We start from the raw sequence: 259,321 nt of genomic DNA, 5'->3' as shown, positions 1-259,321 counted from the left end.
AGCCTAACTCAGTCTATGCCAGAGTTCCTTTTAAAATCTGCTGCATGTAATACTTCAAGTGTTGATTTTGACCAATAAAACACCTTGATGGCTCGGTCCTAGCAACTTCAGAGATGGTCTCTTTCCTTGTGATACCAGAGCAATTGCTCGAATTCCTCTCTAATGTAATTGGGAAGGCACTGGGAGTTCTTAGGAAAGGATCTTTGACTCTGGAAATTGCTTCCTGCTGCTGCTGCAACTTGGCTCACCAGAGCCTGCAATTGGTCATTTTCAGATGCTGCAAGAACTCATCTGTTTGTTTTCCTCAGACTTTTCCTGGGGCGGAGGAAAGGAGGCTATTTTTCTACAGGTGGGTAGATTTAGGGAGGTCTATTTTATTTTAAGATATTTGGGTCAAGGCCTTGTTTAGAATTTTATTTTGTTAGTGTGATGCAGCTAGTGCTTGTGATAGGTGCAACTACTAAATGTGAATAAATAGAATGAATGTGAACTGCTGCTGTTATATTGTGGGGTGAAATTACCTCATTTTGCAGAGAGTTTTTAAGATGCGACTTTCGGGGCACGTCTAATCAAAACAAAGTTTTTGGGGAATAAGCACTATTCACACGTATGGTGTTTACTTTGAACTGAATGTACTGATTGTGTATTTGAACTGTCATGACAGAAGTTTGATGTCCCCATTCAAAGCAGACCATAGTGTAGTGGTAACTTTTCAAGAACATTTTGCTACTTCATTTCTATAAAGAAAAGGATATTTTCTGTATTTCCTTTTAATTAAATAAAAAGAATTTTGCTAACATGCCACTTCTTAGGCCACAAGGCTGAAGTGGAGGGTTTTTTCTTTACTGATTGTTGCTTGTTCAACTTAAACCGGAGGAGAAAGAACTATCCTTAAGTGCCTTCTGGTCAAAGGTAAGTAATAACAGTAAATAGAATAATACCTAGCTCTTACGATAATACTTTTTATCAGTAGATCTCAAGGCCCTTTATGAAGAAGGGTCAGTATCATTATCCCCATTTTACAGATAGGGAAAGTGAGGCACAAAGGGGAAGTGACTTGCCTAAGATCATCCAGAAGGCAGTAGCAGAACCAGGACTAGAACCTGGGTCTCCTTAATCTCAGTCCAGTTGTCTATTCACTAGGGAGTACTGCTCAAATATAATATAATTATAAAAATATAATCAATCTGCACTCCAGGGATCTTGCTTTTTAGAGTTCAGAGTACAAAATAACTGCAGTTCTGAGCTGTTAAACTTCCTTCCTGCCAGGCTGCATCCTCAACTCTTATGTCCTTTTCGCCAGCTGAGGCATGACGAGAATCACCAATTCAGTGCTACCTCTTTTCATTATTTCCAATGCAGACTGGTTTTCTTTGCAGGATTGGGAAGTCTATCACGTTTTTTATCATCAGTTACTTTGGAAGATTAATTTTATTATTGTTTTCTACATAAGTTTATACATATTCTTGACAGGGCTTTGAGAAAGCCTTACATCCAGGTTAGGCCATGTGATGTTTGGCCCGGGGAGGCAGGATACTTCCCTCTCCAAATTGGACCTTTTTCTTCCTTTGCGAATCTTAAATAAACCAGTGTCTGTTTCTTGCAGTTTTCCCTTTCTCCCAGCAGGTGCTCAGGTACCATGGTGAGGGGGGATATATATAAACCTAGATTGATATAAATGGGAAGGCAACAGGTACTCTCCTCAAAGCTAGGTCTCCCCAGGCTTCCTAAACACTTCACACATCCACTCTCCGTTCCAGAGCAGCAGGACTTCATGTCTGAAGCAAGGGTCCTTTATGCTCCCGCTGATCAGTAAATTAGCACATAAGCACTTCATGTAGGATTCCATCACATTTTTGTAGGAAGATAAATCCTTCTCTGTGGACCTTGGGCTGCGGAACACTTTGCAACATGTATTGATATGCTGTCCTGTCTCTTTAAAAGGCTTCCTGTTCTGCAGGAAGAGCAACTCTGGAACTTGGTTATTCAGTAGAATTCACCCTGCAGGGCAGGAGAGATTTTAAAGGGCCAGCTGTACTGTGTACAATTCTGGATCTTTGTAGGTTGTCTCTGGGGGAGGAGGAATCAATGATGCAGCATCTGGGTATGTTCTAAATATAACTTTTATTTATACCAGCATCCTAGTCCTAGCAGGTGAGTGGGGACAAAGAGCATGCAAGCAATCTCTTCTCTCAGGAATACCAGCTCAGTTCCAAGAGAGCAATATTGCTAGAAGAATTGACTATACATAAAGGCAGAGAGCAAAAACTGCTGCTCACACAGCTCCCTCTACCTGGAACCTTGCATAACCCAGACTAACTGTACAGCCAATACCAAATATTTGCTCACACACTAAGTAAGAGAACTTGAAAGACTGTAATAGTGCCACCTGATGACACCTCCCATAACCATAGGAAACCTGCAGTCCTTGATGATTCTCACTGTCCCTAGAAGATTACTTGATTTTAGTAAAGCTTTTGACGTAGTCCCACATGACATCCTTGTAAGAAAAACTAGAAAAATGTGGTTTAGATGAAATTACTATAATGTGGATGCACAACTGGTTGAAAGAGTGTGGTCAAAGAGTAGTTATCAATAGTTTGTTCTCAAACTGGGAAGGTTTATCTAGTGGGGTCCCGTGGAGGTCAGTCCTGGGTCCATTACTAATCAATATTTTAATTAATGACTTGAATAATGGAGTGGAGAGTGTGCTTATAAAATTTGCAGATGACACCAAGCTGGAGGGGGTTGCAAGCACTTTGGAGGGGACAACATTAGAAGTCAACAGGACCATGGCAATTTGGAGAATTGGTCTGAATTCAACATGATGAAACTCAGTGGAGCCAAGTGCAAGGTACTACACTTAGGAAGGAAAAAGCAAATGCACAGCTACAAAATGGGGAATAACTGGCTAGACAATAGTATTACTGAAAAGGATCTGGGAGTTATAGTGAATCACAAATTGAACGTGAGTCAAAAATGTGATGCAGCTGCAAAAAAGGCTAATATCATTCTCGGGTGTATTAATAGGAGATATTGGAGATAATTGTCCTGCTATATTCGGCACTGGTGGGGACTCACTTGAGTACAGTGTCTGCTTCTGGGCTCCACACTTTAGGAAAGATGAGGACAAATTAGAGAGAGTCCAGAGGAGAGCAACAAAAATGTTGAAAGGTTTAGAAAACCTGATGGAGGAGGAAAGGTTACAAAAACTGGGCATGTTTAGTCTTGAGAAAAGAAGATACAGGGGGGACCTGATAAGTCTCAAATATGTTACGGGCTATTATAAAGAGGACGGTGATCAATTGTTTTCCATGTCCACTGAAGGTAAGGCAAGAAGTAATGGGCTTAATCTGCAGCAAGAGAGATTTAGGTTAGAGAGTAGGAAAACCTTTCTAACTGAAAGGGTAGTTTAACTCTGGAACAGGCTTCCAAGGGAGGTTGTGGAATCCACATCATTGGAGGTTTTTAAAAAAACAAGTTGGACAAACACCTGTCAGGGATGGTCTAGGTTTACCTTCTTGAAGTCATTTGCTGCTCTCCATTTCTATGATTCTGTAGAGGCCAATACACTGCAGTGTATGTATATTACAAACAGCTAGTTTGGGCATAAGGGTCCTGATTTTCCTTTCCTTAGGTATATCTCCATATTTAATATATCTCATAGAGTTGGAAGGGACCTTGAAAGCTCATAGAGTCCAGTCCTCTGCCTTTGCTAGCAGGACCAAATACTGATTTTTGCCCCAGATCCCTAAGTGGCCCCCTCAAGGATTGAACTCACAACCCTGGGTTTAGCAGGCCAATGCCCAAACCACTGAGCTATCCCTCCCCCCTCATATTGCTCCCAGGAATTTGAGGAAGGGATGTTCTAAAACACTGCTGTTCAATGTTAGATACTGGCAGCATTCCAATAGCACTCATGCTGCCCTAGGAAGTAGAAATTGCAGTACTAGATCTGTACCCTGGTAAATACCATAGGCAGAACTCTGTTTACTCTATGATCCTAAAGCTGCAGAACTTGCTGTGGAATCTCATTGTGACAGTTTGGATATCAGCATTGTTAACTATCTCCCCTCACTCATTCTGGAGACTAATTCAGCTAATGTGCTTATTGCATGATTGCCCATTCCTCGATGGAAACAGAAGACCTCAGAAAAAGCAGCACTGGTTGGCATTCATAAGGTAGGGGAACTTTCACCCCATATTAATATTCTCACTCATGCATATAGGAAACCATACAGAGGTACAAAATAGGAAAATCCCAATTTTTTTTTAACTGTCTGGGAAGGGCTTTGAGCTAGCAACACTACCTCTTTCCCTTTCTGTATGCACTTGCCTTCTTTACAGCAGGGGAAGATAAACAGGTTTGGTAGAGCTAGGGACCAAGGTAGGGAATCAGACTGCAGGAACCAGGGGATGGAAAGCCATTTTATTTGGGTACTCATTTGCTGATGGGCCCTTAATCTGTCACTATTGGTCCTTGCTAATTAGAGCAAAGCTGTTGGTATGGGCTCCTTTGTTGCGTGTTTGTTTCATCAAACCCACAGCAACAACTGTTTTAATATGTTGTGTTTATTTTTTTTGATTAACTGTTTCAGACTATTTCTGTGTGTATGTATATGTATTACACATATACAAGAATAAGTTAAAGGAACACTAAGGTTGTAAAGATAAGCACTCAAGAGTTAAGAAATGACCAAATTAAGGTTGCCCATGAAATCTTAATTTGGCCCCCTTATAGGTGTGCATTATAATAGTCATTAATTACATGATCTCATTCCATTTTTTTCTCACATGACCCCTGCCTCATTCAGAGCACTGGATGGATGGTGCTCATTTAATGAGCTGCTATTCAATATTTTCTTTTCTCATTATTCAACGAGTGACATCAGATCTTATTTACTGCACAGTGTTCAAACCCTGTTCTGAAGACAGAATGAATTTCCTCATGGGCTTTTTTTATGGTGGTTGTCACTGCAGTATCGGAGTGCTTCACAAACATTATTTGATTTATCTTCACAACACCTCTGTCAGATGAAGGCAACTGTTATCCTCATTTTACAGGTGGGGAGCTGAGGCACAGAGATTAAAGTAAAAAGTGTCCACTAAATTGGGTGCCTCATCTGAGATGCCTAGGGACCTGGTCTTTTAGAGAACTTAGCACTATATATGTTCAACGCACAGCCCCCATTGACTGACTACAGTTGCAGCTGTGAGTGTTCAGCACTTCTGCAAATCAAACCCCTGGGTTTCCAGTCAGGCACTCAGGATAGGAGAAACACAATTTGTGACCACCTGTGCATAGTTTGGTTGAAGTGATTTGCCCAGCATCAAAATTCTGTGACTGAAGCAGAAATAGAATCCAATGATCTAAGCCAGCATTGAACTGAGGGACTGGGTGGACCCCACGTCTCTTGGTCAGCGCATGGTGCTACCCACCTTGCATGTCCCCTGTCTCCAGGAGGTGAGGGCAGCCTTGCCTCCTGATTCTCTTGCTTTCTTTGAGCAGGTCCTGTGGGTGATTGCTCCCTGCCCACCCCTCTAGAGCTCCCCATTGGGCTCCTGCCCTACCATCCTCTCTGGCCACCCTAAACAGGCCACCTGTGCCAGCTGCCCAACATCCAGCTGGTCTGCCTCTGAACTGTGCCCAGAGAACATCTGTATGTGATCTTGCTTCATACCATCCCCTTCCTTGCCCTTGTTGTTAGAGGGCTTTCCCTTCACCCTCTCCCCTGGTTCTTGTCATGCAGACAGAAAGCAGAAGACCAGAAGTCTGAAGTGCACACAATTCAATGTTTATTGAGGTTAGTTCCAAGCAAACATATCCATAGCTCTACGGACCGGCAGAATCTGTTTTCCAGTGTTCCGTTCCCAGCTCTGATGCCACAGAGCCTTTATTCCATGTCACCCTTCCCCATTCCCACCCCCCATTCCCAATTCCCCATTCCCTATTTCCCCCCTCCTCCTCCTCCTTAGCAGGCCCAAATATATCTTCAGTGCACGCCCCTAGTCACACCCCTTACAACTTATGGTCATGTTCCATTTGGGAGGGTCATGAGTTGGGGTCTTCGTCCCACCCTTTTGTATCCCATGGGAGGGGTAAGGAGTGAGGTTGTGCTCTGGTCAAGGCCAGGCCTTTCTTCGGCTTTTAGTGTTTCTTATGCCTCCCCCGCAACCTCCCTTGCCCCTCCTAACTGGTTACTTGGCCTTATCTTGACATAAGGAGTTGAGGCAGTCTTCAAGTGCGTGCTCATATCTTACATTCCCACCATGCCCAGTAACACTTTAACTGCTCTTATCTATTTCCATTATACTAACAAACCCATCTGGTTTAGGCAAAAGCAACATTTACAGTGCCTGTCTTTGTTTTTAGTAAGAATCCCTTTGTTCACACACATTAGTATAAGATATGAGTATCAAAAAATCAAACCCAAAATTCTATCCCAGGCTAACAAACAGGCTTATATGCTAACACTTGTGTCCCATCCTGACACCATGTGGTGGGACCTGCTACCACCTGAGGAAGGTAAGGGACTCTGGTGGGCCAGTCTATTCTGGTCCCAGGGCCCACCGGAGATATTAGTTGGCAGTTCCTCCATGTGGCCATGAGCACGGGCATGTACTTGGTGCAGTTCATGAACTCCCCTAACACCTGTCCCTTTTGTGGAGAGAGGGAAATGCTAGCATACATATATGTAGGATGTGTCAGGTTGAAGCCCCTCTTCCGGCTCCTTCAGAACCTCTTACTGAGGTTCTAGTTGCACTTTTCCCTGCACCTCCTGATTGATGCACGTTCAATCCGTGGCCTCACAAATTGTGGGACCTCCTCGATAACCTCTTCCTGGCACTGGCTAAGATGGCTGTCCATCACACCAGGAGGAGGAAGCATGGTTCAATCAAGTTTCCTGGCAGAGTTCCTCTGGGCAGTGTCCACTGACTTCTAAGACATCTTTGAGGGGCAGTGGGTGCTGTCCAGGGTCCTCTGATTTTTAACCTTTGACCTCACTCCTGTTCCTGTTTTTTCATTTGTTGTCCCACGTTCTCACTTGTGGTCTGGGCTTAGTGGTTCCTCCCCCTTAGCTAAGGGGGCAAGCCTTTAGTTTTGGATGGCCTTAGACCTGCCTGTCTCAGATCAGCAAATAGTACACATGGTCCTACTTCTGCAACAAACAAGGCAGGGGTCCTGCGGGAAGTAGCATCCTTTATTGCAGGGGTTCTCAGCCTTTTTCTTTTGGAGGCCCCCCAACATGCTATAAAACTTCTAGAGACCGCCTGTGCCATGACAACTGTTTTTCTGCATATAAAAGCCAGGGCCAGCATTAGGGGTTAGCAAGCAGGGCAATTGCCTGAGGCCTCACGCCACAGGCGGACATGTGAAGCTAAGTTGCTCAGGCTTCGGCTTCAGCTCCAGGAGGTGGGGTTTCGACTTTCTGCCATGGGCCCCAGCAAGTCTAATGCTGGCCCTGTTTGGCAGACCCCCTAAAACCTGCTCATGATCCCCGCCCCCAGTGGGACCTGGATCCCTGGTTGAGAACCACTGCTTTAATGTACAAACTTGTTTTTTTCTCAGAGCACTATCTAGCCTGTGCACTGATGAGGCAAACGTTTGTAGAAAAAAATAGTATGTGATCATGTAGTTAAAGAATGTGCATAATGCATATGCACAAGGGGTGTGAATTAAGGTAGCACAGTCTGGACATTTTCTAACTTCTGAGTGATTGGCTTTGCAATTGGAATGTTATTTCAGTGTAGATTTTTGTGTGTAATTTCCTAGGTTTTAAAACCAATTAAACTGCAAAACGTGCAGATTGTCCTCAACATGGGTCATCAGCATGGTTGAAATCTTCACATCCACTGCACAGCTCTCTGCCACTGATCAAACCAAGTAACTGATAGCAATAGTAGATTGCCATCCTCTGCGTGTAGCCCAGCATTAGAGGGGGATGAGACACACACTTTGCCAGTGGGTTTCACAGATGCTTGCTGACAGCAGAGGAATGGTGAAAGTCAGGAATTTTGGGTTCTAGTCCAAGTTCTGTGGGGAATGTATCTAATGGTCATAGACCTTTTGCCCCATCCATTCCAGCCTGTATCTGTCACTTTCCATGCCCAGTGTCAGCTCATCCTAATCTCACATAGACGATCTCAGTCTCCTACCCCAAGCCCCTCATCTCAGTCTTCCTTGACCAGCCAGTCCCAATATCCCCTTCAGGGCTCCCTATTGGAGTCCAGGTCTTCTCTCCACCCTGGCTCTTCATCCCAGATTCCCTCCCTGGGTTTCTTGTCCAGCCAGCCGCCTCCTCCCTCCCTAGGCTTCTCATCTAATCCATCTTCCATCCCCACTCTTCTTGTTCTGGTCTCACTTGTGGATTCCTCATCTGACTTCAATCTCTCCCACCCCTACTCCAAGTTCCAGTCTCTCTTCTAGGCCCCTTGATGCCCCGTGAAGTAAACTTTTGCATTATTCCCAGCAAAAGGAAACAATTTAGCATACATTTTGATATCACAATTCCTGGTTGAAGGAGAGCTAAAACACTTGTCTGTGCTTAAATGATCTCTGTTAACAAAACTTGACTTGTGCTGCTGTAGTTGGTAGAGGTGAGCCTCAGTCACAAAATTCAGCTCTGGAAGTGGGTCCAAAATTGGGGGATTCCTGTCTGGTATTCTGATTTGGGTCCATTTCCCCCCCCTTTGAGTTTGTAAATCTGCATCTACTAATTTTCCCAAGCATTATCCTACTTCCTTTTGCTAGATTTGTGTGGAAAAATCTCTCTTGTAATCCATCAATGCCTCACTGACAGGTATACCATCCTTCTTTAAATAACAGGAAATTACAACTTGTTGCAAGGGTGTTACTTTGGAATATAGCCTTCTGAGTTTTGGGAGGCGGTGATATGTTATGATGAAAGAAAAATGCTCCTCTTCGCATCTAACCTGCAACACTTGCTCGTGTAGATGAAAGCAGAGTGCCAGTAATGTCTGATGTGCTGAACTGTGATGGTTTTATCCTACGTACAAATGGGCACTATGTGGAAACCACATGAACTTCTTACTTATGATCAGCAGGTATAAAATGTGTAGGGCAAGTGTATCAACCCCGTGTGCCATGCGGTATTCTCCCTTATGATTCTGCCATGCTCACAGAATTTACTATAGGTGGTTTTAGTCCTAGTGTAAGGATCAGTTCTTAAAGTATCAAAAGTTGTACACAAGGTCTGCTTAGAACAGTGGGAAACAATGGGGAACAAAACCAGTGTCCTGCCCCTTCTCTAGCATTTTCAGTACAATGATCTCAAAGTCCTTTACAGTCATAAATAAACTTTTCCTCAAAACACCCCTAAGAAGTAAATAGGTATTAGTGTTCTCATTTTACTGATGGTTTAACTGTGAGTGCAGCTTATTGTACCACACAGCTGACCGGAACTGCCTCTTCCCGCCTGTCATGTTTCTGACTCACTTGGCCCCTGTCTCCAGTAGCTGGGGTGGTAGTGGGCCACCCCCCACTCAGGCCCTGCTGCTGAGGACAGGGACTGAGCGAGCCGGAGCCCCCTGTCTCCTTCCAGCGTGCTGCTCCGCCCTTGTCTCTAGCAGCCAAGCTCGGGCAGGGAATGGGCCACTGCTGCCTCCCAGCCAAGTGCTCTCAGGCAGAAGCAGCTCTGTCCCTCTCTCGACTTGGCTGCCAGGGAGAGCGGTGAACGTGGCAGCGGGGAGGCGCAGGGAGAGAAGGACAGAGCCCCTCTCTCTCTTCCTGCCTCCAGCAGGCCAATCTGGGAGGGCACTTGATCCTCCATACCACCCCTACGCATTGCCTCTGTTGTACCAAATGTGATACTTTGACTGTTACTGTGTCTGCTGTAATTCTTGTCGGGTTGCCTCATCATAGGTTTCTGTTATGAGCTTTGAGGACAGGGCCTGTCTTTTTATCATGTTGTATGTACAGCACCTAGCATAATGAGGCCCTGACCTATGATTGGTGCCTGTAGGCACTGCTGCATCACAAAAAACATGATACTAATAATTCATTAACTGACTTGCCTGAAGTTACACAGTGAGTCTCTGGCATAGCTGGGAATGGGCCAGGTCTCTAGACTGCCTACCCCGGGCCTTATATTCGAAAGCATCCTTATTCCAGAGCAATAAGGCCCACTTCTCATACTTTTGTTTTCCTTTTTTAATGTGCAATCCGAAAACTTTATGGCTAACAAAGTTTGGAAGAAAAATCCTAAACACCCATTCATTGTGCTTGAAATATTGTAATGAGTCTGTGTGGGCAATTGCATCTAACTTCTAACATAATTTGGGGAGTCAGTATGAATGATCATATTCAAACTCCTCCTGGACACTCAGCTGTTGATGAATGTGCTGAATGTCATTCACGCTGCATTTTTTCCTGCATGTAACTGGTGATGTCACATTTGACCTCAGACAATTAGAATCTAATCTCTAGTGGAAATTCCAGTAGGCACCATTAGAATCCATCAACTGGTCTCTGGCTTCAGTTAGAGGAACAGGAACCCCAGGTACCAGTAGCCCAAAAAAATGCAGTGTAGCGTTTCAGAATCTAGTTGACTAGCTAGAGTCACTATTATACCTGTAGGTGCCATCACAATGCAAATACACCCCTACCTTGATCTAACGCTGTCCTCGGGAGTCAAAAAATCTTACCGCATTATAGGTGAAACCGTGTTATATCGAGCTTGCTTTGATACGCCAGAGTGCGCAGCCTCCCCCCCCACCGCCCTCCAAGCACTGCTTTACCGCGTTATATCAGAATTCGTGTTATATTGAGGTAGAGGTGTAATGAGGTCTCTTTCAGGGATTGTGGACCCATTGTTTTAGGCATTGTATCAAAAAGAGGTCTCTGTCCCAAGAGCTTAGGCTTTAAGTATATGACAAGATGTCAATGCGTGGATGCTACAGATAGGGGAGCACAAGGTAATAATGAGATGATTATGATTAGTGTAAACCAGCAGTCACCAATTCCCTAGTAGAAACCAGCTGAAGATTTTCAAGGGACCCTAGTCTGTTAAAGCTGAAAGTTGTGCCTTAAATAACTACAAAGATACTTTTTCATAGATTTCCAATAGGACTTCGTATTTGTTCTGTGACGTCAATTTCAGGGTCTTTTGGGGATTCTTTTTGCAGGACAGGCACTTCCATTACTTTCATATACATTTTCAAAATGAGTGTGTTGTAATACATATTCCTCTTTTTTTGAAGCCTTTATGGCCTGCTGTGTAAACAATGAGCCTTTAAATACTGAATCTCTAGAGTGAGTGTTTTTATACACCAGCAAAGCTCTGTTTGCATATGGGAGAGGAGAATGTCTGTTTAGATTCTTTTCAGTGTCTCAGGCAAAATAAATTTTTGTAACTTCCATGAATTGATTTATTTTTAAAGCATAGAAAAAGAATGAGGAAATTAATGTAAAAATACATGTCAATAACATTGTGATGACAATAACACTCACATCAGGAAATTCATAGCTAAAGTTAATTCCCCTCCCATTCTTACCTACTGCTTATTATTTCTGTAGAAAAATGTGTTGGGTGCTTCATAGAGAGACAAGATGTGGCCCCATCCCCTGGGATGAACTCTGAAACAAAAGGTGGAGAAGGGGTGGAGGGAAGATAAGTGATCCAACAGTAAAAGATCATGGGATGAGCAGATACTCACATCTTGTGAGTTCCTTCTTTACATTTCTTAACTTTGTATATCTTATCTATTGCCCTCCTATCTGAGAACTTCCCAGTCTTTATTGTATTTGTCCTCACAACACCCTTGTGAGGAGAAAAATATTATTATCCACATTTTACAGACGGAGAATTTACTTGCCCCAGGTCACATATGAAGTCTGTGGTAGAACAAGAGGCCAGGTTTCCCATCTTGTAGACTAATGCCCTAACCACTGGACCATCGTTTCTCTGACACATATAGCTATTATTAAGTCTGTGTACATATAACTGTTTGAAGGAGCAAATTCAGTCTAAAGAGCAAGAGTGGGGGAATGAATGTAAGCAACTGAAAACTAAGAGAAAAAGGCATTTGAAGGGAGAGTATGAAGTTGTATGGCACAGTGTATTAAGGAATTATGCTTCTGGTGTAATAATGGTCAGATACCCAGGAGTGCTGGAAGATGCTATTAGTTGGCCCCTGACATGCTATTGGTCAGGGTTATATGGCAGGCATCGATATTCTGGGTCCTGTTACATCCGGCTGGATGTCTGAGGTTCCTTAATTCAATACCTGCTCCCCTGGACTAGGGAACTTTGTGGACATTTGATGTAACTATTTCTTCAGCGCTAAGAGGCTAAGAAACATGCAGCGAAGCACTCAGCGAAATGTGCAGGGATTTTTTTTTAAATGGGCACTAGCCATTTAGGAATATACAAATGAAGTTCCTGTGCTCTGACGTCTTCAAAATGTCTGAAGTCACTGTCTCAGGTAATTAGTTTTAAAAGGAGGATTTGAAATAACATTAAAGAAATATGGGAGCAGTGCTGTGTGCATGCTTTCAAGGAAAGGATATTAGAGTAACAGCTACATTGAGGAGAGAACAGAACCAGCTAATGAACTCAGAGCAGCCCAGTGGTTTTAAACACCTTTCATTCTCTGTTACATTTACCTCAGGCTTGGGAGGTGCCTGGACCCAGTCTCTCATGTTCCGTGCTGTGCTGCTTAGCTGGATGTCAACCCGAAAGTTGCCACTTCTGGCTGCTGTGCTATTTAAGAAGAAAGATACTGAGTTCTCTGACAGGCAGGTAATGTAAACACATCATTAGCAATTCTTTTGCTATATGATTTTGCAACTAATGAATGAAGAAACTGTAAAACTACAGGCCTGAGCATAGTGCTTATTGGTTTGCTGGTTCCACTGATGTCAGTAAAAGGTTTAACATTAGTAAGTCCTGCATTTTCCAGTGTATGTTTGCAGGGTCAGGTCCCAACTCTGACCCTTTCAGCATATAGAGTGAGGCCTAGTCTACATCTAAAACTTGGGTTGACCTTGCTACATTGCTCAATGGTGTGAAAAATTCACACCCTGGAGAGATGTAGTTAAGATGACCTAAACCCCGACGTAGATACCACTAGGTTGATGAAGGAATTCTTCCATCGACTTAGCTACAGCCTCTCAAGGGGGTGGATTTACTACAGCGATGGAAAACCCCTCCTGTTATCAGTGGAATAAAAAAATGTGTACTTCATTTCTTGTTTTATATCTCTGAGTCTATGCAATAATTTGTGTTATTTATTAGCAAATAAATGTTTTGAAGTGCTTTTTCTAAAATGAGTGCATGGCAGCTCAGCACTCCTGGATAGCATATAAAGAACATTTTCATAGAATGTTTCTATGAGACATCACAAAGTCTTCAATCTCAGGTTATATAGCAATATTCTGACCACTTAACTACTCCCTGTCCCTTTGCTGGGACTTTCTCATGGTTCATAGTCCTCAAGTCAATGGAGACAACTGACATCTTAAGATGAGTAAGCAAATCCAGGGCCGTCCAGAGGATTCAGGGGGCCTGGGGTCATCGGCAGCGGGTACCGGAGCGGAAGGACCCCCCGCAGCAGATCATCGGGGCACTTCGGCGGCGGGTCCCAGAGTGGAAGGACCCCCCGCTGCGGGTCAACGGGACACTTCGGTGGTGGGTCCCGGGGCAGAAGGACCCCCCACCGCCGAATTGCCCCTGAAGACCCGGAGCGGAAGAAGCTCTGGGGTCCCGGGGCCCCTGGAGCGAGTGAAGGACCCCATTCCAGGATCCCCGAAAAACTCTCATGGAGGCCCCTGTGGGGTCCGGGGCCTGGGGCAAATTGCCCCACTTGCCGCCCCCCCCGGGCGGCCCTGAGCAAATCTGAGGTATAAAGGCAGATGATTGAAGTAGGTAAAGAAAGGTAGGCCAATTCTACTCTGCTTAGCCTGATGAGCTTCCACTTCCTCAGTCTGAAGTGGTTCTTAGTTTTCATAGGCTAAGCAACCCATGGGCTGGCTGTTCCCCTGTTTTTGTTTGATATTAGCAGTTTTCTTAAGGTGGATTGTGGCTGAGTTTAACATTCAAGTTAATTGTCTTTTCAGCATGAGAAGCACCCGTACTACAATCTCACAGTGAAAGTCCTCAGAGCTAGAAACATTCATGGCACAGACCTGTGTAAGTCCTTGACCAAAATCATACAAACTAATGTTGTTCTTCTGTGAACAGAACGCTTCAGTTTCCATAGCACTTGTCTGGCCTCTGTCACGAACACTAAATTAACTTTTACAAGTTTTTAGTCTTAATTTTTTTTAACTGAGGCTGAGAAAATAGAGAAGCAGCCATGGTAGTTTCCGGCTACATTAGTAACATGGAGGAACTGTTTAATTTCTGGTAAATTAAAAATGACAACATTGGTAGGGCAAAAAACGTTGCTCTTCATTTTTCTCTCTTAAACTGGTGTAAATGAGGAATAACTCCAGCAAAGTAAACAGAGTCACACTAGTGTAAAAATTAGGGTGAGTGCAAAGTGAATCTGGCCCTTTTTACTTTTAAACCTTCAATACTGTATTCATCTTCTCCTGACCATTTTAAAAAATAAACTAAACAAAATTACGTGACAGTGTTCAGTTGCTTTAGTCAACTCCCTTTGAAAACATTGCTTTTATTTTCAAATTAAAGTTATTCTTAACTAGAGTTTGTCTTTAGCCTGATTTTCAAATGTGGTTGCATTTATAAAAATGAACACATTTGCTGCACCTGAAAAACCATTTGTGCATATAAACAGCCATTTATGTGTGCAAATTAGGTAACTGGGTACCTGACTACCCGGTTGCATGTTTACTGAATCTCCATGCACAAATGGCTGTTTATATGCATGTATGTGCACACACACAGGTTTCTGCAGACAGAAAAGGTTTCAGTTAATGAGCAATCTGATAGCACGGATTACTTATTGACCAAAGATAATGGTCAAGCTGTGCCTTTCTCTTCTAGGTCACATGGCCTCATGCATTTATGTGACACCAATTGCCAGACTTCATCTATGCTGCCTACAGGCCTGGGTCTGGTCAGTCTATGCAGCAGACAAGGATCACATCAACACAACAGTGACCATTCCCTTTCTTATTTGGTGGTCAAACCTGGATGGAATGAGAGTTGGCATCCTCTTCATCACTCCCGCCCCTAGTACCACCATCATAAAAGATGGATCCCTTATGGGTTGGGATGCTCACCTGAACAACCACACCGTACCAGGTATTTGGATACTCCAGGATGCCAGACTGCACATCAGTCTACTGGTACTGAGGGCAGACTGTGTGGCATGCAGACTTCTCTCCAGCTCATTTATTCTCTCCATGTCCAAGTAATATTGGGCAACATCACCGTGGTCTTTTACATAAATGACCAGGACAGAGCAAAATCTCTTCCCCTTTGCCTAGAAGCAGCCAGACTTTGGAATGGGTGCACCAGAAACCACATCATTATCCAATCCACATACCTTCCAAGGGTTCAGTACTCTTTAGCAGACAACCTGAACAGACACTTCTCTGCAGACTGTGATGGGGAGATACACAGCTCTATCCTGAATGAGAGATTCATTCAGTGGGAAACACCTTAATGGGATCTCTTCGTGTCCCAAACAAACAGGAAGCTTCCCTTATAGTGCTCCAGAGGAGCTACGGATCATGGCTCCCAGGGCAATGCTCTTCTGTTGTCATGGATGGACAAATTCCGATATGCTTTTCTGCCTGTTCTCCCATTACCACAGGTCTTGAGAAAGATCCACCATGAAAGGGCCAGAGCCATTCTCCTCACACCCACTGGCCCAGACAGTTTTGGTTCCCAGAACTCCTGAGAATGTCAGTTCATCCTCCTCTCATGATCTGCTCTTTCCTGGATCTTCTTACTCAGGAAGGGGGCATAATCAGACACCCCAATCCAGACCCACTCCACCTCATGGCCTGGTGTTTGGATGGGCATCAGAACTAGAGCATCTTTGCTTGGCAGCCATCCAAGATATTCTTATTCAAAGTAGGAAAGACTCAACTAGGACCTGCTACCTAGCTAAATGGAGATGCTTCTCTCTACCTGGGCACAGCATAGGCAGCCTTCTCCAAGTTCTGAGATATCCCAGTTGTGTTAGTTTACCTGCTGTTTTTAAATATCTCTGAACTTTCCATTAGCTCACTGCAGGTCCATTTTGGAGGGGTCAGTGCTTGCCTTCTTCCAGTAAAAAGAGGTTCCATCTTTACTCACCTTACAATAGTGAGATTCATGAAAGGCCTAGTTCAAACTTTTCCGACAGTCATCAAACCTGCATCTCAATGGGACTCCATCTTGTCCTATCAGCACACCCCAGGCTGCCATTTGAACCCTTGACAACATGCTTCGTGTCTCACCTATCCATGAAAGTTGTATTTTTAGTTGCTATTACCTCAGCCAGAAGGGTGAGCGAGATGGGAGCCTCCTGGCAGACCCAACATATGTTATTTTTCACACACAAAAGGTCTCCCTTCTGCTCCATCCTAAATTCCTTCCCAAAGTTATTTCTGAATTCCATGTCACCCAAATTATCCACGTACCCATTTTCTTCCTGAAACCCTGTGTCTCTGTGGAGGAGAGGAGACTTCATTCCTTTGATGTCAGACATGCCTGGTCATTCTACCTGCAAATAGAAATCGCCTAGGCTATTTCTTTCCGTAGAAGAAAGGTCACAAGGACAAAGTATATCCTGTCAAAGAATCTCTAAATGGATTTCTGGGTGCATCATAGTGTGCTACCAATTAGCACTTGTCCCTCTGCCTGATGGGATAAGGGCACACTCCATGAAAGCACAAGCTGTGTCTACCGCATCCCTGGAGGAAGAACTGATAGTGGATATATGCAGAGTAGCTACCCGGAGCTCCATTCACACGTTCACAAAACATTGCACGCTAGTTCAGGCCTCTGCTGGCAGTACAGTAGTGGGAGCTGCAGTACTTCAAGCATCTTTGCAGCTGGCATCCTCGCACTCTCCTCCAGGATGAACACTGCTTGCCATGTGTGGAATACATATAGGGACCAGCACTTGAAGAAGAAATGGAGTTACTTACATGTAACTGAATGTTCTTGGATGTGTGGTCTGTATGTGTATTCTAGTACTTGTCCTCCATCCCCTCTGCTGCTGTCTTCATGGTATGAAGAGGCACTGGAGAGGCCTGCATCAACTTTTATGCCCTCAGTCTGGAGCATGAGGTGAGCTCCTGTGCATGTGCAGGCCAGTGGACACTGCTTGTTAGAATTTCTGGACCCATGTGGAATACAAGTAGAGCCACAGGTCTCAAAGAACTTCCAGTTACAGGTAAGTAACTCAATTTTTGGTGCTTTGGCTGCTTTTTGCATCTTAAGTGGAATTGACTCCATAGGAACATGTTTGTTTGGACAGCCATTTTGAATGTTAGGTTGTTGATATTCAGTAGCCCGAACTAAAGACCGAAAAGAAAGTGGATAATGAGACATGATGGGTTTTGAACACAGGTGCTGACTTTTCAAAGTGCCAGGGGATGCTCAACCCCCCCCAGTTCCACCCCAGGCCCTGCCCCCACTTTACCTCTTCCCCCCCCAAGACCCCATCCCACCCCTCCTCTTCCCGCCCCCGCTCCACTCCCACCCCACCTCTTCCTGCCCAATTCCACCCTCTCCCTAAGTGTGCCACGTCCTCACCCCCCTTCCCTTCCCTTCCCTTCCCTCCTCCCCCCAGCCTCCTGCACGCCACGAAACAGCTGTTTGCAGCGGGCGGGAGGCGCATGGAAGGAGCGGGGAGGCGCTGATCCATGTGACCTGCCACTGGGCGGGAAGCACTGAGGGTGGGGTGGGGGGGAGATGATGGAGGGCTGCCAGTGGGTGCTCAGCACCCACCATTTTTTCCCAGTGGGTGCTCCAGCCATGGAGTCAGTGTCTATGGTTGCGAAGAAAGCTATGAGTAGGGCCCTACCAGTTCATGCCCATGAAAAACACATCACGGATCATGAAATCTGGTCTCCCTTCTATGAAATCTGCTCTTTTGTGTGCTTTTACCCTATACTATACAGATTTCACAGGGGAGACCAGCATTTCTCAAATTGGGGTCCTGACCCAAAAGGGAGCTGTGGGGGGTGGTGGTGGTGGTGTCACAAGGTTATTTTAGGGGGCTTGTGGGGTTGCCACCCTGATTCTGAGCTGCTTTCCGATCTGGGTGGCTGGAGAGCAGCAGCTGTTAGCTGGGCACTCAGCTGTGAAGGCAGCGCCCTGCCAGTAGCAGCGCAGAAGTAAGGGTGCAATACCAAACCATGTCACCCTTTAATTCTGTGTTTCTGCCTTCAGAGCTGGGCAGCCAGAGAGTGGCAGCTGCTGACTGAGGGCCCAGCTCTGCAGGCAGCAGCACATAAATAAGGGTGGCAATATCATACCATGTCATCCTTACTTCTGTGCTGCTGCTGCTGCTGCTGCTGGTGATTTTGCCTTCAGAGCTGGGCCCCTGGCCAGCAGCCGCCGCTCTCCAGCTGTCCAGCTCTGAAGGCAGCGCCACTGCCCACAGCAGCACAGAAGTAAGAGTAGCAGTACTGCAACCCTCCCTACAATAACTTTGCAACCCCCCCACAACTCCTTTCTGAGTCAGGACCCCAACAATTACAAAAGTGAAATTTCAGATTTAAATAGCTGAAATAATAAAATTTATGATTTTTAAAATCCTGTGACTGTGAAATTGACCAAAATGTACTGTGAATTTGGTAGGGCCCTAGCTTCAGGGTTCATGGTTTCAGGGTTTTCCTGATGCCAATCTTCTGTCCTCCCTTTCAGTGTCTAAGGCAGACTGCTATGTGGCATTGGATCTTCCAACTGCATCTCCAGTCACATCTCGAACACAGGTTGTTTATAATTCCAGTAATCCAGAGTGGAATGAAACCTTTGAATACAGGATCCACAGTTCTGTGAAGGTGAGGTGGGTTTCTTTGACATGGAGCTGGCTAGATTATTCTACGCCATCTGCAGTGGAAGGGTCTTAGCATTCAAAAAACAAAGGGTCATTATTATAGAGGTACAAATACTGAAATAAAATGTAGGGATTCAAGATCTGCCTCTATCAAGCTCTTCACTTCACTGAGAAGGTGTATTTCTGACGACAAACGTACAAGGTAAATTTCAGTGAAGCCTTCTTTTAAATAAACAAGGGTCTGGAAAAATAGTGGTGCAGGGAAAAGTAGGTGCTGTGCCTTTTAAGGACTCTTGAGATGGTGGCAGCATAGATGAAGAAATTATGCTTTTTGCAGTTTTCTCAAAGGAAAGTGTTTGCAAGTTGAATAATATTGTTTATATAGAACTGTACGTCTGAAAGTGCTGTGTGAACTAATCCTCACAAGATTTCAGTGTGGTTGGGTAAGCAAATTCCTGTTGGATACATGAGAAAACTGAGGCCCAAAAGCATTGTGGCTTTTCTCCAAACCACACTGGAAGTCTGTGACAAAGCCAGGATTAAAAATCAGGTTTCCAATCCAAAGCTCAAATCATTAGACATCACTTCCTCCTTAATAAAGAACCATAAGACATAATTGGAGATGGGGTATCAAATTCAGCATCCCCATACAGGAGTTTAAGGAACAGAGGCAAGGTGGGAATGCTTTACCTCACCAGGATGTCATGTGGGATTGGCTGATTGAGCTGTAACCTGGTTTGCCTTGTGGAAAGGCTTTGGGTCCTGGGCTGGTTTGTAAGAGTTTTATGACAGGTGTTGTAGAGAGGTATATTAAATCAGTCTCTGCTAACAACATAACCTTCTGTGAAAAGAAGTCAACAGACTATACCAAAAGTTAATCAATTTCCTATTGATAGCCAAGTAGCAACAGCATAGTAATATCTGTAAAACTTTTCTCTGTAGGAAGCCACTCTGCAGGAAGCCTGAAATGCTGCTTGTTGTTTTTTCAAACTTGCTAGGGCAGCAGCCATTAGAATTATGCTGAAAAACTTATGTACCCCCGAGCCTTCCTAAATAATATCGCTTACTTAAGACACAACGTATCATTTGATTACTGAATTGCATGGCATTCAAAACCGTTCACAAAGCAAAGGAGGCCAAGACCTCTGAGAAAAGTTTTCATACCCAACTGCAGGGGATGCTGCCTTATATTTGTTGATAGCTAACTGGTTCTTGTCTAATGTGTTTGTCTAACTGTCTGACGTTCTCTCCCTGACCAATAAGCTTATTGTGTCCTACCCAGAGTATTACTGTTGGCTATTAGCAGGAATGTACTGCAGCATTTAAATGCTTGTCTAGCTTAGAGTTTGTTCTCACAACTTAATATATTGAGTGGAACTAAATGGGGTCTCTGCGGATTATGCTTGTGATTCTACCATCACATGGCTATGCTAGTTGCTTGCCTTCTTTTCAAGTCTGCTCCCCTTCTCTAATTTTCCTCTTGTTCTGCCTCTTCCTCCTGCTTTGTTCCTTCACTCCTTCCAGACTCCAAGTCTGTTACTGGGGAGAATATGATGTGTATTTGACTGCCCCAGTCCCTATTGCCACTCTTTACGTCACATAGATGCCTGCTGTGTCTATCGATTACCTCACCTCTTCAGGTGTCATATGTTCACTGAGGGTGTTATGCATACTGACCCTAGGTGCATTGGCTGTCCCACCTTCTCTAGTTTGGGGCACATGCCAGCAGAAGTCGCATCCATGTGGAGGTTTGTCACAAAACACAAACTTAGTAGAGGAAATGTTTTAGTTGCTTGAAAATAAAAGGATAGAAAACTTCAAGTCACCAGGGCCTGATGAAATGCATCCTAGAATACTCAAGGATCTGACTGAGGAGATATCTGAGCAATTAGTGATTATCTTTGAAAAGTCATGGAAGACGCGAGAGATTCCAGAAGACAGGAAAAGGGCAAATATAGTGCCAATCTATAAAAAGGGAAATAAGGACAACCCGGGGAATTACAGACCAGTCAGCTTAACTTCTGTACCTGGAAAGATAATGGAGCAAATAATTAAGCAATCAATTTGCAAACATCTAGAAGATAATAAGGTGATAAGTAACAGTCAGCATGGATTTGTCAAGAACAAATCGTGTCAAACCAACCTGATGGCTTTCTTTGACAAGGTAGTGGATGGGGTGGGGGGAAGGGGAGAGGAAGCGGTAGACGTGGTATATCTTGACTTTAGTAAAGCTTTCGATACTGTCTCGCATGACCTTCTCATAAACAAACTAGGGAAATGCAACCTAGATGGAGCTACTATAAGATGGGTGCAAAACTGGTTGGAAAACCATTCCCAGAGAGTGGTTCACAGTGATGCTGGAAGGGCATAATGAGTGGGGTCCCACAAGGATCAGTTCTGGGGCCAGTTCTGTTCAATTTCTTCATCAATGATTTAGATAATGGCATAGAGAGTACACTTATAAAGTTTGCGGATGATACCAAGCTGGGAGGGGTTGCAAGTGCTTTGGAGGATAGGATTAAAATTCAAAATGATCTGGACAAACTGGAGAAATGGTCTGAAGTAAATAGGATGAAATTCAATAAGGACAAATGCAAAGTACTCCACTTAGGAAGGAACAATCAGTTGCACACATACAAAATGGGAAATGACTGCCTAGGAAGGAGTACTGCGGAAAGGGATCTGGGGGTCATAGTGGATCACAAACTAAATCTGAGTCAACAGTGTAACGTTGTTGCAAAAAAAGCAAACATCATTCTGGGATGTATTAGCAGGAGTGTTGTAAGCAAGACACAAGAAGTAATTCTTCCACTCTACTCCGCGCTGATTAGGCCTCAGCTGGAGTATTGTGTACAGTTCTGGGCGCCACGTTTCAGGAAAGATGTGGACAAATTGGAGAAAGTCCAGAGAAGAGCAACAAAAATGATTAAAGATCTAGAAAACATGACCTATGAGGGAAGATTGAAAAAACTGTTTGTTTAGTCTGGAAAAGAAAAGACTGAGTGGGGACACAACAGTTTTTAAGTACATAAAAGGTTGTTACAAGGAGGAGGGAGAAAAAATATTGTTCTTAACCTCTGAGGATAGGAAGCAATGGGCTAAAATTGCAGCAAGGGAGGTTTAGGTTGGACATTAGGAAAAACTTTCTAACTGTCAGGGTGGTTAAGCACTGGAATAAATTGCCTAGGGAGGTTGTGGAATCTCCATCATTGTAGATTTTTTAGAGCAGGCTAGACAAACACTTGTAAGGAATTGTCTAGAGATAATACTTAGTCCTGCCATGAGTGCAGGGGACTGGACTAAATGACCTCTCGAGGTCCCTTCCAGTCCTATGATTCTATGATAAGACAAAGGACAGAATAACAAATGAATTGAGAATATCTCTTTATTCCACATTAGGCTATGATAGATTTTATTATTTGACTGTGGAAGATGTTTAGATAAGATTTCTCACTTCTCCCATTGCAGAATATCCTGGAGTTCACCTTCTATGACAAAGGCATTGTGCTGAGGAGTCATGCTGCCTCCATTCATTTTGATGTGGGGAATATTACCCCCGGGCAGACTTTGAACCACACATTTGTGCTAAATCCCCAGGTGAGATTTTTCTATCCAGTAGGGAAAAGACTAGTGCAGGTAGGATGTGTAATTGATATGTGATGAAGAGGCTGGTAGTTGTTCCAGGATTACTTCCCACATTAGGTATGTAGCAAGAGTTGATTTATTAAGTATTCCTTTCCAAAATGGAGGATAATGTGGCTAACGAGTCTCAACCTGATCACATTTCAGAGATAACACTGAATAATCATGTTCTGCTTTTTATCCAGTATTCCTTGGAAGAACTAGCTCTTAAAGCTTCTACCATAGCCCCATGTTCAAACTCCCCTGTTTGGCTTCTAGGACTCACAATATGACACAAACCCTTAGAAATTATTGGTGATGTTTGATATTGAGTCATTGGTGAAAATTCCTAAGGAAAATATTCAGATTTAAAGTCCATATTGCCTCCACATCCCTTCTCACATTTCTTCATGAAATAGAAGGCAATTGACAAAGTAGGATGTATTGGAGATTTCTTGGGGTGTTTTTAAAAAAAATCTCTATACTGTCCTTTTTGGGAAACATCAGTTTATGCCTTGTAGGCTGTCAGTGCTTCAGAGGAGGTAGTGGGCACAGAAGGTGGCTGTATCAGCTGATATCTAAACTAGAGACTGGTGAACTGATTAACAATGGAGTTGTGCAAAACTCTGCAGTCTTGTTTTGCAGGGGTTCATGTAAATTTTCTTTCAGTTTTGCTCTGTGAGGGATCAGACTCCTTGAGTTCCAGGTTAGAATGAAACTCACCTGAAAACAGTGAATTCTTTGTGGTTTCTATATGAATTCATACATTGGTCCAGGCAGGTTTTACAAACCCAACTTGAGGTTTGGATTTGTAATCAGTGCTCAATTTGGTGGAAGAAGAATGGTGGTACTCTCCCAACCTCCATTCACAATCAACTCTGTGCCCACTTGAGAGACCAGTCTGTTCTTCCCGAGCGAGGAATTGCGGGGGGAATTCAGGGAGACGGAATGCAATTATTCAAGCAGAATTTTCCTAGGAGGGAGAAACAAACACATCTACTCTTGTAAAAACATGCACTTTAAGCGGAACAACCACCACTACTCAACTATACTGGATCCTTACTGACCCAGAGGGATATATGACTTCATTGTCAGCACCACATCCTGCAATATATAGATTTTTCTTAGAGGTCTTCCATCTAAGCACTGATTAGACTTGGATCATATTTTAGCTGGGGAGATCTGAGGTGGCAGGAGTGCAGGCTGTAGAGGGAAGTCAAGGCATGAATATTGGCACAGAAGGCCCATGGTTGGAAATGGCCATTAAGAGTACATATGTGCTCATTATCTTGATGAAGCTGGGTATAATTTTACTTTTTGGAAAAGGTGCTCTAATGGCAGCCGTTTAACACAGAAAGGGGAAGGAGAATGGAGAGAATAAAAATTTAGACTAAATGAGAGGCTACATGTCTTTGTATCAGAAACAGATCAGCTCAGATATCTGTAATGGCCCAGTGTAAAAGATATCTTTGTGAGAAGTTACAGAAGAACGGCCAAACTGGGTCATGCCAATGGTCCATCTAGCCCAGTATCCTGCCTTCCTACAGTGACCAGTGACAGATGCTTCAGACGGAGTGAACAGAACAGGGCAATATATCAAGTGATCCATCCTTGTCATCTAGTCCCAGCTTCAGCCAGGGGAGGTTAAAAACCCAGAGCATGGGGTTGTGTCCTTGACCATCTTGGCTAGTAGCCACTGATTAACTTATCCCCCATTAACTTATCTAATTCTTTTTTGAACCCAGATAAACTTTTGGCCTTCACAACATCTCCTGGCAATGAGTTCCACAGGTTCACTGTGCGTTGCGTGAAGTACTACTTTTGTTTATTCTAAACCTGCTGCCTATTAATTTCATTGGGTGACCCGTAGTTCTTTTGTTATGTGAAGGGGTAAATAACACTTCCTTATTCACTTTCTCCACACCATTCATGATTTTATAGACCTCTATTATATCGCCCCTAATTTGTCTCTTTTCCAAGCTGAACAGTTTGTCTTTTTACTATCTCCTCATACTGTTAATAATTTTTGTTGTCCTTCTCTGTACTTTTTCCAATTCTAATATATCTTCCTTGAGTTGAGGCGACCAGAACTGGATGCAGTATTTCAGGTGTGGGTATATCATGGATTTATATAGCGGAATTATGATATTTTGTCTTATTATTTATCCTTTTCCTAATAGTCCCTAACATTGTTAGCTTTTTTTGACTGCTGTTGCACATTGAGCAGTTTCAGAGAACTATCCACAATCTTTCTTGAGTAGTGACAGCTAATTGACCCCATCATTTTGTATGTATAGTTGAGATTATGCTTTCCAATGTACGTTACTTTATTTTTGTCAACATTGATTTTCATCTGCTCTTTTGTTGCCCAGTTACCCAGTTTTGTGAGATCTCTTTGTAAGTCTTTGCAGTCAGCTTTGGACTTAACTATCTTGAGCAATTTTGTATTGTCTGCAGACTTTGCCATCTCCGTGTTTTACCCCTTTTTCCAGATCATTGATGAATATGTTGAATAGCAGTAGAACTGGCCCCAGTACAGCTCCTTGGGGGACCCAGCTATTTACCTCTCTCCACTGTGAAAACTGACCATTTATTCCTACGCTTTGTTTCCTGTCTTTTAACCAGTTACTGATCCATGGGAGGACCTTCTCTCTTATCACATGACTCCTTACTTTGCTTAAGAGCCTTTGGTGAGGGACCTTGTCAAAGGCTTTCTCAAAGTCCATGTATACTATATCCACTGGATCGCCTTTGTCCATATGTTTGTTGACCCTCTCAATGAATTGTGCTAAATTGGTGATTTCCCTTTACAAAAGTTGTGTTGGCTCTTCCTCAACATATTATCTTCATCTTTCTGTCTAATAATTTTATTCTTTACTATAGTTTCAACCAATTGGCCTGGTACTGAAGTTAAGCTTACTGGCCTATAATTACAAGGGTTACCTCTGAAGCTTTTTTAAAAAATCGGTGTTAAATTAGCTATCCTCCAGTCATTTGATACAGAGGCTGATTTAAGCAATAGGTTACATACCACAGTTAGTAGATCTGTAGTTTCATATTTGAATTCCTTCAGAACTCTTGGTTGAATATCATCTGATCCTAGTGACTTATTACCATTTATCAATTTGTTTCAAAATCTTCTCTATTGACACCTCAATCTGGAAGAGTTCCTCAGATTTATCACCTAAAAAGAATGGCTCAGGTGTGGGAATCTCCATCACATCCTGGGAAATGAAGACTGGTGCAAGAATTCATTTGTCTTCTCTGCAACAGCCTTGTCTTCCTTGTCTCCTTTAGCACCTCAATCATCTAATGGCCTGTAGCCCAGTGGGCCAGCTTACCTGTATTATATTCATTTATTGTGCTTAGTAGTAATACAAGGAACCTACAGGCTTTTATCCTGTAAGATTTGGCTTTAGTAGATAGTGTGAGGCTTGAGGCCTATAACCTTTGGTATAGATAAGCTTAAGTAACTCATAAGTTATAGGGAACTGAAAGTAGCATGCAAGAGGGGGAATTTTGTCCAGAATACTGACATAAGCCATCCACTGACCCCAGCACAGGACATAGCTGACACCAGCATCCGGAAAGTTCCGGACAGGACCTCTGACCGCAAAGCTGCCATGACAGCAAATTGATGTGTATACTAATAGGGTAACATCATACATATACTAACCTATAGAAAATGGACACCTTAGGGGAAGGAAATACAAATAAGGACCTCTATTGAATATGTATTGGTCATGGCAGTATCAGCATAAGCTACTATAAAAGTAACATCCCAGGGGCAGCAGAATGGTTGGAGAAATGTAGACCTTGGGAGGGGCCAGAATGATGGCCACCGGGGAAGATGAGGATGATGACGGTGATGAGAAAAATAATGGTTAAGTATGAAAGATAAGGGTGTAAGTATGGACGTCCAAATGTACTTTCTGTATTATCTCTATCTGCTTTGTTAAGTTTGTGTGTGTATAATTTTTGCTAAATTATTAATAAATCATATATTTTTGTATATAAAGAATTCCTATCATGTGAGTGTTGCACCTGTGCACATCGGGGTTCCCAAATTATATGATGATTTTATAATAATCTTACTGGGTCTGATCTTGGGACAAGAACCTATTGATCCTTAAGTTACATTTATATTTACCCAACTTTGGGTCAGGCTACAGGCCCCACCGATTTTTTGGCAGACTTCCTGCTTCTAATGTATTTCATTTTTTTTTCACAGTTAGTTTTTGTGTGTCATACTAGTCGCTCTTTAAATTCTTTTTTGGCTTTCCTAATTATACTTTTACACTTGATTTGCCAGAGTTTATGCACCTTTCTATTTTTCTCAGTAGGATTTGACTTCCAATTTTTAAAGGATGCCTTTTTGTCTCTAACTATCTCTTTTACTCTGTTGTTTAGCTATGGTGGCATTTTTTTGATCCTCTTACTGTTTGTTTTTTATTTGGGGTATACATTTAGTTTAAACCTCTATTATGGTCTTTTTTAAAAGCTTCCATGCAGTTTGCAGGCATTTCCCTCTTGTGACTGTTCCTTTTAATGTTCATAGCTTCCTTATTTTTGTATAGTTCCCCCTTTTTTAAATTAAATGCTACTGTGGGGGTTTTCTTTGGTATTCTTCCCCCCCCCCCTCCCCTGGTCTCCATCCTGGTCAGGCGGTTGATAGTATATTCCAATTGCTATACTTTTATTATTCAAGCATGGAATTTCTATCCATAGACATTCTATGGATAGAAGTTATCATGGAAGGGGAAAAAAGGACTGGGGTGGGTCTGGAGCTATGAAATGTGCTCTCCAATATTTAGCTGACCCATTGTGTGTCTGGTTTCTTTCAAGGAAAAGGAGGGGAAAGAAGAGTTGGATGTGGAATTTTCTCTGGAAGAAAGGTGAGGTACCCACCAGGTGCTGCTAACTGTACATCTAGTTTTGAATTAACCCTTTACAATCCACTGTAGTACTTCTCAGTGCACACATTATGTGAGGGGATGCGATTATATGTGTCAACAAAGCTGCTGCTTCCTCAGTTTGAAGGGGTTGTTGAAGCGCTGCTCCGAGGAAGTCACAATCTTGGTATCCTAGATGTGTCTAGGGCAGGTTAATGCAGCTGGATATTTCACAGTGTATATTCCAGTGTTTCGTTGCGGTATGTCTGGGATGACTGGTATCCCGTTCAAATCCTTCCTTCTTGGGTTCTGGCTATCCTGTGACAAGGTGGGAGAATCCAAAGCAGCTGTATAAAACCAAGATGCTATTTCTCCTCTGACAGTGGAAAACTTTTGTCTGACATAAAGGAAGCATTTGCTTCAGTGTCAGGTTATAGATTATAAAAAGCCTATCACAGTTTAGGCCCCAAATGCAGAGAGTTGAGAAAGGTAGGTAAGGAACCCAAACTCATTCATATTATCCCTTCATTTCCACAGCACAGCTCCCCACACTGAGGCCATCACCAATGGAGTTCTAGTGGTGAGTAGAAGATGTGATTTTACTTACCATGCTGGAGGACTGTTATTTGGTGTGGGTTGTGCTGTTGGCAGTGCACTGCTTCCACACTCCCCTTTCATTCTCTCAAATCAGAGAGACTCTCTCTTTGGCTGCGAATGTAGTGATGTCTCCCACTTCCCCACAGTGTGTCAGCTGGGTATGTACCTGGGACTTTAAGTACCACAGAAGAGACCTCAACCTCATGAGCTAGAGAATAACTCCATTAGTTATAGAATAGTTAAAGAATAACTCCATTACTGGTTGCAGTAGTAGGCTGTTATACTCTAGTGGACCTACCAGTAAAGAATGACATGACCCACTTTTTCCAGATGTTACACTGTCACCTGCAAGCATTACTTGAAATTGCTGTGTCTGGCAGAGGGGTGATCATTTTCATTGCAGAGTGTTTGCTGTGGGGCAGATTTTGAAAAGCGGTGTTTCTGGAGAATGTGTGTGTGGTGGCGGGAGTATTTTGGACCTCTCCCAGTGCTGAGGTACACATTGCTTTCCATAGAAGATGATAGTGGTACATCTGTCTCTTTACATCACTGCATTCCCATTCCTGTGCCCCTTAATAACAAATGATTTTAGGAGCCAATCTCTCCAGGCCAGTTTTATTTGGCACTGGTTTAGGTCGGAAGCAACCAGGAATAAGAAGTTGGAGGAAGGTGCTCAAGCCATAGAGTCATTCTGAGCACTGCGACGAGAGTCTTGCTGAGGAGGAATGATCTTCTGGATGCAGGAATAAATTTGTCTTGAACTGACCTTAGTTTTGTCCTTGGATTAATCATCTAGCAACTTCTCATCATAGAAACTAGCATTAGCATCCGTGAGGAAATGAACACAATTTCTTAGTCAGAGTTAAGTTCTCACAGCCCATTCTTTTCACATAGGCTCATCCCTGCCTGTGTGTTCAAGGCTCCATCAATAAAAGTGAGAAGACCAAATGGATAATACAGGGTAGGTCTTGTCAGAGACATAGCAATTTCCTGCAATAGCCTTGAAAAATCTTATTGAATTAAGTTAAGTATCTTTGGAGTCTTAAATGCAAAGGTTATGTATTATTGTGGGCCTTTGTCTGCTGATCACCTTTTCCATGAGGCCAGGATCAAAGGCCCAAGCTGTGTAAAGGAAAAACTGAGCTATTCATCGCTGTTATGAACTTGTGGTCACAGATAAACCCCTTTGTGGAGTTTGAAGGACTGACTAGTAACAGAGCTCTTTCTGGAGTTGAGGGGTGATCTCTGGCAAGTTTATTAGCATGCATATAGGTTCCTTTATTGTTTTTAATATGTTTTCTCTGTAATATTTCACCTTAAGAATAAATGTGCTTGCTTACAAAGGGCTGTGGGGTAACTTAAAACTGCTGGCAATTACATCTATTCATACCCTTTAAAGAGAAAGCTAAGTGCAGATGCTAGCCTGGCTTTCTGGGGATATCACAGTGTAGGCAGGGAACTACTGTGCAGCCTTGAAACACTCTGATCCAGAGGGAGAGAAATGTGGTCTCTGCCCAAGAGAGGACAGTTGAGGAGCTGGGAGCCTAGCATGGGTGCACTCAAGGAACTGCGAGGGGGGAATACAGGTGCAGTTGCCCTGAACTGTGATGGATATATCCTTCCTTTGACATATACATCCAATTCAGGAGTTAAGTGGCAGAGGATATGGTGAGGAACTGCACTTCCCCTTGTTATGGAGTTGTATAAAAAACATTGATATGGGCTTAACAGGACCTTTTGTTCACCTGGCTGACAAAGGGCAGATACTGACATTCCTACAAAAGGGGGATTGTGAGGATGACAGCTGGGGCAAACAAGGATAATTCTGTAGGTATTCTGTAAAATAACACTACCCCCTCACTGCCAAAATCCATCCAAACAAAATTCCCATTTTTCACTTAATGCAGTCCCTCAATGCTATCTGCAGTGCTGGGGGCACAGCTAACACACCTCCGCTGCCACCATATTTGTATTCGGTTGGATGAGCAGAACCCACCTGGAAAACAGGAAACCCATCTTAATGTTACAAGAGTTCATATGTAGGTTTGACAGCTGGAGATGATCAGCAGAGAAGCATTGCAGGCAGGGTGTTGGGGAATCAACGTGGAATCTGTTCTGGAGGATGTGAGAAGTTCTGGCATCTGGGAGGGGATTCTTGTTGAGGCATTAGTCACTTGAGAGTTGATTGCAATCTAAAGTAGTATATTAGGGATTTCCTTTTCTGTCTTTATGCTCTTAATTGTGTGGACTGAATCTTTCATTTCCTTATTCAGAGAACTGTCAAGTCAAGTTGTCTGTGCCAGGGGCCTTTGAGAATCGGTCATCCACTTTCTGCAGTGCTGATTCAGAAGAGAGAAGGAAGATCCCATTTCTCTTCCACGTAGACAGAGAAATCTGCCCAGAGATGCACTTGGAGCTGCTGCAAACGACAACTGTCCTAGAGGTGAGAAACAGCATTTGTCAGAGGCTTAATCCACTAGCCAGGCAAACCTATTCTGAAGCCAGGTCCTCGGCTCCTGAAAATGACACTTGGGTCCTGACTTCCGTTCCATTCATAATAATTACATGTACTACCCCAGTTGGACAAGTAGTGTTAGAGCCAAAGTTGACATAGCTCTTAAACCCGTTGATGAAAATAAGTTCATTATGTTAAAATAATAACTATTTATATTAATTCTTGGATGTGAGAATACACAACAAATAATTATAGGGTGGGGCTGGCAGTGCCGACTATTGTTAAGAGGGCCCAACACTTCCCATAATAAGATGCTGTTTATTTGCTTATAACTTTACCAAACTTTAAATTGGAAAATTTCAGCCAAAATGATTGAGCTGTTTCTGAGAATGTGCCTAGGGAAAAAGACATTGTTTTGCCCATGTTTAAAAAAACCCCAACAACCCACCAGGGTGACCCTTTCTTTGAGAAGCTCTAGCACCCCTGTTCCTTGGAGCAAGGACTTGAAATTTGGCAGGAGGGTGGTATTTGTGTCAGGCATATTTCTTTCACCATCCCTATGAAAATCGGCTCAAATTTGGCCAATTTAGTAGCCATTGAAAAATTGCAGTTTGTACATGGTCAGTAGAGAAATGCTGGAACTTTGTAGCTGAATTCCCTGAGAATTCCATCCACATTGGGCATGCCCTACCTTGGAGCTAAGCAGAACATCTCTGCAATTGCAGACTGTGCTGGGGCCAGACACTGGAAGTGGGAACAAGGGAGCCTGTCTCTCCTGGGCTCTCAATGGCCCTCCTGCTGACGCCTAGGGAGTGTGGAGGAGGAAGCTACCTTACTCAAATTTAGAGGGGACAAGAGCTGTACTGGGTGGGGGGTAGGCGGGGTAGTGGACTGGAACAAGGAGCCTAGGGGATGAACTGGGACTGAAGGCTGAAAGGAGGGTAACTATGAGTGGGATGGAATGGGACTGGCTGGGCAAGTAGACTGGGAGCTAGGGAGGGAAACAGATGGGACTGAGAGCCACTGGTTGGGCTTGGGAAACTGAGTTTGAATGAAGAGTTGTGGGGAGATTTGGACTAGAACAGATCTGACAAGGAGCTGGAATGGAGGAGAACTGGGACTGTCTAGGCAAAGAGATTGGCGCATGGAGCCAGAGTGTGGGGGAAGGGGAGGTGCTGACATGAGCCACATAGATTTATTAAAGGTTAAAAAGGGCATAGTCAAACTCCTATTAAAGTCAAAGGAAAGAGGACTATTGATTTCAGTGGAAATAGGATTGGGCCTTCATATACTACCATGTATCCAGTTCAAAGGACAAGTTTATTTAGTTGCTGGTCTTTGGGAATGTTTCTGTATAATGGTCCACTTGTGTGAACTGGGTAGGTCAGAATTGTTTATGTAACTTTAGCTTGTAATTTTTAACTTTTCAAAGTTAGTGATATTTTAAGGAGATATTATCGGTACATCTTTTCCTGAATTGCGTGTCTCGATCTGAACTGTGACATAATAAAGTTTTTGTTATTGGATAATTAAACCACCAGCCATTTTTACTCATCTGAACAGCATACATACGGTTTTCTATTAGTCAATAGCACATAGTTGAGTAGTATGTTTTTATAACAAGTGTACAGCACCTTGAGTGATGGAAGGATGCTTCTATAAATATATAGAAATAGTTACTTTTCTCTGTATGTAAACCAAGCATTTTAATTCCTAGGAGGGATGGAGTGAGGATCTGAAAATGCACACTGCACGCTTAGGGACGGGAACAATCCCTCTTGCAACACTTCCTCTTGGACAGGAAGTTGAAATTAGCATTCCACTAGGAAAGGTAATAGTCTCTCTTTCTATGCACAGGTTTTTTGGGGGCATGGAAATGGTGGACTAAGTTAAGCTTTGTGCTTTTAAGCTCTATGTTGTGTTTTTGTTACTGTTAGCGTTGGTTTTTTAAAGACAGAAGGATTTGGGGACATAAACTGTTTTTTACAATGTGTTTATATAGCACCCTAGTATAGCAATGCCTGGATCTGACTGGAGCTGCTATGTGCTACAATAAGAGGGAAGAGAAAGGGGTGCATGAGTCAGAGATAAGGAATGGAGGAAGGGGAATATTGAAGGAGGAGAGGCTTTTGATTGAGAATAAAGGGAGATAAGGAGAAAGTTGGTTGTTAGAGCAAATAAGGAATGTAAAGGGGATAATCAGAGGGGGACAATATTATAATGGAAGTGAAGGGTAGGAGTGAATGAGGGGGCTGATAGGGATAAGCCTACCACTATCTCTCCCTTTGTGCCTTTCATTTTCCCTTTACTAATTACCCCGTCCTCTCACACTTACCTGACCTTCGGTTTGGAATTGGGTTTGGCTCAGAAATCCTATCCACTTTGGCTTGTCTGATAGGGTGCTAGAGAGAAGACATGTGCTCTGCTAAATTTTCTGGATTCAACTGCGGAAGCCCACGGTAACTAACCCCTTATATACTGTCTGTCTCTCCTAATGAGCACTCACTCGCATGTTATTGCTGCCTCACAGTAAAGTTGGAGCGGTCATCTCTCAGATGTGGTAAATAGGAGGAAAGAGTGAAATCTTGTCTACAATTCATGGGTTAATTTAAAGCATTGAATAAAACAAGCAAAACTGTGTATAAATTCATTGAGCCCTGTTTTTTCCCCTGTTCAGTTCAGCATTTTCTCTGTCTGGTCTTGCTGGTCAAGGACCTCTTTATGGAGCTGGGAAGAAATGAGATGTCCATGTTGACTTGAGACGAGCAATCACAAGAAGTATTTTGCATGCCCATGGACTCTGGAAGAGAGAGCTGGTATTGCTCTTGCTAGCCCTGTTCCTCTCTTGAGAGGAGAAGACAGAGGCTAGTGTTGGGTGAGCACAGATCCAGCAGCTCAGCAACTAAACCTGCTTCTCCCTCTGTCTATCTGGCTGTGGCTTGTCTCATGTTTCCATTCTCTTACTCTCTCCCTCCTCCAGGCCCTTGGCTTCTTTTGCATCTACATAGGCAATCAAGTCAAGCATATTAGTTTAAATGTCTTAACCATTCAATAGCTGAGGGAAGGGCACTATGCAAATCCATGCAGGAACCAGGCAGCCCTTGCTGATGGGTGTACCCCGCAGCTTTGTTGTCTACATCTTCTCACTGGCCGCAGTGGCAAAGTGGGAAGTCACAAAGGCCCCCCTTAGAGTCATTAGCAGAATATCTTATCACTCCACATCTGAAGAGATTGAGCTTTATCCAAAGGTAGTGTGCAAGGTCAAACACAGGGGTTTGTTGGATCTGTCACAAGATATGTACTGACTATGTTTTTGTGCTTATAATCTCTATGGTTACATTGATGGGTTTTCTCATCACACAGTGTTGTGTCATCTTCAGTGAACTGTTAGGAGGAGCCTCCAGAATCTTATGTCACACGAGCTGTGATGTCCAAAAACCTCTGTTATATAAACTTTCATGTTCAACACCTTCTGCCGTGTTGACTCACATGCTGAAGACGGGATTATGTGAATGAACTAAATTAGCTCTTTTTGTTAAAATTTGTCAAAATCCATGTATTTATTGTCCTAGCCAGCATTCCAGTTACCAAAAACGGTCATGTTCTTGCTATATGTGGATTTTTATGATTCTGTAGGTATTGGTAGTTCACAAAAATGGTTTACAAAAAAGTTGAAAATCCAACCCTGAAAATCTTGAAAAAGTGATTATTATAACACACAGTAACTTCACAAACTCGCTAACACCTTAAAAACTCTCTAAGTTTTAAAAAAAATGCTAAATTTTGTAATTTTTAAATTAAAAAAAAAATTGAAATTGGAGAAAATATTAACACTTAATGTGGCCAATTAAAAGGAAAATCCTTATGCTACTTTTAACTTCTGGCAGAACCTCCATAATATGGCTTCAGGTTTGCTCCAGATAAGTATCCTTATACCATCTGATTTCAAATCCTACACGCTTATACAATGAGTGTTCAGACCAAACATCCTACACTGAAATACATTTGTATTATCTATTATTGCAGTAGTTCCCAGAGGGCCCAGCCGGGAATGCTCACCATTGTGCTGGGTTGCTGTACCAGCGTATACAAAGAGGTGTTTACAATATGGTCTGCCACTTATGCACTAGTTTACACGATAGTTAATTTCATTTCCCCAAATTGAGAGAGAATCCTTCCCCTTATCAGGCTTTGTGGTATACCGAACTGACCAAAGTTTATTTGCTCAGATCAAAGGTTATGCTAGATGTCTGCAAATGCCTTCCCAAAACAAGTGGCTTCTCTCCTAGCCAGCTTGCGTTACTTATGGTAACTTTAAAATTTTTACTAATTTATTTAATAATTCAAATTGATGTCAGATCATTAAATCTCTAAAGACTGAACTTTCTACAGTGACAGGTTCTGTGTTCAATTTGCACTTTTAGAGGAGATGTACATGTGACCCAGTGTGCCTAGGACAACCCTCACTGGAAATGCCAAGGACAGGGCAGGCTGCAAAAGGGAGAGCAGACACTCCCCATACTGGTGGTTGGTTAACACTGAAGTTAAACTTACCAACCAGTCACAAACTGTGCTTCTGATTCCCCATACTGGTTATCAAGAAGCTAAAAAAGAAATCACACAGCCCCCTTTATGTGGAAAATACAGTATTTTCCACAAACATGCATCTGATGAAGAGGGTATTAGCCCAGGAAAGCTTATGCCCAAATAAATTTGTTAGTCTCTAAGGTGGCATAAGTACTCCTCGTTGATTTTGCTGATACAGACTAACATGGCTACCACTCTGAAACCTAAAACTAAAGGTTTATTTTAAAGAAAAAAGAAAGAACAGGAAGAGACTTGTTAAACGATAAAGTGCTCAGATACACCCAGAGACTTCAAAGTCCATATATCAGGTTCTTAGTAGTATTGGTGAGATGGCTGGCTTGAAAATCCCTCTGGAACACATCCACAGCTTGGATGGGTCATTCAGTCCTTTGTTCAGAGCTTCAGTTTGTAGAAAAGTTACTCCAGAGGTAAGAAGCAGGATTGAAGACAAAAAGCAGATGATGCAGCTGCCCTTTATATTCCTATTGCTATGTGGCTTGTATTTTGTATCCCAAACACAAGCTTCACAGCCCATGGGCATGGAAAAGCCTTAAAGCCTCTGTCCATAGGTATGCCCCTACAAGTCCTGCTGACTCATGAGGTGTATTCCCTGGCTCCTTTCAGTGGATACATTGTACAAGTGATGACCCTTGATGGGCCATTGAACAGGCTAAGCAGTGCTGATGCCAATCTGTCTGGGGGTGTCACCCAGAAACAAAGCACAAGTTTGGAAACACCCTACATATCTATAACTCATAATAAAAGGTGATACAAACATATAAACAAAATTATCATACTTGGCAAATGGTAACATTTTGGCAGATACCTCACACAGCGTATCTGGTCAGATTCCTTGCAATTTTATAATATTGGTATCAACAGTATCATAGTGTCCCACATATTCTATACATTGTCACAGTACACCACTGTTCCTTTATGGTGACTTTATTGCTAGCTTTTCTTGTTTTCTTAATTACAATAAAGCTCCCTCTGACTAAAGCATATATTTGTTCTTTGTGTATGGTGAAAACATAACATGGCCTGTCTTTGAGTTGGCTTTACTTCTGGATAGATCTTGTATAATTACTTTACGATAAGCTGTGGGAATTCTTTATGGCTTATGGGTGAGACCGTCTGTAAAACTATCCTTTGGTTCAGGATTGTTCCTTCTTTTCCAGGGGCAAGGTGTGGATCTGACTGTGAAGGTTGAAGAGAGGTGCGTCAGATACCAGAAATTCCTAAAAGAACATATGATAAGCAAATACTGTTCTCATTTATAAACTATCTTGGTAACTGTTTTACCTATCTCAGTCACAGTTACGGTTCATTTTACTTGAGTGTCTCAAATGAAAAAAGGTTCCTAGTGTAGAGGGTTTTTTCTTCTGTTGTATCAGTTCACTGTAACTTTACTGTAGAATCAGTTTTCCTTGTATTTGAAACTTATTGTGTCTGTGGGCTCAGAAAAAGAACTGAAACTATAACAAACTTGGGGCTGAGTGCTGAAGAGTTGCTTACGGAAGTCAAATCTGAAAAATTTCAGAGTGGTAGCTGTGTTAGGCTGTATCAGCAAAAACAACAAGGAGTCCTTGTGGCACCTTAGAGACTAACAAATTTATTTGGGCATAAGCTTTTGTGGGCTAAAACCCACTTCATCAGATGCATTGAGTGAAAAATACTGTAAGCAGTATATATATACAGCACATGAAAAGGTGGAAGTTGCCTTACCAAGTGGGGGGTCAGTGCAAATGGGTCAATTCAATTAAGGTGGAAGTGGCCTATTCTCAACAGTTGACAAGAAAGGGTGACTAGCAAGAGAGTGAAAATTACTTTTGTAGTGCTAACGAGGGCAATGCAATCAAAGTGGATGTCACCCATTTCCAACAGTTGACAAGAAGGTGTGAGTATCAGCAGAGGGAGAATTACTTTTAGTAGTAACCCAGCCACTTCCAGTCATTATTGAGGCCTAATTTGATGGTGTCCAGTTTGCAAATTAATTCCAGTTCTGCAATTTATCATTGAAGTCTGTTTTTGAGCATGGGCAGGAGAGCTAGCACTCAGTTCCAACCTGTACAATGTATGTCATTATTGGTAGATTATATTTTTTTCAAAGTATAGCTGATTCCTGTTTAAGGCATGGTCTGGTATAAACCACACATCATGTCATTAATACACATTTAAAATATTTTCAATCTGCTGAATGTTTAGGACTTTCCTCTAATCAGATTTTATATCTGCCTTTTTCTGGGAGGTTGTTACAATTCTTTTAGACATATTAATACTTCTATCGCTCTATTGAGATGCATGGGCATTCGGCAAATATGTAAGGAGTCAGAGCCCTGTTTCAAAGAGCTTATGGTGTAAAAAGGCAAAATGGAAAGCAGGGTTGGGGAAGGGATACAGCTTAAAAGTGAATTGACTGCATAATCTTGTGAGTGGAAGAACATTAGAACTAACTTCAGTTGTTTTGCTGATGTCTTGCTTCTAACTGTTCCCTGATTTGTAATAGATTTATCTAAAGAGTGTATATTATGCGTTTTTGACTGTATAAACGTTTTTCTCCACATGTATCATCTGAGAAATTGTATAGGTGATTGAACAGATTTGTCAGGTACAATTTTTTAAATATTTTATTTTGTTTTTTAATGTTTAATTATCTGATGGAAGAGAGCAGTTTGGAAGCTTCATTTTTGTGAGGCGGTCCTGATGATGTGAGGCCTTTCAGAGGGTCTTGAAGTGTGAAGTTTGGTCTGGAATGCTGAAGTAAGAAAACTGTTCCAGAGATGGGACAAACTGTGCTTTTTTCATGGCTCTTATCACTTGGACAGCTTGGTTCTTTAAAATCAGATACTAGTAAAACATAAACAAGAATGCAACACAGGTATGAATGAAAACCAAGGAAAAATAAATGCATTTAATTTCTTCTCAGCTGGTCTTAACTGGTGAGGCAGGATACAAAATCAGAGAGGTAGTCTCAAGTGATAAGGGCTCTCTGAAAGTTCATCTCTCTCTTTTTTGCCATTCCTATTCTCCTTTGTTCTCCTCTTGCTTGTGGGAGTAGCTCTCAGGATCTTGATGTGCGCATCAGTTTTGACCTCTGTAGAGGAGAGAGAGAATTTTTGGACATGAGGAAGAAAATAGCTTCTCATGCCCTAAAGAAGACACTTGGTTTGCCAGAGGAACCCAAGAAAGACGAGGTATGAAATCCTTTTTTAGAGAACTCTGTCCTTTGTGACTAGTTTTAGGGGGAGATAACTGTACTGTCAGTGAACCTCAGCCTAATGGGAAAATAGATTGTAAGCACACAGGTTTTGAAAAAGCAGTTCAGAATACAAGACAGTCACAGTTTGGATTTACAGTAGCAGAACAGGGACAAACAACCCAGAAAAAAACAGGAGAAAGCTATTTGAGCTGCTAATAGTCTCTGTTTTCTGTCCAAAATGGCTGCTCATACTCCTGGATAAAATTACGGAGGCTAAATGAGCAGAAGATTTGGATATAGTGGGCTCAGATTTTTAATGTCAACAGAGCCCTTTCATAGGAATACTTATCTGTCTTACTACCTCCCATATTTTATTTTTGTTTATAATGAGAAAATCCATTAAATGAAACCTAAAACCAAATGACCTTGTATGTGTGTGTGTAATTTAATACATATGTATGAAATGCAGTATACTCAATTGCATGTTTTTCATAGCCTTTCATTTTTCTATTCCTGTAGATCCCTGTAGTGGCAGTAGTGGGATCAGGAGGTGGGATGAGAGCCATGACTGCTTTCTATGGCAATCTGTCAGGACTCCAGCAGCTTGACCTCTTGGATATCCTGATGTATATGTGTGGAATCTCAGGATCCACCTGGTATGTCACTGGAACTTTACCCCCATAGTCCTTTGACCTGAGAACCCAAGTCAGCATAGTCTGGGGAATGATACTCTTCTGACACAATTTACTTTTATCAACATGGATGATTCAGTGATAAGCTCATATATTTCCATAGTCTGTTATTCATCTGGTTACTTATTTAATTATCCTTCAGATTTCTAAAGTTCATCAATAGATGCCCATTCAAGCTCTGGGTGCCTCTCCCATAAATTAAAAATTACAGGATAAATATACCCAGAGGACTGCCCATAAATAAACCCACCTTGGTCCACCCCCTCTCAACAGCCTTAACTAAAGGAGAAAAAAGGTGAGATTGTAGCATGCTCAGAAGGTTAAGAAATCTGGGCTCTGGCAGACCAAGTAGGGAGAATTGAATTCCAGAATCAAGGGCCCCTCACCGGGGATGCCCTATCAGCAGCTCCCTGTTGTTTATTTTGAGGGAGCTCCAGCTTAAGTGCCCCGCTGATCTCCATTGTGGGAGTACATCACAGGGAGAGAGGGGATCTGAGTAGCCTCCCTCCCCCAAATCAGTGATAAAAAGGAGAAGCAGGAAAGTAAGGTATAATATCTTTGCCCCCCCCCCTTTTTAAGTGAGCATTTTTCTTCAATCCATGCAATATTTTCATTAACATAATTCTTATCAAAAGATTTCAGACTACTTCCAGTTTCAGTGAGTCAGATCCATCTCTCTGGGGCCTTAGTCCCTTTGCCACTGAAAGTCTTCTTTCTAAGAAATGAGGTTTTAGTGATATCAGGCTTGTAGCAGAAAAATCAAGGGACAAGCCCATGTAGCATTAAAATAAAATTGGCCTGTAGAAAGGTGTGCAAAGTATGTTTAGGTATTAAGAAAAAATAATGTGAATTAAGTTAGAGGGAAGGCACTGGAAAGGCGGTATGTTTGTGCCTAAAGTAGTCTGAGATACTGAGGTAAAGAAAAGAGGGCACATAGGAAGCCCCAGACATTAGATGACTATGGTAATCGATGCTTTAGGAAAGTTTCTTCATACTAATAATTAATTAGGTTGTTACTGAAAGTCTGAGGGTGTGCACAGAGATATGATATTAAGACTTTAAGAGAATGCAATTTTGAGGCCCAAACTGTGACCTATCATAAAATTTTTTAATAGGAAAGCAAATTCCTTGAAGATTCCAAGGTGTGCTATAGACTACAATTTAATATGTTGTTAAATAAAAACAGTGATGTTACTTTCAGTTCTGTTCAAATCACAATGTGGGGAGGGCAGCCATCTTTCTCCAGACATTTGGCATCTTGTGTAATAATTTGTTGTTTACTGAAAAACTTGGTGGACGTTTTACTAGGTGTTTGTCTAAACTCTACAAAGACCCTCACTGGTCCCACAACGATCTCCAGGATGCAATTAGCGTTGCTCGGAAACTTGTGACCAGCAGCAAAGTGGGGGCATTTTCTGCTGAACGACTGGTGTATTATTTCCAGCAGCTGGTCTTGTTGGAGAAAGAAGGACGGAAGGTCACACTCACGGATTTGTGGGGCCTTATCATAGAATATTTCTTACAACAGAAGGTAATGAGAGTCCTGGATTGTGAATGATTTGTCTTCAGAATAGGAGTTTAACAAACCTGTTTGAAGCCTCAGGCAACTTATCTCTTCAGACTTGTGGAACACTTCTTAAACTTCTCCCAGAGAGAAACAGAATTTTACAGAGAAATGAAAACTTTAAATAATATCTAACGGTGATTAAAGCCCCATGTGATTATCCTATGTTAATCATAAACCTATTCCATGCTAATGTAATAGTAATTATCCTATGATAATCATAAATACATAACATTTTGTATTTTTAAAATGCTTCACAACCATGAGCTGACTCATCTTTATAACACCTCTGAGATAGATAAGCATTACCTCTTTTTGCGGATGGCGTAGCTCTGACACAGAGAGGTTATGTTACTTGTCTAAGGCCAAATGCTGAATAAGAGACGGGTAGGATTAGAAATCCAGAATCCCTGGCTCACAGTATTTTCCTCAGTAGGTATGTGTGTCTAGTACTTTGTATTTGCTATTATGTTTTTTTATTGTCTCTCTTGATGCCTAAAGGAACCATTTATGAGTACTAAACACTGTGAGATCTAGTTTTTTCTTACGTTATTTCTGTTTCTGGATTGTGGAAATACCAAAAGATGAAATCATGAATTCGACAAATTACTCCATGAGGTTTTTAAAAAGCCTATGAAAAACTAAAGAGAATTTGCTTGAGAATTTCCTCTGAGTTGTTCACTATTCATGCTGTGTGATTGGTCAGATTAGTCACATGGTATTGCAAGGGCAAGAGGAACCTTCTATTTAAAGGCAAAACTGAATACCAAAGTGATATGACATTTCCCTGCCATATCCAGCAGGATCCATCGAAGTTGTCTGACCAGCAGTCAGCAGTCAGGTGGGGACAGAACCCTTTCCCTATCTATGCAGCTGTCAACGTGAAGCCCAATGTCAGTAGCCATGAATTTACAGGTATGAAGTGAAGTGTTTTTTCCCCCCTCTAAAATCTGTAAATTACATTTCCCCCTCAGTTTTAATTATTTTTGTCCTTGTTCCCAATCTTGTCGCAGCATAGTAATGATGGTGGGCAGCAACATAAATTCTCCTTCATACCCTCGCTACATTGAATGTACTGGGTGAAATCCTGTTCCCATTAAACTCTCAATGAGAGATTTGCCATTGACTCCATTGGGGCTAGGGTTTCACCCATTATGTATACCTAACTTTCCCTGCCTTTTAAATACGTGTAATGATGTGTTCAGTAGCACATCTTCTCTCGAATTGTACTTGGCAATCCTAATTGTAATGCCAAGACATGGTTTGTTTTTGGCTGTATCTCTCTGTGGGGATATGCACATCTTTATTTGATGTTTATTTGTTTTTTGTCTCCAACATGCTTTTAAACGCTGATATGATGGATTGAAATTTTGTTTGGCTGATTTGAAAATCCCATTACTTAATTATTCCTGTTAGTGGCACAATAATACTTCTTTACATTCATTCTTCACTCCTTTTGCCACCATTAAAAATATCAGCTTGCGATGCTGGTGAAAAGTCTTAATAGTGAATTCCCGTGAATCTCTGTTAAATAAACCTCCTGTCAATCATATTGCTCGCACGCCATACGTAAGATGTATGTAGGAGAATTTCACCTTATGGCATTCATGTATTATTCATGCATAATAGACATCTTTAGTATGGGTTAAGAAACTGAATTATTCTCTTATCCAGGGGTCGGCAACCTTTCAGAAGTGGTGTGCCGAGTCTTCATTTATTCACTCTAATTTAAGGTTTTGCGTGCCAGTAATACATTTTAATGTTTTTAGAAGGTCTCTTTCTATAAATCTACAATATTATAACTAAACTATTGTTGTATGTAAAGTAACTAAAGTTTTTAAAATGTTTAAGAAGCTTCATTTAAAATTAAATGAAAATGCAGAGCCCCCCCGGTGGCCAGGACCCAGGCAGTGTGAGTGCCACTGAAAATCAGCTCGCGTGCCACCTTCGGCACGAGTGCCATAGGTTGCCTACCCCTTCTCTTAGTCATTCTCACAGGAATGGGCTGGGGATGAAAACATTTATTCAAGTGTATTTGTGAGATAATTATCTTGGTTAACCCTTTCACAGAGTGGTGTGAGTTCACACCCTATGAGTTTGGTACCCACAAGTATGGAGCCTTTATCCGCATAGAAGACTTTGGCAGTGAATTCTTCAATGGGCTGCTACTTGGGAAACGTCTGGAGCCCAGAATTTGTTTTCTGCAGGGTAAGATCTGATGCTTCTAGAAACACTCTATTATGCTTTATAGCAACTGTAACTTGATGCACATTGATGAGAGGGTTAAGAATAATCAGATATTTAATTTTTAGTGACTTATATCAACAGCTGCACAGCTGCATAAGATGTTGTCCCTGGAGACTGTTAGGCCTTGGCTACACTTGGCAATTCACAGCGCCGCCAGCGCTGTGAGAGCTCTCTCGCAGCGCTGTAAGTACTCCACCTCTCCGAGGGAAGTAGCTTGCAGTGCTGCGAGCGAGCGTGCAGCGCTGCAGGCGCTGATTACACTGGCACTTTACAGCGCTGCACTCGCTGCGCTTGGGGGGGAGGGACGTTTTCACACCCCTGAGCGCAGCAAGTTGCATCGCAGTACAGCGCCAGTGTAGTCAAGGCCTGAGGCACCTAACCACACTCTGTGTTCTTAGCTGAACAAGACTTCTATTAAACATAATCTGTCCTATCCGAATTTTGTCCTGCATATGATGCATATCTGATGTGGTGAAATTGAGTTTGGTCATGCTGTTCAGTGCCTGAGAAGTCTGGGGGACCTAAATTAATACTTTCCTTGTCCATTTTCAGGAATATGGGCCAGTGCCTTTGCTGCCAATCTAGATGAAATCTGGGAAGAGGTCATTTCTTCAAAAGTTGGCTTTCTAGAATCTCTGAAAGATGCCATCAAAGCTATAGGTAAAGGATAGACAGAGACTGGGCTTTTCTTAGTCATATGAAAGGGCCTTGAAAATATCTCCTCCATTCAAGGAAGTAACCCCTTCTCACAACATAAAAGAAGATAATTTAGGAGGGTCTTAACAGCACTGCCTACTGGTAGCCCATTTAGTTTAGATCAGGGATCTCAAACTCAAATTACCACGAGGGCCACATGAGGACTAGTACATTGGCCTGAGGGCCACATCACTGAAACCTTTTCATACAAAGATACAAAAGCCCGCCCTCGGCCCCACCCCCACTCCACTCCTTCCATGAGACCCCACCCCTGCTCTGCCTCTTCCCACCCCCATTCCAACCCCTTCCCCAAAGTCCCCGCCCCCTCCCTGCCCATATTCCAACCCCTTCTCCAAATCCCTGCCCTGGCCCTGCCTCTTCTCCACCTCCTACCCTGAGTGTGCTGCATCCCTGCTCCTCCCCCTTCCCTCCTGGAAAGTCCTAAGTGCCACCAAACAGCTGTTTGGCAGGGCCGCGTGTTTGAGACCCCTGGTTTAGATAATGGGAACATTGTGTGGGACTGACAGAGGAGATAAGAAAGGATAATAGTTTGTAATACAAGAGATAATACTGGTTCTCCTTACCAATATAATGAAGAAAAAGAGAAAATAGGCAGCACCACAACTTTTTGAAACTTCACGACAGCATCAGATTCTGGACTTATTTACACTACAACTATTATGGAGTCAGAGGATTTGGCAATATCACAGTTGTCCCCTGAAGCACTTGCAATATGTTTGAAGTTTGTAGTTTAAATAGTACTTATCTGTGTCCACTTAGCCAGGTGAAAACCATGCACTGTCCAAAGTGGGGACATGGGTAGGCCCCACGTATACTAGAGATTTTAACTCTAGTATACAAGGTTGGAGACAACTGTCTTAATTGTTTTCTCAACATTCTATTGTAGGTGGGGGCTTAATAATACCTGTCATTTAAAAAATATTGCTTGAGGTGTTAGCTACATGAGTCCTGCTAAAGACAGTAGCAGTTGTGTTTAAAATCCCAGCTGTTGTAGGGGGAAATGTCAGTATAAAATGGCTGGTGTCTTGAACTCAGGGTAAAATGCTCAGGGAATAGTGAAATTTGAGCTTGGATGAAGAGATCTGAATTCTGGTTTGTTTGTTTCTTTTTGCAGATGAGGCTCGTGGACGCCAGACTCTGGACCCTTTACAGTTAGAAAAGCGAATGGTCATGCCAGGTGGAGCTTTCTCACATTTATTTCAAGATTTATTTAAGTCTCGCTTCTCTGCTGGGGAAAACATTAACTTCATGCGTGGACTGTACCTTCACAGGGACTACGTCAATGCCAAAGAGTTTGTGACCTGGAAAGGTGGGTAACAAGATTCTGTGTGAGAGAAACCAGGCTGTGTGTCAGAGGAATTGGGGACAGTTAGGAAGAGAAAGATGACCGGGCAGTGACAGTGCAAGTATGTGTCATCTAAGTACATACCGCTGTAAAGCTTATAAAATGGGCAAGATGCTGCTCTGAGCAAACCATTCAATTGGCAGTATAGAAGGATGGTCAAAATGCAGTTGCTGTCTTAAACAAGTTAAAACATGTTGTGTCTGCTGCCACTGGGGTTTGGGTAAACCAGATCTCCTTGAGTAAAGTCACCTACACCACCAATGGAAATGCTGTTGGCCAAATGCAGTCTTCATTTACAAACAGACAACCGCAATGACAGGGTTGTACTTGTATATGTGACAGCAGACTTGGTCTTATATAATTCAGAGCAAAAACATCTCAAATCCCTTTTGACTGTATTGGAAATTGCCATATATGAAAGTTATCTGTCCCAGAAGGAAGGAAGGGCTTGTGCTTAGGGAACTGGATCAGGAATTAGAGAGCTCTGGGTTCTGTTTTGAGCTCTGCTACTGACTCTCTGTGGGCAAGTCACTTAATCTCTCTTCCCTACCTTAAAGGGGTGTTGTGAGGACAGATTAGTTAATGCACATGAGGTGCTTGGTTCCTGTGGTGGTGTTTGCTTATCAGCTTTTCTGTGGTGCTCAGATATAGATCTTTTTTGATTTGTCTCGTTTTGCTGAGAGTCCAGGGTGGAGGTAACTTAGTTTGATTTGGTGGTGTCTGGGTGTTGGGGTGTGGGAGTACAGTTAATGTAATTCCAGGGTATTTAAACATTTCTCCTTAGGGTCCCAGATGATTTTCACCTTTTCTCTGAAATTAGATTGATGTGTTTTGTGTACTTCAGTGACCAGTATGATTTTGGGGTCTTTCAGGCACTCACCAGGATGCCTTTCCCAACCAGCTAACTCCAATGGAACACAGCCTGTACTTGATAGATGGGGTTTTCTCTATCAATTCTCCCTTTCCTTTGGTGCTTCAGCCAGAGAGAGATGTAGATGTCATCTTGTCATTCAACTACTCTTGGGAAGCTCCATTTGAGGTGAGAGACAAAAAGGAGTAGAATTAGGCAAACACATGTGCGTGCTGACCAGGACATCATGGATGAAATCAGAATGGTCAAATGCCCTATTTAGACATATCTCAATGACTGAGAGAATTATTACTGGGTATAATGCATTATATGACCTTTCGTCAAGTTTTGGGGCTTGCTGCAGAAATTACTGGGTGAAATTTTGTGGCATGTTATGCAGGAGACCAGATTAGATAATCATATTTATCCCTTCTGGCTTTAAAAATCAATGAGCCTGTAGTAATTGGTTTGAATCCAAGATCAATTTGGTAGATTTCCAACTGATGGCTGTTTAGTGATTTACCTGAAATAAATTGATGGTCTCAGTCCAGTTCCTGATGGACAAATATCAGTCTAAAAAATAACCATTTCCATATGAGATGAATCATTTTTTCTATACTTAAAAATGCCATGTTAAATGAACATTATGTATATTTAGAAATTCGACATGACACTGCACATTCCGGGCTCTGAGGGCCCTTGACATAGATTTAAAAACACAAGGAAAAGAAGTTTCAAAGCAAATTTCTCATCCCACAAACTGCCAGTGTGTGACACCAACAATCAAAATGTGTGATAAATGACCAAAATGTGGCACACCATAATATACAGATTTAAAAAATATATATAAAGCATGTTTGAAGGATGTTTTCTCGCCGTGTTACTTAAATAAACCAATTAAAAAAAAAGAAAACTGGAAAAAACTAATTCTATTGCTTGCAGTAAAAAAAAATCCTCTGCCATATGGATCATCAGCAGAGTTTGAACTCTGGATTTTCACATTCCCAGCACAAGCCTTTACTTGAGTTACAAGAATAATTGCTCTTCTCTGTATGGAGCAGCCACTACAGGGGGACGCGACACGACGCACACTTTGCCAGTGGGTTGCCCAGCTGTTGGCTAGATAGCAATAGAATATTGGAGACTGGAATCCTGGGTTCTGTCCCTGGCTTTTGGAGGGGGGCATTTTTTAGTGGTTAGAGATAACAATAGCCAAATCAGACAACTACATTGTTATAATTGATGATAACATTTATATTACAATAGTACCTGGAGGCTGAGGTTGAAGCCCCACTGTGTTAAGCACTATGTAGACATATACTCTTTTGAGCTCTTCTGTAAATCTGGCCATGAGGTCAGAATGGGAACTTCAGAGTGCTGTGCACTTGAAAAATCTCATTTTTATTTAGATGCCTAAATGGGAGCTGAGCACTTTTGAATATCTGGCACCACCTGATTTTTAGATCTCATCTAGTAAAGAAAATAACTTTACTTTTTGTCTTCTGAGTTCAGGTGCTGCATCAGGCCCAGAAGTATTGTGAAGAACGGGAAATCCCCTTTCCACACATTGTTGTGAGTGAAACAGATAAGCAGAAACCCAAGGAGTGTTATATGTTCGTGGATGATCGCAATCCTAAAGTTCCGATAGTGCTTCACTTTCCATTGGTGAACAACACATTCCAGAAATACAAGGCACCAGGTAAGGAAGTGTGTAGGTGAGGTTCAATTATACATGGTGCTGAGCATTTTTAGCCCCATAGTCATGGGTTACTTAGCACCTTACAACGTTGAACCCTAAGAACCTAAGACTTGGTCTACACTACATGCTTACTGCAGCATAACTACGTCACTCAGGGGTGTGAGAAATCCACATCCCTGGGTGATGTAGTTAAACCGACCTTAACCCCGGTGTAGACTGTGCTATGTGGGCAGAAGAGCTTCTCCCACCGACATAGCTCATAGAGGTGGGAGACCTCCATCCAGTCGGCTTACAGCATCTTCACCAGACACGCTACAGCAGCGCAGCTCCAAATTTGTAGTGTAAACCTGCCCTACAAGAAGAATCATTTGGAGCAGTAAATATATATTGGACATCGGCCACCAGAATATCCATCTTCAGTATCGCAAGAAAATATGATTAATGTGCTACTTAAAGTGATTAAATATTTATAATATTAAATGCAGAAATATAAAGGTTGGGTGTTCCTTACTCTAGCTGCCAGTCAGTGGTGGAACAGACCATCTGTTTAAAACTGTTTTAATGTATTCAAATATTCCAAAGTAGTTTTTGTCATATAGAGTATATTTGTTCAGGTGTACCGTTAGTTCAGTTTTCAGAAGCCCTCTTTACTCCATTACCAGAGATTCTGGGTTCCTCGGGGTTGGGGCTTCTGTCATAGCTTTGGCCTCATTTTTAAAATGTTGTAGTCTGAGTTTAAGCTGAAATTTTGTATTAGGATAATGGCAATGGGCTCTGTGGTATTTGGTTTTATGAACCGTAACAACATTGGCATATGGAATTGTATTGTCCAAAGGTTTGAATGCAAAGCTGAGGAGTACTGGGGATAAGGGACTCTGGATTCCCCTCTGTAGCTGAAAAAGTTCTGAATTAAAACCATTCACACTGCCTGTGAGATAGGAACCATGTATAGGGCTTGAAAATCCTATGTGGTTAAAGTGCTTCAAACATACACCTATTTTCACCTTGTCAGGAACCTTGCTTGCACCCAGTGACAGGACAAAAGAGCCTTCTGCAGAGTTGGTGGAGCCAATGATCGATCGATCTATCTATCTATCTATCTATCTATCTATCATCAACTTGTGGGCAGGTTTATGATAAACTGTGATGGTAGTACCTCCTTCTGCTCCTGCACAAACATGGAAGCATCTTGTTAAGGGGATCTGTGAAGACTGTTATTGTCTGATTTTCTGTCTGCAGGAGTCGAGCGTGTGACAGAAGATGAGAAATCCTTTGGCAACTTCCCTGTTGAAGGAGAAAAATCTCCTTACCATTCTATGAACTTCACATATCAACCCAATGAATTTGATAGGCTGCTGGAATTAAGCCGCTACAATATTATGAACAACAAGGAAGCTATTTTAAAAGCCCTTACTTTGGGCATGAAAAGAAGGGTGCTCAAGAATGCCAAAAGGAAATAAGATGCAGCCTTGTAATTAGGCTATTGACTGGTTGCAGGACACTGAATACATGAAAGCTTCAGACAGGAACACCAAAGGGCTAAGGTATCTGCAAATGACCAACACAGCTGATAACTCAACTATGTTTCGTAGCTTCTCCAAATACAGAATGTCTCAGCTAGACTTCACTTCTGGGTGAAGTGTGTGAGTGGAGCTTTAATAATAGCATTAAAATATTTTTGTATGAGCATGTCTGTATGTTCTTACTGAGCTCTTGTGTTCCTGTGCAATGTGTGAATCAATGGGATTAAGCCAGTGATGCTTTTCCATTGATAAATATGTAATGCTGGTAAACTAATCCCCAGGATGCCTATTCTTCGGGGAAAAGAGGGTTTTGCTCCATATTCAGTACTGTCAGGGTGGCATCAAGAAGTGCCTAGGGTTGATAATAAGGGTGTGTGTATTTGCACAAGAAAAGGGCATGAGCTTTCTTCAGTGCTCTGCATTGTTTAGCTTTAGAGTTTTCCTTTGAAAACATATGTTTTAGTGAGTGGTAAAAAATGTAGTTATTTCACCTGCTTTTCCTGTCTCCAGAAAGCATAATTACAGATAAGTGTTCTCAATTGGAAATGCACCAGAATCAGAAAATATCTGAGTTTGGGTAAATTCTGGATCCATACTCCACAGTTCTGGCCCCTCTTTAATCTAAATTCATTTAATCTCATCTCATTATTTTGAGATCACTAAACCTAGTAATTTGTACAAATGATTATCCCCTGAGTGTTCTGAATACAAAGGCAAACAGACAGAGTTGGTTAACAATAGCAGTCCAGAAGCAAAGTTGTGGTTAAGTTTGAAATAGCCATTCCATTCTAAGAGCAGATCTTCAGTAGCTTGCATCTTTCTCAAAAATGTTCCTTGTGGGATAAAATTTGGCATATTTGTCTTCAGGCTGAAGGTGATTGTTGTTGTTGTGGAAATCTTAAGTAAATCCGAGCTGCTTTTGTATTGTCTGAATGCAAAAAAGTTTTTAATGCTAACAGACAAAGATACCAGCTGCCATTTTTTTTTTTTTTTTTTTTTTTGCAGTTGGGTACTTGTAACTTAAAACCAGTTTTTGGTTTAAAATGTAAAAATTTGCATCTCTATTGCTTCCACTGAGAAATGTGGCTTAATAAAATATTAAAATACTTAATTAAAAGTAATTAAGTTCTAATTGATTAAAAACTATATATTTGCATACAGTGTACTTTAATTTTCCTCAATTAAATAAATATGTAAGGGATGTGGCCAGCTGAGATCCACGTGCACAAATGTGTGTGTATCAAAATAATACATAGGATTTACTTTGGTGAGGCTGGTCTTATAGGTGGTCCATGTGCACTAGTGAGTTGGTGGATAGCAGCAGTCTGCTCTAATATCACAGCAGGCGCCTCTGGGCATCAGCAATTATTGTCATTGCTTCCTAAAAGAAGTGAGAGAACAACAAATGTAACTTGGGTGTGATGTAGCCTTAGAAGTAATACAGTGACAGGGGAATGTGGTTCAGTAACATAAAGCATATTAACCATTTGAAAACCAGGGGTCCTTGCCCAGCACAAGATGACATTTGTGTCAGCCAACCAGAATGCCCAGTATCAGTGTCACTCAAACTCTTTCTTTCTCTTGTGTGACTTCCATCCTAACTTACAATACATGTATTCACTTAATTGTATTGCAATTCCCTAGTTGAACTCAGGTGGCCCTGCCTTAAAAGGATGCTGTCAACTATAATTTTATAACTATTTAAAAAAAATCCAGTTTCTAATAGGGCACCTTTTAAATAGGATGTCTAGCTTTTGCTTAAAAAATTGAATAAATTACTAAGGGTTTTCTGTTTCTTTGATATTTACAAAGGTTATTTTCAGCCAGGGAGAAATTGACTGTGCAGGAGAAACAGTGAAACTGACTGTAATACACACACCTCCCACAACACACCTTTCAAGATCCATGGGTCCTAGACATGCTTATCACAACATCTAGGGCATGTCTACACTTACCTCTGGAGCGATCGATCCAGCGGGGGTCGATTTATTGCGTCTAGCGAAGACGCGATAAATCGACCGCTGAGCACACTCCCATCAACTCCAGTACTCCACCTGAGCGAGAAGCGTAGGCAGAGTCGACGGGGGAGCATCAGCAGTCTACCTATTGCAGTGAAGACACCGCAGTAAGTAGATCTCAGTACGTCAACTTCAGCTACATTATTCACATAGCTGAAGTTGCGTAACTTAGATCAATTCCTCCCTCCCGCCCTCCCCAGTGTAGACCAGGCCTTAGTGTACCTCATCCAGTGCACTAAATGCCCCAGTAACAACTATGTGGGTGAAACCAGACAAGCACTATGCTCTCGAGTGAACTCACACAGGAAAATGATACAAGACAAAAAACATCATATAGCCTGTGGGTGACCACTTTTCACAAAGTGATCACTGTATAGCTGAGATATCAGTCCTCATCCTCAAAGGAAACCTTCACAACACTTTCAAAAGATGAGCCTAAAACACTAAAAATCGTGGTCTTAATAAAGACATTGGATTTTATGGCTTACACATTGTAACCCTCTAACTCCACTTTTTGTCTATGACTACAGGGTTGTTAACAGGCCACTTCACATTGAATGATTCCTTAGAATATGTGCTAACTACTTATGTTAAACTATCTGTTCAATCTTGTATTTAGCTGTACCTTTCCTAGACCTGAGGAAGAGCTCTGTGTAGCTTGAAAGTGTGTCTCTCTCACCACCAGAAGCTGGGTCCAATAAAAGATATTACCTCACCCACCTTGTCTCTCTAAAATCCTGGGACTGACACTGCTATAATAGCAGTGCATGTGCATACCGTGCTGTCAGACACCCACAGTACACTAAAAATCAGAGAAATATTTTCTTCACTAACTTCCTTCATTTTTTACTACCTTTTGGTGTTACCGGTAACTACTGTAGGTATACTATTTTGAGGCAGAAATATAATTAAGTTAATGGGGGTATCTAATTAAATTTATTTTCCTTCCCATTCAAATACATAACTAAGATTAAGGAAGCAAATACACTCTGTGTATTGAATTAAACAAATATTCACATAGTATTTGCGTAGAATGAAGCAGGTCTCCCATCTGATTCTAGTGAGGTAGATGATAGGTGTATCAATGTGTGAGAAGCAGTGTAACCTTATAGTACAGAGTGCGCTATACAGCGTATACAAAGCGTGGCATACCTTCTGGCTTCTTCTAACTGGCACCCCTTTATAATTCATCAGATTCCATGATACTTTACTCTGGTTTAGGACATAAGAATGTGATAAAACATAGACTAGATGCCATTCATTCCAGTAATATGCACAGTATGTCTCTTCTCTCACATTGTTGGCTATAATAGGATCTCCTTAATCTGCAGTTCATGTTCAGAGGGTGGTAACTATATTTTGTCTATAGGAGTTAAGTGACTGGAGAGAAATAGTCTTATAACCTGTATCCTTTTGGATGTTTATGAGTTAGGCACTCTCATTTAAGATAGCATGTCAGATTATTGAATTAACAAATACATTATTTAGTTTGTTCAAAACAATAATCCTAATTCTACAGAAGCAATGACACTCTCCCAGATGCATGTTACTTGCATTCGCTTTCCTGTCTTTGTGTTCCTGGGGTGATACAGCTTACCTTGCAAGTTCTGCATGTGAGGTAGGAGTATTTACTATGAAACTGTAAATACATTTCCCCTCAAAATAAGAAAAACAAATCCCTACTCTTCATTGTGTGTTCTGATGATGGAACTTAAAATTCAGAGCCCTTAAACTGTTTTGCTAGTGCACCTACGCACTGGTGAGTAAGGATCAATTGTATCCTTTGCCTCAAATATCACCTTCTTCATTTCCAGCAAAGAATCAACAGAAAACAAATCATCTCCGCTTCTGCAGAGCAAGAGAGTTCCTTCCGGATATGTAGGCCCAGATTTTCAAAAGTGACCAGAGATTTTGGGTGCTCAACTTGAGACATTTTAAAGGGCCTTGATTGATGTCAACAGGCCAGACATATTTACTAAAGTCCTTTCCTGGGTAGGGATTGTTAAGCGTGTGGCTCAAGTGTTTTCCTGAATCAGGACCAAAATGCTGAGCATGCATCCTCTGAAAATAGGGTTGCCAGGTGTCTGGTTTTTGACCGGGAAGTTTGGTCAAAAGGGGACCTGTACACTGTCCGATCAGAAGTACTGACCGGACACCTAAAGTCTGATTACTGCCTGCAGGGGTGCCAGAACCGGGGGTGGGGGTGGTGTGTGTGTGACCGCAGCAGGGCACTTGAAGAGAGCTGGGGGCAGCATGGCTGTGAGCCAGGAGGGTGCCAATCCACGCCGCTGGATTGTGTTTGGATTGCGTCCTGTTTTCCACCCTCCTCTCTGTTCCTTGGGTCTGTCCCCCATCCCCCCACTGCAGAAACAGGAGGAAAGGGCATTTCTCCCAGTCCGGCCTGGTTCAGTCAGACAGATTGACAACACCTCCCATCCTCCCCTTGATGGCTGCCTGCAAACACCACCACCAGCCTGTTCCAGGGCATGGGGACAGGGGGCACCAGGACATCAACCCACGCTAGCCCCTTCTCAGTCAGGGTGTGCTGTCTACCGGGCGCAAAGATACACGATGTGGACCTGCGGTTGAAAAGGATCCTAAAAGGAGCAGGTAAGAACCCCTTGATAATCCTTCATGTAGGAACGAATGACACGGCTAGGTTCTCGTTAGAGAGAATCAAGGGAGATTATGCTAGGCTGGGGAAGACGCTCAAGGAGATAGAGGCTCAGATTATCTTTAGTGGGATTCTGCCCGTTCCGAGGGAAGGGCAGCAAAGGGCTGATAGGATTGTGAGAATAAATAGTTGGCTAAGAGAGTGGTGCTATAAGGAGGGCTTTGGGATGTATGGCCACTGGGAGGCTTTCGGGGACAGGCACCTGTTCTCGCGGGATGGGCTTCACCTGAGTAGGGAAGGAAATAGACTTCTGGGAGGGAGGCTGGCTCATCTTATCAAAAGAGCTTTAAACTAGGAAGTTTGGGGAGAAGGTTGGGAGATGCACAGTTAATCTCCACGCCAGATTCCAGTATGGAAAAAGTGAGTAAAATGAGAGGAGACATAGCCGGGGAGATGAGATTGGACATAGGAAGGACAGGGGGGACGGACGCAAGGAGGCCCGCAACTTATAGTGCTACGAATGGGAGACAGGCTAAACGACATACATTAGGGTGTTTATACACCAATGCCAGAAGCCTAGGTAATAAAATGGAGGAATTGGAGCTCTTGGTCCAAGAGCTGAAACCAGATATCGTAGGAATAACAGAAACGTGGTGGAATGGCAGTCACGACTGGAACACAGGTATGGAGGGGTATGCGCTGTTTAGGAAAGACCGGAACAAAGGTAAAGGTGGGGGGGTGGCATTGTATGTCAATAGTGAAATAAGCTGTAAAGAAATAATAGTTGATGGATTAGATAACACAGAGTCCGTCTGGGCAATACTCACACTGGGTAATAGGACTACTAGAGCCTCTCCGGGGATAGTGCTCGGAGTGTGCTATAGACCGCCGGGATCGACCCAGGATATGGATAAGGAACTATTTAATGTGTTTAGAGAAGTAATTACTAATAGAAACTGTGTAATTATGGGGGACTTTAACTTCCCAGATATAGACTGGGGCACAAACGCTAGTAGTAATAATAGGGCTCAGATGTTCCTAGATGTGCTTGCTGATCAATTCCTTCATCAAGTGGTAGCTGAACCGACGAGGGGGGAGGCCATTTTAGATTTGATTCTGGTAAGTAGTGAGGACCTCGTTGAGGAAGTGGTAGTGGGGGACAATTTGGGCTCCAGTGATCATGAGCTAATTCGGTTTAAAATACATGGGAGGAGTAACAGAATTAAGTCAAAGACTAGGGTTTATAATTTTAAAAAGGCCAATTTTAACAAATTAAGGGGACTGGTAAGGGAAGTGGATTGGGCAAACGTATTAATGGATCTAAAGGCAGAAGAAGCCTGGGATTACTTCAAGTTAAAGATGCATGAGCTGTCGGAGGCCTGCATTCCAAAAAAGGGAAAAAGATTACAAAGCAGGAGATTTAGACCGAGCTGGATGAGCGACCGACTCAAAGGGGCGATTAGGAAAAAACAGAAAGCGTACAAAGAGTGGAAGAGGGGAGGGATTAGTAAAGAAACTTACCTTAGCGAAGTCAGAGAATGTAGAGATAGAGTGAGAAAGGCCAAAGTCCGTGTAGAGTTGGACCTAGCGAGGGGAATTAAAAGCAATAGTAAGAGGTTTTACAGCCATATAAATAGGAAGAAAGCAAAGAAAGAAGAAGTGGGACCGCTGAAGACTATTGCCGGAGAGGAGATTAAAGACAATCTAGGCATGGCGCAATATCTCAATGAATATTTTGCATCGGTGTTTAATGAGGCCAATGAAGGTATTAGGGATACTAGCACCACTACAGAGGGGCATTCAGGATGGGGGATTACCGTATCCGAGGTAGAAACAAAACTTGAATGCCTTAATGGGGCTAAGTCGGGAGGACCGGACGATCTTCATCCGAGAATATTGAAGGAATTGGCGCGGGAAATAGCAGGCCCATTAGCGATAATATTTAATGAATCTGTAAACTCGGGGGTGGTCCCGTTAGACTGGAGAATAGCTAATGTGGTTCCTATTTTCAAGAAAGGGAAAAAAAGTGATCCGGGTAACTACAGGCCTGTTAGTTTAACATCTGTAGTGTGCAAGGTGTTAGAGAAAATTCTGAAAGAGAAACTAGTTGAGGACCTGGAGGTTAGTGGCAATTGCGATAAATTACAACATGGTTTTACGAAGGGCAGATCGTGCCAAACGAATCTGATCTCCTTCTTTGAGAAAGTAACGGATTTATTAGATAAGGGAAATGCGGTGGACCTAATATACCTGGATTTCAGTAAAGCGTTTGATACTGTACCCCATGAGGAATTATTGGTTAAACTGAAAAACATGGGGATCGATATGAAAATCCAGAGGTGGATAAGGAATTGGTTAATGGGGAGAATGCAGCGGGTCGTATTAAAGGGTGAACTGTCGGGTTGGAGGGAGGTTACTAGTGGAGTGCCTCAAGGTTCGGTTTTGGGACCCATTTTATTTAATCTATTTATAACTGACCTCGGAACCGATTGCAGGAGTGGGCTGATAAAGTTTGCGGATGATACGAAGGTGGGAGGCGTTGTAAATTCGGAGGAGGATAGGGATATCCTGCAGGGAGACTTGAACGAGCTTGTGAATTGGAGTATCAGGAATAGGATGAAATTTAATAGTAAAAAGTGTAAGGTGATGCATTTGGGGATGACTAATAAAAATTTTAGTTACAAGATGGGGACGCATTGGTTAGAAGTAACGGAAGAGGAGAAGGACCTAGGGGTCCTGGTAGACCGCAGGATGACTATGAGTCGACAATGCGACGTGGCGGTGAAAAAAGCCAATGCTGTCTTGGGATGCATTAGGCGAGGTATATCTAGTAGGGATAAGGAGGTCCTGCTTCCGTTGTACAAGGCGCTGGTGAGACCTCATTTGGAGTACTGTGTGCAGTTCTGGTCTCCCATGTTTAAAAAAGATGAACTCAAACTGGAACGGGTGCAGAGAAGGGCCACTAGGATGATCAGAGGAATGGAAAACCTGTCGTATGAAAAGAGACTAGAGGAGCTTGGGTTGTTTAGTCTGACAAAGCGAAGGCTGAGGGGGGATATGATTGCTATCTTTAAATATATTAGAGGGATTAATACGAGGGAGGGAGAAGAATTATTCCAGCTTAGTACTAATGTGGATACGAGAACGAATGGATATAAACTGGCCGTGGGGAGGTTCAGGCTTGAAATTAGACGAAGGTTTCTGACCGTCAGAGGGGTGAAATATTGGAACGGCCTTCCGAGGGAAACGGTGGGGGCGACGGACCTGTCTGGTTTTAAGATTAAGTTGGATAAGTTTATGGAGGGAATGGTTTAATGGTAAAACATAGTAGTCAAGGAAAACCAAGAAATGGTAGGTAAATTGTATAATGGCTGACAGGGGTCAGGCTGGAGACTCTTGCCTATATGCTCGGGGTCTTACTGATCGCCATATTTGGGGTCGGGAAGGAATTTTCCTCCAGGGCAGATTGGCTGAGCCTCTGGAGGTTTTTCGCCTTCCTCCGCAGCATAGGGCAGGGATCTCTAGCAGGAGGGTTTCTGCCGATTGAAGTCACCTAAAACAGGATTGGGGACTTCAACAGCAGAGTCCAGGGAAGGGGTAGGGACGGTTTTATGGCCTGCAGCATGCAGGGGGTCAGACCAGATGATCATAATGGTCCCTTCTGACCTTAAAGTCTATGAGTCTATGAGTCTATGAGTCTATGAGGGCTGACTCCTACCTGCATCTCGTAGGCAGGCTCCGCTTCAGCTCCCAGCCCAGCTCTGCAGGTGGCAGGTGAGTCCTGGGGGAATGGGGGAGCGAGTGAGTAGGAGAGAGGGCGGCTGGATTGTCTGGTTTTAAGAAATTGGAAAGTTGGCAACCCTATCTGAAAATTAGGTCCTGAGTTATTTCAAGTTAGGCATCCAGACTCACTATTTACTTCTGAAAAAATGGGCTATAATTCTTTCCTCTACAGGTAAATATGCTAGTAAATTCAAGGCCATCTAGGACTTTAGCGCATAGGCACTGACTTTTGGTTTTGCTGGTGGGTGCCTTCCTGAGGCCCCCTCCTTCGCCCCTTCCCCCGAGACCCCCCCTCGCCCTATCCCTTTCCCCCACCACTCCTGCAAGAGGTAGCGACCCAGATGCCAGGGAGGGGGACTGAGCGAGGCAGTGACTCCATATGCACCCCCTCACATACCACCCCTGGCCTCTGTTTGGGTGGGGCAATGCCCCCAAACTAGAGGGGGGGGTTCTACAAAAGAACGAGCCCCCCAGGCGCCCCCACCCCTCAGCACAGAACTGCCCCAGAGGCACCGTGCGCGCTGCATGGTCACTGTCCCTGAGAGGCAGGTGTCTTTGCTTGGGCAGGGAGGGCGAGCAGGGACATCATACCCTGCAGGAGCCCAGGAGACGTCGCCAATCAGATTCCAAGTATGTAGTGAACCAAATGAGGACACACTGGCTCAAGGTGTTTGCAAGGCTGAAGTCTTCTTGGAGAAATGACCTTTACTTTGCTTTTGCTGGGCATGATTTTTAATTGTACTCAGCCAGGAAAAAATATAAGCCATTTTAACCCATAGACATCTTCTGTTTCTCTGACAGTTACCTTCTACCCACAAGCTCTCCTCTGCTGATCACAGGCCTGTTCATCTTTGACGTGCTGGAATATAGTGCATTTATTATGAAATGTGATATGGGATACCCTGTGATCCATAGAGCTAGAGAATCCTTACTGGAAATTCCAGTTGAAAGTTGTCTATTAGTTTGTACTGTTTTCAGTTGGCCTGTTAGGTTTTGAAACTGAACAACTTTACTAGTAATCTGCAGGCTACTGGTCCTCCTATTGAAACCAACAGAGACAAGTAAAAACCAATAGATGAAGGATTCTAATGGACTTTGCTGGAATTTCTATTGACGATGCCATATGCCAAGGCTTCAGCTCTGCGAGAGGAGGTGTTTGTTACACAGCAGCAGGTAGGCAGGTCTGTACCACATGGAGGCTCTGCATTAGTGGCCCCTCTTTTAAAGGAATTGCATCCTACCCATCAAAGGGGTCTTTACTTGCGGGCTATGAAGGGGCTTGGAAGAGGGACGGGGATGGATGTCTGCCTGAAGTGGTGGTTTGAAATGGTGGGGAGACTGGAATGATTGGGAACAAGAGAGGAGGGAGGAGCATCTGCGTTTAGGGAAGAGGCATTTTTGCTATGACCTATGCTTACACTTGTAGCTGAGTAACCCGGTGCCTGATTTTCCAGCATATAAGCATCATATAACTTATGAAGGCCAGTAGGAGTTGTTCATCTGTGGTGCCTGAAGAATTAGGCTCATTGCCTATGTCCCAGTCAGTCTGCTGTAAGAAAGATCCTTTCTTCTGCATCTCTTTCTAAACTGGTTGCCTTTGATTGCATTATTTCACAAAATATCAGCTAAATTCAATCTATATTGTTGAGCAGAACAGGGAGTGGCATTAGGAAGGCCAGGGCTAACCTGATAGATTTATATCCCTAAAATGGCAAGGCTCCCAAATTCCACTTACATGAGAACATAACTCATTATGGAATGATTTTTATGTTAACATTGTAAAAAGTTATTGAAATGGAAAACAACGTCTCACTTCACAAAAAAGCAAAATAAGAATTGTGCATACATTTGTATTACATTGAACTAGTTGTGAAAAGTGCTTTCCCCCCCCCTCAGCTTGGACCAGCCAGAAAATCTCATCACAAATGGCGTCCTAGTGGTAATAGTTACATTTCTGGTTGATTTCTCAGCTACTCTCATTCTCTCTAAAATGTAGTTTAAGGTGAATAAAATTTTTACCCAGAGGGAAGGTGCAAATGGCAATCACGGGAGCAGGGGGTTAAACACTCGAGTAGAAGAATAGTGGCAGGTCCCACCCCGCTTCCAGGAATATGAGTTTCCATCACAGACAGTTTTTGTGAATGGCTTTGTCCATGTCCATGTACTTTACTACATACTTTTTTGAGTAATATGTAGGACTTTGCTTATCATGTTTTTTCCAGACATATTATTTATTTTTCCAGTGATGTATATCATCATTTGCCTATGAAATATTATATGGTCTCAGCAGCTACCAGGGCATTAAGATTGTGTTAAAGATAATATGGACTAAGTTGAGGTAATTCTAGACAAGAATATGTTAGGAACACTCTTGAGTTGTTCCTAGATAAGGAATGCAATGGGATCGTGGTACTAATCGCAGAAGAGCAAAGTTTCACCAAAGGCCGTTCTCTTGGAATGGATGACTCAAAGTAATGTTCATTCTCTTTTTTTAAATCATTTGTCACAGGCCTGTCAAATTTCCTGTTTAGAAGTTTGTGTGACAAAGGGGAAGAGCATGAAGTATTTAAAAGGTAAGTACATCTGCAGGTTAATCTGATAGTAAAATCACACTTTGTCCAAAAAAAAAAGCTTCCTAAACTTTCTTTAGCATAGTTTTTGAATAGCAGTCATGGTGACACATGGTGTAAAATGTGTGTGTGTGTGTGTGTGTGTGTGTGAGTGAAATTCCTTCCACGCTGTTTCCTCACATTAACCATTACCTCTGTTCTCTTTTGGAGAATAACATCCAACACATAGTTTAATGAGAAATTAAATATTTACTGTATCTTCAGATTGGCAAGTGCCTTCACCTTCAAATAATGCCATTCTCCAGGAGATCTATGATGGAATACCTTGAATTTCCTCGTGCTGAATTCACCATCATTCTCCAAATATTGCAATTGCTTTCCTGAAATTTCACATTTTGACACACTGAAAAAAAGTCAAATTTTAACTTGCAAAAACTGTTTTCATAGCTCTTGTGAAAAATTCCCAGAAACCAGGAGGAGGAACTTTTTGTCTCTGTATGAAGATGGCAAGAAATTCCAATGTGCGAGTTGTGCCTTGTGTGACTTTTCCATCATAGCTCCAAATGGCTACTGGCTAATGAGATACTTAAGAGATCGGCTGACGAGGCTATTTCTCTTCGCTTTCCATCATGGTTTTGGGAACACTCTTCATCTTGTGTTTGCAGAGGAAGATGACCTTGAGATTAGAGTGAAAGGATCACATGAAGAGACACAAAGAACTGTTTTGGACTCTGGCTCAGTGGAATCCTTCCTTTTCCACTACCCAACACACTGGGAGCCAGAACTGAATGCCCATCTGCAGGTAACCATTTTTGCCACTTAGAAATATCCTCTTTGATTTAACACTGAACTGTAACAGAGCTGTGCTATAATTCTTTTGGTGAAAAATGATGAGTTTGGCATACATCTGTAAAATCAAACAGTTTCATGAGTTGTTTTCACTATGCAAAAAAGAAGTTTTCCCAAGTGAAAAAAATGACATTTTTCACCCGGCCACCTGCTTCCCCATCTAGCAGGAATTCTGGGAAACCTTGCTAATTGTCAAAGAAGGGAATTTTCAGGAATTTTTCTTTTTGCAATTCAGCTGTATCCCTCCCTCCTTCCCACCCCCGTCCCCATCCGTTTTCAGGGACCCTTCTCAAAGAGGTCTCTTAAGACAGAAAGTACAATCCCTCCTGCTCTTAGGGATGATGGAACTCATTCCACTGCTGTTTGTAGGAAAAGGTTTTTACTCTAGATACTTCCTGGTTCCCAAGGAAAGAGGATGGTGGAGACTGATTCTGGATCTCAGGACTTTAAACAACTTCCTCCTCTGTCAGTGGTTCAGGATGGTGACCCTGGCAGTGATCATTCCATATTTGGATCCGGGGGACTGGTTCATCTCCCTGGATCTCTGGGACACGTACCTTCATATAGCTATGCACTTTGCTCAACAACTTTTCCTATGATTTGTCATGGACAAGGAGCACTAGCAATATCTTATTCCATCCTTTGGCCTTTTGACCACCGCAAGGGTCTTTACAAAGGTCCTCTCAACCATTGCAGTGGGAATAATTATCTTCCCTTGCCTGGATGACTGGCTCCTGAAGATTGGTCCTTTCTCAAGGTGCATTCAGGAACCAACAAGGCACCACCCCTCTTTCACTGCTTGGGCCTCTGTCTCCATGTGGAGAAGTTTACACTCATACATATGGAATGAAGAGACTTCATTGGAACCTCTCCATCTTTCACCACCTTCAAAGCGTACTGCCCACAGGTTTGCTACAATGTCCAGCCTCATTTTCACACTACGGCTGAGCCCACAAACTACAGCAAGGACTTGTCTTCAACTCTTGGGCCACATGGCAGCCTGTACATTTGTAGCTCCCCTGGCAGGACTACATTTCTGATGTCTTCAAGCCTGGCTCAGGTCTGTCTACACACTCAACAAGTACAATCTTTCCAAGCAGGTGTGGATACCTCAGAGGGTCCTTGACTCCCTCAATCTTTGGAAGGATCCCCAAAAGGTCTCTGTGGGAGTTCCAGTCTCAAGTTCTCTCCCTACAAAGTTCATCATCACAGATGTTTCCCTGTTAGGCTGGGGTGCCCATTCTGAGGACTTCTCAGCCCAAGGCAAATGGACCCCCCAGGAGATGTTTCTCCATATCAACATTCTTGAACTCAAAGTAGTCTGATACACTTGCTATCACTTCCTATCCAACATTAGGGGAACTCAGTCAGAGTAATGCTGGAGAACAGGTGCTGCAATGCATTATATATATTGCCAAGGAGGAACAAGATCCCTGGCCTTCTGCGGAGAATCCATAAAACTATGGAACTGATGCATATCCCACCACAAAACGATCTCAGCCGTTTATGTACCAGGGCTACAGAGAATGCAGGTATTTCTGTCAGGACCAAGAGTGGGTGCTGAACTATGAGGTATTCAGCAAATTTGTCTTACCTGAACCTTTCTGGAGATAGATCTCTTCTTATAACCATTTAAAATGAAGTGTTGGCGCTTCTGTTTGCGGAGTCCCGGTTGCAACTCACTGGGAGATGTCCTCATTACTCATTGGTTTCACATCCTGCTATATGCTTGCTCCCCAACACCACTGCTTCTCAAGGTCCTGAACAAGTAGAAACAGGAGAGACTGGTGGTCATCCTCATAGCTCTGCAATGGCCAAGACAGGTATGGTTCCCAGATCTGGCTTTCCTGTGACTGCCTCCTGGACTGACTTTAACTGACAGTGGACTTTCTAACCCAAGAATTCAGCACCATGACTCAGCTCAATCTCTTGTCACTACATCTCAATGGCTGGCTCCTTGATGGCTCTCTGGCATAGAAAAGGATTTCTCTCCAGAGGTTCAAATGGTATTTCTCTCTAGAGGTTCAAATGGTATTACTTAGCCCTCAATGTCAAAGAGAACCACACACCTACTATTGACTTTAAAAATAACTATTGTAGAGATTTCCTTGTGTTTTAGTTTGAGAGGCATTGAGTACCCAGTGATTAAGACAAGATTGACAGCTTTGTTATTACTTTTTTTATAGGCTAGAAATGTTTTATATGTTTGTTGGTTTTTCATGATGCTGCAAAGCCCACTTGTAAGAAATGGTAGAGAATCTGTACCACACATGGTTAAGTCAAGAGACGGATTTTTGTCTAGTGTTTAGAACAGGATGCTTGGAATTAAATTTTCTGGGTTTTATTCCTGGCTCTGCCACTGATAACTCTGTAAACTTGGACTTCATCCCTGTAGAATTTCAGTTTACTCATCTATAAAATGGGAGTAACGTGTAGAATTTTCAAAAATCTCCTAAGTGACTTAGGAGCCTAATTCTCATTTTCAAAAGTGACTTTGGCATTTAGGAGCCTAAATCACATTGAATGTCAGTTTTATCCACTACCATATCTGACCGGAATGTTGTGAGGCTTTAATAATAGTTGTAAAGTGCTTTGAAATCCTCAGATGAAAGGTACCCCATAAGTCCAAAATAGTACCTCTTGCTCTAATAGCCAAGAGAGAAAGGCCTGTTGGAATCAGAAATACATGCCTAATGAAACATAAGCTAATAGCTGGCTGATGCTGACTACTGGTCTTAGCTAGCAATGTTCATTTTTGACCTGAGCAGCCTTCTGTTGGATCATGGCATACTGGGAATTGCATCTGTGTATTAAACGGGAGGTTAGAACTATCTGATGATTTGTCAAACACCATGGATTCCAATGGACCCTTGTCTTGGACAAGTATGACCATCCTATTTAAGTGTGAGAAGCTATTTTTACTCAGTCCAGCGCTTCCTTCAGGTTGCTCCATGAATGCATTTTAATGTTTCCTCCTGCTATAGGGAGTTCAACCCATATGTTCACTGCCAGCATGAGCTATATTTTAGAAGCTGTTAGATTTTCCACAAATTGGTAGTTTGAGTTACAGTCCCCTGGGAATTAAGTGACTTCAGCACATTTTTTCAAATGATGCTTTTTGTCCGAAGTCAGAATTGTCCCATATATATCCTTGTCTGCTTCCATGATCAGGTAAAATATTTCATTTTTGTGTTTCTAGAATGGTGTCAATTTCCCCCTTATTAGGTTGGATTCCTGAAATATGGTGCTTTCATTCGCTCAGAAGATTTTGGAAGTGAATTTTTCATGGGGCAACTAATGAAGATGAACCCAGAGTCCCGGATCTGTTACCTAGAAGGTGATTATCCTAAAAAAAAAAAAAAAAAAAAAAAAATCCGTCTACAGGAACCAGTATAAGATCACAAAAACCCAGATATCCATTGTCAATAATGGGATCATCAACCAGGTGGGCTGTATGTTAGTGGGTTGTTAAAGGTTAAAGGGCAAATCTTGTATGATTTGGTGCTGATATTTCCCTGATGCGTTTGGTCTTGCAGGCTTATGGAGTAACATCTTTGCTGTGAATCTGCTTGATGTTTGGAATGTCTTGAGCAGTTTAGATGAATTTTGGCAGCAACATATCCGAGACAAAATAAAGAATATTGGTAGGATTTTTTTAGTAACTGCTGCTTCATTATTGGTGAATCAACATTTCTAATAAAGGAAAAGGAATGAAAGAAAATAAATACTCACTGAAGATTATTCCAAAGCTATGGGAAAAACAGTATGTGATCATGTAGTTAAAGACCATATTATAATGCTTACACACAAGGAAGCTGAGCTAAGGTTGCCGGGCAACCTTAATTCTGGCATTTTGTAACTTTTGAGTGCTTGACTTTGCAATCTTAATAATGTTCTTTAATGTAGTATTGTGGATGTAATTACTTATATAATGCTTTTGAAGTACATGGAAGCAGCAAATGTAGTCCTTGACAAGATTCCTGTTTTCCCTTCTTCGGAGAAAAAGCATGTTCTGTCTAAGAACTCTTCCTGCCTGGGAACATCTTGGATAAATCCTACAGGGATGCTGTCTAAAATAATTATGGATATTTTAACTGATCGCCCACAACACCATCATATCCATAACTTCCTAAGAGGCCTCCAGCTGCACAAAGACTACTATGAACAGAGCCCATTTCCTACGTGGAACGGTAATCCCAACCAATCAGCAGCTTCCTTGTTCAAGCACTGGGATCCAATGAGGCAACTGAGGAAATTGCCAAGAGAAATTAAAACAGTTTTCTGCTTTGCTTTTTTTGTACTAACTTGGTTATTTTAGCAGGATCTCTGCCACCACTGCAAGTGCTTAGAACTATGTAGATAGTTTTGCTCTCTTTTTATAATCACAGTGGCCCTCTTTGTCGCTTCTGTCACACTCTTTTGAGCAATAAGAAAACAGCCTTATCTGTATTTGTGTCCTTTCCTTAAAACAATTACTTTCTACAAGACACTCCTTTCTCTGTCTCCCTTGTAGAGGCTAGAACTCTCTGCTCCCACCAAGGACACCTTTCAAATACAGATGTCTCTCCACATAGGAAATGTAACTATTGTAACACCCAAAATTTGTATAAATAGCTGCCTTCTTGTCCCTTCCCCCCAATAATTTTAAAATAATATCTTTCAGGTATGTTCTAATATGCTTTCAGTGAGCAAGTTTTGGCCTTTTGGCTGGTGCTGGAGTATGACATTTCATTAGCAAATTAAAAAATATTTGTAAAAGTACGCCAGGCGTACTTAAGATCAGATAGTCCCATAAATGTAGTACAAAGATGTGTAAAACAGGCAGGAAAGGTTAATTCTCATAATGCATTATAGAGAGCTATTGACCAATCAGCCCCAAGGGAAAATTAGACCCTCAATGTTTCTTGTGGGAATCACTTTTCATAGGATACATGATATTTTGGGAAAACCATCATGGATTTTGCACAGCTCCCCAGTTTTGTAGGGGAGGATTGGGGGAGTGGCAAGAATTCACCAAGAAAAGGATGGCTTAAGTCTCAGTTGTTTTGTTGCTGGTATACCAGTGGGGGGAACTAAAAGGTTAAAACACTGATCAAAATCCTCCTTTACTTTAAGGGATTCTTTCAGGATGGAGCATTGAGATGCCATGAGGGAGCAGCATCTCAAGGGTAATCAGATATGGACATCTGAAAGCTCCTTGTTTCTGTTATCCTTTGCTTCCACTAGAGAACAAAATCCTAGACACTGTCTCTAAATGGTGCACTAATGACTAGAAATATCTGCCTTTCAGATTGTCAGCTGGACTTATTCCCTATTCAACTGACACCATCAGAAGATGACTGTGTCTTGTTGATGCTGCCTATTTCATCAATACCAGTTGTCCACCACTCTTGAGGAAGGAGAGGAATGTGGATATCATCCTGTCATTTGAATACTCCTTGAGCACAGCATTTGAGGTTATTCAATTTGATTTATCTTTTTGCTAGACTGCCCGTTTTCAAACCTGCCATCTCTAGTGGCCACAATTATTTGGGTGCTGTCAAGATTGACAGATGCCAAATGTGCCCCTATGCTTAAATCTGCCATTTTATATCACAAGTATCCCTTGTAAAAATGAAGACTGCGATTGTCTTACAATTTTAAGTTCTGAGGGTACCCAACACCACCCCGGTGTTCTGAGTTTCCTGCATCATGATGCTCCCTCTATTCTTTCCTCTTTAGTCAGAGAAGTAATAGAAAATTAATCCTCATGGACATGTTGTGTGACATAGTTTAAGAACTTAAGGCTCAGTTTTGCCATTGTTACATATGTGGAACTGCCAGTGAAATTTTATTTCACTGGGTTTGTAATCTTTTTAGTATTGGGGTAAAAATAATCCTTTTATTACAGGAGGACAGTAAGAATACATTTGCATTTGTAACAGTGATCTGACCAAGATGGCTCACAGCCTGTTATCTAATATTGACAGACCTATAGTATCAATTATATAAACTCCCATAAAGATCAAAAACAAAATAGTGCACCAGACAGATATATAACAGACATATGTATCCACCAAAAATGCATAAATTCTATGACAGAAAAGTCAGAGATGTAAATGTTTTTAGTTTTAAATTCTTTTTGCAATCTGTTACATTTCTCGGCTGCTGGACAGTCAACAGTCCACTTACTGAAAGTAGGCTAAATTTAGAGAATGAATGAGGGTAATAAGATATTAGCTTTTAAATGATATATTGTCAAGGAGAACAGAGGTAAGTTCTGAAGGCAAGCTAGTACTTGGTGCAAGTGATGTCTTATAGATGACTAAGTACAATATCTCAGACATTTGTTATTCAGGGGGCTAGCTGAATAGGGATTCTGGTGGCAAATCATATTGCTGAATAGTTGGTGGCCAACCTCTTCAGTACTTTGATGCCAGTCTCTAAGTGAAGCCTGTTGCTGTTGGAGTGTTTGGTACTTGTCAAACTTGACTCTGTCCTTTAAACTTGCAGAGAAAATTTTGGAAAGTTGCTCCTAAGAGGAAAAATATTTGAAGTCTTCAGTAAAAAGTCACTTTCAGACCATTTGTGATTGTGATATGTGTTCCAGTTTAACAGTTAGGTGCAATATATCTTTAGGCCTGATTCCATAAACTTCATGGATGCAAGATTCTTATTGTCTGGAGCAGAGTTTTGTTTGCATAAGGAGAATAGGATAGGTCCCTATTATTGCGTTAACAATCAAGTCTGTCCATATTATTATTTTGTCAAATATCGTGTCTCAAACTGTTTTCTAATTATTTTTCTTTAACCTTTTCCTAGCTCTTCTATTATCAAGGGATTGAATACATTTACTAACATTACTCCTGAATATAGCTGGTAGAAAATGTGTCAAATAATTTGAAGAATTTCACAATATTTTTCAATTAAATTATTTAACATTTTTTTTCAATATTTCCTTAGCTTACAGAGCTGGTCCTGTGTACCTGGATTTTGTAAAGCAAAAATAAGTAAAATATTTAGGAATATATTCACTATTCACTGAGCTCTACTTCTGATAATATTTTAAAAAACCCAACATTAATGTCATCTTGGTACTTAGAATTCTCCAAGTTTGACATGATATAACTTAAGTCTGTACTTGAAATTAAAATACTATAGCAAGTAATATGAAGGCGTATGGAATTATAGACTATGGGAGTCATGTGATTTTTCATTATGTCACATAAAACACAGGGACATAATTTTTTTTTAGCTCAGGCCAGGTTTCTCAATGTCTTAGTTCTGTCAATGCCAGGAGCAGCTATTTTACCTGTTTATATATTTCTACTAACAGTCTTTACTGCTTCTTGCTTTCAAACTATGGTTGAGCTATTCTTGTTTAGAAAAATCTTCTCAGTATTTATTAACCTGATGTTTTAAAGGATATATACGTTGTTTGTTATTTATTTCTCATTATATATATATATATTCTCCTCTTGTACTTTACATGTATTCCCACCGCTGTTCCAATGCAATGTGGCATTTTTCTACACTCCAGGAAGGGCTGCCCTGGCCTTAATTTTGTTGTTTGTTCTAATGTCCACTTCTGTGCTGATGTAGTCTATGGAACAGACTGGGAAATACTGCTCAGCGCTAGGGATACCTTTCCTAAAAATTATGCTGAGTAAAGAAGATAAGAAGAATCCAAAGGAGTGCTACATGTTTGTGGATTAAGAGAATCCAAAGGCTCCCATAGTAATTCACTTCCCATTGGTGAATGATACTTTCAGGAAGTTCAAAGTACCTGGTAGATAGTTGAGTATCAACTCAAAGAGCCAATTTTATAACATTTTGGCTATGGATAGTGTACAGTGTACATCACAGTTCGCTACTGGTTGTCGCTTTATTGCTTCTGCTACACACATGCGTCAAATAAATAATTAAAAATACTTATTTTTAAAATAATTTATATCTAGAACTGCAGGGTGGATTTGATTTAAATCAAATTGATTAAAATCATGATTTAAATCACTACTCAGGAAGACTTGATTTAATCATGGATTTCTACATAAAAGTGCATTCTTGTTGGTTGTTATAACCTTAATACATATTCTTCACAACTCAGAGATAGATGTAGGTTTCATTGTTAGAAGGTACATACTGTACATTTTTAAAGTGATTTATTTTGAAAACTTTTCAGATTAGTTTTACATCTATCTCAGAAAATGAATGATTGGTTATTTCATTTACCAAAGGTAATTGAAGCAGATATTTATTAAGTCATTGGAAGGTGAATTATCTCCAATTCAACAGGTTAATCATTAATATTTGGAGTATCAGAGGGGTAGCCGTGTTAGTCTGAATCTGTAAAAAGCAACAGAGGGTCCTGCGGCACCTTTGAGACTAACAGAAGTACTGGGAGCATAAGCTTTCGTGGGTAAGAACCTCACTTCTTCAGGTTCTTACCCACGAAAGCTTATGCTCCCAGTACTTCTGTTAGTCTCAAAGGTGCCACAGGACCCTCTGTTAATATTTGGAGGATTTTCTTGCCATGCCATATTAGGAGGAGAACATCACCAGACAGACATTTAAATTGTTTTATTTAACTAAAACAACAATGTTATGTACTCTGGATTTTTTCTTCAACAGCAAATATAATATATTTTAACAAAACAAGCATATGAATTTTTTAATTTACTTAAACATTCAAGTTTTTTAAAATCAGGTTTGTTTTTGTTAAAATTGTTTTTAACTAAAATAGTTAAATGAAATATTAAAAAAAAAATTAAATCGACTATGTTGGCCAGGTCAACATGAGAAACTTAAAATATTGGCTTCTGCAGCTAACTCAGTCGTCTTCACCTTCATTTTCCTGTTTGTTCATAATCTGGAAAAGAAAAACAAGCTTTCCTGCTTTTTCAGGTCCCAAATGATTTCTCAATTTGGAATGAATTAGTCCAAAGGAAGAAAATATTCTTTCTAGACTGGCAGAAGAAGCTACTGCTGTTAAAAGTGAGATTATCACTTCAACAGACTCTGAATCCAAGTGCTTAAGTGACTTCTACCAGTTCACTGGTGTGACTTTCTTCAAAACATCATCAGCAAACATATATTTCTTGAATGGTTCACCCTTAGCTCTGAAGTTTATTATGTTGGCATTATGAAGGGATTATTGCTGGATGTCCATGTCATAGCCAACTCCTCTGCTTCAGCCGTTAATGTTTGACCCTGGTACCGAGTATTAAGACTATTTGCAGGAAAATGAGCTGGAGATAGTGCTTGTCCCATTTGTTTTTTTAATGCTTGTAATTTAACTCTGTCATTGAGTATTTCTATTTTTAAGACCTAGCCCAGTTCCTTCCAAATTTCAACAGCATCAGCAATAAAACATCTATTTCCCTGCATTTTGTTCAAGGCTACAAAAATAGGCTTTAGGGTACTCACCATGTGATCAACATTTCTCTTAAGCCCAATGTTGAGAACTTTGGCTGTGACAGTGCCATCTATTTTTTCACGATTTTGTTCACAAACTGTCATCGCATTAGGCCAGTTCTTGATATAGTGCTCAAAACAGTCCATTACTGAGTTCCATCGCACGTCTTGTGGGAGAGTTAGCTTGGTTCCTCCCACTTTTTTCAGAGCAGCTGGTGCAAAGTGGTTGTTACAGAAGTATTTTGCAATTTCAATAACATTAGCCTTTATTTCTGGAACACTGAAGTGTTTGGCTAGGAGGTGCATCAAATGAGCACTGCAACCGTATGTCATTAGCTTGGGACTCTCTTCTAAATAATTTCTTCTCATCATGCATACATTTGCAGTATTGTGTGTGACCAAGCTGCATACTAGACATTTGAATTTTTTCACAGTTTGTTATAGCTTTTACTGCTAGTTCTTGTAAGTATTCTGCTGTGTGGGCATTTCCTGATGTATCGATTGTTTCTGTAAGGAAGATATTCCCTTCTTCTGTTGTCACACAAGCACATACCACAGGATCATTGTGGACATTGCTCTACCCATCAAGACTCAGGTTAACAATTTTACCCTCTAGACCTTTTGCACACTGCTCAATTTCTCTTTCATACACTTTATCCAGCAATTTGCCTGTGACATCTGCTCTGTTGGCGTGGACTGTATCCTGGTCTTAATGACTGAACCATGTTAATGAAGTGTGGGTTCTCAATCATACAGAAAGGATAGTTTGTTGCATAAACAAAACGGGCAATTTTTTCATCAATTACCTCTTTTTGTAATCTGCTGGTTCTTATCACAAATTTATCTATGGTTGTATCTGGATGATGGAGATTTTTTCCCCCTTTTTCCTACAGGTGATATACTTTAGCTATGTGACATACATGATGTGATTGAAACACTATCATTGGCAGATAACTCTGAAACTATAGAAAATGATGGTGATCTTGAAGGTGGATAGTCTTCAGAATCCTATATATTGAGGATGGATTCTCCTAAACAGAATAAGTCAATGCAGTTATTTAATTATTATAACCATACTGCTCATTTAGTATTACTCATTGCATTCACTGACACTCAGTACTACTTTAAAGGTGAAATTGTAAAAGGAAGATCTGCCTATTTCAGCTATTTATTTTTTATCACAACTGCATCTAAACTGATAGTACCATAGAGTAACAACTATATTTTTTGCTCAAACATGAGAATTCAAGAATAGTCTAGAAGGAAGACAGGCAGTCCTTAAGAAAGAAGTATGAAATAAAAAAGTTTACCAATCTGAAGATCCTGCATGTTCAGACATGTTCCTTTCATCATCTTCAATGCAGCTTCCTCCTGAGAAAGAACACTTCTCATTATGTTGTTTTGTTTGGGCAACCAGGCCTTGCATTTTTTTGTTGCACTGTTTGCATTTTGCACGCATGCCTATCTTACCCACAGGTAGAGGAGCTTCATTAAAATATTCCCAGACTGGGTCTCTTTTATGGCCTTCTGCCATTATAGGTTTTCCCTTCTAGTGAGAGAATGGTATGGTAGATCTCAAATCAATGAAGGCTACACAGAAAGACCTCAAGACTTCTGGAATATGCTGCTCAAACAGTTTCACTTTTGTTTCTACTACCTGTCCCTCCCTTCTCACATTTATCTTCAGACTTCTTCTTCTTGTCTAGATCTATTCCGCCCCCAACAATCTTCTATTCATTGAACTTTTTGAAACTTTGCACTTTTTGAGGCAGGTAAGGGATTGATTCTGTGTACGCAAATTTGCAAGGGACAATAGGGTTGAGAAGTTATTTCTCACTTCTATATATTATTTATTTATAACATTTTTGCTGTTAATAAGCATGTTATCTCTGGAGACACAAATCCATAGTTTGAAAACTGCAAAACTAAGCATCTCTGATGGTATCCGATGGTAGCACTGGAATGGGTTACCTAGGGAGGTGGTGGAATCTTCTTCCTTAGAGGTTTTTAAGGTCAGGCTTGACAAAGCCCTGGCTGGGATGTTTTAGTTGGGATTAGGTCCTGTTTGCCGCTTTGAGCAGGGGGTTGGACTAGATGACCTCCTGAGGTCCCTTCCAACCCTGATATTCTATGATTCTATGATTCTATCTTCTAGACTGAGCACTGAGTCACATTGGGTAGATAGAAAGATTAACTTAAATAATCCATACAGAAGCCCCTGGAACCCCATAGGATTGGGTCCCTAATCCATGAACTGTTGGAACTCATTTACAAAACTTTTCTTAAACATTTTATTAATATATTGTCTCATACTATAGAATTAGAATTTAATCCCTATTCCATGATGAGATATCTTTGAGCTATAATGTACCTTAATTAAAACAATATGTAGATAGGTTTTTTCCTCAAAAATCTGATTTAAATAAAAAAAATCTGTTTGTTTTTTTAAAAAATCATTGATTTTTATCCTCCCTGAAGAACCGCAATGCAATGCAATTTTTCTGTAAAATTTAATTTTAATTAAAACTGAATATAAATAGCTAATAGCTATTTAGAACTCTGTCAAAACTCTGACACTTGGCATTGGGCCTTGTACTTTGCCCACTCAAGGTGTGGTGTTATTTGTATTTGGCAATTGCCATGAATAATTAGGATGATCTAGAACAGACATGGGCAAACTATGGTCTGCGGGCCACATCCGGCCTGTGGGACCTTCCTGCCCGGCCCCTGAGCTCCTGGCTGGGGAGCCTAGTCCCCGGCCCCTCCCCCACTGTTCCTCCTCCCCCGCAGTCACACTGCCGCGCGGGCCGTGCCCTGGCCTGCCGCTCCCACTGGGCAGCGTAGCTGGCTCTGGCCGGGTATCGCAGCTGCGAGCTCCTGCTGCTTGTAAGGGGGGGGCAAGGGAGCAGGGGGGTTCTGGGGTGCAGTCAGGGAGGAGGGGGCGGTTGGATGGGGTGGGGGTCCTGGGGGAGCAGTCAGGGGATGGGGAACAGGGAGGGTTGGGAGTGGGAGTCGCTTAGAGCCTGTTGGGGGGCCTGTCAGGGGGCGGGGATGTTGATAGGGGTCAGGAGGGCAGTCAGGGGACAGGGAGCGGGGGAGGGTTGAATAAGGGGGTGGGATCCTGGGGGGGCAGTTAGGGGCGGGGGATCCCAGGAGGTGGTCAGGGGACGAGGAGCAGAGGGCGGTTGGATAGGGGGTGGGAGTCTTGGGGGGGCTGTCAGGGGGCAAGTGTGTGGATAGGGGTCGGGGCAGTCAGGGGACAGGGAAGTTTCGAGTGCAGCCACGGCCTTAAAGGGTGGGATTGTCAAAAGCACTCAGCACTAGCCTAACTCTGCTCCCATTGAAGTCAAGTTAGGCCAATGCTGAGTGCCTACCTGGAGGGACCTGCCCAATGTCACACAAACCAGCCTTTACTGGAAATTAAGGTGACTGGCCATGAAACTGAGGAATCTATAAGGGGACTGTGTAATTGGAATGTAAACAAAGAGACATGCCGTTCAAACTGATTTAGATGAGGAATCTTCCTAGTTTATGGTTGCCAGTGTTAACTATGGGGATTCATCTTTGATTTTCTAATATTTTTGTGAATTGATTCAGCCACTTCAGAGGAATTAGTATGATGCTGCTGAAGTCTACCTAGGACCACAGGGTGGTGCTGGTGGTGTGTCTCTTCTGAGGATTGAGATGGGAAGACAGAAAGCTGTATGAAGTACCTTTCACTGACTAACAAGAGAACCCAGAAAATTAAGGTGACCTTGGACCATTCATCCAGGGAGATAGAGATCCTCCCAGAAGAACCTCAGAATTCCATGGAATGGGGACAGTCAGAAATGATGGCAGCTAGCCTTCCCCAGTCCAGGCCAAAGTTTGGGTCTAGAATCGCATTTGCGAAGGGATGAAGCTAGTATTACAGGTATTTGGAGCTGGTGGGCCAGGTGATTTTCAGATGAGAAAAATACATCATGTTCCTTTTTGAGGAGAGTAGAAAGACTGAGGTCTATATCCTTCTTATAAATTGAAAACTATTCAAGTGCCCATGCACCTCTTTCAACTGAGGTTAGTCAACAGAATATCTAAAGGTGAAATCTGTTACCGCTCTAAAGCATCCTCTGATTAGGCTAGTACTTAAAAATAAATCATTCAATGCAACTGACCTCTCCAAACTGTTACTCAGTTCCTAGCCTTCCTTCCTACAAATCCTAATTCAGAAGCTCATCATCAAGGGTCTCTCCCAACTCCACTCAGATACTGCTAATAGCCTGGAGCTCACTTAATCAGGCTTCAGGCCAGAACATGGAACAGCATTAGTGGTATAGATGGATGATCTCCTTTTTAGCCAAAGACAAGGGCCACATATCCTTTCTCTTCTGGTTGAATCTCTCTGCAGCATTTGATACAGCTGACAAGAGAATCCTGCTCTCCCACCTTACAGACATAGCAGGAGTTAGAGGGGCTTCACTGAAATAGCTTCAATTGTTCCTACCAGACCTCACCCAGGCAGTCATGATGGGCACATGCTTCTCTGCCTCTAGAATCCTCCTCTGAGGAGTCACTGAGGGATGCATCTTGTTCAACTTCTGTGTGCAGCTTCTGGAGAGATTGTAAATGAGCATGAACTTAAAATATCAGCTATATGCAAACGATATCCTGCTTTATATCATCTCCCCATCAGGCACAAACAACATCATCTTCCACATATGCAAGGACTTGGCTGAGATCAGTGACAGAGTGAAGAGCAGCTAGCTGCACTGAGGTGTGCAGTTGGGAAGTTGGAATGTTGCTGTCCAGGGAGGGTGTCTGCCTTCAGATTATTAAGACAGCCTGCATTCATGGTGTCAGCTTGAACTCCTCAGTGTTTCTGGACATCCAAATAGCCATGGCCATGAAAAACACCATCTACATATGGCATGAATAGTGTGTCCCCTCCTGTCAGATTGACTTTTCCACGGTGATCCATGCATTTATGAATACTGGTCTGTTGATCAGGGGCTGCTCCAGGCACCAGCGCACCAAGTGCGTACCTGGGGCGGCAAGCCACAGGGGGGCGGCCTACCGGTCGCCATGAGGGCGGCAGTCAGGGAGCCTTCGGCAGCAAGCTTGTGGGAGGCCGCTAGTCCCGCAGCTTTGGTGGCAATTCGGCGGTGGGTACGCCGAAGCTGCAGGACCGGCGGACCTCCTGCAGGCATGCCGCCGAATCCGCGTTACCAGCGGACCTCCCACAGGCGTGCCGTTGAAAGCTGCCTGACTGCCGTGCTTGGGGCGGCAAAATACATAGAGCCGCCCCTGCTGTTGATGTAATTAACTATGCCCAAGTATGAAACAGTCAGCTTAAAAATTGGTTCAGAACTCAGTAACTTGTTTGCTTTAACAGCACCAGCCACTGAGACCACATCATTCCATTGCTGTTCTCTCTTCACCAGTTTCCCTTGGAATACCAGGCCAAATGCAAGGTTTCAGACCTTATTTGCTTAAGTGTTCATGGAAATAGTCCAGGATACTTAAAGGGACCACATTACGTTGCATGATCATGGTCTCCTATGACAGCTGTGTTCCACTGGAACAATGGAACTGTCAGACTTAACAGAGAAACTTATGTGCAGGAGACAGATTTCTCATCCATTGGCCCATGAAGGCCCAAAGCGTATCAAGTAGAAATATTTGCTTCCGAGGGAGTTTGGATCATTGATATGGGAGGTGATAGCTGAGTGCACGCTAGTAGCTAGGGAAAGGTCTTGGAAGGGTAGGTCTAATGTATAGATTTAAAAAGAAATTTGACAGTAGGACCATTCCAGTTTCCTTCCATAGATTGTCGAAGGAGATGGGCACTGAGGGATTGTGATCCTCAAGGTTTGAGCCCATCTGATCTTCGTCTAGGGGTTAAAGAAATGAGTGTGGGTGAGAAGTGTAATGAGGCAGGAAAAAAAGAGCCTTGGATAGAACTAAGGAACAGGTTGGAGAATAGGTGGAAAGTCACAGTGGTTCCCAAACATGTTTAGTCAGAGAGTAAAAGAGGTCAGTGAGTGGGGAGAAAAGAGGTGTCAGAGATCTTGTTAATTCAGTCAGTGCCCTCCGTATTTAAAATGTCTCCAGGAAGTGCAGAGTCAAGGAATGGTTAGAAAAGGGAAAAGGAGATATTGCTCTTCTTCGGTAATCTGGATTCGTCAAATACTTAGCAACATCTGGAACCAGCTCTGGTGTCAGAGGCAGGGCTTAACCCAAGGGCTATCCCAAAATAAAAAGTGCAGGAAAATGTAATGGAGGAAACTTTCCTGCAGTGGCAGGGAAATAGGTGGGATGACATAAATGTTCTGTGCCAGTTCTGTTCCAAGTGTGAGAATATGTTCTGGCTGTGCCATGGACAGAAGGGTCATATCCCCTTTGGTCTAGGATAAATGGTTTGTCCAATGAGTCTGTTGGCATTTTTAGTACAAACAGTCTACCAGTGAAAGATCTGATGGTGACTTGAATTTCCTCTAGAGAAATATTCCTCATCCAAAGGCTAGAAAAACCAGTTTTACAAGATGCACAAGGAAATTGCACCTCAATTGTGGGTGCTCCACCCAAATTTATTCATAATAATTTAACATAGATTTGTTTTAGGGAGGTGTTGTGAAACAGGGATAAGGGGAGGTTTTGGTTCTCTTTGGGATGCAGATGCTCAGTGTCCTTTAAAAATACATTTCTAAGGAGTCCTTCAGAGGCTGCACATTCAGATTTTCACGGGCAATAAACAAATATTCATGGAAGCTGTGACCTGTCTGTGACTTGCTGCTGCGGCTCCATGGTTTCCCCTGCCACCTTGGTGGCTGGGAGCTGTGGGGCCCCCCTTCTGCCCATGGCAGCTGGAAGCTGCAGCCCCGCCCTCCCCGTCCATGGTGGCTGGGAGCTGCAGAGTGACCATATTTCCCGAAGAGAAAATGGGACACTCCCAGCTGTTCACCTGAGGCGTCCCCCTCCCCCCGTGTGAGGCTGTCACCATCGTTGGAACCCTGAGGAGTCTGTCACCTGTCGCTGGAACCTCACAGGGGGTCCCCTGTTGCTGCTCTCACTGGAACCCTGCCAGGGCCCTGCTGGCTGCCAGCTCCGGAGTCCCGCAGCCCCGGGGCTGAGGCAGAGAATGTCACAGAGATCTCTGGAAGTCACAGATTCCGTGACTTCCATGACCTCCGTGACATAAATGTAGCCTTATTTATGAACTGTGTGCACTACACAGACACTAAAAATACACCAAAAACTTTGGTAAGAATAATAGGGGTTGTCATTGGACAAAATTACCACTCCTCCCTTCCCAAGTGCTGTACTGTTGGTTGTTAGCCTCCACCCTACAGATGACTGCATTTTAGTGGTGTTGTATATAGTTTATGAAGTGATTTTCTTTGGTGCCCTCAATAAGTGAGTTAACAATAACAGTCAGCATGAGCTAGATTGTGACTGGGACTAACTACATGCCCCTGGAGGGAACTATAACTTCCTTGCATGGGCTTCCTAAGTCCTGGAGCAGGTGGGGAGGGAAGAGTGAACTAGGCAGAGTAGGGACATGAACCTGCATCGCCTACATTGTAGGCAAGCATCCTAATGACTAGGCTGTTGGATATTCTGAGGGTGGGGAGCGGGTGCTCCATTTGTCTTTGATTTTGACCAGCAATTTCATCCTGGACCTGAGAAACCTTCCCTGACAAGAGCTGTGTTGAAACTGGCACATTCCCATGCAAAATTTAGGTTTAGACAAATTGGCATTTTCTGACTGAAAAACCATTTTGTTGAAAGAAGAACAGGAGTACTTGTGGCACCTTAGAGACTAACAAATTTATTAGAGCATAAGCTTTCGTGGACTACAGCCCACTTCTTCGGATGTCTCTAAGGTGCCACAAGTACTCCTGTTCTTTTTGCGGATACAGACTAACACGGCTGCTACTCTGAAACCTGCCATTTTGTTGAAAAATTCCTGAGTAGATCTAGTTATTACACTCTGGTGCATGGAGGACATAGGGAAGCCATTGTCCCTCAGTGGGTGTCTCTCAGGTGTGGTGCTGGCAGGGACTACTTCTGGGATGAATTCTATTTATATATATTAATTCCTTTTAACTGAACCACTAAAATGAGCAAATTCTTACTGTGAAGCTGCAGGTTCTTATTGCTGTAACCCTTTTCCTTCCTTATCCTGTCCCCTCCCTTCTGTTCATCATCTCCATTAGTCACATCTAAAATTAAATTGTAAATTTCAGGGCAGGGACTTTATAGTTGTACTGTAAAGTGTCCAGTATGCTTTTCGGTGCTGTAAAATTAATTAGCCATATGTGTGTTGATATCTTTTGGGGATTACAGGTGCCGTATAACTGTACTACATTATTTATTATTATTAATTATTATTGTTTTTTGCTAGAAAGCTGTACTTGAGAGGATGGGGCCCCACTGATCTCAGTGTCCTCAGTATGGTAAATCAAGGTAGCTGCAAAATAAATATTCCCATCTTCCATTAACTCAGTAGACTTGCCTTCATAGGTTGAGGAAAGGAGGAAGAGATTGCTTAATTTTTGGAAATGGCAGAGGGGTGGGGCTCTGAGTCAGTTAATAAAACACCTGCTTGTCCACTTCTGCCAGTGTAAAGACTGTAAATCTCTATCAGGAATCACTGCCGGCTGTGCGGGACATAGTACTCAAGTGCCCTCTTTAACAGCAGACTTGTATGCAACAGGGAGCGCAATGGGATCAAATTCAAGTTCCAATCAGGTAAGGAAAAACCCACTAAAGCTCAACAAAATTGTGTGAGGTTCCAAATCAGATATTTCACATGAGAAGAAGTGGCGAGAGTTCTGCTTGAACTGTAGGGAGGATCTGGGAAGAGCAAGTCTGCTGTTCCTCAGGTATCCGCAGTTGCAAGGGCTGTCCTCCTACTGCATGTGGTTGTTGTAACTAAACTGTATGCCCAACAACATTAATAAAACAAGTGTATGCAGAATAACCTGCTCTTCAGTGCAGTGGGGAACTATCATAGTTTCCGAGGGCTTATTGAGTATCTTTAAATTTGGTTTTAATGTGGGATTGTAAATGTGAAATTATAATAAAAGCAGAAATGGAAGATTTTTTTAAATGTAACCATTTCTGCTCTCTTGATTTTTCAGGGCCTAAGCAGCATCTCAGGACAAAAAATGAGACAGGTGGGTACTAAACAGATGGAACATCATTAAATGCTGTCCAGTGCTGATTATAAGATTCAGTACAGAAAATGTTAGGAACAAAATCTGGAGGTTTGGGGCGGGGGGGAGAGTAGTGACATATTTGCTAATCACCATTCAATTTAACTTTAGGGGTGAAATACCTGTATGTATAACAGTTAGATCTATCTATGATATTTCTAATGTGTGCCTATCATTGTCATACTGCATCTAGGCACTATCTATTCTGTGTTCATTTTAAAATGTCTTGCTCTCCTCTGTGTTTTTCGGTGCAGGAACATGCATTCTTTCAGTGTCCCCAACCCTTCAGAGACAGGATTTATTTAAGCGGAGCCTCTGTCATTTATTAATTTCAATTTATTTGATTTACTTTTTGTAGTTGTAGTGCTTTGCCATAGTACTTTAAGTGCACTACGCAATACAAATTTTAAAGCATACCCTACAAGCAATGTGTCAGAAATGTGTCTATTGGTGTAAGGTGTACACATTTGTTCCCCCCTTGGAGAATTTAGAGGCTAATGATAGGACGGGGAACACTATGAGAGGAAAAACAACAAGGAGTCCTTGTGGCACCTTAGAGACTAACAAATTTATTTGGGCATAAGCTTTCGTGGGCTAGAACCCACTTCATCAGATGCATGAAGTGAAAAATACAGGAGCAGGCATAAATACATGAAAGGATGGGGGTTGCTTTACCAAGTGTGAGGTCAGTCTAGCATGATAAGTCAATTAACAGCAGGATACCAAGGGAAGAAAAATAACTTTTGAAGTGGTAAGAGAGTGGCCCATTACAGACGGTTGACAAGAAGCTGTGAGTAACAGTAGGGAGAAATTAATATTGGGGAAATTAAGTTTAGGTTTTGTAATGACCCAACCACTTCCAGTCTTTATTCAGGCCTAATCTGATGGTATCCAGTTTGCAAATTAATTCCAATTCTGAAGCTTCACGTTGGAGTCTGTTTTTGAAGTTTTTTTGTTGAAGAATTGCCACTTTGAGATCTGTTATTGAGTGACCAGAGAGATTGAAGTGTTCTCCTACTGGTTTTTGAATGTTATGATTCCTGATGTCAGATTTGTGTCCATTTATTTTTTTACATAGAGACTGTCCGGTTTGGCCAATGTACATGGCAGAGGGGCATTGCTGGCACATGATGGCATATATCACATTGGTAGATGTGCAAGTGAAAGAGAGAGAAGAAATGCTTCAAAGGAAAGAAGGCTCACAGAGGGATGGGGGTGTAGTGATTGTAGCTGGAATGTTCCTCTAAATAAATGGGGTTTCCTGAAGTTCTTAAGGGACAGATTGTGAACTCCTTACTCACACTGATAAACCCTTAGTCATGCAAGTAATTCCTTTGAAACTAATGACGCTAGCTGAGTAAGTGCCCATCACTGTGAATAAGGGCTCCACAATTCAGTCCTAAAGTGTGCTTCTACTCATAGAAGTGCCTGAGTGCTAGATTCTGGTGCTCTTAGTCATGCTGGGTAGCACCTTGCTCCAGAGTAGTTGCATTGACTTTAGTGGTGCAACTCAGGAAGTAAGGTACTAGTCAGCAAAATCTGGCCTTCAGTAAAAACAACCACTTCCTGCTCCACCTGTATGTGGATTTCTTATATAGGTTTGAGGTATTTGGGGTATTGTTTCTAGAGAAGGTTTCTTCAGGTATAAATTGTAAATTTGAAGGTAAGAGATATATATTTGGGGATTTTATCTCAGTCTTCAGAGGTTTCCAGGGAGCCTGGAGTATGGAATAGTTTTGTTGTAAGGCCTTCCGTGATGTTTAGAAATGCCTTTAAAAGTCATTGTTGAAGATTATTATTAAGAAGCAGTTCAGATTTTCACTGAGCAGACTGGAGAAGTAATTAGCATGAAGCTGCATTCTATAGTTACAGTAGGAAAAAAAGTTGGGGGCGATGGAGGGAAAGGATCTTTCCGAGGTTTATGGCAACATGTCCACTGCTAGAGAGTAGAGATAGAAGCTACTGTATAGTTTGCGTTGAGAACCATATGGGCAGGTTCTGAGTTTTTTTCACATCTTCAGAGACTGGCCACTGTTGGAGATGGGACAGTGTATAGGAGGCCAAGTGCTCTGTGGTGCTACAGAGAATCTTCTTTCTAGATGCCTGGCTGGTGGGTCTTGCTCGTGTGCTCATGGTCACATCAGTCACCCCATTTGGGGTCAGGAAGGAATTTCTCCCCAGGTCAGATTGGCTGGGTCTTTGGAGGTTGTTTGCCTTCCTCTACAGCATGGGGCAGCATGGTTCACCTGCTGGGATCTTTTGAGCATCTCTCACCTAATCAGTTCCCTGCCATTGACAGGACCTCTGCCACCTTGGTCTTTCCTGTTCTCTGCCTGTGGCACACAGTTTAGTCTCCTGAGAACTGAAATGTTCTGGTCTAACTAAAGTCTTTGTGCTTAATATTTGGGTATCTATGGTCCCTTCTGGCCTTAAACTCTATGAAACTATTCCTGTGCTCATGCAAAGCCTTGTTGCTGTCAGTGGGGCTCTGCATGGGTACCAGAGTCTGCCTGTGCAGTTCTCAGTGCAGACTCAGGGCCTAAAGCGTTATATATAAGAGACTTAATTTGAAAAAGATGGAGCCATTGTTACTGCAGACATTTTCAGGAGGCAATTCCACGTCAAAGTGGAGAACAGCAGGAACTTATCCAGCAACTAAAAAGGAGCTATAGCGTGAACCAGTAGCATGTACCAAAAGTGTCATATATCAGGGCAGAGGCTGTCTGCCTACTGAGAGAAACGGTGACCATCCAGCTCAAATCAGGGATGCAATGCCAGATCATTATTAATTATTATTATTACTACTTATTTATTATTACTTATTTTAAGTGCCATGAATGTACTTAGTACTGTTTGCAGCCAGTAACAGAAAAGCCTGCAATGGGCACTGAAAGAACGCTGACTGTAAATTTTGTTTTCTGTCTTTGTCAGAATGTGTGAGATTGTTTTTTGAATGAGTAGGGTTATTCTGATAGAGGGAGGATACAACATATTTTCTGAGTCAATTCAGTATATTACACATGACTGTTGAAATGTTCACACTGAGGTTAAAAATAATGACTTTTGAAAATATACATTTTCTTTCCTGTGTTATAAATAGCACCTCAGTTTTTTAAAATGGAAAGAATTTTGAAGTCAGATTTAGTTTGTTGTTTATATTTACTGTCTATACTTTTGACATTTTTTCCTAATTGTGAATAACAAAAATAGATCAGTCAGTTACTCTTTAGCTTCTAGTCAGTTTCCCTCTGATGCGTTTGCCACATGCTATAACAATTGGGTTACAAACATTAAAGAAAATATTTTTATTTAAAAAATATTTACATTAATTGCCATTGGTGGTGTTTTAAAAAAAATCATAGAAGCATTTCTATTGGTTTAAATTTTAGTAAAACTTATTTTTCACAAAATCTAAACTTGGGGCTCAATTTGACCTGACAGTTTACCATGAAATTGGGGTGGGAATTTGGAATTGGTGTCTGCCATAAGCGTTTAACTCTGCACACACATTCATTTGGTAATATAGAAAGGAGGAAGTTTTTTGGTTAACTGCATATATGTGGAAGAAAATTCTCACAAATTAATGTTTCATTGGTCTTCATGGAAAGAGGCTGGAGGCCTGGAGTCAATGGGGGTGAGGAGGATGGAGAAGTGCATATGAGGGAAGGAGAAGTAGAGGAAATGACAGAAGGGGCAGCTTTGGGGCAGGTGTGATCAGTGGTGGTGAGAAAGGGAGGAAGTGTGAGGAGGGTGCTGGGCAGCTGGGAGAGAAGCAGGTGTGCCAGCAAGGGGGAAAGTTTACAGTAAAGAATACGGATGCCAAATAGGGTGGGATGGTGAAATTTGAAAACTGAATGGGAGAAGCTGAAGGCAAGACAAGGCTGGAGATCAGGGATCAGGTGCCAGGAGATGAATGAGAGAAGCATGGTAGTGAGGAGAATGGGATTAGAAAGAGGTTAGACAATTACTGAGTATGGTAAATGATCCAAAAGACTAGGCAGGCAATATATCCGTTAACAATGAGAAGACAATTAAAGAAGTGAAAAAACAAAAAGGCTTCCAAGTAGTCTCAGTGAGAGATTGGTGTAGTGGAAACTATGCAGACGAGTAAAGTTGTGGAGCAAGTTACAAGGAACTGAGGATATGATGGCAGTGATAATGGTGAGGGAATATGTGAGGGCATTCCTTCTGGACATACTGCTTCTGTCAGCTGTGATAGCTCTGTGGGGACTAGTGTTAGATGTCTTTAGAAGAAGAGTTCTGTTCCTTACTGCATGGAGTGGTCACTCCAGTCATCGGTGATGGCAGTCTCAGCCAGGTCTTCTAGAGCTTGTTTCTGTGATGTTGCAGTGTGAGAGTCCCTGGAGACTATTTATAGCTCACCTCAGTAAGTGGAGATTTGGTCCTTGCCTCATGGAGAAGTGACGCTCATTGTAGTGGCAAAATCTGATGACAATATAGTAATTGTATCCTGGAATCATTTTGTGCTTTACTTCTTGGGTTTGAAGTATATGTACAAGAGTGCAGTGAGGATTTAAACCGCAGAGTTTTCTCAAAAGTGACTCTATAAAAATGGTACAGTGGGGTTCCTTTTTTATTATCTATCAAATGATCCAATCAGGAGTGCTCAGTATACAAGTAAAAAACCATGTTTATTTTAACTACCAGCCTGGGCTCTCAGTGTCAAGCAGGGTTCCATCCTCCAGGCACTTCATCACCTTGTTAATGGATCCATAGTCCAAATATTTCCTCTCATGACACCCCTACAATCCCACTGTCTTTAAATTATGACTTCTGTCTTCAAGGGACTTGCACAGGTTAACTGATTTGAACTTAGTAAACATTTCTGTTGATGATGCACAACATGGACTAGGATCCAACTCCTTTTCTCTCAGGTGGGTTGGCTGTTCAGTGCTGATAGGAATAAAAAGCAGTTAAAACCTTATTTTTGTCACTGAAGTTGGCAGATGTATACACAGGGTAGATCTGTACATAAGATGATGCCATTTTTACACAGTTACCTTTTCAGAGAAGTGCCATACTTTAAAACTTGACTCTGAGGGCAACTTTCAGTTTTGCTTTAGTACAGATGATACTTAAATCGGATCAGGTGGCTGACATAAAACATATTTATTTGATGGAAAGTTGTTGGTTGTGACCCAAAAAAATATGGTACTCATGCTGAAACGCAAAATAATTAATAATTATCCAGCTACTTAATGCACTGCACCCCGTCAAAAGAATGTGAAGCATGCAGATTAGCACTGTATTGACGCACAGTCATCTGAATCATGGCAATGATTAGGTCAGTTTCTCTTTGCGTTTTTGAACCCATCAGAATGAGAAACTCGGAGCGTGGGCCTATGCAGATCAGAGGTGAAGAAAAGTTTCACAAGAACTCTTGCAATCTGAATCCAGTGTAGTTTGCATAGCCCTGAAAAAGAGACAGGTCTTTATTCATCACTGTGTTACTCCACTTTTATGCTGGGTAACTTCATTGAATTCTGTTGAATACAGTAGCGAATCAAACTCCTTAGGGGACATTTCAAAGGGAGAGAAATAAGTATGTTACAGCAGCAAATACAAATGGAGGTGCTTTAAGTGCAGTTGACTTTGCTTGAGTTAAGGGGCATATAAAGGAAGAAAATGAAATCCTGCCTCGCAGGAAGCTCTGATGCACTTTAATGGTTATTAGCTGCTACCTACCTGACAGACAGAGCTGAGAACTGAGCCTGTGGTCTGCACTTGAAGGGCTCCAGATTTCACAGAATCAACATTTAATGTATTTTACTCTTCTATTTTAATAACATTTTAAATAAGAAGCACATATCCTAGTTCTCTCTCTCTCTCTCTCTCTCTTTTTTTAAGATCTTGAAATATAGAAGAGAGGGAAAAAAATTCTGTCATAAGTATTGTATTTGGCAGGCTATTTTACTTCGGTATTTACCTTTTTCTCTTGATATAATGAAACGTGGGAAACCTTTCTATTTTATTTTTCACATAAGACTCTCCATATTTTCATAAGTGGTGACTTATTGGGATCTGAGATCGATTTCTCCTCTTTTTTTGCATGTTATATCAGTCCATTGTCTAAGGATTCTTTTGCCACTGTTAAACTGAGTGTAAGAAACCTATTTGGCCATTGTGTATGGAATATCTGACAGAACTGAGCAGTCAGGGTACATTGACTAAATGTCATTAGGATAAAGACAATCATAATTGTAGTTGTCAGTAGGATAATATTCCAGAATTTCTGGGTTCATGGGAGACTCCAAAATATGTGGGCCTGAGCCTGGAGTCATCAGTTAGCAAAACACTCCTAGGACCTAATTGTACAACTCTTACATGAGCACTTATGCATGTGAGTAGTCCCATTGACTTCAGTAAGAATAAATGTGTAAGTAAGCATTGCACAATTAGGTTCATAGATGTTAATGGGACTTTTGCTTGAGGTATGACTGCATGAAGTATGACTGTATGATCAGGCTCTGTGTTTGTAACCTAATTTTTTAGCAATTCTGGCAGTAGTAATTATAGTGATTACACCGTGCTTCCTGTTTATGAGGTAATAAGCCATGTCCAAAATAAATACAGAGATTGAAAGCTGAGATGTTTGTAACCAATGAACTCAGAGGCTTTGGCCTCCAACTTATTAGCCTATGCTAGGGTTATTGTTGAGTTTAACAGGGAAGACCGAAAAGTTGTTGGTTATTGATAAAGAGAAGAAGGATTATCTATGGTTAGACCATTAGTCTTTGACTTTGGAGACCTGCATTCAGTTAACTGCTCCACCACAGACTTCCTATGTGTCCATGGGCAAGTCACTTAGCAACTCTGTGCCTCAGTTCCCCATTTGTAAAATATACTAGTGAGTAAATACTTCCTTAGTAACTAGTACTTCCTTACCTCAAGTAATTTAGTTGAAAAATGTGGCAAAATTATTAACCCTGTACATTTTTTGCTCAATATTATTTGACCAGCTCACCTCAACTTTCTTATCCATCAACCAATCAGTGCCAATCCTGAAGAATGATGATGACAACAGAACAAAAGCCTTGCCAAACTCCTGTGGAGATAGAAAACCATGTCATATGTCTGCCATTGACTCAAATGCAGCTTTCCATTCTATCAACGATACTACCTTCCCAGGGATGCTGAGTCACCTCATCAGATCCCACAAACTTGATGCTCCAAATCAAAGGCCTGATGGAAATCTAAAAAGTGCTGCACAGGGTTTATTAAACTCATCCATCTTCTCAGAAGCTATCTCAAGGTACAGATCTGGTTGACAGTGGAACAACCTGGACTAAAGCCACACTGAGTATCCCGGCCTTTGCTACCCAGTGCAATATTGGCATTGAATGGCTGATGGATAAGCTTGAGGAAAGAGCTAACAGTGGCATCGTGGGCTGAATGTTATTCTGCTTTGAGATCTCAAATATGCCATAGGTTAGCTCAGTTTGGTGTTTCGTTGCAGATGATGGCTGAACTAGTTAGGCAAAGAGCAGCGCGAATTGGTCTGGTTATTAAGCTGGATAAAAAGATGTCACTGGTCATTACCATCAAGCAGCCTCCAGTTCCAGATTACAACCAGTTCAGTATTAACTTGTCCAGGCATGACACTGAGCAGGTGGCAACTGTCAAATATTTGAGCAATGTCACAATCAGTGCTTGGAGGATGCTCGAAAATGTGGCCACTTGAATAGCAACAGCTGCAGCCATGTTTCAGCCCCTTTAGAGGTCTCTGTGGGGATGCCATGTCATTAAACTTGCTAATGAGCTGTGGATTTATAGAACCACATTTATGCCAACTGCAGTGTATGGCAGTGAAACATGGGCACTGAGGAAGGCTGGAGAACAATGGATTCATGTTTTTGATTCTTGTTGTTTTCATCAACTGCTCCATATCAAGTGGCAGGACAAGATTGGAAATGAGGATATTTGAAGCCTAACCCAGCAATTGCCTCCAACAGCAATGAATCAGTTTTGCTGGCTTTCTTGGCATAGATATATTATTTGAATGGAAGACCAACAAATACAGAAACATATGTACCAAGGAATGTGGCTACATGGCAAATGATCGCATGGTTGTCAAAACTTCAATGGCACCACAAGATTGCCAGTGAAGGACATAAATAGAATATACAGCCAGACACCGCCTGCAGCACTTTGCCAGAGATGGATCTGGGAGGAGCTCAATTTGCACAGAGGCCAGTCCCTTAGATATTTGACCAGCTCTGCTAGCAGAAAGTGATCTTGCCATACCCTTTTTCATTTGCAGTTGTGAAAAATGTGGTATTTTGTCAAACAAGCCTGACTTTTTAAATTGTTTTCTGGCTCTACTTATCCCTAACTATGAGTAACCTGTTTCCCTTTATTATCTCACAGATGTATATGCTTATGTGACTATTTCCTTGTACGCATTTTTTTCCGAGTATTTTCTTCCATGTTTTCCACATATGCATTAGAATAGAATCAGTATCATGTAAATCAGAACATGAATAAATAAATAGTGTCCTGAATGTTTGGTATTAGTCATACCTTGTTCAGTGTTTCCCTAAGGCATTCATGTTTGTTGATGTACTTGCAAATACTTTAACTTTTGGCATATATGATAAGCTACTTGATGTACTTTTAAATTTGGCAGTTTGAACCCTGCATTGCATAGACCACTATGTCATTTGAACCATTTTAATTTGAGTTTGCACTGTTGCTACAAAAAGACTGAAAGTGTTCTTTCTGTGGCCATAAAGGACCTTGGATACAGCAAAACAGGTGCAGTTTTGCTGCACTGGGGTATGGATGGTAGGATTTCTGGAGCCCATGTAGGGTGTCTCTGTCTCCATGGTGCCACAAAATCTTGCTCTCTGTAGATGAGTGTGCAGTGGAGTGGAGTTTGGGCAAGCTGAGGAAATGTAGAGCTAATTCTCCTGCTGGGGCAAAGGGATTGCTCTAAATTATGTACGTTTCCTAGCAACTGCTCTGCTGTCAGAGAATTGCTAGGGTGCGTTGTGCTTCAGCTCTGCCTCTTCGTGCCTTCTTCCGCATTCTGTGCGCAGGAGAGGGGTAGGTGGACTATGCTGGCTTTACATACCTATGCTATGGGTATCCCAAGCTGTGTTCATATGACAACTGTCCTCCTTCTTTGAAACATCAGAGTGGCTCAAAGAGGAGAAACTGGGGCTAGGGTCTGTTCCATTACTTATATTGTGTTAATGTCCAAAGCTAACGAGGCTGGGTCCCCATTGTGCTAGGCCCTGTACAAACAGGTAAGATTTATTTCACCGATGTAGAGAGGGTATACAATTGAAAATTTTTAGCTCTAGTAGATTTTAAAAAATTCAGTTAAATATACTGAGAAAATTATGGTAAAATATACAGATTTTATTAGCACTTATTTCGGATGACCTAAGTATCAGTATCTCGCTTATGTCTTTTCCTCTCTTGAGTAATGTGGTTATTGCAAACTGAGGCCAATAAAGCCTTTTTACCATGCCATACCATCCTATGTCTCATTCCTCTATATTAGATGCGTGTCTATTGATGAATCCACACCTTAATATGTATCTGTGTGTCTTGTTAATCATTCTTGTGCAGACAGAAGAAACTTCTATCAACTTGCTCCATGTAAAAATAATAAGAATGAGAAATCTCCGGAAGGCTGACTTGTGTGAGTATTTCTACTGTTCTTAGCTGTTTCTCATAGTTCTTGAAAGCAACGAGAGTATTTAAACGTATTATTGTCATTGGGATGCACTCAAGCACTAAGAGCTCCCATAGCACACTATTTATTATCAGAGTACAAGTACACATATGGGTGTCCAAGTATAACTAGGATTTTAAAAAGCATAAGGTACCTGACACACTACAGTCTATATGGACTCCCATACTTATCGACTGTAATGTCAGATTTCAATCCTAAATGGAGTTACCATAGTCTGTATTTATGATAGTGCTAGAAAACAGTACCATGTACTATAGGATACCCACAGAAATGTCAGACTTCAGCATCTTGGAGCTAACTGGAGGAAAAAAGAGATAATCTTAGAGTAAATAATTCTAACATACAATACTTTTCTGGGGTGAAAGGAAAGGGAATAATCTTTATTGTATATCTGTGCTAGCATTGCATTTTGTTGCTGCAAACTTGCAAGAATTATTTTTTGTGTGGTGTTAAAATAATATATTTTATTCTTGTTAGTCTTATGGATTGATATTTTGTAACAAGAAGGACAATAGATTACCCAAAATAAGTTAAAAGGATGAAATGATTCAGTGGTTTTTAGGATTAAAAAAATCTCACTATGACAGATTTTCTTTCAAATAATGATGATATCAGGCCTCAATCCCAATCAAAAAGACATGTATGAAAGAGTGAAGAACTGATTACTCAGGTTTCTAAATGAAAAGTATGTTAAACTCTAAACAATCCCAAAGAGGGGAACCTGATAATGCAAATTTTAATGCAATTTCCTTTAACATCAAAGCTCAAAAATAAACACAAAGAAAACCACACCTGAGTTCATCATATAGAACATTTTGGAGACAAGTAACAAAAAAGAGAAAGCTACATGCAGAAGATGTGGTAAAACTCAAAATGCATGGAAAATGTTCACCACCCGCAAAGTCGAATAATATAAGAGTCAGGAAAAAGAACACTATATGCCATTGTGTGGACCTTAAAAATAGGTGGAAATGATGCATAACGAAGAAGAATCAGGGAAGGGGAGATGTCCACAACAGAGGTAATTAAAGAACTGTCACTATCTGATCACAGCACTAGAGATAATAGCAAAAAAGAGCCCAAGATAGAGGAGACCTTCACAATAGAAGTGGTAACAGAGCTCTACTGATGTCTGATCACGGAAGTGCTGGAATTGGGAATGAAGTTCCATCTTCTTCACCAATACATTTTAGTGAGAAGTAGCTTACTGAAGATTGTGATCATAGATCAGTGATGGATTTAGATGCAAATTTAAGACTGATAGCCTTAAAAAGCAGGGAACTTGTAGTAAGTGGAAAGTAAAGTTAGCTCACTGAGTGGATACTAATTTGACTCTCCCAGGAAAGAATTTGGGTCCCCCTCTGAGTTTAAAAAGGTCCAGCTCACAGAAGAGCTTGCAGATGGCTGATGCTCAAGTCAGGAGGAGTGAGCTTCTTTTCCACCAGACCAGGTTTTGCATGGCCCAAGTTCCAGGCTGCAATGAGACCTATTGAAATGCCGTTGTAAATGTGACGATGCAAAAGAGAATGATCTGTGTGGTCACTTTGTTCCTGAATTTCTGAGTGATGCATCAGGTTCTTCAGAGAATCCTGAGCTACAGAATGTGGAAAAGTAGAGAAAGAAAGAGGTAAAATAAAAAAGAAAAGAAAAATGCCAGATATAAAGACTAAGGGAAGAAAAAGAGAGAGCCCCAAATCAAAGATAGGAAAAAAAAGGTAATACATTGTTAGAGAGCCTGCTGAATATGACTCAGAATAATCTTGTTGGTAGGTTAGGAGGTTCAGGTAGTTTACCATGTTCTCCCATTAACATTTATATTCAGCCTTGTTGATATATTAATATGTGTTATAAATTAAGACTATAAACAAGTATAAATAATCATGGTTTGGGAAGAATGTTTTTGGATTTGACATGTGCTATAAGGCACTCAGAGTTAATTCTGTGGGTAATTAATACACCCAGAAGTAGGGCTGACTAGCTGGGTCATTTCCTGATTATTGCTAACCTCTGCTGCAATCACATGTGACTGTGCTTCCTGCTCCTACCTGGCCCACAGTATGACACTGGTAAAGTAGTTTGCAGGGTGGTTGTAGCTGTGTTGGGCCCAGCATGTTAGAGAGACAAAGTGGGTGAGGTCTTATCTTTTATTGCAGGGGTTCTGAACCTTTTTCTTTCTGAGGCCCCCCCGACATGCTATAAAAATTCCACGGCCCAGCTGTGCCACAACTGATTTTCTGCATATAAAAGCCAGGGCCAGCATTAAGGGATAGCAAGCAGGGCAATTGCCTGGGGCCCCAAGCCACAGGGGCCACGGTGAAGTTAAGTTGCTCAAGCTTTGGCTTCAGCCCCGAGTGGCAGGGCTCAGGGACCTGGGCTTCAGCCCCATGTGGCAAGGCTTCGGCTTTCTGCCCTAGGCCCCAGCGAGTCTAATGCTGGCCCTGCTTGGCAGCTCCCCTGAAACCTGTTCGTGACCCCCAGGCGGCCCTGGACCCCTGGTTGAGAACCACTGTTTTATTGGACCAACTTCTGTTGGTAAGAGAGACAAGTTTTCAAAATTACACAGAGCTGTTTTTCAGGTCTGGAAAATGTACTGAGAATGTCGCAGCTAAATACAAGATGGAACAGATTGTTTAGCATAAATAGTTAAAACAACCACTAGACACTAAAAAGTCATGGACTTAGTAAGCCATAAATCCAGTGTCTCTGTTGCAATGATCTATAACCCACTATGACCGCAGAGGTGTTAATTGGCCACTTCACCTTGAATGGTCCCTTGAAATATGTGTTAACTACTTATGCTAAACAATCAGTTTCATCTTGTATTTAGCTGTGTACATATTTCCAGACCTGAAAGAAGAGCTCAGTGTGGGCGAAAGAGACAAGCTTTCGAGCTTACAGTTGGTCCAATAAAAGATATCGCCTTATCCTCTTGCCTTATTGGTAATGTAACTCTGTCAAACATTACTGTCAGGCACGTCTCATTCTCAGGTTTTAAAGGCACGTCATGCGGGTAGAATAATCTAAAGTCTTAGCATCTTGTAAAGAAGGGTATGTTATGTTATGTACAAAGCAACTTTACCACACACACAGCTTAGTGGTTTATGTAAATATGAATGCATGTGTATGTAGAGGTGTGTTTGCACATCATTATTTTTCTGATATAAATGTTTTAAGAAAAAAGCTAGTTAGATGTATAGAAGCTGGAAAAGGGCTGAGAGGTGTGTTTTGTGGATTGTAAAATGGTTGGGGGACCTATCTTATAGCACCTGCCTCCTACCAGACCAGGCTTTGCTCTTGTTGAGTCAGCTCACTCCCTGGGTTAATTCTGTCTGAGCTCTCTGAAGGAATCTAGAGAAGCAGTTTCCAGCAGGGTTAGCTGTTTTATTTAAGCATTCTTAACAAACAAATCAAAACCTTGTAGACGTCCCTCAAATGTCTGTGCAGGCCGAGTAGTCCCTCCCTCAATTCTCCCCCTCATGCCAGCAACTTCAGTAATCAATATTTCCTGGCTATTACCTCAGAGCCTCAGCAATGAAGGACTCCACACGCTCCCTTCTGTCCGTTTGATTTCTGGAGCAATTCCTCTCTCTAATGCATTTCTTGAGTAGCAGTCCATTGGCAGATGGCCCTGGTCCCTCAGTTTTCTGGAGGGTGTTGCAGTCCCCCTCTATTTCTTGCTGTCCTCTTTATAAAGGTCAGCTAATTAAGTTTCAGTTTTTTTTCAGGTGCAGTAGGTGGGCCTAATCAGCCAGCCAGCTGCAGGCTGCTGACCCCAGAGGAATGGTATCCCTTATACCTTCACAAGGATGTTTCTCCTTTTTTTGGGATATACTGCTTTATTGTACTATCTGTTCCTCTTTCTGGGATGCATGTCTCAGAAAGACTTGGGAAGAAATCAACTACTGTACTCTCTCTTTTCATGTCAACTAAGTTTTAAATGAGTCTGATGCACTAATTCCTTCAGTGATACTGCACATCAGGTAGACTGTTACTTATAATTTATCTCCTTTTATACAGTAAGCCAGTCCGATTGCTATGTGGAACTGTGGCTGCCAACTGCCTCAACTCAAAGGGTCCGGACCAAAACAATCAAAAACTGTAAAAATCCAGTCTGGAATGAAACCTTCTGTTACAGGATTGACAGGCGTGTTAAGGTATGATACACGAGAGCTCCCCACTCCTGTCAGGGATCTGAAGTTCCCCAAATAGGTCCTGTAGATCTAAACTGAGCCAGAATTTCTTTAGACTTCATCCTGCAATTAATACCCACTCATTTACTGGAACTCTTTGAAGGACCCTTAACGGATGTGTGCATATCTCACCTGTCCTCTGCCCATTAATTCATCTCCCCAATAACTTATTCTAACATTCCCAAGTCCTGGACAGCTTCAAGGGGCAGCCATTTTATTTTCCAATCAACCTATCTGAAAAATGCTTCTTCCTTCTTCCCCAGAAAATTACCCCCATCTGAGGTCTAGGACAGGCAAAATTCAATCCAGGGCCAGTGACTGCTTTCCTAGCCATAACATTGTTATGAATATGTAAAGTCCTATATCTTCGAATTCTGCAGGATTAAATATGAACATCCTATACCATTGGAAGGGAAAGTTTCTAAGTTTCTTACTGGGGCCCATAACTTACTTCTAGTCCTACAAGGTACCAAGATAATAGACTTAAAAACAGAGACATTTTAAAGCATGGAAATACTATTTTAGGTCATTTTTCGATGTTTTATTCTCATTCAGAACCCTATAGTTACATAGGCCCAGGATCAGACTCTAGAGAGAGATACATATGCATATACATATACATATGGCCTGAATGGAACCCCCCACCCTTACTCAGTTTATTTCTTTAAAGCAGAATAAGTGTAATATGTCCTCACCCATTCTGTCTTACTCTCTCACTTCTCCCATTCCTTCTTTTACTACTTGCCCTATGTGCATAGACTAAACAAGGAATAGCCTCAAGGATTTCCTACTAACAGGGTTCTTTGAAATTATATAATTTATAAAATCCTTTACTTCTGTTCCCAGAACGTGCTGGAGCTGAAAGTCTGTGATGAAGATAGATTCAGCAAAGATGATGAACTCTGCACAGTTATTTTTGACGTAGCTAAACTTCACGTTGGGTATAAAGGTCGTGTGAAGTTCGTGTTGAATCCCCAGGTGAGCAATGAAATCATAGTGAGAACTGAAGAAAGAGACACTTTTGTGGGTTTTCCGTCTAAATATTTTCTTGTACTGTATTTTATTGGTCCTTCCTGTGGATTGGATTGCCCCCATCCGTCTATCAATCTTTCTTAGATTGTTACAGGAAAAATCATTCTGCCATTATTATAATGAAGAGTTTGGCCAGAATTTCAACATTCTTGACCAGTGGAAGTTGACTGTGGTTTGATATGGTTGGTCAGGTTTTTTTTTTTTTTTTTTCTGGGAACAAATCTCTCCACTGACTTGCAAAGGTTGCACTTTCCAGAGAGTCTGAGCACCTGATAGCACTATTCAGAATTACTCTGTCATAACTTGTTTCCCATGAGTTAGTAGCTCTGACTTTCCAATCAGTTTGGATTGAACTAGTATAAAAACAGCTGATCATTTTTACCTAGGTAGTTCAATGTTCAAACATGAGCAACCTAAGTAGAGTAGCCAAATCCCACCTCTGGATACTCACATTGGCGCCAAGGCACCTAAATGTTGATTCACACAATCCGGGGCATGATTTCAGCATACAGATTAGGTGCTCTGTTTTGGAAGTTGGGCCCAGTATTTCAAAGAATTTTCCTAACTGATAATTTACAAAGTATATATAGCTGGGAAAAGACTACGTTGAAGAGCTGTACAACGTGCTGAACGCAGGTGATGAAATGGTGCTGGGGAAGCTTCCCGGCACTAATGAGGGAGAGCAGATGCCAGAATTCTTAGAAGAAGTAGAAAAGATTTTGATAGAAAGCTGAAAACAAAAAGGTGCCAGGAAGTGACAAAATAATTGCAGAGCTGCTGCAAGTAGGTGAGGAACACACAGTAAAGATGATGCACCAGCTATTTAACAAGATTCACAAACAAGACTGTGCTGGGAAAAGCATTCACCAAGATTTGCAGAAGAGAATGAAGAGCTATGTGGAATTGATGCTTGCAGGTGAATAGGCCGGATTTAGACTGGGACAAAGTACAATAAATCAGCTCTTTGTAATAAGACAGGTATTGGAGAAATAGAACATTCTCTGGGAACCAAACCTGTTACAACAACTTCATAAACTTCAAACTTGCATGTGTCAGAAAGGGTTATGGCAAGTCTTGGGAATGTCTGGCATCCCTGAAAAGTTGATCAAGGTGATAGAAAACGTCTACAGTGGGAGTAGTCTATTATTTTTTGGCAAGGTCCAAATTTCTTGGTCAAGATATAGTCAAGGTCCAGACTCCAGAGAAAATAATAATTAAAAAAGATAATAAGTAAATAAAAAGATTTTGGGGCCCATTCAAAAGTGTCTAGAGTCCAGATTTGGCCTGTGTTCCTCCTATTGATTACCCCTGGTCTATAGTATGTAGATGAGTGCAGTGAAAGTAGACAAGAATCTGATAGAATGATTCAAGATGGCTATAAGAGTAAGACAAGGATTCATGCTATCACCAGATTTGTTCAGCTTGATACTGGAAGCAACAATGGCTGTAGGACTGAGAGACGAAATGGGAGAAGTCATGTTATATCGGAGGACAGTGAATAATCTTAGAATCTCAGATGATATTGACCTCAAAGCATTGATCAAGGAGGATTTACAGGGAATAACTGACAAGATAGATCAGGAAAGCAGAAAATTTGGACTGAAGAGCAGCACAGAGAAGATAAATGTTATGGCACCTGGGAGACGAGGAAAAGATCAGTCAGAGACAAAGAAGTAGAACAATTGAAAAAATGTGTGTACATTGGAAGACTAATATCAAAGAATGGGAATTGTGAAGATGACATAAGAAGCAGCATCAGACTGACTGCTACTGCATTTGGAAAACTCTAAGATCTGGAAAGCTAAACACATTTCCATAAAAATGAAAATCAGCATATATGAGGCAATTGTGCCATTACTGCTGCATGGGTCAGAACACTGGAGTATGAGGAAAGACATTGACAGCAGATATGAACTGACTGGAGCTGAAGGACATACCAAGAATTTCAAGACCACAGAAAATAAAAAATGGAGTGATAAGAAAACACCAAGGGCAAAAAATAATGCTATTACAGAAAATTCAAGAAAGATGACTGCGATGGTTTGACCATGTGTCAAGAATGGACTTGGAAAGGATACCATACATGGTGATACATACCAGAGTGCAAGAACTAGACTAGAAGGTGATGTGTTGGATAGACATTGAACAATAAGGTTTAAAGATGAAGAAAGCCATGAAGCTGGTACAAGACAGAAAGTGGTGGAAAGACTTCATTTGGCCCAATCATTGCTGTTTAGCTGATGGATGGGAATCATAGAAGAAGAAGAATATAGCTAGGATGGTGGGTGTTGGCAGGAAACAGATCTGCCCAATGTCTTATTTCAAGGTAACAATGATGGCATTTGTGGTAAGGTGCTAGATATGTTAGCTAGGAGAGTTAAGAATGTCTCTTCCTCATTCAGTGATGTCCATCTCCACTGAAGTGCAGGGAGCTTTTTCAAAGTAACCTTTGCTAATTTTTTCCTGCCAATACAGTCTCCTTGTACACCTGTGGTTCCAGGTTCATACAATCAACAAAGTTACCCTTATGTGGAAGGGATATTGCATATTGACTTCATTCACTTCTTTTTGATTTTCAGGAACAGGAGGAGCTGGAGGTGGAGTTCATACTGCAGAACCTGTGAGTAAAACCTTGAATGTTATAGACTCTCTAACTGGTAGAAGAAAAACAATTTGGAAAGTAATGAATTGGCAATGGGGAATGTGTTCCATGTGCCTGCTGCCCCCTAAGGAATATCCAGACCCACCAGAATTCTTTTTTCCAAATTATTATGGATTCTTGAGTGGAATGATGAACACAACTTATTTCCATAGCTGAGTATGGTAGCTTGTCATGTAATGTAATCATCATCAAGATTAAGTTTTTGTCCCGGATATTTTTAGTGAAAGTCAGGGACAGGTCATGGGCAATAAATAAAAATTCACAGAAGCCCGTGATCTGTCCCTGACTTTCACTAAAAATATCCCTGACAAAAGAGGTAGGCGGGTTCAGCACCCACTGCTGCTAGGGCTCCCGGGTGCTCCACTGCTGTGGTGCATGGGAGCTCTGGGGTCCCCCTGCCCGCTGGGCTGGGCTGCTGAAGGGTCCCCTCGTCCCCGTGGCAGCTGGGGGTCCCCCAGCTGCTGGCTATGACTGGACAGCTGCAGGGGGTCCTCCCATGGCCCGCTACAGCTGGGCAGCTGCAGGGAGTCCCCCCCCCCCAACTACCGCTGCTGGACAGTTGCGGGGTTTCTTGGCCAGCTGCCGTGGCTCAGCAGCTGCGGGGAGTCCCCCCGTCATCTGCCGCAGCAGCGGGGAGTCATCGCCCCCCTGCAGCGGCTGGGCAGCTGCAAGGTCTGCCAGCCCCTTGCTGCCTGCCTTGGCTGGGCAACTGCGAGGTCCCCCCACCAGGGCGGGGGCTGGGAGCTGTGGGGGCAGGGCTGGCTGGGAGCTCCAGCCCAGGGCAGAAAATGTCATGGAACTCAATGAAAGTCACGGATTCCATGACATAATCGTAGCCTTAATCATGATTCATGTAAAGAAATTTCGCCTGATATGGTTATTGCCTGTTGTCTCCCCAGCTTAAATCAAGGTCTTGTTGATTGCTATTAAGAAAAGCTTATTTGTATGGGTCTGTTACTTTCTTACCAAGATCTTAAAATAATAATTTTATTTAGAAAGTGTAATCACAGGCCCAGGAAGGTGGTTGCAGCACAGTACAGTGATCCTTTAACATTTTCATTGGTTGATTTCATGACTCTGGCCTGCAGTGTGACCTCAGTGGAAAAGTTATGCCTTTTGACTTCTAAAAATGTTTGTTGAATTTTCCATACTATTTCATCACCAGACGGCAGCATGAAATTAATTTTATGCATTCATTCCAATTCACTTTGATTTAAAGGGAAGAAAATATTTTGGTGGTTTGGTTTCTGTGACTGTGATGAAAACCTTCTCTAGCCTTCTGCCTCCACTCCTTACATCACTACCTGCAGTCTGACAGGTATATACCTGTCACTAGAGAGCCCCACTTCTTAGTATCAATATCAATAGTATGGTCCAAGAACCAGATACTTTGGTTCTGACCAGCCCAAGTAGCTGCGCATGCACCTACCTACAGACTGCCTTTGCACCAACAGCTGAGCCAAGCCATGGCAGACACATTGCCCATTGCCTGTGGGCCCATAACCCAGGCCTGTGTGTGGGTGACAACTGCTTGCCCCTGGGTAGCAATGACTGAGGAGGTAAGTTATTTTTATTTAGGTGGTTGTTTTGTGCCTTTTGTGTTGATTTTTGTTGTGTATTAAACTTTGTGTTTAATCAGTACTCATGTTTCCTTTCTCTTTCATGTTTCTACTGGTAGGATCCAGAAACGGGGCGACCCTGTGAGAAGTGCTGAAGGGATGGGATCCAGGCTAGCTGGGTGGCTTGGCTTGGCCAATATTCCCTTTCTCCGTGATCTAATATAGCCTAGGCCCTGATACCAAGGGGCAGGCAAGGACTTGTGGCAGATCCTGGCAAACCAAAAGGTACTGTCAGTGTATAAAGAGGTTACGGGGACCTAGAGAGCCCAATGGGTTGTTGACTCTTGACATTCTTTCTTCCTTCTGTCTGTCTTTCAGATGTCCCAACTTGAGGAGGTGCTTCAGTCTTCTAGGAACTGCAGCAGAAGGCCCTTCAGCCCCCCTCCCAAAGGCTTTCATGTCACACATACTCCCTGCCTTGTTTGGAAATGTGAAGGAAAATATTTTTAAAAAACATGTAAAATAGAAGAAATAAATGTAAATAGATGTACAAAAAGTTGTGTAAAATGTGAATGTTAAAAGATAATAATCACGAAAGGTGAAAGCATGTTTTTTGCAATTTTTAGTAAATAAATGGTCCTTAGTTGCTTTAACTCTGCTATATTATTTCTAGACGTTTCCCCTACTGTGCTAAGAGCAGCTGATTATATTAGTTAGCTGTTTTGGGTCCAGCAGAAGGAAATCAGAGCAACAGGCACAGGGGATGGTGGCTTCTGAAGCTTTATGTATATTGTTTCTTTACATCTGAAGCAGGAAGTCAGGCATGATGGTGGGACTGGGGAAGGTTCTTGACAGAAGCTTGAAAGTGAAGGAGAGGGACAGACAAAGTAGCTTTGGGGCTCATAATTGTTTCTTTATTCCAATAAAGTGTTAGAAGTGACACTTCCTGTGATTCTTTACCATGTTCACAGGACAGTGGAATTTTCAGGAGATGAGAGGCAGGTGACATGAAAACCCAGACTTATAGCCTGATCCTGAGCTCACCCAGGTTTTACACCATTGTAACTTCATGGTCTCCAGTACATGTATTCCAGATTTATACTAGTGTCTCTGAGAACAGAATCAGGTCCACAGCGGGCTCATGAATCAAGAGGCCACTGAGCTGAGCGTGGCAGCTATTGAAAAACAGGGAGGCCAGGTCTTCCTGTGAAAAAGTTCAAAAAGTACATATTTATCTATCTAGGAATCCATCTTATCTTGTATTTGTTAAACACAACATAATTGCCTACCCCTGCCTGAAACAAGAACTGTAATGACAGTATCTCTCTAACTACAACTTTAACTACTAACACAGAAACCAAATATCAGGAGCTTTGGTGTCCATTTCCTGGAATCAGCTTTGCGTAACTGCGAATGTGTAGGGCACAGGTTGCGGCATCTCCACACACCCTCCAGAATAACGTACCATCCATCTCTGGTTTTATATGCTCATGTTCCCTATATAGCTCCATATAACAGCTAGCCTGATAAAGGAAAGAATATTGGGTAGCATATTTACATATTTAATACTTAAGGGCCAGATTCGCAACTGGTGGAAGTCATTTAAGTCAATGGAGCAACAATGTACATGAACTTGAGGATCTGACTCTAAATTATTATGATTATGTTCCATACCTCACTAATAACATGAGTTACATGGGCTGTAATGTGAGTTTGCAACTGTCATATCAAAGAATGATGCACTATATGATGTCTTGAATAGATCAGGAATTGCCTGATTTATCAGAGAGGGGGAAATTTTTATACACACCCACACAAAAATCTGGTATTATTTTGAGTTTCATTTCCATTTTGCAGTTCACCTTTAAAATGAGTGTAGAAAATTCTCCCCTCATTGTGCTAGTATGGAATCTTAGATGAATGCATCCGGTTTTCATTTATGAAGGCCTGGATTTGAACCATTCAGACAGATTTAATGATCTCAACCTCCTCACAGTTTAGGTATGGAGTATATAAGAAATCACTGCATGCTTTGACACAGTGCACAGCTTCGGCTTGGCACAGTTCCAGGGCTGGAATATCAGGGGCTTTAAAGGTTAACTTCTATTTTTCACTGTTAAAGAAGTGCATGCAAACTTGCACAATACCCATATGCTAGAACTGGCTTCTAGTACCAGGCCCGCTTCTGGGACATCTATGAGTTAATTTTTTTTTTTTTTAAGTGTGCAATATAAAAGTGGAGGGGAAAAGTTTGTGGCTGATATACTTAGAGTCATTTAAATAATTCTAAGCTTGACATTTGTATTTTTAATTTTGTTTTTTAGTCTGGACTGTCCTGAAAACATCATTACTAATGGAATACTAGTGGTAATCTTTTTATTTCCTGAGATCTTTCCTGTCCCACACAACAAGTACTGGTATTACTGCTAGCACTAGGAAAACGTGCTGTCCAGTGCTCGAACCACACACTCCTATGGAGAGACAGTCTGGAACTGGGATAGCTGTGAACTCTCTGCTACTCTAGCAGAGTGTCACCTTCTGCCAAAGACTGAAAGTGGTACAGCTGTGAGCACCCAGTGTTTCCCACCTCCTAATGGAAGTGTGAGAATTTCCCTAGCCACTACTCCTATGCTGTTCCCAAAAGTGGTTAGTGCTTAATTATTAAAAGTGATAAAACACACACAAGCAGCTTCCCTCAAGCTATTCTCTCTAAAAAGAACCTGTTATCTGAATAGCTTTCCATTCCATTATTCCCCCTCCCTTGAAGAGTACATTACTTTTTTGTTCATACTTTTAAGATGCTCCTATTTTCTCCTCCTTTATACTCCCCAACATGGAAACAATATGTCACAGTCACCATCCCCCCATCTAAGGACTAGATATGATTCCCTTTGTTGTCACTGCTTAATCAACCAGAGGAGTTGATGGAGAACAATGTGACTCACTTAAAATCCCACCTGTGTCACTCTTTGTCATTTATTTGGTCATCTCTGTTACAGTCACGTGAAGTTTCCTGTTTGGAAGTTAATGGGCAGGCAAAGAAGCTAACGCAACAATCCACAAGTGAGGTTATTGCTTCATGAACTGGCTGTTTATATGTTATGATTCAGTAGTTATAATCGAAGTTAGAAAATGAGTAATCCATTATTAAGGGCTGTTATAAAGAGGACTGTGTTCAGTTGTTCTCCCTGCTCACTGACAGTAGGACAAGAAGTAATGGGCTTAATCTGCACTTTTGAAGATTTAGATTAGATATTAGGAGCCACTTGCCAACTGTCAGGGTAGTTAAGCACTGGAGTAGGCTTCCAAGGGAGGTTGTGGAATCCCTATCATTGGAGGTTATTAAGAAAAGATTGGACACACACCTGTCAGGGATGGTCCTGCTCAGGGCTGTCCCTAGCCATTTGGGTGCCCTATGCAGCCCCACCGCAGGGGGGCTGTGTAGGGCTCCAGGCCCCCCAGGAGCTGTGGGGGGGCACTTTTGGGGGCCCCAGAGGTCCAGAGTGGCCCGGGGGATTAGCAGGGGGCTTGGAGAAGCCCGCTCTGCTTCCCTTCCCTCCCCTCGCCCCAGCCCCAGCCATGTCGCTTGGGGGAGGGGGCTTGGGGGAAGAGATCCCCCCACTCACCTGCAGCGGTGGGAAGCGGAGCAGCCTGGTCACAGCCTGCTCTATTTTGCCAGCTCCCAGCTGCGGCGCTCCGCTTCCCGCCGCCGGTGAGTGTGGGGGGCGATCCTTTCCCCGCACTCACTGGCGGTGGGAGGTGGAGCGCTGTGGCTGGGAGCTGGTGGAGTAGAGTGGGCTGGGGCCGGGTTGCTCCGCTTCCCGCCACTGCCGGTGAGTGTGGGGTCACTGGGGGAAGAGGTGGAATGGGTGCGGGGCGGGGGCGGAGCAGGGGGGGAAGGGTAAGAGGCAGGGTGGAGGGAGTTGTCCGGGGCCCCACACCCCCCTTGCGGGGAGGGGGAGGCAGCTGAGGAATAGTGCTGGTCGCCAGGGCTGGTGCTACTGCGTATGCAGCACGGAGCTGCCTAGGGCACCATGAAATTTGGGGTACAGATAGAGGGGTGGCCAGGCCAAATTTCAGTGAGTGATGTTGTGACCTGTCACATGGGGTTGTAATGCTGCTTAAATTTCACCTGCCCACTCCTCGATGCAGATTGAGGGGCAGACAGGCCAAAAGGTGTTGCGATCCGGTGTGTGGGAAGTCTGTTTCTGTACTGCGGAGTGTAGGGGAGTCTGCAGAGAACTTGACCCCTGGCAGTACTGGCTTGGCTCATGTGCTGTGTGGATTAGAAACAGGGTACTTTCTGGCTGAGGAGACCTAGGGTCTCTGTGAGAATGGGGACCCAGAACCAGGCCCCTGTCAGGGGAGGAAGGAGTGGAATTTTCCCCCCATCCCATTTCCAAGAAATATCTGAATTGGCACCACTGAATGGAAGGATCGTTTTTTGCTAACACCATTGCTGCTGCTTGTTAGTGTATGCGCAATGTGCCTCAGGTGGCATGTGACCAGGATTCATCACTGAATTTGGTCCACTGGTTGGATCATTAGCTTCCCTGGGCCGAACCGGCTACTGACAGGGAGTGCGACATGAATGCTGATCCATGTCCCCCACCATTGCTACTGAGCAGTTATCACAGAAAGACACTGATAAATCAGTCTATTTGAATTGCAAGTAGCACCTTTGGCTTTTATAAGGAGTATGACATAAAGTACAATGCATATCAGAATAGAATGGCAGTGAATAAGTGGCTCCCATATCTAGTTTGAATCATATTTATAAAAAAAAACCCCTTTTAATCTGAAATTCCATCTAATCTAAATCTTGGTTAGAGTCCTCCAATTAAAGCACTTACTCAGTGACTCACTGAATTATTTGAATCCTCATTTACCTGAATATTTGTTATGGGATTTTAGATAGATGGGATTTTTAGTATCTTTTGGGGGCAGTCTCTAGATTTACTAAGCAACCACTATTATGAGGACAATGCAAAGAACTCCTCAGTGAATGCAATGTATAAATCATGCAAAGTTTATTTCTGGGCAACTACTGTTAAGGTTCTCCTTGTTCACTCTCTTTTGTCTTTAGAGGAAGAGCTCACACTTACAGTCCAAGGATCCTATGAAGAAACCCAGAAGATTTCATTGGATGCTGACTCCAGCCTCAGGAGTAGAGATGCCATTGTGTTTCACTGTGTCAAGAATAACCAAACAAAACTGGATGTTACACTGCCAAAGAAGATGCATGACTGTGTTGTATGTTATCATTAGCCTTAATGAAAATATCGTTTGGAGTAGAATGTAAACAGCAACATCAATCTAATTCATGTGTTTTGGGGAGGGTGAGCCCTTTTCTCCTTGTGAGAAATCACCATCGTTTCCACTTTTCTTTTAATTCAGCAGACCTCAGATAAAGAAGAATCCCTGCCTCTGCCTCTAAATTCACTCCCTTTGCAAAAGAAAATAACCATAGCAACGGTGAGTGCTGCAAACCTTTTGGAATAAATATTTTAACTATGTTTAAGTTTTTACTAATGTGAGAAAGTTATTAACATCATAATTGTTGTGCAAAGTGTAGCTGATTATGTAGGTTTATAAAAATTGCTCAAAAATCATCATACTTATTAAAGTGACCAAATAGCAACAATCATTTTTTTTTGTCCTGATAACCATTTGAAACCTGCAGCCTTAAGATTTTATACTTAAATGATCTATAAGACTACAAGTCCCTCTGTCACACACATACCAGAATGCATTTATAAAAAATGGGGGTAATGCCTTTTATTGTTGGTGATAAAATGAAATTTCAGTGTACATTGTTTAATTACAATCAGGCCTTCGGTGTTGATTTTCTTCATTATATTGAAGACAATCATAATTTATTGATAATACTTCTCCCACTTTATTCTATCTAACACATGGTATTTTGTTAAACTAACAATTAATATTGCATTCTATTACTAACATCCTGCCACAATAAACCGCCAAATAGAACATGAGACTGTTCCACTTATTACTTTATCCATTGTACATTTGCATTTTTCCATTATCTGCAAATACATTTGCAGTTATTTGAGTATATACTATAATTAGACATTTCAGATATCACTAATTGGAGAGCAGGCAAAACTCACTCTAAGATTAAGAGAAAGGAAGGTTTAAAAATATGATGGTAATTTATCTACTTCCTTAATTTCCAGGACAAAACATTTGACTTGCATGTGAAGGCAAAAGACTGGTAAGATTTCTTATCTTGGTTCTTAGGCATTGTCTACGCTGGCAAATGAAAGACAAAACTTTTGTCCTTCAGAGGTGTTAAAAAAACACACAGCCCTGAAAGACAAAAGTTTTGTCGACCACAAGCGAGATGGGTTCCATTGCTTCTCATGCATCATCAAAGGAAATGTTAACTGAGATTCAACCAGTTGTATCTGCACAGGCGTCACTGAAAGCATAATGTGAAGATAATGAGGTTGCACATATGTAACTGAGGCACAATTTGGCTGACAGAACCTTTATTACTGGGTCTGATGCACAAGAAAAAAAGAACACAGCTTGACTTTCAGGTGGAATTTGTAGGGCCAGAAGTCAGGGAAAAAACTTTTTACTTGTAAACTTAGCATGTTTGATATGGAATCACTGAAATAGTAAACATGGAATCCCAGGCTGCCATTTCTGCAGTTGCTTATCGGAGAATAATTGCACTTTAAAAACCAACCAAACATAAAAGAGCACATGTTATGTGTATTATAACACACAATTGGCCAGATTCTGGAGTCCAGGTGAAGGTCTTCCAGCACAAGTTGTGGGTGTGGGCAGGGTGGAAAGGTGACCTATGTGGTCTCCCAATGCTGGTGCTGCTCTAAGCTAGGTCAGACCCCAGGTGCCAATGGCCTGAAGGAGCTTGTGGCTGCTGGGAATCACTGGGATGCAAGGCGTTTTTGGCGATCCCCCATTTCCCCTTTCCATGCCCTTTGCTCTAGACAAGGGGAAAGAGTGGCTTAGGCACTGCCAGGATGGCTCAACACCACTGGAGAATCCTCTTGTCTTGGAGAAATCTTTCTGTGGCTGGCTAAACAAAGATTCCCTCTGCATAAGCAAGTCTGGCTCAGTATGGTCATTATTTTCATAGGGCTCATAAAGCAGAGGTTAGCCTGCAATCTGAAATTTAAACACACACTGACTGATGCTTCCCTTCTCCTCAGATGAACTAATAATCTTGCAAGGTAAAACTAATATTACATGTAATATTGTAATTAGAGCTGGTTGGGAATTCTTGATGAAACCTTATTTCACTGGAAAATGTCAATTCATTGACATGGACCCTTTCTCATGAAAAGTTTCAGTTTCAGCAAACTTCTTGACTTGATTTTTTTTTAAAAAAAGGTTTGAAATTATTGAAATGTTTCATTTCAACATTTTCTTAATGAAAAATTCCAGTTTTCCAGGGTGAAATGTCTTTTTGTTTAAAAATTCAAGCTAATTATAGTACTGTTAAAAATGTTTTTTAAAGGTCAAAAATCTAAACAAAATGTTTCAGAATTATCAAAACAAAGTTCTTCAACTGAAATTTTTTGAGATTCTGACTTTTCATCCTGATTCAAGATGGGAATTTTTTTTCAAAATCTTGAATTTTTTTGCAGGATGGGAAAAGTTTTTCCTGTCTGGCTATAAATGCAATATCTCATAGAATATTATTTAGTCAGACTTGATCAGAGAAGACATAGTAAAGCATATGTCCCTGCAGCCTTGAAAAAGTTTTTCAGATCTTGACAGTATTGTAGTTTACAAAGAAAAAGGACCACATGAACGATACCCTTTCACTTTCTAGAAAGGAGGAAGAGCTGTGTGCTTAATCTTAATCCAGAAGTGAACTTTATTAGAAAGTCTGAAGAAAATAGATACAGCTGTTTGGGACTTTTTTTGGGTGTGAGGGTTTTTTTCCCTACCATTCTGAAAATATTCAGACACATTTTTACATTCAGAAAATCATTAAAATGACTTTATTTTTAAAGATTAAACTTGGTAAGTGAATGATGTGTGCTTTGCAAAAGTGGCTGGGAATGGAAAATTACAGTAGTCACCCATGAAACATCCATGCTCATGAACTATCATTTCAGCTAATATCCTGTGTAGTTTGCAACCACCAGAGGGCAATGTGACCAAAGCCTCTTGGGAAATTCTGACATTCTATCCTGTAGGAGTTTTTGAAGACAAACACACAGATATGAATCACCATTTGTGTTTTTGTCTTCTAAGTCCCAATTCTGCAAACACTTAAGCACATGCTTAATTTTACTCATGTGAGGAAGTTAGCTGAGGGCAGAATTTGACCAGGTGGTGCAGTGGTAGCTGTATCACAATTAAGGTTGTGTTGCAGAATTCAGTTTAACGGGAACACTAAACCTTTTCTTTGTAAACAACCTCATTGCAAGGGCAAAAAACAAAAGATGAAACTATAAACTCGGAGTGCTATTTGAATTTTTCATGGTGGTTTGATGAGAAATAGATTGACACAGAAGGAATTATACGATCTGAAGAGAAACCAGAGTATTACTAAGAGTTCAAAAATCACCCTTCAAATGAAAAATTGCCAAATTGTCATACTTTCCTTTGTGACCCCTTTTGCAAGAAACCTGAAGCATGCTGGGACCTATCCTTTGTCCACATTGTTGCTCCTCATGTGCCAGTAATAGAAATATCACTCTCTTTTTTACATTGCTCAGTCTATATACAGGTATGGAAATAGCCTGTCGTGTAAGTCTGATGATGGAGTTTATTGATTGTCTGTTCTATATAGGTCCTAAGTAGTAATATATGTGCATACATTTTTTGTCATTGCTGAGCTGATGGATGGGAATCAAAGACGACAAAATTTGCTGTGGTTTGTGTTTCAGGCCAAAAGACATGGACGTGCGCTTTGGGTTTGACTTGTGCACAGAGGAGCAGGACTTTCTGTGTAAAAGGAAGAAGTATGTTGCTGCTGCTGTGAAGAAGATGCTCCAGCTAAAGGATGACCTGCAGGACCATGAAGTATGTGGGACTGAATTATGGGTGTCCCCCTCCCTCCTCTTCCCAATGGTAGTGCTGCGCTCAGCTGGTGGCATTTTTCTTACAGGAGCAGTACATCTTCCGAGTAGACAGGAAGCCTTAGAAGTAAGCAATGGGTTATTTGCTTTCAAGGAGTGCAATGAGTGGCTCCAGGATTAATCAGATATATTACGCTGCATTTATTGGTAGCTTTGAACAGAGATGACACTCTAGGAGTTGTACAGCCTGCCAGTGCCTCCTCCCTTCCACACATCCCCAGGCAAAAGTTTGAGGATGTCCAGGGTACTGGGTCCCAGCCACCCACCGCCACCCCCAGCGTGGGCAGGGCAGGAGTCCTTTCCCTCCTGTTACCTCCCAAGGCCAGGTCCAGATCTCTGGACGGAGAGACTGGGAGCATAGGAATTGCCGTAGCACTATGGTGAGCGAGGTGGGGCAGAGCAGATCAGGTGATGTATGTCTTTACAGCCTCTCTACAGTCCCCTGATGTCATGAGTTACAGTTTCCTTTTGTACACTGCTCATTTGTATCAAGGAAGGGGGGATGCTTGTCAGGCAGGAGGTTTGTAGTAGACACTAGAGGAGTGTCTGCGATTGCTGAGTGGAGGTAGTTTGTATGATGGAGGCAGGATGGGAATATGTCTGTTGTAATGGGGATCTTTGGCTGACTTTATTTTTTATTTCAAAATGAAAAGTCATTTTGAACTTTTAGGCAAGTTACACTGAAAAAAAATTAATGATTTTTTTGCAAAGGTCAAAATCAAAACAAAACCAACGTTGTTGAAATTAAATGTTTTCCATTAATGCAATCTGATTTTTGGTGGGAGGGTGGGGTATGGATTTGCAAAAAATTTTGCCCTCTCAAAAATTTTTGGGAGACAGGAAAACTGCTTCCCACCCAGCTCTACTCATTTACTCTTTTCCATGACAAAAGAACAGCAGGGCACATGATGAAATTAAAAGGTAACAAATTTAAATAGGCAGATGAACATATCTTTCTACACAACATATAATGAGCCATGCAACTCACTGTCACAGGATGTTATGGAAGTAAATGGCTTAGTAAGATTAAGAAGGACATCAAGTAATGATCAGGTTGGAGTCAGGAAGCACCCCCATGACAATTCCACTTATTATAAGGTGTTTGTGCATTTTTCTGAAGCCCTGACCAGTGTCAGAAACAGAATAATGGACTAAAAAACTGTTCTAGTAGGGCAATGCCTATATTTTTATGCTGACTTCCAGATGACGCACGTTAGGAGAATTCTAATATAGTGAGTTGGTCTCCAATTGTATAATACAAACAAACAAACAAATCTGAAGCAACAGAATGTGAGCCTTCACTGTCCCATCAGTTAGGAGATAGGAATGGAAGTAGTTAACATAAATCATGTAATTGCTCACAAACTGACATAATTTTATATTGGTATTATCCATGCCTTTACCATTTCCATCTTTCATACAAATCATTTCTTATCTCTGACATTCAGTTGTTTTTCACCTGTCTTCTCCTCTGTGTGTTGAGCAGGTGCCGGTGGTGGCAATCACGACAACAGGGGGTGGGACAAGATCATTAACAGCAATGTATGGCAGCCTGTTGGGTCTTCAGAAACTGAATATCTTGGACAGTGTTTCTTACATGACTGGTTTATCGGGCACTACATGGTAAGCTAGACATGAGCAATGATTTTATTTGATCTTTCTGCATGCCACTATTATTTATTTATTAGTTATATAACACTGTTGGTTTGCGTGACACTTTACAGATAAAAAATAAGCCCACATATTTCCCCTTGTATCCACTGAGAACAAAAATACCATAAGCTAAGCGGTGGGCAGTCACACTGGCCAACTTCCTGTGCCACCTAATGGATACTGTATGTGTCTTAGATCTCAGAAGTAGAGTTCAAATCACTGTTAAGAATGTATATTTATTTAAATGTCTATTACCTGTCTGTATTATGTCAATTATACCCTAGATCCATCATACAGGATCTTGTCTTTGGAATAGGATTGGAGATAGGAAGATGAAGGGGTGGGATTTTACATCCTGGCCATGCACACTAACCATTCCCTCCTACAGTGGAGTTGGAGGTGTAATTTCCAGTTTGGGTAGACATACCCGCGCTAGCTTCAGCATGTTAAAATGACCAGCGTAGCCATGGCTGCACAGACAGCAGGATGGGCTAGCCAACATGAGAACAATCCCATCTGAAACCCCAGGTGTGTACTCAGGGCAGCTATCCCATCCCATTGCCATGCAGCCTCAGCTACACTGCTATTTTTAGCAGGCTGTCTCAATAAAAGTTAGTGCTAGTATGTCTGCCCAAGCTGGAAATTATATCTCCATCTCCAGTGTAGGCCTACCCTTCTTGTTTAATATCCTATCTCCCTTCCTCAGGACTATGGCAAACTTGTACGAAGATGCTAATTGGTCACACAAGTATCTGGAGGAAGCAATCAATAAAGCTCGGAAGCAAGTGACCAAATGCAAGATTAAGGGTTTTACTTTGGACCGTCTGAAGTACTATTACAATGAGCTGAAAGAGCGGCGCCAACAAGGACACAACACATCTTTTATAGACTTGTGGGGGCTCATGGTTGAATACATGCTACATGATGAGGTATTGAATATACCATTCTTTTCAGAAACCTGGTGAACTTCTATCACTAAGAATGAGCAGAAAATAAACACGGAAAGGAATGCCTATCCAACAACACTGTAGGGTTATTGATGCAAAGAATTTGTTAGGATCTTTTGTTGCAAATAGATACAACTGTATATTCAAATACAAAGACTGTTCTCAATTTAAAAATGTCGCAGACCTATGGGTACCATGGAACCTTAAACAAGCCAAGAAATTCCAACATGCCAGCCTTTGGCTGCCACTTTTTGTTTTTAAAAATCTGAATCCCTGGGATTCATTTTGTAATTCCAATGCCTATTTGGACATTGCATATGCTCAAACATTCATTTTTGGTTAAAAACTAAATTGACACTGTAAAATTGGCTTCAAGAAGGTGACATAAATCCTAATTACATCACAGACCACTTGTTTCGTATGTGTTTGTAATACTGTCTTATTTCTATGCTTTCAGTGTTGTTTTTAGAGCTAGTTGAATTGCAGAAAAGATTATTCCTTGAATGTATTATTGTATGGATTTCACTTGGACTCATTGAGAAATGTATTTGCCAAATGGTATTAGATCAGCTATGCAGCTAGCTGAATGTGTTTAAAAAAAAAAGTATTTGACAAATGCATTTTTTTGGGATGGAAAATGGTGAAATTTGTCAAATATATTCACCAAATATTGGCCAGGTCTTACTGTTTTATATGCATATCTAAAGAATTTTAGAACAACTAAGGAAGTAAAGCATGGATTTATTAAATCATTTGGTGCTGGAATAACTCCAAAATGTTTTAAAAACTTAAGGCAATGTCATCTTAGGATGAGTGCCATTAACAAGGTTGAAATTTTTTTGTTTAGAAATAACAGTATTTGAAAACCGACTAAAATAGGTTATTTCCTAATAATTTCTTTTTACAAGCAAAGAAGTTTAATGCATCAGATCCAGTATAATGCATACCTCAGCACTTCTATATCTGGAACATTGCAGCATAACCTGACTAAGATGATCATAACTTAGACAGCTCCAGTCCCTGCTGCACTCTAGTCACCTGTCTCTTCACATGAATTCCCCTATCTGTGCTTGTTTGAATCTACAATCAAACTGACCACATTTCTTAGTAACATGTAAGCATCAAAGAATAGCTGCTGTTACTGGGACTTTTGGCAAGTTTGGAATAGCCTAGACAAACATTTGTACACAGCCCAATGAGTTGAGAACATAAAAGAAAACCTGGCTGAAGTTCAGATGTTACATTATAAAAATTCAAATGCACATCCATTTTTTCCTATTAATTATTTTTCTTCAAAAACAGAAAGATAACCATAAACTCTCGGATCAGCGACAGGCAATAAATGAGGGCCAGAATCCGCTGCCCATTTACACGGCTATCAACCTCAAAAACAACTATAGTGCTCAAGATTTTAGAGGTAATGGTGATATTTTAGAGTATGTGATTTATATTCTAAGAAATCTTCATTCATTTTGTGTGATAAACCAGTTCCACTAACATTATAACCCTTTGTCCCTAGCCCCAAACTAACCCTTTTAAAGTTCAAAAAACTGTGGATACAGTTTTAAAAAAGAATGTTAAATGTTTTTGTTTGGTGCCTGTAGTCTTTTGAGTTCTGACTTGGACCAGAAATGAAAGTTCATTTCTAGCACAGGACATGTCAAGTTCAGAGTTTATCCTCACTACAAAAAGTACCAGAAATCTTTTGACAGAGAGATTTCTAGACACATTTTGTAGAATCAGGAAGTCCCAAGACACCTCAGATAAACCTTTGAACCTTTGGGTGCAATGCCAATCAAATATACATCTCATTTATCATTGATTTAACTATGCTTGCTTAGTATGAATAGTCAAGAGGAGAGAAAGCAAATAGAAGTACTGGGCTTCTTATCAGTGTTGGCCTGAAGGAAATAACTTTTACCTCAACTATAATGTATCTGACGATGACGTCACAGCATCACGTGTGTTGTCATGTGGCTGTATAGTTCAGATTTGTGAGGAGCATGAACAGATTTCAAACAGGAATGCACAAGTTCCCACTGAAGACTTGGTATGATGCTTGGTCCTTTTAAAAAAATATTTTTTCATCTGTCTTCCTTAAAGTATTTACAACCTTTACTGATAGTTGCTCTCCATTCAGGTCTCTCCTTGGCTATGTCTTCAAAGTTGTAACAATTTATGCTGCATAAGGTCAGTTTCTGCCTAAGGATGTCTTTGAAGTGTTTTTGTTGACCGCCCTTCCTGCATTTTCCAAGTGTCAGCTCACCACAGAGAGCATTTTTTTTGGGAGACTGTCATTGCCCATTCTGATAACATGACCTATCCCTCTAGAATTTTCCAGTGGCCATTTCTACTCATCTTGTCAAGACAAATTGTTCAGATCAACAAAGGCAGCATCAGTTCAATGTTTTGTTCAGTGCATTTTTCCTGAATCTGCCTCAAAACAAATATCAGGCCTGTGGTGCTCCAAATTCACACTGGGTCTCTGGTAGAAACTTCTGTGATACTGTTTCCACAAGCTGACTGAGAAAAATGCAAACAAAGATTTTACTATCAATAGATAGCATGGAGATATCCTGGTAGTTACCACAGTCAGATTTGTAGCCTTTATTGTTGTATAGATTAACTAGGATTGTATCTTTGAAGTCCTGAGGAATTTCCTTGGCTTCCCAGATATTCTTAATGATTTTGTATAGATAGCTGACAGTTTTGGGGCCTGCAAGTTCAAAGATTTCAGCTGGGATGCTGTCTTAACCTGGTGATTTACCTGACTTCATTTGTTCGACAGCTTTTTTCACTTCCTCGGTGATAGATGGCTGGTCAGTTTCTTCATATATGGGGTACTGAGTTGGTTCCTCTAGTACCTGTTGGTTGCCCATAGTGGGATGGTTGAGTAGCTCAGTGAAGTTCTACACTTATTTTTCAGAGATGCCTCTTGTCCTTGATTAAGGTAGATCCATCTGAACTCTTTAAAGGAGCTAGTCTGGATTTCAGTGGGCCATAAATGGTTCTAAAACAACTTTGTGGTCTTAGTACTGGCATATTGCTGTATTTCTTCTGCTTTCTTTTCCCACCAGTTATCCTGTAGAACATAAAGCTGTCTTTGATCCTTGGCTTGCAGATATTTGAATGTATCTTTCTTTGATGTTGATTCTTTGTCTATGTGCCAAGACACAAACACATCTTTTCTTTTCCTTGAGGATCTTTTTGATTTCATCATTGGTTTAATATAACCAATCCTGGTGCTATCTTTGATTTTTGCTTAGAGTTTCTTCTGAGGCTCGAAGAATGGCTGATTTGAATATATTCCACTTTTTGAATAGATTATTGGGTGATGATATAATGTTATCACATTTTTCCTCTAAGTTTTCCCTTAGTTTTTGTTGATGAAATGGATGTCTCAGCTTTGCTTGGTTCAATTTTGATTTCATCTTGTTCAGCATTGTTTCGCTGAACAGCATGTAAATTAAAAATGGCTCTGAACATCCTGTGGTCAGTTCAACAGTTTGTCCCTTGCACTGTTCTGGTGATCTTGATGACCCTGACGCCTCTTTACCTTATCATGGCATAATCAATCAGGTGACAGTGCTTTGATCTTGGATGCATCCAAGAGGTTTTATGTCTGTTGGCTTGCCTGAAGATTGTGTTGATAATAACAAACTCATGCTCAGCACACCATTGCTGTTTATTTTTCTGACTCCATTGTTCTTTATTACACCATTCCAAACTTCACTATTTTTTCCAACTCTGGCATTCTAGTGTCCCAGAAGTATGAGCTTGTCTTCAGAGGGTATAGATTTAATTATGTCATCCAAATCAGAATTGGACTGTTCCTTTGTTTGTTCTGTACTGTTCATTGTTGGAGCATAGGCACTTAGAAGACTCTTAGAGCATGATTTTCTAATGGTAAGTTGAGCTATATAAAACTATATAGATGAACAACTATAGCTGAGTACTAATGGCTTTGTTCAGTCCAAGCTCCTTCCCCTCCCAAATTGCGGTATTAATGGACCTCAGTCCATACATAGAGGGACCACCCCCTGCTGATGTATGAGGAAAATTTGCTTTCTAGGCTCATCGGTGTTGCAACCAGTATTGAATAGAAATATAGCTAGTTTAACAAAATCTGATGGTTTTAAAACTATAATTATACACAAAGAAGTTGATGCTGGAAGGTATATTCCACTTGTTTTTTTTCTAGTCATCTGATATGAGTGTCTTTCCCCCACAGTCTAGCACTGCAGTAAAAGCCTTTTTTGTTGCTCTCACTATAGAATGGTTGGAGTTCACCCCCTACGAGGTGGGATTCTGGAAATATGGAGCATTTATTCGCTCAGAAGATTTTGGAAGTGAATTTTTCATGGGAAGACTGATGAAGAAGTTCCCAGAAAGCCGGATTTGCTACATGGAAGGTGACGATTATCTAGAGCAATTGTTAAGCTAATAAGAATACAGCTGGGTGTATAACTAGGCATTGGTGAGCAAATGATCTATCACTGGTGACACTGGTGTGGAATCACCTGCCAGAAATCTATGTATGATACCACCTGTGTCACTAACAGATAATGATTTTCCATGTGAATTTAAATTGTCCTAGAGTAACTAAACCTGTTGTATGTTTGGTTTAACTGTGCTCTGAAACCAGGCAACTCACCAACATAGGGTAGCGGCTAGATTCTATATACCTTTACTTGAGTTGATTTGTCCAACACCGGCATTTGCTACCTTTTATGTCACAATTATTTGGAATTCAGCCCTTTTTAAAGCCTGACTTGAAACTGACCAGACCACAACAAATTTGAACCTGACCCAAGCTTGAGATCGTTGAGTTGTTTTCATACCCGACCTAAACCCAACTCTTGCGGTTAAGTCCTGTTGGAGTTGGGTCGGGGGTTGCAAGGGTCTCGTGTGTAATGGGGGTGGAGAAGGTGTGGGAGAGAATGGGAGGGGGCAAGTGGTGCCACTGCCTGCAGAGCCAACAGCTAGTGCACCCCTTGTAGCTGTGCCCAGGGGGAGTATGGTGGTAGTAGCTGGAGCTGCAGGGGTGCTGCACTGCAGCACAGGCTGGGTGTGTCAGTAGCTGAGCGGCAGTCAGATGGACAGAGTGGGCAGGAGGTGGCTGCTGCTCTTGCTTGCCCTATTGGCTCCTTTGTTCACACCAAGCACACATGGTCTTGTAGGGCTGGCCCTGGTCACTCAACAGGATCTCCAGATCCTCCAGCTGGTAGGTGGAGTGGTGGTTGGGGGTGGTCAGGTAGCACCAGGGAATAGTGGCTGGCGACGCTGGGCTTTGCAGTCCCTGCTGCCTCGCAATCACTGGCATCTTTTGTCCCCCTACTTCAACTTTCATGGCGCTGAGCATCTCCATGGGGGCTCAGGATCTCTCAGTGCATGTGGGCGGCACTGCATCCACTGGGGGACTTGCAAAGTTTCTGTGTCTGGAGCAGACATGGCTGCTTCCCCTTCAGCATCAGTTCCAGCTGCCCTGAGCCTGGTCCAGTTCCTGTTTCAGTCTTTCAGCGGCTGCCAGGCCTCCGGCATTGTGCCCCATCTGTGACGGCTCCACACTTTGGCTTCCCTGCCCAGGGCCCCAGCAGCACTGGGTGAGCCCACTGCTCCCCACACCACCTCCTGCGGGTGCCGCCACACAGACAATGGGGAGCCTGCACAGCCGAGCCAAGTGTGGAGCTGCCTGCAGGGCGGAAGGGCAGAGTTGTGCTTCCTGCAGCTGCTGCACAGTACCCAGGAGGGAAGGAAGAAAGGAGACACAGTGGCAGTAGGTTTGGGTTCAGGAGGCCTGGCTTGGTAATGTGAAGCAGGGTGTCTTCTCGTTACAGCATTGCCCTCTGCGGACTTAGATCTACTTGGGCCTAATTTTAAAGCCTAATCCGAACATGACCTGAGCCCGAGAGTTTTGAGTTGTTTTCATATCTGACCTGACCCACACCCGACCCTTGTTATCAGGTTTGGGTGGGGCTGCCAGGGTGTACCTTGCAGCATAGTCCAATTGCTAACTTTTAACTATAGCTTGTGAGAAAATGTTAATCAATACAAGATTTTGACCAAAAATGAAACAGAATGTTTTGACTTATTCTATTCTTTTCCACTTGGCTCTTATTGGAATCCTGATGAATATAACAACATAGCATTGAAACGTAGCCTAATAAACATCAACATAATTAAACAGAACAGTAATGTTCTGAAACAGTAGAATACAAAACAGCTTTTTAATGCAATCTTCAGAGAGCTAATAATGTTATTCAATTAAATAATAATAGCAAAGGGAAAGAGAAATTGAGATATTAAAAAAGGAACAAAATATGTATGTTTTTCTGATGAAATATGAAGAAGCTGCAAAGCTGAGATGGGAAGATAACTTGAAAACTGCTACCTTATGTAGTTAAACAATTTAACATTTTCTGAGTCTGACTTTACTTGGAACTAGTTAGCATTTAAAGTTCCTACAGCTGAAGTAGTTATAACTGTAGCTCAGATAGGCTCCAGGCTTGCAAACACTTGATTTCAATGGGAATACTCATGCAAATAAGTGTAAGCATATATGTAAGTGTTTGCAGTATTGGAACTATGCCCACAAAGGTGTCTATAAAATTTGGAAGGAAATGTTCAAGGGATAGGACAAAAGGCAGTTTTTAGTTAAAATGCTTCCAAGACTTCATCAAATTAGTTTCTATTGAATCTCTTCCACTTTACAGGCATGTGGAGTGGTATATTTTCCTTGGACGTGATGTACTTCTGGAATTTAGCCTTTGATTCAGAGGACTTCTGGTACAGATGGACTAGAGACCGAGTAAAAGACATTGGTGGGTGGTTTATCTTTTTTTATCTCATTCATCTGTTGTTTTTGTTTTTCCATACTTGGTACTCCACACTTGTCTGATGTATAAATAATACACACTCATTTTGAAGAGATTTTAAAGCCTTACTGCAAAGATAGCATGGTCAGAGGGGGAAGGGCAGGAAAGGGATTAAAGGATCTTCTATTGTTGTAAAGCAATCTCTTTGCTTGATTTAGGAGCTGCTTTACCTTGAGCAAGGGAGATGCAAAGGAAGTAGGAAAAATATTCAAGTTACCGCCTCAAAAGTTGAGGGAGCAGTGTTGTCTTCATAGAGGGCCCTTGACTCTGCATACTATTCCCTGCACCCTACACCAAATCATAGGTGTCAACTCCATGGGGACTCTGGGGCTGGAGCACCCACAGAAAAAAAAAATAGTGGGTGCTGAGCACTCACCAATGGGCCCTGCTGGTCAGCTCCTCCCACCCGCCAGTGGGCCCTGCCAATCTGTTCCTCCCCCTTCTCCCCAGCACCTCCTGAATGCGGAACAGCTGTTCAGCAGAGAGCAGGAGGTGCTGGAGAGGAAGAATGGAGCAGAGGCAGGGAGAGGTGGAGCAAGGGTGGGGCACATTCGGTGAAGGGGGTGGAACGGGGTGAGAAGAGGCAGGGTGGGGCGGGAAGAGGCGGGCGGGGGGGGGGCTTGGGGGGAGGGGGGGGGGGGGGGGGGGGGTCTAGAGCAGAGCAGGGGTTGAGCACCCCCTGAGAAATCAGAAAGTTGGCGTCTCTGCACCAAATTACAAATGGGACACCATTCTAGTTAAGTGTAAAATATTAGGTTTTAATTGTAAACTTAATGTTATATTTATGGGTAGTAGTTCATTTAATGTACTGAGTTTTTGTGGGGTTTCTTTATCATTTTGCTCCCACTCTGAGTTTTATTTGGATTCGAGGCCTTAGCTTATTACAGTTATCCTTTTTATGGGTTGGCCAGAAATTCAATTTATGAATGATTGCATAATTATTATTATTATTATTGCTGCAGAGAACTCCCCACCCCCAAATTAATCTAGACAAACTAAGAATTTTAGATTTTCCCCCCTTTCCGCAGAGGAAGATCCTGTTCTGCACATAAAGCCTCATGAGACACAGACTCGCCTGTTGACTCCTGCAGGCGCCCTTTCTACTGCTTTCCGAGATGTCTTAACAGGGCGCCCAACAATTGCAGAATTCCCCAATTTCCTAAGGGGCTTCCAGATGCACAATGAGTACCTGGAGAATGAGCATTTTTCTACATGGAAAGGCACAGTAATAAAGCATGATTTGCAGTGGTATATTTTGAGATGGTTTGGAATGCACTGAGGAGAGCTGAGTGCTATGGAGAATATGTGGATTTCATGTTTAAATTCCACATCCTCTTCCTCAAGCACTGAAGTTTGAACTAAAGTTCAGTCTGTTGGCTTGTACAGGGCTGAATGTTCATAATGAAATTGCTTTGTTGGGTCTCAGTTAATTTTTTGTTGGGTTGCATGTCACCAGGCACAGTGACTGCAAAGTTGGGGGGAGGGGCAAAATAGATAGACAAAAAGGCTGAAAACAATGTGAGGAGTCTAAGAAGGGAGTGAACAACAAGAGACTTGTTCCTCTAAGTCAAGGCGGATCTGCTGTGGTACAACAGTGTGTCAACACCCAAAGAAAGCAATGGGGTAGGGACAGAATTCTCCTTTCTTCTTTGACCCATTTATTATTATCATCAGGGAAGCAGCTCATCTATTCTTATGGTAGTTATAACAGGACATGTTTGTATTTCAGACACTGTGATAGACACTTACCCTAACAAACTAATTGAAACAGCACAGCACCCTCTATCCCTGGCAGATACTGGATTTTTTATCAATACCAGTTACCCACCACTCTTGCTACCTCAGAGGAAAGTGGATGTCATCCTGCATTTAAATTACAGTGGAGGATCACAGACATTGGTGAGAAGAGTTTTCCATTATGGCCATTTTCCTCAGAGCTTTTAGCATTTAGTAGCCAAAATCATAGGAACCGATTCTGTGGGTGCTCCAGGGCTGGAGTATCCATGAAGAAAAATTAGCTGCTGCTTAGCACACACTGGCAGCCAAGCTCCCTCCTACCCCCCACTCCCACCTGCCGATCAAGTCCTCCCCTCCCTCCCAGCGCCTCTTGCATGCTGCGGAACAGCTGTTCCGCGATATGCAGGAGGCGCTGGGAGAAGCGTGGATGGGGCGTGCTCGGGGGAGGGGGGAAGAGGTGGGAAAGAGGTGGGTTGGGGGTGGAGCGGGAGAGGGAAGAGGTGGGGTGGGGCATTGGGGCGATGGGTGGAGTGGGCCCCATCACCAACAACTGGGGCTGAGCACGTATTGAGCACCCCGGGGAAAATTAGAAGCCGGTGCCTGTGGCCAAAATTACTAACTTTCCAATAGTAGAAGTGGAAATTGATTCCAGAAGAATGAAACTTCATTTAGTTTGCACTACTAGTTCGACAATGGCACACCTCCTTGTTTCAGAAACTGTGGCCTAAATTCTCTATTTAATTGACACTATCTATGCTTCTACTTCTCTGTTTTAATTCCTAAGTCTGTCAATGGTTGATCGGATAGGGAGAAATCTATAGCCATCAGAATTAAGGACAATAAGGAGGAGTTTTTAAAGTATATTGGAAAGACAAGAAATCCTAACAACGGCATTGGTCCATTACTAGTTCGAAATGGTAGAATTGTTAATAATAATGCTGAAAAATAGCGGTGTTTGATAAATCTTTCTGTTTTGTGTATTGTACTTGAAGCAAGACTTAATTCAGGGAAGTCCTGTGGCCTGTGTTATGTAGGAGGTCAGATAATAGATTATGACAATTGCCCTTAAAATCTATGAATCTATACTATTCCAACAAATTCACGGAAGATAATTTATGAAGATATTCTCAGTGTTCCTTAGTAATTTTCTAGTAAAACTAGGAAAAGTAATTGACAGGCACACACAATAAAAAAAGTAATTATTAAGGTTGATAAAAATTTCTTATGACGAAAATATACCTACCAAAAAGTACAGTTGTGTTGAAACTGAATTTTTTGTGGGGGGAACTGTCAATTCCAAGAAAAAATAGATTTTCCTACATTAAATCTCAAATGACAAATCAACATTTTGAAATGAAACTCATTTTTTTCATTTTATTTCAACTTACACAGTTGTGTCATTTCAACTTTTTGGTTTATAAAAAACCATAAAACCCCAACATTTTATTTCAAAATGGTGACTTGAAACTCATCATCATAGTATCTGAGTGCCTTCTAGTATTGCATTAAGCAATGTGACTACACATCTGTCACATGCTGTTTGTTCTCTCATATTCTCCCCAGAGGGAGAAGTGCATGGTGTGTCTTGTTTGGTAGGTGGTGGTTGTAAATAAATGTACCTGTTGATTTGTATTCCTATTAGAGAAGGCAAGATCAAAGAAATTCCCCTTGGACTTGGAGCAGAAAGTGATGAGGCTTTTGATGGTCCTTTGTGGGGTTGTTCTTTTCACTGTCTCGGATCACCCCTGGAGAAGGTTATATCTCCTGCACAGACAAGGTTTACTCTTATTGTGGAGAGTTCCATTGTGACATAGGAGTGAAGTTGTCTAAATGAAATGAAAAATCTTTCAATTTGAAATGTTGATTTGAAACAAAAAATCTCACTTTTAATCAGTTCAAACGTTTCTGAATAGAAAACTGATTTTTTTTTTTACTAAAACATTTAAGATGAAGATTTTTTTTTGTTATTGTTCAAAATTGCTTACAGGAAAAATTTCAGTTTTCTGACTAGTTCATCACAAAATTACATGTAATTATATGGCTATTACTTCCTTTTTGATTAGATGATATGAGGTTTTCTGGCAGCTGACTCTGTGGTAGATGGGACAATTCAATACCTTTGGACTCAAATTTCTACAAGGTCTTTCATTAACTAATTTTGCATGTTACAAATTATCCTGATGAAGGATGAACTGATAGTTGGAGCACTAGCCCAGGCTTTGGAAAGTCCAGGTTCAATTCCCTGCTTCTCCACAGACTTTGTGTGACATTGGGCAGGTCACTTAGCTTTTCTGTGCTTCATCCTCTGATCTGTGAAGATGGGGATAATTGCACTTCCCTACCTCAGAGGGGTGATGTGAAGCTAAATACATTAAAGATTGTAAGGTGCTCAGATACTTTGGTGATGGGGCCCATATAAGTATTTTAGAAAGATACAAATACTCTTTGTGCTTTCCTCTCTGATGTTCCATTTCAAAATCTATTTATGGAATCCTCTTACTTTACTTTACTTTACTTTAAATTAGATTTAAATTAATACTTTAGTTTTCAGCTGCCTGTGGAATCTATACTACTGTAACTGCTTTCTCATTTTGTTTAAAGTGCTACAGGGAGCAAAATAAACTGCAACATCAGTATTCTATGATGTAGTCTTTCTCCAACCTCATGTGTTCCCATAGGAATTCCTGTGTAACCCCTTAGGTATAGAAAGGCAGTTTAACATTAGTTACTGTGTTTCAGGAAATCCTGGTCTTTGTCCCTTTTTTGAGTTCTAAAATCTTTGTTCTGTGATGATTCAGCCTCTGGACCTAATTGCGAAGTACTTCTCGGAGCAGGGAATCCCATTCCCCAGAATCGAGATGAGTGAGGAAGACAGGAAAAATCTGAAGGAGTGCTATCTGTTTGAAGATGCTGAGAGTCCAAGAGCTCCTATAGTGCTTTTTTTCCCATTAGTAAATGACACCTTCAAAAAATACAAAGCTCCTGGTAAGTTATCAGCAGACAGTAATGTTATCTCCTTGATCAGCCTGTCCTGCCCATTTCATATCTGATGACTCTCTGTTGGCTGTATCCTCCTTTCTCATTTCAATACGATCAACTTTTCCACGGACAAGAATTACCATTTTCACTGAGTCAGTGCCACTCAACCATCCATCATTAAAGGCACAGTGCTCATTTTAGCCACACAATTATTTTGATCTCACACACACGGTGTTGTCTTGCTGTGTATAAATGAAAATTAACTTAATCAAAAATGAAAATCCTTAAAATGGAGGGTCTGAGAAACACTAGAACCACTACAAGCTTCATTGACATCTACTGTTTTGGTTTTTTTTTACACACATGTAAAGGCCTGTATCACACACTTGGGTCTTGATGGGTTGAGAACTTTGCTTTCAGCATTGTTGATAAATTGTATAGTCAATTGCTTGACCACACTTCGGTATGTTATGAAATATACTCAAGAGACCAAATAACCAATGTCAGTCAGGTTTATTGCTATAACTCAATAATAATATAGTACAGGAAAAAGGTTCTATGTGATACCACTCTCAGAGAAGCCATCTTGTGCAGCAGTGTTACGTTCACCTTACGCAGAAGATGTGCTCCCAGAGTTACACCTCATGAGCCATGTTTTTATACCCTGCCGGTTTACAAGCAAAAGATACTGTGTACATCATCTGAAACGAGATTTAAACGATCAGCTTTCTACCTTGTTTTTCTGGTACTATGATGTACTTTTCTCTCTCTCTCTGTTCTGAACACCTGCATTTCAGGCACCAACAGGCATGAAAGCACTTCCTAGGTTTGTACTAGGGTAGAAGAATCATATGTCTTGTCCTCTTTTCTTTGGGACATTCCAATACAGGCCTGTAAGAGTAACTCCCTTTCTGTTGCTACAGTAAAGCACTCATCTGTCCTGATCTTGACAGCTTTCTTAATTGCTCAAGCCAAAACTTACTTCAGGGGATGCAATGGGTTATGAGATACTTAGAATAAGTGAGCAGCATTATATAAAAAACATAGGCGAATTTAGGCCATATAACTGCTATATTTGTGCTTAATGATATTTGTGCTGAACACTTACTAATACCTATTATTAATAGATGTATATATGCTATCCAGCATATATTAGTCAACGGTATCAACAATCTGCTCACTGAATGGGTCATCATTTTCCCTTCAGTATGGCTAGCCTGTATCGACTGGGTCATTGTTTCACTGATTATAATACATTTTTGAGTGGCCCCCTGTCTTTTACATTTTCTCCTGCTCTCAGTATTCCATTTTGTTTTTGCTCACTACCATTGAGGCATCTTTCTTTCTAGATTGGGGAAGCAGATATGCAGATCATGTAGGTCCCCTGTAAATGATACTCAGAGGGCTGACCTGTAGTAAGTGTTGTTACAATGGGTTCTTCCCCATCCTGACCCTATCAGCAAACTGGTTTTCATCAGTTCTGGAGAGTGGTGATGTAGAGATTGAAAAACTTGATTTTGCTAGAGATACTTGTACATCCCTATGACAATTAACTTTGCAAGCTATCTCACTAGAGAGAAATCTCCCTCCCTGGCCAATTATTGCCTTGTTAATTGATATAAGCTCCAAAATGCAGTAATGTTTCACTGGTAAAACTTGCTACATTTTTTTCTTAGGTGTGGAACGCAGCCCCACAGAGATGGAGGAGGGGAAAGTTGATGTCTCCAGTCCCCTTTCCCCATATACTACAAGGGAGCTCTCATTCAGTGAAGAGAATTTTGACAATCTGGTGAAAATGACTGACTACAATATCCTGAATAATGAAAACTTGATTGTTCAGGCCTTGCGCACAGCAGTGGAACGGAGGAAACAGCAAGCTCCCATATACTACAAGGGAGCTCTCATTCAGTGAAGAGAATTTTGACAATCTGGTGAAAACGATTGACTACAATATCCTGAATAATGAAAACTTGATTGTTCAGGCCTTGCGCACAGTAGTGGAATGGAGGAAACACCAAATAAAATAGTCACTATCCAATAGACTTAATCTCCCGGGATTCTATTTCTTGTGTCTTCTACTATGTAGAGAGACCAAAGCCTTCTGATGGCTTGCTAATGTTGTATATCTAATAGTAGCCTCATCATCATGCCTCCATGGACTCCAGTTCATCCCAGTTAAGTGAAGGTTCAAATAAACAGAGTTTGCTAAATCACGTCATGACTAAGACTTTACAGATGGTTCAATTGCAACCAAACTTCACACCATCAAGGTTAAATTTTAGATTTTCTTACCTTATCAGTTTATCCATAGATATACATTCATTTTAAGTTAAAGAAGTGCACCTTGTTGTGTTAATAAAATATACAATCCATTAAAAAGTATTTTAACATGCTCACACAAAAATACAACTTGTCTAAATCATCCTTTTAAAAAGTCAGTAATTCTGCTTTGTTTTCTGCCAGAAATGCTGCTTTGTGAATTGGAGTCTTTATAGCACATAGCTAATCCATTTTGCTGGCACTATTTCATTGTCGTGGACACACAGGAGAAGAGTCTGTTGTCATTGATCTGATTATTTGTCTCTTGTCTTTGTTATTTTCAATTGGCTCTCGCTGCTGCCCTTAGCACTTCAGTTTGATGACTCTTTGGCATTCTTAAAAAAAATCTGTAAAGTTGTCACTGTCCATAAACAATAGCACAGGGTTCAGTAATTTTTGTTACAACTCATTTTCACTGCCACACAAATTGTTAAATAACACATTATTAATGGAGTACTTCAAGGTGTATCTTTTCATAGGGTGCCATGCATAAGGCAGCATGCAGATTATTAGGAATGTGCAACTTCGATAGTGATTTTCAAGATATGTTATTTGTGTGACCAAATGTTGACTACAAATATGTGGGTCACAAGTGTTCAACTTGCCCAGCCTTCAGGTAGAAACACCTTCCTTCCCTTTCCCCAAGTGGCCTAAAATACCCCTCTCCACCAGTCTAATCTCTTTTGGAGCTGGATGGCCCTTCAACTTCTCCCTGATCTTCAGGAGGTGGTAAGTAGCCACAACCCTTGATATAAATGTTCTTCTAGGGGGCTGCCCTGGGTGGTTCCTCTCTCTCTCACCTATCTTAGAAACATTTTGTGGGTTGATAGTTGCTTGTGACGACCTTCCCACAATCCTGCAGCAGCTAGATCATGAATTATTCCTGCAGCCAGTACTAACACTAGACAACACGGCTGAGGTGCTCGTCAGGCCTTGCTGCAGCCTCTAAGGAAACCCCAGGCATTTTCTAGCTGCAGCTAACGGGCTCATACTCTTGCTACCTATTTACAACCCAGAGCCAGTGAATCAGAACTGACATTGAGAATGGGAGTGTGTTTTGCTCATGCTCAGGCAGGATGGACAGGATACTTCTAACTCATCTGGAAGACTTTTCTGGACATGGGTGGGAGCAAAAAATAAGTCTGTTCCCTCAGAGAAACAGTGTTAGGGGGGCAGTCAATCGGAACTACTTGAATATTGGATGAAGAGAAGTGGGCCACCATTTTTACCTATTATGCAGTAGCTATGGACTTGAAAGGATATGATGTAATCCTGTTTTTTTGTTGTGTTCTGCACCTTTAAACGGTGAGGGCAAGCACATGGACACAGGAGCTGCTTCAGTTTGGACCCAGGTTCCAGTAGCGGTTATGGTGGCAAACAATTGTTGTTCACGGGCAGAGGTCAGGGGGACTACCATTTACTTCCCCTGGGCAGTGAGGGTGTCCCTGCTGAGGCTGAGAGCAGTGATTCCAGATGGAGTGCATCGGAGGGTGAAGCTTTCAGGAGCCAGAACTCAAAGGAAGAGCTCTGGTGGCTGGCAGCTTACAAGGTTGGCAGGTGGAAATGAAGGTGGGAGGAATCATGATTTTTTCAGATAATTCACTGAGACAATCTTAAAGGCAAAAGGAGTCAAAAATCAAAGATGTGGAAGAGCTTGTAACATTCACCAGACCTCTTGTGGAAGTTCTAATACATTTAGAGACGCCCTCTAATAAGATAACTTTTTGCACACCAATTTAGTGTAAACAGTCCTGTCCACTAGTCCTGATGGAGTTTAGTATGTAGAATAAATCTGACATTTTTGGATTAATTTAATTTTGAATTATGAGTGGACCATCCCTCCTCCCAAAACAAAAGATAACAAAACCCCAACCAGTCCAATTTCCCATAAGTACTTAATAAATGTGGTAATTTTCTGGTTAGGAAGTTTTATAGTTGCTGCTTAAAGCATAGCCTTTTGTGTTTATATCCTCACACTACATGGTGTCAGAAGTGAGTGAATCCCTTTCTCTAAAGGAATAAAGGAAAGAAAAGAAACCCCCTCCACCCAGACTAGCAGAGTGGAGGGTGAGTGGGGAAAGTGGAAAATAATATGTAATACAAGGACTAACAACTCCTGTACTAGGATTGCCAGCAATACAAGGACTACACCTAGCAGAGAAACTGGAAAGCATTAATGGCAAAAACAAAACAACAACCAAAACCCACACACAACACCACCACCACAAGCTGTACTGGAGATGTAGCCACACCTTTTCACAGGCCTAGCAAAGCCGCCAGGAGAATACAAAATAAAACTGGTTCCATCAGTGACTCCCTTTGCTCTCATAGCCCATGCTACATCCCTATATCCTTGCTAGGGAAAGTAAAAGAAAAATGAAAGAGAATGGAAGATATGGTGATTATTTCCCAGATAGGAGAACCTACTGACTGGTGTGCAGGGATGGTTGTAATACCAATGCACCATGGCAAAATCCAAATTTGTGTGGATCTTGCACAACTTAATAAAAGCATGTACAGAGAAAGACGTGCTTCCTACAGTTGACCAGACATTAACTCAGTTACCAGAAGCCAAAATTTTCTCAAAGTTAGATGCTACAACATCTTCTGGCAAATCACTCTGGCTAAAGAATCTATATCATTAACTATGTTCATCACCCCATTTGGAAGGTACTGTTTCAATCATCTTCCATTTGGCATGTTTTCAGCACCAGAACATTTCCAAAAGAGAATCTCTCAGATCATGTCAGGTTTGCCTGGCATCCTTTGCTATGCAGATGATGTGTTGATATATGGGAGAGAGGAAAATGATTACATGCAGTTTTGACATGCGTCCAACAAGCTGGCCTCACTCTGAATGAGAAATGTGAATTTGGAAAAGAGCAGATAAAATTTGTGAGAGTGATAATTAGCAAACAGGTACTTCAGCCAGATTCAGGCAAACTGAAAGCATTACTTGCCTTACCTGAACCCAAAAATGTTTCTGGGCATGACAAATAATTTTGCGAGATTCTTACCAAGAAATCTTAAGATATTTCTTTAATGGTCACAATATGTGGCTCTGGGCTAGTCCACAACAAAACATATTTAATAAGATAAAAGAACTACAGACATCTCCATCTATTTTGGGACAATATTTGTTAAACCATTCCACAATGATAGCAGTGGACGTATTTTTACAGGGTTCAGGAGCAGTACTCACACAAAAGTAGACCTGTTGCGTTCATATCAAGAAGCCTCACAGAAACCAGGCAGCTATATTCTTGAGTGGAAAAGAGAGGTGTAGCAGTCACTTGCGCCTGTGAATGGTTCACTGCATGTCTGTCTGACTGGAATTTTAACACAGAAACAAGCCCTTAGTGGCATTACTGGATTCAAAGATTTCAACTGCGTCTGATGAAATTTCCTTGAACATTGAGCGTACTAGGGAGAGCACTCATACTAGGGAGAGCACAGTAGACATTCTATTTAGACCTCCAATAGTTCAGACATGAATGGAAGAAGCAAAGGCTTTAGAGAAAGATGTCAGTCTGTGTTTACTTTGTTGTTGCAGCAATATCAGCATGAATTGACAGCTGCCTTCAGCAAATTAGAAATGAACAACTAAAGGATGATACTTGCCAGAAACTGACTCAACTCTGCCAAAGAGGGAGGGAGTGAAGGAGTCAACTTCCAAGAGACCTATTACCATATCGACAGGACCAGAATGACATTCAAATGGGTGATGGCCTGCTTCTGAAAGGACGGCACACTCTTGGCAGTGTAAAACCACAGATTTGTTTTTCTGGAAAGGACACACATACATTATTGTAGTTAGTTACTTCTCCAGATGTATTGAATTGGCTTTACTTACACAGACTTAATCAGCACAAGTCATACAGAAACTAAATAAAATATTTGCAAGACATGGAATTTCTGTAGTTATCGTATCTGATAATGCACCTCAATTTACCTCTGAAATATTCCTAGCGTTTTCATAGGACTTTGATTTTGATCATTGTACTAGTAGACCATATTACCTACAGAGCAACGGGGAGGCGGAGAGAGCAGTGCAAACTATAAAAAGACTTCTGCAAAAATCAGTGGACCCCAATAAAGTACCCCTGTCATATCAGTTAATGCTGCTTGTGTCTAGACCATCTCCAACAGAATTCTGACAGGAAGATGACTAAGGACACTTTTATATGTGGTGCCAATACAGCTTAAACCTAAATGGCCTGATCTGAAGGAATTTTGAAAACGGGATGCTGAAATAAAAATCCTGCCACAACAAAACTTCAGTGCTCCACACAGAACAAAAGCCCCATCTGAACTGAAACCAGGGAACAAAGTTTGGCTCAAGAGCTCCCAGACATTTGGAACTGTTCAGAAGTTGGTGGAAACTCCCAGATCCTACCTAGTGGAGATTCCAAGAGGATTTCTTTGGAGGAATTGGGTTCATCTTCAATGTTTTCCAAACACAATGAAAAGAGGATCTGGGTCCTGCAGGTACTCTATCAGGAAGTGAGCCCCCTCTGTGAGGAACTCCATGCACAAACTCAAGAGAAGTGAGAACATGTGAGAACAGATTCCCCTCAAAGACTTGGTCTTTAGAATACTGTTCAAGACTATTTAAATGCAGTTGATAAAGGGACATAGTAGTGTAAATAGTGTTAAAGAATTTGAAGTTTATTTTGAATTGTTGTGTGTATATCCATTGGTGTACAATTAAGTTTTAATTTTTTAATATAAAGAAAGAGAGGTGTGGAGTGGTTAGAGAGTTCCTAGTCCTTCGCAATTACCAGAGAAGACAAAGATGTGTTGCAGCGAGGAGCTTAATAAAAATAGGAACGTCTTAGTTAGGAAGTGTTCTAGTTGCTGCTTACAGCATGTCTCTGTGTTTCTGTCCTCACACTACATACCGGACCCAGGACAGACCCCTGCAGGGCCTCCCCTAGATACACCCTTCCAATTTGACAGCGAACCATTGATAACTACTCTTTGAGATAGTCTTCCAACCTGTTTTATCCTCACCTTATAGTTATTTCACCTTGACCATATTTCCCTATTTTGGTTAAGAGAAAGTCACTCGGGACTGTGCCAAAAGCCTGACTAAAATCAAGATAGATCATGTCTGCAACTTCCTCCCTATCCATTAGCCCAGTAACCTTATCAAAGAAGGAAATTAGATAGCCACCATGGATTTGTCAAGAACAAATCATGGCAAACCTATTATTTATAACCCTATTAACCTCTAGGTGCTTACAAATTAATTGTTTAGTAATTTGTTCCAATATCTTTCCAGATCTGGAAGTGAGATTGACTGGCCTATAGTTCCCTGGTTCCTTTTTGTTCCGTTTTAGAAGTAGGTAGGTTAGTTTGCCCTTCTCCAGTCCTCTGGGACCTCACCCATAAGTTCTCAAAGATAATCACTAGCAGTTCTGAGATTACTTTAGCTAGTTCCTTTTGTACCCTAGACTAGCGTAAATTTCATCAGGTCCTGCTGACTTGCCTACATCTAACTTTATTTAAATATTCTTTAACCTGTTCTTTCTCTATTTTGGCTTGTACTCTTTCCCCCTTGTTGCTGTTAATAATTGCCTTAAGTATCTGGTCACAACTTACTTTTTTAGTGAAGACTGAAGCAAAATAGGCATTAAATACCTCAGGCTTCTTAATGCCATCAGTTATTAGCTCTCCTTTCCCCCTAAGTAGAGGACCTACATTTTTTCTTTGAATAGAACTTCTCCTTATTTCCTTTCATGTCCCTTGCCAGGTGTAACTCTTTCTGTGCTTCAGCCTCTCTGATTTTGTCCCTTCATGCTTGTTATATTCTTTTGTACTCTTCCTTAGCATTTTGTCCATGTTTCTACTTTATGTGGGATAGTTTCCTGTTATACCTTTTGTCAGAACTAAAAGGGAAGGGTAACAGCCCTCCTGTGTACAATACTATAATCCCTCCTGGCCAAAGACACCAAAATCCTTTTACCTGTAAAGGGTTAAGAAGCTCAGGTAACCTGTCTGAGACCTGATCCAAAGGACCAATAGGGGGACAAGATACTTTCAAATCTTAGTGGGGGGGAAGGCTTTTGTTTGTGCTCTTTTGTTTTGGGGGTTGTTCGCTCTTGGGACTAAGAGGGACCAGACATCAATCCATGCTCTCCAAATCTTTCTGAACAAGTCTCTCATATTTCAAACTTGTAAGTAACAGCCAGGCAAGGCGTGTTAGTTTTATCTTTGTTTTCTCAACTTGTAAATGTTCCTTTTGCTAGAGTGTTTATCTCTGTTTGCTGTACTTTGAACCTAAGGCTAGAGGGGAGTCCTCTGGGCTCTTTAACTTTGATTACCCTCTAAAGTTATTTTCCATCCTGATTTTACAGAGATGATTTTTACCTTTCTTTCTTTAATTAAAAGCCTTCTTTTTAAGAACCTGATTGATTTTTCCTTGTTTTAAGATCCAAGGGGTTTTGGATCAGTGTTCACCAGGGAATTGGTGGAGGAGTCTCTCAAGGCTACCCAGGGAAGGGAGTTAGCACATTGGGAGTGGTGGCAGCAAAAGGAGATCTAAGCTGGTAGAGAAGCTTAGAGGTTTTGATGCAGGTCCCTATATCTGTACCCTAAATTTCAGACTGGGGAAGGAACCTTGACACCTTTAATATTGTCTCCTTGAGAAGCTGCCAGCTCTTCTGAACTCCTTTATCCCATAGATTTTCTTCTCATTGGACCTTACCTACCCGTTCTCTGAGTTTGTCTGTTTTTTTTTTAAGTCCATTTCCTTTATTCTGGTGCTCTCCCTCCGTCTTTTCTTTAGGATCAAGAATTTTATCATTTTATGATTACTTTCACCCAAATTGCCTTCAGCCTTCAGATTCTCAGTGCACTCCTCCCTATTAGTCGAATCAAGTCTAAAATGGCTATCCCTTTGGTTACTTCCTGCACCTTCTGAAACAAGAAGTTGTTCCCAGTACATTATCAGAACTTATTGGGCATTTTGTGTTTTGCCATATTATTTTTCCTACAGATACCTGTGTAGTTAGAGTCCCCCATTACTACCAGGTCTTGTGTTTTGGTTATTTTTGTTTTCTCTTCCAGAAATGCCTCATTCTCCACCCCCTCCACTTTTGGTGGTCTATAGTGCCCCCCCCCCCCACCTTGACATTTCCCCCCCCCCCCCCTTTTTTAGTTTGAAAAGCACTCTGGCATCATTTATAATGAAAGGGGTTATATAAATATAAAATCTAATTAATTATTTATATGCTATGCACCCATAATTGGAAGGATAGGGCCCCTTTTGCTGTATTGTCCCTTCCCCCCAATCACTAAACCTACAAAGAAAATCTTTCCAGTTCCCACACCTAATGAGAGAAAGGAGACGGGAATTACTTAATTTTTGGAAGTCATGGAAGGGTGGGGCTCTGAGTCAGTTTATAAAGCACCTGCTCATTCACTTCTACCTGTTTAAAGAGTATAAACCTGCTTTGGGAGTCACTGTCAGCTCTGTGACCTACGCTCAAGGACCACTTTTAGCCTCTGACTTGAATGCAGCAAAGATCACAATGGGGATATCTACCAGTTCGTACCAGGTAAGAAAGAACAAAATAAGAGTATTTGAGATTCAGATGTGCAGGCAGCTTCTGCAATTCGTGCTGTTTTCAGAGTTCTGCTTTAACTACAGAAGCAGTCTATAGTAGGCAGACTTGCTATTTGTTCTCTAGCTACGGCTGTGAGAAGCCTTTGTCCTACCACACCATCTTTCATAGCAATGAAGGCACTTGGATGGGTTTTGTTTGCTCTATACCTTCAGCTTGATCAATTAATACCGTAACGCTGTGTCAAATAGGTAGTCAGATGACATGGTGATGGACACAGTATAAGAAATGATGTAATCAAAAATGACCCAATTTTTCATGCATCTGAGGTGATACACAGGGGGAACTGTGGGAAAGGTTAAAATACTTAAGGGGTTAATGAACTCCTCTAAATGTGGGGGTCCACGTGTGACCCTGCAATAATGATTTATACCAACAACTGAAACTGAAAAGATGTTTCCTTTTAAATGTTACCACTGCCCCCTCTTGCTTCCTTTCAAAATGAAGCATGCAAAGAAATCCATTGTGAAATGTAGATAGACATCAGATGAATCAGTGCACAATGCAGTGCAAAAAACTGATCTTATGCAAAAAGTACCAGGAGAACAAACTAGCTTAGGTTTTTATGTGTTTTTAGTGGGGGTGGAAGGTGGGATTGAATTTGCTCATCACCAAAAAGTTGAATAACTAATTAGTGATAGCAACATTCCCTGCTTCATAGGTGAAATGTCCTTTTGTTTCTGCTTTGAATCCCTTTCTCTAGCCTTTCTTCACTGTGAAGTTCCGCTTCTTTTTGTGTGTGTGTGGATTGGAGCATGGAACTTTTATTATTTTCTATCTTAATTCCTTTAAATGGAAATTCATTTATGGAATGCCCTACCCTCCAGCCCCCCATGCTTGTGGACATGTGCCATGTTTCTCTGATCCTTACCCAAGATAAGAGTTTTGCCCGAGTCAGCCTTATGTCTCACATTCCTGACAGGATTGTTAAGTGCCCTTCAGTTTTCCAATGATTTCCCTATGTTTCCAGAATACATATTCTTTCTGGCTCCTTCTTTGAAGGAAAAGTTGCCCAACCAAGGATACTGAGGGAGAGAATTCTAAAGATGTCAGTTTCACTTCCTGTGTTCTACAGGTCTGTGTCTTTGAGACCCACTTTTGTTGATATTCTGGGCCAGATCCTCAGAGGGTGTGAGTTGGCATAGCTTTATTGAAATCAGTGGAGTTATGGTGATTTGAATCAGCTGAGGCTCTGGTGCAGAATGTCAACAGTATTGATATTAACATTTTTTGTCCTGCTTCATTATCTCCTGTTGACTGTACAATATGCAAAATAGTCACATCATGTCAGAATGTGATGGTTTCTGTGGTGATTCTCTACTTGTGTGTAGCCCACTCGTTAGTGAGTGTTACAGTTCCTCCTTCTGTGCCAATCCACAGAGAATGAGAGTTTTTACAGCTCCTAGCATCAGAGCTTTAGATTAAAATGCTTTCAGCTTTGGAGGTCCCTGGAATTGCTGCATCTAGGTATGAATTGCCAGCCATTGCAGACTCTGAGGATATGCAATATGCTTCTTAGAAGAGGCTCAACTAAAAGAGAGGCAGCAGATTTTTCAAATAGTTGAAATTTTCATGTGGTTTTCAGTTGTAGCTCCATATAGAGTGCATTTGAAATATCACTTAAGATTTAATAAGGAAAAGACATATTGCTCATTCCTATACAGAATATGCTGCTTCTGCATGGAATTCACCAGATTAGCTGCGAATGATTACATAAAACCCCAAACAAAAGGAATGCTGTTCAGTGAGTTAGTAATAAGAGTCTGCTGAAATTTAATTTAATAAAATAATGGTGGATGCGAAATGACTTCCTTTGAATTTGCACAGATCAGTGGAACTGGTGTCTTTATTTATATATTAACTGGTATTGATAAAACAAAATACATTTATGAGCCACCATATATTTCCATGTCATTGGATCATAAGATGTTAAGTCACACCTGTCATATTGATTGGTTAATACAGTCTTCTCCCCAGCTCTTTTTATTGACTATTAGTGAGTGGAATAAGTTATAATAAATAACCTCACACCTCTAAAGTGGAGTCTCCCCTAGCTCACCCAGAATAAAAAAAGGGAAGAATCTGGGCAAATTGGAGGCTTGACCAGTGGTTCCAGGCATAGCACAGATCTACATGGCCATAAACCTGCACAGAGAAAGAAGCTGAACATGTCACAGGGAAGAATTTCATCCAGAAACTCTTTGGTGATTAGTATTGAAATATTTAAGAGGACACAATAGCTGACTCAGCTTACTCTGGAGTTTATTTCTCTCTCTCTGCGTATGTTCATTCCATGTCCTTTGTTTGTCATTGTTCAGCAGATGGAGCCCTCTCCTTGCAACTTGCTCAGTGTAAAAATTATCAGAATGAAAAATCTGCGGAAGGCCGACCTGTGTGAGTATCTCTCCAGTTCCCAGAGCTTCCTCAGAGATGTGAAAATACTGGCTGTATAACTAAGCAACATAAACACAATAGAGGTTACCAAAAAGAAAAGAGGAATCCCTATGCTGTACCTAGATCCCAGGTGTATACTTAGAGGACATTGTATATTATGCGACAAAGAGTCCTGTGGCACCTTATAGACTAACAGATGTATTGGAGCATAAGCTTTCGTGGGTGAATACTCACTTCGTCAGATGCATGCTTGTATATTATAAGAGCCTTTGTCAGTGAAATTCTAAAACCCAATTACCACATTGTACACAAGAAGCTTTGGCAGAGTGTCTTGTCCCACCGAAACCATATAGCACTGTCAGATTCAAAAGTACCTTGGAACACTCCAGAGAACCAAAGTCCAGAGTCTGCCCTTAGGATCCATGCACTGACAGGAACTTCTCTGTGTGGCTCTCCCCAGGCAGATGGTTGAAGGGTCAAGCACCCTCACAGTGCTGTCTCTCCCCGTCCCCCATTCCTCTGAAGAGCACAGAGTGGTGTCTGCAGGTCTAGAGATTCATGAGTCGAGAGGGGGGATGTTCATCTTCTCCTGTGTACTGTGAAATATAATGCAGCCAAAGGCATTATTTCCCTTTCTGTGAAGAGCTCTTTGGACTGAGGAACTCCTTTTAAGGAAGGTGGGGGTCAGAAGGAGAGGCACCAGCCCCGGGGTTCCTGGCTTTGTGGCTTCCAAGGAAACACAATGTCAGGAAGCCAAGGTAGAGCTTCACGGAATCCAAAGCCAATGCAGAGGCACAAGCAGGAGCGCCGCCAGCTTTTCTGCCGCCCTAGGCGGCGGAAGGTCCCGCCCCAAAATGCCGCCCCCCACAAAGGCGGCGGAAGGTCCCGCCGTCGAAATACTGCCACGGTCACCGCCCTGCAAATTGTAGTGCCATAGGCGACTGCCTAGGTCGCCTAATGGGTTGCGCTGGCCCTGGGCACAAGGCCTTCATGTGGATAGATATGTGCCCACAGTAGATCCCAGGGGATTGGTGGGGTGTATGGGTCAGACCTCCAATATCTTCCTCAGGGGGGCAAGTCCCAAACTTTGACAAAATAATGCAGAGGAAAATAATGAGGGGAGCCTTGCAGAGCTTTCTGGTTCTTACATAGTTGTTTCTGCCCAGAGGCATTATCTCTCTCTGAGATAACTTTAGTTTAAAGAGAATAGATGATACTATGCAGGAGGGGAAGGAAAAGAAATCTAATTCACATCTGTTCTCTTATGGGATTTTCTTACTGCAAATGTGTAGTAATAATTTTACTTACGGCTTTAATAAAAACAGCATCTTGTGCTTTACCTTGCTATTATGGAAGCTGGTACATTTCTCAAAATAGGTTAAGGCAGGTTACATGACTAAATGAAAAATGCCAAGCTTTAATTTCACATTTCTTCCAGTATTATGTGTTGTGTGTTTTCTCAAAGAGTCCAGCACTTGGTGTAAATTTGTTTGTTTATGTTCTGAGGAGACAGTTTCTGCTATCCATAATGACAATCTCCAGGACTGTTTGGTCACCTGCAGTGAAAAGGCACCAGTCTCTTTAGGAAACACACTACCTCCCGCAGTGCCCACTGGGCAGTGTGGCACTGCCCCTCCCCCAATGCAGTCTGTGCCTTCAAGGCATAATTGAGCCCTCACTTGGCTAATTGTTTTTATTCCCAGTTACTCTCATAGAAGCCCCAGAAGTATGCAAATTAGTACTTTAATGATACTCTTAAACAATACATGAAATTCATATTACAGTAGAAAGTGCTGTCAACAATGATGATCTCTCTTCTTCAGAACACAGTAGGTGGTCATTTGTCTTGTATCAGTGAATCTATTTTAAATAGAGAGGCTGAAACCAAAATGCCTTTACATGAACCAGCCCGAACTACCTTGGTTCAGATAAAATGAGCAGAATTGCAACCATCTAGAAGTTTTAGTTTCCTGATACTGGTGTTTTGTTTGGGTCCCCTGTGGGCTTCCCCACTGACAAATGATGCGAAGAAGAGCCTTCTGATTCCCCTCTCACTGTGGAAGGGGAGTGAAGTAATCAGGAACATGAAATTTTACCTAAAGATCCCTTTCCTGTTGCTGAATGTAAAGGGAGAGGACCCCTAAGTGAGTGCCAGGCCCCTTCTCCCAATGGCCCAGTGCAGGAGTCTGAATAGATGCCTTCAGAACCTCTCCCAGAGCAGAAAAGGAGGTTCCTCCCTCATCTCAATTCTGTTTGAGGAGATTGAAATGGCCTATGGGCCTGAAGAATATCTCACCCTGTCAAGCTAATTCTGGGTCCTTATCACCACACAATTCCCCTCTAATGGGCCCTGGCCACTTGCCTGAAATTGACTTTACCATATTCCTTCACCAGCTCTTTTCCTTTTCTTTCCGTAAATGTCTTCAGGGAGGGAAGCCAATGCTCTTTACCCTTTCCTCGCATTTGATTTTCTTTTTTTGTGGGAGTTGCCTACAATTGGATTACTACCCTTCCTAATTCAAGAAGATCTTTGGATAAAGGAGTAGACAGTGGAAGAGCCAGGATTAGAAGTCAGAAGTTCCAAGTTCCCAGTCCTATACTTATTCTATTAGATCATGCTGCCTGTTAAAGTCATTGCTTGAATATAAAAGGCATATTCACACTATAACAGAATGCAATCTGGAGTCTGGAACCGAAACAGTATTGGACAAAAGGTGTGTTTACCATGTTGCAGCCTTTCTACCTTACTCTGTGAAACATAGACAAGTTATTGCCTGCAAATAAATGCTGAAAGCATTTCATCAACAACACCTCTAAGCTATTATTCACACAAAGTGGCAAGATAAAATCATGAATAATGAGAAGTTGCACAAACAACATTGAAACAATGCTTGTGAAAGGAGAGCTTTGGTGGACTTGGGTACATCCTTCAATTGGTGAACACCAGGCTCCCAGAGAAAAAATTCCAAGGTGCAAAAGATCAAGAAGGAAAAGAAACAAAGTTTTGAAAACAAAGTGCATCACCCCTTCTGAGGCAGATATTAATATGCAGGAAGCTACTGCTGTAAACAAATTAGTTTGACATCCTTTGGTATCTGATTCAGGATGTTTTGAGATTAATTGAGAGCATTTTGCAAGTAGGAGTTGCAGATAATCTGTGCTTACTGATGAGTGAGTAAAAGTGACTAATCCAACAGGGTTGAAATGTGGACAGTACAAATGGTGGCACTTGTGATTCTGACTTCCATGCCCACATTCGCAGAACTCCTCACTCACCATCCCTAGTACTCAATACTACAAACATTGCCCTGAAAAAATCCTCTATTTTATTATACTATACTATACTATAGTATACTATACTATACTATTATACTATAAATACTATTAAGTATTTCTGTATTGAGCCCCAATCTTGCAACTAAAACAATGAGGATGGACCCTGTGCAGAGCCTTGTTGAAGTTCTTGGGGCTCCTACTAAATCCATGGGTTCACCTGCATGGATCAAGCTGCAGGATCAGGGCCTAAATGACTGCTGTTTAATTTCAGTAATATTTGTAATTCACTGCATCTAATTTGTATGTACTAACGGGATCTCTTATGACAAAAATACAACTGCCCTCATGAAATACATAAAAATTGGTAGAATATTATAATTGAACAAGTTTTAACTAACATGTCTGTCTTTTAAAAAAATGTTTAAACCCTTTGGGCCAAATTCAGAGGTGACAAAGGGTGGTGTAAATTACATGTTGGCAGCTGGGTGTAACTTATGCTGTGAAGAAACAAAAGGGAAGGGTGTAGCTGGATAAGTAACTTAATAGAAAGGTGTAAAATAACCCAAGCCTCACCAGTTTTCATAGAACCATAGAAAGATGGAAGACTTCATTAGATCACCAAGTCATCTGCCTACAGAACCTTTCCCTAGTGTTTTGTTTGGTCTAGTTTTGACATTCTGGAAAGATGAGCCTCCACCACTGTCCATGGGAGATTTCTCCATAGTGTCACTTTCCTAATATTGAGATTACATTTTCTTCTCTTAGTTTCATCTCATTAGTCCAAGTCAAATCCTGGTGTATGACTATAAGTAATTCTCTCTCCTATGGATACTTGTAGATAGAACATCTATCTTACTTATTGCTGAACCAACCTGTATGTTCATAGCTTTTTAAATCATTCTTCATAAATCAGTCCTTTCCCCCTTTCTCCATTTTTGTTCCTCTTCTCGGAACACCCTTCAGTTTGTTGGTATCTTTTGGGAAATGTGGTGCCCAGAAGTGAACAGACTATTCCAGAGGTCATTGCTCAAGAGCCAGACTGTTCAGTCTATTATCACCCACAGGTGGCTTTATCCACCAGAGCTTTCCAGCCTATTTTCTCCCATTGAATATCTGTATTTAAGGTTATTTTTCTGCAGGTATTTTACTCTTCATTTTTCCATAATGAAACTCATTTTGTTATTTTCAGCTCAGGTTTCTAATCTCTTTGTATCATTTATCTGTCTCAGCTCGTGTTTAGAACGCCTGCCAATATAATATCTGATTACTCCTTCTTCCAGACTATTAATGAAGATGTTAAATAAGGCCTTTCCTACCACCACTCCCTCAATATCTCACTAGCAACTCCCACCAAGTAGATACATTGCAATTATCATCACTATTTCTTTATGGTTGTTTTAGTGAGCGTTCATTCGGCATGGAAGAGATTTTGTCCAAGACAATCTGAAGTCTTTATTTAAAGACTTTTTATCTTGCATCTTCATACCCTCTCTTGCTACTCCTCCTCACCCTCCACTGTCCCATTAGTATGTAAGATACACCTATTTATACCTATTTGCATCTTTTTACCATCTGTGAATTTGGCCCATTGTGTGTGCCCTAGATACTCTCTGCTCCCACATTACAGCCATACAACTCTTTTTAGACCATGTCTGGGGCTTGGTTGCTTATAACTAGATACTAATGCAGATTATTTTAATCCTTATCAAACTCACTGACCTTCCAGACCTCACTATAAATATTGCCCAGGAAATATCACAAAAACAACACTGCTGTTATTGCCAGTGGTGTTAGTGTTCAGGAAAATCAGAGACCCGATTACTGGCAGTATAATAAACAATACATAGATATACTGGCATATTAGTACAAATCTTTTAAAAGGGGAACAAAAAAGAACCAGGGAATTATAGACTAGTCAGCCCAACTTTGACGCTGAAAAGATACTGGAACAAATTACTGAACAATCAATTTGTAAGCACCTAGATGGCAACAGGTTTATAAGGAATAGCCAGCATAGGTTTGTCAAGAACAAATCATACCAAACCAACCTAATTTTCTTCTTTGACAAAGTTACTGACCTAGTGGATGGGAGGCTGGGGGCAGCAGTAAACATGATATATCTTGATTTTAGTAAAGCTTTTGACAGAGTCCGAGATGACATTCTGATAAGCAAGCTAGGGATATATGGTTTAGAGAAATTACTATCAGGTTGGGTGCACAACTGCTTGAAAGACCATACTCAAAGAATAGTTATCAGTGGTTTGCTGTCAGTCTGGCAGGGCCTATCTGTTGGGTGCTTGTAGGAGTCTGCCCTGGGACTAGCACTATTCAATATTTTTATTAATGACTTGTATAATGGAATGGAGAGTGTGCTTATAAAATCTGTAGATGACACCAAACTGGGTGGGATTGCTACATTTTGGAGAACAGAAAGTTAGGAAGGAAAAATGAGGGGCACAGCTACAGAATGGGGAACAACTGACTAGGCCGTAGTACTTCTGGAAAGAATCCGGGATTTATAGTGGACCACAAATTGAATATGAGACAACAATATGGTGCAGTTACAAAAAAAAAAAGAAAAGCTAATATTATCCTGGAGTGTATTAAAAGGAGCGTCTTATGTAAGACATGGAAAGTACTCTAATCGGCAGTGATGATACCTTGACTGGAGTACTGTGTCCAGTTCTGGGCACCATACTTTAAGAAAGATGTGGACAAATTGGAGAAAGTCCAGAGGAGAATAATGAAAATGATAAAAAGTTTAGAAAACCTGACCTATGCGGAAAGGTTAAAAAAACGGTGCATGTTTAGTCCTGAAAAAAGAAGACCTGATAAGTCTTCAAATACGTTAAGGGCTGTTATAAAGATGACCGTGATCAGTTGTTCTCCATGTCCCCTGAAGGTAGGACAAAAAATAATGTGCTTAATTTGCAGCAAGGGAGATTTAGGTTAGATATTAGGAAAAACTTTCTAAGGGTTTCTGGAATGGGCTTCCAAGGGAGGTTGTGGAATGCCCATCATGGGAGATTTTTGAAGAACAGTCTAGACAAACACCCATAGGCGCCAACTTTTCCCAGCGTTGGTGGGTGCTCGCCTCCGGCTCCGACCTGACTCCACCCCTGTCCCAACCACTCCCACCCCTGCCCTGCCCCCATTCCAACCCCTTCCCCAAAGTCCCCGCCCCAACTCCACCCCCTCCCAAATCCCCCACCCTGTCTCTTCCCAGAGCGTGCCATGTTCCCCCTCCTCCCGCTCCCTCCCAGTGCATGCTGCCACGAAACAGCCCTTTCGTGGTGGCACACGCTGGGAGGAGAAGTGGGGATGCAGCGTGCTCAGGGGAGGAGGTGGAGCGGAGGTGAGCTGGGGCAGGGGAGATGCCGGTGGGTGCAGAGCACCCACCAATTTTTCCCCCTGGGTGCTTCAGCCCCGGAGCACCCACGGAGTCGGTGCCTATGCAAACACCTGTCATGGATGGTTTTGGTTTACTTGGTCCTGACTCAGCGCTGGGGGCTGGACTTGAGGAATTCTCCAAGTCCCTTCCAGCCCAATATTTCTATGATTCCATACTAATGGCATGCACTGGCACACATTATTGCTCCTCGAATGGTTCCCCACCATATTAGCCATAGGATTAACAATCAGCTCTTATGCACAGCACACAAAGTTGTGTAGTATAAAGACGTAGCTGTCTGTCATGCTGTTTGAATCATCCTAGGGCAGTGAACTTTGGACACTCTGGGTTTGTGCAACCACAAGTAGTAAGCACATCACTTATACAGCAAATCACTGACATTTCAATATTTCTCCATCAGCTCATTGATCACATGGGATTAGGAGCAGGAAGAGGGTGAGAGTGTGGTTATCTGGACACAATAAAATTGATCTGGTTTTAAAGCAAGTAGTTGTACAATGGCACATGATCTTGATTAGGGGCTAGGTGCACCATTTCCTTTGTGTCTGATAGTTGACTTTGGGGTGTTTAGGCACATTCACTATTTGCTTATTTATAGCATCCATGCAAATTAGCACTATGGAAGATTAAATGGAAATATATATACACGTTATAATTTCACTTGATCCATCCCATACTGTGGGAATGTCCTGCTGTCCACCATTATGTACTGGTTCATACAATGTGCAATACATTATTGCCTAAGGTCACCAATAATAATAAAAACAACGAGGAGTCCTTGTGGCATCTTAGAGGACTCCTTGTTGTTTTTGCTGATACAGACTAACACAGCTACCACTCTAAAATAATAATGATGTGTTGCCATGATTGTAACCATCACATGTCTAGACCAGCAGCTGAATCACCTCCAATTTAAAATTACAGAGTGACTGGAAATCTTTGAAGAAATATGGCCTCCAATGTTTGATTTTTTTTTCTCAATTTACATGCTGGTCAGATAAACTGTTGTAGTGTTATAAAAACATAAGATTCCAAAGTGGTATACATTGTTTCCTGTGGTGCATGCTGTGCTTGAGGTGTTATGACATTGCACAGATATCTGCTCGCAGGGATATATGGAAGCTTGGAAGCCTGGTTTCTATTCATGACTCTGCCTCGGGTTCCCCATCTGTAAAAAGGGGGTTTGTTGACCTACTATGTCAAGTGCTTTGAGATCCTTGAATGAAAGATATAAAAGTGCCAAGTACTATTATTTATCATGATTTGTTGATGAGGTATGTTTCTGTGTGATACCTATTATGGGGACATCAAACTTGGTTCCTTGCTCTGGTATCGGTATTATTGTCTTGAGCAATATGTGTCGGTGTGGCCATGGTATTTTCAGACTTGGATCATGTTGCTGTAATGATCTCTGATGGTACTGTGCAATTAAGACCCAACCCTGCTTCTATACCAAAAGATAATTAGTAACTTGTGTAATAGCCTAATAAAGTGGCCTGGATCCTATATATGGATGCTACTTTATTTTTTCTAGTATATTGCCCAACACTGATCCTAGGGCTGACACATCATACACACTTTTAGGGACTGGCTATACCATGATTAGAGCTGAGTGAATAAGTGAGTACTGAGTGATTTTTCATTTTGGTGTGTACGTGTATCTAGCATAGTAGAATACAAAAGAAAGCTATGCAGAAAATGTAATAACAGCAATTCTTGGCATTTCTATAGTGCCTTCCACCTGAGGATCTCAAAGTACCTCACAAACATGAATGAATTAAGCCTCACAACACTCCTAGGAAGTATTATGAGATATATTTTACAGATGGGAAATGAAATACAAAGAGGTTTAGTGACTTGTCTAAAGTCACCCAGAGGGACTGTGGTAGAGCTAAGAATAGAACCCAGATCTCCTGACCCTTGTCTTAATTATATGTATTTACTATTATTTATCATGAATACAAAGCTGTAGACATGCACAGTACTGTACAGTAGCCTGTAAAGACCACACAGATAACAGGACTGTGCTCCTAAATATTTTTGGGTGGGCCTGTGAATCAATATGTTGCTCTCCACAAACTCCAAGCGGGATCACTCCACTGTACACAAGCCTGGTCTGAGAATTTTGGGGAGGGTCAATGAAGTGATCCGTTGGGTCACACAGAAATGAAATGTCTCATTTTATATTAAAAAGGGGGCAAGGACAGCTTCCCCCCATCGCTTCCACGTCTCCTGCTGCAGGGTGTAAGGAGCTTAGCTACTTGTGCTGGAACCTCTGTGCTGTTTCCAATATTTAAAAAAGTTTTTCTTGGTATGGTAGTTACTAGGACCATTGGAGGAGGTGGTGGTTATGTGTGAGATTTTAAAGCACTGACATATTCATCATCACAACCTCCTCCATCCCTACGGGGAAGAGAGATAAACATTATTCTTCCCATTTTACAGATGGGGAACTGAGGCAGAGAGGTTACATGACTTGACTAAGAGTCACAGAGGGAATCAGAGCAGGGTTTAGAATGCAGGAGTCTTACGCAGAAATGTTAAACCGTAGCAATGGGTTTACACTTTCCTGTCTATCTGTATGAGGGAAAGGACAGCAAACAAAAATCAAACCACCAAACAGACCCGAGATAGCTTTGTCACTTCCAAGTTCCAAATATTGAGGAAAGGAAGAGTAAAACCATTGACTTTGTGATTCCCAAGGTCAGGGCTATCCATAGAATGTGCAGTGTAAAGGCAGAAGCAAAACCAAATGGGACAAGTCAAGACGCAGCATATCCAGATTTGGGTGTGTCCATTGTACTGTAGCTTAAATGTTTGAGTAGGTGTGTATTTCAAATGGAAAAGTTTTCCAAATAACTTCATAAACACTATATAGTGATTTGCACTGAGGACCCGTTTTCTCCATGCCACTTGCAGCAGTTTTCGCTGGCTAGTCATACATTAGTAATAGACCTTCATTTTTTAGGGTACACTTCATACAGTTTTAGGGGTGGGGCACAATGGGTGGTGTAATCCTATGATTCACATTTATCCTTTGTGTCCTATTGCCTGAAACAAAGTGCATTCACACTTGGGTATAATTTTGCCACAGGATTATTCTTATCCATATATAACTTCCCTTAGATTGTGTCAGGCATCTGCTTTAACATGCATACAGCTGCTTTTAGGAAAAGACCTGGGATGGTCATGATGGTGAAAAGGGCCAAAGTCATATTTGCAAAGTGCTGTGCAAATAAACCCAATCAAAAAATAATTTTAATTCTTTTACCAGGTAGAGAGAGAGAGACCTCATCACTCCTGAAGAAGCTAAAGTGCTCGGGAATGATCCGATATAGCAGCGTAGTGCTAGAAATCATCCCATACTGAAATCCCGGATCTGAACATACCTCAGCTATAAAGGTGCTCAGATCTGAAGCCAAATTTCATAGCTAGCCTATAATTCTATAACTGACTGAAGCAAAACCCCACACCAAATACCCCTGATTTTGGGGCAAATTCAAATCCAGATGTGAAGGTTGTGGCGTCAGCCCATTTCTAATTAAAACAACCAGACTGAAACCAACACAATGTCATGCAAAAGAGCACCCTCATTTTACTCTGCTGCTTTGACACTTAGGCACATTTTCACTCGCATAGCAAAGAGTTTTACAAATTTCATCAGCTGCACTTTTGGGCTCATATGGAAATCACATGACAAGATAAAATTGCAAACAATGAAATTACGCAAACCGTAATAAAACTTTGCTGATAAAAGTGTACTTTTGCTGACTAGGGCAGCAGGTTCCCAAGGCAAATGTTCCACAGTCAAACTGTTCAAGAACGTTCAAAATTGCAATGACTTTGGTGGGGTTTTTTGGTTGCTGTTTTTTTTGACCAGCTTAGGGCGTGGTAATTTTTCCCCCCAAAAATTCAAAACTTGGGCAAAATATGTTAACCAGGTCTATTCTGTAGTATTTTTAAAATTTTTGTAAAAAATGAAGAGCAGGCAGAGGTAAAGATTCAAAGCTGTCCTGAACAAGGGCCTTCTCCATTCTGACAGACCCTACAGAAGCAAATACATCAGTTTGACGAGTTCCCATTGCAGAAAGTTGTGAAGCCAGATGTATTAGTAAGAAAAGAGGATATTCAGCAAGCAAAAGGAGCAGGAATCAGTCACAATTACCATACCAAGCACTAACGCATTTCCTTGCCAACCTGTGGAAAGCTCTATCAATCCAGAATTGGATTCTTTGTCTTGCTAAACCAGTCATCTTGTACTCTTGAAACAAAAGCGGATAAGCTGTCTATGCTGTTGTCACAGATCCATAGGATCAGTGCTATGCCCAAGCTTCTAAACAATCTCTTGGAGCAACCCCTTCAGTGTGGCAGATCCCCAAGGGGTCTCAACCTTCCTTTAGGGTAGGGCACACCCTGCCTCCTAGACTGAGTGGACTTCAGCACTCCTGCTTCACACTCAGCAAGTGCGACTGAGATAAGTTCCTAGTGGTGACTTGGACAGTCTTCAGGGACTAATGAACCCTAGGTATTTGCAGCAACACCCAAGCAGTGTTTTCAAAACAGAGTAGGATTTATTAGTCAACTGGACCACAGCACTAAAGTCCTTATGGTAGCCTTATAGAGAAATAAAGCTTAAAGCATAGTCCATTATGGTCAAGCCACGATTCATCAGCCAAGCTGTAGTGAGTTCCATTTTCAGGCTCTGTCTCTCTCTGATTTCATTAGTTCCAGGGGAGAGCTGCATGGTTCTTCCAGAGCCCACTCTTATTGCCCCATCTCACACCTCTCAATCCTTTGTTCTCGAGCTGGGGTCTCTGCTCAGCTTCCCTGCTGAGAGTGTCAATTCATGAGTCATTTGGAGTTTGCATTGTCTCTCTGGACACCCTGTTGATCTGGATCAGTTTCAAGCAGTTCCTTAATGACTCTGTTCATTTCATCCAGACATGGAGACTCTTGGGGCTGGTCTACACTAAAAACATTGCATCAGTGTAGCACTTAAGTAAAGATGCTCCTATGCAAATGGGAGAGAGCTCTCCTGCTGGCATAGTTAATCCACCTCCCCAAGAGATGGTAGCTATGTTAGGGGGAGAAGCTCTCCTGCCAATATAGTGCTGTTTACATGGGAGGTTAAGATGCTATGTTAAGATGTTATGATGCAGTTGAGTGATGTGGTTATACTGACATAGGTCTGTAGTATAGCTCTGCCCTTAGTCTGCCCTGAGAGTAAACTTAATCCTTTCCCCCTCAATGAGTAGCAATGCAAAGTCTGACCTCCCTGGTACCATCCTGGGTGCATCCCAACCCAGGCAAGCCCTATACAGGCTTCAGTTGTCACAGCTCTTTGGGTTGTAGAACCTTGGTAGGTTCCAATAACACCCTCCAACTACCTTGAAATGTTTTGCTCCTGCCAACAGCCCCAGAAATCCTGCCTCTGTGATGCACTTCTCCCAACTGCCCTGGATTCTCCCCTGTTGGCCCCCCATCACCTCCCTGAGCAGGGAGAAAAGAGCAGCTATAGAGTTACCATCAATAGACTCACCAAACTTCCCTCTGCTGACCTACCAATGCTCAGCTGATTCACAACAAAACTATAGATCAGTTCTTCCCAGCCTATGGGCCGTGACCCTCAAGTGGGCCATAAGGGCTCACCCACTGGGTCACATTGCACCATCTCAGAGCTTCACTGCACTATCCAGGCAGACAGGGGCAGAGGAAGAGGAAAAGCCACCTCAACGTACAACACCAGCCATTCCTCCAAATACCGCCCCCGCCCAAAAAAGCAACAGGTTCCTGCACCCAGCACTAAGCATCCAAAACAATTCTGATGCCTTTGACAGGCATGAAACAGTCCTTGCTTAGGTAATACAATACTGCAGTAGCCTTCTACAGTATTAGGTGTGCTGCCTGTATGGACACTATTCAGTGGTTGAAGGCATATTGCATATGCTGTCTTCTTTGATTTTGGAAGAAGGACTGATTTTTCCAGACATAAAATAGTGGAAGCAAAGGTAAAGCATTTTGGATTAAGAATAGGCATCAAACTGTTGAGACATTAGCACATTTTTTTAGAATTCTCTTTGCACCAGAGAGGTACAGGCAAAAGATGAAGGGAAGTGTAAGTCCTCTACTTAGCAGAGAAGAAATGCAGATGACATTAGGAAGCATGAAGTGTTTAATGCCTATTTTGCTTTAGTCTACACTAAAAAAGTTAATTGTGAACCAGATACTTAACACATAATATTAACAACCAGGGGGAAAGTATGCAAACCAAAATAGAAAGACGAGGTTACAAAATATTTAGATACATTTAATTTATTCAAATCAGCAGGGCCTGATGAAGTTCAGCTTAGAAGAAAGCATCTAGTGGGCTCCCCCAGGCATCTTTCCTGGATCAGGTACTATTCAAGATTTTCATTAATGACTTGGATAATGGAGTGGAGAGTAAGCTTATGCAATTTGCAGATGACACCAAGCTGAGAGTGGTTGTAAGCACTTTGGAGGATAGGATTAGAATTCAAAAGGACCTTGACAAATTAGAGAATTGGTCTGAAATCAACAAGATGAAGATTAATAAAGCCACGTGCAAAGTGCAACAAAAGGTTCTGTATCAAACAAAAGCATAATACGATTTCTAGAGACTAAACTTAACAGGCTAGCCTCCTATCAAAGAAGTTTATCTCACCCCAAATGACCTTTGCAGCATTTCAACCAGGGCAGCTTGTGATCCCATTTCTAATTGAACTGCCTGATTACTTCCTAGATACAGGATAAAGTGGTGTCTTCCTTGCCTTCTCCTCATTTCCCCCCAGAGTTCATTGTTTGTACCCAGAATCAAATAACCCCCTGCAGCCTATTCTCTGGTGTACTGCCTCCCTGTTGATTTCACATCCCCCTGTTGACTTTGTATGTAAATGGAGCTTCCATTTTGTTGGCTTACAACACTTAATTTACATGTCAGTAGAGACAAGTGAATACACATCTTTTGTCTGGCAGGAAACCTGTTTGTCAACTATGCCCTGAAACAGACTTTAGGAACATATTTTCCATATACATACATAACTCCTTACATTTTACAGCAATATTAATGACCAGTGTGACCCTGGCTTTCATTTAAGATCTCTCATGATATTTGTTAATGCACGAGAATGTACGTACCAGGACCAGGATATTTTTGTAATCCCCTTGCCAGTTGGCATTGGGAGATTCTTAGTTACATTCTGCCCTGATCTTAGGGGAATGGTGGTAGTGGCACTGTTCGTGCATTCTATGGTTGCAGAGGGGGCTAGTGAAGTGTACTGCCAAGTGTACCTGCTATTTCTTTGATTAGGAACAGAATGTACTCCCAAGTAGCGCACAATGCTGACAGCAGAAAATATGCTAGCTGCCTGACAAGATGAGCACCCCCTTAGAGAGTAGAGCACATTTTTTTGTGGGGTGGGGGCATGGTGTATATATGCCATGCTGCCAAGGCATTTCCTCCCAGTTCTGGTAAGCACTAGGGAGAAATCCTGCCATGTGGCTGGTTCAAGAAAAGAGGATCCTTATACCCTCCTTTCTCCTTCAGAGTGAGAGCCAAACACTAGATGGTTCCTTGATCAGTTCAGGGCAAATCTTTTCTGATACATAATGATGTGTAGACTATTAACCCTTTCTGAAGCCCCTGCGATAAATGAAGTGGGGGAGGGATAGCTCCCTTTGATGGACACCCAGCAAGCCAGTTAGCTGTAAAATCCCTCTTGGTAGCTGTTCTCTGCTTGCTTTACCTGTAAAGGGTTAAAAGTCCCCCAGGTAAAGAAAAGGAAGTGGGCACCTGACCAAAAGAGCTAATGGGAAAGTAGAACTTTTTAAAATTTGGAAAGAAGCTTTCCCTTTGTCTGTCTGTTCTCTGGAGAAGGAGACACGGAGCAGAAATGCTATAAGTATGAATGCCGTGTAAGGTTTGAACCAGGTATAAAATTCATCTTCCATACCAAGAAAAAATCATTGGACAGGGCATGTTTAAATAGACGCAATTAGGTTTATTTCTTTATATTGGTTTGTGGATCTCCTTTGTGCTAACCCCAGATGCTTTTGTTTTGCTTGTAACCTTTAAGATGAACCTCAAGAGAGCTATCTTGATGCTTAATTTTTGTAATTGTTTTTTTTTAAGATCTAGCAAAAAGCCTAAGTTCCAGATGTATTTCCTTTCTTTTTGTTTTTAATAAAATTTACCTTTTTTAAGAACAAAATTGGGTTTTTGATGTCCTAAGAGGTTTGTGCATATGTTGTTTGATTAGCTGGTGGCAACAGCTGATTTCCTTTGTTTTCTTTCTCAGCTCTTCCCCAGAGTGTGTGTGTGAAAGGGCTTGAGGGTACCCCACAGGGAGGAATTCCCTAGTGCTCCTTCCTAGGTCCAAGGTTTTTTTTTTTGCATTTAGGTGGTGGCAGCATTTACCAAGCCAAGGTCAGGGAAAAGCTGTAACCTTGGGAGTTTAATACAAGCCTGGAGTGGCCAGTATTAATTTTTAGAATCCTTGCGGGCCTCCACCTTCTGCACTCGGAGTGACAGAGTGGGGATTCAGCCTTGAAGCCCCAAATAATGCAAAGCATAAAAACGGATTCTCTGTCTCCTTTGTAGAGAGTACAATATAGCTATGCATTTTGAACAGGTTTTAGTTAATTCATTATTTTTCCAATAATTAAAAATGCTAATAGTTTTGATAAAAAAGAAAATTGGTTGGGGCAATGGGTGTCATACTGGACAGACATGATGGAAGATCAGCTACTGTAGTGTACTGAATTCTCTATATCTCCATGTATACATAGAGTAAATTTGGTAAATAAGTTAATACTACATATAGTAGATTACTTCATTGCTATTTAATCTGTACCTTTCTTACACAGTAACCCAGTCTGATTGTTATGTGAGCCTATGGCTACCAACTGCTTCAGTCAAAAAGGCCCGGACCAAAACTATCGTCAACTCCAAAAACCCAGTATGGAATGAAACCTTCCACTTCAGGATTCAGAGTCAGGTCAAGGTAAGACACTGTGAACAGCTTGGTGTCAGGGGCTGGTAGATCTCTAGTCCTGCCAAGCAGACTGAGTCAGGTTGTTCAAGTTTTCTGCCCCCTGCACTCTACAAACTCCTTTCTTCCTAGATGATAAAAATACCACAGGCAAAACTCCTCAAATGACACTCGTACTCTTACAATTTCTGAAATAGTAAAATTAGACTTCTCACAGCTATGAAAGTGCTGCTTTGTATCCTAGCTGCGTGCTGCAGCCTGAAGGTAGGAAACTTCTCAGCCCAACCTGGATGCTGAGCTGTAGGGTCTAGGCTGGTGAACTGTGCACACTATAACCCATGTAGTACATGAACACCAAACAGAATAATGTGGAAGGGCTGGTTATACTGGAAAAGATGGGTGGACACAATTGAGCAGCAACTAGTATTGCACAAGATGTCACATTTCTACGCAGATGCTTTGCTGCCACTACAGAGTTTTTTATACCTTTGTGTACAAGATGTGAGGACATGTATCTCCACCTACCTACCATTGCTCGCTGATGGCAAATTGAATTACACTTCCAAACTGGTTAGCAAGCCTCACATTGTTTGCAGAAGAGGAGAATATTTAGGGTAACTATTTTCCTCTCTGCACAGCCCCATCACACATTTTTGTGCAGTTTTGTTCTCCTCTTCATCTCATAGTAGGAGGGAACATAGGGCGTATATAATTATGCAGTAATTATACTAGTTCCTTTTATATTATATGCTATTACATTTATTGGGTACAAAAATAACCACCAGCTGACCTGCAGTGTGGATTACTGTAAATAAATGAATATGGATTGATCCTGTAATCACCAGGAGCTTAACAGTAATTTCCCTGCCCCACTATAGTACTTGGGATGGATATACTTGGCAATGACCATATAATGGTTACTATAATATGTATAATATATAACATTACATCTTCCATTTCTTTCTCACAGAGGGGATAAGAATAGAGTTTTTTGGATAGCAGGGATTACTGTAGATAAATCTTTGAGCCAATTCAGTAGAGGTTGCATGTCTTAATTCATGTATAGGCAGCTGAGTATTATTTGACCACACTTCTAGCTTTTGACACTAAAACTGGGCAGGCAACAAAGCAATATTTTATTTAGATTTTAAATATACTTATTCACAGTTGGGTCACTGCCAAACATCCCCTTTCCTGTTTTCTCTGTCTCATTTTATCACTCACCTTTTAATTCTGCAACTCATTTCCCCACATGTGAGGGCTGGAACTTTTGCTTCCTATACTTTTACGCATGATTTTACTTTTGTTTCTAGAACATCCTGGAGCTGAAAGTCTGTGATGAAGATGATCACACCCCAGATGACCATCTCCTCACTGTTTTCTTTGATTTATCTAAAATCCAACTTGGAGAAACAGTTCGGCTGAACTTTCAGGTGAATCCACAGGTGAGGATTGAAATCAAATGCAGAACCTGCTGAGAAGTTTACACTTGTCTCAGTTTTCCTCATAAATGTTCGTAATACAGAACTTGCTTTTTCCTTGCTGTGTACTTACGGTATTAGCCATCTCCCCATATCAACTTCTCAGCTTACTTCATTGTAAGACATCTCAACATTGTTTCTGTATTTAAAATTAAAGTGTGGGCAAGCACCTTCACACAGTTTTTCAAAGGACGTTGGTGTGAATTTGACACTGTTGACCAAGTCTGTCTTATTGCTGATCTTCATAGCAAGGCTGAACCAGCCAAAGACTATAGTATCACTCCCCAATGGTATTAGAGGTTCTTTTGCAGTTGGAGCTAGTGGTTCTGATCTGTGGATGAGGTATTATTTTGCCCTGACACAGAAACAACTGATGCTGCAGTTATGTACTGTGAGCCCAATGTTCAAACATGAATGTCTAAATAGGACTTAAATTCACGTCTTTTTGGTAAATACAAACTGATTCTATGCTGGGGTGCTCAGATCAACATTGAGAAATGTTAATGCCAATTTTATGATTTAAGTCTCCAAATTCAGATTTGGGTACATATATTGGAAAATTGGGCCCGTATTTCATGTTTTCTTAAGTGACAAATTATTGTTAATAGAATGTAAGGTCAGTTAAAAGGAAAGTTTAATGTCTGGTGACTTATAGGGTGTCTTGTGACCAAGCAGGTTAGGTACTGTTGCTGCTAAGGTAAGGAACATTTTCAAGGACAGGTGAAGCTGTCTATTGCTCATTCAGAAATATTTCTCTCTCTTCATCGTTTCCCAAAGAGGGAAAAGAGAGTGACAAGAATGACTTCTCTCAAAAACCTCTCCTTGTCATGGGAAAATCAGCTACTGGGAAGCAGAATAATATAATGGATATAATATAATTTAGATTGAAACTGAAGAAAACGAAGCACATTGCATTTGCACCAAGGAGAGGGGAAAGTTACTTTGCAGGAGTTCTATGCATATCAAGGGGTCAGGTTTACACAGTACCTTTATGGAGAAGAGTAATGATGTAGTGACTTAATTCATTTTCATTTTTAGGGAAAGGAGGAGCTAGAGGTTGAGTTCACAATGGAAAGCAGGTGAGTAAAATCCAAGCGTTGTCAAATAACGTAATTGTTAGAGGCGTTAGAGATTAATTAACAACAAGGAACATGATTCGTACACCTGCTCCCACCTAAAGCAACATGGCCAGACCTATGTGGATGTAGTTGATAGTGTATGTTCAGCCTCACTGGACACTAGCTGGATGTTTCTGTATGGCATTGAGTAGCGGAATAGTTGGCAATGTTGTTTTTATGAGGTCACACTTAGGCATCCAGGTGAATTTTAAAGCTAAAATGAAAATTGAGTGAAGTGCAGGAAGTCTGCTGATTTCCCCCACCAGTTGGTCTGTATATGGATTTAACATAGATTTAAGTACTAAAAAAGATTCTAACCCATTTCTGTGAAACAATATGGGCATGTATATCTCGGTTTTAAATTAGTTTTGTTATTGATGTTCAAAGTGAATGGGGGAAAATTGTCTCCTTATGCTTATTATGCCATGTTGGACTAATTCATTAGCCTTTCAGCTCTGGAACTCCAGGGTCAAGTATGGATATTTTTGGCCAATGGAATAAATTCAGTGGTTTCTATCTGTCAGCAAACTCAGCTTGATATACATTTGAAAACTACCCTGTTTTGGCACAATGAGCAGTCTCTGCTCAGCAGAGCTCTAGTACTGGAATAGTAGGAGCATTAAAAAGCAGATTTATTTAGCGTTTCCCAGGAATGTGAGGAAAACTGGAAAATCCATTGAGAATTACTCCTGTTGCTAGCCTGTATTGTCAGACCCAACACTTCCAAAAGTGACAAAAAAATTAAAATAAGCAAAATACAAATAAAGAACAAAAATGGCAATTCATATCCTTAAATTATTTAAATACTAGTTACGAACTGAGTATGTTTCTTTTTATTTTTAGTCCAGATCTTCCTGAAAACATTGCTACGAATGGTGTATTAGTGGTAATTTTTATTTTCTATTATCTTTCCTCTACTGCAGGGGTAGGCAACCTATGGCACGCGTGCCAAAGGCGGCACACAAGCTGATTTTCAGTGGCACCCACACTGCCTGAGTCCTGGCCACCGGTCCGGGGGGCTCTGCATTTTAATTTAATTTTAAATCAAGCTTCTTAAGCATTTTAAAAACCTTATTTATTTTACATACAACAATAGTTTAGTTATATATTATAGACTTATAGAAAGAGCCCTTCTAAAAATGTTAAAATGTATTACTGGCACGCGAAACCTTAAATTAGAGTGAATAAATGAAGAGTTGGCACACCACCAAAGGTTGCCAACTCCTGCTCTACTGTATAGTAATGCACATCATACTGCTTTGAACAGAGAACGAGTTGCCCCACAATTATCCTTCCAACACAAAATCTCTTCTGAGGAATAGGCTGGCACTGGATCCCAGTGAACATGACAGTCAGCTCTCCCACACATCTCCCATGTTAGGAGAAACTGAACTGGAAGAGCTGTGAACTGTCCCAAGCTGTGCTCCTCCAAAGTCCCACAGAGTGTCACCGGATGGCAAAGACTAGAAGTGGTACAGCTGTGAGCATCCTCACAGCCAGTGTTCCCGCACCATTATCTAGAGTGACTCCTGTTGGGACAAGCTAAAATTGGAATAGCTGTAAAATTTCCCATACACCATTACCTACAGTGTGGCTGGTATGAGGTAGCAATATATCTATATAACTGTAAAGCTTCTTCTATGGCTGGTCCTTTCAATTACAGCTGTTATTTCTGTAGCTTTCTCTCATTTTTCCCCCTGGAGAATCTATTGTCTCCTTGGTGCAGGCCTGAGGATACTTCTGTTTTCTCCATCCGTATACACCCATCCTAGAAGTCATATAGTAAGTCTCAGCCCACCATCCTTTCAGCCGAGGACTAGACATGAATCTCTCCAAAGACTTTCATTGGAAGCTGTTGCAGAGCATCATGAAGTAATTAGTCCTCCCAAGGGCTGATCTTGCGGTCTGCACAACACTCCCGCCTCCTTTCCATCTGGATAGAATATATGCGTTCTTATGTTCTTATAGCAAGAGACTAGCAGGGGAATCACACTTAGTTTTGTCTGTCTCATTTTATCTATCTTTTATTCATTGTCTCTGTTACAGTCTCGTGAAGTTTCCTGTTTGGAAGTTCAGGTGAATGAGGGGAGGATGAAGAAGGAACCCACAGGTTAGTACTTCCTTAACTGGTAGAGTTGGATGAAACTGGTTAAAATTTTATAGCAAAATTTCAACAGAAAAATATCTGCCATTTCTGGGGTGATTTGTTTCTATGCATTACAGTAAGGGCATTCCGTGCTTTAAAGGAAAGGAGAAACTCCCAACATTTCCTATGGGCTTTGGATCAGATTCTAATTGATCAGACAACATATAGGGAGTATTACATCATTCACAGTTGAACACCAACTGTAGTTAATTAAACAGTTGTTGTTGGATGCTCATAGCTTTCTGAAACATTCATATACGGAGAGGAAATTTTCCATGCCTGATCTATTCCAAGAGTTGGAGTGAAATGTCTCCAGGTGTTTGAGTTCAGAGAAGATGGGAGTAAGTGGGGTGAGAAACAAAACTCTTTTCTCAATTTAAAAATTTCTAATTGCCCTTTTTCAGACACAAATACCAGCAGTTTGAGTCCTGAAATATACTCTATATTACCCGAGATACTCATTGCACATCTTGGGCTGTGCATAGCCATTTTGTTTCCTCTATATCCATAGCCTTATGGATTTGCAGTGCAACTTTTAAAATATTCTGTGTTGGTCCCTGATCCAGCAGAACATGTAAGCACACGGCTCACCACATTGAAGTCAGGGACGCTTGCTCTCATGCTAGATCAGAGCCCAAGTTCCTTGACTGAGAAAATCCTTTTAGGGATTTCATGGTTGGCCTATATAGCCTTAAATATGTGGATTGATGTGGTACTTTCCCTGTTGTTCATAGAGAGGGGAGAGGTGGGCCCAAACCAAACCTATCTACTGTAAATACCAATTTTAAGTTTATATGGACAAACTTTTGAATTCTCTGAGTGCAAAAAGTGTCTAAAACATTGCATAAGAGCTAAAAATGTTTTAACACTCCCTTGCTAACTGAAGAATAATCAAGTAGATGAAGGGTTGGATTCTCATTGATTTCACTGAGCTGGTTTGAAAATCCCACCCTTCCAGAAACAGGAATTTCCAGAGAAAGTTATAATCAACTGAAACCAGTGGTTTTGAATGTGTGTTTTATCTCACCAGCAGTGAAAGAATTGCTACTGCAATGCTCTAACACTCCGAGCAAGAATTATAGTGCAGATTCATAGATTCATAGATTCTAGGACTGGAAGGGACCTCGAGAGGTCATCGAGTCCAGTCCCCTGCCCGCATGGCAGGACCAGATACTGTCTAGACCATCCCTGATAGACATTTATCTAACCTACTCTTGAATATCTCCAGAGACGGAGATTCCACAACCTCCCTAGGCAATTTGTTCCAGTGTTTAACCACCCTGACAGTTAGGAACTTTTTCCTAATGTCCAACCTAGACCTCCCTTGCTGCAGTTTAAACCCATTGTTTCTGGTTCTATCCTTAGAGGCTAAGGTGAACAAGTTCTCTCCCTCCTCCTTATGACACCCTTTTAGATACCTGAAAACTGCTATCATGTCCCCTCTCAGTCTTCTCTTTTCCAAACTAAACAAACCCAGTTCTTTCAGCCTTCCTTCATAGGTCATGTTCTCAAGACCTTTAATCATTCTTGTTGCTCTTCTTTGGACCCTTTCCAATTTCTCCACATCTTTTTTAAAATGCGGCGCCCAGAACTGGACACAATACTCCAGCTGAGGCCTAACCAGAGCAGAGTAGAGCGGAAGAATGACTTCTCGTGTCTTGCTCACAACACACCTGTTAATGCATCCCAGAATCATGTTTGCTTTTTTTGCAACAGCATCACACTGTTGAGTCATATTTAGCTTGTGGTCCACTATAACCCCTAGATCCCTTTCTGCCATACTCCTTCCTAGACGGTCTTTTCCCATTCTGTATGTGTGAAATTGATTTTTCCTTCCTAAGTGGAGCACTTTGCATTTGTCTTTGTTAAACTTCATCCTGTTTACCTCAGCCCATTTCTCCAATTTGTCCAGATCATTTTGAATTATGACCCTGTCCTCCAAAGTAGTTGCAATCCCTCCCAGTTTGGTATCATCCGCAAACTTAATAAGCGTACTTTCTATGCCAATATCTAAGTCGTTGATGAAGATATTGAACAGAGCCGGTCCCAAAACAGACCCCTGCGGTACCCCACTCGTTACGCCTTTCCAGCAGGATTGGGAACCATTAACAACAACTCTCTGAGTACGGTTATCCAGCCAGTTATGCACCCACCTTATAGTAGCCCCATCTAATTTGTATTTGCCTAGTTTATCAATAAGAATATCATGTGAGACCGTATCAAATGCCTTACTAAAGTCTAGGTATACCACATCCACCGCTTCACCCTTATCCACAAGGCTCGTTATCCTATCAAAGAAAGCTATCAGATTGGTTTGACATGATTTGTTCTTCACAAATCCATGCTGGCTGTTCCCTATCACCTTACCACCTTCCAAGTGTTTGCAGATGATTTCCTTAATTACTTGCTCCATTATCTTCCCTGGCACAGAAGTTAAACTAACTGGTCTGTAGTTACCTGGGTTGTTTTTATTTCCCTTTTTATAAATGGGCACTATATTTGCCCTTTTCCAGTCTTCTGGAATCTCTCCTGTCTCCCATGACTTTCCAAAGATAATAGCTAGAGGCTCAGATACCTCCTCTATTAGCTCCTTGAGTATTCTAGGATGCATTTCATCAGGCCCGGGTGACTTGCAGGCATCTAACTTTTCTAAGTGATTTTTAACTTGTTCTTTTTTTATTTTATCCGCTAAACCTACCCCCTTCCCATTAGCATTCACTATGTTAGGCATTCCTTCAGACTTCTCGGTGAAGACCGAAACAAAGAAGTCATTAAGCATCTCTGCCATTTCCAAGTTTCCTGTTACTGTTTCTCCCTCTTCACTAAGCAGTGGGCCTACCCTGTCTTTGGTCTTCCTCTTGCTTCTAATGTATTGATAAAAAGTCTTCTTGTTTCCTTTTATTCCCGTAGCTAGTTTGAGCTCATTTTGTGCCTTTGCCTTTCTAATCTTGCCCCTGCATTCCTGTGTTGTTTGCCTATATTCATCCTTTGTAATCTGTCCTAGTTTCCATTTTTTATATGACTCCTTTTTATTTTTTAGATCGTGCAAGATCTCGTGGTTAAGCCAAGGTGGTCTTTTGCCACATTTTCTATCTTTCCTAACCAGCGGAATAGCTTGCTTTTGGGCCCTTAATAGTGTCCCTTTGAAAAACTGCCAACTCTCCTCAGTTGTTTTTCCCCTCAGTCTTGATTCCCATGGGACCTTACCCATCAGCTCTCTGAGCTTCCCAAAATCTGCCTTCCTGAAATCCATTGTCTCTATTTTGCTGTTCTCCCTTCTACCCTTCCTTAGAATTGCAAACTCTATGATTTCATGATCACTTTCACCCAGGCTGCCTTCTACTTTCACATTCTCAACGAGTTCCTCCCTATTTGTTAAAATCAAGTCTAGAACAGCTTCCCCCCAGTAGCTTTTTCAACCTTCTGAAATAAAAAGTTGTCTCCAATGCAGTCCAAGAATTTGTTGGATAGTCTGTGCCCCGCTGTGTTATTTTCCCAACATATATCCGGATAGTTGAAGTCCCCCATCACCACCAAATCTTGGGCTTTGGATGATTTTGTTAGTTGCTTGAAAAAAGCCTCATCCACCTCTTCCACCTGGTTAGGTGGCCTGTAGTAGACTCCTAGCATGACATCTCCCTTGTTTTTTGCCCCTTTAAGCCTAACCCAGAGACTCTCAACACTTCCGTCTCCTATGTCCATCTCTACCTCAGTCCAAGTGTGTACATTTTTAATATATAAGGCAACACCTCCTCCCTTTTTCCCCTGTCTATCCTTCCTGAGCAAGCTGTACCCATCCACACCAACATTCCAATCATGTGTATTATCCCACCAAGTTTCAGTGATGCCAACAATGTCATAGTTGTATTTATTTATTAGCACTTCCAGTTCTTCCTGCTTATTCCCCATACTTCTCGCATTTGTATATCATTAGAATATAATGAGATTTGTTTTATAAAGGAACTAAAGCTGAAGCCAAGATGCACATATAAATCAGTATAATTATTTATGTAACCTAAACCACTGACTGTCAAAATTAATATAACATAAAGTAAAAGAGCTTTTCTATATTGGAGTGTAATATAACTAAATGAATGTCTCTCTTATAGGGCAATCCTCCCAATTACCTGAATCCCTTTTATCCAGAACTCCCTTGTATTCTACAGTGTAAATGCCTTATGGCCTGACTGTGAGAGATGCCAAGTCCCCTCATTGACTTCACTGGGAGTTGATGGTGCTCACAGGACTGGGCCCCTAGACAATGTTTATTATGGCTATAAAAAATTATGGATACATGGTTTATATGGTGTCTTGGAACATTATTGGCTTATTAAGCAGCATCCACATTATGAACTCAATGTAGAGAACTCTGAAATGTTGTTTTAAATTAGTTAAAGATGTGATAATCATGGGTTCAATGTTTGTTTTGTCACCTGTTTAGAAAGAAAATTCGCTTTTACAGTGGAAGGATCCTATGAAGGAACCCAGAACCTTTCACTGAGCTCCTGCCTTTGTCCTGCTTCTCCTGCCAGATTCCACTATATCAAGTATAATCACTCAGAACTGGGCATTGCACTACCAAAGATGAGACAGCTCTCTGTGGTACGTTTTCATCACGGACCTTTATGAACACAGCTCATTTGTTTATCTTTTCTGGGGACTTGGAAGTGTGGGGGCAAAATGTTTAACCATTTCCTCCTTGTTGTATTACAATTAACCTCCCCTACCATTTTCTTTTTAGACTTCCTCAAGTCAAGATGAAAGTGAGTCCCTGACTCTAGCTCTGAATTCACTTCCCATTCAAGATAAAGTAACAATAGGAGAGGTGAGTGTCAACTCACCAGTCTTGATAGAATAAATACCAAACCAGGATGTTTTCAACTTACAGAGAAACAACTTTGCATTGTTGCTAAACTCCAGTCAGTTTATATGTTGTTGCATACACACAGACACATACACATGTTAAAAGAACATGAAGGTTGCAAAGTCAAGCACTTGAAAGTTAGGAAATTGCCTGTATAACTTCAGTTCGGTTCCCTTAAGCATATGCATTATAATAGAGTTTTTAATTATACGACTACATGCTATTTTTTCCACAGGACCTTTGCCTCATTCAGCTCACAGGATGGATGGTGCTCATTTAATAAGCAGCTGTTCAGTATTTTGATATCTCCTCATTGTTAAATTTGTGGCCTCAAGCCTTTACTGCCCACTATTCAAACCCTGCTCCACAGACAAAATTATTAATTTCCTCATGGGATTTTGTATGGTGCTCATCACTAAGGCTGCGAGTTTGTCATGGAGGTCATGGAAGTCATGGATTCCGTGACTTTCCAAGAACTCCATGACTTCTGCAGTGGCCAGTTCTTCAGGACAGCATTCAACTGCCTTAACCATGAGACCATCCTTTCTCTTCCTGTAATTCTCTGCACACCATTCACTACATACCTTCCAACTTCTGCAACAAATGAGACAGGGATCCCATAGACAAAAGACTTCTTTACTATACAACCCAGATGCATCCTCAAAACAGATCAATTCTGAGCACTGAATGAACCAGGGTCCTGTAAGGAAAAATAGTTTGTAATCAAATATTTAAGACTGTATCATCATGTGGATGGACAAAAGGCCAAATTAAGGTTGCACCGGTAACCTTAATTGTGGCATGTCCTAACTTGTGAGTGCTTGACAGTGAAAACTTAATATTCTTTTAATGTTTTTTTTTGTAATTGTTATTTCTGATGTTTTAAAAATGGCAAACTGAAAAAAAACAGAAATTCCATCATATGGCATCATATTGACACCCATATAGATCATCATCAGAGTTGGAACTTTTACATTCACTGTCCAGACATCTGCCTCTTGAGCTAATGGAGTAACTGACAGCAGTAGTAGGTTGTCATTCTCTATATGGAGCAGCACTAGAAGGGGATGTGACACATGCCCTTTGCTAGTGGGTTTCACAGATATTTGCTGACAGCAGAGGAATTTAGAGATTCAGGAATACTGGGTCCCATTCCAAGCTCTGTAGGTTAGCACATCTAGTGGTCAAAGATCCTTCTGTCCATTGCCACCAAGATTGATCCCTTCTCCTTCAACTCTTTCCACCTGTCCATGGCTTAGTGCCCTCTTTTCCACACCGTCTTCACATTTCAATCCCAATCTCCTTGCCTAGCCAGTCCCAGTCGTCACTCCAACTCTCAGTCCCATTCTCCACCCACTCAGAGCTTCAATCCCAATCTTCCTGCAGTCTGTGTCCCACTGCCTCCCAGTCTCCCCCCGCACCTTCCAGTCCCAGTATCCTTCCCCCCGTCAGTTTTAGTCTCACCCCCGTCCCAAATCCCACTCTGTTCCTTTTTTACCTCCCTCACAGTTTCGAGTCCCAGTTTCACCCTGTCACCCCAGCTCCTTATCCCAATCTAATTTTGTTTTTCTTTTGGTCTGGCTTTTGTTTCACAGAATTACAATTTAGTCAAATTTGGGTGGATTTTCATGGGAATAACAAATGGCACATCCTTGACAGAAAGGCCAAATTTCAAGTCCCTGCTCCAAAGCATTGGGGCACTGCAATTTCCAATGAAAATGTTGTAAGAATTTTTCTAACATGAACAAAGAAATTAATTTTTCCTTAAACTCATTCCCGGAAATGACTGAACATATTGTCTGAAACTTTCCAAAAATATTCATCCTGAGGCAGAAACCCAGCATGGAAAATTTTAGCCCAAACATTAAAGCCTGGCAAAGTTACAAACAATTGAAAACACAGGGTCTATAATGGAAATTTCGGGCAACCTTAATAAAAGGTGGTGTTACCAGACTTTCCTATAATAGGATAATTTCTTTGTGCTCTGTGCATCAGCCTAGCTCTGCCTGCTTTGGGGAGGGATTTACTTCTTCCATGTCTTCCTTTTTCATCAGGGAAGATAAGAAATGGTGTCCAAATTAAAATAACAACAACAAACCAGAGTGAAATCCACACAAACATGTAGGATAAATGCATGTAAAAAATCAGTTTGCACCCAGAGGGTTGGAATCTCAGATGGTCTAAATTAGCATATTCTTATTGACCTTAATGGAACTATGCTGATTTATAATAGCTGAGGTTCTGGCCCATTATTAACTCATGTCCATGACTAATTAGCCTGGGATTTAGAGCATAAATTGGTATGCCATAGCTTAATTAAAGGTAGCAATTACTGGCTGAGGCCTTAAGTCTTTTAAACTGGTACAGGTGCCTGAAAACATTGGAAACGTTGAGTTAAAATATTAGACTGAGAATTAACTAGTGGTGTTGAATAGAACTGTGTGAAAGTTTTCAGATGAAACTTTTTTATGAAAAATACAGATTCGAGTTGATGAAGACTTTTCACAAATTTGTGTTGAATTTGCTGTGTTGTTTCAGTTGAAAAAAACCCCCAATAAATTAAAAAAATGAAAAACCTTATTTTTTAAATGAAAGGCTTTTGATTTTTCAATTCAAAATAACTTTGTTTCGAAATGTAATAAAGATTTAAAAACTTGAAAGTAAAATATTTTATTTTGTGTTGACTGAAACATTTAATTCAACCCAAAACAATTTTTTAAAACTTTTCGGTTAGCCAAAAAATTGGAAAAAAATTCATTTTGGGTCTATTTGAAACAATTCCTCCCCCCATTTTTTTCATTGTTCAATAAACCAAAAAATCAGTTATTCGCACAGCTCTTGTTTTGAGTCTGTCTATAACTATCTTTCTCGAATTATTTATGGTCAGGCTCTGTGGCTTCAGTGCTAATTGTGGAGCAGGTAAAACTCATACCAAGGCTGAGAGGACACACAAGCTTAAAAATATGATGGCTCTTATAATTTTCCCATTCTCGATTTTCAGACCAGAACGTTTGATTTGCATGTGAAGACAAAAGAATGGTAAGAGAGTCCCAATCTTGCTTTTGGATCTGTGTGGATGGACCCCGGCAGAGCCCAACTGAAATCAACAGAGCTCTGTACAGGCATGGGGGTCTGTCAGTTTCAAGAGAAGGCCATTTGTTCTTTGGAAGTGGATAATGTCAGCAGAGCTCTTGCCGGGGAATAATGTCTTGCTGCAATCATTTAACAAAACATAATAATCTGTAATTGATTTCAACTGCAGATGAGAATATGTAATGAAACACAACACATTGCGAATAGGCTAATCATTTTAATGAAACTCTTTCATTAGATGCCATAGAAGCACCAGTCAAACTAGCAATTAAAAATCTGTACACACACTGGCTGGTCTGGTGTCATCGCCCTTTCCATAGCCTTGTTCTTCTACGGTACACAATTTAGGGCTCTACCCCGCAAGGGGCTGAGCTTTTTGGTGCCGATCCAGCAAAGCACATAAACCCATGCTTAGCTTTAAACATGCTCCTAGTCCCATTGACCATTCATGGAATTAAATTTAAGCACATATTGCTTTCTCTCTCTCTCTCATTTCTTACATTAGTCTGTCTATACAGAGGTGTTGGAATGTCTTTTCTGTAAACATATCCAAGATTTTATATATCTATATATCTATATCTATCTATATATCTATCTATATATATAGATATATAGATATGGAGAGAGAGAGAGTTGACTACAACAGGTAATAATTGGGTTTTGCCTTGGCTTCAGGACTCAGGGCCTGTTTAGCAGCTCAAGAAAACTAGATGTACGTTTGGGATTTGACCTGTGCACAGAGGAACAGAATTTCCTGAAGAGTCGGAAGAAAGTGGTTGCTGCTGCTCTGAAGAAGGTTCTTCAGCTAGAAGAGGATCTGAAGGACCATGAGGTAGTTGAGGCAGAAGAATCTTGTGTCTTGTATTGCCCCAGATGAATGCTCAGCCTATTGGGTACAAAAAGCCTGGTCCAAAGCCCATTGAAATCAATTGGGGATCTTTCATGGTGTTTCAGTGGGAGTCACTGCTGGTGCTAGTTATGATGAGTGGTGTGTTGTTGGAGGGGGACTGAGGAAGTACGGTGTGTCCTGTGTAGAAAGGCGATACCCAGGGGATCCTTGTCTCTCCTTTCCCCAGGCCAGGACAATAGGCACATGAGTGTTCTACCCCCTTCAGGCCCCCAGTTGGCTCAGGAGAAGGGTGTTCCATGAGGAAGTCTTCTCTCCAGGTCCTGTTCAGGCCAAGGAGATCTCAAGTTTGACAGACCAATGTTCTAGTCTGGACTGGCTATTCCTATGTTGGCCTCCAGGTGAATACCCTGTTTAGGAGAATCCCAAAGCTGAGTTTGATCCCAATTACCATACATATTTAAAAAAAAACCCACTTTGACAATGGAAGAATCTGAACTTCACTGTATTCAGCAGCAAGGAGAGTATCAAACAATTTAGAATGAAGCATATGCAGTGCCGCCCTTGTATTATTTTGCTGTGCCAGAGTTTATGGGAATGCTGTAACCACTCACATTTTTTGCTCACCTTTTGCTTATCTTTCTCCTTTTTAACTGTTAATGCTCCTCGTTGTTTGTCACCAACTTTCTGCTTTCGTGTGTGTTGAACAGGTGCCAGTTGTGGCTGTGACAACAACAGGAGGTGGGATAAGAGCTTTGACAGCCATGTATGGCAGCATTTTGGGTCTTCAGAAACTGAATGTTCTGGACTGTGTTTCATACATCACTGGCTCATCTGGCACAACATGGTAAGGAGGTCATTTTATAAGGTTTTATTTGATCCTTCTCTAAGCTTCTGGGAATGAGAGACGTGCTCAAGGAATGTGTTATCCTGCTTGGAAATACATTACAGGGTTATGCCAGCATAGCTACAGCATCCTAGCTATTCAGCTACAGTCCCCGTAGACACGGCCTAAGGGTAAAATTTTCAAAGTTGCCTAAGTTCCATTTTAAAAAGTGATTTAGGCACTTGGGACCTTAAGTCTAATTGAAAATCAATGAGATTTAGGCTCCCATGTCACTTTTGAAAATGAGACTTAGGCTCCTATATCACTTAGGTACTTCAGAACATTTTCACCTAAACCTAATTTTTTCTTATTTTCTAGCTAATAGTTCTTTTCCTGGCACTTAGATTTCAGCTAGCAAAAATAATCATTATTTTAGGTAATTTAACCCCATTCATGAATACCAGTGGGGAGTCATTGGATAGCGTTCCATACAGTATGTATTCTGAATGGAGTGGTGTAAAAATTACTAAATGAAACAAGGAGAGTTTACCTGAGATTTGTGAACATTTCCTCAATCCTGGGTAAGGTTTCAAGCTGAGTTTTGACGGTGAACCTAGATTGAATTTTTTTGCGTTGGAGTGGAAACCATGTTGAAACTTGGAAATCATGTGGATTTGCACATCTTTGACCCCAAACCCAATGTTGTCAGATGAGTTTCCCTCTGGGCTTTGGAATTTGTTCATCTCTGAAACTCTAAACAAAACATAGGTGGAGTGAGTTTAGTTTAAGTGAAGGGAATCTGAAAAAAGTTTGCATGAAGCTTTGCCACATAGATCCTTTGAGTTTCACAGGCTCCTAATTCTAATTCACTGTTGTCTTTAACATAGTATTTTCTGTTCCCAGGACCATGACAAACTTGTATGAAGATGATGATTGGTCACATAAGGATCTAGGGGAGCTAATCATTGAAGCTCGGAAGCAAGCATCCAAATCCAAAATGAGTGCTTTTTCCTTGGAAAGTCTGAAGAATTATCATAGGGAGCTCAGTCAACGCACCCAAGCAGGATACAAGACATCTTTTATAGATCTCTGGGGGCTCATGATTGAATCCATGTTGAATGATGGGGTACTGTATACATCCCTCTTTTCACTAAGGATTATGGTCTCTTTCTAAAAATTAAAAGAGAATTAAACCCTAGGAAGAGAGACCCATACAATATCTTTATAGAGTTATTCACTCAAAGAAATTCCACTGGGTTGATGGCAAATCAATATCTCATGCACAGAATAGGACCTTATGATCACATGCTAATGATAGTGAGATACAGAGAGAGTTACTAAATTTTGTGACTTAGTGAATAAATGAACAACAGAAGAGAAACAAATCAAGGGCAATGAAACACGTACTGCATTTTCATGTATTTTCTCAACTGTAGTTTCAGGCTAATTATTTAGGACAGAGGTTCACAACGTGAAGGGTTGCAACCCTCTTGCCCTTCTCACAGAGTGAAATGGCAGAGGGGAACCTGGCTAGATCCTGACTAAATGAAAGGGGAATTTAGATGTGTGTGGGCAAGTTTTTGTTATGGAAAAGGGGTATCAGTATGGAGAAGATTGAGAACCACTGATAAGTTAATATGGACGCTCCCCAATTTACGCAAGCGTTCTGTTCCAGAATGCCTTGCATAACTCGAATTTTGCATAAATCGGGAACGTATACCTGACCATTATGCAAAAAAAAAAAACAAAAAAACCCCACAAACTTTCTAGCTTACGGATTTTTTTCCGTAAGTGCGGATTTGCATAAATCGCGTTTGCGTAACCCGGAGAGCATCTGTAATCCAGAGTATATTAGTAAATTAAAGAGATAAGGTGGGGGAGGTAATATCTTTTATTGGATTAGTGAGACAGTTAGCCAGAGCTCACTAACAGAAGTTGGTCCAATAAAACATATTATCTCACCCATCTTGCCTTTCAAATATCCTGGGATCGACACAGCCACAACACGGCATATACTAGTAAATGTTGTGTAGCATATTTTGTAAAAAAATAACCAAATCTTAGTGTGCTGAAGCTCCCCTAGAGCATCAGCTACTAAATCTTTGCTGAGAACTGGAGACTGTCAATTTTTGTGGTGGTTATAAGGGGTGTCATTCAGCAAGGTGTACCTTAGTGAGGTTCAACTGTATTAAAGTACATTGTATGTTCAATGCAGTCATTAAAAATATATAGTGGATCTATGGCTCTGTCAGACCTTAAACTTACAGGACCTTTAAAATTGCTGTTCATCAGCTTGTGGCAGCTGTTTTGGATTTTATCTCAAGCAAGTGTTTCTGTGGCTAACTTTGAAAGTTATTGTAAGATGTGCACAAGCAAAGCTTGAAAAATGATAGTGTCTCAGTGGTATTGCCACACTAATGGTGAAAGAAGCCCTTTCAAATTTTATGGGCAAAGCCAAACCCCTTTTTCATGTGACATTTTTCTTTCTTATTCTCGGGCCAGAAGTTATTTTGTAAAATTTGATAAAATTCTGTTTCGCTGTTTTGAGAGATTGTTTTAAAAAATATATTTCATTTCAGATTTTTTTCCCCACTATAGATACAGTAGAACCTTAGAGTTACGAACACCTTGGAAACGGAGGTTGTTTGTAACTGAAATATTTGTAACTCTGAACAAAACGTTATGGTTGTTCTTTCAAAAGCTCACAACTAAACATTGACTTAATACAGCTTTGAAACTTTACTATGCAGAAGAAAAGTGCTGCTATCCCTTTATTTCTTAGTAGTTTATGTTTAACACAATATTGTACTGTATTTGCTTTTTATTTTTGTCTCTGGTGCTGCCTGATTGTGTACTTCCGGTTCCAAATGAGGTGTGTGGTTGACTGGTCAGTTCATAACTCTGGTGTTCATAACGTTGAGGTTCTACTGTATCTCAATATTCGCTTTTTCTAAAAAAAACAAACTTTGGAATTAATTTGGGAGGAGTGTCATTGACATGGTGGCTTGACAAAATCATATTTTAAAAAGATGACATTCAAATATAGGAGAACAGTAGAAATAGCATTGTCTATCCTATTTTTTGCACAATACATGAAAATGCAATGCTAAGGATATACTGTTTAGTCTGCAAATTCTAGTATCACACATTGAAATAGAGTGTAGGCTGGTTAATAGGATCCATCTTAACCAAGACCACTCAGAGGCCCCTGACTTCTACCCAAATCTCTCTTCCTGTGAGTGAAGTACATAGAGGAGAACCTAGGAGGGAATTCAGACATTTCAGTGACTTCCAAACTCAGATGTTGTGGTAGTGCAATGATTAGTGTATGCAGCACCTCCACCAGTACATGGAGCTATAGCCTTATTTTAGTGTTAAGTTGTTGTCTTGTGTGTTATGTTGTTGATCTGACCTGAGGGAGGAGTGGGGGTTAGCAGAAAGTTCAGTCCTGTCAGTGTGTGCTGGAGTCGGTACCTGCAGTAGCCCAATAGAACTCTGTGATTCTATAAGCAAGTATTACAGTAGATTCTTGTGTCATTGCTGTTGTTTCTCAGTTAACCATTTTTTCTTCAAAAACAGAAAGATGAACATAAACTCTCAGATCAGCAACGGGCAGTGAATTGGGGTCAGAACCCACTGCCCATCTACCTGGCTCTCAATGTCAAGGACAACATTACCACTAAAGATTTTAGAGGTAATGATTATATTTCAGAGTTACAGCTGAGTTTAAATCTAAGAAGTTCCTACTTAGGCTTGGACACACCGATGGGATAACACGGGAACCTTCCAAACTTTCACCCTGTGACTGAAACAATCCTATTAGGAGGGTTAACAAAGTTTGCATACTTTAGCATACATATATTATTGTGTTTCCTTATGTGTGTGCACATATACACTGGGATCTAGCCAGGGCCTGAAGTTAAATGTGCAGAATTATGGTGAAATAGGTTGTTCTCCCAGTATTACTCCATCAGCCTGATTGGAAGCAGGGATTGTGGACATCTTGTAAGAGCCCATTCTCATGAGATTTCCAGACACATCTTGCAGACCTTAGAGGTCTAGATATTCAGTTAAGTATCTGAACTTATAGGCCCTTAAAGAAACTAATTCTCTGAACCTTTTGGAGATCACTCACCACTAGTTCAGTGCTTCTTTTGCATGACAAATCAAAAGGAATAGAAGTCAAATTACATCCTGGTCTCCCTTTCATTGGAGGAACGAACCCTTTCCTCAATGAAAAGGAAGTTGAATCTATGTTCTCTTTCAGACCCAATATTGCTCCATCAATGAATCTGAAATGGACAGGAAGTGGAAAACAAAGTGGTGTTACACTATTCTCGGTCTTCATTTGACACATTCATAATTCTGATTTAGAGGGTGTACATGGGATTGAAGTGATGCATAGACCTCTTGCTGGCCCTTGCATAGGGACAAATATCACCCTATATGTATCGCTTACATTTACTTTGGTACATGAGTGTTCTGACCATTGTCAGATTAATTGTAAATATACCTTTTACCCATTTGAAATAAAATGTTTATATCCACAGAGCACGAATCCCATTCCACTGAGAGTTCCCATCCATTCTCTTTGCAAGAGTGGCTATGCCCCAGGAGATGCTCCCCAGTGTTTGCAATGCTGCCCACCTTTAGGTCCTGTCAGGGGAGAGCTACTTGAATTGTCATTTGGGGCTGCATAGGAGCCCTGTCACTATAGGTTGCCATGGGGACATGCTGACTCATTACTCCTCCCCATTGCTCCTAGCCTTGCCCCTCTTCTGCTACTTTGGTTGATTGGCTGCAGGCTCCCCCATGGAGGGGTTTGGGGTTCCTTGAGCCGCCACAACCCCCAGACTGGGTGGACCAAGGTGAACTATGTTATAACCTGAAAAAGCTGAAACTCAGAAGGTTTATTCTACTTTTAACTCTCTTTACCTGTTGGCTAACACCATGTCTAGTTACCCACTGCAGTTAAATAGTTTTTTGTGGCTCTGTTTGCAGAGTGGGTGGAGTTCACCCCCTATGAGGTGGGATTCCTGAAATATGGAGCCTTTATTCGTGCGGAGGATTTTGGAAGCGAGTTCTTCATGGGCCGGCTGATGAAGAAGCTCCCAGAATCTCGGATCTGCTTCATGCAAGGTGTCTTATTCATTTGGGAAAGTGTTTACCTAATAAGAACACTAATAGCAATGGAAACCAGTGCCTGGCAAGCCACTGTTCTGTGACTGGTTGTAGTGGTGCAGTATTAATTGCAGAAAATGTTTCTATACCTTAATGAGCAGCAGATAAAGTTAAATGTGATTCTAAATCTTCCTAATTGTTCTAAACAGTTGCACTTGGTTTCATTTTCTTGTGATTCCAAATGATAGATTCAGAGCAGATATGAGATTTTATACACCTTTAACACCTGAGTTTGCAGAAAACATCACACACTTTTATATTCCAAATCTCTGCAGTTCAGCCCCTTAGGCGTAGCTCTACTGTTAATTTAGAACCCTGAGGAATACAGCACGATAACATTGAAAATTTAGCCCAATAAATAGCAGCATGTCTAAGCCCAGTAATAATGTCTTTCATTCATACTGTATGCCAACATCTCTTCAAGGATTTAAAGAATAGTTACATGTATAAACAATATATAGTAGCAAACGGGGGGTTATGAAAGAAGCTGGAGAAGCAACGTATAAAAGAAAATTATATATCCACAGAAATTTGAAAAAAGAGAATAAATAGAGATATAGAAAAGTCTGCTATCTTCTGGCTGTTAGAGAGATAAGAACTAGAGCACCTCAGAATTTTTTTTGACAAATTGTTTTCATTGAATAATGCTGATTTGTCCAAACTGAAACTGTGAAATTTCCTGACTTAACGGAAAAAAAAAGTTGGAAATTGTCAAAATGGGAAAGTATATTGTCATGTTGGTTTTCTGCTTCAAAATGATTTTTGTTTTGAAATGTAATCTAATTGGATGGGGGAAAGGGTCTAATAAAAGAAAAAAGTTGAAATCAAAATGCAAAATTTCAAAATTATCAAAACAAAATGTTTCAATTGACCCGAAGTGGGGGAAAAATTGGAATTTTCATTTGCAAATATTTTTGAGATTTTTGACTTTCAGAAATGGGCAGAAAAATGTGAACTCTCAAAAATATTTGTGGGATGGGAAAACTATGTCCCATCCACCTCTAATGATAACCTCTGTGGCTGATTCCCTGAATTTGTGCTGATTAGAGAGAGTTTTAATTTGATTTTTTTTTATTAAAATGCCTTTCTATTAAAACAAAGACTTTTGAAAAAGGTTATTTATGTATTTTTAATGTTCTGGGTTTTTATCAAACTAAATATTTTGAACTGTGTTCCCTTCCACTTTTCCACCCTTCCATTCCTGTTTGCTACTGAATGCAGTAGAATGAATGATATCTAGGGTTCTCCCTCACCCCCCACACTTTTTTACTTTTCTTTTCTCTGTTTCCTTCAGCCACTCTGTAACTTTTCAAGACTTTTTCCACTTTGGAAAAGTTACATAATGGCAAAAGGAAAAAAAACAAAATAAGTTGGGAATGGGGGAGCCTGACTTTGGAGATTTTTTTTATTCTACTGCATTCAATGACAAAAAGGGAGGGAAAAAAGAGAAAGGGGACAAATTAAAATTCAAAATTGTCAAAGACATATTTCAGGGAAAAAGAAAAACAAATTGTTCCAGGTCAAACACTAGGAAATAGAAACAACTTTGAAATATCCTGTGAAGTTTTTACCATTTTTGAACCGCCTCTCTCATTGAAATACAGAGTTCCAACAGCTGAGGAGCAAAAGCTGGATTGAGGAATCTGCCAATATTTGGATCTAGGTGATAGTCCAATTTCAGAGGTCTCTTATTTTGAAAATTTTACAGTGATTATAAATATGGGTGTAAATCAGCTTTGCAAATTTAACTCATATAAGATCTATAGACATTGCACCCTCAGGAGAGACTTGCTTTACAGCCTTCTTTTCCTGCTCCAGGAATCTAGTTGTAGAAGCCTGGGCTATATGTTAAAATTAGAAAGAAACGTGAAACAGATTTGTGGGGAGGGACAAAAGGTCATGTTCACTACACATGCATCAGTCTTCACTTGGACTCATATGTTGCTATTAAATCTCTTCCCCTTGATAGGAATGTGGAGTAGTGTATTTTCCAAGAATCTCTTGGATGCATGGCATGCAGCTGACAATTCAGAGGACTTCTGGCACAGATGGACCCAAGACAGAGTGACTGAAATAGGTAAATCTGGCTTTCCCTTCCATTTTGTTTTGATTGCTCCTGTATGCTCATCTGATGTGAGAACTATACCTTGGCAGTGTGCTCATTCTCAGGGCCAGGGCAGGGCCAGGAAAGGTAAGCAATGCCTGGTGTTGCTGAATAGCACTCTCTTTGATTGATCTTGAAGCAGCAATAATAAGATACTCTTTAGGTGAAGGAGAGTTGCCATAGTGTGGAGCCTAATGAAAAGGAGCTAAGAAAAAATGAGGTTGTCTCAAGATGTTGTCTCATAAGGACCGTGAAGAAGAATTTCCTCTACTGAACTTAGTGTTCATGCAGGAAAGCACTTAGTGTTGCTTCCCACATAAAGCATATTTTGCCTGTGTTCTGGAATCTCTGCTAACCCCCCAGTTTGTTTCCAGATGCAATTCAAAATGTTGCTTTTTACTCTAAACATTTCCCCTGGACTACGTTGGACACTGCCTTATTCCTTGTGTGAAACAGCGGCAACTACGGTCAGCTAGACTGCACAAACTAACACCTTTGGGTGTAAATGGGTGGGGCTGATAGCAGGGCATTTTCAATGAGGGGTCTTTGACGCTAAAATTTGCCTCCCCTTTTCTCTGCATTTGCTGACTTTGAGGTCATGTTACAAAGTCAGTCTATTTCCCCAGTTTTCCTAAGCTAGGTCTTACGCTAGGGAATTATGTCGTTATAACTATGTTGTTTATGAGTATATGAAATCCACCCCTGAGCGAGCCAATTAAACTGACATGACTCCCTGGTGAAGACAGTGCTATTTTGATAGGAGGGCTTCTCCTGTTGACATAGCTACTACCTCTTGTGAAGATGGAGGTGAAGTACCTATGCCAATAGGAGAACCTCTGCCATTGGTGTCAGTAGTGTCTTCACTGAAGTGCTACAGCTGCGCTGGTCCAGTGTTTTAAGTATAGACTTGCCCTTACTGTTGGGGTTCTGTGGGAGTAAGTAGAGCAGGGGAGGGAAATGTTAGTTTTGCTGGGACCAGGAAACTATTAATATGGGCTTTAGGCCTACTGGATTTGAATGTTGTTGTTTTATTTTTTGTAATGTATACATATTTATTTTATTTGGACCTTTACAAATGAGCCCTTCTACAGTTTTGAGTGCATGTATCCAATATACCACACAGGCAGTGAAACTGAGTCACAAATGGTCTTCAGAAAACCCAGATCAAGGGAGATGAAATAGTCTGGGCCAGTTCTTCCAATTGCTTCCCCCAAGGAAAAGAATATCATGACAACGTTGTCTAATTTGAATCTCAGCCCTCATTCTGAAGGTGCATTAAGGTCCTGATCTAAAGCCCATTGTTGTCTGTTGAAAGACTCCCATTGACTTCAGCGGGCTTTGAATCCAGACCTTAGGCGCATGTTTAGAAAATTATATAAATAATAAATTATTATTATTACTACTATTGCAGAAGACTATTCCACACCTCCCCCCTGCCCCTACGACATGGATAATTTATGATATTTCTACCACTTTTCTTCAGAGGAAGAGCCTGATCTACCTGAAAGGCCACATGAGATGGCTACTTGTATGTACACTCCTGCAGGAGGCATTTCCAATGCACTTCGAGATATTTTAACGGATCGCCCAGCGGTATCAAAGTACCACAGTTTCTTAAGGGGTTTTCAGATGCACAACGAGTACACACAGCATGAGCAGTTTTCTAAATGGAAAGGTATAGTACTGTCACTCAGTTTTGAGTGGCTTCCTTTGAGATAATTTGGGGGTCTGGAATTTAGTTAGAGAAACTTGTATGTCTTGGAGAGAACTGAATGGGCTTTATGTTTAACTCATGCATCCTGAATAGGACAGGGAGAATGAATTAGCTTCATTTTTTAAAATCCGTTCACCCCAAATCGCAAAACTTGAAGCTAATTTTTAACAGAACTATTTGATTCATCTATTGAATTGTTTGGAGCTGAAAGTGCTTAGTAGAATTGCGTTAGTGGGACCCCACTCATTTTGCTGTAGGTCACATGGAAAAGCTCTCTCAGGTTTGGCATGATTCATAGATTTTGATGAACAGACAGAAGAGACTGAATGGACGGTCAGAAGAAATGCCTTCTCAACCTAGAAGAGGCTGGCTACTAGAGCCAGTGCCTGGGGTGAAGTAATAGGAGGATACCAGAAATGGAATGACCATCTATATCAGAGAGGACCCATGTCAAGGCATGGATTCTCAGCCTGAGGGTCATGGCCCTCCGGGGGAGTGAGAAAGGGAATTCCATAGCTCCAGCTAGATTTTAACAACTTTCCTTTTCGCCTAGATAAAAAGGGGTCCCCAAATGATAGGAGGTGGGGTCCTGAAACTCTCCCCTCTTGTAACATGGGATCACAGTGCAAAAAATGTTGAGAACCACTGCTGTATGGCACAGGCAAGCTATAGTGGTATAACTGTCACAAAGAAAAGAAAATTGTGCATGCCTTGGGCGGGAGGGAAGCTGAACTTCTCTTTTCTGTCTGATCCTTGAAATTCAAGATGTAGCAGATCTACTCCTGCAATGGTTCATTTATAAGGAATACTTACCTTTCAGACACTATACTAGACTCTTTGCCTAATCAACTGAGACACACTGCAGAGCATCTGGAGCTGGTAGATACTGCATTCTTCTTTGATACCAGTTACCCACCACTTATGAGACCAGAGAGGAAAGTGGATGTCATCCTGCATTTGAACTACAGTGGAGGATCACAGACAATGGTAAGAGTGGTCAGCTTCTCCTTTGTTTTCTTCAGTAATGGCCAGTTGTCTGTAAGTCTTTATTAGCCAGTGTTAGTAACTTCCTACTTTTAAATATTAGAAGAAAAAAGTGATTCCAGGAGGAAAAATCTTGATCTAATTTGAACTACTTTGTAGATAGTGGCATGTATCCCTGTTTTGGGAACAATGGTCTATGCACTACATTTAATTAAAGCATTGTGTGGCGTGGCACTAAGCAGTAGTGATGGTTGAGATGCCACTTCCATTAGAAACCTGTCCCATATTTTAAGGCACAAATTCAACTCTCTGACAGCCATTAGGGTTTGAATGTTCATTTTCAGTCCACATGTGATTGAAAAAAAAGTTTGATAAAACGTCTTTTTTATTTATTTACTTCCTGAGTTATCCAAGTGTGATTTTAATGAATGAAAAAATTCTTCACATGCTTGTTGGTGTTCCCATTTAAATGTCAGACTTGTTTTATGAGAACAGCTCACTAGAATTCAGTGCATTAGAGTCAGATTTTGACTGAGAGTTCTACTTCTGATTTGTCCTCAAACACAAACCCAAAAAGGGAGTCTAAACCAGATCTGCCGGCCACCTCCCTGACCCATCTATATTTAAATGCAGACATTATCTTCGGTAACACCATTCTTTCCTTTGAATACTTGCTGTGTTGTTCCCAGTCCAATTCCTGTTTTACAACTCTCTTGGCCACTTGTGTCTTTAAATGAATAGTATAATTTTGAACTGTCTTTGCAATCTGTACTAAGTGTTTTCCTGTTTTGTGCAGTAAGATTATTTTTGGACAGCCCTTCAAGGAACAAAGTAAAATGTATTGTCAGCAACCTTTTGAGGGTGATCAGATGAGGGAAAGAAAATATCAGAACACATGGGGGGGAAGGCGCAAAAAAAAAAAAAAGCTGAGTCAGGCCCACCGGTGGAGCAAAAAAGAAACCAGCGCTGCCGGCGGATATCTGGACAAATTTATCGGAACGTCTGGTCACCCTAAACCCTTTTAATGTAACCCATGTGTCGCCAGTTGCTTGCATTCCTATTGGCATCCCAGTACAATCCCATCCAGACTTTTGTCTATTTGTTGGTTCTAATGTTTGTTCTGTTCTACGGTGATCTAGCCTCTGGACCGGGCCTCCACGTACTTCTCAGAGCAAGGAATCCCATTTCCTAAGCCTGTGTTGAATGAGGAAGAAAGGAAGAATCTAAAGGAGTGTTATATGTTTGAAGATGGAGAGAACCCAGGTGCTCCCATACTGCTTTATTTCCCACTTGTGAATGACAGCTTCCAAAGATACATAGCACCTGGTAAGTAAACAGCAGTCAGTCGTTGCATTACAGTCAGCATGAGCAGCTTGCTCACTCTCTAGAGCTTTGTGTTTTATTTCATGCCAATAAACATTTCTCTTGTCTGGGTCCCTTTTTCTACTTTCAACATGACTGACTTCTAAATGACCACTTTCAGCCAGTAATATCACTCATTTATAGAGTTTGGGCAAAAATTTTCAGTTTTCTGGCAATTCCCAAAAACTTGAAAATAAAAATTTGTTTTGGATTCAGCCAAAACCAATTTTTTTCAAAATTTGTGACGAATTGAAAAGTTTTTTATTAAAAATTCAAGCTGAATGAAATGTTTCATCTGAAATGAAATGTTTTGTTTCAATTTCAAGCTTTTTTCATTTTTAAATTTTAAAAAGTGAAAATAAAGGACATTTAAAATAAAAATGGTTTTGAATCAAAAAATCAAAATGTTTCAGTTCAAAAATATCAAAACTTTTCCCTCAATATGAACATTTCAGAGAATTTTATGTGAATTCATGAAACGTTTCTGTGTTGCAGAGTCTAAATTTTTCACTGAAAAAAAGATTCTGTTTGAAAAATTTCACCCAGCTCTACTCATTTGTTCTGTATGACAGCCCTTATTTTAGTCTCACATTTACCTTAGTCTGACTCAAACTTGGTGTTATCTCACCAAGTATTAGTGTAAATTAATCAAGGGGTACGTCTATACTTACCTCCTGGTCCAGCGGTAAGCAATCGATCTTCTGGGATCGATTTATCGTGTCTTGTCTAGACACGATAAATTGATCCCGGAAGTGCTTGCCGTCGACGCCGGTACTCCTGCTTTGCGAGAGGAGTACGCAGAGTCGACGGGGCAGCCTGCCTGCCGCGTGTGGACCCGCGGTAAGTTCGAACTAAGATACTTCGACTTCAGCTACGTTATTCACGTAGCTGAAGTTGCATATCTTAGTTCAAAGTGGGGGGTTAGTGTGGACCAGGCCAAGACCACAAAAGTTTAACATTGAGGTTATAGAAAACATTCAGTTTAATATAGGTTCAGACACCTTTACAATATTTTTTTATTCCATGACTTGTTTTTTAGGCCTTTGTTGAACAATTTGGAAGGCCACAACAAATTATTTAAGTCTTGGATGGCTGAGAGCTAGGCTTTCAATATAAATCATGTGTTCAACATGTAAGTTACTTGAGGCAGCTGTGGGAAAAGGTGAGGCATTTGAGGTTGTAATTCTCTCCATATGTTGGTGTTACTCAGCTTTACGTAACTTTTTTCATCAGATTTGGGTACTGCAGTTTTCTTGTTTTTCCAGGGTTTACCTCACACAGGGATCTGGATAAGGAGGAGGTGAAACTGATTAGCAGACTTTGCAATAGCTCCAAGGAGCAGAGCAGAATTTCAGAGCAAATTCAGAATCATTAGACTTGATTAAGCGTCTGAAAAGAATTTTTTGTTCACCTTGCTGTATAACTGGTATTAAGTGTCAATTGATGACATAGAAAACAATTGTACGCCTTCACAATTTTTTCCCTGAAACAAAATTCTGTTCCTATACAAATCTCCACTGCTCCTTCTATTGGCCACAATGATTTACAGTTTTAGATACTTTTGGACTGTCATCTACTCATGGATTATGAGGGAGTAATGGTAACTGTGTCATGTTGAAAAAGGATATGTTAATCATATGAATGTGGGTATGTGCCACTATTTTTTGTGTCTGTGGTTAGCTAAGATGACGTGGCCTTTCTCTGATGATATGGAGTCAGCCACCATCATTCATGACTTTGTCTCTTCCTGCTCAGTCTAATGCACTGTGCTGTGCTTGGGGATACTTTTGCAGACCACTTAAAAACTTCAGCGAGTACAAAATGTAGTGGGCCATCTGCTCAGTGGAGTGAGCTCACATTTGCACATTATACCTGTGGTCTGTGAATTGTACTGACTTCCTGTGTACTGTGGGAGAAATTCAAGGTGCGGGGTTTCATTTATAAAACATTGAGGACTTTAGGATCTGGCTATGGGTTCTACACACAACTGAGGTCTGGAGGAAAAGTGCTCCTTGTTGACATCTTCCAAAGTCCAAGTTTAACAGCCTTTAGAGTGCAGTGCAAAGCATATCTTTTAAGTTGAGCAGTTGTTTGATTTCAGATGATTGTTGGGAAGGTTTTTCTGATGGGGTGAAGCAGACATGAGAGGAGGCGGTTTGTACTTTATACTGTGGGCCAGGTGGTTGTTTATGTTGCAAAACTACTGGATGAATCACAGTTTTTTCTTTTTATGATCATTTCTGGAGATACCAGTTTTCTACTTCTTCCTGCTCTCAACGTCCCGTTTTATTTTTTCCTCACTGTCATTGAACCCTCTTCCTCTCCAGACTGGGTGGTAGACATGCAGTCCTCTGTAAGACCTCTATAAATGACTTTCCATGGACTGGACAGTAGGAGGTGCTGACAGCAATGCAGTCTCCTTCATCCTCACACTCATCACATTAGGGTTCAGATTTGAGACTGACATTCCAGAGATCAAAGTACTGGATTGGTAATTAAATCTGTCAGCACCCTCTGGGCTGTGCTTGACACAGTGTATTAGATGGATATGTACCACAGCGTATAACAGGGCCTCAGTAGTGAATCCCATTGTTTCTGTTTTTTTCATTCCCCAGGTGTGGAACGCAGTGCATCAGAAATAGAACTGGGCAAAGTTGATGTCTCCAGTTTCTATTCCCCATATTCTACAAGGGAGGTCTCACTGAAGGCACAAGATTTCAACAAGCTGCTGAAACTAACTAATTACAACATCCAGAATAATGAAAACTTGATTCTTCAGGCCTTGCATGCAGCTGTGAGGCAGAGAAAACAATCTCAGACCCAGTCCCCATCCCAAGCACAGTCATCCTCCTGAAAGAAATCTTTCCTGAAACCCCTCTTCTGGCCTTCAAACAACCTCCCAATCTCTCCCAGATCATCATCCTCACAGACAAGGATACACTCAAAGCGGCATCAGACCCTGCCAGAACAACAGATGGAAAACCTGCAGACATATCTCCAATGATCAATGCCCCACTCAACACTTCTTTCAAGAAACATGGGTTCTACACATGCCTATTGCAACATGTCATGTACCTCATCCAGTGCACTAAATGCCCCAATAACAACTATGTGGGTGAAACCAGACAATCACTATACTTTTGAATGAGCTCACACAGAAAAATGATAAAGACAAAAATACCCTATCACTTGTGCTGAACGCTTTTCACAAAGCGATCACTCCATATCTGATCTCTCAGCCGTCATCCTCAAAGGAAACCTGCACAATTCCTTTAAAAGATGTGCCTGGGAGCTTAAATTCATAACTTTGCTAGACAGTAAAGTCATGGACTGAACAGAAATGCTGGATTTATGGCTTATTACAACAATCTATAACTCACTATCCCTCCCCACTCCATCTTTCCCCCACCCTTTCCCCCTCTGACTGGTAAGGTGCTAACAGGCTACTTTACCTTGAATGATCCCTTGAAATATGTGTCAACTACTTATGCTAAACAATCTGTTCCGCCTTGTATTTAGCTGTGATACTAAGGGCTTGGCTACACTTGCAAGTTACAGCCCAATAAAGGAGCCCCGGGCGCACTAGCTCACTCCCCATCCACACTGGCAAGGCACGTAGAGCGCTCTGTCTCCGCAGCTACAGCGCTGCTGGTACTCCACCTCGGTGAGAGGAATAACGTTTGCTGCGCCTTGGCTACAACGCACGGGCATCAGTATGAATGAGGTGTTGGGTTACTGCGCTCTGATCGGCCTCTGGAAACGTCCCATAATCTCCTTAAGTCAAGTGGCCACTCTTGTCATTGTTTTGAACTCTTGTAGGAGTGTGGAAATGCCCTTTCAAAGCTCCATTTCTGACAGCCGGCATGCAAGCCATTAGTGTGGAATGCTGTGTGTGAGAGAGCGAGGCGGGGGGGAGGAGGGGTCTGCTGCTGTCTGAACTTACAAGACAGCATGCTGACATGCTCTCAGCCCCCCAAAAACCCATTCTCTTCCCGCCACATACACATAACACACTCCCTGTCACACTCCACACCCCCCGCCCATTTGAAGAGCATGTTGCAGTCACTTGCATGCTGGGATAGCTGCCCATAATGCATTGCTCCCAATGCCGCGGCAAGTGCCGCAAATGTGGTCACACCAGTGCGCAAGCAGCTGTCAGTGTGGACAGACTGTAGCGCTTTCCCTACTGTGCTCTCCGAAGGCGGGTTTAACTCACGGCGCTCTACATCTGCAAGGGTAGCCATGCCCTAAGTACATTTCCCAGACCTGAAGAAGAGCTCTGTATAAGCTTGAAAACTTGTCTCTCAGAAGTCAGTCCAGTAAAAAATATTACCTCACCCACCTTGTTGCTCTAATCCTCCTGAATGCTCTATCTTCTACCACTTGGAAGTGACTAAAGCTTTCTCATGTTTGGCCAGACCAATAGATGTTTAACTTGGGATGCTTTGATGGATTCTGATTCATTCCAATTAAGTAGCCATCCCAGGAAATAAAGTTAATTGAGTCATGACCTAGGTGTTTGTTTTAAGTAAAGGACAGTTCATGGTATTTTATGAAATACTATACATAATATACATATTTAAAAGCCATAATAAAAATGACAGCACAGTAAACGAGCATGTAAATAATCTTTTAAAACCTCAGTAATTCTGGTTTAAGTCAGGAATGTCTGCTCTGTGAATTGACTCTCTAATAGTTTTACTCACACACTGACTAGTCTACTTTTCTGGCTCCATTTCACTGTTGTGGAGAAAATGCAAGGATACTGCTGTGTGCATAGGGCAATCAGTGTAACTCCTCCTCAGCTATCTGTTTATTTTCAGCAACTGTTCTCTTTAGAGTGTCTAGTACCTTTTCATCTATAAAATCTCCTCTTGTTTCATTGGCATCCATGTTAACAAAATCCATAAAATCCTCGCCACTCATAAGAGGATCATATGACATTATTGATTAAAGTCATTTATTTCGGTTTTGTTCTCGCTATCACATTAATTAAATAATATCTAGCCTTTTAAAAACAGCTCGGTCAAGTGTATTCTTTCATGAATTGCTATGCTCAATGTAGCATAGAGAATCAAGGAGATTCACTTTCCTCACAGTTTCATCAGCATTAACACGTTGCCTTTCACCTGTTGTTTTTATAAATGTTTTGTTTGATGGTGGCCTTTACGTTTATAATTACGCCCATGCGCTTATTAGTCAGACCAGTCTTGTGATGTTTGAAGTAGACCATCAGCCTCCAACAGTGTCTCTTTTTTCCTGTTCATGTGGGTGTGAGCTGAAGTTATCCACCCAAAGTGAAATTTGATCAACCTCATTTTAGCTCTTGTTCAACACAGTGAGTGAAGCAGGAATCTTATGGCAACAACTAGTATGTGTTCATATACTTCAAGATCATATCTTAATGCATATACACAAGAGGGGAAAGGAGTAAAATACCAATATGCTGTGGACTGCACCGGGGGTTAGCTGCTATACAATCACATAATATCAAACGCAGCTACTAGGTGCACTGGTATATAATTAAATTACAACGTGGTAATTATGCTGTCCTATATGCTATTGACTAGCTGATGATCCAGTACACTGACACAGAGCATGTGCAATGAAACAGCGGAGGAGACTTCTGTAAAATAAAAGCAGTGCCAATTAATTTTCATAACACTGTCAAAACAATGCATGTTAAACTGTGGTCCACAATTAAACTGCATTTAGCAAAGAACAATTGAGTTGATACCCTTCCTGTGAGTACATTAAATGATGTGTGTGTAAGCGTGAAATAGGAGATAGACCACACTTGAAAAATCAAAAAGCAGCTATAATGAGACACATGAATCTGAGTTATACATGAGATCATTTATCTACCTTTGTAAACACTCATGTATTATTCACAAGCAACAAAAGTGCTTCAAGAAAAGAAGGTACTAATAATCAAACATCACATACTGATGCATGCATCTAGTGTACAATGAACTCTGATTAAATGATAATTGTAACCAAGATATGAATGTGATGGACATAAAATCGCATGCCATGTACCATGAAGCTGCAGCCTCCACCAAGATGGCAACAATCCAGCAGACAGCACATAAACTCATGCCTTTTCCTGCAGTCCCACATTATGCTTTTCCTGGCCTTTGCTGACTGCCCCCCCCACTTCAGATGACAGGCTAACTTATCCAGTCCTAACTCCAGCCTCCTCTTCCCCAGACTGGGTCCTTGCTACCCGTTTCCATCTTCCTACTCACAGCACAAGGTTCCTGACTTATTTCATTGGTAAAGCTTTCTGACAGGTCGTGATGACGATTGTCCCACTTACCCTGGACTCAGACTGGAAAGCTCAGCCTTGAAGCTGCAACCACTCAGGCTCCTGCCAGGGTAAAGGTAATAAAGGTGCTTTCTGGTTTCATGACAATTAATAGATTTTTAAGGCTGGAAGGATCATTAGATCCTCTGTCCTGACCTCCTGCATAGCACAGGCCATTACATTTCATCCACTTACCCCTCTGTTGAGCCCACTAATTTGTTTCTCTTTGTGGACTAGGGAATGGCATGGCGTCGCGCATGGTGCCTCATGCAGTGGAGTGGCGGAAAAGGGGAGTGAGTGGACCTGGGCAAGACACTTTCAGGTCTCTCGCCCCCAGGAGATGCTTGTACTCACACTGAAAAAGCATAGGACCAGCACCGTACCTGTTTATAATTCACGGGCTAACAGTTGATCAGCTGTGTGAGCTCTGACAATATTAGCATCACCTATGGTATTTCTCAGTTAAGCTTTTACACCCTAAAATGTCTGGGGACATCGTCTGCAGAAGGGTGTGTGTGTGGATCTCTGCCTGCTTTTGTGGGGTGGCATTAGGGCCCTGACAGCAAGTGTAATGGTTATCGAATCATAGAATTTAAGGCTGGAATGGGTCACCAGATTATTCAGTCTGATCTCTTGTACATCCTAGGCCGTCAGCACCACTCAACACCTACACATCATACCAAACTATTACAGTCCTCAGGTGACTAAACTATTATGTGCCACAGGCAGAGAATAGAAGGGGCCGAGGTGCACCAATGCCCAAGATCCTGCAAGATCAGGGAATTGACAAGTGGTGAAAGACATCAGAGCCATACAGGTGAGGTGTGGTGAGAGATGCTGGAGGCCTATATGAACATCTAAATGGAGTGAGAGATGCCAGAGGCATACTTTTGTGTTGATGGACTGTTGGGACTTGGAAGATGGAGGGTGCTAGAGAATTCTGGATTATGATTGTGAGACTTTTATAATTCTATAAATAGCCCTTGAGGGGTTAATTTACTTGGAAAGCTTGCTAGGAGTTACTGGGGACTCTGGAAGAGAGAAATTGAGGCAGAGCCAATCTGAGGACATGAGGGGGCACCTGGGAAGTGGCCACCTTGTGACAGGACTGATCATGGAAGGTATCAGAATCTGGCTCTTAGCATTTTTGCTATTTTTGGCATTGTGGTCACCTAAGTTACGTGAAATTGTTTCTGCTTCCTGATTGTTTCAGGTTTTTATATGGCTCCCACTACTGTAGTATCTGAGCACCTCACAATTTTCAGTTTAGTTGTCCACAGAACACCCTTGGGAGGTAGGGAAGTGCTCTTTTATAAAAGGGGAACTGAGGCACGGAAAGACTATGTGACTTGCCCAGGCCACACAGGAAGTCTGTGGAGCAGAGACCAGAACTCCTGTATCCTAGGCTACTGCCCTAACCATGGGACCATCCTTCCTCACTGAATGCCTGGAAATTTTTAAAACAGTCAGATAAGGACTAACAAATTTTCTGCTGAAGCTGTTTTGCAATGGAAAACTGGGATTGCAATTGTCACATTGTCCATGGAAAGTATTTGCTTTTCATGGAAAATTTTGCCTTTTACTCGAAAACTGAAAACTTTTTTTGTTTTTTTTTTTACTGAAAACTTTTAAATTTGGGAGTTTTCATGCATGCATACACATGCTTTGCCTATTTATTTCTTCAGTTGAAGTTATTAGTAAGGATTTGTTTAACTAAAAATCAAACCAGTGACCAAAAGCAGAAATATTTGATTCAAAACAACTTTGTAACCTTAATTTTTTTACTCTGCGGCATTCCCAGGCATACATTAATTTTTCTCACGGTCTCTGCCTCTTTGCTTTCAATACACATATGTAAATACAGATTCAGATTTTCAAAGCAGTGCAGGGGATTCAGCTACACATCTTCTATTAGTTTTACTGTACTGCTTTGTACGTATATAGACACCATAGTCACAAATGCATATGCAAGTGTATCTATTATATAAGTGTGCACAGCTCAGTATTCATTCCGGCACTTTGTTTGTCATTGTGCTACAGACAGAAGAACTCCCCTTGCAGCTTGCTCTCTGTAAAAATAATTAGAATAAGAAATCTGCAAAAGGTAGAGCAGTGTATCTCAGCTGTTCCTTAGAGGTTCCTTGTAGCTCTGAAAGTAATGAATATAACTAAATACTATATGTGTGTGTGTGTGTGTGTGTGTGTATACATATATATGCACTGCAGATTATCTGAACTACACTAGCGTCAAACTATATATTCAGCATTTTGCTCCTCAGTGGCTATTCTCCAACTCTGACCCAATGTTCCAGGATCCATGCAATGCCCCCTAATTCTCACTTGTAGCAAAGAGGAATTGCTGATGCCAATAGCACTACAAGGTAACACAGGAGTACACTGTGTTGCCTTCTTTCCTCTGTATGCACCTGCAAAACCCTTTTTACTTACAACGGATGTGCCTACGGACCTCTTTGTGCAGGAGAACACCGACTGCAATGTGGCAATTGGGAAACAGCTTTTTTCCCTGTAAAATATTTACTAGAATTTGTTTTGAAAAATTAACTGGATTTTCCAGGCAAAATAATTAAAGTATTTCTGAAGGCTTGGGGGAATGGCTGGAAGCAGGAGCCAAGTGGGAATTGCTCAGTGGCTACATGGTGTAGGGGAGAGGGATAACCCACAGGAGCTGTATATGTTTGGAGGATGGGACTGGCCAACTCAAGAAAAGAATCTGGCACAGAGAGGAAGGACAAGGCTGAGCTGTAGGGAGGTAATTTTCACGCAGCACTTGAAGAAGTGTGTGTGTGTGTGTGTGTGTGTAATTAAAGTAAAAGCATCTACATTTAGCAAATACATATATTTCAATATAGATTATTATTCAAAAGTTTCTTTTTCATCTATTGCATCTAATACAGAGAGTGATGCTTGAGCCACAGGATTACACAACATGTCTCAAGAAGGCATTGCAAAGTTGACTTTACACCACCTTTACATGCTTCCAATATGAAAAGTACAGAGAAGGGCTACTAGAATGATCAGGGGAATGGAAAACCTACCTTATAAGAAACCTCAAAGAGCTTGACTTGTTTAGCCTAACCAAACGAAGGCTGAGGGGAGATATGATTGCTCTCTATAAATACATCAGACGGATATATACCAGGGAGGGAGAGGAATTATTTAAGTTAAGAACACCAGTGTCGACACAAGAACACGTAGATATAAACCAGCCATCAACAAATTTAGGCTTGAAATTAGAAGATGGTTTCTAACCATCCAAGGGGTGAAGTTCTGGAACAACCTTCCAAGGGGAGCAGTGGGGACAAAAAACCTAAATTGTTTCAAGACTGAGCTTGTTACGTTTTTGGAGGGGACGGTATGATGGGACTGCCTATAATGGCATATAGCCGATCTGTGACTGCGACTCTAACGGCCGGAGATGGGACACTGTCCCCTGCTCTGAGATAATTGCCACCTTAAATTTTCTCTAGATCTTACAAATTGATTTATTGACACCCATACAATTGCCATTACCTACTTTTCATTTACAAGGCACAGGACAGTGCCAAGACATTCAGAAGCATATGTGCTGTTCCTACAAAATCTGCCTGGGGCACGACAGTTTCTTTTCAAAACTACTTGATCTGTTGTGGACCCCAGGTTAAAATAAATGATTGGAGAGTTTGGAAATTCAAACTTAGGCTAGGTCTACACTGGGGGTGGGGGGGATCGATTTAAGATACGCAAATTCAGCTACGCGAATAGCGTAGCTGAATTCAACATATCCGAGCTGACTTACCCACTGTGAGGATGGTGGCAAGTCGACCACTGTGGCTCCCCCGTCGACGGTGCTTACTCCTACCTGCGCTGGTGGAGTACGACGAGACGCGATAATTAAATCCCCGAGAGATCAATTTCTACCCACCGATCCAAGCAGGTAGTGAAGACAAGCACTTAGTGTACATCTACACTACCCGCTGTATCGGCGGGTAGCAATCAATTTATCCGGGATCAATATATTGCGTCTCGTTAAGACACGATATATCGATCCCCGAACGCGCTCACCGTCGACTCCGGAATTCCACCAGAGCGAGCGGTGGTAGCACAGTCGACGGGGGAGCTGCGGCCGTCGATCCCGCGCCATGTGGACCCCAGGTAATTCGATCCAAGATACTTCGACTTCAGCTACGCGAGTTGCGTATCTTGGATCAATCCCTCCCCCCCCCAGTGTAGACCAGCCCTTAGTTTGCACTCGATACTTTGCCAGCCAGTATATTCCCCCTGAGCTTCCTTTGCTTTCAATGACAGTTCATCTAGTGAAACCTGAATTTCACGCAATTTCCCCCAACGTTTGGAGAGATTTAACATAACAGAAAAAGCCTGTCAAAGCTGTTTGTAAGGAGCCATATGCCAGCTCAGGATCAGTGGAGTGGAGCATAGCCCCTCCCTCTCCTCAGACTCCTTTATACTGAAAGCTATTGGTGCAGGAGTCAGCACCTCTGGTGAGGCATCAGCTAAGAATTCTCCACCACTAAGGGAATTCTCTGTTGGCCAGTTATAGAGAGATTTCAGCTCCTTTGCGCTACCTGAGTGGCACAAAGGCGCTGATCAGAAAGAAGAATGTGGTCCACAGTTTCTGAAGATTGCAAGCTTGTTTCCTGTTGGTTAATGTTTTAGGTAGTTTAGTTCAGAATCCCAACACACACCTCCTCACAAACAAATCTGAGAGTTTAGTTTGGGTATGGGAAGATTTTCTTTTTGCAATAAGGTGTTATTGCTCCCGAGGAGTTTGCATAGTGTACATGTAATTTTATTTTCATTTGCATTAAAGTGCAGCCAAGTCATTCAGCTAATGAGTGTGGGATGTTCTCCTTTAGGCTAATTTCATTTTGGTTGTTTCTGATTGAGACATGGAATTATTGGAGGCAATAACTATGCTTCTGCTAATACTGGGAACTTCAGCTGGGACTTCTCATCTGATCACTGTCTTAGTTCATGGAAGTAAACCTTCATCTGACAACTACAAATAAAAAAAAGCTACAAATGAAACATATAGCAGTCTCTTTCACATAATCTTTTATGTATTTAGCAATCCTTTTTCCTGAGAAAAAGATTTTCATTTTAGGAGTCAAAGATGACTTTTAAAAGAAATCACACTTGCCTCTTTGTGTTACATTTGGTAATGCCTGAGCTCTTATAGGCTTCTTATTAGTCAAATCCCGAGGGTTTTTTTTAATGTGACAGACTTATTTTATAATAAGCTTTTTTTATTAGCTAAAACTAACTTTGCTCCTATTGAAGTCTATACCAAAACTCCCAATAGAAGTATTTCCATTGGCTTCAGTAAGAACAAGGCAGGGTGGCTGATTTTTAACATGCTCTTATACCAGCCAAATCCTGGGTTTTATTATTACACACCTTGTTTTTAATATGCTTTAAAAATGTCAGCCTCTACCTCTCCACCACAATAACAAATTCTTCTCAGCATCCTGTGGCCAGAAGTAACTCCGCTACGAAGGAAGGGAAATGCACATGAAAAAGCTCCAAGTACATCTTAGTCCATTCTGGTTACTGTCCCTGACCTGCAGTAGCACTACCCTAATAGTGGGAAGCAGCAGTACTAGGCATTGTGGTAACATTAATAGAGAAGAGCCACTGTTGGCTAGATACCAGTAGCGCCCGTAGACAAGAGTGAAATCTTGGTCCCATTAGAGTGAATGGGATATTTGCCATTAACTTGAAGTGAGATAGGAGTTCACCCTGAGCATTCCACAGCCTGTCTCATGGTCAGGAAGGGAAGGGCACAAGCCTTTGAAACTGAACTTTGATGGTGTGCTGACTTGCAATGCATCTCATGTGTTACCCCAAACCAGTGGCTGCTTAGACACGCTGAGGTTGAACTGGTAGAGGGAAATCCAAAGGGAAATGTCCAAGGAGCACTGAGAAATAAGAGTCTGGGGGGGAAGAGAGGAGAAATAGATATGTGGATCGTTAGAAGGCCTCAAATAGGAGACAATTGTTAACAGGCCTATGTATTTTAGAAGCCATTTTGTAACCTGTGACTGGAACCAGGTGGGATAACGGAGCCCTTTCCCTTCGCCTGGCCGCTCCTCCTTCATGATGGAGGGTGGCCTGGCCAAATTTGTGTGGCATAGTGACCCCATGCACCAGCTTGCACCGCCACTCACTCAAATTTGGCCTGGCTGTCGCCCCCACCATGAAGGGCTGTCTGGGCCAATCTTCCCCCTCTTGCAGTCCTTTCAGCAACTCTGGCTGCTGTCAACATCTTGGTGGATGCAATAGACCCAACATTTGAAGTGTTAGCTCTGGGTACCAAAGAACATCTTGAAAATACATCCAAATAAATATATTTAAATCGGAATGAACAGTTCTTGTAATCCACTAAATGCTATGCTTTTAGCCCAGAGTGAATGAACTCTAGATATCTCCAATTAAACTGATGGGTTAATCAACCAAGGTCCAAATTGTGCCCTGCCCCTGACTAGGTGTGGTATGGGGTATGTGACAGACCCAGACCAATGGTGTACAGGAGTGTGGTAGAGGGCAAATATACTGGTCACTGGATGAGTAGTTTTCTGTTCCCTGAGTGACCAGAGCAGGGGCTGCACTAGAGTAATCAGGAACCTGCTAGAACCAGTTAAGGCAGGCAGGCTAATTAGGACACCTGGAGCCAATTAAGAAGAAGCTTCTAGAATCAATTAAGGCAGGCTAATCAGGGCACCTGGGTTTTAAAAAGGAGCTCACTTCAGTTTGTGGTGGTAGTGTGAGGAGCTGGGAGCAAGAAGCGTAAGGAGCTGAGAGTGAGAGGGTGTGTTGCTGTAGGACTGAGGAGCACAAGCGTTATCAGACAGCAGGAGGAAGGTGTTTGGAGGAGGCCATGGGGAAGTAGCCCACGGAGTTGTAGCTATCATGCAGCTGTTACAGGAGGCACTATAGACAGCTGCAGTCCAAAGAGCCTTGGGCTGGAACCCAGAGTAGAGGGCAGGCCTGGGCTCCCCCCAAACCTCCCAATTGACCTGGACTGTGGGTTCTCCCAGAGGAGAAGGTCTCTGGGCTGTTCCCCAACCCACATGGTGAATCTCTGTGGCAAGAAAATCCGCTAATAAGCGCAGGACCCACCAAGATAGAGGAGGAACTTTGTCGCAGGTGTAAGTGCAATTTTTGGTTCATTGCATGATTAGCACCTATTGGTTTTGGGCTGACTTCGCAGGCACACTTAGGCCTCTTTATACTGTCATAATGGTGGAAACGGTGTTGGTGTAAATGAAAATCAGTCCCAATATATGTCCAAGCTTCTCTGATCACATCACCAGATTGGCATCCATGAGTGATTTGACTTTTCCTCCAGATCAGTCAGCACTAGCTACTGTGTGGTGCTGCCTCCAGTGATGACCATGGAAGCCTGATGATAGTCTGCTATTATATAATTATATGCTTAAGTAATGATGTGACCTCTCCTGTCCTCCCAATTCCTCCTAAATAGCTCTTCCAAGGCTTACTGAGAGAAACAAAGTGCATTTGCTTCCAGCTATATTTGGTTTTGTAGTTTTTTGAGTTTTTTTTAATCCATATTCAACTCCTGTGGACCTTCAGAGCTGATTAGTTCATGCATGAGATCTTTGGATAAATTCAGCCCAACTCAACACATCAATTATTTATTTAATTTAATCTTATGGAGGAGGAAGCCTCACCAAACCTGGAAGTATTAGAGCTCTCACTGCCAGTCAGCTGGTTTCATTTATATCAGTGTTGATGAACTTCTGTTCTTTGGTAGCCACACATGCAGCCTCAAATGTCACTTGAAAGTGGAGCTGGTCAGAAGATGGCCTTTTTGTTCCCACAGAATATTTTGACTTTTTGGCTGAAAACTGAAAATTTCAACTGAGAAATGCCACTGCAGTGCCTCATGCCTCCATTCTTCTCAATTGGCCATGTTTCCTGCCAGGCTACAGCTCCCATGATGCACTATGATTTACCCTCCTACTGAGCCGCTGTGGTGTATCATGGGAGATGCAGCCTGGCTGAGGAACCTAGCCCATAAAGGAGAATGAGTACACGAGGCACCTGAACTATAACTTCTGGGAGCCAATCACTCTTTTACTATTTATCCACAGCAGAACAGCATCAACAGGTGCAATTCAGGGAGCCCCTCTACCCCCAAATCAGAATATCCCACAGCTCAGTGATTAGAGCACTGCTGTGGGGCTGGAGCAACCACAGGAAATAAAACGTTGGGTGCTCAGCACCCACTGGCAGTCCCCCTATCAGAATCTCTCCCTCCCCCCAGCACCTCCTGCCCGCCGGTGGGCTCAGCCAATCAGCGCTTCCTCCTTGCGCATCTCCCCCACTGCAATCAGCTGTTTCGCGGTGTGCAGGAGACTCTGGGGGGAGAGGGAGGAGCAAGAACACAGTGCGCTCGGGGGAGAGGGTGGAACGGGGTGGGAAGAGGCAGAGCGGGGGTGGGAAGAGGTTGGGTGAGGGTGGAGTGGGAAGAGGTGGCTTGGGAGTGGGGCCTTGGGGGAAGGAGTGGAGTGGGGGTGAGGTCTGGGGCAGAGCTGAAAGTCAAGCACCCCCCCCCCAGCACTTTGGAAAGTTGACGCTTGTGAATTCCTTTCTCCCCATCAGGCCGAGGAGAGAATTGAACCAAGGTCTTCCATATCCCAGGCGAGTGCCCTAGACTCTGAACTAAAAGTTACAAGATGGACATTGGCACCACCATCACTTTGCGTGGAGTGAGGCACACGCCTCTCTCATTTTCACAAAAAATTACTTAGGCACCTTAGAGTGTGATCCACAAAACTCAGCACAGAAGTAGGGAAGCCACCTAAACTAGTCAATGAGAGATACCACTGAGGGGGCTGTATCCTAAGCTGAGCCCCTCTTGCAGAGGTAGGCGCCTAAGTCTAGGCTGTCGGGGGACGCTTAGCTTTTCTTGTGACTCACACCTGGGAACCTCTCTTTGGTAATAAGGTGGCTTAGGTGCCTAAGTTCTAGGCCCACTACTGTGACTATTTCTTTCCACCGGTCATCTCTTTGTTTTCTGTGAAGTCCATGTATTCATTGGTGATGTTAGCATGGTAATTCCAGGTGGACATACTAGCAAGGGTGTGTGTAATAGGAACTGAATATGCACACATTTATGCACTGGTTGCTAACACAAGCCTCCTGTGATAATGGTCTATCATCTTGTAGAACTTTGTGCTAAGTGGCCATGTTATGTGAGTGCCTCACTGCATGGCAAGAATGTACCCTGCTGTTAACCACAGCTGTTTATGTTAGTACTAAAATTGTAGGAACATTAAACAATTGGTTTCCAACCAGTCCCTTGCTGGGTGACAACAGCCCTTTCATGGACTTGCCTCCTGACTTTTGTGCCTGGTAACTGCACTTGCATATTGCCTCCTATTTGCAGATCTGATTGTGTAAGCGGTAATATATCTCCATGACAAAGCCTGTCTCCCATACATATACTTAGTGGCATATATTTGGGAACTGGTGCAACAGTTAGCAGAATCTGGGCTAGATATATAAACTATCCAGTCAGTCTTGCTGCAGTGTAGCTTGCCTGTACATCTCTGATGTGCTGTTTTAAAAACAGTCGGCTTGTGTATGGAGCTGCATTTTTTTTCCTGGACAAAGTTGAGATTCAGGGCTTCAGCTATTACAAAACAGGATCTGTGGTAGATATTAATGTATATTCTCTCTTGTCTGATCTGCTTCTTGAGCTTTTTCAGAAGAATGTAACTATGTAAATTCATATTTTATTTTAACTTTTGTATAATTGATGTCAGACAAAGTGTAATAGGAATTACTGAGGACAGAGAGGCAATGACTTTGCCTCTGATGCCCAAAAAAGGATGTGCCTCAGAACCATGGAATATGAGTGTCTCATCGATCAAGGTATTGTTACCTACAGTTATATAAGACCTGTTTTTAGAGCTGGTCAGAAACTTTCCAATAGAACATTTTTTCATCTGAAAATGCTGATTCATTGAAATCAAACTTTTGCGGGAATGTGAAGACTTCAATGACTCTTCCAATGGAACACAGGCAGCTTTTGAAATCCACCTGATTTCCTGCCAGCTCACCTGCCTGGCTCCTCGGCAGCCTGCCTGGTAGATTGCCTTTGATCTGAGACTCCAGGGTCCATGGCAAGTGGCCATGTGCTCTACCCCAGGGTCAGAGGCTCCAGGAGTTCCAGGGCTTCCAGCCTCATATCATATGATGATGATAACACACTTTCCATTTCATTAGTATATTAGGTTTCAGAGTAGCAGCCGTGTTAGTCTGTATCCGCAAAAAGAACAGGAGTATTTGTGGCACCTTAGAGACTAACAAATTTATTAGAGCATAAACTTTCGTGGACTACAGCATCTGAAGAAGTGGGCTGTAGTTCACGAAAGCTTATGCTCTAATAAATTTGTTAGTCTCTAAGGTGCCACAAGTACTCCTGTTCTTTTTATTAGTATATTAGGAGGATGTTAAACAGCAGTTACTAAAGTTAGCCATTTTGAAATCAGCAGGCCCAGATAACTTGCATCCAATAGTTTTAGAAGAGCTGGCTGAGGAGCTCACTGCACTATAAATGTTGATTTTTCAATAAGCCTTGGAGCACTAGGAAAGTTCCAGAAGACTGGAAGAAGCTCATGTTGTGCTAATATTTAAGCACAGTAAATGGGATGACCTGGGTAATCATAGGCATGACCGTCTGACATTGATCCCGGGGAAGAAAATGGAATGTCTGATACAGAACTCCATTAATCAAGAATTAAAAGATGGGCAATGGAATTAATGCCAGTCAACATACGTTTATGCATATCCAAGAGCGCAAAAAACCAAAACCCTCCGAGAGCACCCGGAATGCCGCCCCTGAAATTGTGCTGCCCCAAGCACGTGCTTGGTTTGCTGGTACCTAGAGCTGGTCCTGCATAACAGATTCTGTCAAACTAACTGGGTATTGTTTTTGATGAGATTACAGTTTGCCTGATGAAGGCAATAGCGCTGGTGTAATATACTTAGACTGCTGGAAGGCATTTGAATTGGTACTGCATGACATTCTGATTTTTTAAAATATATATATATATATATATATATATATATATATATAAACATTAACATGGCACACATTAAATGGATTAAAAGTTGGCTAACTGAAATCTTAAAATGTAATCGTAAACAGAATCATCATTGGATGAATGTTTCTAGTGGGTTCCTGCAGGGATCTGTTCTTGGCCCCACTCTATTTAACATTTTTATTAATGACCTGAAAGAAAACATGAAACCGTCACTGATAACTTTTGCAGATGACCCAAAAATTGGGGGAGTGTTAAATAATGAAGTGGACAAGTCACTGCTACAGAGTATCTGGATTGGTAAGCAGGTCACAAGCAAATATACTTTTTAATATGACTAAATATATACATCTAGGAAGAAAGAATGTAGGCCATACTTACCACTGGAACAATTTACCAAGGGTTGTGATGGATTTGCCATCACTGGCTATTTTTAAATCAAGATTGGATTTTTTTCTAAAAGATCTACTCTAAGAATTATATTGGTGAAGTTCTATACAGGAGGTCAGGTTAGATGGTCATAGTGGTCCCTTCTGGCCTTGGAATGTCCTGTTGTGGAGTTGGGAATGTGGAAGCCCTGGGAGCCACTGCTGAGCCGGGAGCCTTGGAGTTTGGGCTCCCAGAGGAAATTTCCTTTTGATTATTTCAAAATGATTTTTTTTTTTAATTTCCTGCCACAGGAAATTTCAAAACTTTTATTTTTTGTTCTAAAACAGAATCCCCCTCCCCAACATTTTGGGATTTCTCATGACCTATTTTTCATTCTGAAAATTGTGCCATCTGGGTTAGACACAGAAGAATATCACTGAAAACATTACTAAGGTGTATGTTTGTCATACTATAGTCATTCTTGCCTTTCTTTACAAAATACAGGCAAGTTAGCACCTGCACATTGAAGAACTGGAAAATATTTCACCAATGGCTGCTTCAAGCTATTATTCACATAAAATGGCCAGATAAAATCATGCATAAAGAGGTTGCTCAAACAACTTGAAGAAATCTCTATGGAAGCACAGCTTCATCTTCACATGGATAATAGGTTCCTAAAGAAATCATGGAATGGGAAAAGACCAAGAGGCAAATTGAGGAAAAGAGACAAAGATTCTTGATAAAGAACTTCTCCTCTCGTGAAATCAATATTAACATGGGAAGCTACAGCAGAAATCAGTTTAGCAATCAGCAAAGTAATATCTGCTGTGGAAAGATTTGAAGTGAAGTGAGAGAAGAAGTATATGGCAAACAGTAGTTACAGACCCAACAAGAATACTCTCTTCTCTTGTATTTCTTTTCTTGGCCTGCAGAAATGCCTGTGAAACAATAATTAAACTTTCTAGCCATTTGCAGACTTATAAAATCACTTGCTAGATCTGTGACAAGTAAAATATTTGACTGCACTGTATATTGATAACTACAGAGGTGGCTCTTAAAAACTTGCTAATTCTATCTATTAGCTTTCATTTAGGAATGTAACTATATTTAGTTTTTAAAAGTGTGAAAAAACCCCAAACAAAATGAGAAACTGAAAAAAAATTGATTTGGATCAAAAGCCACCATGAAAACTAAACAAAATGAAAGACGAGATACATTTGGTTTCATTTTGGATTTTTTGTTTTGCATTTGTGTAGTGTGTTTTGTTTTGTTTTTTGTTTTTTGTTTTTTATCCAAAGCAAAAAAATTCTGTTTTTTTGCTGTGGCAAGAAAACCTTAAAACAAAAACAAAGAAACACTTTCAGTTCTAAAAGACTTTTTTCCTGTTTTCCTCCCACCCCCACCTCCACCCCAATTTGGCAACTGAACTGAAAAACCAATGATTTGCTTAACTCCACGTGTAGACACTCTTATTCCAGATTGTGAGTGTCACACATTAGGAGTTGAGCAAATCAGGCACAACTATATGGGAAGACTAGCCCTGAGTCTTCAGACAGCCTGAAATGATAGCTTTGAGAAGTATGAACCACTCTATTCATCTCAAAGTGATGAGGTACTAACTCTGAAATACTGAATATAGATTACTTTTAAATGTCATTATTAATAATATTAACAATAGTAATACCAATAATAGCATTGTTAATACTGACCATTTTAAGCAGAAACATCAAACTAAAGAGTTTATTTCACAGTTCCAAACTGTCTACCATACCTTCTCACTTTCCAACAGCTCCATCCCACGCCTTCCCACCTGTTGAAACCTAGTTTTTCCACTGACAGTTTCTCTGAGGCAGTTATGCTTTGTCAATACAGAACTCTGCAATACATAACAAACTGAAAATGTGGGTGCCCACACACAAAGTTGACAAGTTTTAACTAAACTGGTTTAACATCACATCTTTAGTTAAACCAGTGCAACTTTGTGCGTAGACCAGATTTAAGTCAACACTATTATGAGAAGTTTGATATTTTTCATTTCCTGACTTGAATCTTTAACAAAGGAATCTGAAAGCTCTATTAAAATCCTTCTTGTCTATTTACTGATGGTAAGTGGGTGTGCGTGAGTAGAAGGTGATGTAGCCTGTTTCTCTGCTTTCAATCAGCTCTGGCAATTGTACAGGGAAGGGGCTGTAGCCCTGCCCACTGATCCCTGTTCAAGAGGCAAGGAGTCTGGCCCCTTCACTATTACTAATTTATAGAGCTGCTCAAAAATGATCAATGTGTAGATTAAATATTGTTGCCAAAAGTTTTCATGAAAACTGTCGTTTTTTTTAAAAGCAGCATAAACTTTAAAAAATCAAACATTTGCAATGTCAAAGTTTTTGCAAATAGTGCTTAAGGCTGTGCTAAATGGTGAAAAATATTTAAATTACATTTCAAACAACATTTTTCACTCGTCATTTCAGGCAATTCTGACCTATGACGTTTGTTTCTCACCCTCTCCAAGGCGTCCCCCCCTCAACTTAATGTATTTTCACATCTGAAACATGATCAGTCAAATTTGGAACCTTGAAATTTCAAAGTCAAGCTTAACTCCGAATGGGCCTACTGTATTTTAAAGCACAAAATCATTGACATTGTTACAAAATATGGAAATTTTGAGTAGTTTCACTATTTATTGAAAATATTTTGCATAGTCTTATGATGATTCTTTTGCATTTTTAATCTTATTACTGTGATGAAATCAGTTGTGTTTTGGCATCTGGTAAAGCAGGCAACTGCCAGTAAAAGATGAAAGGCGGCTGCTTGTATTTTAATGCAGCTCGGCTTGATTTGATATTGCATAATGCCGGAGTTGCCACCACACCCTTTCATATCCCAGGTCTCTGGATTTAAGATGCTTACTTACATTATAACCCTCCTACTGCCAATTTCTAACCCTGAGTAGTAGCTATTTAGCATTAAAGTGCAGGTGAATGCACATCAGCACGATTAAGCACAACAGTAATGGTCTTTAAAAATGCAACTGATTTTCATACATATTGCATACAAAACTCTTACAGAAATGAATGGCAAATAGAACAGAGAAATTAAGAGGAATAGGAAAGAAATTGGGGTGGGAGAGATTTCCAAATCAGTTTTGGAGAGAGATTTAGAGTAGATGAGGCAGAGAGACAGGGGACAACTGCCACCTTATGACAGTTCAGGGTTATAACACTCATATCACTGCTTATATTACAGGTAAAATGTAACAGGGCTCCATCCGTGAAAGCAGGCATTATAGAAGTGTGAGTATCTTAATATTCAGATGATGATCAGGTCTCCGGGAATGCCATTATTAGGAAGATATTCAGGAATCTTAGGAGAAACTTAAATCTGGAACTAAAAAGGCTAAGGCCTGGTCTACACTAGGCGTTTATGTCGAAGTTAGCGCCGTTACATCGAATTAACCCTGCACCCGTCCACACCGCGAAGGTATTTAGTTCGACATAGAGGTCTCTTTAATTCGACTTCTGTACTCCTCCCCGACGAGGGGAGTAGCGCTAAATTCGACATGGCCATGTCGAATTAGGCTAGGTGTGGATGGAAATCGACGCTAATAGCTCCAGGAGCTATCCCACAGTGCACCATTCTGTTGACGCTCTGGACAGCAGTAAGAGCTCGGATGTTCTGAACTGCCACACAGGAAAAGCCCCGGGAAAATTTGAATTTGAATTCCTTTTCCTGTCTGGCCAGTTTGAATCTCATTTCCTGTCTGGACATCGTGGCGAGCTCAGCAGCACTGGCAACGATGCAGAGCTCTCCAGCACTGATGGCAGTGCAATCTCAGAATAGAAAGAGGGCCCCAGCATGGACTGATCGGGAAGTCTTGGATCTCATCGCTGTGTGGGGCGATGAGTCCGTGCTTTCCGAGCTGCGATCCAAAAGACGGAATGCAAAGATCTATGAGAAGATCTCTAAAGACATGGCAGAGAGAGGATACAGCCGGGATGTAACGCAGTGCCGCGTGAAAATCAAGGAGCTGAGGCAAGGCTACCAGAAGACCAAAGAGGCAAACGGACGCTCCGGATCCCATCCCCAGACATCCCGTTTCTACGAGGCACTGCATTCCATCCTCGGTGCGGCCGCCACCACTACCCCACCACTGACTGTGGACTCTGAGGATGGGATAGTGTCCACGGCCGGATCCTCGGACATGTTAGCGGACGGGGAAGATGAGGAAGGAGATGAGGAGGACGAGGCAGTCGACAGCGCTCACAACGCTGATTTCCCCGACAGCCAGGATCTCTTCATCACCCTTACAGAGATCCCCTACCAACCCTCCCCAGCCGTTACCCCGGACACAGAATCTGGTGAAGGATCATCCAGTAAGTGTTGTAAACATCTAAACATTTATTTGTAACAGAACATGAATATTAACAATTTAAAAAATGGGTTTCTCATGATTAGTTTGATTAACTTTACGGTTCAGTCATGGGCAGTGCAACTATTGAAAAAAAATCTAGCAATGTCCGGTTTTGCATGATTGTCCTGCCCAAGCCGCTCTACTGTTTAGTCCCTGCTACTGCAGCTACAGTAACATGCGGTCTATATGTCCGGGGATGGAGCAGAAATCCTCCTGGGACATCTCAAGGAAGCTCTCCTGCAGGTAATTTGAAATCCGCTGCATTAGGTTCTTGGGGAGAGCGGCCTTATTGGGTCCTCCGTAGTAGGACACGTTGCCGCGCCACGAGACTAGCAAGTACTCCGGAATCATTGCTTGGCACAGCATGGCGGCATACGGCCCTGGTCTTTGGAGGCTTTCCCGGAGCATTCTCTGTCTGTCGCTCTCAGAGATCCTCATGAGGGTGATGTCGCTCATGATGACCTGCTTTGAATGAGGTAGGGGAATGTTAGTGTTGGGACTGCTTTACCGTTCCTTTACAGAACTGTAACCGCTGGTTTGCAGCCACGCGGTGGAGGCGGGAGAGGGGCAGCCGAAAGGGATCGTTCCCGGGGACAGCCGCGAGGGTGTGGCACAGGAGCAGACTTCCTGCTTGCCGGATTGCTGGCAGCAGGGACCGACATTGATTTCAATGTGAAATGAGGCCATTGCTAATATTAAAGTTTTAAGCTGCCACGAATCTACGGCTTACCATGTCTGCGTGCAAGAGCAATTCCGTTGTCCTGACACGGTTCTCAAATGTGCTCTGCAAAACCCCAGACACTGAATGCGAAGGCCGAGAATTCGACCTTGTGCTGAGTGCGCATGTGATAGGTGCTGTGCATGGTCCTGTTCACAGAGAAAGACTATGTTCTTTGTTCACAACTACATTTATCTTTCTGAGGAATTCACTCCCTTTTTCCCATTCCCACAGCCCCATCTGCGACTGTCTCACAACCTAGCCTGTCATCACACTCCCAGAGGCTAGGGAGGATTAGGCATAAGAAGAAGAGGACACGGGAGGACATGTTCTCAGAGCTTATAGCCTGCTCCAGAGCCCAGGCAGCACAGCAGACCCAGTGGCGGGAGAACTTGACCCGAATGCACCAAGCCAACATGGATCGGGAGGAGAGGTGGCGTCAGGAAGACCAGCAGGCGACTCAAACCCTGCTTGGACTACTGAGGGAGCAAACGGACACGCTCCGGCGCCTTGTGGATGTTCTGCAGGAACGGAGGCAGGAGGACAGAGCCCCGCTGCAGTCCATCTCTAACCGCCCTCCCCCGCCACCAAGTCCCATACTCCCCTCACCCAAAGTGCACAGAAGGAGAGGTGGCAGAGTCCCTGCTAACTCTCACTCCACCCCTGCAGAGAGCTCGAGCAGCAGAAGGCTCTCATTCCCCAAAGTTTGACAAGTTCTTTCCTTCCCGCCTGACACAAGCCCCCGTCCAAGTTTCACTTCCCAGTTCCATGTGTAGTTGATAATAAAAAATATGTTTCTGTTAACTACTGTTTCCATCATGTTCTTTTGGAGGAGGGGGGGAAAGGGGGTTGGTAATTGGACAGGACAGTCACCTTTGGCAGGGTACATAGTCGGGGGCAGGCACAGCAGCAGGGCACATACATAGTGCAGTGATGCAGTGACTAGTTACCCTGGTTAGTCTGGGAGGTTGTTTTCATGTTATGTGGTGGGGGGTGGGTTGCTCTGTGACTTTGTGGCAGGGGAGGGCAGTTAGAGATCTTAAGCGGTGGTCCTTAGGCAGGATCACAGAGCCACACAGCAGGGGATCTGTAACCGTCCTCCCCCTGCCACAAAGTCACATAGACCCCCCATACACACAGTCCCTATCAGGAGGGGTGACAGGCTCCGTTGAAACAACCATCCCACCGCAGCGGAGCCTGTCAGTCCTTGAGTTTAGAAGCTGCATTCGCGCGACTACACTACACCCGCTCCGCACCACAGTCTGCGTCCCAGTTTTAAAAAATTCCCGCGAAAACAGTATTAAAGAAAACGGTGTGCTTTAACAAAGTAGAACTATTTTTATTTTGAAACGTGTGTTGGAAGTGGGGTGAAGGGGGTATGTAACTGGATAGGATAGTCAACATGAACTGGGTAAAGAAACGGGGGCAGATTCGGCTTCTCTGTACACAAACTTTAAAGTCACAGGTTACCCTGCTCACTCAGGAACTTTGCTTTCAAAGCCTCCCGGATGCACAGCGCTTCCCGCTGGTCTCTTCTAATCGCCCGGCTGTCTGGCTGTGAGTAATCAGCAGCCAGGCTATTTTCCTCAACCTCCCACCCCGCCATAAAGGTCTCCCCCTTGCTCTCACAGAGATTGTGGAGCACACAGCAAGCTGCTATAACAATGGGGATATTGGTTTCGCTGAGATCACAGTGAGTCAGCAAGCTTCTCCATCTCCCCTTGAGACGTCCAAAAGCACACTCCACCACCATTCTGCACCTGCTCAGCCGGTAGTTGAAGAGTTCTTTTTCAGTGTCCAGGGCACCTGTATAGGGCTTCATGAGCCAGGGCATTAGCGGGTAGGCTGGGTCCCCGAGGATGACTATAGGCATCTCCACATCCCCAACAGTTATTTTGTGGTCCGGGAAGTAAATACCTTGCTGCAGCCGTCTAAACAGACCAGAGTTCCTGAAAACACGAGCGTCATGAACCTTGCCCGGCCATCCCATGTAGATGTTGGTAAAACGTCCCCTGTGGTCCACCAGTGCTTGCAGCACCATGGAAAAGTAGCCCTTTCTGTTAATGTACTGGCTGGCCTGGTGTTCCGGTGCCAGGATAGGGATGTGAGTTCCATCTATGGCCCCACCGCAGTTTGGGAATCCCATCGCTGCGAAGCCATCTATGATCGCCTCCAAGTTTCCCAGGGTCACTACCTTTGGCAGCAGTACATCAACGATTGCCTTGGCTACTTGCATCACAACAACCCCCACGGTAGATTTGCCCACCCCAAACTGGTTCGCGACTGACCGGTAGCTGTCTGGCGTTGCAAGCTTCCAGAGGGCTATGGCCACTCGCTTCTGGACAGTCAGGGCTGCTCGCATCCGGGTGTCATTGCGCTTCAGGGCAGGGGACAGCAACTCACAAAGTTCAAGGAAAGTTCCCTTCCGCATGCGGAAGTTTCGCAGCCACTGTGATTCATCCCAGACCTGCAGCACTATGCGGTCCCACCACTCAGTGCTTGTTTCCCGTGCCCAGAATCGCCGTTTCACAGCATCAACATGACCCATTGCCACCGTGATGTCCTCGGCGCTGGGTCCCCTGCTTTCTGAGAGGTCTGTGCTACTCTCAGACTTCAGGCCATCACCGCGTTGACGTAGCCTCCTCGCCTGACTTTTCTGCATCTGCCTCAGGGCAACCTGTATGATAAGCTGCGAGGCGTTGAGAGCGGCCACAACTGCAGCAATGGTTGCAGCGGGCTCCATGCTCACAGTGCTGTGGCGTCCGCGCTGTCAATGACTGGAAAAGTGCGCGAAATGATTTCCCGCCGGCGCTTTCAGGGAGGGAGGGAGGGCGGGAGTGATGGACGGATGACGACAGTTACCCAAAAGCACCCTGGCCCCTTTTTTTTTTACCCAGAAGGCATTTGCGGCTCCACCCAGAATTCCAATGGGCGGCGGGGACTCCGGGAACTGTGGGATAGCTGCCCTCAGTGCACCGCTTCCAATGTCGACGCTTTCCCCGTTAGTGTGGACTCACAAAGTCGAATTACTGTCCTTAGTGTGGACACACACGTTCGACTTTGCAATATCGATTCCAAAAATTCGATTTAAGTAAAATCGAACTACTCTCGTAGTGTAGACAAGGCCTATAACTGAGGGGTGATGGGCAGGGGAGTGAGAAGGCACAAGAAAAGGCAAAGTGCAAGAGAAGTGAGCATTGTTCTAGTTTTATAAATTACAAGTGTCTCCTTCATGAGAATAGTGGCAAAGATGCAGGGGGCACCCATATTAAGGATGGCACAACAGTGACAGAAGTATGTGACTGGAAGTGGCTAGAAGATGGGCAGCAGGCAGCACTGCATTGGCAGTCAGGCAGAAGAAATTCAGCACATACATATCTCATGAGTGGGATGAGCTAAAAGATATGTAAATTGCCCCCGCATCACAATTGCAGACAGAAAGGAGAGAAGTCAGCCAGTCCTGAGATTTTATTGGTATGCTTTTTACAATATTTCACAATGAGTGTGGGACTGTCTTCTTTTCCACTATGCCCCTTCATGAATGCAAAGGCTGAAATATCAGCAGATAGACATGCTGTCTTGAGTGGGCATAGGGCACAGCACAACGCGGGCTAGGAATGACCTTAAAGAACTCAATGAAAGCCCAAAGTCGATATTTAAAAGCCAAAAGAGGGAGGTGGACCTTGAGAAATAGTAGAGGCTCATCGTCCAATATGGGATGATGCCACAACCCCCTCAGCGCTAACTATCCTCTGTGGGAGAACAGTTGTAGGTAACTGGATGCCTTGGGAGGCAGGCCAGTCCTCACTTACAGACAGCCCCCAAGCCTGAAGCAAATACTCACCAGCAACTACACACCACACCACAGAAACACTAATCCAGAAACCAATCCCTGCATCAAATCCCGTTGCCCACTCTGTCCCCATATCTACTCTAGCGACACTATCATAGGACCCAGTCACACCAGAGAGCCTGGGGGGATTGCTGAGAGTCAAGCTGAGGGTAGAACGAAGTATCAGGGAACGTGACCAAGAGGGAACAGATACCAACCATCTGCCTGCCTGCCGAGAGCTGTAGTGATTGATGAGGCAGGGGCTTGGCCAAATGACAGGAACAGCATAGTAATGGCTAGGGAGGTCTCGGTGCAGAGGCACACACTCAGGGCTGACAAGTGTCATGCATATTGCGCCTGTGCCCCAGCTGCAATTTCAGGCATCTGGCAGGCCTCCCATCTCTCAGGGACTGTTGTGGCACCAAATCTGAGGTGGCCTGTCTGCCTCCATTATCTCTGTTCTTTCTGGTGCCCAGACACTGGAGAAGAGAAGGCAGTGAATGAATGTTGCTACCAGGCAGATGGTGGTGTGGGAACTTGGGAGGTGAGGGACAGAGTAGGGGGCACTGAAAGGGGAAAGAGAATGGAGGTGCTGGGCGAAAGGGGAAACAGAATGGGGAACAGACCCATGGAAGCTAGTGGGGAGATTGGGACTAAAGGGAGGCTGCTCCAGTTTCCCACTCAGCAGCCCTCCAGACTCTTCCTGCCCCTGATACCATCCCCTGGCTGTGCCAGGCTTCCTCACATAGGCGGCGGGTAGCATAGGCATGGGAAGGCTGTGTCTCCCCAAACAGCCTGGTGTGGCCCCGCCCATGCTCCGTCCCCAGGCCCCCTCCTGCCTGCTTCCAGTTCCCTTCCTGTTCTTCTGTGGCCAAGAGGATGGCGCAGGCAGGCTGGGGCCACTGCTTGCAGGCCTGGGACACTGGGGCTGGGGCCACGCCATGCCACCTGTCTGTCCACCCGGCGTTGGGGGCACTGGGACCATGCCACCTGCCCTGCACTCTGGGGCTGGAGGCATTCTGGGGCTGGAGGCACTCCGGCCGTGCTGCCCACCCAGCATGCTAGGGATGCTGGGGGGAGGGGCGGCCATGGAGGGGAGTATGTGCGCTCCCAGGCAGAGGAAGAGGGAGAGGAAGGGGAGGGGCAGGACCTTGGGCACAGGGGGAGGGGCGGGGGGCTAGCCTCTCCCAATGGCACGTTCACCCGTCGCCCATGCTCCCTCACCCCTCTAATCACCTTCTAGGCTCTCTCATGCAGGATCTTGGGGTGTGGGGGTGGAGTGCCCATTCATTGGGATTTATTTCTTAGTCTGTGAGAGATCCTAGAGGATAGCTCTGGTTAACTGTTCATCTGTTATGGCTCAGTCCTCTGGAGTCCATCTTGCCACTGGTCCTAGTCAATGTTTACTAGAGGCTTTTTCTTTTTTGTAAATTTTAATAATAAATAATTATTCCGTGTCTGCAATTCCCACTACAAACAATTAAGTGTGATTTGGTGGTTGTTCTGGGGATTTTTGTTTGGTAATTGTCCTTGTTTTCTATTTTAACATTTGTGCTTCATTAAAGCATGGAAGGCATCCTGGTGATAGCTACAGTCCCAGCCCTTTGAAACCCCTGCTTTCCTGCAGGTAGTGTCTTCTTCCCTCCCCGCCTCCCCACAGGAAATCATTGTTTTTTTAATGGAATTCACCTTGCAGAACAGGAAATAGGCTAGAAGACAAGAAGAATTTGAAAGGGTCAGGATTGTGTCCTATTGGCAGTTTTAGTGCAAGCATTGTTAAGGGTGTTATTTGTAATTTATGGTATTATTAATTTGCTGTGTGTTTTTTTTTTTTTTTTTTTTTTTTTAATTAAAACACATAGTTACTAGGGTGGCTGGAACTGTAAACTTGAATGCAACAATAATTAATCTTTAACACATTTTAATCTTATGTGGTCCTAGCCTCTCCTTATAAATTAATTATCTACATGTGAATGAAGGAATTAGCATGCATTTCCCCAGAATTTCCTATTATTGCAAGAGTGCATTACACAAAAGAACTGTGGAACTCAGCATGCGGATGCACCATCTAAGAAGCTAACAAAAAAACCCACCAATGAGATTTTGGACACCTTGAAATGCCTGGGAATGCAGATGCTCTCCCAAGAGGTCTGTGGTGCCACTCACTAGGACGAAAATAAAGAAATTTACAAGCGACATGTAATATAGTTATATCCACACTGGTCCATAGTATCATTTTGCTTCCATCCTTGTTGTTCTATACTGAAAAGAGTGATGATGGAAAGGCTATTAACAGTAAGAGTGAGGTGGGCCATAAGTTTTAGCACCCAGCTCTGAGCCTGTCTGTGGCGTCATTTGGAATTTGTGACACCCATACAGAAGCCATCGGAAACAATGCATTGTTTTCACCCTAAAAGTTTTAAAAATTAAAAACCATCTGTCTGCATATAATACCCCAAAGTGCAACCTGAGCGAGAATGACCATGGGAAGGCATGAGTGCCTCACTTCCAGCAGAAGCAGCTGCCCCATTCTCAACTTCTGGTATGTGGATTAACAGGTAACATCTTCTCGCACATCCTGATCTTCCTCACACCATCCTTCCCCTATTACTCATCCTTAATTTCTCTCTCATGTGGCTTCTTTTCCTCTCCTCAAACGTTCCATACTCTTTCCTATCTTTAGAAAACCCTCTCCAACTACCACCCAATCTCCCTCCTTCTTTTTGACCACATTCTTTGAAGTCTCTTGTTACCTCAGATTTCTCACCTTCAACTTGCCCTTCAGCACCTAATTCTCTTCCTTTTTACTGATATCCCATAGGGTTCTGTCCAGGGCCTTTTTCTTTCCTTCCACCATATCCTATCTCTGAATGATCTCATCCACTCTAGTGACTTCATTTGTCACCTCTGCGCATGACTCCAAATCTACCCTTTGATCATCGGCCTCTCTCACATTGGTCAGACTTGCACATTCTGGGTTTCCCACTGCCTTGGAGAAGCAAGGGGAAAAAGAGAGGGAGAGAGACTTGGAAGACCCAAGGGAGAAAATGATATGGAGGGGAGAATGGAAGGAGACCTGAAGGAGGGGGAAAGGATAACCAATACCTGAAGACAACTGAAAAAGAGTTATGGAGGAGACTTGGCAATAGAGGGAAATAATAAGGGGTTGAGATGGGCTGGGGAGGAAAATAGATGTGTGAGAGAGCATAGAGTCAGAGGTGGAAAATTAAGGTCTTTTGGAAAAGGAGATAATGGAAAGGAGAGATATAGAAGACCTGGTAAGTACTGAAAGAATGGAGGACAAAGTGGGAGAGACAGATGAAGAGGTGATGAATTAAATGGGAGAAAAGAAGGATAAGCTGAAAGAAAATGGAAAAGAGGAAAAAATGAAAGTGAGAGATGGAAATAGAGATAAAAGAGGATACAGACAAATTGTTAAAACAGATTAAGGTTGTCTCCCTCCTCTGCATCCTTCAAAACAATCTTAACAGGTTGGTCCAGTTTAAAAACGCAAAGCAAACCAGTAAACACTATAATTTTGGGAAATCCTACAGTTCAGATTCTAACCATAACTCTGCCCCTGTATCCCTGTCCGTCCTCCACGTAGAGACTACTTTTATATACATTGTAAGTGCCTGCTTACTTCTGACTGTCTCCAGTATAGGGTCACCATCCTTTCCCAGCTTGCCTTTCTGGTAATTAGCCCTATACATTTGGAAGAGACAAGCCCTTGCTCCCTTAAAGTGGGCATTTTGCAGTTGGTTGTTGCTTGCTGTAAATCCCTCTCTCCTAGCTAATAAACATTCTTAGCTTCTCTTGTTTTTCCCTCTGATTTTTCCCTTTCTTATTATAAGGAAAGGGCGCATCCTCATAAGGTCCTTCATTATACAGATAGGAAACTGACATGTTTGCACATACAATAGCATGTTGTTTTAACTCAAGGTAAATTGTTGTTTGTTTCTTCAGAATCACAATTCCCCTTGTTCATTTGGCTAAAGTCCAGCACTTCTCCCACCAATCTTGGAACTGTCTAATCCAAGCTGTGACCTCTTCCCTAGTCTGTATTTCTTCTATTTTTTTTTTGGCTTCTTTGCAATTGTATAACATGGTTTGTTCTTGTGAGTTGTAGTGTGCAGTTACATCTTAAACAACTCAAGCTTCTGCTAGAGATGGTATGAGCAAGTAGGCCACAAAACATTTTCTTGGTCTCTTCACAGATCCAGGCATTTTGGTCACAGGTGCATCAAAAACTACAGCCTATTATGGTCTTGAAGCCCCTCCTGCAAATTCACAACATAACAAAAATATTTATAGAGCATACTAACAATAGCAGCAGATGAACCTATCGGCATAAGACTCACAATAGTGAACCCTACACTGATAATGTAGAGAAACAAAATATGAGAAATACAAGATATGGCATAGATCACAGTTTGGATTAGACTGCCCCAAAACCCATTTGAGGAGTGTTCTGCTTTAGTCAATGCACTGCAGTAATTATAATACGAATGAAACAAAAACAAACATGAATATCCTTGAGATAAAGCAACATACTACACCCATCATTAATTTTGTCAGTCTCTTATTTGTTTATTGAATAAATAACACTTGTGAATATAACAATTGTACACCAAAATTTCATTTATCTAATATACACAACTGCACCAGTCATACTTATTTACATATAAATACGAAGGTGAATATACAAGTAGATGTACAGGTTTTAGGAATGATAATTATATACAGGGAAGGTTACAAGTATTTGGTGCAGCAATGGTATTGCATCAAATATTTGTATACTTACTGGTTGGTATCAGTCATACCTAAAATCTGTATATCCATGTGTTTGTTGTGGATACCCATTGATCTCTGTATGTATAGGTAAACATATATACTTTAAAAAGAACAAGATTCAGTATGACAGAGGCAAATGAAGCAAGTGAAGAGAGTTCTGGAATAGTGTTAATAATTTAAAGCAACAGAGGGTCCTGTGGCACCTTTAAGACTAACAGAAGTATTGGGAGCATAAGCTTTCGTGGGTAAGAACCTCACTTCTTCAGATGCAAGTAATGGAAATCTCCAGAGGCAGGTATAAATCAGTATGGAGATAACGAGGTTAGTTCAATCAGGGAGGGTGAGGTGCTCTGCTAGCAGTTGAAGTGTGAACACCAATGGAGGAGAAACTGCTTCTGTAGTTGGATAGCCATTCACAGTCTTTGTTTAATCCTGATCTGATGGTGTCAAATTTGAAAATGGACTGGAGCTCAGCAGTTTCTCTTTGGAGTCTGGTCCTGAAGTTTTTTTGCGATAAGATGGCTACCTTTACATCTGCTATTGTGTGGCCAGGGAGGTTGAAGTGTTCTCCTACAGGTTTTTGTATATTGCCATTCCTGATATCTGACTTGTGTCCATTTATCCTCTTGGGTAGTGACTGTCCAGTTTGGCCAATATACATAGCAGAGGGGCATTGCTGGCACATGATGGCATATATAACATTGGTGGACGTGCAGGTGAATGAGCCGGTGATGTTGTAGCTGATCTGGTTAGGTCCTGTGATGGTGTTGCTGGTGTAGATATGTGGGCAGAGTTGGCATCGAGGTTTGTTGCATGGAACATGGAACCTGAATCTTTAATTCTCCCAGGGAGAGAGTAGAAGCATCTTGTGCAGTTAGGACCCGGTGGATCACTAGGATTTGGGAATTTTTTTGACATTTAAAACCCGTTCCTTTACCAAACCTCTAGTCAGGCTTTGTCTCAGACATAACTACTAGAAATTGTATATTGTAAATTAAAAGCTGGGGGAAGATTTAAAACTAATTTTTCTCTCATCATATTTACACACAGTACTTGCATGTGATATGTGAGTGTGCTGTCCTAACTATGAAGGACATGGCCATACCCTTGTCTGGCCTATTTAATTGCCCCTGTGCTAGGGCTGCAACCAGGGTTTTTGTGTGATCTTAGCTGTGATGGATGTGGCACTCAACCTGTATGCTTCATTTACTTATGTAGGGCCAGGTTTTTAAAGGTATTTAGGCACCTAAAGATGCAGATAGGCACCTACTGGGATTTTCAAAGCTCTTAGACACCCAGCTCCCAGTGATTTTAACACAGTGGACAGGCTAGCCAGCTCATCAGGGTTTCAGTGTTTATGTTGCTATGTGCACTGACATTCTACTAGACTGAAATTGGGTTTGGAAAAAAAGCAAAAAAGCCCTTTTGTATTGATCTTTCTGAAATGTTTCCTAGGCTCTCAACCTGCCAGGGACTCCAGATGCCCATCTTGTGGGATGCTGAGAAGCCAGGAGCCTGCAAGTCCAAGGAACGGGACTTCACGAGTATGTCTACACAGCAAGTGGCAGCCTGCAGCAATGAGTCTCAGTGCCTTGGTCCATAGACTTGGGCTTGCAGGGCTTGCACTATGATGGTAAAAATAGTTGCATAGACTCATGCTTGGGCTCAGACTTGGGCTGGAGCTGGGGCTCGGAAGCCCAGCCCCTCCTTAGGCTTCCGAACCTGAGCTCCAGCCCGAGCTGCTACGTTTGCATCTCTATTTTTAAGAGACAGAGCGTGAATCTTTCAACCCAAACTCTGGGATTTGCTGCTGCAGGAGATGTATCCCCGCAAGGTCCCAGTTCCATTGGCAGCCCACCAAGTGGGCTGCAGAGGAGACAGCTCAGTTTGCAGGAAACCAGGTAGATTTCCCTCCAAAACCTGCATGATTTCTGTCCAAATTTTATTGAAAACGAAATGTTTCTGCAGAACATTTCAATTTTGACAAATCAGCATTTTACAATTTAAAAAATGCTATTGGAAAATTTCCTACCGGCTCTACTGCCCAATACAGCTGCAAAATAAATCTCCCCAGTTTACAGTCATCCAGTGCATTCAATCACACGCTATAGTAGTGGGAGGAGGCTGGGAGGAGCCATCTTTCCTTGCAGAAATGAGATGGGTGGAGCTCTAAGTCAATTTATAAAACAACTTCTCACTGACGCCTGCCAGTGTAAAGACTGCAAACATGTTTCAGGAGCCACTGCCAGCTCCTGTGCCAGTAGTACCACATGACTTGCTTGCAACAGAGACCAAAATGGCATCATGTGCCAGTTCGCCTCAGGTAAGAAAGCCCTAACACCAAATTTGTTTAAGGTTTCAATTCGGATGTGTACAGCACAAAGCAGGTAATACGAGTCCTGCTTTATTATAGTATTTATGTACCAGCTGCTGTGCATGATTCTTTCCCGACGGGAAGCACGACAGTATGTCCCAACCTGAAGAGTGAAATCCTGGCTTCACTGAAATCAATGGCAACATTTACATTGACTTCAATGCAGCTAAGATTTCATCCTTGATGTCTAAATGAGACATGGTAGCAGGCGATAGGGAAAGAAAAGGAAGGGAAACAAAAGAAGAGAGAGAGATTAGGAATTCATATCATCTGTGTTGTCTTGTTTTGCATTTTTCATAGTTTTTATTTTTATTTTAAATATAAGTAGAGGAAGTAGGAAGCAAAGAACTGAGATTTGAGATAGAAAAGCAAAACTTTTTTACAGGGTTAGTCTATAGGAAGCAGGTTTGTTGCTGCTTTGATGTCCCACAGCTGAGAGGAGTCTTCCTCCATTGTTTCATAGAAAAAGGTGGCACTTACATGGGGTTTTGTACCCATCTTGCACCCCAGTTCTGCCAATTAAAGCATGTGTGTGCAAAATGACCTGGTAGTAGGGACACCAGTGTGAGTATTGAAACATAGTAGGTCATAATGAACAGCCATTCTAATTTGAGAGTTCAGCACGGGTTACTGCAACGATGAACTCATGATAAAGCTTGACAATGTTTTTATTTTTCCCCCTTCTCTTTTCAGGATCTAAACATTAAAACAAATCCTTTGGGAAATGTCAAAACTGAGCATGGGAGTCACTGTGCAGCGCAGGGGAATACTGAATTTAAGGTACTGTCAATTAGAGGATTTCAAAACCAAGCTCGTGTAGCTGGAGGGAGGAAAGGTTGGGACCTAATGGCGTATCAATTTAAAGTGACAACTAGTGATAGCAGCAGTTCAAGTTTTGTGGATGAAATTCCCTTGGGTTTAGCATTTGAACCATCTTATTTAATTTTGGGAATTTCAAAATTGCTTTCTGTATTTCTCTTTGCATTTGATTTGATTAGGGTGACCAGACAGCAAATGTGAAAAATGGGAACAGTGTGTGGGGGATAATAGGAGTCTATATAAGAAAAAGACCCAAAAATCGGGACTGTCTGTATAAAATCGGGACATCTGGTCACCCTAGATTTCATGCATGGAAAATGTCCCTTCTCTTGTTACCTTTATTATTTATAAAAGATGGAATTTCGTCTCTAAAATATTTCTTGTTACTAACTCTGAGTCACATTCAGCAGTGGTGTAAGTAGACGCCACCCCATCAGCTTCAATAGAGTTGCCTCTGACCATGTGTATTACTTTCATGACATGGTGATTAAAGGTCTTTTGGGTGCTTAAACCCTGATTTCCAGGATATTTGCTCACCCTCAGCTCTTCTGGAAGGAAAACCAGCATAACAAAGGGCTTCAGAGGGAGGAAGGAATTTTGGATACATCAGTATTGCTTCTGGGATTCCTAGGAAGTCAGTGATGGATCCATTTTTGTACTTATTAGATGTCAGTGGCATTGGTGAGTTCTGCTGGGGTCCGATTCCCAGGGTGAGGAGACATACCCACACTATCTCTGACTGAGCTAGTGCGCTAAAAAGAGAGTGTAGTTGTTGCAGCACAAGTGGCAGGCGGGACTAGCTGGCCCGAGTACATGTCTAGCATCTTGGACAGATATGTACTTGGGGCAGCTAGCCCGTTCTGCTGCAGCTACACTCTGTTTTCAGCACGTGAGCTTGGTCAGAGCTAGCTCCAGTATGTCTCCTCAAGCAGGGAATCACACCCCCAGCTGAAAGTGTAGACATACCCTCTATTACACTGTTTGCTCTCTGTCTGTGCAGTAGTCAGCTGTAGTCAGTTCAAAACTGAATAAGGGGGGATTTAAATGAAGATCTAATTTAGGTTCAGCAGTGGTATCCAAAATAGAACACAACTGAGGACCCTAGAAATCTAGAGACATTTGTTTCCACATTCTATGCAGTTAAAAAGTCTGAGAAAATCTGTGCTGTTAAATATTGCAATACAGCTGTTGTACTAGAGAGCTATTTGAATAATAGCAAAACCCTGATTTGTGACTGGAAATATCAGTTTGGTTTCTTGTGAATCACGTTATTCATTATGTGGATGGTCAGCTGATATTAATGAAAATATTTATGAATTCTGGAAGTTTCACAAATGATTATCTGAAAAATTACGCTGGAATTTCGTTATTCTACTGTTTAAAAAGTTGGAGACATCCAATTGTGGAGCAGAAATAATGCCATTTGACTTTGATAACCAATCATGCAACACAACTAATGAATACTCAGAGCAAATTGATAAGTTCACTGAACAATTTTAGCCTATATGTATGCTTATAAACAATGAACACACACACACGTCTGGATTTGTTTGCATATAACTCCTGAATCAAAAAAGGGTACTGAATTCATCACAAATAGTTTGACCTGCTGTAATAACCATATGGTTTGTTCAAAATGACATCAATCAATTACAACAATGAAAGTATGCTTAAGGCACAAATTTTTACCAGGGTATTTGCAAGTGTAATGCAAAGGATAAATATAAGGGTAATTAACCACTGGAACAAATTACCAAAGGATGTGGTGGATCTGCCATCACATGATATCTTTAAATCAAGATGGAATGTCTTTCTAAAACATATGCTATAGTTCAGCATCATGTTATTGGGCATGATTGGGAACCCCAAAGTGAAATTCTATAGAATGCAATGGAAAAGGTCAAACTAAACCTTCTCCATAGCAGATCTAAATTAGATTAAAATAATTTAGCATTAAATTGATGATACCCCAAAATTTGAAAGCATGGACTGTGATGGTTACCCAGAGCCTCTGGCAACACAAGCACGGCCTTCCAAGCCTCCGCAGGCCCTGCTTGCTCTTAACAGGTTAACAATAGGCATACTCCGGTGCTCAGAGTGTCTCCCTGGAGTGCCCAGCCCCAGATCCATTGGACACTCACCGAATTCCCAGATCCTCTGTTCCCACTGCAGCTTACCAGTACGCTGCAGCTTACCAGTACGCTGAAGAACACAGCTCTGCATAACACAACACCTAGATTTGTTCATAAAGAAAGCAAATATAAGTTTATTTAACAAAGACAGTCAAATAATAGCAAATAAAATATTAGAAACAAAGGGTTACATATAAAATAAAATCATGAGATGCATATCCGAACCTGAACTTAACTAACAAGACATTGTCATGTCATATAGAGCCAAAGCTCACCCAAAATCCATCCAGTGTATTACAGTCAGGCTGTGACCTTCGTTCATGAGACTCCATGCTGTCTTCTTGACTCCTCAGTGGAAAGATACAGAGTTTATCTCTCTGTCTCTACAGCGATAGTCCAAAAAGCCATTGTCTTGCTTGCAAACAGGATAACCACCCACTGCTTGTGTTTTCCTGTCTAGGAGCTCTGCTGAGGACTTTGCAATCACTTGATTAGCATTTGGCTCAGTCTGTACTTAGGCACTCATTGTGAGTAAACAATCCTCAATTCACATGTAGGCAGATTGATAGATAAACATCTTCTGTCTGAAATAAACCTGTTCTCACTGTTTGGTGGCCAGCCCCAAGCCACAGACCTTAAGAACATAATTTTCAGTACATATACGTAACTCATTACATATTATCCATACACACATACCAGAACCAGGGGCTCCTTGTAACACTTATGCACCCCAGGTCCTCTGCCAGTTGGCACCAAGAGATTGCTGGGTCACATGGACATTTGCAGTTAAGGTATCCAAAATATCCTAACTCTGTCCCTCTAGAGATCCCTTCTACTATCTTTCCTTCTTTGCATCTGGAGTATTATAAATGTGCACTACAAAACATAGTTTTATGATTAGTTTTGTGAATTAGTTTCTCTGGGTATGTCTACACTATGAACTAGGGATGTGATTCCCAGCTCATGTAGACATATTTGTGCTAGCTCTTATCTAAGGCTAGGTCTATACTACCCGCCTGAATCGGCGGGTAGAAATCGACCTCTTGGAGATCGATTTATCGCGTCCCGTTGGGACGCGACAATCGATCCCCGAATCGGCGCTCTTACTCCACCAGCGGAGGTGGTAGTAAGCGCCGCCGACAGAAAGCCACAGAAGTCGATTTTGCCGCCGTCCTCACAACGGGGTAAGTCGGCTGCGATACGCCGAATTCAGCTCCGCTATTCACGTAGCTGAATTTGCGTATCTTAAATCGACTCCCCCCTGTAGTGTAGATGTACCCTTAGCTCTTGTGCTAAAAGTAGTAGCATAGCTACATAGCACAGGCAGTGGCATGGGCTAATTGCTCTGAATATGTACCACAGAGTTTAGGTGGGTTTGTACTTGGGGCAGCTAGCTTGTGCCACTGATGCCGGTGCCTATGCTACTGCGGCCAAACTAATATTTTTAGTGCTGTAGTTGAGATGAGGTGCTTGCTCGAGTATATGTAGGTGAGCTGGGAATCTCACACCTAAATCATAGTGCAGACATAGCCTCTTATACACAGGCCATGCCTACATGAGAAGGGTGCATTGGTTCTACCTAAGCAGATATAACAACATTCACATAGCCTTTTGATTAAATTAAGCCTTAACTTAAACTGATGCCACTTTCTTATGTAGACAAGCTTTAAACATGATGCTTTGTCACCGTACTAAGCTTTTTGTGTAAATGCTGTAATCTCATAATCTGAATTTAGATGGTTTGTATATGTTAGCTCTGTGTATCATGTCACTTGGATAATTGACTGGCAAAGGGAATATCATGATGCCAAGGCATAGAGTGCCCTTAGATCCTTACATGATCAGGCACTAATGAAGGGTGGGGAAGAATTGCATTCAATATACTTCTTCGCCCGACGAGGAATTTGTAAAGTTTTTTTAAAAAATCCAGTGAACCCTCTGTTTTTAGAAGACACTTGTCTAGTTTGCATCCAATTTGGTAGAAATAGTCATCTGTTCTCTGATGACATGTTTGGAGTTTCTTCTTGCAGAGCCAGACCTTGTCACAGTAATCAGTCTTTGTGACTTCTAGACAGGGACAGTGCAGTGTATTGTATGTGGTGCTACACTTGAAGAACACCTATATTCTTTGCCTGTTTAATCTTCTGTCTTCTCTTTTCTTTTCTCTCAACTATAAGCTTTTATCTGGTGCTCATCACTGAAGTATATAAGGACTTACAACTGAATGCAGCTGCTTGCCTGTTACACAGAATCAGTTGTATGGAAGCATATTAGATCATATTCCAGGACCAGCACAGGTTTCCTATTTGCTTCTGGGCACAATTCAAGGTGCTGATTTTGATCTTTAATGAAGAAGTATATTATTTGGGTCCTGACCATTCCTTTCCCCATATGCTACAATAACAATTAAGGTCAGCAGTGGCATTCAGGCTAACAGTCCCTAGATTTAAACAGTTGAAGACTTGTGGCAGGACTTTCATAATGGAGGGTCCTTTACTAAGGAGTTTCCTTCCCCATTTGTACAATAAAACTCTAGTCCAGGGGTCGGCAACCTTTCAGAAGTGGTGTGCCGAGTCTTCATTTATTCACTCTAATTTAAGGTTTCGCGTGCCAGTAATATATTTTAATGTTTTTAGAAGATCTCTTTCTATAAGTCTATAATATATAACTAAATTATTGTTGTATGTAAAGTAAATAAGGTTTTTAAAATGTTTAAGAAGCTTCATTTAAAATTAAATTAAAATGCAGAGCCCACCGGACCGGTGGCCAGGACCCAGGCAGTGTGAGTGCCACTGAAAATCAGCTCGCGTGCCGCCTTCGGCACCCGTGCCATAGGTTGCCTACCCCGCTCTAGTCTGTGAACATTTAGCACATTGTGCAAAGCCCTTCTTTTCGCTCAGTTATTTTGCACAGGGAAGAGGGTTTTGGTTTTCATTTGGGGGACTGTCCTATTCTTTTTGCTAAAAATAATAGATTTAAAATAGTTTTCATTAGATTTTGTGCATAGTGCATTTAATAGCCTACATTTCAAATGGACTTGTACCCAGTTAGATTGCATAATGTTTGCATACAAATTCTAATATGTGAATATATGTACTTAGCTGTCAGATTGGCTTTAGTACATACAATGTTTCTTGCATCTACATTATGCAGGGTTATGTGCTTGTGCATGTTATTTTGCAGGCATTCAAATGAAGATGGCTTGACAATTAGTAGTAAATTGCTCAAAGAATAAATGTTTCTGTTTTATCTCAAGTGAAATTTAAGTTTGATGGCAAGGTAATTAAAGTATTGTATGTCACTCCCTTGTTCATTCCACTTTAGAATTATGTTTGGGACCCTCCAAATTTTGACTGCATCATTAAAACCTATATATATAAAAAAAGTTCTTCTGTTACCAATAAGTGAAGCATGATATAATTGTAGTGTTAATGATGTGTTATGCAGATTAGAATGGACCTGAAATTGCTTTTCTTTGAGTTTACATAGGCAAAGTAGCAGAATTCAAATATTTTATCATATGTATAATATATAATTGGTATTAATAAAATATAATATGTATGAACCATCCTATATTTTTATGAAACTAGATCAAAGATATTGCATTATAAGTATCATACTGATTGTCTAAGCAATTTTCCCCTTCTGTTGACTAACTTAAGGTAATAACAGGTTTCAGAGTAGCAGCTGTGTTAGTCTGTATCTGCAAAAAGAACAGGAGTACTTGCAGCCGAAGAAGTGGGCTGTAGTCCACAAAAGCTTATGCTCTAATAAATTTGTTAGTCTCTAAGGTGCCACAAGTACTCCTGTTCTTTTTAAGGTAATAAGTTAATATAAAAATAACATTTTACACTTCTATATTGCTTTTCATCCAAGGATCTTAAAATACTTTATAAACATTGGGCCAGTCAGTCCTTACTCAAGCAAAACTTCCATTTGCTTGAGTAAGTATGACTGAATTTGCTCCATTAACTAGCTAATCCTTGCACAAACTCTGAGTTCTTTTGAGATTAATCGTTGTATTAATTACAGTATGCTTATTTACAGCTTATTGAGTAATTTGTTACTGCCTTCTATTTGTTTATAATTGATTTGGCAGCCTTACTTGAAATAGAGGGAAGTGACATGTAGAGTGGACTTAAATTTAAAAAAATTAAAAAGGAAGAAAATGGTGGAATCTGTAAGGATCATCAGGGGGATAATCGGAACTCCCTGTGGGGACAATGTGCAAGGCCTCAGCATAGGACACGTGTTTTAGTATGTAGTAGGACATCTGTATGCAAGGAGGAGTGGAAAGATTTGGAACACGAATGAAAGAAGAACAGATTTGATGTAACAAAGTCTATTTGTCGTCTTAACTCACTAGTGGGATAATTTTTTTTAAACAAAATTTGGCAACCATGTGGATTCATGACATTCTTTACAGCATTTAAAATGTATTGAAGAGTATTCATATATTTTGAAAAACAAACCAAATCGAGGTTTATAAACTGGTATATTGAAACCCCATACGTAACTATTATTTTTTAATCTGTGGAGTTCCTGAGCTCATGCGACGCAGTTAGACAGTTGTCCTTCCAAGTACACTGTAAGGTTCATCTATTTATTTGCTCAAGTATGCGTTTGGTGTGGACTTAAGTTGGGAGGTCTGCAAATGATGGGGTATGGATGCACAAGAGGATGACTGCCTATTATTGTTGCTAGTCATAATCATTGTAGTATGTTTATTTACATTAAGGAGCCCAGAGGCTGTTGCATTATGAACATAATAAATTTCTCCATAAATAAAATGTAAAGGCCTTAAATGGCCTAGTCATTAGTGTCAATTTGAAATAAAAATATCACATTTGTGGGGTTAGCCAGAGTATCAGTTTGATGCATTAGCAGACTGTTTTGAGAAATTTGGAAATTTGACTAGGCTCTTTCAATTAATGGACACATTGGGTGAAGTTCTTCTAGCCTTTCTTCATCTGAAACTGTCTCGACATCTACTCTGCCTGTATATTTGCCAACATTCTAGGTAGTCTGTGAAGTATTGTAGGAGACAAAGATGGCTGCTTCTGTCTGAGCTGAAATCAGTTCATAAAAATAATTATGGTCTAGGACAGAGGATCTCAAACTTCAGCAACCCGAGGACCCCCATTTTGATTTAAAATTTTTTGCAGACCCCCAAACCCTCCTGCTCAGCCCCAAGCCCTTTCCTCACTCTACTCCTCCCCCAAGTCCCCACCCCTTCCCCACCTCTTCCCGCCCCCTCTCCACCCTTATCCCTCCTCTTCCATGTCTCTTTCTGCCCCCTCCCCAAGTGTGCTCCATCCCTGCTCCTCCCCCTCCCTCCCAACGCCTCCTGCACGCTGCTGAACAGCTGTTCCCCAGCGTGCAGGAGGCAGTGGGAGGGAGGTGGAGGAATTGATCAGTGGGGTCCGTGGACCCCCTGGAGTACCCTCCCAGACCCCCAGGGGTCCGTGGACCCCAGTTTGAGAAATGCTGGTCTAGGATTTGGATGTATATGCTCACTGTTGGAGGAAAGGTTCCTAGGAGTATGAGGAAACTGCAGCATCTGTGGGTGGGCCTTATCACCAAGTTTCTTGGTCATAGGAAATACTGAATTGTTTACGGGCTCTGTCAGAGTAGCATTTTGCCAGGATGACTTGACTATATGCAGCATATGCAAATACACCATCAGGAAACATCTTATTTTAGAAAAAAGACTATGGCTGGGATTTTCAAAGGAGCTTAAGGGAGTTGGGCACCATAACCCCACTGATTTCAATAGGATTGATGCACCTAACTCCTCTAGCCATAAAGTCTCCTGAAGATACTCAAGTGGATTTCTGGGTCTTTGTCTTTGATGGAATTAGGCATTTGAGGTATATGGTGACTACAAATTGCTCTCTCCTCATAGAAAGAAGGATAGGAGACAAAGGGAAACTTTGAGGTTTTGAAGACCAGGAATAGTTCCCAACAAAAGAAAACTCTCAATTAGCTTTTTAGGAGTTTGGGATTTACTTGTTAGTGGTAGTGCGTTGGGAGGAGACTTCAAATCACATAGGGATGCTGCAAACACCCTATTAAGCTAGAAAAGTTTTTTATGGTGAGGGTTTCAGAGCACCGAAGGCCATATTATGAGCAACATTGTTACCTTCCTTCTTATTTTCTTATTGTTTCTTGTCCTTTTAATGACTAAAGACTGAAAACGGAGTGCATGGACTACTGGGTTTCCTGCTGTAGTGCAACTGGTGGAGCCTACGGCCCAGATTCTCAGGGTATTTCTGCACTGGAGTCTGAGATGTAATTTCCAGCTTGTGTAGACTTACCCATGTTAGCTCTGATAGAGATAGCATGCTAAAAATAGAAGTGTAACCAAGAAAGGGATAGATAATAGAACAGAAAATGTGATATTGCCTCTGTATAAATCCATGGTATGCCCACATCTTGAATACTGTGTGCAGATGTGGTCACCCCATCTCAAAAATATATATATTGGAATTGGAAAAGGTTCAGAAAAGGGTAACAAAAATTATTAGGGGTATGGAACGGCTTCCATATGAGGAGAGACTTATAAGACTGGGACTTTTCATCTTGGAAAAGTGACGGCTAAGGGGAGATATGATTGAGGTCTATAAAATCATGACTGGTATAGAGAAAGTAGATAAGGAAGTGTGGTTTACTACTTCTCATAACACAAGAACTAGGGGACTCCAAATGAAATTAATGGGCAGCAGGTTTAAAACAAATAAAAGGAAGTATTTCTTCACACAATGCACAGTCAACCTGTGGAACTCTTTGCCAGAGGATGTTGTGAAGGCCAAGAACATAACAGGGTTCAAAAAAGAACTAGATAAGTTCATGGAGGATAGATCCCTCAATGGCTATTAGTCAGGATGGGCAGAAAGGATGTCCCTAGCCTCTGTTTGCCAGAAGCTGGGAATGAGCGACAGCGTATGGATCACTTGATGATTACCTGTTCTGTTCATTCCTTCTGGGGCACCTGGCATTGGCCACTGTCGGACAACAGGATACTGGGCTAGATGGATCCTTGGTCTGACCCAGTAGGGCTGTTCTTATGGCAGCGCAAGCAGTGGGATGGGCTAGCCATTCCAAGTACATACCTAGGATTTCAGAGGGATTGTACTGGGGCAGCTACCCCATTCCTCAGCTTGTGCCCTTGCGGTTAACACTTCTATTTTTAGTGTGATAGCTTGATGAAAGCTAGTTCTGCTTGAGCTAGAACTTACATCTCTGTGTTGGCATAATTGTTATGTTAAACAGGGTTAAACTTGCTGGTTTTATTTGAGTTTCATTTTGATATTCTGGTTTTGTTTGAACGTAAAATTCACACAGAATCTCAAGCAGCACAAACCCATATGACTCAGAACTGAAGGAAAGATTCTCACAAACTTCTGTACACTCACCGGTGAGTTTAGCTCAAGTCTACAATGCACTTACAACAAATTACTTCAAAGCAATAAATGCACCGTGGTGGGTAGCACAAGGGAGGTATCAAAGTACCTAATTTGAGGTTAGAAGCAACCTGGGGACCATGGAGTAAGTTTTGCCCCCTAGAAGGCTCCAACACACTAAAAAGAGCTTTGCTGAGAATACCTGCCACTTTCCTGACTCCTGTATCTAAGAAGACCAAACCCTGTGTACTGCAACTGTTAGCAGCAGGCTCCATAGAATTAAAATTGTGCTATTTGTTTAAAAAAAAAAAAAACTGCAATTTTTCCTTCTTTCCCCTAAAAACTCAGTGAAAAAATCTAAACTCACAAGTATGCCCTGAATTTTTCAGAAAAAGACAGTTGCATTTCGTTAACAATAAATACATAAAGGAATAAATTCATGATTTGTGATGATGATCCCTGATTTTGTGAATCTCTACATATCAGTCTAGAAAATGATTGATAAAATGTTCAGCAAAAATATGTTAATTGTCATACAATACTTGATGAGATTCTTCATTTTTTAGGTATCGTGCTTTTAAATTTAACCTTTCTTTCATATATCATTCTTCTACAGATGGAATTATCTCCTTGTTACTTGCTCGCTGTAAGAATAATACGAATGAGAAATCTCCGTCGGGCAGATACACGTGAGTGTCTCTACTCTTCCTAGAAATTGTTCCTACTTCTGAAAGTAATCAGTGCACAACTGAACACTGCAAACCCCATAAGTCAAAAAAAGGAAGTAATTGATATTACTAGGGTATACATGAACAGCTACAGTATCACAGTATAGTTGATTATCAGAACATGACCTGAGAACTAGTATTTATGTTATTGTGCAAGTATAACTAGTCAAATGACCTTCCATTTGTAGCAAGAAAGACAACATATTCTTCAAAACAAATTAAGAAGTGTCACAAGGTGTAGTGTTTACCAGGAATGAAAAGGTACTAGTTTTTCTTTTACATATATATCAATATCATAAACCATGTGTTTCTGAAATAATCCAGCATCTCATATAAATAAAACATGATGGGCCAAATGCATCTTTGTTATTATATCATTGAAATAAATGGAGCTACACCCGGGTTAAGATTGCTCTGATTGGTTTTAAAGACAAATGTTTCTGTACTGTCTTCTACTGACAGGGCAGTTTCTAGAGTGCATTGAGATAGTAGTCCATGCATTTTGGACAAGCTTAGTTTTAAAAAAGCAGTATTTTCATGCCCACCTGGCAACCTGTTTTTCTCCAATACACTTAAGAGAATCATCTTGACCTGTGAGTTTAGATGCACTTCATAAAGTTTGCTATGATGCTTATTTCCTTTGGGGCTTATTTACTTTGAAATCTAATGAGACAGCTATTTCCTTGTATTATAGACATTTTTTTTTAAAAAATGCATTCGACTCTTAGGTCAAAATAAGACAGCCATATAAAACATAAAGGGCCTGGTCCAATGTCTATTAAAATCAATGGGGGCCTTTCCATTCACTCCATTTGGGCATTGGATCGAGCTCAAAGTTTGCTTTGGCAACAGTTTATTACAGCTGACCACCTCAAGGTCGTGATCAATAACTTGCTACTACTATCCCCCCATACATACATGAAATAGCAGGCCAAATCCTCAGCTGCCCCAAGCTGCCTCACCTGGCTCTCTCCCCTGATTCTGGGGCTGCCCAAAGGTATCTAATGTTATGTCTACACTAGAGACCTTACACCTTACTGTGTGGCCACTCTGTGCCGACGGGAGAGACCTCTCCTGTTGACATAATTAAGCCACCCCACCCAGCGACGGTAGCTATGTTGGCAGGAGAAGCTCTCCCACTGACATAGCGCTGTGCACACTGCTACTTATGCTGGCGAAACTTATGTTGCTCGGCGGGGTGTCTTTTTCACACCCCTGAAAGACATGAGTTTTGCTGACATAAGTGGTAGTGTAGACATAGCCTAAATTAAGCTGGCTGCAGGGGTCCCATAAGAACAATTATACCAGGTCAGGTTTCGACAGAGAGCTGTGCACTCTGACCCTACTCCTCCCATCCTGACCATGCCCCTGACCTGCTTCTGTGTCCCTGAGGTGCCTCTTCTAAAGAGTGGTGAGGGAGCACATGCTGTAGCGCTGCATACTCTGGCTTTATGCCCAGAGCCCTTGGCTGTCTCTTTGGGGAAGCTTTCAGGCCACTTTGTGCTGAGCAGAGCTGGAGTTGAAGATATGCCTATGCAGTCTCTTTCTTCCAAAGGTCTATACTTTTTAATCACATGTTTTCTCTCTTGGCTTCACGCCTTCGTGTGGTTTGTGCTCGGAATCTGAACACTCCCATATACTCTACCCTTCTTGGGTGTGCTTAGCTCTCTGGTTCTTCAAACTAAACCTTGCAGTATCTATCTGCAATGTCTCTGATGCTGTACATGGGCATAGGGTTGAATTCAGAGGTGTATCTGAGGGAGTCCAGTGGGAATCAAAATTGATGTTATTTGCACTTTTTTCAGGCCCCTCAATATGCATGTTATAGCAGTGTGGGCTCCTGTAGACTAAGTAGTTCTTGTTTACTTAGACTGTCTCATCATCACACCCACTTACCTATATGTAACTTGTGCTCCTGCCCTGCCACGTTACTTTTGAATTTGGCCCACTGAGTCAGAGTATAAATTGTATAACTCTCACACCGGTGGGGCTAGAAGAGAGGTATGGAGGAAAAAGAAACTAATACGAGAGTGTGAGTGCAAGCAGATCACCTCTGATTTAACTGGCACCTTACACCTTCCTCCATTTCCTTGACTACTTAAATCAATTTAAATTCCCTCTATGCTCTCTTACGCATTGGTAAGTGGGTGAAGTAGTTACAAGAGACTCACATTTTCAAAAATAGGCACTGAGTTTGGTGCCTAGCTTGAGACATGTTTGGCCTGATTTTCAGAGGTGCTGAGTACCTGCAGCTCCAGAGATAAGGGGTGCTTCAGCAGCTCTGAAAATCAGGCCTAAGGTGGACACTAAAAAATGGAGATACCCCAAATCAACGGCCTCTTTTGAAAATTTAGGCTCAGGAAGTCTGTAAGTGTAAGGCAGTCTAGCTTACATCACTTTCCACATCACCTCTGCTCTTTGCATCTGTTTTTGCAGTATGTTTTACTTGATGTTAGCAGAAGGCAACTCTATTTTTTCCTCAGTTTTTACCTCCCTGATCTTGATTCTGATCCATTTACATTAAATGAATAACGAAGTTCTTTCTAAAACTATTACCTCCAATGCTAATGTTAATATTATTATTGGATAGCAATGGCTGCTGACCCAAAGGTGAATTCTCTTTATTTTCAAATGCTTATCTAGCAATCTCATAATGGGGCAGCTATATATTACTATATGTAATGAAACAAGTACTATGTACATGGCATCTTTTAAAAATTCATGTGGAACAAAGAGTGATGGAATGTGATATGAAACAGGGAGGCGAAAAGACCTTGCCTCTTGCATGCAGGAAATGAGGTCTAAATTTGTCTCTTATCTATATCTGGGAAACTATTTTAAAATATAGATGGTCTGTAAGCAGAACCTTCTTTTTGAATCAGTGCAGCTATGCTAGCATAGATAAAAGGATGAAGGGGGTATGAACCTGTTTACAGTGTTTTGATTACAAACACTGTAAACAGGATGGATGCAAAATGGCATGGTCTTGGGACCCCGTTTGGCTCCCCCACTTCCTCAGCAACTGAAACATTACAGTATATTGCATAGCACAGAAACTACCAGCATACACATAAGTACAGTATAAAAGAATAAAGACAGCATTGCCTGCCAGGCCACACTCAGGAAAAAAATACATGAGCCAGGGTGCAAGAGTGGCTGGGCAGATTATTGTATATTTCAGAGGACTCTCCAGTACATAGCCAACAAATTTAATAAGGCCAATATAACCAGTCTGAAGACACCAAAGAAATACAAAGAGAAACAGCAGAACTAAAATTCATTTGCAAATTTAACACCATTAATCTGGGCTTGAATAGGACTGGGAGTGGCTGGCTCATTACAGAAGCAGCTTTTCCTCTCCTGGAATTGACACCTCCTTATCTATTATTGGGAGTGGACTACATCCACCCTGATTGAATTGGCCCTGTCAGCACTGGTTCTCCACTTGCGAAGTAACTCCCTTTTCTCCATGTGTCAGTATATAATGCCTGCATCTGTAAGTTTCACTCTATGCGTCTGAAGAAGTGAGGTTTTTACCCACGAAAGCTTATGTCCAAATAAATCTGTTAGTCTTTGAGGTGCCACCAGACTCCTTGTTGTTTTCAAAGAAATACATAGTACCAAGCTGCATCTCTACAAAGATAGGTAAATCCTAACATGATATGCATGTAGCTAAAACCACTGTGTGGAATGTGTCTCACTTTCTATAGAATAGTTTTGTCAAACACTGGTCATATTGACCAAGAATTGAATTATTACCCAGATTAAAAAGATGTGCTTTGTACATAGAAGATTGCACCATGGTTCTGGAAACAGCATGGAGTCACACAAAAGACCAAATTTTATGTTTCCATACTGTAGTATCCTGCACTTACTCTGGGATTATGAAACAGCAGTGCTGGCACATTAAATCAGAAGTGTTTCATCAAGGGCTCTTTTAAACTCTTATGCATATCAACTGGCATAAGATAATAAGGTTATGGGAGGAGGTTGCAAAATAGTATCAAAGTGAAACTTTTAAATGCACAGTTTTGCTAGTTAGCTCACATCTATTGTCTATATTTAAGGCCCTTCATTTCTGGTTTTTATTGTTTTTAAATTTCCTGGGAATTTATCAATGTTTAATCAAAAAATGGGTGAAAATCAGGGCAAAAATTAATGTCACCGTTTTCTGGGTTAATACTGGGGGATAGGAGGACAGGGAAAAAGCAACACATATTGTAAGGGACCATTCAAGGTAGAGTGGCCAGTTACTACCTCTGCAGTCGTAGGACAAAAAGAGGGGGCTAGTGGGTTATAGATTATTGTAATAAGCCATAAATCCAGTGTCTCTGTTCAGTCCATGATTCTTAGTGTCTAGCAGAATAAAGAATTTAAGCTCCCAGGCTTGTCTTTTGAAAGTGTTGTGCAGGTTTCCTTTGAGGATGAGGACTGAGGCACAGAGCGATTGCTTTGTGAAAAGTGTTAATCCATAGGTGATAGGGTGTTTGTCTTTTATCATTTTCCTGTGAGTTAATGGGCCATTCTACCTTGCTTCAACAGAAGTCAATGAAAGCTGTGTGCTGGACATATAAAGTGCTATATAATTCTAAGTACTATGAAAAACCAGCTCCTGGGCATTTCAAATTGGGCACCCAATTGGGACACTTTTACTTCAATCTCTCTGTGCCTCAGTCCCCCATCTGTAAAATGGGCATAATAGCATCCCTTAATCACACAGAGGTGATGTTAGAATAAATTAATTGAATTTTGTGAAGCACTCAGACAATATAGTGGTGGCAGGGGTTCTGTGGGAAAATAGTATGTGATCATGAAATTAAAGACTGTCATAATGCATATGCCCATGAGAACCGAATTAAGGCACAGGCCCGCTGCTGAGAACCTGAGATGTTATATATAAGTTACCCTAATCTCTGTCTTTAAATAAATACAACTTAATTTTAGTGCAGTGCACTAATTTCTTCAGTGCCACTTAAGACGGGGAGTATTGATACATTAACATTTATGCTGTACCTCTTTTTATACAGTAAGCCATTCTGATTGCTACGTCAACCTGTCGTTGCCAACAGCTACATGTGAAAAGATCCAGACCAAAACTGTCAACGACTGCAGAAATCCAGTGTGGAATGAAACATTCTACTTCAGGATCCAGAGTCAGATCAAGGTAAGAAACTAAGAATTCCCCTCTTTCAGCAGCCTGGAGATCTGTTACCACTTACGCAGAAGTAGGATTTTCAAGTCTTCTACAACCTGCAGTTTAAAACACTAGATGATTAAAATACCCCCAATAAAATTCTTTTGAGGTCATTTTCTCATTTTTGATAACTATTGGTTTGGAGAATTCATATTTTAAGTGTCTGGGGTAAATTAAGATAGCTAAAATTCATTTTTAATAAAGAAATTGTTATTTTTCTGAGTTAATGGAAACTACACTAGTAAACAGGAGCCACAAAATTCAGGCTTATTCTTAAACTGCATTACCACACAACCCCCTACAGGCACTGAATGACAACATGCTGTGTAACATGGAGGGAAACAGTGTATCATCATAACAAATTCAGTGATCCTAGGAATTGTTACCTAACAATAAGTGCTAGTAAATATTCAGAATTTTGACCCCACAAGAAATTCTCATATTCTGAAATTCTTTTCATTCCAAATTGGGGGGAATCAAAATATTGATTGTTTTTTTTTTTTTTTTTAATGGCATGGAAAGTTCCAAAAAAAACTTGGTTCGGAAATGTTGAAATGAAACATTTGCACATTTCTACAGCAAAATGTTTCACTTCAGTTTGTTGAATGAAATCAAAACATGTTGCTTCAGCTTGGCTCAACATTAGGGTGTGTCCTCCTGAGCTACTGCAGTAACTTATTGGAGTAGTAATTTTGGTGTCTCATGCCCCCATTCTCCTAAAAGGGCCAAAAGCCCCAACTAGACTGCATCTCCTCGTATGAATCATGCTTGTTCAACCAGGATGAGTCTTCAGAGCATCATGGGAGATGGAGTCTAACCAGGAAGTCCAGTCCATAGAGGAGAATGGAGGTGCAAGGCACCCAAACTACAAATCCCATGAGGCATTGCAGCCACTCAAGCAAATACAGATTAATGTTGAATTAAACATTTCATTTAGATTTTTCCTAAAAGAAAATACAAAACTCCAGAAAAATCTACATTTTCCCAGAAAAGTTTTGATTTTGTGGAAACTGCATTTTCCATTAAAAAAACAAACAAACAAACAAAAAAAACCCCACCAAAAAATAAACAAACCCCCAAATCCCAAAAACATTTTGATGAAGAAGTCCCAACCAGCACTACTAACTACTACTGAATTGACTGATTCTTTAGTGGATGTTATATACAGCAATGTTTTATCTACTCAATACCTGACAAATTTTGAACCATTAAAGCATTGAGATTCCTCACGGATTTTTACTTTGCTGTTCTATCTGCCATCAGAGTGATTCAGTCTCAGAACACAATGCACTCCATTCAGCTGTGAAGCTGAGCCAGGAGGCCTGAACTGGTGAATTGTGTGCATTACAGCTAAACTGACGAATATGTAAGCCAGAAGAAGGGTTATTGTGGGAAAGCTGGTTGTACTGGGATAGAGAGGCCAGTGACTAGTGTCACATAAGGAACCTAATTTTCTACAATGAATTTAATTTCACATATACATTTTGCTATCAATAGAGTGTGCTGTTCTTTTATCCATAGAATACTCTTGCTGGAGAAGCCAGCACCATTGGTAAGTTCTGTCAGCTGAACTGCAGTGATTCAATGAATTTACAATTGCCAAATACTACGCTATATGTTGTCTCATTGTACTCATCTTTATACCATATCTATAATCTTAATAAAATTACTCTTTCAGAAGAAAACAACAATCTACGTTTTTTTTTGCATATTGGTGTTTTTAAATATTTATTAAATGACCAAAAGGATTCTAAGACCCAAATCTTTAAAAAACAGCTAAGGTAGTAATGACACTTCAAGTAAGTGATGGTGAAACTACATTGTTAGAATAGTAACAATAACACTTAAAAGTTATATGCCACTTATGTTCAAAGTGCTTTATACACATTAACTAGTAAAATATTATATTAACTAACTGTCAGGACATTTAGTTATTAAGAAATAAATATATGAAAACCTGGAAAATTTAAAGTTAATGTTAAAGATCAAGTTAAAAATACCAAACATGTACAAGTCAAAAATGTTATAGTTTAGGTTAAAGCCTTTGTTAGCAGCTTGGTATCAAGCTAAAGTGCTGGGTAAACTGCAGGATATTTGGAATATTTCTTTAGTAAAAGGTATTTAATTTTTCAGCACATATATGGCATGTAAATATAATTTCCTTATATGTGACAACAGAAGATTTACTTGGTATTGTTGTGCAATTAGGCGTAATAATATAAAATCCCCACATACAGCATTAGAATTGCATTTAGTAGGTACTTTACCATAGTAATTACTATGTCACCTGCATGCTGATGTGTAGAAAATAAACCACATATTCTTATTACAGATTACATGGCATTTGCTTTGGATCACTCTACCACTCAACGTAATTTGACAATAAATGAATTCTTACAGTAACCACTGCTACACAATTCATAGGCAGTGTTCACCTGCCTGCTCAGTGAGACTGTATCAATTCGACCAAGTATGTGGCCCTGAGCTTTGTGCTAGAGGACAGGTTTTGCTCTTTAGTTACAGGCTACCCATAGTGGTCCTGCCCCTGATCACACTGAAGTCAATAGCATCATTTGCATTGATGTCAATGGGAGCAAAATGGAGCCCAATATATGTGGCCTGTAACTTAGAGGCAAATCCTTCCCCCTCTTCCACAAAGTGAAAAGTCCCATATGCAATGAAACTGGTAAGTTTATACTGCACAGGAGCAGGATTTGTGGGGTCATGGGGCCCTGTACAGTCCCATGCAGTGGAGGTTGGGCATGTGCCAGTGTACCCACCATCATGCAGATCCACCAATCATTTCTCCCTGTACAGCAAGGAATGTAGGAGCAGCTGGGATTTGGCTTCTAACAAACTTTCTAGATTCCTTCAGTTTTTCCATTGTCTCTCTCATGATATCTTTCCTACACAGGGCATGACAATTAGGTTCCTGGCTGTCATGGAGTGCTAATATGTGACAATTCATTGGAGGGGCCTGGTTTCTTACTTATGCTGTGGAAACAGAATGTATCATTCACTCACATACCTAACTTACAGCATTTAAGTTGAACTGGGGAGGAAACTGTATTACTTAGATTTAGAATAGATTTCTTCAAAGTTGGATATTTGCAAAATTTCCGTATCCCTTCACTTTTCTTCCTCTCCCTGCAGAAGGTAAAAATAGACTGTCCCCAGGAGTCTCTGCTTCTTGGGCTCTGTGAAAGCCAGCATGTAGGATTGCTAAATCCCCTCATCTCCCTTCTCAGAACGTGCTGGAGCTGAGTGTCTACGATGAGGATGTCGTTACCCAGGACGATCACCTCTTCACTGTGTACTTTGATGTAGCTAAACTTCCACTTGGAGAAAGAGTTCTCATATACTTTAAGACTGACCCAAAGGTGAGATCCAAAATAATAGGCAGGGGTGGGTGGGAAAGACACACTTGCCTCGGTTTCCTGCCAGCTACTCATACTACTACTACTATTTTTCCTTCCTATGTCATGGATTGGCCAGCTATACCTCCAGTATGTCTCAGCTACTACACAGTAAAACTGCTTCACCTTTATACAGAGCAATTTGGCCTCAGCTTACTTGGCCAGTGGAACATGGCAAACATATGATGCTCTTGGCAAAGACCCTTTCTCCTGGTCTTGCCACCAAGAACGAACCTCCCAGAGACTGTCAACCCCAATGGCTGTAATCAGAGATCTGTTGTCCAAGTTTTCCATTGACCCAGCAACTGTGTGACTGTAACATCTAGATCTGGTACTAGTCTAAACTCAGCTAAAAATTATATTATCGGACACAATTTTCAAATACTGGCATTTGAATGAGATTTCTAAATCCCACATTTGGTCACTTAAATTAGCATTTAAAAACATGAATTCATATTTGAAAGGTAAATACAGGATCTAAATATATTTAAGTATCCTTATTTGGAAGACTGGGCTCTGTAGTTCACAAACATTTTCTAAATGATTACATTACAATATCACATATAGCTGAAATGGAGTGGCATACAGCAGGAAAGCTTAGCATCTAGACATCTGGCCATTGTATTTATGTTTTAACAATATCGCTGGCATATTGGTGCTGTTGATGCAAATATAAGAAACATTGGGCAGGAGAGTTAACAATGTCCCTTAATCATTCAGTAATAGCAGTTTTTTAACAAAATAGAATGTTTTTTAACATTCCTCAGAGAGGTCAAAGAGATGAGGTAACAGGACATATAACCCTGTTAACCTTCCCATATTAATAGTAAGAGCAGCTACTGGGTAGTAGAATAATGTCAAGAACATAAAAAAAATTAAGACCCTAGAAGATGAAGCAAACTGCAAAGTGACTGACTCTACACCAAAAAACAAAAATGTGTGTTAATTTGCAGAAGCTTCATAGAGTTTTAGGTCAGAAGGGACCATTAGAACATCTCATCTGACCCTCTGTATTTCACAGGCCATTAAATTTCACCCACTTCCTCCTCTATTGCATACCACAGGACAAACCCTGTGGGGAGAGAATAGCATATAGTGACTTCACTCATTTCTGTTTTTTTTTTATTTTTAGGCACAGGAGGAACTAGAGGTAGAATTTACCTTGGAGAGCATGTAAGTGAAATACAAATTAATTAGAAGATGCAAAAATTCAGAGAGTAATAAACCAGCAATTGGAAACCTGCTTCATATAATTGCTGCCTCCAAAGGAAATTGCCAGACCCACTGGATTCAGAACTCTAGTAAATTCCCCACTGGAATCATGTATACAGCTTATCTGTATCAGCAGAATCTGGGTGTTTGTTCTATAATCTGATCACCTTTAATGTAAAAAAATTCTTCCTGGCATTGGCGAGTCTCTGCACAACATCAATTTGTGGCCTAGTTATACTCTTCAGAAGACTTATTTGTATCAATCTTTTTATGTATGCTCAAGCTCAGATATGGTGGAAAATCTCTTGACTCGTACTTGTAAATCGAATTGTTCGGTTAATTTTTCATCCTAATTCATACTCACAAAGCTGAGAATCCTTTGATTGCCACCCACAGCACCACTTCAGTCCCAGAAATTTTCTCCCCTATATACTAAATTGAATATTTACTAATTCATAATGATAAAAAAACAATACAACATAGCTTTTTTCATCCATAGATCTCCATATGACAGGTGAGTCACATTGAGGTCATTCTCCTGCCTTAAATAGCTTTGCATATGGCGGGAACTCTTTGTTTCCAAACTTAATTCCCACACCAGTCAGTGGAAAAACACTGGTATTCCAGGATGGATTCCAGTACCAGGTGACTTGATCACAGGACCTTTCAGTCATAACTCAAAGGCTAGTTGTAACATCCTCAGGAAGCCTTCCCAGGAAGGTGGGAGATTAGCATCTTCAAAGGCCTATTATTCTGTCTAATGGCTTTCCTCACAGTGAGCCATTCTAGACAAGTGGTTTTCAAACTGTGGGTCACGACCCAGTACTGGGTCGCGGAACGTAAGGCCCTGGGTCACTGCAGCTCTGGTCAACACCACCGACCAGGCCATTAAAAGTCCCGTTGGCAGTGCCACCCGGCTAAGGCAGGCTAGTCCCTACCTGTTCTGACACCACGCTGCCCCCTCAAAGTGGCCAGCAGCAGGTCTGCCTCCTAGGTGGAGGGGCCACGGGGCTCCGTTTGCTGCCCCCACCCCAAGCACTGGCTTCCCACTCCCATGGGCTGGTTCCCTGCTAATGGGAGCTGGGGGGGAGGGGGCGGTGCCTGTGCCTGGTAGCCGGACCTGCTGCTGGCTGCTTTTGGGGCACAGAGTCTTTTGGAACACAGAGTCTTTTGGGTCTGTGGTGCCAGGACAGGCAGGAAGCTGCCTTAGCACCTCCACTGTGCCGCTGACTGGGAGCCCCCCAAGGTAACTGATACCCCAGCCCTGAGCTCCCCCCAAGCCCCTTCCTGCACCCCAAACCCCTCATCCCCGGCCCCACCCCAGAGCCTGCACCCCCAGCCCAGATCCCTGACCCCCTCCTGCACCCCAACCCCCTGCCCCAGCCCTGAGCCCCCCAAACCCTCCTGTACACCAAACCCCTCATCCTCGGCCCACCCCAGAGCTGTGATCCCCTCCCACACCCCAGCCCAGAGCCCCTCCCACACCCTGAACCCCTCATTCCCGGACCCACCCTGCAGCCCTCACCCCCACACTCCAACCCTCTGTCCCAGCCCTGAGCCCCCCGCCCCAAACCCCACAATTTTCTTCAACTGAGTTGCCAGAAAAAAAGTTTGAAAACCACTGCTCTAGACTGATTGCATTCTGACTGGTGGGCATCCCCGACATGTAAACCCACTTGTAATTGATACACAGTCAATATTCCTAACTTCAGATACAGAAATGATATATGCATACAAATAGGATAATCATATTCAGTAAATCATAATGTTTCCAATGATATCTCACATGCCTTATCATGCCCAAATGCATCTTAGTTATGCCATAATCACATCATAACAATATCTCTATGAAGAATATGGGGGTGTAGTGTCACATTTAGAATCAAGACCGCTTCCCAGCATGTATATCCTAGTGGACTAGCATAATGTTGGTAGATTAAATGTACTTGACAACGTGGCCTGTCCTGAGAGGTGGAATTTAATTGGCTAAACTAAGAATCCAATTTACATGGTTATGGGACTGTGATAGCACTGTGAAAAACTATTTAGCCCCATTATCAAGCATGATCGAAATTGTTTTTAAATTGTGATTTCTTCATATCAGTCAGTTTTGGCACAATGGTAAGGCTCTGCTTAGAAGAACAAGAATAACAGGAACTGTAGCAGGTGTGCATAGTCAAAGCAAGCGTTGTGAGGAACTTTGCATCACATGTCTGCCACAGTTACTCTTGTTGCCTGGTCTTCGCTATCACTCCCAACACTTCCATATGAGTGTCAAGCAAGATAAACATCCAGGGGGAAAAGAGTGGTCACTTGATTTAACCTAGCAGTGAAATATGTATTTTTCATTTTGTTTCCTAGTTCAGGCCCTCCTGAAGCCATCATAACTAATGGAGTACTAGTGGTAACTTTTTGTTCTGTGATCTTTCCTGTCATATAGCAATACTGGTAATACAGGTGGGACTAGAGAAGCGGGGAGCAGCTCCATAGTCAGCAGGCCAACACCCTCTCTTTCCTGATTAGATAGGCTGGGAATGAAGTAACTATGATTTCTCTGCTATTCAGCTGTTTCACCCTATTTCTTAGAGTGTATATCCTGGAGCGTCCCACTATAGGAGAGGCCGTGATTGGAGTAGCTGTGAGTTCCCTCAAGCCAGCACTCCTCCAAAAAGGAACACAGTAACTCCTACTTGCAAAAACTGGAAGTGGTATAACTGTGAACCCCCTCACAGCCAGTTCACCCACCCCATTCCCTACAGTGGGAGACGCTGAGATAGGTGTAGCTGTCAGCTCCCCCCCCAGACATCAGTCCACCACAATTTCATACAGTGACAGAGGAACTACCGCCACCTAAAAATCCATAACAATATTTTAGAGAAGGGCTGTTTCCACCAATGACTCCTGTGCTCTCAGTAGATTTCTCTAATTATGTTTTTGCCTTGTTTGGTCTTTTGTATCCCTGTTAGGACCCTAAAAGTGCTGCCATTTTGCATCCTGACATACTTAACTCTAGACACCATTTAGTTTGTCATCAGCCCCCACTGATGATTAGATATGACTCCCCCAGAGCCTTTCACTTTCACTCATCATTGACTAGAGGGCTTAATGCTGAGCAGTGCCAGGCAATTAGCGCTTCCAGGGACTGAGAGTGCTGCCTTCACAGTGTTCAAACCCCACAGCCAGCTCAGATAGTAATAGATTAGGATGGGGAATGGAATCTCAAACTGAGACATTCTCTGTGATGAGTTGTTCTATTGTTCTTCTCTGTTACAGTCTCGTGCACTTTGCTGTTTGGAAGTTCAGGTGGATGAGAAGAAGCAGCAGAAATCAAGTGAGGTTACTGCTTTATTAACTGGCTGTTAATAATCAGATCCTTACACTGCTATAGTGATATGTGTTCTATAGATCATTACAATAAATGCATGGAATAAAATAATATTTTCAAATTATTTGAACTTTTTAACAATTACAGAAAGATGCGTGATCTCTGTTATGGATTACATTGACTCCATCACATACATCTATGTGGCTGTATGCAAACAGACTACAGTAAAACAACACTAAAGAGAAGGTTTTAACCACACAAGAGTCAGGATATTCAGAGTTATGTTTCTATGATAGCAGCCTTAACTTTGGTCCCTTGCATTAGCTGATGTATATTACAACATGGTTTTCATTAGCAAACAGGAAATAATTCAGAGTCCTAAATTTTTGCATCTTTAATTACAGAAAGGAATTCAGAGTCTTTGTATTGTATTATTTTATTTATTAAACTATTGTATTAGTTTAACATGCAATAAACAAATCCATTGTAGAACATACATGCCATGGTGTAGAATTGGGGCAAGACCAAACACTCAAACCAACTAAAACCCATAAAGGTAGGTTTCTAAATCCAGATTTAGTGCCAGAACAATTTTCAGATGTGCTGAGCAGTCAGCATTATGATGCTATAATAACCCATGCAAGAACTATAAGGAAGATTATTATAATATCAACTTATTGTCTGTGAAGGAACTAAACATAAAACAAATGGAACCAAAGAAACAAGATCTATGAGGTCATTTAACAAGCACTCTTGGTTAATGTTGTGGAAGCAGTTATTCTCCGACAATGTGTACAATATAAAATGCTATAGTAGAAATTTGTTTCACTGGAATATAGTGCAAAAAAATTTCCATTTAGAACCCCATGCATATGAACCCCTTCAATACAAATCTCCTTCTTATCCTATTTTCAGCTATATCCCACCTATGTATATCATTTGTCAAAAATCTTGCTTGATTATTTTAATCCCTTTGATTCAAATATTTTTGATGTCTCCATGTCATTGAATAAATCGCTCTGTATTGTATGGCCTAATTTTTAAAAGTGATGGTGATATTAGTGTTAAACTGAAGACATCTGAAAAGGACCTGATTTTCAGTAGGCAGGTGCTCAGTACTTCCTAAAAGTCAGGCTCCCTCAAAGTGTCTCAAATTGGGTACCCAAAATCAGGCATCACTTTTGAAAATGTAAACCTATGTGTTTTGAGAGAGAAAAGAGTGTATTTCATACATTACACTCATGGAACAAGGGCAATAAAATACAGTGTGTTGCCGAAAAGCTTGAAGAGATTGTTTAGTGTATCATACAGACACTTATTATTACATACAGAAGTTTACTATTTTATGCAGATCACATTTAGTATTAATATTTTAGTAGATGAGCTACAGCTGTGATCCGGAATTAACTACCATGTCCAGTTTTTTAGTATGAAAAAGCATGGTAGTTATTTTTCATGAGCATTAGTTCTTTCATACTTGTATACATTAGGTTTCATTTTGTTTAGCTGAGTAACAGGCTTTTTCTAGAGGGATTATGTTTTTCTTGGCTTATTAGATGGACTCTTTGAATGCAATATAGAAAACTCAGAAGTGTTTTCTTAAATTTGATCATGTAAGCATAATTTTGCAGTCAGATAATAATAAGGTTCTCTGTGTGTTTTTTTTCTTTTTCCTTCAGGGAAAGACCTCTCCCTCACGGTGAAAAGTTCCTATGAAGGAACACAGGATCTTACACTGGGTCCTGATGCTATCATTAGCCCTTCATTTCCTACCAAGTTCCACTATGTCAAGTATATGGAGCCAACACTGAATGTTATGCTTCCGAAGAAGAAGCGTTACAATGCTGTATGTTATAACTGTCCTTTATAAACATAATAGTAATAAGTAGATGACATGATCTATTTTGATGGGGGAGCAGGGTAACCCTTTCCTTTTTGTGCAAATAAACTTTTTTTCCCTCCAGCGTACCTGTACCTACACTATAAGCACAGGCTCCCCAGTTGTGATGCTGAATTCGCTTCCCATGGGAGAGAGAGTAACAGTAGCAGAGGTGAGTGCCGGCTGCCAGCCTTTAGGAATTAACAGTGACCTATTTAAAAATTATAATGTAAGAATAAAGAGCTAGATTATCCCCTCCCACAGAAAAAACCTGCAGGAAGGTACTACGAGGGAGAAAAACTCTATGAATTTCTCCTCAGACCTTGGAGAAAGGAACTGCTTCCTTCTCCATGGAGCTGGGATCTGTGCTGCAGGGATGACTACTGCTTCTCTGGCTCCTTTTTCCATAGCAGCATAGGCGCTGCTAAAGGCCATGCTGTCATTTGGCTGGGTCACCTTGCACATGCTAACAGAGGATACTGAGATGGATAATACAGCTGAGTTCAGAGCAGAGAAGGGTGTCACTGAGTAGGACGCCTCCCTTGCTCCATCTCCACCTTCCATAAACAGTTTGCTGAGCCCCTTCTGCACTGAGCAAGCATCCATAAAGGGACATTTTGTGGGGCTGGTGAAGGGGGCCGGTGCCACAGCGTTGTCTTTTCAGTTTCCAGATTTCCAAGAGACAATCTGGGCCAATGCGATTAAAAAAATACTGGTGTTGTGCAAATGTGTCTTGAACTGTCCTTTAAAAAGAGGAGAGGCAGGCTGAACAGCAGGGAGCCCCAATTCCCCAGCCTGTATGTATTCTGCCTCCTTAATTCCCCAGCCGCACTCCCTCCCCCTCCCCAACTCTGCCTCTCAGGACAGCTCCTCAGCTATACAGTAAGCTGGCCAGTCTGCCTTCATAGATTTAGAGGCAACCGTTGTCCTTTTGCTTCAGATGAAGAGGAGTTTCTTGGTACAGTTTATAATATCAGTCTTGCCATCAGTGCTATCCACTGCTCTCTCTGTCTCAGAAGGGTGTATTGATGTCAACTATATGTACAGCACATTGCACTAAACAAAAAAAAATACAGACACACAAAGAAATATTATAAAGACTGTAACAACCACATTTTTAAACAATAGAGGCTAAGATTCACATGCAACAGGCTTACACATATTTGCACACAGAAACCTGTCCACTGCATATACAGGTAGAAAATGTGTATGCAAATACCAATTAGCATGGTTAGCATGTGCAGTTAATTGCTTTGCCTGCATAAATGTGGGCACAAGCACTTCAATTTCCCCCAAAAATATTACTTCTAAGAAAAAATGAAATGTTTCTCAGTCTGGCAAACCTTTTTGAAACAACCTGGCATCCAATATGCTTCCTAACCACAGAAACAAGCTCCAGTTCTGGTACTTCAGGCTTTTGAGACTCATACGCTAGGCTTCCATTCTCTGCCTTAATCACGAGCCTTTCTGCTGGGGCCTGGTATATCTTATTTTCATTTGTGCACTGTCTAATACACAATAGATCTTTGACTGTTGCTAGTCAAAGTCTTGCAGTTATGAGACTGAATCTGGGAGCTTCAGGATTTCACTCTTCATTGCGTTTGATGGTTTGCATAATTGAATGGGCACTGGAGGGAACTGGCTGGTGCCAATGAGGTCACAGTCAGGTAAATTGGTACAGTTGTCTGAAACCTTTGGGAAATACTGAGCTACTAAGAATAAATTCCATTACAAATAAATTAGTGGTTTTGAAGCTATTTACATCTCTTAGATTAGTGGGGGACTCAATTTTGTGGCTGCTGTGCCTTGTTGGGGAGCAAATAAATCTCACTCTCAAGGCTCAAGGGAAGGAAGGAAAGCTTAAAACTATGATTGTACCTTCATAATTACATTCTTGTTTTTCAGGAGAAAAGATTTGATTTGCATGTGAAGGCAGAAGACTGGTAAGAGCTTTTCTCCTGTTTCTTTGGATGCCAGTGACATTGTCAGCCAAGCTTTGTCCGTGCCACTTTCTGCATTTTTAAAAAACCAAACATTTTTGGATTGAAAACTAGAATGTATTTTTTAAAAGAATGCACAACACAGACCCAATATATGATACTGGACATTAGATAGAAACTACATTAGACAGGGTAGCTAGTAATTTGTGCACACACTGACTGATATGTTGCCCACTTCCTTAGTGTTATCCATAATCTTATGTAATATATAGCTTGGGCAGATTAAGGCCCCAATTCAAGAAAGCATCCCTATTCAGGAGAGCACTAACGTACCTACTTAAAGTTAAATACATTCTTAAGCCCTTTCCTGAACAGGGAGAGGCTTAAATATGTACTTTAGTGCCTTCTTGAAGCGTGGCCTTAATCAATCACAATACAGCAACGTTTATTCTTTTTCTGCATTAAAAAAAGGCTTTTTAGTTCTGTGTACAGCAGTCACTGCAGAATAGCACATGATTTTCATAGGGGAGTCCCTCACCACCACTGCCATCTTGATCAACTTGTCTGACAGTAATGACTAGTTTCTGCTGCTCAAGCTGATGAAAATACCTCGGGCTGCCAAACAATACACTTATCTATAACTTTCTTTTAGAATGTGTAACTAATTTCAAAGCAGTCAAAAATTATATACCCACTATACCAAGCTGTTCAATTTAGTGTTACATCTGCTTATTAATTTATTTATCTTCCAGTCACAGCACCAATAACAGCCCTGTATTACTGAGTTCACTAAATATAATCACTAAGGGTACGTCTTCACTACCCGTCGTATCGGCGAGTAGCGATCGATTTATCTGGGATCGATATATCACGTCTCGTTAAGACACGATATATCGATCCCCGAACGCGCTCACCGTCGACTCCGGAACTCCACCAGAGCGAGTGGCAGTAGCGCAGTCGATGGGGGAACCGCGGCCGTCGATCCCGCGCCGTGTGGACCCCAGGTAATTCAATCTAAGATACTTCGACTTCAGCTACACTATTCGTGTTCGTGTAGCTGAAGTTGCGTATCTTGGATCAATCCCCCCGCCAGTGTAGACCAGCCCTAAGGGGCAAACCCTTCCCAACTGCACCAAGCCCAAGTAGCTGGGTTCTGTGAGTGGGGAAAAAGGAATTCTCTCTCTGCTCTGGTTCAGCAGTGTAAAGTAGCTGCTCCATGCTTACCAGTACTCTTCTAAGGCTGTCATAGCTCATGCTGTTGTAACCCACACACCTTCTGGGTGGGATGTTCTGTCCCATCTTGTGGCACCGAGACCACTTTGAGAGAGATTAATGAGTCTTCTGTCAGATAAATGGCTGTTAGCTCATGCAGTAGAGGCTCACGCACTAAGCTCCAGAGGTCCCTGGTTCGATCTCGATGATGACCGGGGTCTGTTGGTGTTACACTGTTCTCTTCCCCCCACATTCTGTCATGAATGTTCTGGTGGATCTGAATAGTGATGGGTCCACTGCCTCCAACCTAGCCCTGTCCTGCCCACATTCTTTGCTCTGTAAGCCAGTCCTTAGGATGCACAGCAGCTCAGATTCCCTGTATAGAGTCCACAGATCTCATCCTCTCCATGCCGCAGAACCTTACAAGTAGCATTGTACCAATGGCCATCTGCAGCCACTGAGCTAGGGACAGGATTTTCCCTTAATATAGCTGGTGCAGCTAGATATGGGGATCTGCATCTGATGAGGAAAGGATAATCCTACTAATCACCATCAAAAACGATGTTAATATAAAATGAAAAATAGTGTAGTGCTGCATGACTCCTGATCTGCATGGCATACCAGTACCAAACTCTGCTGTAAATGGTGACTTCTGCACCAGCGCAACATAAATATTTAAATGAATATTACAGTCAGTGCAGTGAACTTCTAAAATTGTTTATTGCACTGGAAACCTCATTATTCATTTCATAATGCAGCAGAAATTGCAATTCCAATGTAGAATTTAGCACAGAAATAAGAAAGTTGTGCTGAATAATTTAGGTCCAGACTGCTGAGGCTACACAGGATTCTGCTGGTAACTAATATTTTGTTGTTGAATTTTTCAAGCCTTTGGTCCAAAAGTTAATTTCATTTGAAATGCTGAAGAAAATCCACGTACCTGTTTCTGAGTTATCTTGGTGAAGGAAAAAAATGTTTTCTATACACTTTTCATCTTTGCACTTGGATAACTTTAAAAACAGTTTTGTTTTTAAAATTTAAATTTGACATGCCCATAATTTTCCTTCTTGAGTAAGATTGTGCTTTGCACTTTGTGACTAAAACTAGACATGAAAGAAATCTACTAGTGCTTAGCTATGAAAAGCCATGCTTGAGTAGGAAGTTTAGAGTTTCTAGAGTGAAATCCTGGCCCCACTGAAATCAATGACAAAACTCCCATTTACTTCAATAGGGCCAGGATTAAACCCTATATCCTGTATGGACTGCTGCCAGGAGAGGGCATCATGATTACATATACTTCAGAGATGTTAAAAATGTAAATGTAATTCTGTGGTAGTATTTAGCCACAAGAGGGTGATGACACTCCACCAATTTTGCAGTCATCATTCAAGAGGCTCCTATGAAAAATTGGCCCTTTAGGTTTTTAACCTTAGAGGTAAAGCAGAAGTTCCACTTCGGTAAATTGCAACAATATATAACTTTAGCTAATTTTAGAAAATAAAATTAAAATATCAGCTAATACTGACATCATCCTCTTCTCTCCTTATTATGTTACATCAACCTGATTATACAGGGGTGTGAAAAGCTTTGTCTATACATATGTTTAGGGTTTTCTGTAGTGTAAGTCCTGAAATCGACCACGAATATTAATATGTAATAAGAATGCATGTGTTTGTCCTAGTCATTGTTCCTGTCCACAAGACCTAGATGTGCGCATAGGGTATGACCTGTGTGCAGAGGAGAAGGATTTCCTGTGCAAAAGAAAGAAGTATGTTGCTGCTGCCCTGAAAAACGTTCTCCAGCTAGAAGAGGACCTGCAGGACCATGAGGTATGTGAAGTGGAATCCTGGGTGTCCACTCTCTCCTTCCCTTGTGTGAGTGCTCAGCAAACTGGACAGAAAATGTGACTAATAAACAAATAATAGCTGGAGCATGTGCAACCCCTGTACCTAAAACAACGAGGAGTCCTTGTGACACCTTAGAGCCCATTTATTTGGGCATAAGCTTTCATGAGCTAGAACCCACTTCATCAGATGCATATATATATATATACCTGCTACTGTATTTTCCACTCCATGCATCCTGGTCTGGTGTCTGACTGCCCAGCAAGGGGTCCCAGTGCTGCAGAGGCAGCACAATGTGGTCTTTATGAGGAAGGCGCACCATATGTGTCTCTCATATGTCTGGCCATTTTGTAATGTGTCCACCATCTCCAGTTCTGGGGCTCGTACCTGTATGTTCCATTCCGGACCATAAGTGGTCTTGAATGATAAATACCCATGCACATTAACTAAACCAATTAGCAAGTATTTAATGCATTGCTTGAATTCCATCAATTGTGGAGTGAGTGATAAACCCCTTCAAGAGGGCTCAGTTAACCTCTCCAGTGAATATTTTTTAAAACACCTGCTCTCTGTTGCAAGCCTGTGAATTCCAAAAGCAAAATTTCTGTTCAAGTAACTTAATGATCCTGGGGGGGGGGAGGGGGGGGGAGGGAAGGTCCCTGTCAGGGGTGATTAAACAACATTTTTGAATTTTCTCACAGGTTGATAAGGAGATTTAAAAAAACAAAGGGGGAATAGAATAGAATGAAGCAATAAGGAAATGAAATGGCTGGGGGTGAATACTACATTTCTTGCATTAATAAAAGCACCTGAATTTACTATGATTCCTGCCCTTCTCTATAGAGGTGGGGTTGACCCCTTGGGTTTGGATCCATATCTGATTCCAAACTTACCCCGAGGGAAGATGTATTTGGATTTGCTGTTCCAGTTCTGATCCAATAAACAGAGAGACCTTAACTATGAAATTTTGGAACTGAACTGGGTCCAGTGTTCTATTTCCGGTCCATTTCCAGTTCTGAGTAATCATGTGTGCTTGGTTTGCACTATCTTTCTGTCTTTGTGTTGAACAGGTTCCAGTGGTGGCCATCATGACAACAGGTGGTGGAATGAGATCATTTACAACGACATATGGTAGTCTATTGGGTCTCAAGAAATTAAATGTCTTAGACTGTGCAACATACCTGAGTGGTTTGTCTGGCACGACGTGGTAAGCAGAACTCAATCAGGGGTTTTATTTAATCTTTCTGTAAGATGTTGATACAAAGAGCTCTGGTAAAAAAATATCATGGAGATGCTAATAGCAGCTCTCCATCATAAAGATTGTAATCCTATTTCTATTTTGGAGAGCCTCCATAGGTCAGGGTGCAACCAGTTTCCATTATAAAACCTTATTTTAGCCCTTCCCCATAAGTTGTCTTGACATTTTGGTTTGGTCTGAAAATTGCCAGAATGGCTGTGAAGATTCTGCAAAGTTTGAAGAAAATCTAACAAACTGCTTTTCAGTTACAGGTCATTAAATATTACCTTAATTTGAAAGTTTGACTTTGTCTAACATTTCTTTATCTGCCTCTTGCTCAAAATGACTTATTACATCTTCCAGCTTTCCATCTACTGCAGTTAAAATCCTTTAATATGTTGCACCAACTGTATCTGAATAAAATGGGTAGTGTTTAAGCACTGTTGTTAGGGATTTGTTGTTGTTTATAGCTTTGGGTCCAAACCTGTTTCCACTGTTGTCTGTTGTTGGTTGGGATTACCACTACTATGAGGTGGGGCTGGTTGGCTGTACAATGGAAGCATGGCAGTGCAGTGTGCATATTCGTCCTGTATGCCATACATTTGGGATGGGATCAACTATCCCTCCCAGTGCAGTTCCATTTCACCCTAAACATTGGCCCAAAGTGAGCAGTAATAAGCTAAATGGTGGCCTTAAAGTGGGGTGATACCACCACTGTAATTAAGGTTGAGACTAGCTTAGGTGTGGCCTGCACTAGAAAGTTTAATCAGCATGGTTTAACAGGTGATTTTTCTAAGTGCTCTAAAATTTCACATAGAATATCAGGGTTGGAAGGGACCTTAGGAGTTTATCTAGTCCAACCCCTTGCTCAAAGCTGGGCCAATCTCCAGACAGATTTTTGCCCCAGATCCCTAAATGGGCCCCCCTCAAGGATTGAACTCACAACCCTGGGTTTAGCAAGCTAATGCTCAAACCACTGAGCTATCCCTCCCCCGTGAAGTAACATCAAGCAGGACACTAAAGAGACAGATTAAGAATTTAGTGACTGGTTTATCACCTGACCAGGGAGTTGAACCCTCAGATTAAAAGTCTGATGCTCTACCAACTGAGCTAGCCAGGCTCACATGCCTATTCTAAGTGTCTTAAAAATGGTTGTCTAACATGAGGATCCAGAGTAGGATTAATGATCCAAATCTGAGGTAATTTGAAGTAGGGGGTTCTGAGATATAGTGCCTCCCCCCCCCCAAAAATCATGTGACATCAAAATATTACGGCTCATATCTTTTTTCCTCACACTTTGGGCTCAGACTGTGGCTCTGAACCTCCCCAAACTTATATTAAAGAGCAGGAAGATGAGAGACTCTAATAAGCAGTGGTATTAGGGTAATGTAATCATGCCACATGCTCCTAACAATGGGACTGCGTGTGATCAAAGAAAAGCAAGAAGCTGTGGCTCTCACATAAGAACGGCCATCCATCTAGCCCAGTATCCTGTCTTCTGACAGTGGCCAATGCCAGGTGCCCCAGAGGGAATGAACAGAACAGGTAATCATCAAGTGATCCATCTCCATCGCCCATTCCCAGCTTCTAGCAAACAGAGGCTAGGGACACCATCCCGGCCCATTCTGGCCAATAACCATTGATGGACGTATCCTCCATGAACTTATCTAGTTCTTTTTTGAATCCTATAGTCTTGGCCTTCACCACATCCTTTGGCAAAGAGTTCCACAGGTTGACTGTATGTTGTGTGAAGAAATACTTCCTTTTATTTGTTTTAAACCTGCTGCCTATTAATTTCATTTGGTGACACCTGGTTCTTGTGTAATGAGAAGGAGTAAATAACACTTTCTTATTTACTTTCTCTACACCAGTCATGATTTTATAGACCTCTATCATATCCCCCTTTAGTCATCTCTTTTCCAAGATGAAAAGTCCCAATCTTATTAATCTCTCCACATATGGAAGCTGTTCCATACCCCTAATAATTTTTGTTGACTTTCTGAACCTTTTTCAATTCCAATATATCTTTTTTGAGATGGGGTGACCACATCTGCACACAGTATTCAAGATGTGGACATACCATGGGTTTATATAGAGGCAATATGATATTTTCTGTCTTATTATCTATCCCTTTCTTAATTATTCCCAACATTTTGCTAGCTTTTTTTATTTGATTGCTGCTGCACATTGACTCCAAGAGCTCTTTCTTGAGTGGTAACAGCTAATTCAGACCCCATCATTTTATATATATAGTTGGGATTATGTTTTCTAATGTGCGTTATTTTGCATTTGTCAACATTGAATTTCATCTGCCATTTTGTTGCCCTGCAACCCAATTTTGTGAGATCCCTTTGTAGCCCTTTGCAGTCTGCTTTGGACTTAAGTATCTTGAATAGTTTTGTATCATCTGCAAATTTTGCCACATCACCATTTACCCCTTTTTCCAGATCATTTATGAATACGTTGACTAATACTAATACCAGTATAGACCCCTGGGGGACACCACTATTTACCTCTCTCCATTCTGAAAACTGACCATTTATTCCTACCCTTTGTTTCCTATCTTTTAACTAGTTACCGATCCATGAGAGGACCTTCCCTCTTATCCCATGATAGCTTACTTTGCTTAAGAGCCTTTGGTGTGGGACCTTGTTAAAGGGTTTCTGAAAATCTAAGTACACTATATCCACTGGATCCCTCTTGTCCACATCCTTGTTGACCACCTCAAAGAATTCTAGTAGATTGGTAAAGCATGATTTCCCTTTACAAAAACTATTTTGACTCTTCCTCAACAAATTATTTTCATCGATGTGTCTGACAATTCTGTTCTTTACTATAGTTTCATCCAGTTACCAAAGTCAGGCTTACCGGCCTGTAATTGCCAGGATCACCTCTGGAGCCCTTTTTCAAAATTGGCATCACATTTGGTACAGAAATGACTTGCCCATCATCACACAGAGACCCTGTAGTAAAGCCAGGATTTGAACCCACATTGCTTATGTCTTAGGGCATAACCTTAACCACACAACTACATTTCATCTCACCTTTTCCTCTCACAAGGCCAGCAAAATCAAAGGGGTTGCTAAGCATTAGGAAATGAATCCAGAAAAGCCATATTCTAAGGAGTGCCATAAACTTGATGCTGACTGACTATAATATGATGCCAGGATACTATCAATCAAAACAAACTTATATGTATCATGAAAAATCAACATAGAAAATAAAATTTCAACTCTACAATAAATTATCCAATCTATGCAAACTAAAGATTCACACCTATTAATTTCACCCTTTAAAATGCTGCAGTCATTGGAAAAAGGAAATATCAAACACCAGAAAAAATTTTACTCACACAGGCCTTTTATAGAACAGTCATAGAAACCGCAAATGATATTTTCCCCCACAAACTATTATAAAAAAATCAAGTAGTGCACAAACTACAAGAAACACTTAAAACTGACACTCTAACAAAAGAACGGAATTTTTGTAAATTATTTTTTGTTTATGTTAATGTTTTTCTTTCTATATTACCCTTCCCCAGGACCATGTCACACTTGTATAAAGATGCTTATTGGTCACAGAAGGATCTAGATGAGAAAATCCGTGAAGCCCAGAAATGTGCGACCAAATGCAAGATGAGTTGTTTCTCTATGGATCGCATGAAATATTTTAACCAGCAGCTGTGTCAGCGTAAACAAGAGGGATACAGGACATCATTTATAGATCTGTGGGGGCTGATCATTGAATATATGCTGCATGATGGGGTACAGTATCTATTTATTTTCTCAGAGAGCTGCAGATGTTTTCTCTATAAGAATTAGGAGCAATAAATCTGTGAGGAGAGATTGCATGCCCTGCGGTGCTGTAGAGTTATCTGCATCAAGAAATTCTATTGGAATCAAATTTATTTTGGAATGATTAGGTATAAAATGATACCATATATTGGGGTGGCCAAACTTACTGACCCTCCGAGCCACATATGACAATCTTCAGAAGTTCGAGAGCCAGGGCGCACCAGCCGGAGTGAGGCTTCAGCCCCACGGGGCGCATCTGATGAAGCCCAGAGCCCTGGAAGGCACTCCCCACCCGGCTAAAGCCCCAAGACTCCCCTCTCTGCAGGGCAGAAGCCCTGAGCTCCGCCCCAGTCTGGTAGGTGGAGAATGGGGTGCGCATGCAGGGCTCCGCAAGCTGCACTCTAACTGTAAAAGAGTCTCATGCGGCTCATGAACCAGTTTGGACACCCCTGCCAGACATTAAATACATTGTATTTTGGCTGCAGGAACACTGAAAGTGCGGCAGATCCTTAACTTCTTTGTGATGTTAAACTGGAGGCCAGACCTCTTTTTTGCAGATACAATTTGCACATGCAAAAAGAGTTGGCAGTGCAGATCACAATATTTTCATTTCTATGAAAATCCTATGTAACAGCAAGGTATGATGAGCAGTAGTAGTAGAACCTCCTAATCTACAACCAGAGTCTCATAGCTAGAGATGTATGTACCCTGTTTTGCATCCACAGTTTAATTACAGGTACAAAAGTGTGAATGCAAATTTTGCAAGTGGCTATTGCACCTGCAAAGGTGCGGTCACTCTCCAAATTCAGCCTTGAACCATAGGAGCCATGAAATTCCACCACAATAGCTTGTGACCCCCATTTGGGATTATTGGGATTATTCAAGTATAGTTTTTAAATTGAAAATGTATCTTTGAAAGCTGTTAAATGGCCACAGGGTTTTGACTTATAGCTCACAATTATCTGTGAAGTACACTGTGATGTCATCTCAACCTTAAGAGAGAGGTGAGTGAACGTGGGCATGTGCAACATCATTGATGCTTTTTCTGTGTTACATTTCATATAGCTGGAGGTTATCACAAGATTTTTAATAAGTAAAACATGCTTTTTAAGATCACTATGGAAATTAGGGTTGCATCAGCACTGCTATAACTGTAATTGAGGAAACACTCATCAGAATACTACTAGGGGGTGAAGTTATCTATGCTTGTTCTAAGTGCAAGACTACATTTTACAACAGAATAGCATAAAATGTTTTTTTGCCCAGGCTTGAGATAGCCAAATGTGAAATAATGACACTTTTTACCAGTTAAAGATTTTCTATGCTGTTTTTGTGCTTAGATAACTCAAAACCAGCATTTCTGAAACTTTCAAAAAGGTCTACTATATGAAGCATCTACTATATTTTGTAGATTTTTTTCTTTTAGAAAGAATTAAATTATATATATTTCAGAATAGCAAACAGGTTAGTTTTATACTATCATTTTAAGTGATGCACTGAAATACAGTGCTCTTGCTACGCTATAATATATGTGTGTGTTTGTTTATGGAATGTTGTTCATTAAACTAGCGTGTATACTGTTTAGGTGGCTCTGTCTTATGCTAGATCATATGAAATCTTCTGCACACTTTAGCCAATCTTTCCTCCTTTTGAATAATCTCTACCGTGTTTATTTAACTGTCAAACTGTCCATAATCTTCAAGGACATGCAGCTATCAAAGTTTTTGCTGTTCATGGGACTTTGGAATATCCCAGACAGCCAGACCCCCTGGTTACAAATACAGCCTTATAAAGAAGAACTTGGCTGGGATTCAGGTATTTCACTGTAATATTCTAAAACCAGACAAGGCACCAGATTATGATGGCCCTTGTGCAGTCACTGGGTGATGGGGTCATGGAAGAAACCTACTCACCATCCCCTTATATGACCACTGAAGGGTCTCCCTCAATATCAATCCCTTCAGTCAGAGAAAAGTAAGGACTGTTTTCTCCCCACTCTGCCCTGGGGAGCAAATTGCCTTAAAGGGGTTGGGGGGAGATGACAGGGTTGTGGCTCTTCCCTTCCTTCCATTCCTTGTACCAGCTCACAAAGCAAAGCTGAAACATCAGGAAGTGCAGACTGGGTACACCTGTGTGCATTGAGTAGCCCAGGGGGATTGTATCTGCCTGAGGAACAATCATTGCCAGTGTTTCTCCTAGGGTGGCAAGGATCTGTGCCACCTTGTGTACAGGGCTGGGGCATAAATGCTGCAATCTAGTTCACAGTAGAGAGGTTCCTGTGTCATTTCATGCATTCTCAGGTAACTATTTTTCTTCAAAAACAGAAAGAGAACCATAAACTCTCGGACCAGCGGGAAGCGGTGAAAGAGGGTCAGAATCCATTGCCCATCTATGTGGCAGTCCATGTCCGGGACAAATATAGCACTCTAGATTTTAAAGGTAACAATGATGTTCAAGCGATATGTTTGATTATAAATCTACCATGGTTTGGGTTTTATCATAGGCATACCTGTTCAGTTGTTGTTTGTTCGTTCTTTGCGCTCTGGAAACGCTTATAGACCGCAGCCCCATTTGTGCTGTACAAACATTTGCAGAGGGTGTGTGTGCACTGTAATCAGGACAGCACATGTAGGCATATCCAAACTAGCCGTAATGGAGCTAGCTTGCTAAAAATAGCAGGGTAGCCATGACAGCATAGGCAGCACAGCATGGGCTAGCCACCTGAGTACGTACGTAGGACCTGGGCAGGATTGTACTCGGGTGGCTAGCCCATGCCACCACCATGTTGCCAGGCCTACACTGCTATTTTTAGTGACCTAGAATGATCAAAGCTAGTTCGGGTATGCCTGTATGTGCTCATGGTTGTTGTGTAGACATACCCAAAGAGAGAGCCAAGGAGAGTTTTGGGGATTCCAAATTTCAGGATTCTGATCAGGATTAGAAGTAAAAGTGTAGAAATATCATATGACAGGCTGTTCTCAGAATATGTTCTGGCTGATTGGAAGAAGAAACCATTGGAAATATTTTTAGAAATAAATGCTGTTTTCATGACCCAAGAGGACTTCACTGAATCTTGCTCATCACTACTTCAGTATTTTTCTCTTCAGCCAAGAAGAGAAAAAAGCAAATCAAGTACTGGGCTTCCTTTCACTGCTGAATTGCATGTATACATTTGTATACACCTAATTTATGCGCACAATAGGCCTGATTCTGCTAACTCCACTGATGTCAGGGGAGTACTTCTGGTGTAAAACCAGAGAAAGTGAAAGCAGAATCAGGCCTAGAGTACGCACACAAAACAATGCATTTGTGTGTGCACATGCCAAGTTAATTGCCTAACTTGCATATAAGGTAACTTCACATATAAAAGAGACACAAATTCATGAATTCAGCTTCATGCAGCTAACTTTGAAAATCTGGCCCAGAAGATCATAGAATATTAGGGTTGGAAGTGATCTCAGGAGGTCATCTAGTCCAATCCCCTGCTCAAAGCCGGACCAACACCAACTAAATCATCCCAGCCAGGGCTTTGTCAAGCCGGGCCTTAAAAATCTCTAAGGATGGAGATTCCATCACCTCCCTAGTTAACCCATTCCAGTGCTTCACCAGCCTCCTAGTGAAATAATGTTTACTAATGTCCAATCTAGAGGTTGGTTTGTAAATTATACTTTGCAAAGATCAGATAGAAAACAGAAAGCTTATTCCATCTCAAACTCTTTGATTCATTTAGTAGCAGTTTCTCTCTTTCCAGTCATTTGGGAGACATTTCTAAATGTCTTTTTTGTGGCTCTGTTTGCAGAATGGGTTGAGTTCACTCCTTATGAGGTGGGATTCCTGAAATATGGAGCATTTGTTCGCACAGAGGATTTCGGAAGCGAGTTCTTTATGGGACGTCTGTTAAGGAGGCTCCCCGAAACCCGGATCTGTTACCTTCATGGTGATGTATTGTCCTGCGAAATGTCAACCTACTGTAATAACACAAAACCATAACCAGGAAGCGGATATTTGTTGGTCTGTAACATTCAGTACTAGGATAGTGCCTGCCAGGAGATCTATCTATCTATCTATCTATCTATCTATCTATCTATCTATCTATCTATCTATCTATCTATCTATCTCATCCAAATAAGTATGCTAAAGGAATGTTAAGATTGCAAAATAAATCAAAAGTTAGGAAATGCTACAATTAAAGTTGTCTGTGCAACTATAATTTGGCCTCCTCGTTCATATGCAATATGATAGAATTGTTCAACAAGCTGATTTTTTGGTTTAGTGGCTGAACAGAAAAATCAAAACCAAACCAAATATTTTTTACATTTTTTGGTCAAACAAAAAAGTCAAAACAGTTTGTTTCAGGTACCATGAAACATTTCACTTTACCCAAAATGAAACATTTCATTTTGATCTTGGTTATTTAAAAAAAAAGTAATTTTTTGTAACTTTTCATTTAAATTGTAACTTTTCATTTAAAAAATGTCAAAACAATAGATTTAGATTTTTTCAGTATTTTGTTTTTTGTTTTTTACAGAAAAAATTCAGCAAATTTGACACGAGTCTGTGAAATGTTTCAGTTGACTGGAACCTGCATATTTTGGTGAAAAAAAGTTTAAAACAAAAAATGTCACCCCACTCTTAATTATGATAGAGTCTTTAATGACATGTTTCCATACTATTTTTCCACAGGACCTCTGCCCCCAACAGTCTGTAGAGTGGATGGTGCTCACTCAATGAGCAACTATTCAATATTTTGTTTTCTCCTCATTGTTCAATGTCTGGCCCCAGGCCTTATTTACTGCACACCATTCAAACTCTGCTCTGGATACAGGATTATTAATGAACTTATGGGCTTTTCTGTGGTGCTTATCTTTGAAGTATTTGAGTGCTTCAAAACCATTATTTGAATTAGATTCACAACATCCCATGTGAGGTGAGAAGGTGGTATTATTCCTCATTTACAGATGGGGAACTGAAGCACAAAGAGATTAAGGTCAAAAGCATCCACTGATTTTGGGTGCCCAATTTGAGATGCCTAGGGCCTGATTTCTCAGAGTAGTTAGCGTTAGATAGCACTTCATGTGTTCAAAGTAATTTCCAGTGACTTCAGATGCAGCTGTGTGTGCTCAGTGCTTCTGCAAATTAGATGCAAGAGTCTCAAGTCAGGCGCCCAGAAAGTGAGGCACACACAATTAGTGACTACATGTGAGTAGTTTGGTTTAAGTAACTTGCCCAACATCATACAGGAACTTTGTGGCAGAGGCAATGAGAGAATACAATTCTCCAGAGCAGAATTCAATTGCCTTATACAGAAGACCATCCCTTCTCATTCTGCAATATTCTGCCTCATTCACTACTCACCTTTCAATTTCTGCACTAGACAAGACATGGATTCCTTCACTACATAATCCTGATTCATCCCCAAAGTCCATCCTGTGCATTCCATGAGGCAGGGTTTTGTGGAAAAAATATTATATCATCCTGTAATAGAGGATTCTATCATAATACATATGCACAACAGGGCAAATTATTGTTCCTTTAACTTAGTGTTTTTGTATATAATTTCCTGGATATTTAAAAATAGCAAAAGAAAAAGCAGTAAATGCATCATAGGATATCATATTGACTACCACCTGGGTCATCAGCAGTGCTGGAAACTTTAGAACCACCACACAAGCCTCTGTCACTTGAGCTAAGGGAATAACTGGTAGCAGTAGTAGGTTGTCATCCTTTATGTGAACCAGCCACTAGCAGAGGATGAGACACATACTTTCCAAGAGGGGTTTCATAGATATTTGCTGATGGCAGAGGGTGATAAGATTCAGGAATATTTGGTTCTATTCCTGGTCTGGAAGGGAATGTTCTCTATTGGTGACACATACCTGTCTGTCCAGTCCCTGTCTCAGTCCTGTCTCTTCTTCCCTACCTCATTCCTGAATCTTTGTCCCAGGCTCTGCACCTGGCCAGCCCCAGGAGTTACTCCCTCTGGATCCCAATCTCCCCTTCCAGGATCTTCATCTGTTGTCAGCCCCCACTACATCAGAGTCACCTTCCCCAGTTTCCTCATTCCAGTACCCTCCAGCTCCTCGTTAGAATGGAGTTATTTGAAAAAAAAAAAAAAGAGTCTGAAGTTCAGGACATTCTGAGTTCTCAGTCAACAGCCAAGTTTAGCTTTGACCCCATGTCTCTAGCCAGCATGCAGCTAATGGAGATATGGGTTTATCAGCAGTATTAAAAATGAGATGGCAATACATTCTATGCACATGCTGACTCCCATCTTCTCCTCCTTGGGAAGTAGTAAGGTCTTAACCTACATATCCTAAAAGCATGTTTAAAACGAAGTCAAATGGAGTGTTTTGCTCAAAGGTAATGTTAAAATGGTACATGTGGTTCCAGATGGGACCATTTGAGAGAGCTGTTCAGAGCAGCTCCCATCTGAGATGCCAAAAGTTTGAGTCTGAGAAGTTTGAGAGAGGGTGTGGGCAGAAAAGTTGATCTTAGAAGGAAAAAAAGAGTGGCCAGAATGTAGGGGGATGGGGAGGGTTTGGGGAGATGGCAGAACCCTTCAACATACCAGGGGGACTTTTCCTTTTGATAGGGTACACTGTTGGACAACCAGAGAATCCCCATTCAAAGGGGATTCAGGGCAACTCAAGGCTGGGATGACTTTTGTACAGACAGTGAAGTTAGGGAACCACCAGAAAAGGTAAGTGGATGGGATGATCTCAGGCTTATTGCAATAAAGCTCTATTCAGCTTCCTGAGAGAGTATTTCTACACCTGGATTTCTCTCCCATCACTTCCTCTGTTTCGAGTGCAACATTACTTGTGGTAAGTTAGAGATATAACACTCCCTGTGGTTGACTTCTTCAATTAGTTAAAGTCAGCACCTTTGAAGTGTCAAATACATTAAAACTTAAAGGTTTAGGAATGTTTGAATTGTGCTCCTCAAGCTCCCTCAAAAATTAACTGGAAGAAAATTGAACAAGTTGATTCATAGATTCATAGATTCTAGGACTGGAAGGGACCTCGAGAGGTCATCGAGTCCAGTCCCCTGCCCGCATGGCAGGACCAAATACTGTCTAGACCATGGGGAAGGCAAATGGCAGTTTTCAATTAGATGCTTCCAAATGTTCACTAGATTAGTTTCCATAAAATCTTTTTCCCTTCACAGGCATGTGGAGCAGTATATTTTCTCTGAACCTGTTATACATCTGGAGTTTGTCCAACAGTTCAGAGGACTTCTGGCACAGGTGGACTCGAGACAGAATAGTTGATATTGGTGAGACATTTGTATACCTCAACTTTGCCTTTCATTCATGTTTAAACTGGAGATTCATGCCTGTCTGACATGTGAAGCCTGTCACATAGTGTGAACATATTCTCTCCAGGAAGGTTTTTTTTAAACACTTACTGCAGAAGCCACAGATGGAGCTAGGGGAATGCCTTTGCTGCTGTGCAAAGTTCTTTTGGCTGGTCTAGGAGCAGCACTGATGGGACCCTCCTCAGCTGAAAGAGAATTACCATGATGCATGGACCTAAAGGAGGAGGATTCAAATCAGGAGGAAATATTGCTGCAATTATGATAACTACTAAAACTACAGAGTGTGTTAAAAAGGGTTAAGCTTCAGCAGGCAGTTGAAAGTTGCCACATATCCTGCAGAAAAGGATGCAGCATCACATTTGCTGTTGAATCTCACAGACCAGCACACACACAGACCAGAACCAGTTTCAGAGACCAATGCAGAGACTAAAACTAGGCAATATTACAGCAACAACAGTACCATGATTACTTTAAAAGTTATTGTTTGTTGGTTAAATAAATCATCCTCACACCTGCCTCAACCATCACTTAAATACAAGGATAACACCCCAAAATAATTATACGGAACCAAAGCTTTTCCTCTTCTTGTCTCCCCTTGTACAGAGGAAGAGCCTATGCTGCCTACGAGGCCACATGAGGTGAAAACTCACATGCTCACTCCTGAAGGCCCTTTTTCCAGTGCTCTTCGAAATGCTTTAACAGATCGTCTGTCAGTTGCTCAATATCACAATTTCCTCAAGGGCTTCCAGGTGCATAATGACTACCTGGGGAATGAGAAGTTTTGTAGATGGAAAGGTAATAGCATTGGATTTTTTAACTGCATCTTTTGAGATGGTTTTGGGTGTGGAATTTAGTGAGGCGGCCTGGGCTTGGAGGAGAGTGTATGAGCATCAATTTCTAACCCACCATAAGTAGCAAAATTTGAATCTAATTTAGAAAACGATTGTTTGACCAATCACCTGAATTGTGCAAGGCTGAAAACCTGTAGTGATATCAGTTTGATACGGCTTAACTCCTGTCTCCTTGGAGTACAGTCACTGAGTTTAACTAACTGACGTTTAGCAAAGTTCATAGTTTTCTATGAGCAGAAAGAAAGGACTAAGGCTCCAATCCAGCAAAGTAGACAAGTATGCGTTTAAAGATTAGCATGTGCTTATGGGCTTTGCTGGACTGGAGCTCCATGGGCAGGCAGAAGGAGAGAGTTGGGTGCCCCCTGCAGGTCAAGGATGGGGTTGAACTGTGTAAAGGAGCCAGGAATAGAACAAACACGGAGAATCCTAAATCAGAGAAGGTTGTTTCTTTAGGATAAAGCTGAGCTATAGTAGTATGGCAATGAAATTCAATTGGCAGTGTGGGATGAGCCCGTTCTTTTTCAACTCTGTTTTCTTCAAAGAAGTTGCAGATTTGCTCATACATTGTTTTTCTTATGACAAAAAATATTTGCCTTTTAGATACGGTGTTAGACATGTCTCCCAACCAGCTGAGCGAGCAACCAGATCTCCTTGGCATGGTAGATGCTGGATTTTTCATCAATACCAGCTGCCCACCACTTTTAAGGCTAGAGAGGAAAGTGGATGTCATCCTGCATTTAAGTTACAGTGCAGGATCGCAGACATTGGTGAGATGGGTCAATTTATCATTTGTTTTTTCCAGTGATAGCCTTTTGCCTGTGACCTTCCAATACTTAATAGCTAGAAATATTATGTTATTTCAACTAATTTATTAAATTAATTACATTTTAATCCCTATACTTCCATTTCCAAGCATTAGAAGAGGAAGGTGATTCCAGGAGAGAGAAAATTCAGCTGCCAATTTCAGTGGTATGAATCCTTGTTTCAGACCATTGATCTACACATTGCAATTAATTAAAACATTTCACTTCCATCTTCATGTGATCTCATCATCACAGATCACTAGGGCTTAGAAACTGAAAAAAAAAAAGAAGAAGAAAGGATACGGTTGTAGAATTCTTTTCAGTGTCAGAGATTTTTGCGATGCATTCCACCTGTGGTGAATCTTTCAGTGTAGCAGTTAATGAAATTGTTCCAATTCCCTCTATTATGCTGGGAATGTCTGATGTTGATTTATGAATGTATTGAATCTTCTGAAAGACATCAGTCTGTTTTCCACCAGAGTTGTAAAAGGGACCTGTCGTGATATACACTGAATTGATTGTGACTTCAGCTCAGACAAGTATCTGTGTGTATGTATATCTATATCTATGACATGACAGCCTCTCTGGAGCAGAAGAATTTTACAGGCTGGGAATGAGGGATACTACAGGGAAAGCTCTGGAAGCCATCTTTGGGGGAGAATTGAGGCAGAATCTTAGGTTTTGTGGTTAAGTTAATTAAGTTACCTATAAAGCCTTAGCCCAGGGAAGGAGTAAATTTGGATATTTATATTAAGTGTATTTACTTTGTTAGGGGCTGCGTGGGAATGCCATGTGCTTACATTGACCATCTTTATAACATGAGGCTGTTGACATATTTGAATAGACTGTTTTTTTTTTGTGAGTGACAATAGCTATGCCCTTACTTTTCAAGTTATATGATACACAGTATGTACATCTAACAAAGGATCATTTCATCTTATGGCATCCACTGGGATAAAATGAGTTTCATGTAGGAAGGATGCTGAGATTTTAGCATGTTAATACAAACTATTTTCTATGTGTTTAGCATATATAGAATAGTATAGATGCTAGATGTGATCATTTCAGGTTGTGAATCAAGTAAGATATATTATGTTACTTGAGTCAGAGTATTGTAGCTAATGAAAATGTAATCTAATTAAAAATGTTACCATGATGCTTATATACAAGGGTATGGGGTTGCATGCGCAAACCAAACTTTGTTTCCTAACGTTTGAGCACTTAACCATGAAACCAAAACATTTTCTTAATGTAGTTTTTTCTGACTAAATTCCATAAATTATATTTAATGCAGCCTCTTTCCTTTTCTGACACTTCATGTTTTACTCTAAACTTTTGTTATAGCGGTCCTATTCAAGACCCTGTTTTAAGAATTCTTATCAATCTATATTTCAAATGATTAGTCTAGCTTTAAAACTCTATTTACAGTTTGTAACAGTTACTGAGTTCTATTTGTATCATATGATGATTTTGTGTTGAGTACTCGTGGTGTGTGGGGGAGGGTAGCAACGATACATAGTAGATGCTATTTAACATAGTCCATGGGTCTCAAAATACATGCAGCCTCACAGGTGTGCCAGGAGTATCTTATAGGTATCCTATAATCTTAACCTCTTTGGGCTCTAATACTGTTCACTTCTGTAATGCTCTAGCCTCTGGACCAGGCCTGTAAATACTATGCAGATCAGAAAATCCCATTCCCCAAAGTTTTCCTGAGTGAGGAAGATAGGAAAAATCTAAAGGAGTGTTACCTGTTTCAAGATTCAGAAACCCCAGGAAGCCCCATCGTGGTATTTTTTCCACTTGTGAATGACACCTTCCAATATTATAAAGCACCTGGTAAGTTGTTAACAGCTGCAAAGCATTTAACTAAGGGTCAGCATGGCCGGTCTACCCACTGACTGGATCCCCATTTCTCATTTGATGACTCTTTCTACTGGCTGGGTCCCCGTTGGTCATTTCAATTCCATGAACCTCGCCACTGGTTAAAGTTATCATTTTCATTGTTACTTGTATCATCAACTGTCCCTTGCTATGAGATGCTCAGCCCTTGTTTCAGTCTCATGTTTCATTCTATCTCACAAATCTGTTTATTATTAGTGTAAAATGTTGTCATCCAACTGCGATAAACCCAATACCACAGCAATGTCCTTTTGAATCTTTTTCCTAGGTATGAAGCGTTGCTGCTCGGAGATGGAGGGGGGCAAAGTTGATGTTACTAGTCGCACTTCCCCATATAATACCTTCTCAATGAGATACACTGATGAGAATTACCACCGGCTGGTAAATCTAAGTGAATACAACATCCTGAATAACGCACACCTGATTCTGCAGGCCTTGCGTACGGCAGTGGAACAGAAAAGGCAACATAAAAAGTAGACACCAGCCTATATCTTCAGGATTGAGATTTTTGTATTTCCCAGCACATGGAAGGACCAAAGCTTGCTGATGATTGACCATTATACGCCATAGAAGCTGCTTAACTTGGATACCTCAGTGGATTCTCTTTCATCTCTGTGAAATGGCTGACATAGATAACCAAAATTCACCATGTGTGAAGACTTTATACATACTTTGTTCCCTAATTAATTTAATTACAACAAAGCTGTTTGTAGACTACTTTAAAATTATTCCAGAAATCTAATAATGAAGTTTAAATAATGTTAAGCTAATACAGTGTAATTTATGGCATATAGGAAATATATTTTAAAATATAAAAGTAAACCAAGACAACATAGGTGCAATTATAACACCGACAGACACTGGTCATCAGCAGGTGGGATTGAACCAGGGACCTTTAGAGTTTAGTGCCTGAGCTTCTACCACATGAGTTAAAAGCCAACTGGCTGTTAGCTAAGACGGTAGAGCAGACTCATCAACTGCTCTTTCTTTAAGTGGTCTCAGTGCCACTAGATGGCCAGAACACCACACCCAGAAGGTGTGTGGGTTACACAATCACTGGGGGGAATGGGATGAGTTGAATGAGTGGTTTCTGCCCTACAACTTTCCTTCCTCTAGTGCAGTCCACACCAAATTTTCTTGTGCCAGTGAGGAAAACAGTAGATGCTTCTTTTCTTCCTTCCCTCCCACTGCTGCTAGTCTCTGTAATAGCCCCCAATTAAATCATTCCTTCACCTTCCCTGCTGTAGCTCCTGTGGTTGGTCTGTCATATGGGTCTAGCTTCATGCATAATCTGAGGCAGAGCTAGAAGTGTCAGCTGCTGCAGGGCTTATTCCTCCTGCCTTCAGGGGGTGATGTAGAAAGGCTGCATAAAGATACCCCTTCTTTCCCACCAGTTATGTTCCCAATTCTGAGGTAACACTGAACCCGGGAGGGGGCACCAGAAAGCACTTAAGCAGGAGCCATGCACTCAGGAGTGGTGCATATACTGCATAAAACAAAGTATTCACACCATGCAGATGGCATTTGATCCCCAAAACTACTTTCAATTTAGCAATTATCTTGAAGGTCTGCGTCAAAGTGTCTGGAAACACAATAAGGACAAATGCCCTGCACAGTCATACAAACAGAGCAGTGAATGGCTTCTAGTTGTGTAATGAGTCCTCTTAGATTTGGGTGAATCAGACACATAGGTAGAGTAGCATACTGGAGAGTCAAACTCTGTACCTGCATGCTCCGCCCCACTGGTAGCTTCAGGTGGATAGCAGACCTATATGTGGGATCAAAGACTGACAGGGGGTTGGATTAAAAAAAAATTTATTTTTTTAAGGAAAGTGTCTTTCCACTTGTGAATGCGCCTGGTGTTAGCTGTAAAATGACAAACATACAAATGTAGCAGTCGCTGCATTTCACAAACAAGATATGTTGACAGTAATTCCCACTTTACTAATAAACTTGATGTCCTGATGCTGCAAATCTACAGCTCAGGGCCCAGACATTAGTTTTTAAGAACTCAGAGTTGTGAATAAATCTGTGTTTTTGTTCCTTTTCTGCAACACCTTCTATAGTAAGCTCACCAGCTTTAATCTGAAATAAGAGGCTCTGTACGCCACATCAACAACATAAGAAATATCACCCATTTGAACCTCCAATCCTTGCTGTGAAGAAAATGATTGGTTGTTTTTAGCCATAGCACTTGCACCATTTGGGATGAAATGTTAGTTATAAGCAAATATTTAATGTTTTGATATGTTGCACAATAAAGGGTTGTTTGCAAAAGGGAAAATCAGCCTCTGCTCATATATTCAACTGATACACTTCAGTGACCCTATTTCATGATCACATCATGTTCTTTGTGACAGCTATTATTGGGACAAAAAGCATAACAAACAAAGCCTTGTTATGAGTATAGTGAATAAAGGAACAAACTATCCACACTTACCCTGATTTCTGCTATCTTTCTGAACAGCCTGAAATGTGAGTTGATCTGGGGGCATGTGATTCCCCTTACCTGCATTTGGTATGATTTACAAATGTTATCCATGGTAAGTCAAATCTGAAGAATGATTTCCTGCAGCCTGTAACTTGTGCAGAAGGATGTATACCATCGTTAACTCCCCTCTGCACAAGGAGCATAAATTATGCTTTGCACTCCTTGTAGGATTTTATTGCACTTCATCATCATATGTTCATACGGTGTTATGATATCTAAAAAGGACAAACTGTGTTCTTAGTTGAGCGTCTACTTATGACAGTAGACCCTATGGGGCCAACTCCTCAAGTAGTATAAATAGTGTAGCTTCATTGACTTAAATGGAGCTGTGCTGATTTAGAGCTGCTCAGGATGTGGCCCTAAATATTACAGTTAGTATTTTCATTATATTCT

The 259,321-nt window shown here is 41.5% G+C and overlaps 5 protein-coding genes across 5 annotated transcripts; all 5 read left to right on the top strand.

The window, feature by feature from the left end:
- Positions 1 to 10,366: 10,366 nt before the first annotated feature.
- LOC117876140 (cytosolic phospholipase A2 zeta-like) lies at positions 10,367 to 49,078 on the top strand. The gene is given in 21 exon segments (XM_034767979.1): positions 10,367 to 10,520; positions 12,631 to 12,761; positions 14,078 to 14,150; positions 18,795 to 18,931; positions 22,396 to 22,524; positions 27,394 to 27,443; positions 27,978 to 28,020; positions 28,932 to 28,998; positions 30,311 to 30,480; positions 32,210 to 32,323; positions 36,258 to 36,295; positions 38,138 to 38,273; positions 38,798 to 38,934; positions 40,279 to 40,501; positions 41,335 to 41,449; positions 42,605 to 42,742; positions 43,334 to 43,441; positions 44,613 to 44,807; positions 45,716 to 45,882; positions 47,206 to 47,392; positions 48,632 to 49,078. Coding segments are annotated over 21 exon segments (2,733 nt in total). The 3' UTR covers positions 48,853 to 49,078.
- Positions 49,079 to 63,948: 14,870 nt separating this feature from the next.
- On the top strand, positions 63,949 to 68,525 carry LOC117876139 (cytosolic phospholipase A2 delta-like). Its single transcript, XM_034767977.1, is given in 6 exon segments — positions 63,949 to 64,086; positions 64,286 to 64,393; positions 64,811 to 64,939; positions 66,040 to 66,084; positions 66,087 to 66,205; positions 68,331 to 68,525. Coding segments are annotated over 6 exon segments (648 nt in total). The 5' UTR covers positions 63,949 to 64,034.
- A 10,246-nt stretch (positions 68,526 to 78,771) lies between these two features.
- LOC117876435 (cytosolic phospholipase A2 epsilon-like) lies at positions 78,772 to 124,038 on the top strand. Its single transcript, XM_034768627.1, has 21 exons — positions 78,772 to 78,872; positions 79,265 to 79,300; positions 88,937 to 89,009; positions 93,081 to 93,217; positions 94,100 to 94,231; positions 96,865 to 96,905; positions 100,831 to 100,873; positions 101,506 to 101,569; positions 103,593 to 103,759; positions 103,904 to 103,981; positions 104,704 to 104,741; positions 107,401 to 107,536; positions 109,079 to 109,215; positions 109,952 to 110,174; positions 111,495 to 111,609; positions 114,467 to 114,604; positions 116,906 to 117,013; positions 118,096 to 118,287; positions 118,797 to 118,966; positions 121,603 to 121,789; positions 123,460 to 124,038. The coding sequence occupies exons 1-21, from the start codon at positions 78,846 to 78,848 to the stop codon at positions 123,693 to 123,695; spliced, it is 2,478 nt and encodes an 825-aa protein (XP_034624518.1). The 5' UTR covers positions 78,772 to 78,845; the 3' UTR covers positions 123,696 to 124,038.
- Positions 124,039 to 131,590: 7,552 nt separating this feature from the next.
- Positions 131,591 to 178,537, top strand: LOC117876480 (cytosolic phospholipase A2 epsilon-like). Its single transcript, XM_034768733.1, has 20 exons — positions 131,591 to 131,664; positions 134,049 to 134,124; positions 149,696 to 149,832; positions 151,134 to 151,265; positions 152,340 to 152,380; positions 153,263 to 153,305; positions 154,466 to 154,529; positions 159,007 to 159,167; positions 159,307 to 159,390; positions 162,431 to 162,468; positions 163,198 to 163,354; positions 164,080 to 164,216; positions 165,099 to 165,321; positions 167,775 to 167,889; positions 169,197 to 169,334; positions 171,346 to 171,453; positions 172,964 to 173,155; positions 174,015 to 174,181; positions 175,318 to 175,504; positions 178,156 to 178,537. The coding sequence occupies exons 1-20, from the start codon at positions 131,638 to 131,640 to the stop codon at positions 178,392 to 178,394; spliced, it is 2,466 nt and encodes an 821-aa protein (XP_034624624.1). The 5' UTR covers positions 131,591 to 131,637; the 3' UTR covers positions 178,395 to 178,537.
- Positions 178,538 to 209,351: 30,814 nt separating this feature from the next.
- On the top strand, positions 209,352 to 258,713 carry LOC117877371 (cytosolic phospholipase A2 epsilon-like). Its single transcript, XM_034770446.1, has 21 exons — positions 209,352 to 209,378; positions 210,123 to 210,209; positions 220,400 to 220,472; positions 225,539 to 225,675; positions 228,954 to 229,085; positions 230,254 to 230,294; positions 232,695 to 232,737; positions 233,607 to 233,664; positions 235,338 to 235,504; positions 235,623 to 235,709; positions 237,443 to 237,480; positions 240,371 to 240,518; positions 241,604 to 241,740; positions 245,312 to 245,534; positions 247,889 to 248,003; positions 249,364 to 249,501; positions 252,732 to 252,839; positions 253,485 to 253,676; positions 254,333 to 254,499; positions 256,188 to 256,374; positions 256,706 to 258,713. Exons 1-21 carry the CDS (start codon positions 209,352 to 209,354, stop codon positions 256,912 to 256,914), a joined length of 2,514 nt encoding a protein of 837 aa, XP_034626337.1. The 3' UTR covers positions 256,915 to 258,713.
- The last annotated feature ends 608 nt before the right edge of the window (positions 258,714 to 259,321 follow it).

The sequence above is a fragment of the Trachemys scripta genome, chromosome 4 (genome assembly GCF_013100865.1).
Source record: "Trachemys scripta elegans isolate TJP31775 chromosome 4, CAS_Tse_1.0, whole genome shotgun sequence".
Lineage (NCBI taxonomy): Eukaryota > Metazoa > Chordata > Testudines > Emydidae > Trachemys > Trachemys scripta.
Note: the sequence above shows the minus strand (reverse complement) of the source record. Positions and strands in the feature narration are given on the sequence as shown.

What these genes read in the sequence shown, in the direction of transcription:
- LOC117876435 (XM_034768627.1), top strand. Translation starts at nt 78,846, where the DNA reads ATGGGATCAAATTCAAGTTCCAATCAG. An exon ending in AGTTCGTGTTGAATCCCCAG is followed by an intron (nt 94,232 to 96,864) that starts GTGAGCAATGAA and finishes TTTGATTTTCAG; the next exon opens with GAACAGGAGGAGCTGGAGGT. An exon ending in GAGTTCATACTGCAGAACCT is followed by an intron (nt 96,906 to 100,830) that starts GTGAGTAAAACC and finishes TTTGTTTTTTAG; the next exon opens with TCTGGACTGTCCTGAAAACA.
- LOC117876480 (XM_034768733.1), top strand. Translation starts at nt 131,638, where the DNA reads ATGGGGATATCTACCAGTTCGTACCAG. An exon ending in TATCTACCAGTTCGTACCAG is followed by an intron (nt 131,665 to 134,048) that starts GTAAGAAAGAAC and finishes GTCATTGTTCAG; the next exon opens with CAGATGGAGCCCTCTCCTTG. An exon ending in AGGATCTGAAGGACCATGAG is followed by an intron (nt 163,355 to 164,079) that starts GTAGTTGAGGCA and finishes TGTGTTGAACAG; the next exon opens with GTGCCAGTTGTGGCTGTGAC.
- LOC117877371 (XM_034770446.1), top strand. Translation starts at nt 209,352, where the DNA reads ATGGCATCATGTGCCAGTTCGCCTCAG. An exon ending in CATGTGCCAGTTCGCCTCAG is followed by an intron (nt 209,379 to 210,122) that starts GTAAGAAAGCCC and finishes TTCTCTTTTCAG; the next exon opens with GATCTAAACATTAAAACAAA. An exon ending in GAATTTACCTTGGAGAGCAT is followed by an intron (nt 230,295 to 232,694) that starts GTAAGTGAAATA and finishes TTTGTTTCCTAG; the next exon opens with TTCAGGCCCTCCTGAAGCCA.